Below are 257395 nucleotides of genomic sequence, written 5' to 3'. Positions count from 1 at the left end.
GTTTCACATGTTGAATGCGCATCGTGTGAATACGCCCGCAAATAGCAAGTATGTATTAAGCAAGTGGTGCACAACATTTTTGTGGTGCCTTCACACATGGTATTTTCAAACACATCAGAAGTTTGCGGCTGTACATATGTCCCCAATAGACGGAAATGGGCGCACGGAGCGATACCGCTCCGTACACGGGAAAAAGACATGTTGTTCCTTGTGTTATGGCCCGTACCCTATGCATTTCAATGGAGAGGGGAGGGGTCAACACTTCCTCTTCTCCATGGCACCGAACGCATGCCTGCATGACTACAGCCTGGCGGGCATACGTTATTGTCTACAGAACGGACTATGGCTGACGGTGGCCCCCAAACCAGTCTGGGGCTGATGCTGCTGAATTTTTATTTAATTTCTTTTCTGGGGTTTGGGAACTTAACCTATCTCTCGGCGCCCCGCGGGAGAGACTCGGACGGTGAGCAGGAAGTCCCTCCCTGTCCTGCCTCCAGCCACTCAGTGCTGCAATCCTGCAGAGAATATTTTTCAGGGTCGCAGCCGGCGCCGCTTGGAAGCGGCAGCCCACATTCAAACAGGAAAATCACCAAGCGTACTTATACGCTTGGTGATTTTTTTGGGGGAGTAAATCAGCCTCTAAACACGTCTATGACGCGTGCAGAGGCGTTATCGCGACCTCTGCCTAGGCCTGTGACCTGGACAAGGGGGCATCCTCTACACCTAGAGGAGAGGCGATTCTACCATCAACATAGACAAAGGTTCTTTACTGTAAGAGCAGTGAGACTATGGAACTCTCTGCCGCAGGAGGTTGTTATGGTGGACTCTATGTACGTGTGCATAATTCTTAAAGCTTGTACTTGATGGACTTGCGTCTTTTTCCGGCCTTATATGCTATGATACTATAAGATGAAGTAGAGGGACTTGTGAGGATCGAAGATTACAAGTTTGAAGGGTATTGATTTATTAGGTGTGGGAGGGTTGTTATAGAGTTAACTGGGAGACTACAGGGAAGAATGTTTCATATGGCAAACAGATGATGATGAGGGAATGGACTAGAAATTTTATAGATTCTGGGTTGAGGAAGGATCAGATGCAGGAGTTGTTTTTGAGATTGAGGATCTAGTGGCAAATTGAATATGTGACTAAAAGGAAAAGGCAGAGTCAAAGGTTATTCCAAGTCGGCAGACTTTTGGAACTGGGGATAGTGTGGAGCTATTAATTGTGATCAGTGGCTAGAGGAAAGAATATGAGTTCTCTTTTGTCCCCACAAGGTTTAAAAAGTGTAAGGATATGGCTGCTAATCTCACTGTAACTCTGACTAGTAGAGAGTTAATGTGTATATAAACCAGGGCAGGACAGGGCATCAGCATAGGAATATTATTGAAATCCATGGAATTCTTCAGCTATCCCAGACCAAAAGAATAGATGGAAAAGAGTAGAGATCATGAGACAAAATGTTGTGAGACAGCAAAAAAGAGGGGGCGAGCTGAAGAAGTGGTATGTGAATGACAGACATTAAAAATGCGGTTGGAGAAGTACAGTGAGATCCAGAAAAGGCCCAGGTCAGTGATACCAAGGTATTTTAGAGTTTTGGGAATGGTCAACATTATCAAAGGGCAGATCAAGAAAGAGGAGAGTAGTGTTTTTTGACCTTGGCAGAGAAAAGGTCATTAGAGACTTTGGTTTGTGCAGTTTCAGAGGACTGATGTGGCCAGAAACCATATTGTAGCTTGTCCAAAGAGCAAGTTGGTAGTTCTGGGTGGACATGTTGTTCAAGTGGTATTGAAGCATATGGAAGTAATGAGTTGGGGCAATAGTTCATCGGGGAAGAAGAGTTAAGAGGTGGTTTCTTTAAGATGGTAGTGACACTTACAAGTTTGAAGAAGGACATTGATTTGTGAAAGGTTGAAGAGTTGGGTTAGAGCACGGTGGTGAGGTTAAAAATAAGGTCTGATAGAGATGAGTCAAGTGCACAAGAAATGAGGTGCGAGCTTGCACATAATGGGGAATCTTTGTCATCAGTAAGCATAGAGAAATTGGCTATACAGTAGGGGCATTGGTAAAAATAGATGGTTAAGGCTTTGTTAAGTTGAAGCTTAATCTGATGCAGATTTTATTTTTGCCGTAGAATTGTTAGGCAATAATAGGACAGTCTCCAGGGTAAACGGGAAGTGCTAGCTCCCAAGCCTCTGCTTATTAATAACAAGAAACCAGCAGCCGAGATGAAGCCCTGTCCACAGTCTGCCCATAATGTTCCCACATGCAGTCCACTTCTTCCACGTGCAGCCGCTCACTTTGAAAAAATAAACTAGTCTACAGAGAATATCATTCATATGCCTGCTCTGCTCAGAAGATGTAGAGTGGAGTTGCGCAGCAGTATGATAAAGGATGAAGACTATTTACTTCTGTGTATACTCTGTCCTATTTGTCCTCCTACATATCAACAGCTGCTTTCTTGCCATTCTTTGTACTCCCCATCCCACAATGTCCTAGGAAGAGGTGATGGGGATCCATATTAGCAGGTAGTGGGTATAGTAGTCATACGGGCATTTAAGATTATAGGTCTTTGTAATAGTGCATAGGAGTATGTGTGCAATAGCCTGTATGTATAGGTAACTGTAATACATGTTAGTATGGATGCAAGGATGTAAAACTGACATTGAAATAGGTTGTAAGTTAGGGTCACACTGAGGAGGGGCTTCAGTCTGATATTATTTGTCCTGATTGGCTGGGCTGGTACTTCTAGTGCATGTAAGGAGAACTCAGCATTATGGAAAGTGCAGGAAGCTGCTCTGGCCTCAGTTCTGTTAACTGTTGTCACTACTAGTAAGTGCTCACCTACTTCAGGAGACTTGGAAGTGATTTTACAAGTGTGGCTAAGAGATCAGGCTGGATCTCAAGTTACGAAGAAGCCAGTAGAATACAGGTATAGTTGGAATTGTTGTCAAAGCTCTCTCCAGCTGTGCTAAAACTATTATTGGTCATGTAACATCAGAGTTATGCTTTATGTAATCCTACTCTGCAGAAGTGAGTTCAGAGTCAAAGGTAAAAACTACATGCTCATATAATAGAAGCCATGTTTTTTCTTTTCCTAGCCTGGTAAATGTATTTGCATATTCCTCGCTTCCTAGCCCAGGAGGTTCTTTCAAATTCACTAAACAGCCCCTACATTCTTCTTTTTTTTTTTTTTTTTTAATATATACATTGAAGTGCCAGGGTTGCCTGTTAGTTTTTTCTAATTGTAGTGAGGGTAAACTGCTGTTGTAAAAGTCAACATCATTTTCAGTTCATGGTATATATGGTAGAAGAGCATCAAAAAGTTTGTGGATTTCAAGATGTCTACCAAATGTCCCTCTTTGTGGGTAGCCAAGGAGGACCACTGTGTGAGTCCAGAGAGGGAATTAACTGATAGTATTTTTAAGGAAGTTGAATGAAATATGGAGTGAATTAATATGCAGTGCTGCAGTAATGATTGACCTTTGGAAAGTTTCGGTTATTAGCACAAATAATCTTTGGAGCTCAGCGACAGCAAAGATGGGTTCCTTCTCTGTTGATTACTTTACTCCTTCCGGCACTTGGACATAATAGTGGGAAGATATTTCCCGCACCAGGACATTCTATTACTTCCAGCTTCTGGCACCGGTTCATGTACAGAGCCGGCACCAGAATCAGCGGATGTTAGCTCTATATTACAGCTGACAACACGCTCTAGTGCCCGTAATCGGAATCCATTCCAATCGCTTATCCCCTTACACGCCACAGTCATGCTTAAGGGGTAAGAGTCTTCCCTGTAGGGATCAGATCCACGTGCTGCTTACCGGGGTATCCGATCCCCTTCTGGGCAGCCGCAAGGTCTGCTGAGTCCCCCGGGGCTGCCTGGTGTTCCCGGCAGTCAGACCCCTTCCGGGTATGACTGTAAACTGTCGAGATGCAGATCTACAATGAATTTGTATTGTAGAGCAGCATATTGGACTTAAACCAGCGATCAAAGCATTGCTGGTTCAAGTTCAAGTTTGTATTAAAAAAGTTATCAATGTTAAAATAAATAAAATATAAGCCCCTAAAATAACACCTTCCCATACAAACGCTTAATCCCTTAAGGACATAGCCATTTTTTAGCTTAAGGCTCAGCCCCATTTTTTGTATTCTGAAATACGTCGCTCTATATGGTCATAACTTTTAAACACTGTTACTTATCCAAGCAATTATGAGACTATTTTTTTCCTCACATGTCTCATTTTAGCAGTAAATTTTGCCTGAGTTTTACATTTATTTATTTTTTTTAAAAAAACATAAAAACTGATGAATTTTTGAAAAATGTGACATTTTCAAAATTCGAAATCATTGCGTTTTCAGGCAGATAATTTTACCACCAAAATAAGTTGCTGAATAACATTTCCCATATGTCTGCTTTACATTTTCATAATTTTTGAAATGTCTGGATAAATTATTTTCATGTCACGTGGCTTACAAATCAAATATCTGTTTTCTATATTTTCATAATTGACCATTTTGGGGATAATTACTGTTTTTAATGAAATCGCCTCCCGGGCGATCCGTTGCCTCGGGTCACACAAAGATCCAGGGCTATCATAATCTAGGCTATCTATTACAATGTGCGATTTGCATATTACAATAGATGGTGTGCAAAATCCCCATATACTGCCATACTGCAGTATGGCAGTATATGGTAGGATCAATCAGATAACCTAGGGTTAAAGTACCCTAGGGAGTCTGAAAAATAGTAAAAACAAAACATTTTAAAAAAGTAAAAAAAAAAATTAAAATTTCAAATCACCCCCTTTCATATAAATATAAATAAACAGTAAAAATCATAAACACATTATGTATCGCCGCGTCCGAAAATGCCCGATCTATCAAAATATAATAACTGTTTTTCACTGTGTTTAACCCCGTAATGGAAAATAGCGCCCATTTTTTTTCCCATTTTGAAAAATATAAAAAATTCCATGAAAAGTGATCGAAAGGTTGTACAGTCCTAAAAATAGACGGCAAAATGAAGAATTTTTGTTTTGTACAGGAGGTTTTAAATGTTGTACATATATGAAAACATTATAAAATGTATACAAATTTGGTATCCCCGTGATTGTACCAACCAAATGTTATTCGGGGCACACAGTGAAAGCCGTTAAATCCAAGCCCACAAGAAATGGTGCAAATGTGTTTTCACTGCATTCACTGCATTCAGAACTTTTTTCCCGCTTTCCAGTATACGGCATATAATATTAATATTATACTATGAAGTGCAATTCACATGGAAAAATAAAAGTTATAGATTTTTGAAGGTGGGGAGTAAAAAATAAAGACGCAAAAATGAAAAAGGGCTTGGTCCTTAAGGGGTTAAAAATCCCCTATATATTACCCATTTTCAAATCTGCACCCCTCAAATCAGAAACTGCTTTTAGGAAGATTGTTAACCTCTTGAGCTCTTTGCAGTAATTAAAACAAAATGCCAGAATTTTAGTTTTCCTCATTCCATATGACAGCATTTTCTGCAGGATGAGATGGATTTTCCAGTGTTACCATTTTGGGGTTGGTATTCCCTATTGTTTAAAATGTATTAACTTTTTTTGAGGGCAGGAGTAGAAAAGTATAATTTCTGTACTGGATTTGTTTTGGTGTTCATTGTATAGACTAGTAAACATTTATTTAAGATATTTTGTTTTACCTTTAACTAAAGTTGCCAAATAAAACCTAATGTGGAGGGAAAAAAATCCTCTTTTTGTGTTATGTCTCTTTATATGTTTATAGGGCTTATGGGCATTTTATTAATTAATTTATTTTTTTTTTAAATCAGATATTTTTATTGAACATTTTTTAAGAAAAAAAAGACAAACACAACACACCCAACAAGCACAACTTGGAGGGGAGTATGTACATATCTTTACAATAAGCTCTGATTTTGTACAATAATACAGCCTCAAATTATACTCATTAAAGCATTACAGGGTAATTACATTTGAATCCATTTTCTCTTACAGAATGTCTGTTTTATCATAAATGCTTATTACTAGTAACATACTCCCTCCCTCCCTTCCCAACTGACCCCACCCACCCCTGCGAGCCAGCTCTTCAAGACCTTTCCGGTCTCATATATTTATTCACATATTAAAGAAGACCTAAACCTATCTTTACTTATCTTACCAGTGATAGTTGATATTCTAAGCTAGTTCTTAGCCTTATTAGGGAGTTTGATGGTAAACCAGGTGTATCTAGCCACTTGCCCCAAATCTTTTCGAATTTAGAGACCCCATTCCTCTTCACATATGTGCTATATTCCAATAGTATTACTGCATTCAAACGGTCTATAAACTCTTTCTTGTCCGGTGGCCTAGGCCTGATCCAATGGGCAGCTATGACTTTTCTAGCTTGATATAAAGACCTTTGTATTGCAATATTATTAGGTTCTGTCAGGTTGTCTATCTTCAGAACTCCCAATAGACATGCTAGTGGGCTTTCTTCAATAGTTACAGAGAAAACTTTACGCGTCAGTTCTAATATAGATTTCCAAAAAGACTCCAGTTCTCTGCATCCCCACATAATGTGGAGTATATCTGCCTCTTCAGTTCCACATCTCGGGCATTCTGAATTAGGCCTAACTCCTATCCAACATAGTAATTGGGGTGACCTATATGCTCGATGTAAAAGAAATAAGTGAGACATCCTACGTGCTTCACTGGGTGAAAGAGTTGGCACCACTTCTAAGGCCTCAGTCCATTGCTCCTCTTCAATGGGGCCCACCTCTCTATTCCAATGTTCCCGACATTTTAGTGGAATATCTTTTATAGATTCGTTTAATAGCACTGTATAAGACTATGAGATCAGGCCCTTAGTAGAATCCGACCTCAATATTCTATTCAATGCCCCATTGGAGCCCACCTCTATTTGTTCTATCCTAGACTGTACCTCAAAAGCATGTCGAATTTGCAAATACTGATAGAACCACGCATGTGGCAATTGGAATTCAGCTTGTATGTCCTCAAATGTCCTAAAGTTTCCTTCTGAATAAACATGTTTCAGCGTCTTAACCCCTTCCCATGGGGAAAAACCCTCCAATCTAAATATTACCGGCAAAGCAGGGTTTCGCCAGAGTGGAGTGTCAGATGTATATTTAGGGATACCTATTATATCCTTGGCTTTAGTCCACACCTTGGACATTAGTGACATTGTCGGTTTACTGCCTATTTCCCCTCCACCAAATCCACTTTCCAGAGCATGCAGTGGTATCGTATGCTTCGTCCATAAACTAATCAGTCGACATGTGGAATGCACTGATTCTCCTTCTATCTCTATTCCCCATCCTTTAAAATGTTGTAATTGTGCCGCTATAAAGTACAGCCACGGGTTCGGTATTGCTAAGCCTCCATCCATTTTACCCCTCTGTAGAGTATCCAGACTAATTCTAGCTTGTTTGCCCTTCCAGATTAATCTCCTGAACAGCCCCCGGATTCTATGAAAGAATCTCTGTGGGATCCAAATCGGTGAATTGTGTATGATGTACAGTAATTGGGGCATGAGCACCATTTTAATGAGATTGCCTCTTCCTATTGGAGACAGTGGAAGCTTACACCATGTTTTAATCTTATCTGCAAATTTAGATAGTAATGGTTCCAAGTTGTCTTTAAGATAGTCCTTTGGGTCTGGGGTTACTACCACCCCAAGATACTTAAATTTATTCTCTACTTGCAGTGGCACTTTTACTGGGACGGTAATAGTGTGGTTACTTGACAGCGGCATTAACACCGATTTATCCCAATTTATTGTGAACCCGGAGTAGAAACCGAACTCCTGTATAGATGACATCACCTTGGGGAAGGAATCACTCGTATTTGCCATATACATCAACATGTCATCCGCATATAACGATACCCTTTCTTCCCCCCCTTTCCCTGGGAAGCCACTAATCTCCGTAGATTTCCTAATAATGGCAGCTAGGGGTTCTATAGCTATAGCAAACAGATAAGGGGAGAGAGGACACCCCTGTCTCGTACCTCTTTCCAATGCAAATTCCTCTGAAACACAACCATTTACTTTAATCCTTGCCTTTGGGCCTGAGTATAGTAACTTAATCCACCTTATAAATTTATGTCCGAATCCCATTCTAACCAAAGTAGCCCACAGAAAATTCCACTCGACGCTATCAAAAGCTTTGGCAGCGTCGAGTGAAAGAATGGAGCACTCCTCTCTTACCGCCACATCTGACTGAATATTTAAATACAATCTCCGAATGTTCAATCAAAAATGATCAGGCAATTAATTTATTTTTAAGAACATTTTGAACATTTTATGATAATACCCTGCAATACTGATGTATTGCAGGGTATAAGGGGTGTCAGTCTATGCACATGCATAGGCTGACAGTGTGCCTTTAAGATCCCCTCACAGATGGGATCTGACAGGCACTGCCTGAGGACAACCCTGGGGTGCTGACCTCGGGGCTGCCGAGGAAGGTGTGGGCTGGCGGATCGTGGGGGAAGACCTATGTCAGGTAAGTTTAATGCTGTGGTCATGCTGACGTGGGTGTCACACTAGGTTGTCAGCTGTATTCCGATGCCAGTCCAGCTCCGATCTCGAGCTGAGCTGGCATCAGCTCTGCTTCTGATATATCGGACGCTGAGTGCTAAGTTACAGTACTCAGCGTTCAATATATTGGACGCAGAGAGTCAACCGTTTAATAAAGTATACAAAACCACAAATACACAAAAAATCCCCACATACCGTATATACTAGAGTATAAGCCGAGACCCATAATTTTACCACCAAAAACTGAGAAAAACTATTGACTCGAGTATAAGCCAAGGGTGGGAAATACATTGGTCACATCCCCCCAGTAGTATACAGCCAGCCACCCCCTCCCAGGTAGTATACAGCCAGCCATTCCCCCCCCAGGTAGTATACAGCCAGCCATCCCCCCCAGGTAGTATACAGCCAGCCTGCAGTTTGCCAAGCACATAAAAAAACAAACTTACATACTCACCTTCGGGTGGCAAGCATCGGGGCTCCGGAGGGTGAGTATGTACGTTTTTTTTATTATTATTGACTAGTGTATAAGCCGGGGTGAGGTTTTTCAGCACATTTTTTTGTGCTGAAAAACTCGGCTTACACACAAGTATATACGGTATTTGCTATGGATGCGTCTGTAACACTCCGTATAAGAAAACTGAATTGTAACTGGACCCGCATGGTGAACCCCGTAAAAAATAAGTTCTGATAAAAGAATTTTAAATTAATACCTTTTAGAAAATGCTCTAAAAAGTTACACTCTCAAATAAGATCACTAAAAACAACTCTTCTTGGACAGTGATGCTAAAATCAACAAGATTTTCTCCAAATTAGTTTTTAATGAGTAAAATTGTGGGGAGGGGGGTATATGTAAATGAGGTATCTTTGTAATCATGGTGAACCAAAGAATAAAATATATATATTATTTTTATGGTATGGTGAATGGCCAAAAAAACTAAAAAAATCTTACCGAAAATTGATGATTTTAATTTTCTCCACCAACAAAGAGTTAATAAAATTTTGTAGCAGAAAATTGCATCTCGCTTGGCAAAAAATAAGCCCCTATATGTCCACATAAAAAAATAAATAAATAAATTATAGCCTGTACAATTTGACAATGCAAATCTGCTCTGGATGGCGCTCCTTCCATTCTATGCCTGACCGTGGGCCCATACTGCAAGTTACCACCACATATGGAGTATCAGCAGACCTTTTTTCATTTAATCCATTGTGAATCTTTAATTTTCCACCTAAAATGAATGTCCAAAAATAAAAAAATATTACAATTTGTAGAATGCACCTCCATTTTTTTTAAACCCCTATGAAACACCTAAAGGGTAAACAAACTTCTTAAAAGTGCTTTTTCATGCATTGAAGGGGGAAATTTTCATAATGGGGTAATTTACGAGTCTAGCTATTTATTATTTAGGTCTCTCACAATCAAGTGAAAGTAGAAGAGCAGGCCCCTCTAAATACAGGTTTGGAGGGTTTCCAAAAAATGTGAAAAATGGCACCCAAATTCTAAGCCTCATAACATTCTAGTAAAATACATGGAGTCTTAAAAAACCATGGCAAAATAAAGCAGACATTTTGGAAATGTAAGTTATAAATTAATTTGGGTGCTATAACTATTCGTTTCAAAAGTAGACAATTTAAAACTTATAAAATTTTTCACCATTTTTTTCAATTTTTTTTTCATAACTAAATACAAAGATAGCATCCAAATTTTTAAACTAATTTTAATTACACTGTGTCACAAGAAAGTCTCAAAATTCCCTGGATATGTTGAAGCGTTCCAAAGCTATAACCACTTATAGTGACACAGGGCAAATTTGAAAAATGGGGTCATGTCCTACAGGCCAAAATGGGCTGAAGGGGTCCTGAAGGGGTTAGTTTGGTAAGGCAGCCAGCTCCACTATCCTCCATCACAACATCCTGTGCTAGAGTCCATAGTCTTACTGCTCTTAAGCCGCATTTACACTGACATTCACAAAGAGCTCTGGACCAGGGTAAATATATAAGTATGTTTCTGGGTTTTTTCAATAGTAAGCAAAGAGGGGAAAAATACAGTGGGATTTAGGTTAGTTATCAGCCCTGACCGGTTCCCTATAAGAACCATTAAAATGCACCTGAGAGGGCTCCCAAGTTGAAGTGCATGGGGAGACCTGTTATTACAAGCTCCACCCTATGTCACTACACAGTATACGCATTGCCGGCGGGAGAAGTGTATACTATCTACCTATGGGAGTCATGTCTATATATATTACCGAGGGGTCCTGCCTAAAATACAATCTACAGGGGAGGGGGGCGTGCCTGTAGATGCAATCTATGGGGGTGAGGGTCGTGCCTGTAGATGCAATCTATGGGGGTGGGAAGCCTGCCTGTAGATGCAATCCATGGGTGCAGGGGGGCTGCCCTTAGATGCAATACATGGGGGCAGATCGCTGCCTGTAGATGCAATCTGTGGGGGAAGGGGGCCTGGCATATGTAATAAATGTTGGTGCTCTACATACAGTATTTAAGAGCACTGTTATCCATCATTTCAGGCAACAAAAATACCAGAATTCGCCCTGCCTTTCCCACAAAAAATTTTTTTGTACTGACAGCACTCAGACAGACTCTTTCATAGCCCTTTGTGTTATGCACATTTGTTGTTTTGCATGGTTTGTTGTACCGATCCTATCTGAGAAAATCTCAGAAAGAACTACTCTGACCAAGTAGTGTATGAAGTCAATGGGCAAAAAATGGACTGCACTCAGATGTCATCCTAGGGTGATCAGTTTTTACTGCATGTGTTCTGAAAATCTACAATGGATGTCACAAGGACTACAAAAACAGACAGTAGGATAGAACTAGAACAGAGATATGACCAAAATCACATCAAAAACAGACAATTTTCACTGACCAAAAATGTCTGTTTTTACACTTTGACAACCGGCCTTAAGGTGGGGCAGTATACACCTTGTCTAAAAAAAAAAGGCAATTATAGTGAATGGATACCAGTAGGATCTGCTGTGTTATCTTCTGATAAATGTTTAAAATGATCTAGTTTTATAAAAATGGTGCTATGCCATCTAATTTTTTATGTTACCATCATGTAACTAAACAGACTGAAAATATATTTGTCTTTGTGAACAGGCACATCTGTGTGAATGAGCCATTAAGTGAAGGCCCATACAGGCAGGGTCCTTCTTCCACTTGTTTCCTCATCACTGTAGTACTACATTTCTACTTGCATATGTTCTTGTCTTAATTTAATGTATGTTAATGGTGCTATATAAATAAATAAATAATAATAATAAAGTGATGACACACATCTTTTAGAAGGATTTTAATTTGCACATTCAGATGAAATAAACCTTATAGATGCCTTCAATTTTTGTTTATAGAGAAGCATTGATATTCCAATGAATAGTCACATTCCGGGCATATTATCTGGTTAGGGAGACAGGGTCACAGTTTTGTTTATGGTTTCCTCCACACCTCTCCTTATGGTATGCATGTTTAAATAAGGATAAATTCACATCTGTTATGTAGAGGATGTTCAGTGCCTCCATTTCACATCCTATCACATTAAATGGAAAAACAGTATTGCATGCTGCACAATTTATTTGCGGCAAGCCAAATAACACCATGATGTAACCCATCCGGGGCCATCTAGTGCCATTGGTATCCATTGTATTATTGTTTCAACAGTTTATTTTGAAGTGGGCCTGGCCAAAAAAAAGACTACCAAACGTATAAGCCAAGCAAACCAAGGATAAAGTTGAACAGACACTGATTTCTGGTAATTTTAAACAGAACATTCTAAATTTAATCTGACAAAGGCTATTGACGTATACAATCTGAATAGGGACCTCAACGCGTATGGAAGATTTATTAAACATGTTTACAAGTGAATTCCGTTGTAAGTAGCTGCAAAATACTTAGGTGCCATTATTGCCTCGTATCACATTCAGCCAAAGTTTTATGTGGAAACTTGTATAACTAATATGATGGTGGATCCAAACTTATAAAGGGGGCAGGGTTTCATTGGTTAAAAAAAGGCCACAATATCAGTCAAATGTGGCAAATCTTGTCTAACTTTTCTGGCCTATACTACACCAAATGATTCTGAGGTCAAAGTGACACTTGACAGTCTTAAAGGAAACCTACCACTTGTAGTGGCAGGTTTCCGATGGCAATACCGGGCACCAGCTCAGGGTGAGCTGGTGCCGGAGCTTATTTTAGTTAGTGTTTTAAACCGCGGTATCGCGGTTTAAAACACTTTTTAAACGTTATAGCCGGCGCAGGCAGGTACGCGCTCGGCGCTTACCGTGCACGCGGCTCTCATTCACTTCCTATGTAGCCGCGTGCACGGTAAGCGCCGAGCGCGTACCTGCCTGTGCCGGCTATAACGTTTAAAAAGTGTTTTAAACCGCGATACCGCGGTTTAAAACACTAACTAAAATAAGCTCCGGCACCAGCTCACCCTGAGCTGGTGCCCGGTATTTCCATCGGAAACCTGCCACTACAAGTGGTAGGTTTCCTTTAAGATATTCCAGTATTTGACACAGTGCTGAATCTGGTGCATAAAACTGCATTCCTCCCAACCTTTGTGGATCCAGTGGGACAGTCCCGTATTTTGGGCCATGCTTCACCGACCTTGACAGGTTTGTCCAAAACTGCAACTATATTTACATCATCCAGACGCAGATAGAGTTGAATGTGATGATTAGAGATGGTCGAATCGATTCTAACGAATCGGAAATGGGAGCGAGCACAACATGTTACATGTGGCAGAGAACTCTGGGAAGAAAAAAAGGAACACCCTCGATCACATGTGCAGACCTGTAAGCCAAGCAGCGCGTGGAAGGCTTATGTGATGTCACACAGCCCTATAAAAACAGGCTGCCATTTCCAATCGAGGCATTTCACACTGCACGTGCTGTCTCGAGCGGCTAGCTGCTTGTACTGTACTGTGCTGTAGTGATTTTTGCTCCAAGGGTGTCCTTTTTGGAGGACCTGTATACCCCAAATAGCAGTTCTTTTTTTGTTGAATAGAACTGCTATTTTGGGTATACAGATCCCACAAAATGCATACCCTGGGATTTGACCAGAAATCACCACAAAAAGTATGTGGTTTTTACACAGATTTCTTCCTATTCACTTCAGCAACAAAATAGAACTGCTATTTTGGGTATACAGATCCCTCAAAATGGACACCCTGAGATTGAAGCAGAAATCACTACAGAAAATATGTGGATTTTACACAATCTCAGGGTGTCCATTTTGGGGGATCTGTATACCCCAGATTGCAGTTCTATTTTGTTGCTGAAGTGAATAGGAAGAAATCTGTGTAAAATCCACATAATTCCTGTAGTGATTTCTGCTAGTCTCAAGTCCCAGATGACATCTGACAACCCCAGCCAAGAGTCTGTGGGTTCTTCAGATAAAACACTTAGTTGGCATGGCCCAGGAGCACGTCATGGCACCCACCTGTCATCAATCAGCCTCTGTACTTGTCATTTCCCTCAGCCAGAGATCTACTAGGTGGTCTGGGCCCACTGATGAACTCCTTGAGGAAAGTCGGCAACTGCTTGGCAGTAAAGAGGTGGAGCAGACATCGGGAAAGTAGAGATGTGGAGAGTGGTACGGGAGGTTATGTTGCACTTGCAACTGTTCGGGCTGTGCATACTGAGACGGTTAAGGAGAATAGCAGTGTCAGGGAAACACAAATCGATGATAATGTTGCCGTTCGCACTTGGGAGCCGGGTGAAGCCAGGGATTCATCATCATCGTCAGGAGAACAGGGTGTCAGGTTGCGCGTCAGGAAGCGAAGCAGGCAGCATGTCGCAGCAGTTCTTTTTTGGCAAACGCATGATATTTTCAGGAAAATTGTAATGAAGGATGCATGTGCTGTCTGTAATCTTCAAATTTAAATTAAAGATTTCAACTTCAAATTCATTTCAAACTTCAAAATCAGTTCAAACTGCAAATTCATTTCAAACTTTAAATTCATTTCAAAATTTGTCATTGTGCCACTATGTGGCCTACCAGGTTGCTGCCACCTCCACCCTCTGTCATTGTGCCACTTTCTGACCTCCTGCTGCTGCCTCCACACTGCACATTCATTTCAAACTTTAAATTCATTTCAAAATTTGCCATTCTGCTATTCTGTGGCCTACCATGTCACCGCCACCTCCATACTGTCATTGAGCCACTTTGTGGCCTACCAGGTTGCTGCCACCTCCACTCGGTCATTGTGCCAATCTCTGACCTCCTGCTGGTGCTGCTTCCACCTCCACACTCTCATTCAGCCACTCCGTGGCCTACCATGTCTCCGCCACCTCCATAATGTGTCATTGTGCCTACTCATGCTGCTGCCAACTGACCGCTGTCTCCCTGGAACACCCTGTGATTTCCATAATGCTGTTTTCACCCTCCACCACTCTATGACGTTGCCACTATGTTAGGTTTTCCCCTTCATTTCATCTGTTAGAAGGAATGAAAATCTTCAGCCAAAAGCAGGAGTGGATACAGAAAACAGAGGACATGCAAATATCCCATTTACTGGTCATCTCTGTTTTGGATCAACTCCTGTTTGTTTTTGGCTTTAGCAATACTGATGATGGATTATTGACCGATTGAAAGCAGACACTGACGGATGAAAAGAAGGGCAAAATGATCAGTGACATCAATGCAAAATTACTGCCAACACACTCTCCACTCTTTTGGGGGGTTTCTACATGTATCTGCGTTTAACAGAACAGGTTCTTTTGTAACCTATGGAATCTTCTGATGTCAGGGTAAAAAAGAGTGCACTCTTTGATGTTATAGTGGGATCTTGGCCCTCAGCTCAGTCCTTTCGAGCTGGCACAGACGTTACCTTGTCAGGCTGTGTTTCCGCTTCACTTATTCGGTGAAATTGGCCTCTGTGAAATTGAAGAGTAAAGCGATTCTAAGAGCAGCGGGGCTGTCATGTGCATGTCATACTAAAACACAGCATTGTTTGAAGACCAAACCATGCTCCCTATGCATATTTAAGCATGGCACAACTACACCCTACAGGCTCTCTACAGTCAGGAAATACCTGTTTTTTAATGTGATTCGTCATGATTCGATTCAGGTCAAATCCAATTTTTTTGAAAAATTTGGCAAATTGGGTCGAACCAAATTTCAACAAATTCGCCCATCTCTAGATGATGATGACAGCTGTCAAATGCCCGCATCACCATTTAGTTTCTTCAAAGAGAATGAGTAATTTATACTATGTGGAGGCCAGTAAGGGTGGATCTTATACTGTGTTTAATGCTAGGGAGTGGGGTTAAAGGCATAAAAATTGCAAAAAAAAAAAATGATGGGTTTAAGACTGTGTTACTGTCTTACTATGTAACACTTTTGACAAATCTACCTAAGTGTGTGCCCCTGCCCTATACACTCGCATTAAATATTTTTTGGGTATACACTTGGTAAACTGTGTGGTAACATGGTAAAATATCCATAACAGATTTTAAAGTTTTACCATAGAACTGAAAGCTAAATCTGCTGTAAGAATTAACATGCTGTTATGAATTCAAAAATATTTTCTTTACAGGACATAAAACTGCAAATATTTAGCTACATTTCTCTTACGCTGTCAAAACACTCTGGAACCATATGTCCCATATTTATCTTTTGCCTTTAGTATCATATACTTAAAAAGAATACAAACATCTTAGAAGCATGTGACTCTTAATAGGAACTGTGATTTGTAAATCTGGTTTATCAACTTCATTTTTGGTTTTATAAATATTTACTGCTGTTTGTCCTACTTAGATATAACACCCCCTCCTCAAGAATTCCTCCCTATCTGTTTATATAATTCCTTAGGGTGGGTTTATATGTTATAATCTTATTCTCCTTTAAGAAGACAGATATAAGAATAATGTATTATTATATAGACATGCAGAGATATATGACAAAGTCCTGGCTACCTAGCTGCAATGACAGGTCAGCCCTTATGCCAATGCATTTGATTATACTATTGTGAGAACTTGCACATTTCTCTGAATGGGATCAGATTTCAGGTTTCCGTGCTTGAAAACCAAACCCTATGCTGCCTTGATTGACAGCTCCCTTTCACAATCTTACCTTAGGGAAAGCTGGGTGTGAGAATAAGCTTGTTTTGTGTGCAGATGTGGTTGAATGATAGACAGCTGAACCAGTCAGTGCTTGGGGTTGTGTTCATAACTCCCTTTATAATTTGTCCAGTCTCTTCAAAGGGTGCTGGTTATTCGGTTCTCTCTTTGCTATCTAGTGTTATTGCTTTGTTTGCTGTTCAGTATATCTTTAATCGAAAATTCTATTGCTATACAATTCTGTACCTTTTGTTGCCATCTTGGTTTTGACTCTGTTCTGTCCGACTCTGCATCACCTTGCAAGGTCACTCAGGGTCCGTTAGTTAGGTTCCTGAGAGTGGATTCACCCTTGTCAGTTTGGTATTATCTGCTGTAGGCAGGGCCTTAGCCTGCATGGACATTGCAGCTTTAGTTCGCCACCACTTAGTCTGACAACTTGTGTGATAACTTCATTGTGGTTGTGCTGTTGCTGGATGTCAGGATCAAGGGTAGTGGACCCAATGAACCACCGAGAGCAATGTTTTAAGCCAACAGCTGGGAGCAAAATAGAAGTGGCACCCGGTTTCCAACAGAGTCCGCTGCAAAGCGGATTGGACTTGCTGTGGCGGGATACCACCAGGTCACTCCACAGGCGCGACTTTGCTTGGGGTGCTGGCCAAGGCAAGGTACAGAATTTTAAGGCACAGACAGAGTCAGGGTTAGGCAGGAGGTCAGGACAGGTGGCACAGGATCGCAGACAGGAACAAGGCAGAAGGTCGGGGCTGCCTGCAGAGGAGCAAAGTCAGGAACGGAATCGAGGTCCTAACAAAAAATCACTATAAACGCACAGGGTAACAATAGAAAAGCTTTCTCAACGGCACAAGACACAAAGATCCGGCAGGGGACACCTGAAGGGGCTTGCAAATTTATCAGGGCAGGCATGTGGGCAATTATCTGCGAGCTGGCTCTATAAACCTTACAGAGCCGGTGCGTGGGCGCACTAGGAGGCGGGGACGTGTGCCCCGGGGAACAGGGATTGCCGCTGGTCGAGGAAAGGTAAGTGAGACTGCAGAGGGAGTCCGGGGGCACAGGGGTGCGTCTGCAACCCGAGGTATGGGTCGCAGGAGCACCCGTGACAGTACCCCCCCCCTTTGGCCTCCCTTTCTTCTTTGACTGAAGAAACATCTGTTGTCCTCAGCTCCCAAGACCTCTCCTCTGGCCTGAACCCCTTCGTCAACAGGAAAGAATTGCTTCCCTCTCACCAACTTCATATACGGCACCTCTTTTACCTCATAGATATCAGTGGAATCCGCCTCAAGAGCAGGAGATGGTACATGTTAGGAGAAGCGATTCAGGATAACCGGTTTCAGAAGGGAGGCTTGGAAGGAGTGCAGGATGCGCATGGTCGGGGGATGACAAAGCTTATAGGCTGCATTGTTGAATTGCTTCAGCACCTCAAAAGGACCCAGGAACCGAGGACCAGGTTTGTAGCTGGTAATCTTCAGCCGTGCGGCCTGGGTTTTGGTGCAGGCGGATGCCTGAAGTAGAGACTGTCGCGTTTGCTCCCAGATGGACTTGAAGTTTCGAACCAACTCTTGCATGTCATGAATATCAGAAGGCACTGACAGAGGAAGCTGTGGGTGTTATCCACAGACAATGAAGAAGGGAGCAGAGGCGGCAGATTAAGAGGAAAACTCTGCCCACGGCGACAGGGTGGAGACAAAATGGTTGAGATAGAAGCCCAGAGTCTGATTAAATCTCTCCACTTGTCCATTAGACTGCGGATGGTACGCAGAGGAGAAATCCAGCTTCACTTGAAGTTCGCCGCACAGAGAATGCCAGAATGGGGAAACAAACTGGACCCCTCGGTCTGAGACAATATGCAGAGGGAGTCCCTGAAGCCGGAATATGTGGAGAAAGAACAGGCCGGTAAGACGAGGGGTGATAGACCAAGCAGTGGAATGAAGTGGGACATCTTAGAAAACCGGTCTGTGACCACCCAGATGATGGCATTACCGGAAGATGGTGGAAGATCCGTAGAAAAGTCCATGGCTAAGTGAGTCCACGGGCAACTGGGTATTGGCAATGGCTGGAGCAGACCTACTGGCTTGAGACATGACGACTTTTTATGTTCACAGGAAGGGCAGGAACTCACAAAACCTTGTACATTCTTGACCAAATCTGGTCACCAGTAGAAACGAGATATGAGAGCCACAGATCTCTACACCCCAGGGTTCCCAAAAACATGAGAGCTATGTTCCCAAGTTAGTATCCCCTTCCGAAGAGCAGGTCGGACATAGGTCTTGCCAGGAGGAAGCTGCATAGGTCTACAGGAGAGGCAACAACCAGCCATTCAGGAGGAACATTAAGTCGAGGAGCTGGTTCCTCCCCAATTATTATCTGAGAGAGGGCATCGGCCTTAACATTCTTCTCTGCTGGACAGAAATGTATTGTGATGTTAAAGTGGGAGAAGAAGAGGGACCAACGAGCCTGTCAAGCGCTGAGCGGTATGGAGATATAGGAGATTCTTGTGATCTATGTAGATACAGACCGGATGATGAGCTCCTTCTAAAAGATAACGCCATTCTTCCAAAGCTAGCTTTATGGCCAGAAGCTCACAATCACCGCTAGAATAATTATTCTCTGCGGCTCCAGCACCAACCGAGGAGGTGTCAAGGAAGGAGTGGTTTCTCGGTATCAGGCCGTGTGAGAACTGAAGCAGAGGCAAAGGCAGTCTTCAGCTTGGTGAAAGCCTCTTCAGCCGCCGGAGGCCAAAGTTTTGGATCAGCTTTTTTCTTTTTCAGCGCCATAATGGGAGACACAAGAGGAAAAATGTGGTACAAACTGCCGGTAGTTGTTAGCAAAGCCCTGGAATCTCTGGATATCACAAAGTCAGACTGGGCAAGGCCACTGAAGTACAGCAGACAATTTTGTGGGATTCATCTGTAGACCCTTGTCAGAGAACTTGTTGTACTTGGACCTGATGGGATTCAAGGTCTATAGAGAACGCCGGAATATCGTCCACGTAGACCACGACAGAGGTACAAAGCAAGTCACTAAAAATGTCACTGACAAACTCTTGAAATACGGCAGGTGCATTACTGAGCCCAAGGGCCATGACCAGATACTCAAAGTGCCCATCATGAGTATTGAAGGCGGTCTTCCATTAGTCGCAAATCACAGATGTGGATGAGATTATAAGTCCAATTTGGTGAAGACCTTGGCTCCACGTAGGTGGTCAAAAAGTTCCATGATCAGAGATAGTGGGTAGCGGTTCTAAACCGTAACATTATTAAGACCACGATAGTCAATGCATGGGCGGAGGGAAACATCCTTCTTGGCCATGAAGAACAATCCAGCAGCAGCAGGAGAAGAAGACTTCTGTATGAACCCATTCTGGAGATTCTCTTTCACATAAGCTGACATAGCCGTGGTTTCAGGTACTGACAGTGGGTGGCCAGTGTGGTGGCAGAAAAACACCAAAGGCTTGGAGGACACCGGAGAAGCCGGGGTGGATACAGAATAAGGTAAAATGCATCGATGCTTGTTTCACAAAGTATGGCAAGATTTTTAGTCAGGGCACAGAAGCGAGTCACCTCTCGACCTCGCAAATCCACAGTCAATACAAACAATTAGCACCACTGACTCAATGCTTCACGTTGTCTCTGCTTTCAGCAGATAAATACTTTCATTTAGTACAAAACTTCCATAAAACATTTTATATCATGCGATTAGCATAAAATGGCAAAAACTTTTGGGTACTCATCTTGGTCCATAAGTCCATTAATGTTAGAGCGCTGTACCAGACACAATCGCAGGCTGTTTCACCAAGAGTTCCGCATACTGTGTGACATTTCGGAGGTCACGCCTCCATCCTCAGACAGAAGTTTTGTACCAAAGAGGAGGATCTGCCCACTGTTGGAGGAGATAAGCAGCTTCTCAAGATGGACCACAGGGAGGTGATGCCGGTAGACCAGGGCAGCATCCACAAATATTCCTGCAGAGTCGGAATCCAGAAAGTAAAAAAGCCTAGAACTGGCTACCTGTCCCAGAGCTGAGCAGAACCTGAATATTCAGACGTGGAGAAGCTTTGCTCTCACCTATGGACGCTTCTCCAAAGAACCCTAGGTGCGTGCATTTCCCTGATTCTTTGGATGGAGGCATCAGCTCCATCTGCAGTGAGCATTACTTGGCATCTCCATCATATTTGGGTGGCATAGACAAGTGCAGTCTGGGTTCTGCGAAAAGCACTGTAGCGGAAAGTGCTGCAGGAACTGGAGGCTGCTGTTGGGCGGCCAATAGCTGTTGCATAATGGCAGTGAGCTGGTTGATCTGCTGGCCCTGCACGGTAATCTGCTGAGACTGCTGAGCCACTATGGTGGTGAGATTAGCCAGTTGAGGTAGCGGAATCCATGACCAGATCTTACCATCAGGATCAGGGGTAGTGGACCCACTGAACCACGTGAGCGATAACATAAGCCAACATATAGGAGCGGAGTCTAAGTGGCACCCAGTTTTAACCAGAGCCTGCTCCAAAGCAGGTTGGATTTGCTCTGGCCGGATGACACAGGTCGCTCCACAGGCACGACTTTGCTCGCGGTGGTGACCAAGGTGAAGTACAGAATTGTAAGGCGGATGCAGAGCCTGGGTCAGACAGGAGGTCAGAACAAGTGGCACAGGATTGGAGTCAGGAACAAGGCAGAAGGTCAGGGCTGGTGGCAGAGGAGCGCATTCAGGAACGGAATCAAGGTCACAACGGGAAATCACTATACATGTACAGGGTAACAATAGGAAAGCTTTCTCAAAGGCAGGAGGCACAAAGATCCGGCAGGGGACACAGGAAGGGTCTGGCAATTTATCAGGGCAGGTGGCCGGCCGGCACCAATTATCAGCCCGCTGGCCCTTTAAAAGAGGCGTGGGACATACACGCAGCAGCGTGGGGATCGCCACTAAAGGGAGGGAAGGTAAGTGAGGCTGCAGAGGGAGTCTGGGGGCACAGAGAGGCACACAAGTGCATCTGCGACCTGAGGAATGGGTAGCAGGAACACCTGTGACACTGGACAGGTTTGCTACATAATACCAGCCTGACTAAATATGTAGGCCATGTAAGCTGTGCAGAGTCTGGCTCAGATGGTTCAGAATTTGGCTGAACATGTGCAGCGGCAGAAACAGCGCCTGATTTCAGGTCAATATGTGTATGAGGTTAAGCTACCTGATCTTTTTGCTGGAGACAGAATTTTTTTTCCATCAGGGAGAGTTGCCGGCTATATTTCTGCCTTAGGCCCCAGTCTTCTGGTAATGACACCCAGAGGGTATTCATCATCATGTCTCTCCTGCATGGTAGCCCTCAGGAATGGGCGTTTTCTCTAGACCCTGAAGATCCAGAGGTGTGCTCAGTAGATCATTTTTTTCAGCTTTGGGATCGTTACATGAGGAAGGTCTACAGCAGTGGTGGCGAACCTATGGCACGGGTGCCAGAGGCGGCACTCAGAGCTGTTTCTGTGGGCACCCGGGCCATCAATCCAGCACACCAGACAGGACTCAAAGAATCTTCCTGCAGTTCCAAACAACTTAAAAGATGTTGTTTTCAGTCATATTTTGATACTTCACTACTTGGGACTGTAGGAAGAGGGAGAATGTATAGACAGGGCCAAATTACCTTTGGAGGACCTCCTGCTGGCCCCACGATTCTCTGTGTACAGAGGGACACTGGAAAGAAGCTAAAATGATGAATTTTCCATCTTTCTACTGTGTTGCTGTCCTCAGGAGGCAAATATGATTGAAAGTTGTTGAACAGGGAGCAATAAGTTACTGCTTTAAATTTTTGGTTGGCACCTCGCGATAAATAAGGGGGGTTTTGGGTTGCAGTTTGGGCACTCGGCCGCTAAAAGGTTCGCCATCACTGATATAGGGTGTAGCTGCATTATAATATTTGTTTAGGGATATGATTTTTTTTATCTCCAGTCCTATAGGTTGCCAATAATTGACTGGGCCCCTTCTGTCTTCTCTGCTATTTGTAATTGTTTTGTTTTCTAGCAAGGCTGTTGCAGGTGCTCCCTGTACCACGCGGCAAGCTGTACGCTTTCCAGCACTGTCTCCCATGACCCGGCGTGTGCAGCCCTACCACTTAGTGCACACACGCCGGCTTCTCGAGAATTAAAGGGCTAATGCACTGCTAACTGGCGCTAGCATCTGTCAATTTAATAAATAGCCAGCCCCTTCCTACAGACCCCGCCAGATCTTTTTCCCTGGTGCCTCTGAGAAAGCTTGTTCCCTATGTCTTGTGCCCGTGTTATGAATTCCCGTTGTGACCCCAGGTTCCGTCCCTGACAGCACTTATTTGCTGCCTGCCCTGACCTTCCGCTACATCCCTGACTCTGATCCCGTGCTACCTGTCCTGACCTCCTGCCTGTCCCCGACTAAGATTCTGCTCTACAAGGTACTTCACCACGGACGAAGTCATGCCTGTCGAGTGACCTGGTGATACCTAGCCGCAAAAAGTCCAACCTGCTTTGCAGCAGGCTTTGGTGAAAACTGGGTACCACTTTCGTCATCGTCCACGGTGGTGGGTCCACTCCCACAGGTCCTGACAAAGGCAATATACTCTACATTTAGTTCAGGAAGTTTTCTGCATACACAGGGAGGTTGTCCAAGTAACAATAAACAGTCCTGCAGTAACTACCCTTTATTTTGATAACAAAGAAAATACAGTACTTGTATATAAACAGCTACATGTCAGGGGGCGAACGATAAACGAGAAAGGATAATGAAGATGAGAACTTCAAAGTGCTAGAGTGCCATCCTGAAGCCATCTCAAAAGATGTGCTGCATCTATAAAAAGGTCCAGTGATACCAGAGAGTGTCAGATACTGCATCGAAATTGCGGTCTGAAGCCCTGTGTTCCTACATGATTCTGAGCTTGCTGAATAGCTCTACCACTCAGACCTCATCATAGAACTTTCTACTATAGGAAGCTGTCATGGGGAATTTACTTAAAGAGTTTATAAATAAGAAGATAATAAGTCAATGACAGACTTTTCTGTCACTGTTTCTCTCCAGGTAGTACTGTACAAAGAATGAAATTGTTGCCAAGTGTATTTCAATGGCTTCAATCTGTATGTAATCTTTATTAAAAGATTTTATGTGCCCTCTAACTTTCTTCCTAGGCCCAGACACGTGTCCAAAACATGTAATATCCCAGGCAAGTAACATCCTATATCATTTATACAAGGATAAATATTCAAAGCATAGATTGAAATAGAAATATTCAAAGCATAGATATTCAGCAGGGGCCAAATATCATGTAGAAAAGACCTAATTCTACTCTTAAGCAAATTTTGTTATCCTGGCACACAACGGCAAAGACGGGAGAAATTCCCCATTTTGCAGTGACAGGAAACAACATGGAACAAGATAAGAAGGGGTGCTGTGGTGGTGGTCAAGCCCTTTTCTTGCAATACTGCATTATGTCACGCCCGGGTGGGTAATATGAATTTGCATAATAACTGGCTTGTATACTTGGTCATTACAGAGGAGATATGTTTACATTGACTTGTTTTGGGACCACCACCACACTCTTTTTTGTGTTTTGTGGAATCTTTTAAATAATTTTTTATTGTTGTCTTGATTGCTGTAATGTGTTAATAAAGATTGTTGATATTTTATTCCCAATAAGCAGCTTTCTGGTCTGTGATTGTGGATTGACTTTTTTTTTTTTTTAAATATTTTTAATAATTTTACGTTTTGAGTAAACATACAAACAAATGACTGGCTCACAGGCCATTCAACATACAAACAAATGATTGGCTCGCAGGCCATATAGCTTACATATTCGTATACATTTTACATATCCAACAATGGGTTCGTGTCAAAGTGCATTTTTACTTATACAGCATAAAGTGAACTCCATATTTTAATCTCTTTCAGGGTAATCCCCATCTATGTAGGGTGCCCCTGAGCTGCTCTGTCAGATACCATTGAGTAAGAGTAAAGGGCTTCATTAGTTCTATTCTTTCCTGGATAGTGAAGTATTTTACCACAAACAACCTCCATTTCTTAAAAAGTTTGCCCGCCAACTTGGACTTATGGCGTTCTGCTTCCAGTTTTTCAGTATAAAAGAGTTTTTTCATCTGCTCAATCACCTTATTTGTTGTCGGAACCCCTGGTTCCAGCCATTGTTGTAGTAGTGATCTCTTTGCTACCAAGCACAGTACATGAAACAGTTTTGGCAGCCAACAGAAGTTCTGTATGGTTTCATCCTCCTGTTGTGCGTCATAGTGAAACAGATATGTCATTGGGTCTAGGGGTATTGCCCGGTGCCATAGACCTTCACTTATCTCTCTCAATTGCTCCCAGTACGCCTGTGATTTCTCACATAGCCATAGGCCATGAAATAAGTCTGTACCTGTGGTCTGGCATTTTGGGCAAGCCGTCAATCTTTGGGGATTGTTCGGGGATGGTGGGAAATTAAAGGCGTATATTGCTCTGTGCATTATTCTAAAGTGCGTGTCTCTCCATACTTGATTTACTACTGCGTTACTTAGGACTTGCCAGCCCTTAAGGATCTTTTCCGCTGTCTCCTCACCCCCCAATTGTGTCGCCCAACCTGTAAACGTCAGATCTTCCTTTTCTAACTTCCGTCTCAGTGCCTTGTATAGAATCGAGATCCCTCCCGTACGAATGGGCAACAACAACATATTGTCAAACTGGTTTTGGCTCGCCTCTAGTTCCATATTCCTAACCACATCCACACAAAAATGTTTGATCTGTGCATATTGGAAAAATTGGGGTCCCCTTAGCTCATATTTTTTTATCAGTTCCTCCCTGGTCAACCACCTATGTTCTTGCTGGTGCAGAAGGTCACTCACAGTATGTATTCCTTTGTCCCTCCATTCCACAAATAACCTACTCTGTCGGCCTTGGGAAAAGCCTGGGTGGTTCCACAAAGGGAGATGCTTAGATATGAGCCATGGCAAGCGGAGGCCCTTTCGTATAGCCTTCCAGGCCGCGATGGTGTCCCTGAACATTGCTGATCGCTTAATTGCCACCGGTTGCTTCCCTATTTGTACATGAAGGAGCGTTTTCAAATCCCATGGCTGGCAATACTCTGCCTCTAACACCGTGTCTGAGTAATAGCTGGTATCCTTCATCCAGTCTATAATATGACGCAGGCATGCCAGATTATAGACGCGTATATCTGGTAACCCCATCCCCCCCTTGTCCTTAGAGACCATCAATTTGCGTATGCCTATACGTGGGCGTTTTCCCCTCCATAAAAAATGTGTGACTGTCTTGTGCAGAGACATAACGTCTTTGTGTTTGATTAATAAGGGGATAGTTTGCATGGGGTACAACAATTTAGAGAGACTCATCATTTTAACTAACTGGTTCCTACCTAAGAGCGATAGAGGTAGATTATGCCATTGCTTCAGTTCCCTCGCTATTTTGGCGAAAAGAGGCGGATAGTTCAGTGCATATAGGGAGTCCGGCGTTCTGCCCACTTTAATTCCCAGATATCGTACCCACGCCGCAGCTATTGGGATACCACAAACGGACGCTCCCAGGGGGCTCATGGGGGGTCTCTGTTTCCCTAGAAAGAGGATTTCACTCTTTGTTAAGTTGACCTTGAACCCTGAGAAGGTTCCGAACTCATCAAATAACTGCATCACCCTCGGTAGATGGGTCATCGGATCCTCTAAAAACAACACTATGTCATCCGCGAAGAGGGCCACACGGAGCGATGAGTTCCCTACTTTTATACCCTCGAATACTGGAAAGGTTGCCAGTGCTCTCGCCAGTGGCTCCAACGCAAGGTTGAATAGCAAAGGCGAGAGCGGACAGCCCTGGCGTGTTCCCTTCAGTAGCGCGAAAGGTTTAGAAATAAACCCAGGGGTGTGCACCCTCGCCCACGCTCCCCGATACAGTACTGTCAAATACTCTCTGAATGGGCCCGTAAACCCCATGCTGTCTAGCACCTGCCCTAGCCACTCCCAGCATACGTTGTCAAATGCTTTTTCTGCATCAATAGTGACCAGGGCAGGCGCCTTATTGCCCACAGGACCGTGTGAAGTGACATCTAATGCCAGCAGTACTCTGCGCAAATTTGTTACTGCTGAACGTCCCATTGTAAAACCTACTTGCAGCGGTGATATAAGCGTGGGCATAATGGGCGTCAGTCGATTTGCATACAATTTAGACAGAATTTTCAAATCCAAATTCATTAGAGAAATTGGGCGATAGGATGCAGGGTCTTCCTGGTCTTTCCCTTCCTTGGGTATCAATTTCACATAGGCAGTATTCATGTGAGTGGATAATGGGGTCCCCTGTGTAAATTTTGTAAATAAGGGAGCCAGAATTGGCGCCAGCTGGGTGCGCATTGCCTTATAAAATTCCCCAGAGTAGCCATCCGGCCCTGGTGCTTTGTTGTTTGGGAGATTTTTAATGATGTTTTGTATCTCGTCTGCCGTGATGGGGGCATTTAATGTCTGTAGTTGATCCATTGACAACGTCGGGAGTGTTAGTCTATCGAGAAAGGATTTCCCCACTTCCCCACTATTTATAGGGCCTGAATACAAAGATTCATAGAATTCCCCCAACAATGCGTTGATCCCAGCCGGGTCAGTCCTTACTTCCCCCTTCTTGTCCCTCATTCTGAGAGTATGGATCGGTGTCCTCCTTCCCTTTGCCAGATTAGCTAGTAGCTTACCCGACTTGTCCCCGTACCTATGTAGTTCTGCTTCCAATTGTGATCGTACAAATGCTTCCTTCCTTTCCGCCCATTCTAAGTACTCTCTCTGTGTTCGCATCCACCGCTCTTTGTTATCTAGTGTAGGTTGGGATAAAAATTCAGTGTACGCCCTCCTAACCTCCCCACTCGCTTGTTGGTATTGTCTGTGCGTCGCTTTTTTAAGGCCATGATAGTATGTGTCTATACGTCCTCTCATTACTACTTTTCCCGTTTCCCAAAACAATGGTGAGTCCGTAGCGTGTTCACTATTACTTCCCAAGTATTCCTGCCACCATCCCTGTAGTAAATTCAAAAAGTTCTCATCCTTTGTTAAAAAGGAAGGGAATCTCCACAGGATATCAGTACCCTTAGGGCTCACGTCTGCCAAGTCCGTCTGTACAGGAGAGTGGTCTGAAATAACCATATTTTCAATCTGCGCGTCTGTCAGTCTTGAGACTAATGGGTTGGACAGTAACACGTAGTCCAGTCTTGACCATGTATTATGCGGATGTGAATAGTGCGTGAACTCTCTATCTTGCGGATGGCGTAGGCGCCACGCATCCACCAATCCGGTCATCTGTTTAAACTGGGATAGTGGGGTTTCCCTATTGTCAGGGCGAACTTGTTGGTGACCTGGTCGTTTCCTATCTTCCTCCGTCCTCATCACATCATTGAAATCTCCTCCCACTAACTTCCAAGACTCGCTGTCTGACAGGATCCTTGTGCTGAGTGTGTCAAAGAAGGCCTTTTGCTCTGAATTGGGGCCATACACATTATAGATGCTTAAGGCACCAGTCGGCAACAACAGTTTAATTTTGATCAACCTCCCTTCTGTGTCTCGGTCCACTTGTTGAACCTGACTAGCCAAGGTTTTGTTAACTAATATCATCACTCCCGCCTTTCTCTCTTTGGCTGGAGAACCGTACACCGCCCCAACCCAGAGTTTACACATTCTGGGAAAGTCTTCTTCAGTCAAATGCGTCTCCTGTAGTAACGCTATATCTACCTTCAATTTCTTTAGATGACGTAGTATCATCATTCGTTTTTGTGGGGCGCGCAGCCCTTTTACATTCCATGACACGACACGCATGATTCGTGTCAACAAAAACTGAGCAGGCAACGTGTGGTATGGTATCCGACAGTATAAAGAAGCAGCCCAAGGGGACCTCTTAAGTTAGGTTTGCACCACTAGAAAAAACTGTAATATCAATACAATGAAACAAAACAATAAAAACCCCCCTTCCCTCGACCCTCCCTATCCCCCTCCAAAATCCCTTATCCCCCTGCTATTTGCTCGCTTGTTAAAGCACCAATACGAAGATTAGGTCCCTAATAACTTTCCCCACTGTTTGGGGGATACTACTAATTTATCTCGCTCTCTATCACTAAACAGGTGAAAAAGAGAGAAAAGAGAAAAATAGAACAACAAATATGCATACAAGCTAGTGACTCCCTTTTTTTCTGATGTCACGTAAGATTACTCCCCCCGCCTTTTGTTCGGATATCAATGTCTAAGCGACAAAATCTCGTCTCCTCCTGTTGCTCCCCGTAATCCTCGTTATCCCTTTAGTCTAGCATCCCAGCCTTAATCTCCCTCCCTCCTATACATAGAGGCCCCACTATTGTAATCTACCTCACTATAATAGACTATGCCTTAGCAGGAGGAAAATTTAGCATGTTTAAAAGTCACTTCTATCACGGCTATTCCGGGGTCCATACGACCTTTCTCCTGATCTCACCCGAGCGTCTCGGTCTCCTGTAGTCTGGTGACCCCGGATAATCCGCTGCTGGCTGTTCCTTTTTTCCCCCTTTACGGTGCTCCTGGGCCGCCGCTCATGCAGTTGCAGGCTTTCGGCTGGAAGTTGCGTCACAAAAGATTCAGCTTCTGACGGGTCATTAAATTCGTGTTGGACGCCATCTTGTGTTTTAATTCTCAGCAACGCTGGGTATGCCAGTTGAAATCGAGCGTTCTTTGCCGCCAAAGAAGAACATAATGGGCTGAATAATTTGCGTTTCTTCATTACCGCAACTGAGAAATCAGCAAAAAGAAGCACTTTCTGACCTCTTATAAAGAGTGGGGCCCGCAAGTTTCGGTAAGCGCGCAATATCTCCTCTTTATCTGCATAGTTCAAATATTTCGCGATCACTTGTCTTGGCCGCTGCGCTACCTCTGCTGTTGTCCCCTCACCACCATTCACTCCCGGGGGGCCTATCCGATGTGCTCTTTCCACCAGCTTCCTGGGTCCCACACCGAGAGCACGAGGTAAGTCCTCCTCAAATATTTTGCGCAGGGAGCCTCCCTGTACATGTTCCGGGAGCCCTACCAGCCGTAGGTTACTACGTCGTGACCTATTTTCTAAGTCCTCAATCCGGTCAGCCAGGGTAGCATTTAGCTGCTCAATATGCTGCTGCGTAGTCATCATGGTTGCAATCGATTCTTTTCCCGCCTCCGTGCATTCTTCGAGCGTTGCTATACGCTCCTCGTGGTTCTGCACTTTCCCTTCGATTTCCGTAAGTGTGACCTGTATGGCCGCCGTTAACGTGCTGACCAGATCCGGGGCTAGACATTTGGCCACCTCTCTAGCTAGCAATTGGTAATCCACGTCCCCCACCTTGGATGTTACAGTCTCTGAGCGGTGGATTGCAGGTCGTATCATTTGGGACTCCTCTGCAGCGCTGTTCTTATGAGACTCCAGTGACGGCATTCTCGGGCAAGGAGAGTACGCACCGCCGGTCTTCGGGCGGGGAGACGGACACGATTTTTGGCCGCTTCGTAGCAGGTACCGCTCCATATAAGTGTGGCACCTCTATACTGTTGGTGACTCCAATTATTTGGGCCACCGGTCTACTTCTGGCAGTGATCTGGAGCGAGAAGCGGCGGGGGTCAGACGGAGCTCTCTAGCACGCGTCTTTCTCCATCAGCGCCGGAACCGGAAGTCCTCGGATTGACTTTTTGTCCTATATACCTCCATTGGTACTATTGTTGTTGTTTTGGTGTTAGGATCTGTACAGGAACAGGGCCATCTGATTGGTATTCACAAGATAAGAAGGGGGTTCCTCCCCCAAATCCTTTGCTGTTTCCCACTAACCAGTACATGGCATGGAAAATTAAATACTGTCTCTATGAAATAAATTTTGTTATGCAGAAAACAAGCCATCACACAGATCTTTACATGGAAAAATAAAAAAGTTATAGATTTTTGAAGCTGGGGAGTAGTTTAAAATGGAAACGCAAAAACATAAGTAAAAAATAAAAATCTTGATCCATTCACCACTTTACTGTTATTCAGTGTTAAACTAGTTATATTAATGCCTTAATACTCTATATAAATATCCTAGATTTCACAGCTAGTCTGGACAGAACAGTGAAAGGTCTACAGATTCCCTTTGTGTCTTACAATTTAGTGTTTACATTTTGAATGAGCTTAACCCCTTAGCGCTCTGCGCCGTAGCTGTACTGCGCTGAGTTCCGCGATTAGCGCTCAGCGCAGTACAGCTACTGCGCAGAGCCGATGCCGGTTCAGCGCTGTATAGCAGCCGAACCGGCATCGTTAGCCGCGGGATTTCAGCGGTAATCTACCGCTGACATCCCCGGCTAACACCCGCAGTCGGAGTGGGCTCCGATCGCGGGTGTTTAACCCGTTAAATGCCGCGGTCAAGGCGACCGCGGCATTTAACATGCCTTCTGGGGGTCTTTACCCCACGATCGGCCCCCCCGCACCGTTTTCGGGGGGGCCGATCGCTGTTTTGGCACCTCTGGGGTCCGATCGGGACCACAGAGAAGCCTGGAGGGTTTACCTTTAAGATGGCGTCTGTGACGTCATCTTAAAGGCAAAGTGTCAGCCTATGCATCTGCATAGGCTGGCACTGATAATACCCTGCAATACATTAGTATTGCAGAGTATTATCAGGAACAAGCAATCAGATGATTGCTTGTTCATATCCTATGGTGGATCATGTAAAAAAATGTAAAAAAAATGTTTTTCAATAAAAAATTACTTTATAAATCACTAAAAATGCCCATAAGCCCCAAAACATATAAAGAGACATATAACGCTCAAAAAAGTCTAAATCATAACACAAACCCCACATATATAGTATCACCGCGTCCGTAACAATCCATAGAATAAAACTAAATAACTATTGAACCCATATGATGAACGCCGTAAAAAAAAAACGTCAAAAACCCGCCAAAAAATATGATTTTTACCTATTATATCCCACTAAAAATGCAATAAAAAGTGATCAACAAAACATATGTACTCCAGAATGATATTGTTGCAAAGAACAACATGTCCCGCAAAAAACAAGCCATCAACCAGCTCTGTAGCCAAAAACGTAACAATGTTATGCCACTTGGAAGACGGCGATGCAAAAATGATAGATTTTTCCCCACATTAGGGTTTTATTTGGCAAATTTAGTAAAACATAAGAAAAAATATTCATGTCTGGTATCCCCGTAATCGTATCGACCCATAGAATAAAGATAACATGATTATTAGGCTATACAGTGAACACGAAAAAAAAAAAAGTAAAAAATCCAGTACAGAATTGATGCTTTTCTACTCCTGCCCTCAAAAAAAGTTCCAAAATTTTCAACAATAGGTGATACCAACCCCAAAATGGTAACACTGGAAAAAGCATCTCGTCCCGCAAAAAAAATGCCGTCACATGGCCCCAATAACGGAAAAGCGAAAATTTTATAGCCTTCAAAAGGGGGCAACCAGAAAACTAAAATCCTGGCAGCTGCAGCGCCCTCCTTCCCTTCTGCGCCTCGCTGTGCCCCCATAACACAAGTAACGGCCACGTGTGGGGGGTCTCTGCACTCAGGAGAACTTGTAGAACAAATTTTATGGTGAGTTTTCTTTTTTTATCTTTTGGAAATGTGTAAATTTTAGGGCTAAATTAACGTATAACCGACAAAATTTGACCATTCTAAATTTCACCACCATTTTGATTCAATTACTATGAAGATCTCAAGGGGTTAACAATCTTTGTAAATGCTGTTTCTGATAGTTTGAGGGGTGCAGATTTGAAAATGGCCTGGTTATATAGGGGGTTTTGTTGCTAAATATGTAAAATTTGATTTCAAACAGTATTTATCCCCAAAATAGTCAATTCCGAAAATACGGAAAATCGCTATTCGATTTGTAGGCCGCGTGACGTCAAAATAAATTATCCAAACATTTCAAAAATTATGAAAATGTAAAGTAGACAAATGGGAAATGTTATTCTGCAAGTTATTTAGGTGGTAAATTGATCTGCCTGAAAACGCGGTGATTTTGAATTTCGAAATTTTTCTAAAAATTCAGCATTTTTTTCTTTTTTTTGTAAATAAACGCAAAACTTATCAGCCAAAATTTACCACTAAAATAAAGAACAACATGTGGGGAAAAAACAATCTCAGAATCGCTTTGATAAGTAACAGTGTTCAAAAGTTATTACCACAGGAAGAGACACTGGTCAAATTTCAAAAAAAAGTTGCGAGCCTTAACCTGCAAACAGGCTGCGTCCTTAAGGGGTTAAAGAGCAGAAAATATCTTGGTGGCTAGATATGAAAATGATTATATGAAAATTAAGAGTAAACGAATAAGTCTAGAATATCTGTCACATTATGCATGATAAATAAGAACTATAATTTATAGTAATGGTAAACTTTAACTAGTTTGTCCACAATGCCCTGGCAGACAAATGATTTAAGGTATGCTGAAGTTCCTGCCTGTACCATCACCAGCAGAATCTACTGTTTTGTAATTATACTCTGAGATTCCACTTAATTACAAGGTAAGTGATGTGTCCTGTAAATCACATACTATTTTTGCTGTGTTGGATTTTTATTTTTTTGTTAAGAAAAAACATGCCGACAGTGTAGATGGGATGATCAAAAATAAAACTTTTCTGAATGAAAAACTGTGTTTTTATGTTAGATAAAAATGCTGTGGTTGTGACTTCAGTCGAAGTCGGAAGTGATGTCAGATGGAAAATTTCAACTTCCTGCGGGTCTGTCCGTGGCACTGCTTGAAGGTCTCCTGGATCATCATTGCTGAGGAAATGGGTGACCTTTGCTACCAGTCGTGAGTAACTAAGAGGTCATTTATTGGGGGGCTCATGGGCTTATCCTGATTTCTTCAGTGGAAAAGGAGGCCTCTTTTAAACCTAAAGAGGATAAGAAAAATAATGAGAAAAAGACCAAGAGGTGTATTATGTGTCAGAAGATGTTAGATTAGGCGTATAATATCACTGTGTTTTATGATAGCAGGATTCAGGCCTCTAGGTCCAGTGTAATGGTCCCATAGGTGCCCCCCACCAAAAGGAGAAAGATAATGTTATATCCCTCATCTGATTCAGAGTCAGATACGGGAGTGTCTTTCTCCGCTATGGACTCTATGGATGTTGATCCAACCTATAACTCTGAAGAGCCAGATAAAAGGGTCTTTTTCTCATCAAGTGAACTGGATGATCTGATCTCCTAAGTCTGCTCCACCATGAGGTTTGAAGATGTGATTCAGCCTAAATCGGTACAGGAGAAGATGTTTGGGAGTCCCAAAAATAAAAAAGGGAAGGTCTTCCCTTGAGACCTGAAAAGAGGTCATAAAAGACTAGTGGACCCTGAAAAAAAGTTGTCTCTATCCAAAGACTTTAGATGGCGTCTAAGGTTTGACCTGGAAGAGACTAAGTTTTGAGATTCGGTCTCAAAAATGGTCATTCAGGTGGCAAAAGTAGTTTAACAAAAATGATCTCCCCTTTGCGGATTCTTCAAATAGAACTACTGTTCCCCCCTCCCCCCTCTGTCGAGATTTCTAATATCCAAACAAATTCCCCAAACCAATCTGCATTAATGTGGCAAGACCTGTTCTCTTTAGGGGTTGTAATAGAGGTCCCTCCTGTTCAACATCAAGAAGGCCATTACTCCCCCTCAATTTTGATTAGACAAAAACAACAGGTTTCACTGGTTGATTATAAATCTCAAATACCTAAACAGCTGGATTCGGTACAAAAAAATTAAAAATGGAAAGTGTGAGATCAGAAACGACCATCATAGAACAGAATACATTCATGTGTACCCTAGATTTAAAGGATGTGTATTATCACCTCCCCATTCACAGGCTCTCCTAAAATCTGCTGAGATTTGCAGTCCTATCTCCACTGGGACTGGTTTGTGGCCCTTCTCTTCAGGATATCTTCAGCCCTTTAAATATTTTCCAAACTAATGAGCAATATTGTGGCAACAAAAAGGAAAGAAAGACATTAGATTGTAACCTATCTAGGCGACCTACTACTAGTGCTAGATAGGTATTACTAGAATTTCGAAAAATTTAGGTTGAATAATCAACATAGAAAAATCTAAACTACGACTAGAAGAGAATAGTATTTCTAGGAGTAACTTTGCATTCAGTTTTATAAATCTTTTCATCCAGGAAAAGGAACCTGATACAGTGGATAAACATTTAATTATCAGACAAGAATTGTTCCATTAGGGTAGCCATGAAGATTCTGAGGCTTATGAGATCTACAATCCAATTTGTAGTCTGAAGCCAACATCTTTCAATAATATTTCAGAATTGGCTACTAAAGGTATTGGACACATGAGAGGCAACAGGTCAGGGAAGCTGCTTTGGATCTCTCAGAAAATTTTCAGCTGATTTCTTAAGCAAGCATTATATAGACCCAAACGAATGGGCTTTGAATCAGAAGGTCTATTTGGATATCATAAAGAAGTGGGGGAATCCCCAGATAGATCTGTTTGCCTCCTGCCAAAACACAAAAACAGACCACTTAAGACAACCCTCAGGGGATAGATGCTCTGAGTCAAGCTTGGAACTTCCAGTTGGAGCATGCCTTTCCACCTCTTTCTCTGATCTAAAAAACTCTGTAGAAATTAATGATGGAGAATTGCAGAATCATCCTCATTGTTCCCTGGTGGCCGACGATTTGGTTCTCCTTTGTTCAAAAATTAGTGGTAGATGACCCTATTCTTCTAATACAGACAATTATTATTATTATTTATTATTTTTTATTGTTTTTGTTTATTTATAGAGCACCAATAATTCCGTGGTGCTGTACAGTTAGTAAGGTGCAAATACAAAATAAAAAAACAACAGTAATCAGGAGACAAGTAGGAGGAGGGCCCTGCCAGTGAGGGCTCACAATCTATATGGGGGGAGGGGGGATAGACCTTCTTCATCACGGTCCACTTCTTCACCCAGATCCAGCTTTGCTGAACCTATCTGCGTTGATTTTGAGAGGAAGATATTGATGACCAGGGGCTTCTCCTCCATAATAATACGTAAAGACATTAGAGAAGAGTCGTAAACCGGTCATGATGGAAATATACAGGTATGGAAGAAATTTGTCTCTTGTGCAAGCGATTCTACTTCCGATCATAATCAGGTCCAGGTCCTTGATCTCTTGTAGAAAGGCCTAGAGATGGGTCTTAAACCTAGTACCTTTTAAGGTTCAAGCCTCTTCCCTAAGCACATTCCTTGATCGAAGAATCGCTCTACTCAATGGTATTTATCTACAGTAATGGAGGTCGTGCCCTCCTTTTGAATGGACCAGTTAGATATAAAATCCTTAACTCTAACAGTTGTATTTTTTGTGGCCATTACATCAGCACGTAGGTTAGGAGAGTTACAGACGGAATTAATCTTAGATTGGATCTCTCTTTCCTTCTGAAAGTAGTCTCAGACTTTCACAGGAATCAAGAGATTACTCTCCCCTTTTTCTGCAGCAACACCTGCTCGGCTAGAGAAGTAGGCTGGCACTCCTCCAGCAGTCCTCCAATATTTAGACGCTACAGCTACTTGAAGGCTTGATGACAACTTATTTGTATCCTTTTCGGGAAAAATTGAGGGAAATACGCCTCTATGTCCTCCATCGCTAGATGGTTACGTACTGCTATAAAAAATAGTTATACAGCCAAAGATCTTCCGCAACAATCAAATATTAGGGCAAACTCTACTAGGGCGACTGTGGCCTCCTGGGCAGAAAAGCTCCATCACGTTTGTAAAGCATTATCGTCTGGATCTACAGTGTGTCAAGGACTTATCCTGTGGGTGCAAAGTTCTCCAGGCAGTGGTCCCTCCCTATGGTAATATTGGGTATTTCTCCACATGGTCGTCATGGGGGGAAGATATGGAACAGTTGAATTAGTAACTACCAGTAATTTCTTTTTCATAAGTCCATCATGACAGCCCAAAACAGGCAGTCCCCAGGCTGCGTACAAGACGTAGGTTCGTTCTTAAGTTGAATTTGTATGTAAGTCGGAACTGTATATTTTACAATTGTAACACCAGCCAGAATTTTTTTTGGTCTCTGTGACAATTGGATTTTAAAATTGTCATAAGAACCAGGATTAACAATAAAGCTTCATTGCAGACACCTTTGATAACTGTTACCGCTGATTATTGTATCCTAAGACTAAAGTACATTAAATTAACAACATCCAGAGGGAGGTTTGTGACTGACTAGGGGTCGTCTGTAAGTCGGGTGTTCTTAAGTAGGGGACCACCTGTATTTTATGTTATCTCATTCTCACTTTTCCTTTTTGGTTATTTGTTATTACACTAGTGAAGGAGGGTATGGGGAGGGATTTTAACCTCTCTGTAGGGATTTTAATCTTTCTGTGTCCTGTCCCTACAGGGAGGCAAGAGGTCATCCTCCAGGTGGTCGTCATGGTGGACTCGTGGAAAAGGAATTACTGGTGGGTACTAATTCAACTCTTTGCACATATTTTTTGTTTTGATTTTAGAGAGTATATATCAGTGATGGCGAACCTTTTAGAGACCGAGTGCCCAAAATGCAAACCAGACCCACTTATTTATTGCAAAGTGCCAACACGACAATTCTAGCATTAAATTATTAAAATCTTCTTGCTCCGTGCTATACCACAGCTTTCAAGAGTCCTGAAGACACCAATATCTTTTACAGAAGGTGGGAAAATTCAGATTGCCATTGGAGCTTCTCTGAACCTGAAAAATTGTGGGGCCAAGAGCAGGAGCTTCATGGCTCAATGATAATCTGACCATGTCCTCACCTTCTCTTCCTGCAGTCTCAGGTAGACCAAGGTGCTTCACATTTTGGGCTACTTGGGCCTGCAGGAGGATCCCTCAAGTCCTGTCTGGTGAATTCTGTGCTGGGGCAACAGCCTGAGTGCCCGCTGAGAGGGCTCAGAGTGCCATCTCTGGCACCCGTGCCATAGGTTCGCCATCACTGGTATATATGATGTATCTTTATTTTTGGAAATCTACATTTAGCAACAATGTCAGTCATTTCTGTCTCCTGTTCACTAGTGGTAGTACAAGTCTAACAGCCTATGAAGCAGGTAGACCAAGAATGCTGATCATCAATTTGCTTTTTCATTCCAGTATTTAAAGTTACAGATGAAGAACTCTTTTATACTTGCGTTTCAGATCACATCACAGTCAAGTGTGTGAAAAACTGTCATTTTTGCCTGGGTTTTGGTCAGTTTTAGCTAGTAGTCATTTGTGTTTTCGGTGTGTTTTTAACGTGCATGTTTCAAATCATATGATTGTTCAGTTGGTACCCACATGTCCAGGGCCGCCGATAGGGCAGTACAACTGGTACTGCCCTATGGGGCCCGGACTCTAAGACACTAGGGGGGGGGGGGGGCCCGGCCGGTGGGCCGCAGACTGTGCGGTCTGTGCTGCACAATATGTGTGGGGTGGAGGCGCCGGGGGCCGCTGGTTAACCCCTTCCCGACGCGCGCCGTACTAGTACGGCGCGCGCCGGGTCCCGGTACATGGAGAGGGCTCGCGGGCCGAGCCCTCTCCATAGCCGGTAAGTCTTTGCTGCATATTGCAGCAAAGGCTTACCGGTAACACCCGCGATCGGTGCTAGCACCGATCGCGGGTGCTTTCACGGAGATCGCCGCCGGCAATGCCGCCATCTTGCCGTGGATCGCCGCTCCCCGATGACGTCACGGGGAGCGGTGATCCGTTGCCATGACAGCTTCGGGTCTCACGAAGGCCCGAAGCAGTCTCGTTTTAACCCATTCATTACAATGTGCTATCAGCACATTGTAATGAATGAGGAGTAAAATCCCCATATACTGCCATATTGCAGTATGGCAGCATATGGTAGGATCGATCAGACAACTTAGGGTTAAAGTACCCTAGGGAGTCTGAAAAATAGTAAAAGTAAAAGTAAAAAAAAGTTTAAAAAAAAAAAATTATAATAAAAAAACCTAAAAATTCAAATCACCCCCCTTTCCCTAGAACTGATATTAATATTAATAAACAGTAAAAATCATAAACACATTAGGTATCGCCGCGTCCGAAAATGTCCGATCTATCAAAATATAATTACGGTTTTTCACTGCGTTTAACCTTGTAACGGAAAATAGCGTCCAAAGTCAAAAATGACATTTTTTTGCCATTTTGGAAAATATAAAAAAATTAATAAAAAGTGATCAAAAGGTTGCACAGTCCTAAAAATGATAGCAATGAAAACGACATCAAAAGTCGCAAAAAATGACACCACCCACAGCTCCGTACACCAAAGTATGAAAAAGTTATTGCCGCCAGAAGTTGGCAAAATCAAAAAAAAAATTTTGTACAGGAGGTTTTAATTTTTTTAAATGTATGAAAACATTATAAAACCTATACAAATTTGGTATCCACGTGATCGTACCGACCCAAAGAATAAATTAGACATGTCATTTGTGGCACACAGTGAAAGCTGTAAAATCCAAGCCCACATGAAAGTGTTGCAAATGTGTTTTTTCACCATTTTCACTGCATTTGTAATTTTTTTCCCGCTTCCCAGCACGCGCCATGGAATATTGAATACCGTCACTGCAAAGTGCAATTTGTTATGCAGAAAATAAGCCATAACACAGCTCTTTATGTGGAAAAATAAAAAAGTTATAGATTTTTGAAGGTGGGGAGTGAAAAATGGAAGTGAAAAAACTAAAAAAGGCCAAGTCGTGAAGGGGTTAAGTGCGCAGTGCGCTGCGTACAGTTCTTTCATGCTTACCCTGCCGCCAGCGTCGCGTCGGTCTCTGCGCGCTTCCTCCTGGGCTGGCTGTGTGATCCCGCGAGATCCAGTGCTGGGTCACAGGTCTCGCGGGATCACACACTGTCTGCAGGAGAAGAAGGCGCGCGCAAGAGAACGAGAAGAAGACCGGAGCAGCCTTTTCCTTTTTGTAAATATATTTTGTGGCTGGGGCCAGAAGAGTGTGCCTTGTCGTAGCAACAGGCCTCAAACCCTGTTTGTGAAAGGTCACTGCGGGGGGCAGGAGGCTTGTTCGGTTTTGGGGTGTGTTGGGGCCCAGACACTTTTGCTGTATGGGGCCCCGAATTTCCTGATGGCTGCCCTGCACATGTCCAAGGCCTCCACATACATACTACTTCCTACTCCACTTCCTGCCTTTTTTTCAAATCACCCAGCAAACCATTAATTAAAAGTGCCTGTGAGTGCAGTGAGTTTTTCATGTCTCCTCATTGACTTGAATGGGGCATGAAAAAATAGATGTAGAGCAGGCTGCAATTTTGAATTTCATGAAATAATTACATGCATACACATGAAAAAAAACACAATTAAGAACATGTCCTTTGAAAACAATGGGGCAGGTTGCCCTGCGAGCTCTGAACGTCAAAACACAAGAAAGACAAATTCATGGTCTGTTCTCGGAGTTTGGTATTAATCTGTGCCGTAACAACATTTTATATGCTTGTCCAGAGTATTTCTAAATAGCCCTAGAGTACATTACTCCATTAACCCCTTCCCGACGCATGCTGTACTAGTACGCCGGGTCACGGTGCATGGAGAGGGCTCGCGGGCTGAAACCCTCTCCATAGCCGGTAAGTCTTTGCTGCATATTGCTAGCACGGGTGCTTTCACATCGATCGACGCCGGCAGTGCAGTGCTTCAAAAAGATGGAGGTGTATGGGCGCTGCCATCTTGCCGCGGATCGTCGCTCTCCGATGACATCACGGGGAGCGGCGATCCATTGCCATGACAGCTTCGGGTCTCACAAAGGCCCGAAGCTGTCTCGTTTTAACCCATTCATTACAATGTGCTATCAGTAAAATCCCCATATACTGCCATATTGCAGTATGGCAGTATATGGTAGGATCAATCAGACAATCTAGGGTTAAAGTACCCTAGGGAGTCTGAAAAATAGTAAAATTAAGAATAAAAAAAAAAGTTAAAAAAAAATTATAATAAAAAAACCCTAAAAACTGAAATCACCCCCCTTTCCCTAGAACTGATATAAATATTAAAAATCATAAACACATTAGGTATCGCCACGCCCGAAAATGCCCGATATATCAAAATATAATAACGGTTTTTCACTGCGTTTAACCCCGTAACAGAAAATAGCATCCAAAGTCGAAAATGGCATTTTTTTGTCATTTTGAAAAATATTTAAAAATTCATAAAAAGTGATCAAAAGGTCGCTTTTAATTATAGCAATGAAAACGCCATCAAAAGTCGCAAAAAATGACACCACCCACAGCTCCGTACACCAAAGTATGAAAAAGTTATTGGCGCCAGAAGATGGCAAAATCCCCCAAAAAAATTTTGTACAGGAGGTTTTAATTTTTTTAAATGTATGAAAACATTATAAAACCTATACAAATTTGGTATCCATGTAATCATACCGACCCAAACAATAGAGTAGACATGTCATTTGGTGCACACAGTGAAAGCTGTAAAATCCAAGCCCACAAGAAAACGTCGCAAATGTGTTTTTTCACCATTTTCAGTACACGACATGGAATATTAAATACCGTCACTACGAAGTGCAATTTGTTACGCAGAAAATAAGCCATCACAGAGCTCTTTATGTGGAAAAATAAAAAAGTTATAGATTTTTGAAGTGAGTGAAAAATGGAAGTGAAAAAACTAAAAAAGGCCAAGTCATTAAGGGGTTAACTGATCTGCTCAACACATAATACACATTGGAAAGTAATGCTGTCATATCCAGTATATAAACTATACTAAAATACTATATTATTTGTATTACAGTACTGGCAGTCCCGTCTTACAGAAGACTCAGGAGGCAAAACTGGCAATTTACTTTTATCATCAATAAAATCAAAGGTGTCTGCAATGAAGCTTTACTGTTCCTTGTTCCAATGATAACCCAAAATGTCAAAATCCTATGGTCAAAAGGGAGATTTTTTTTTTTGTATGGTATTACTGTTACTGATATGTGTCGACTTACATACAAATTCAAATTAAGAACAAACTTTAGAAACTATCTAATTTATAACTGGGGAACTTAATAATAATAATCTTTAAATAGCGTCATCATACTTAGTTGGGACTTTCTGTAATGAAAAATTAAGATGATAAATAAAGACATAAATAATAATGATTTACATAACTAACATTTCTACTACTAGTTGTACTACTACCACATGCAATGCTAAACCAATACAATACTCTGATTGAAATGATACAGTATTAGCAAAATTGCTCATACCACCAGAATGAGTGACTGAACACTCTCACAAAAGTTAAACTATATACCAAACCAGCGAAAACATTGAAAGAAAACCAGTCTGATCGCAATTTATGTATCAAAAATATATGAAATCTTTAGTAGAACTACAATGATTAAAAATGACTAAAATTACACACATAAAATGGTGTATCCCTGGTGAAACAATAGGTACTACCAGGTACTACCAGCCCAACAAATAAAAAAAATTAAAAAATGTAAATATACATCACCACATGTATGAATATTTAATGACAGACCTTCAGAGATAATACAAAATAAATGAGTGCAGCAGTTTACATTTTTCAGATATATATACACTCACCGGCCACTTTATTAGGTACACCATGCTAGTAACGGGTTGGACCCCCTTTTGCCTTCAGAACTGCCTCAATTCTTTGTGGAATAGATTCAACAAGGTGCTGGAAGCATTCCTCAGAGATTTTGGTCCATATTGACATGATGGCATCACACAGTTGCCGCAGATTTGTCAGCTGCACATCCATGATGCGAATCTCCCGTTCCACCACATCCCAAAGATGCTCTATTGGATTGAGATCTGGTGACTGTGGAGGCCATTTGAGTACAGTGAACTCATTGTCATGTTCAAGAAACCAGTCTGAGATGATTCCAGCTTTATGACATGGCGCATTATCCTGCTGAAAGTAGTCATCAGATGTTGGGTATATTGTGGTCATAAAGGGATGGACATGGTCAGCAACAATACTCAGGTAGGCTGTGGCGTTGCAACGATGCTCAATTGGTACCAAGGGGCCCAAAGAGTGCCAAGAAAATATTCCCCACACCATGACACCGCCACCACCAGCCTGAACCGTTGATACAAGGCAAGATGGATCCATGCTTTCATGTTATTGACGCCAAATTCTGACCCTACCATCCGAATGTCGCAGCAGAAATCGAGACTCATCAGACCAGGCAACGTTTTTCCAATCTTCTACTGTCCAATTTCGATGAGCTTGTGCAAATTGTAGTCTCCGTTTCCTGTTCTTAGCTGAAAGGAGTGGCACCCGGTGTGGTCTTCTGCTGCTGTAGCCCATCTGCCTCAAAGTTCGATGTACTGTGCGTTCAGAGATGCTTTCCTGCCTACCTTGGTTGTAACGGGTGGCGATTTGAGTCACTGTTGACTTTCTATCAGCTCGAACCAGTCTGCCCATTCTCCTCTGACCTCTGGCATCAACAAGGCATTTCTGCCCACAGAACTGCCGCTCACTGGATGTTTTTTCTTTTTCGGACCATTCTCTGTAAACCCTAGAGATGGTTGTGCGTGAAAATCCCAGTAGTTCAGCAGTTTCTGAAATACTCAGACCAGCCCTTCTGGCACCAACAACCATGCCACGTTCAAAGGCACTCAAATCACCTTTCTTCCCCATACTGATGCTCGGTTTGAACTGCAGGAGATTGTCTTGACCATGTCTACATGCCTAAATGCACTGAGTTGCCGCCATGTGATTGGCTAATTAGAAATTAAGTGTTAACGAGCAGTTGGACAGGTGTACCTAATAAAGTGGCCGGTGAGTGTACATACATACAGGCAGTCCCCAAGTTACGTTCTGTAGGTTTGTTCTTATGTTGAATTTGTATGTAAGTCGGTACTATATAATTGTAACTCCAGACAATTTTTTTTTGTCTCTGTGATAATTGTATTTTAAAAATGTTGGATTGTCACTGTTACAACTGTTTATTGTAGTCTCGGACTAAAGTACAGTAAATTACCAATTACCAGAGGTCCATTTGTAACTAGGGGTCGGGTGTTCTTAAGTAGGGGACCGCTTGCACATGCAAGGCTAAACATGTAATACAGGATCATCTGCACTAGGATAATAAACTATACAGCATGCCTTTAATGGCTAAACAAAGCTGACAAAGCAACTAATCCATGATTACAGGTAAGAAGATCATGAAAAACAGGACAAAATATTACCTGGCGTTCCTCCCCAACGCACGTTTCAACTGCCATTGTGAAGGGGGTTAGCCTTGACAATGGTCTAAATGGAGACTAGATAAGTACCAAACTTGTATTGAAAATGGTAACAACTCTTTCTTTAGAATAGAAATGCAAACTCACTGAGATTTTAGTAGCTTGGATATGCCAAGTTTAATACTTTGCATGAAAAATGCAGCTGTTCTGTAAGTACAACCATGCAAAGTTACAGCAAATACCGATATGTAAAGCAGCAATGTTCTTAATGTTATAGAAACATTCAATAACACATGTGGCAATCCAATATTATTAGTGGCAACAGTGGTAATAACAGTGGTATAAAGCACAAGTTAGGGTTTAACAATAGCCTATAATTTCCATGATAGAATCTCCTTCCTACACCCCACTCCACTCCGGGCCTCCATTGTGGAGCACTAGGCAGCTGACAAGCGCCAGGTGTGCAGTGTCGACAGCAGCTAAGTGGAGCAGTCATACATTATTGCTAAGCTCTCAGTATCCTCTCACCTGTCAGGTTACAGGTATACCTTCATGAAACACAAGCTTGTAAACTTCCTTTGTTCCCAGTCTTGTGTTTCTGACCTGGATAGTCTTTGTTAGTTCTCACAAAGGAAGCTCTAGTTACATCATTACATATTGTTTCCTTTTATTCTGAAAATACCAGCCTTGAAAATGCTACTCTACTAAACAGAATAAGACAATCAAGAAACATTAACTTATAGCATTTTCTTGCAACCAATCTGTTATGTTTGGAACTAAGCCTAGTCAGGTCTAGAGGACAGAAAAGCTATATGGTATAGATATGGTATTGGCAGTGACTATGGTGTCCCTTAAAGTAAGAATGTGATAAAGCTCTTCCTTGGTCATCAGGGAAAAGGGTCCCCCACTAACCACATCGGTCCTTCCCCAGTTGTCATTGCAGTATCATCCCATCTCATATTCTTAACAGTCATTGTGCTTCCATACTAATGAATAGTCCCCATAGTCATAGAACCCTGTATGTGACTGCTTTATGTTGTTGGGAGACATGGGTGTCATTTATCTTTAGTCAGGACATTTGTGTGTGTCTTTTTTTTGGTTATTCCGGGTTTTGGACCTGTTTGATCTATGTTAGAGGTTGATAGAACAGGCAGCCCAATCTGTTGGGTTCTGCAACTTTTTATTCAAACTCTTTTTACTCTTCTGCAATCTCTTCTAAAGTTTTTCCTACAAACCATGTAGACTGGAGTTTATTTGTGACTTTTTTAACACGATTTGCTCCAAAGTTGCACCATTTTTATTTGTTCACATCTGCATTTTAAAGATACAGGTACAACACTGAAAAATTCTTGTGTGTCTAACTTTGTCGAGCAAATTTTGGAGCAAATATGCAAATGTGCTTAAAAAAGATGCAAATATAAGAGGAAAAAAAAGAGAAAAGCCTAAGATAAATGACCCCCATGGAATGTAATGCTGTTAATGAATTTCCATGCATTCAGCATAGGTGATATACTTTAAAGAGTTTCTTTTCTTTAATTGAATCACGGATAGCACACAGACATAAACAAAGTTTGTGTGCAGGGGGCCTAAGGGTGAGTTTACACTGGACAATTCTGTATTTCTTGTCAATTAGCACTTGTTAGCATTCGCATATTTATGAAGGCCAATGCAAAGAGAATGGGGGAGGAAAAATTACTATTGTGTACATCATTCATTCATTTGCACTGTTTGTCAGCAGTACACAGGGCAATGCTTTATCAATAAGCTTGCATCTTAATTGCTGCATAAACAAGTTGCTGCAAACCAAGATAATAGTACATCAGAGTGTGGCAAGGGACATATTTCAGCAAAAACCTGCTAAATGTGTTCAACCCACTGCCATCTTTTCAAGGGTCACTGACCCCTTTATTGTCATCAGGGGAGGGGACATTTTCTATAGCTTTGACAGCCTGGAGTCAGTATGACAGACCAATACAGATTATATGCAAAGGTACCTTATACTGCAATACAATAGTATTGTAGCATATGGCATTAGAGATCAGACTCTTTAGGATTAAATTCACCCAGGGGGCCTGAACAACAGTTAAAAACTAAAAGATAATAATGACCCTTTCACTTTCCATAGAACTGATATAAAATAAAAATTCAATAATTTTCACTATTTTGCAACACATAAATAATTTTAAGAAAATTGATCATTAGGTCCCACAGTTCCCAAAAAAGTTCGCAAAAATTACTTTACACAGCTCTGTACACCATAGTATGAAAAGGTTGCTAGTATGGTGAAACCAAGATGATTTTTTTTTTTTTTAGTAGGTGTTTAAATCTGTTAAAACACAAGGAAACCTATAAATTTGGTATCCCTGTTATCATACCGATCGAAATTATAAAGGAGAGATGTCATTTGGAGCTCACAGTAAAATCTATTGTTAACTTCGCCACAAGGAATTTTTCTCCAGTACAAGTCATGTAATATTAAATACCATCACTAGGAAGTACAATTTGTTATGCAGAAAACAAGCATTCATACACCTCTGTACATGGAAAAATGTAAAATTATGAAGGGGAGAAAAATTAAAACACAAAAATGAAAAAGGGCATCGGTGGAAAGAAGTTAAAGGTGCCATTAGCCAACAAAAAGCAGAAGAGTTATCAGGAACTTATTCAGTATAAAAGGCCTTTAACCATTCTGACCCTTTAATAAGTATTCAAATTCTTTGATCCCCTAAGCAAACTATGTATTTAGGTTTATAATTTGCCTATGGGATGTAGGCACATGAAACAGCTCTGGTTGTTTTATCATGCTTTCTGTTTTATTTGTAGCAGTTGCATTGTTATATTTGAGGCCATAAACTGATCTCAATCAATCTCCTGTTCAGGCAGGCATGGGATTGTACTGGGCTGAAAAAACAAAGAGATCACTGCAGGAAAAGCTTAGACATGTAAGTATTTTCTTTACAAAAAGGTTTACTTGTGATGTTCATTTTTCCATTTTCCATTTTTATCACATAAGTGATTCAAAATTCATAATTTTTGCCTATTATAAATCTCCAGAATTATAATTAATCCCTCATCTAAAATGATCTAACACCAATGTTGTCTATATGTGACATGTGATGTCTTAAATTGATATCAGTCTCTCATAGCATTATTGAATGTAAATCTCAGTATCTTCAAACGTACTACAAGGGAAAATAATCCACTAGAATAACTAATCCAAATTCCAGAATAGAAAAAAAATTAGTAATATAGAAATATATCTGCCTGAGAAGGGTTACAGATCCTGTCACTATGTGACTCCTTACATTGCTGTGAAGGCCATTGCCCTCACTATGTTGAGTGATTAATCTTACACACAGTATCCAGCCTGCTAAGTTTTATTGAACGGCTCTAGTAACAATAGCTATCTCAGACCTGAAAAAATATCCCAAAAACTTTTTTCATTCTCTGTAAGACCGAAATCCATCTTAATTTACATTAAAAACTAATCCTTGTACCCAACAATTCAAGGGTTTTAGAAAGCTTTCAGATGCTTTTACAACCAGTGCAACATATATTGTGTGATGTAATTGCAACATCCCCCACCGGGGCCTAGCCTTTTCTTGGGGCCTGGAGACAGCCTGGGTCAAGAATACTGGAGTGGCTGGTGATTGCAGCCTAGGGTGCGCTGATGTCATGGTGCTTGATATGGGGACCAGAGGGCTGTCCTACAGCCTGGCAGGTCTCCTTCAGGTGGTGTGTGCAATAAATACGGAGGTAAAGGCTGACGTACTGGCTTTCCTTGGGGCAACCCCTGAGTGTCTGTAACATAGGTCCCGGGGTAATGGATGGGGAGCCCATGGTGATAGACAGCCGTATCCAGGGATCAGACGGAGGCAACGTTGTGCAGATTAACTCACGGTTCTTTATTGAACAGGTAGCAGGCAACAGGCCGAAACGGTTAACAGCAGATTCTGGTACTGGAGTGGTCGTGGAGAGGAATAGTTCAGCAGCCTGGCAGTAGATGCTGGCTGGGAGGGAGCTGTGTGGAAGCTGCAGCTCTGAATCTGAGTCTCCTGACTCTGGTCCTGGGATTAGGTTAAGTCTCAGTACTGAAGGTGTACTGAACACTGTCTCTCTCTGTTCGATCTGTCTCTGTAGACCAGTGGTTCTCAACGTGTGGGTCGGGACCCCAGCGGGGGTCAAACGACCAAACCCGGGGGTCGCCTAAAGCCATCGGAGCCACAATTTTACTGTGTTTTTACTGCAAGTTGCATGGTTTGGGGTCACCACAGCATGCGGAACTGTATTGCGGGGTCACAGCATTAGAAAGGTTGAGAACCACTGCTCGAGACAGACCCTGCGGTCTAGAGGCCGCAGTCTAAGAGCAGGCTCCTAAGAAGAAGCCTGAGGTCCAAGAGGCCGTGCTCCTCTCTGCCCAGGGGTTTTATCACCCTTGTCAGGTGGTTGCACCTCTCCAATCACACTCCAGTTTACAATTCAGCCCCTAATCGGATAACATCTTACACCCATTTAACTATTGCATTTCCAGGCAGAGACTACAGCTGAAATGAGATCTCCCTGCATTCTCCCATGGCAGAATTGCACAGGCTCACCAGATGGATCCTGGCAGGTAGAGGCAGAACATGTCTCCCTCCTTCTGCTGCCTAATCTAGAAGCAGCAGGAAATACCGGTTAAGGGGAGGCCTGCTCTAATTATGGTAACAACTACTGAAAAGACATGATGGCGGGGCTCTGGCTTATAAGAATAATTTTAAAGTTTATTATAGAAGGAAGGAGGACATGGATACTATATAAAAATATGACCAAAATCAAGGTGCCTGAATCTGTTAGTAAGTGTCCTTGGTTTATTATGCTTGATTTTGATGGTAGATTTCCTTTAAACATAGCTTTAAAGGGTAAATAAATGCCATAAAACTCCCAGGCTAAAGCACTGCTCTAAATGCTGCTACTGAAAACTATGCAGTGTACTTTGAAAAATGAGGTGTAAACTGGAATCCATAAATGATCTCTCAATAACATTGCACACTTGGCCACTACAGCAAAATATAACATTGCCAAGAAACCAGGATCCCTAACAAAGGAGGTGGATTATTAAATGTTTAATAAAGATTTTTTAAAGGTGTGGATTTTTTTTTTCATTTTGAGCTGATTTTTTGCAGAAACAGAGGGGGGGAACAAGGATCATTCATTTTGCTGGAGCAATGTAAAGATGTATTTTAACCTACATTTGTAAACCATTTACTTTTTTTCCACCACTGAGGATCTGCTGCTATTATTCCATACGCAAAGAATTTGTCAACGCAATGCATTTGTATTATAAAGTCTATACTGTGTGCAAATCCAGTTATAAGCATGCGTCAAATGACTTTAACGTACTGTATCATAAATCTTAGTTCTGAAGTCAAGTCACTTAAATGAACAGTGTCATATATTTCTATCTCTATGGCTCTGCGTGTCCCAGTCAGGGATCCTCTATATTTAGGGAATCTGATGTGGGCCTGCACTCCTGACCCCTCTTGTACCCCCATGTCCTCCCTACTTCTTTCTCTCCTCAGTGCCTTCCCTTTCACACTCAAGTGATCCTCCTTTTTACGTCCTGAACCGTCTCACTCTTTTTTTATAGTCTGCATTTTGATAGCCCCTTTTGCTCACAACCTGCACTTTTATACTTTCTTCGTTCTCATAGCCATACTCCCCTTTTCCAACCTGCACCCCAAATTTACCAGCTTGCCCCTCCACGTCTCCTTCTTTTTCCCACGTCTCCCAATCTTTGTGTCGTTCTTCTTCGTCAGCTTGCCGAAATCCTCCATTTTAACCATTCCACATCTCTGTCTTTATATGTTTTATGCACTATGATATCCTGTTTTTACCATGCTGCACCTCTATTTCCCTCTATTTCATCAGCCTGCACCACTGTATCCTCCTTTTTTATCTGCCTGCTCCTCTATTTCCCCATCTTTCTCGAGCATACCCATTTCTGTCTTCTTTACACACTCTGCTTCATGTATATGTAACTTATTAATGTAATAGCAAGTTCTTACACCAGGAGAAATACACATAAATTTCAGTGTTTTTGGCATGAAATTGTGGTTCCAAGATTGAGAGGAGGGTTGTCGGCCTAAGAAGGTGCCTACCCTTGTCCTGACCCTGCAGCAATAAGTCCATAAGTTCTTATAAAGCATACACTGAGATTGCTATCAAATGCATTTGTAGATATGTATATACAGGTTACATACTCAGTATGAACGTCCATTCGTCCATCAAGGTTTTCAAGTTAAGGAGAATAAATGACTATATAGCAGGGGTGCACAAACCGCGGGCCCTCTGACTCTCAGGTTGCAGCAGAAATGAAATAAAAGATGTTTGCAGTAAGTACACAGTGCTGCGGGACCTGTCCTGCTGTATAGAGGAAAAGCTTAAGGACTAGTGATGTGTCGTTTGCCAATGAGCCGGATCACCTCAGTGAGCTGATGGCTCACTTAACCCTGCCCCATGGCATGGGGTGACTGACTGTCCTGTGGATCCCTATTATATATTTAATAGGGAGCCGTTCAGGACCCAGAAGAACCGGCTCTTATTAGTGAGCGGAGCATAATGAGCCATCACTATCAAGGACCTGAGATGATGTCAACATCACATCACCCTCCGGCTTCTCCTCTATACTCCTCCTCTCTCCTCTATTATAATAGTTATATTCTTTTACATTGGGAGCAGTATTATAGTAATTATATTCTTGTACATAGGGAACAGTATTATGGTAATAATATTCTTGTACCTAGGAGGCAGTATTATAGTAGTTATGCTCTTGTACATTGGGGGAAATATTAACCCCTTCCCGACATTTGACGTAGTAGTACTGCATCGCGGGAGGTGCGTTCCCGCAAAATGCAGTACTATTACGTCATGCCTCTGGAGATTTCTCCGATCGTGGGTGTTAACCCCTGACACGCCGCAGTCGCACTGACCACGGCGTGCAAGGGGCATTTGGGAAGAATCGGACGCCCCCCCCCCCTCGCGGCGCTTACCGGCGGGGGGGGGGGGGTCCGTGGCTCCGATCGCAGCCATGGGACTGCCAGTGCCCGGGGCTGCGCAATCCTCCTCCATGTGTCCCGGGTTCTGCCTTCTGGCAGTACCCGGCTGTAACACACTGAGCATATGAAGAAGAGCTTGAAGAGGTGGATCGCTTGTTCAAGCTAACCTGTAAAAGTTAATTAAAAAAAAGTGAAAAACATTAAATAAAATCATTTTTTAATAAAAAGAATTAATTAAATAAAGTTAAAGTCCCGTAAACACAAATATTCTCTATACACATGCAATAAAGTGAAAAAAACCACAAAATCGCCAAAAAAACCCACATATTTGGTATCGCCGCATCCGTAACAATCCGTACAATAACTGAGAACCATTATTGGACCCGCTCGGTGAACGCCGTAAAAACAAAACCCGAAAGACACACCAAAAATGTACATTTTTCATAAAATCTCTGCACAAAAATGTTCTAAAAAGTGATCAAAAAAAGTTATGTGCGCCAAAATGGTACCACTGAAAAGAACAACTCAACACGTAAAAAATAAGCCCTAAACTAGCTCTGTCAACCAAAAAATATTAAAGTTACGTCTTCGAAAAGATGGCGATGCAAAAACAAATGAGATTTCCTCTATATTAGTTTTTATCCAGTAAAATTGTAAAAATAAATGAAAAACTATATAAATGAGGTATCACCATAATCGTAGTGATCTGTAGAATAAAGATAATATAGTATTTTTAGTGTACAGTGTACGACCCCCAAAAAATACGAAAAGAAAGTAAACCAAAATTGACAATTTAATAAAATCTTATCAATAAGCTAATGACCCACAAAAATGAAGTATTTGTAAAGTACATCTCATGTCGCAAAAAATAAGCCCTTATGTGTCCAAATTGCCAAAAAAATAAAGATTGTATAGCCAATAAAAAGTGACAATGCATAATCTGCTCTGAATGGCGCAGCTTCCCTTCGATGCCCTGGCGTGTGCCCATACAGCAGGTTACCACCACATATGGGGTATTGTTATACGCCGGAGAGATTAGGTATCAAATTTTGTGGAGAGTTTTGGTATTTTATCCACTAAGAATTTGTACATTTTATGAAAAACACATTCATTAAGCCAAAAAAATGTTACTTTCAAAATTGCATCCGATTTTGTTTAAACAATTACAAATTACAAACAAATCGCACCTAACGTTCAAAGGCCCATAACATCCTACAAAAATAAGAGTTTGCATAAAAAAACATGTCCACATAAATTAGACATTCGGTGAATGTTAGTTATTAAGTTTTTTTGCGGTTATGACTATGTATGGAAAAAGTAGAACATTTTGAAGTCCGAAAATCAAGAATTTTTCCAAATTTTCACCAAATATCTGATTTTCTCATAAATAAATGCAAAACATACCACCAAAATTTTTCAACTAACATGAAGTACAAAGTGTCACGAGAAAATTTTAAAATCACTTGGATATGTTAAAGCGTTCAGAAGTTATAACCACTTGTAGTGAGAAAGGGCAGATTTGAAAAAATTGGCCGTGTCAGGAAGTTGAAAAGTGGCTTTGGCGTTAAGGGGTTAAAGCAGCTCTACAGGCGGTCTTTGACTTAAGAACACCTGACCCCTAGTTACAGACAACCCCTAGTTACAAACGGACCTCTGGATGTTGGTAATTTACTGTACTTTAGTCCCAGGCTACATTGATAAGCTGAAAGAGTTATCAAAGGTGTCTGCAATTAAGATTTATTGTTAGACCTGGTTCTTATGAAAATAAAACAATTTTATAATCCAATTGTCACAGAGACCAAAAAAACTTTGACTGGGGTTACAATTCTAAAATATATAGTTCCAACTTACTTACGAATTCAACTTAAGAACAAACCTACAGAACTTATATTGTACGTATCCCGAGGACTACCTATATTCCTGTAAGCAGGGGCAGTATTACAGTAGTTATTTTCTTGTACATTGGGAGCAGTATTATAGTACCTGTATATGCTCGAATATAAGCCGACCCGAGTATAAGTTGAGACCCTTAATTTTACCACCAAAAACTGGGAAAACCTATTGACTCAAGTATAAATCGAGGGTAGGAAAATGCATTGGTCGCAGTCTCCCAGTATATAGCCAGCCCCCAGTAGTATATAGCCTACCAGCCCCCTGTAGTATAAAGCCTGCCAGCCCCCTGTAGTATATAGCCTGCCAGCCCCCTGTAGAATATAGCCTGCCAGCCCCCTCTAGTATATAGCCTGCAAGCCTCATTTAGTATACATCCAGCCCCCAGTAGTAAATATAGACAGCCAGCTCCATGTAGTATACAGCCCGCCAGCCCCATGGCAGCTACCCGATGCTCCTTTCCCCGTGGCTCCTCTTCTTTCTTCTCTTTGCTGTAACAGCGCACCTTATGACATCATCAGCAGTGACACCGCCACATCATAGTGTGCGCGTCTATGCCGGCTAATACAGCAGAGAGAAGACTGAAGAGGAGCCGCCAGGAGCTGCGCCGTGGATCGGGAGCCGCAACGAGCATCAGGACGCCAGAGGGTGAATATTATTTTTTATTGACTCGTGTATAAACCGAGGTGAGGATTTTCAGCACATTTTTTGTGCTTAAACTCGGCTTATCCACAAGGTATTTATATTCTTGTACATAGGGAGCAGTATTATAGTAGTTGTATTCTTGTAAATTGGGGGCAATATGATAGTAGCTATATTCTTTTCACCACAGATAGCAAAATTTCCTTCATTATTAATATTGCTCTGGAGTCTATGTTACTTGTTGTACAAATACAATATTATGCACAAGTGGTTTCCGGGGGAATTCGATCTGCACTGTGGCCCTTCGGCTGAAAAAAGGTTGTGCACCCCTGCTATACAGCATAACAAGTATAGCCAGTTACAGCTACACTGCTACAATGCAGTGTAGGGAACTAGTTTGACTAGGTGAGAGGTCATAGATAGTTGCCACTGACCACAGAGATCCAGCACTAAAGACACAGGTTTTAACAACCTGGAAAAAAATTACCTGCATATTCCTTTCCCAACAGGTGTCAGAATGATTTTTCTCCACTTGAATACAAAATGGGTCTCTTCCATACGCAGATGTGAACACAGTGGTGTTTTCATTCCTCTGGAACAATGTGGTCATATAAATTTGTATACCCACTATCTATATAACTATGCAATTTGTAATATATATATTTATATATGAAATGTGATGTCTTGAATTCAAGTCTATAAATACCTTGCTTTTGAACACTCCAATGATGAAAACCCTAAGGGGTTGCAGTATTTAAAACGTGCTACTGGGTGAATAAATACTTGATGCTTTTTACACATGAGTGAGGGTGCGTCTAATAATAATAATAATAATAATTCCTTTATTTATATAGCATACACAGCTTACACAGCATTTCACAGAGCTTGCCAAATCGGTCCCTGTCCCCAATCGGGCTCACAATCTAATCAACCTACCAGTATCATAACATAGGTGTGGATGGTACATCATGAAATAATTTAGGAATTATATAATTATGTTTTACGCTGGACATGGATAGAGAAAATCTTTGGGGTTTTCCTGAGGAAGTAATGTTGGCATGAAGCATTTTGCTGGAAAATGCATAAACCCTTTACGTTATTTAAATGTCTAAACATTTTTTAGTTTGTTATTACTTTTTGTAGAGTTTGAAAAACTAGGCAGGAATGTTTGAGTGCTACTGAAACAGAAAAGCAAGACAAAGAAACACAGCATACAGTTAATGCTATAAATATTTGGACAGAGGAATAATTTTTTTTATTTCGGTTCCATAAATTACTACAATGAATTTTGAACAAAATAATTGAGTTGCACTTGAAGTTCAGAGTTTCAGCTTTAATTCAGTAAGTTGAAATGATTGCATAAAAATGTGAGAAGCACAAGCATTTTTTAAACACAATCCCTTCATTTCAGGGGCTCAAAAATAATTGGATACAGGCAGTTCCCGGGGTTACATACAAGATATGTTCTGTAGGTGTGTTCTTAAGTTGAATTTGTATGTGAGTCGGAACTGTATTCTTTATCATTGTAACCCCAGGTAAAATGTTGGGTTGTCATAAGAACCAATTAATTGTTTGTAACTAGAGGGTCGTCTGTAAGTCAGGTGTTCTTAATTAGGGGGCCGCCTGTACATTAAATAATTGTTAATAAAATGTTAATTTCTAATACTTGGTTGAAAATCCTTTGTTGGCAGCAACTGCCAGAAGTCTTGAACTCATGGACTCATGCTATGTTTCCTTCATATTAATGCTCTGCCAGGCCTTTACAGCAGCAGTTTTCAGTCTCTACTTGTGTATGGGCCTTTCTGTCTGAAGTTTAGTCTTTAAAGGGAAGCTATAAAGGTAGAAGGGATGGTAGGTGGATGAATGGGACGTGAGGATAGCCCTTTTTTGGGCTAATCCTCACGTCCCGGGTGTCTTTTAGAAAACTTTATTGCATGCATATGTAAATTTTTTTATGCGGCTACTGGGGCGTGGAGTAGCCGAACACGAAGCTACTAGTTGTGGCTACTCCATGCCCCAGTAGCCACGTTACTCCGCCTACCATTTAATCTTCGGCACGCAGCTCCTCATATCTGCGCGCCCTCACGCTATCCTCAAGTCCCATTCATCCACCTACCACCCCTTCTACCTTTATAGGTAGAATCGGGGTGGTAGGTTCCCTTTAACAAGTCGGAACTCTATATTTTATCATTGTAATCCCAGCCAGAACTTTTTTGGTCTCTGTGACAATTGGTTTTTAAAAATGTTGGATTGTCATAAGAACCAGGATTAACAATCAATCTTCATTACAGACATCTGTGATAACTGTTATAGCTGTTTATTGTAGCCTAGGGATAAAGTACAGTAAATTACCAAATTACCAGTGGTCCGTTTTTAACTAGGGGTCGTATGTAAGTCGAGTGTTCTTAAGAAGGGGACCGCCTGTACTCCGCTCCTTTACTTTAATAAACTTGTGGGTCGCTGTGGTTTTATGTTTTGGGTCATTGGTTAGCATTCCATAATACAGATGGACAATAAATTTGGCTGGATTTGAGCACACAGTGGGGGTCACTTACTAAGGGCCCGATTCGCGTTTTCCTGACATGTTACCCGAATATTTCCGATTTGCGCCGATTTCCCCTGAATTGCCCCGGGATTTTGGCGCACGCGATCGGATTGTGGCGCATCGCCGCCGGCATGCACGCGACGAAAATCGGGGGGCGTGGCCGAGCGAAAACCCGACGGATTCGGAAAAACCGCTGCATTTAAAAAAAGAAATATGTCGCTTGGGACGCACTCACCTTAACTCAGCTTAGTATTCTTCTCTATATGATTTGGTTATTGATATGCCTAGATCCTGCACAGTGTTGCTCACTTGGTTGGCTGTTGTGGCTGTTTCTCTTCGCAATGGAAATTATTCTACAGTCATTCACTAATGTTGTTTTCCTTGGGTGTTCAGGTCTCTTTGCACTGATAAGTTCACCAGTGCTTTTTTTTCTTTATCAGGAGGTTCCAAACTAGATTGGGTCACTCCTAATATTGTAGCAGTTTCTTGGATGGGTTTTTCTGTTTACCTAGCTTAAAGATGGCTTGTTTCACCAGCATGGAGAGCTCCTTTTTAGCTTTCATTATTAACAGAAGCTACAACTCTCGTTTGCATATTGATACCTATGGAATAAAGTCGCTTACTTTTCCACACGATGAAATTCTATAATAACTATAGGTTTCTATAGTATATGTTTTTTTTCATTAAAGTCATTATTACTCAATTTGTCATTATTGTTTCATTCAATTATATTAATGCTAGCTTTATATACTGAATGGATGGAAGTCAAATATTGATATTGTCACATGTGTTTAAAAATAGAACTTATGTAGGTTTTTCCTACTTTGCCCCCAGCTTTAGCGCTTATCTTGTTAAATATTGGACTAGAAGCAAACCAAGAAACATCTACCACTACCAGTTGTATGATAGCCTAATGGAGTTCACTTAAAAAAAAAAAAAACATAGATCACAGAAATGCAACTTAAGATGTTAACACCTAATTGAAGTTAGTCAGGTTTGACCTGTCAGTCCTGTACTTCTCTAATCACTACCTCTCAAGGAAGGGCTGATAAAACAGCAGTTTTTCTTAGTCTTATCGAAGGCATATGTGCAAACATCACTCCAAGATTAACAACCTTATCATTTACACTTTCAGAGCCCAATGTTTCATGAGTAGAAATCAGGATACACTCATTTTATGTGACTGCTGTATCTTCATAGGGCAGTGATGGCGAACCTTTTAGTGGCCGAGTGCCCAAACTGCAACCCAAACCCCCCTTATTTATCGCGAGGTGCCAACCAAAAATGAAAGCAGTAGGTTTTTGATCCCTGTTCTTCAACAACTTTCAATCATACCGGCCTCCTGAGGACAGCAACACAGTAGAAAGATGGAAAATTTGCATCACTTTAGCTTCTTTCCAGTGTCCCTCTGCACACAGAGAATCGTGGGGGCCAGCAGGAGGTCCTCCAAAGATAATTCGGCCCCATCTACTCATTCTCCCTCTTCCTACAGTTTGAAGTAGCAAAGTAAGTATCAAAATATGTCTGAAAGCAGCATCTTTTAAGTGGCTTGCAATTGCAGGAAGATTCTTTGAGTCCTGTCTGGGGTGATGGCCCGGGTGCCCACAGAAAGGGCTCCGAGTGCCGCCTCTGGCACCCGTGCCATAGGTTCGCCACCACTGTCATAGGGTCATCATCTGGCTATTCACAAAAGAGAGCTATGTTAAGCTAACAGCATTTTCTCTCTTCTGTGGAGTGTTCTTCACATGTAGAGGGGGATATTAGCATCCGAAATCCAACTGCCCTAGTCTTATATCTCTCAAAATCTGCCCTCGGGAAGTGACCTCAAAAATATTAGATGTTTGGTTGGTTTCTGTTGAAATTTGGCAGGTTTGGCTATCAGTCTTCTAATATGTATAGACAGCTATACCTGAAAATTCTCAGATCCCGTAATGAAATTAAATACCTCTTTAAAGGTGTTTTCTGATTTATCTATTTATAACATTAAATTAGAATTTCACATTTGAAGGCTGTTTATTACTTTAACCCCTTAAGGACGGAGGGTTTTTCGGCTAATTTCTCGCTCTCCAACTTCAAAAATCCATAACTTTTTCATTTTTACGTGTACAGACCTGTGTGAGGGCATATTTTGTGCGTAACAAATTTTACTTTCCCGTAATGTTATTTATTTTAACATGCCGTGTACTGCGAAGCTGAAAAAAAATTCCAAATGTGGAAAAATTGAAAAAAACCCGCACGTGCGTCACGTTCTTGTGGGCTCAGTTTTTACGACTTTCACTCTTCGCTCCAAATAACATGCCTACTTTATTCTTTGGTTCGGTGCGATCGCGGTGATACCAAATTTATATAGGTTTTATTGTGTTTTAATACATTTTCAAAAATTAAACGAATGTGTACAAAAAAGAAAAAAAATTTTTTGCCATCTTCTGACGCTAATAACTTTTTCATACTTTGGCGCACGGAAATGTGTGAGGGGTCATTTTTTGCGAAATGAGGCGACGTTTTCATTGTTACCATTTTGAGGTCTGTGCGACATTTTGATCATTTTTTATTTCATTTTTTATGTTATGTAAAAAGGTGTAAAAGTCGCATTTCGGACATTTGGGTGCCATTTCCCGCCTCGGAGGTCACCGCCGGCCGTAACCGTTTTTATATTTTGATAGATCGGGCATTTTGGGACGCGGTGATACCTAATATGTCTGTGATTTTTACTGTTTGTTATGTTTTATATCCGTTCTAGGGAAAGGGGGGTGATTTGAACTTTTAATATTTTATTAATTTTTTTTATTTTTTAAACTTTTTATTTTTTTTTTTTTTCACTATTTTTTAGACCATCTAGGGTACATTAACCCTAGATGATCAGATCGCTCCTACCATATACTGCAATACTACAGTATTGCAATATATGGCGTTTTTGCAGGTCTTACATTACAATGAGCCACTGGCTCATTGTAACGAACCTGCATAAACCATGTAGCCTCGTGTCAAGAGAAGACCCGAGGCTACCATGGTAACCGATCGCCGCCCCCCGATGACGTTCGGGGGCGTGGCGATCGAAAAAAAGATGGCGGCGCCCACGCGCCGCCGTCTTTTAAACGCCGCCCGCGACCTTAGAGGGTTAATAGCCGCGATCGGTGCTAGCACCGACCGCGGTTATTAGCGGTGGGGGTTTTGTGCAAAATGCAAAAACCCCCACCTCTGTATGAAGAGGACTCAGCCCGTGAGCCCTCTTCATACATCCCTTATACCTCTGCGCCGTAGAGCTACGGCGCAGAGCGTTAAGGGGTTAAAGGTCTTTTTTATATTGACACCTTTTTATATTGGTTCCTTGTAAACACCAATTTACATGTCAGATTGATTTCAGTTACTATATGGGTCATCCTATACAATACAATACAACCTTATTGATCCCCTTGGGGCAAATTCTTTTTTTACATAGTGTTCCAAAGATTGTACATTACAGATACATAAATACACTATGAGAGGCACTTTCTTACATGTTGCTAGTTCCTTAGTTACAGGACATTGCGATACAGCACAATCAAGGTTACATGACCACATTACATTAAATGTGGGGAAACAATTACGGTACAAAAATATACTAGTTTCAATAACAAATAGACGCTGGCTAGACCGACATGCATAGGGGTTACTATAGTAGGGGTGGCTCTGTGGTGCTAACGGTGTTGTGGTGAAATATTGGTGTGCTGCTCTTGGTTTGGCAGAAAAGAAGAGACACTACCCATAGCTCCACTTTTGCCAAGTACTGGCGCTTAAACTACCTGATGCTGGCTGCCACTGGAGCCTTAGTACAGTGTTCCTCCTGACTTGCAATAAGGTTCTGGATGTGATCATTTACATTTCAGGCTCTCCTATGAAGCTGTTTCTGGTGGTCTTGGCTTCCAGGTTCCGGTGCTCTGTTGCAACAAGTTGTGCAACATGGAGCTCCTGATACTTATGATCCAATTAGGGGGTGATACAGTGAGAGTGCCAAGTTGGTGCCGCAGAGCACTACTGTTGTACAAAATCTATCATAGGGTTTTTTTTTTTTAAATATAATTTTAAAAGTTCTCAGGCTGATGTTTCAAAATTAACAGTGACCCACTGCCACCATTGTTTGAAAGCAGCAGTCACATGTGATTTATCACAATTACATACTGTAGCTGTAAATGTGTCCTTAAGAGGTTAAAATAATAACATGACATAAAAAATTAAACAAACAATATTTAAAAAAAAAAATAATTAAAAATGCTGTTAATGTTAAGGTTAAATGCACTCTAAGTGTTGGATTAAATAAGTAATGTAAAAACCACAAACCATTCTTCTCACTTCTGTCAAAATCCAGCTACTGTAGTTTTTGAAGGATTTTGAATCCAGCAAATGCAGAATTTTTAATAGATGGAATTTTGAATCCAGCAAATGCAGATTTTTAAAATTATGTTCATTTTGAATCCAGGGAACACAAAAGTTTTAATAGTTTAAATTTGGAATTCAGTGAATGCAGAATTTGGTTTAATTTAACTCTCTAACCTCTCACTCAGGCACTGGCATAACCAAGTCGCAATAGATCCATGCCTGATTCACCTTAATGAAAAAGAGGATGTCCATGTTGGCTGTCGATAGGTGGATCCTCTTGTAGGTGATGACACCCTGGAAGTGCTGAACATGAACTCTGATAGCACTATTGCGGCAGAGTAGGACCGCACCTCCAAGGCGTAGACAGCAAGCTCTGTCCACATTTTAAATTTTTTCACCCAGAAATTGAAAGGGAAGGACCCATCCTTCGGTACCAGGAGACATTTGGACAGATAATTTTCCTGGTAGTATGTGCCTATTGGCGGTGAGGTTGAGGACAATTGAGCGTAGCATTCCATATCGTGGCCATGCTATTTCTTCCTCCCCCTGTGTTGCAGATGTCCCTGCTGTGTTGGCAACTTCTCTTCGTGCTGCTACTGAGATTTTTGCCACCACTGGTCTTGCACTGGTGGAATGAAGGATGCTATTCTATCCTTGTAACGTGGATCCAGCAGGATGACCAAGTAGCATTCGGCATTTTTGACTATCTGGGTGTTGTTGCGTAGGTACTGCAGCATGTTTGAACAGGGCTGTCAAGAGGCAAGGGCAATCTTTCCTCAGTGGGAGGTGCTCCTCATCCTCTTCTTGATCCCCCCAGCCACACATTAGTGACACTCATGAGCTACTTTAGGTGGCACCCTGCTTGGTTAAAAACTCCTCCTCTACTAGTCAGGCAACCCACCGTGTAAGTATTTGAGCCTGGCCTAAACATGCACCTCCTCTTCTACATCCTGTGCCACCATTACATCTCTATCATTGCCTGAAGAGATTTTTCTAGCAGGCAGAAGATTGGGATGGTAGCAGAGACAGTGGTATTATCAGCACTGACCATATTGGTGGTATCTTTGAGTACAACACAAATGTCCCTCATGGAGGCACAGCAGTTGGTGGTGAAGTTCTGATGGTTACTATTTGACTTACCCGGGCTTTCTGGAATTAATCTATTGCCTGATGCTGTCTACACAGCCTTTCCAGCATATGCAAAGTTGAATTCCACCAAGTTTGCACATTACATATCAGGGGGTGGGGGGTGGGTAGGTCATAGTTCCTCTGCAGTTCAGATAGATGAGTAGAAGCAGGATGTGAACACCAAAAATGCGAACAGACATCACATACTTTTTACAGCCACTCCAGCATGTATGTGTAATTGGTGGGAGCCTCTGCACCACCAAGTTGAGCACATGCGCAAGGCAAGTAATGTGTGTCAAGCTGGCCAGTCCCAAGGCTGCTACAAGGTTCCGTTTGTTGTCTTACACCACCTTGCTGGGCTCAAGATTTAGCAACACTAACCACTCAACTGTCCTGGATCCCAGTCCACAGCTTTTGGACGGTGTGTGATCTTTAACCCAGATAAATGAGGTTCAGTTTCCCTTGTTTTGTTAAAATTGGTGGTGAAACAGATTAGGAGTCAATTGGAGGAAAAGCTTGCTCTCTGGCAATCCTGGGTGGTGGCAGAATGTGAGCCAAACACTTATTGCCTCAGGCTAGGCCGTCAATAATTAATCTAGACCAATTGTTGCAGGCTGCGGTTGGCCTGCTAGGAAAAGTAGTGGCAGCTGAGACTTGCATACTGTGGGGCAGTCGCTGACATAATGGGGCAGATTTATCAAGCAGTCTGAAAGTCAGAATATTTCCAGTTGCCCATGGCAACCAATCACAGCTCAGCTTTCATTTCACCAGTGCTCATGAATATTTTAAAGGGGAGCTGTGAAATATTCTGACTTTCAGACTGCTTGATAAATCAATCAATGCCCCAATATCTTTAAAACTGTCAGTCTCCACCAGCTTGAATGGTAGCATTTAAAGGCCACCAAATTGGAAATGCTCTTATTCAGGGCCAGCGCTCCTGCATGACATGGCCCAAACTTCCTGTTTCTCTCCATTATGTAGGAAATTTGAACAGATGGTCTTGTCAATCGGGAGACGGTGGTGTGTCATCTACTGTACCTTTAAGTTATTGCTGTATGAAGCTGGGATAATGGCAAATGTACTAATGCCTTTGTTATGTTATTACGTGTATTATTCTCTGTTGCATTTTCTTGTTCTTTTTTCTCTCTTTGCCGATGGAAATTTTTTCTCATAGATTATGCTACCCTGTTGATGTTGCAATTTCCCTTCAACTGTTATATAATATTCTATAAATCTATAATTTTTCTTTCTGTAACTTTATTTACATATAAAACCAACAAAAGTATATTCCATCAATATGACCCCAGGCGTTAATTGAGGGTGCCATACCGAAGGCAATGATTATCCAACCCGAAAATTTTTTCAAATGTCAGCATGAACTGGTTAGAGATTGAAAACAATGCTCATCCTAAATTTTACACAGCCTCGTACAATTTATGAAAAAGTTATGTAATAACTTACATGTAATAAAAATATGTAATAACAGCAATGTGTCAAACAAAAACTCTTGTCTTAATTTTTTTTCTGTTATTAATACGGAAGAAAAACTGTACAAATGTGGTTACTCTGTGACTGTACTGACCCAAAGAATAAAGGGACTGCACAGTGAAATCCGTAAAAATGAAGGCCATAAAAAATTGTCAGTAAAATAGTTGTACTGTATTTTGCAATTTAGTCCAACTTGCCAGTACATTGCATGGAGTATTGAAGACTGACACTAGGAAGTACAATTCTAGTGTCCTGTACAGAGTTTCACACATGACATGCTTTCATAAAAGTAAAGTTTAAAAAAGGTGGGCTGGGAGAAACAGAAAAGCAAAAATAAAAAAGGGCTGTTTTATTAAGGGGTTAAAAATGAAAGAGGCACTGGGGCAAGTTTCAATCTCTGGGTTGGACAGAGTATCAAACATCAATATCCAGCTATGTTATTATGTGGAGTGGACAGAGGGGTTGTAAATTACTGTTTATACTCTTTAATGCAGTATTTTATTTGCATATGCCCCCTATAATTGGAAAGCGCTACAGCATATGATGGCACTATATAAATAAAGATACCGTATATACTTGAGTATAAGCCGACCCAAGTATAAGCCGAGGCCCCTGATTTAACCACAAAAACCTGGTAAAACCTATATTTTTTTTATTCGAGTATAAGCCGAGTTTGGGTTTTGAGCACATTTTTTGTGCTGAAAAATTAGGCTTATACTCGAGTATATACGGTAATTATTATAATTACCCTCATGCACATCATGCAGGGTTAGGCTGCATTCACATGACCGTAGGGGGATGTATGTACGTCCTCCGGCCGTACATATGCCCCCCATAGACGACAAAGGGTGCGTGGAGCACGTGTGGCACCGTACCGCTTTGTACACGGTACATATCCTATCTTTCCCCGTGTGCATAACCGTGCATCTCTAAGGTGGCCTCCTCCTCTACAGCGCGCCGGACAAAGCCGAATGGGCATACATTTGTGTAAATGCGGCCTTAGAGATACTATGGAATGTCCCCAATTATTCATCTGTGGGGTACACAATATTTGGATCCTTCTATGAGTTGAGTATTCAATTTAAACGCTAGTATTTCATAGTTAGTATATTCTGTCCATCAGAGCTTTATTGGTATATCTAGATCTCCAGTAATGTTTGTGATCACGTGGCTCTAGTTAGACGTGCGCACTTGTGGAGAGGTTAGAAAACGATGACAGACATTCCATTTTCTGCGCTTGCAAACAGTAAAATGGCTTACAGATGTAGCTTACATGTACAGTGTGTTAGGCTCGGCATCCCTCTAGAGGCCATGCTTTATATTACACATAAATAGTGGCAATTAACCCTTACCTGTCTGGATCTATCTGTTAAGCAGATCTGGTAAAAGTATCTACTAAGTAGGTCAAATGTTTCAATTATTTTATAATCTCTTCTGGTTTTCTTTTTGTTTTCAATCTCACCTTTTCTTTTCCCTCACTATTACAGCTAAGGTCCCTTCACACTTTTACTAGCTGTTCAACTACTCCACCAAGCTTCCCCTTATCCATGCATTCTAAGCTTGAAAAGCATTTTCCCACTGCTTTACCCATTCCTCTCTTTCATTTGCACTACCTTTCGAGAAACAACATTCTTATTTTTTTTAATTACTTTCCTAGTCTGTCAGTGAAACTATAAACATGTGGGACCCAGAGTTGTAAATAGCAAAAGCAGGGCTCCCCTAGTAAAATTGTGGTTCGGCCTCATTAGTTGTAATGTACAATGCTGCTTGTCTGTGTGTTACGACTTCCTGTACTTAAAGTGGTTAGCGACTTCGCCTCATGTATTTTTGTAATGTGTGTTGGGAGCAGAATGTAAGGTAATTTACTAATATACATCTATTAAAAGTTCTGCTCTGCTTTCTTGATATTTGAAGCAAAAGCTTCTTTTTACCTCATCAGCCAGAGATTCCTGACCATAAAATGGCCATAGATGGAGGGGCTTGTGATCTCTAATTGGCGACTGTTCATGGCCAGTTTAAGATCACATGACCCTCCATCTGCGGCCATATTATGGATAGGAATCTTTGGCTGATGAGGTAAGAGGCAGGAGGCTTCACTTCACATATCAAGAAAGCAGAGCAAAACTGTTAGGAGATGTATATTGGTAATAATACACATGAGGTAAAGTGTCCAACCCCTTTAAGCTAATGCAACATCCCCCACCGGGGCCTAGCCTTTTCTTGGGACCTGGAGGAAGCCGGGCCCAGAATACCAGAGTGACTGGCGTTTGCAGCCTAGGGCGTGCCGATGTCATGGTGCTTGGTATGGGGACGAAGGGCTGTCCTACAGCCTGGCAGATCTCCAGCAGGTGGTGTGTGCAAGAAATAAGGAGGGAGAGGATGATGCTGGTTTTTCCTGGGGCAACCCCAGGTCCCTGGGTAATGGATGGGGAAGCCCGTGGTATCAGACGGAGGCAATGTTGTGCAAATGAACTCACGGTTATTTATTGAACAGGTAGCAGGCAACGGGCCTAAACGATCAAACAACAGATTCGGATTACTGGAGTGTTCATGGAGAGTGGTCCACAGGAATAATGCACCAACCTGGTAGTATAACCAGGCTGGGATAATGGAGATGGAGCTGTGTCCAAACTGTGGATTCTGCTCTTGTTTAGAGTTGCCTCGGATTGGTTTCTATCACAGCACTGAAGATGTGCTGTGCACTGACTCTCTCTCTTCATTCAGACCATGTGGTCTGGACTGCTGACAGGCTCTGAAGGACCTATGAGCATGTGCTCCCACTGCACAGGGGTTTTATATTCCCCCCTGGTCAGGTGGTAGCACCTCTCCAATCACACTCCAGTTTACAATACATCCCCTAATTGGATAACATCTTACACCCATTTAACTATTGCCTTTCCAGGCATAGGCTACAGCTGCAGATTAACTGAGATCTCTCTGCAGTATCCCATGGGGGAATTGCACAGGCTTACCAGATGGATCCTAACAGGTAGAGGGTGTTATTCTCAACTACACCCTTGCCAATACATTGGCAGGGGTGTTGCATACCCCCTAGGTAATTGAAAGAGCCACCCACGGCTCGGCTATGTACCGAATGGGAAGGAAAGCTGGCCAGCAGCATATGGCTTCCAGTTGGTCCATGCACAGGACAGCATGTAGGGGTGTTGGTGATAAAGTGCACTTGAGGGTAAGTGCTGGCTATTTGCAGTGTAGGGGAGACAAACTGCCCACGGTTCTGTCTGTAGGCATTGGGGTTGGTGTCGGACTGGGTACATGAAAATGTGGACTGTACAGTTAGTAGCTAACGCCCTTAGACTAAATGCTTGCTAAGGAAAAGTGTGGTGTCATGTCTTGTATTCCACTCCTTGCACCAAGGCCTGAAAATTTGTCCGAAGACACATCACCCAAGTTTCATCATAATACACATATATGGTACGTATAGTACATGTGGCATAGCTGCTGTATGACGGTCTTACTCTAGTATATGACCTCTAGGTGTCACTATTTAAACACCCCTGGTCCCCTAAAGACACACAGATTACAGAGGCCACACAATTATTGAGCTCAGGTTTTAGGCGTAAGCCTGCGGTCAGTATTTGACAAAGACAAAAGGACGGTCTGACACAGTCTTGGCTACATACCTGCAAAGCCTAACAAAAAGAGGTTAAATGCAAACTGACTTATTGTATTAATACTATAGTTGTGCAAAAACAATGGTCACATTGGCTTTAACAGCCCGATGTGTACACAGCTTAAAATGTTACATAACGTTACTTAAAGCAGCATGGCTACTCTTGGTAGAACAAATAGCAATGTCCATTTTCCTGTGATGAAAAATGCATCAAATGCAAACATAATGGGGCAGATATATCAACCTGTCTGAAAGTCAGAATATTCTTAGTTGCCCATGACAACCAATTACAGCTCTGCTTTCATTTTACCAGTGCTCATGAATATTTTAAAGGGGAGCTGTGATCGGCAACTAAGAATATTCTGAATTTTAGACAGCTTGATAAACCTGCCCCTGTGTCCATTTCCTGGAAAGAAAGGCATTAAAGTGTAACTGTCATTCTGAACAAAAAAAAACCTAAAATACATAACTCTGCTCCAGGTGTCCCTGGGAATCATTCCTCAAAATATTTTGCCTGTCGGTCCTCATTTAGTATCTTTTTTGGCCCATAGCAACCATGGTTTCCAGCTCTCAAAAAACTACAATCAGCAAGATGGAGAGGCGGAGCCTGCCCCCTGTCACCTCATCACAAGCACCTCCTGCTGACCAGTGACACCAGATCTATCTATCTATCTATCTATCTATCTATCTATCTATCTATCTATCTATCTATCTATCTATCTATCTATCTATCTATCTATCCCATATCTATCTAGTCATATCTATCTCTCTGTATATCTATCTATCTCTCTGTATATCTATCTATCTAATATCTATCTATCTCATATCTATGTATGTATCTACCTAATGTTTATCATCTATCTCTCATGTATATCTCTCTCTCTCTCTCTCTCTCTCTCTCTATATATATATATATATACATATATCTTCTATTTATCATCTATCTATATAATCTATGTAATACTCCAGCACAGCACATGAGGGCACAGCTTGGAGACTTGAAGTTTGTCTCCTGCCCCTTCCTTGTGTGAGGTGATGGGGGGAAGGGGGAGCTGCAGTTTCTGTCAGTGTGGATTATTTCCTTATACACAAGTGTAGGGAAAGCTGAGGAGAGATAAATTTAGGTGTTTGGTTACTACATTAGCGAGGGCTTCTCCCTGCACATGACTGAGTGCTGGGGCAGTGACACATGAGGTAGTCAGCTGTGTGCAGGGAGGGGGATGGGGGCGTGTCTCTCCCTCTGTAGTCTCAGCTTCTTTTTGAAGACGGAATGTCCATAGTAACAGCTATCTGAGCAGTCACTGCCATCTAGGGGAAGTCTGCAGAATACAGTAGGAAGGAGCAAGATTCGGGTAACTAATCCAATTGCAAAAGGGCTTAAAATTACCTGCCCTACAACATATCAAAAGTTTTTCGAAATGACGGTTACAATTTAAGTGCAAACATAGTAAACTTAAGTCTCTCAGAGAGCTCTTGTGGGTAGAGTCCATTCTATGGGCACAGTCCTTGATGCAGGAAAAAGTAGAGCAATAGTATCAAGCAAAGGGTCTCCTCTGTACATGAGGCACAGTCCTTTGTGGAGGTAGCTCTGCGTCAACAGAGATAGGTGCTTTCATAGAAAAACTGGGGGAAAGTTTCTGACTTTAATAAATAAATGGAGAGTCCCAGGAGAGTCTCTGGCTCTGTGAGGTTAAATGGGCTCAACCCAAATGGGAGTAATCACAAAGCCATATGGTGAAAAAGTAGTTAATGGGCTTCAGTCCATCAGGGTATTACTCACTGTCTGGAACAATGGCAGAGTCATCTACAGGAGCAACAGCAGCCTGGACATTGTCATCAGCAGAAAGCTGAAGAGTAGTTCCTGTAGACTGGGGTGCGTTAGTAGCAGCAGCCAGTTGGAGACACCCGGTGGCAGAAGCAGGAACTGCAGGTACAGTTGAGGCATCTGTTATATCAGCTGGGGCTAAAATAGGAAGATCATCTCCAGCAGTAGGCATCTCAGCTAAAAAGGGAGGCAGGTACTTCTCTGACCGGCTTTCAGTAGCTTGGGGCACTGTAGAGTGCATGATGATGACTGGAGGAGCTTTAGATTTTTCTCCATGGCTGACAGTTGCAAGAGTGTAAATCCCGGACTAACCTGCAACTATTGGGGCGCTGCTGAGCTGGCGGTGGCAACCTCTGTAGCTGGCAGGGCGTTCTCACCGGACAGTCTGGGCCTCTTGGCAGGTGGTCCTGGATATTCCATGGGCTGGTCAGCAATGGCTAATGGAGTGTTTGGCTAATGGAGTGTTGGAGTAATGGGCTCCTTTAAGATAGCCTCCAGGTGGGAATATGCCCTGGGGAATACCGGTTTCCCTGCCACTTGGTTTGGCTGCGGCAGATTCCCCAAACAAAAATGAAAACCTGATGGTGAAAACCATGACACTGATAGTGGAAAGGGTTCTCTGCAGGGGTGGGACCAGCCAGAGAAGGTGGACCTGGCGCAGAGAAGTCCATCAGCAGAGGAATTCGGTGTGGGAAGAGAGCCACGCTCCTCCCCAGGCCGGAGTAAGTGTCCACAAAGGAAGCCCGAGTCGTGCCTCGATGCAGCCGGTGAGCAGCAAATGGCCTCTGGGTGGGATGCGCTGCCATGATGATCAGAGAAAATTATCCCGTGCAGACTGCGGGTTACCCGCAGTGACTTGCTGTGTAGCAGAGGGTTTGCATCGGTTAACCCCTCTGCATCGGCGCTCTTTCAGCAGATGTAGCAGAGCCAACAGAGTTCTTTGCAGGATTTAACCTCATAGGCTCTACAGCATGTGGCGGCAATAATAAACAGTCTATCTTGTAGATCACAATCACTTGGGCCTTCACCCAGATGGCAGCAGGGTTAGGCAGCACAGTCTTTTGTAAAAGGACAGTCTAAAGTGCCAGTACAAGACACAGAAGTACATATCCTGTTTGTGACGCCACTTACAACATCCTCCACGGGGCCTAGCCTTTTCTTGGGGCCTGGAGGCAGCCGGGGCCCAGAATACTGGAGTGGCTGGCGATTGTGGTCTACGGCACGCTGATGTAACGGTGTTTGGTATGGGGACAGGAGGGCTGTCCTACAGCCTGGCAGATCTCCAGCAGGTGGTGTGTGCAAGAAATAAGAAGGGAGAGCCTGATGTACTTGTTCTCCCTGGGGCAACCCCTAAGTGCCTGTAAGCTAGGTCCCTGGTTAATATTTGGGGAAGCCCGTGGTGGTAGAGAGCTGTATCCAGGGATCAGATGGAGGCAACGTTGTACAAATGAACTCACGGTTCTTTATTGAACAGGTAGCAGGGCCTAAATGGTCAAACAGCAGATTCGGATTCTGGTACTGGAGTGGTCGTGGGGAGTGGTCCGCAGGAATAGTACACCAGCCTGATGGTATATACAGGCTGGGATAATTGAAATGGAGCTGTGTCCAAACTGTGGAAGCTGCAGCTGTGGGTTAGAGTCTCCTGACTTCGTTCCTGAGATCGTTTTCTGTGACCACACTAAAGGTGTGCTACACACTGACTCTCTCTTCACTCTGTACATGTGCTCAAAGACCATGTGCTCCCCCTGCACATCGGTTTTATATACAGGTAGTAGCACCTCTCCAATCACACTCCAGTTTACAATTCAGCCAACTGATTGGATGACATCTTACACCCATTTAACTATTGCCGTTCCAGGCAGAGGCTACAGCTGCAAGTTTACCGGAGTTCTCCCCGCATTATCCTATGAATGAGTTGTGCAGACTCACCAGATGGATCCTGACAGGGAAAGAGCCCTATTCACAACTACCCACTTGCCTATACGTTGGCAAGGGTGTTACACTATGTTTTATTTCCTCATGAAGAATTTCTGGACCATTATATACGTTTTTTACCTCTTGTGTCGCACCATTCTTCTGCATAAACTGTAAGCTCTTGCGAGCAGGGACCTCACTCCTTTTGTTCCATATGAATGTTTGTGCTCAGTCATGTTTTATTTTACATGTAAATGTTTTCTATGATTTGTAAAGCACTACGGAATATGATGGTGCTATATAAATAAAGATTAATATTCTTACTTTTATTCACGTCTTCAATATGGTGCAATCTGTGTGTCTATAAGTATAAACTAGTGCACATGTGCATCAGCTGCCTATCAAATGAAATCTGTCATTAGCTCCTGTTGCTCCTGCTCCGGTATGCCCTACATACAGCTGTTTGACTGTACCCTAAGAGTGTATGCAAATATGTATATTTTCAGTAGTCTGGTACGGGGCCCTGCCTCTACTAGTTATGCCCCTAGCTATGTGTATCATCGAGGGTGTGGACACACATTCAGTTTTCAGATGTGGAGTAAAAATAGAGGAGACGTTGCACTTCTCAATAAGTCCACACCTGGTTTTGGCTTCAAAAACTTCATCTGAAACACTGAATGTGTGTGCACACGTTAACATAGCATTAACATTTGAGTTTACAAAATGCAACTGCAACAGCTATTTAATTAGGAATATATCTCTCGCTCAGCATGTGAGCTCTCTCCATACACCCCCAGCAGCACCAGGATGTAATAGTAGGGCCTGGTGCATGAAGGGGTTAACACACAGCACAGGCATAAACTGCATGTACTAATTATTTCTTCCACTTATTACATGTTCCCTGCTCCTCCATGTGATGGAAGCCACCAGGCTAGTCACCATATACATCCTGTAGGTTCACTATGAAGATATGCTATTAACCCTTAGTAGTTAGTGCACAACACAGGCTATAGACTGCATGTAACTGGTGTATACTATTGGTGTATACTATTGTAAGAAGGCAAGACAATAGAATAGAATGAAGTGAAGATATATAGCAATCTTTATTAACATGAATTCATATCCAAACAATTATTTAAAATACTTAAAAAGCAATGATTTGAAGTAACAAAAAGAAAAGTGGTGATATACAGATGAAGGCAGTCATGCACGGACCTATATTGGAGATGTATATTAAATGGTACAGGACAGGACTGATTGAAATGTAATAACTGAGCCCCACATGCTTAGTGCACTGAGTGGGTATTGCACAGCCATAACTCTTGCCATATACTAGTTAGCAAAAGGGCACATGTGGTAAAATCCCAGTCCTTACCAGAGTAAAGGATGTAATGCAGCTCCGATATCTGGGGATGACTGTGTCCCCGCTGCGCGTTTCGGCTCGTGCTGAGCCTCCGACTGGGTGTGGCGTCATCCCTGTCAAGGGTCATCTATTAAAGATACATTTGACCAATAAACAGGCATGTGCCCGCGGTGTTATGGTTCACGTGATCACGTGATCGCTGTGTTTTCGCCCATGCGCAAATAAGGCAGGTCGATCCAGCGACCCGTATGTATATTGTGTTAAGGCTGGGCACTTGCGCATAGTGCAGAGGACCATGCATATATATAATACTTATAAATAGCACATATATAATATGGAATGGAGGAATCTAATAGCAGATGAAAATGTCTAAAAAAATTTACATTTTGCTTATGTGCGAAACAATATTTTCGAATAATCAATACAGTATTACTACAGGATGATCATAAAAGATACCGATGCATTTAATAGAGTATATTCTTGTCACAGAATTATTATAATGGAGTATATTTATATAAAAGCATATCATTTACTATATGACATCTATAATGACGCATTTGGATTACTATGGAATAAAGTGGAAAGTGAAGGTGAGTAGTGCAAGTGGTTGAAGGGATGAGGGTAGAGGGAAGGAAAGTGCATTTGAAGTGAGGGAGGCTTGGGAGATGGGGGAGAGATACAGAGTGATGATTAACATATAGGGGCACTGTCACAGGTGGTCCCGCGACCCATGTCGCGGGCTCACCCGTGCTCCTGTCCGCCGGCAGCGCGACGCAAGCGCCACTTACGTGCCCCGGCTCCTGGCGCAGCTACTTCGGCTCCGGCTGCTGCTACTCCGTCCTTCTCGGCTGTGTGCGCGCGTCCCCGACACCTAGGGCGTGCGCGGCAGCTTCTGCTAATTGGCGCTGGCCTTTCCCCCTTAATCTATTTAACCCTGCCTCTTCCTGTTACCCTTGCCGGATCTTTGTGCCTTGCGCCCTAGAGAAAGCTGTATTTGATGCCTTGTGCTGTTATTGAGATTTCCCGTTGTGACCCTGGTTCCGTTTCTGACTTAGCTCCTTTGCCGCCTGCCCTGACCTGTTGCTACGACTCTGACTCCGATCCTGTGCTGCCTGTCCTGACCTCCTGCCTGTCTTAGACGAGATTGCCTGCCGTTTCTGTACCTCGACCTTGGTTGCCACTGCGGACAAGTCACGCCTGTGGAACGACCTGGTGGTACCACGCTGCAGCAAGTCCAACCCGCTTTGTGGCGGGCTCCGGTGAAAACCGGGTGCCACTTAGACTCCGGTCCCAGGTAGTGGCTTGTGCCAACGTCCGCAGTGGTCCAGAAGATCCACAACCTCTAAACCTGACAAGCACATTAACTTACCCGGTCCGGAGGAGATCCCAAAAGCGCATTGTCCAACGATGATGCACTGTGTCGCGATTCATGAAGATCGTGCGCGCGATGACCTGAATGTATCACTTCCCTGATCAGGTCCGCCTGAGTTCACTTTCTTCTTCCCGGTGCTTGTAAGTGCTTGGTTGGCGACACAATTTTTAAGTTAAATCCCGCGGTTTGTCCAAATCCGTCAGATCGTCCGACGGCCCGTCCCCCGCTTTGTGTGGCATGGAAGCCGATTGTGCCAAAATCCGATCGCGTGCGACACAATCACCTGCTAAATACTTGTCCCAGCGGCGCGTTCCCCAAAAACGCCTGAAAACCCGAGTGAAATGCAGCCATGGGACCCTTAGTAAATAAGCTCCAAAATGTCAAATCCAAATTGCATGAATAATGCTAATATAGCTAATCCTTCCATATACTAGCATTATTGCAACCTATGACTTCAGATATCAAATATATAAAACTTAAAGTGTAGTTTATACAGGGCAACAAGTGTATAGTTTTATTTTACATCTTCCCCTTTGACTCCCTCCACCACTGACAATATACACTCCCTCAATAACACACATCCTCTGACCACTAACAACACACACATTACACCCTCCCCCACTGACAACACACACTACATCCTTCTCCAATGACAACACACACTACACCCTCCTTCACTGACAACACACACTACACTCTCCCCCACTGACAACACACACTATACCCTCTTCCACTGACACCACAAACTACACCCTCCTCCATTGACAACACACTACACTCTCCCCGACTGACAATACACACTCCCCCAATAACACACATCCCCCTCACCACTGACACACATAACTACACCCTGCTCCACTTACAGCAAATACTCCCCCCACTGACAAAAACACACAGTACACCTGCCACCCCCCTGACGACACACACTACTCCCTCTCTCACTGACAAAACACACTACACCCTCCCCCACTGACAACACACACACTACATCCTCTTCATGACTGTGAAAAAAAGAGTGTGGCTCCAGCACTCCAAAAGAAATACCTATATTTGTTTAAAATATAATTTTTATTTCATACAGTTTAAAAGGACATCGTCCGATGCATCCTTCTGTGACGACCTTCTTTTAAACTGTATGGAATAAAAAGGATTTTTAGATGAATATAGGAATTTCTTTTGGAGTTCTGGAGCCATGCTCTTTTTTGCACAGTTGGGAATTGTTTAAGCTGATTGACACAGCTTTACCTTTTCCGTGCACCCTTCACCACGTTTTCTTCTGGGAATGATGCTATACGTGATTGAGCTGAATACTTTTTTTTCTTTTTCTACACCCTCTTCCGCTGACAACAAACACACTACACCTTCCTCCACTGACTACACACACTACACCTTCCTCCACTAGTGAAAATACACACTCCCCCACTGACAACACACCTGCTCCCCTCTTCCCAATGACTACACACATTCGACCCTCTGCTATTCACAACACAAACACAGTCCCCACTAACTCAATGAAGTTACTTACCTCATGTTTCTAGCTCTTCTCCTCCATGCTTTCAGTCCCGTAAGCAGCTCAAGCTTTGTGGGCGGGGTCACATAGATGGAGGAGATTTAGCTATCTCTCAAACTCTAGAGCCCGGTGAAGCCAGAGGAAGAGAGGGATGGGGCAGGCAGAACCACCTCACTATAGACAAGGTTAAGTCCGTGCTGTCTTCTCATAGCAGATTCAACTTTGGCAAGTTCTAGGCGATCGCCTACCTTTGCCTACTCTTGGGGCAAATAGAAGTGTACATCTTTAATCACCTCTCTGTTCATTGTGGCACATTTACTAAGGGCTTTGCGCTGCACTTTTGTCAGGCTGTGCACGTTCTTCTAGGCTAAAATGTCTTGCAGACTTATTTAAGAAGTGTCTGTGCTGCAATTGTGTCGCACGCGACCCCTTTGTGGCGCAGCTGCGCTAGCTTCCATGCGATACAAATTAGGGGGCACACCGTTGGTTCCGAGTGTTATTTAACCTGCAAATTGTGTTGCACACTGTATGGTTTTTTTTTTTGCACCACAAAAAGATAGTGAACTCTGTCTAAGTTTCCGACTTTCCAATTAAATGTCTTAGAAGATAGGCGTAGTTATCTTGTTCTTCAGACTTCAGAATGTTTCATCTACCGCTCATCTATCTATCGGCCATCATGTAGACGGTGAAGAGATTTGTGACTATATCTTAGGGAAGTATCCAATAACGGTTCACATAGAATTTCACAATTTTTCATTACTAAGAGGCTCCAAAGAACCCCAAAATGGTTATATAAGGTGGGTTATAGGTCAAATGATAAGTGTTTAATGTGTGTGGAATGAAGGAGCAGACTGGGTGCACCTCTTTTGGAGATACTGGGTGGGAGTGTTTGAAAAATTGAGTAGGGTGATAGGAATAGAGATACAGCTAGATGCTTGGGTAGGAATACTGGGTTATTTAAAGAAAATTAAGATATCAAATAATGAAAAAAAGCTATTATCCCAAATGCTATTTCAGGCCAGGAAAACAATTCTCATGGTGGGGATATCAGAAACTGTTCCAACAGTCAATATGTGGGAAAAAGGTGTAAATAGGGTGTCAGACATAGAAATGGGATGGGCAAGAGCAAAGAGTCGGGAGGAGGAGTATGAAAACAAATGGAGTAGATGGAAGAAGCAGAACAGATAAAAGGGCCACAGGGAGGTAGGCTGGAAAAGAGTTGCATAATTAAGGTGGGAAGAAGTGGGGGAAGGTTTTTTTTTTTCTCCTTTGTTATGGGTTTCCTGCTCACGTACCTTCAGAATGGGGAGGGGAGGGGTGGGAGGTGGTTGAAAGGGGTCATTTTGATACCCGAGGCAAATGATATTGTCAGGTATAAGAGGACGATTATTATGTACCTCCCCATATAGGATAATAGTACAAGTCGATCCCAAGGGGATGCGCCATCAGATATGTTTGAGAAATAAAAATCTAACAATGAGGTATAGTTAAAGAGTATAGAAAATTGTAAATGTTGGGAATATAATAGCGAGCTATTATTAACGACATAAAAATTAGGGGAGGAATGCTACGATTAGCTACCTGACGTTAATGATGTTTTAGGTACCATATATCGGTCGGCATCCATTTTTCCCAACTAGTGGGTATAAGTGTATAGGGAAGGGGTAGATCTCAGGTATTTGAGAAATAAAAGTTTAGTAAAGTTGTAAGGTTATAGAGTATAGAAGAATAGAGAAGGGAGGACGGGGAGAAAAAAGGAAAAGAAAAAATTGTATGGCATACATTACCTGGGTATTAAATAAAGGTATAGACAGTAGGGGAGTAAGGTTTTAATAATAATTTGTTGTTTTAATGGGAAGATTGTAACATATGTATATATTTCTTTTTCTGTATTTGTTAATAACTAATTAAGTATCTTCAAACTTAAAAAAAAAATAAAAATCTATCGGCCATCTATCTAAATGCCACAAATATCAGACTTGGGAAAACATATATTAATGGTGTAGGTGGCTTTATTACATGTCACATACAGGTTCAACAACAAAAGCATAGATATTTCTAACGTTTTTTCCTTTTTAATTAAAGTCTCAACAACACCACAGTTTTACAAGATTTTTTTGTAAGGATCAGCTATGTGTGAACCTTAGATTTCCCACCACTGGCTCTATAACATGCAGTATAGACTTTTAGAGAAACTTCACACAGTGAAAATGTCAAATCACTCTCAAATGCAAAATATAGTAGTAGGGTTTACTTCGGCTTTACCAAAACAACCACCAGCAAGAAACAAAAGAAGAAATGAAATTAGGAAATTAGACTCAACTTTCTCTTCTCTCCTTTTAGTCTCAAAAATACACAAACTCTTCTCATGTTAGTATATATGGGATTTCTACAGTAAATGTCACAGATGTCTGATAAATGTAGGTGCCAGATCTAAGACTTGCACACCTATCCACAGAACTTGGCCCTAGAGGGGGTACCTATATCCATTAGACATGTGGGGCATATTCTAGAGGCACACCAAACATTTCTCAGATAGGAAACAAAATTCTCAAATTCCTAACTATCCACTACAATTCCTCATAGGTAACTGTACCAATCACATATGTCACATAAAGACAACCTTTTCATACATACTAGAATAAGAGTCATCATTAAAGGTCAATAAATATAATTATGCTCTTTTATTAAAGTGCCTTGGTCACATAAATCAGCATTCTTCATTATAAAAATATCATAACTTATATACACATACTACATTTTTCTATTAATACTACTAGTTATTTACATTTATAAATGTTTTCTTCTGCTATTTTTTGTTGAGTGTGAATAGCTGCTATATGCTTTACCAGTGGTGAATGTTCTGAAACAGGCCTGGTTCAAATATATTATTTTTTTGTGGGTTGTGACCACTGTAGTAAAATACTGATTTTATATGTTGATAAATGGACCAGATCCATGTTTCTTGGACACATAAGGACTCAAAGATAAAAAGGCAGAGCAGATAAGACTAGTATTGTGCTAAACGCATGAATAAACACGTTAGACGTAAGTCACGTAAGTAATTATTTACATTTTAACCATTCAAATGCTGTGGTACGGTCTTTTTGGGAGTTTTGTATGGACTTGTGATGAGATCATTAAGTCGTTAAAAGAAATCTATCATCAAACATGATAAATCAGGGGCACTTAATCAAATTATAAAACTATTCTAATGAGCCAGAAGTGCTTTGGGGTAGGGGGTAACTAGAGGCCCTCTGTGCTGTAGCTTCACAGGTTGTTACAGCGTGCACTTTCCTCTCCCACTGTGTACTAAAACTTCCTCTGCTGCTGTGAGATGACAACAGGCAGAGGGAGGGGAAAGCACTGAGGGAACAGGGGGGAGGGGGAAACAGTGTAACATCCCTGTCTTACTGGCTCATTTGCATAATTTTTAAAAGCTCATTTTAGATTATAGAAGGCTATTGATAACAAATATCAGATTATTTCAACAGTCACAGTGCCTGGATCTATGAGTAAGTGTCCCTAGTCTTATCATGGTGGATTTTGTGTAGATTTCCTTTAAAGGTCTACAGTAAAATCAAACAATATTTCGGCTCACAGATTTTTATGGGCCCTATATTACATTCCACTCAACAGATTTGTATCCATGAGGAGTAATTCGGTGTTTTGTTTTGTTTTTTTGTTTTTTTTTCTGCCACCGATACAACAAATGAATACAAATTTACCAACTAAAATCAACAAGAGTTGAAAAAGAAATTACACAGAATCTGTCACCAGTTCTGCGCAGCCCTAAGTTGTGACAGTATACCTCATTGTCAGGTACAGCGCAAATAAAGAAATGTGTACTTATAACCACAAGCTCTAGAGTTTTTCCTGCTCATGGGCAGTAGGTTCCAACCACCATTAAAGGGCCTGTTTAGTGAGGGTCTGACTGCTGGGACCCTCACTCATCACGAGTCTAGGACCCACAGCAATCCGGAGAATGAGAGTCCCATTCTCACTATTGTGTGGAGGTGCAGGTCAGGAAAGTTATCTCCAGCTGTTACATAGACTATGAATAGTATTCCCAAACTATTCCTGAGAGAGCAGGACTACAATTGCTGGGGGTCTCCTGATTGTGACTGGTGGGGGTCCTAGCAGTCAGTACCTCATTGATAAGGTATGACTTGCAAACTTGGTAAACCTTATGAAATCTGTCAATCAGGGAAAGGAGGGTAAAAATAACATTATAAACAGATTGACTATATTATGGGGCATACAAAAATAGACAAAAGAAAAACGGCTCACCCTGAGTGGAACGACTGTGTGCACGGAATCCAAGGTCCGGTCCGGAATCCAGACAGCTACTCAGCTTGAATTAATCCAAATTGATTTGGATTAATTCAAATTGACTGTATTATGCTTCCCCCATATAGAGAAGCATAAACCTCATAACAGATCCCCATTGAAATAACCAATGTCACAGGGGGTAATTTATCATTGGAGCACCTCCTTACAACAGTTCTATGTCAGTCTTAAATGAATCTGACTGCAGCAGAGCTCCAAAGTGGCTTTGGCCCTTGATAAAACTGCTGGCAGTGTTTTTTGCTATGTGGGTTGTTTGCGACAGTGGCATGAAAAGTCGCGATAACCCCCAACAAAAGTCGCACCATAAACCAGGGTGGAGACTGGCACAAATTTGCACCAAAACTTGCCCCAAAATGGAAATTTGCACCATTTGCAAATCATGAATTCAGTTGTAATGTGAAAACTATTCTATGTAAATAATGAATTTGGCACAAGTAGGGTTTGTGTCAAAGTGACTTTGCACTGTGCTAAGTTCATTTGGTGCAATGGAAAGTCGCAAAATAGCATTAGTATCACAAATGCGCCAAAACAACACCAAATATAGACAAAAACCCCAATGATAAATCCCCCCCCCCCCACATATTACTTTGCTCTGTATAATCTAATATACATACAGAGGTGATTTTACATGATCTAGTGGTCATGACAGTCTGTGGTGTTTTAATTAAATGGAATCCATTATTTTTCTGCAGTCTAAAATGCGTAAATCCATCAATAACTAAACTTGCACAAGTGGGACTGAAGAAGAGTTACTAGCTCAAAATTAGCTTGGGACGCTGCCATATCTTGAATAAAATCCGTTTCACATGCCAAGCCACTAAGTTGTACTACTATGTCTGCTAATTACTTATCTTTATATTAACACAAACATGGAAAACCAGATCCACCAAAGACTTTATAAGCAAGTAGGTTATAGAAGTTACTGATCAGCAAGAATTGAGACTCTATTCTTTCTACAGTTTGAAATATCTATCTTTGTACATGTAGTAAAATGAAATATTTTAGACCATTATTTTTATTATGCTTCTATAATAATGTGTGGTACTAGTTTTAGCACCCAGTTGGCTAATTAGGCTCTCTACTATCAATGGGGGCAAACAGACCAAACTAACCATCTGACAGAAGGGAGTCTAACTGACATCCTGGGTGAAAAAAAAACCTCTGCCAAGGATTGGTCAGGAACAACGGGGTTAGAAAAGATTTTTTTTCAATACACCCTATTCAAATGCTATTGCTCAGTAATACAGAGTTGACTTTAAATTAAGGAAAGAGAGATCAAAAAATGGCAATAACCTCTTATTCCAAGAGCTGCTCCCTTAACCTCTTTAACCTTTAGTATCTAAGGCTGTACCCACATCAAAATATATTGCCTCTGCTGTAAGGATATGTGTTCATACAATGGAGAGTTAAAATGTATCGCTATGTATGGTCATAAAGTGGGATATTTTGCTGGTTGCTCCTCCTGTCAGCACATTTGCACATAGAAAGCCAGTGACAGGTTTCTATAAAAATCTATTAACTGACTGACACCCTTCTTTTAGCTAAAAATGTTTTGTTTACATTCCAAGAAATCACCTTTTATCTTATATTACCTGGCATTACAGAGGGACGTGTCCTGCTTGGCTGCCCCTCCCATGTAATCCTCAAGCTCATACGCATAACGCCTTGATCTATACATAAGGGTCCCTTGTTTATCATGCTGGATTTTGATGGTAGAATAACTTAAAAATTAGACTTACTGATCCAATGTAATGTGTCCATAAAGTCATCTAAATTTTATTGTGATTTCTCCTTTCAAGTACAAACACAGATTAGAATTTGTGGGGCTTAAATGTATACTAATGAGAATTTAAAGGGTCACTATATGAATAAAAAGAATGATTGACATTGGCTATCTAATCTTATAAAATTAAGCTTTATAAATTTGTTGTGTATTCTAACAGAATTATTACATATACTGGTGATCTTCTTTGCTGTATAAGGATGAATGGATGTGGTTAGAATACTGGACAATAACTTTTGTATGCTGCATCTGCTTGTTTGTTGGGTGATCACTGGATCCTTTATTGGGTATCACCCTCTAATTAGCACTGTAGCACTGTTTAGCACTCTAAAAACCCTGTAAAATTAAAAATTTGGATGCCTGCCCTCCTAGGACCATTAGTACAACAGGACATTCAGCAGGAAAAGTAAATAGTCTGTAAAGCATTATAGAGCTATTCACTTTGTTCGTTAGCGTATAGACCAGCTTCCCAGCGTAGTGCCATTGTGTTTTTATGCCGATTCACACGAGTGGATTCCACAATCTGAAACAGGAAAAAAACATTGTTTATATGAATGAACCAATACAATGGAAAGGAAAATGGATTGAGGTTGGAATATGGCATAAATCTCACTTTAAATTGAATACATTTTTAAGGCTCATTCAGGCGGCCACCATTGTGACCATGATCTGGCAGCACCAATTGCAGCCAGATTATGGCCACAACAGAAGTCTATGGCTCCCAATCACGGTGCAGTGAGCAATCTAAATCTGTGTCGGGCAGCCGTGCCGCAAAATAAGGGACGTGTCCCATACTGCAGCAGATTTGCAGCTCCTCTGCCTCACCCCTTCCCCCTCCTCCTCCCAGCCCCGGGATCGGGTCCAGGCAAGCCCATGGCTGTCTGAATGTACCCTCCCTTAGTTTTATTTAATTCATCAAGGTTTGCAGTTTAGGGAAAAAGTATATGTTTGGTTTCCCTAAATGATTTGCAGTTTTTTTGTGACTTTTTTGTGACTTTTATGGTAACGTGGCAACAATCTTATTAAAGCATTTATTTCAGTTTCCAAACAGTACAGACAGCTGCCCACAACTTATACAACTTAACAAATAAACAGCTGCACTAAATGTAATATACTTTGTAATGAATTCATGTACATGGCTGTTATTTTATTGTACCATGTGAATAATCCTTTGAAGAGTAGAGCATATCCTAGTCAGAAATGTTTTTCTTTACTTAAGTTAATGAGGATCTGTGAAAAATGGATTTTAGACGGATGTAAATCGGCTCTGAAAAACTGAAGAAAACATTTGTTTTTCAAGTCCGAGATTCGACACAGTTGTAGTTGTAGTATGCCTAAATGGTGACAATAAAAAGCAGATTTTCTGTTGCAGATTTTTGCAGAAAATATGCATCCTCCAAGAATTCTAGAGAGTGATTGCTGAAAAATCTGCAGTAGAGTCTGACCCTCAGTTGTGGTGCTGCAGTTTTTAATTCCAGATTGCTAAGTATTATTTCTACTGAAATCTGCCATTCTTTTTAAAATAAATCTGCAATACACAATGTATAACGTGTAATTTATTTTCTTGCAGATTTTTAGCACTATAAAATTAGCGTCATTTAAGTCATTTAAGTCGTATGTGGTAATACTCTAGATTTGGCTAAAGGGAGAGGGTATAAAGCAGTGATGGCAAGCCTTTTATAGAATGAGTGACCGAATTACCGAAAACTAAAATCCATTTATTAATTAAAAAGTGGCAATGTGACAATTTAAGCAGGGACTTATTCCTTCCTGCTCTGTCACAACTTTCAATCAGTTTGGTTTCCGCAGATACCAGCACAGTTGAAAGGAGGAAGAAAAATTTGTATTATTATTGTAGCTTCACTCCAATGTCCCCCGAAAAGGAAGAATCAAGGGGCCAAGGAGAAGGAGATCTAATGATAGTCTAATATTTTTTCTGTAGTCCCATTTATTAGTCGCTTTAAAATAGCACTGCGCCCAGGACATCCTGGTCTTTTTTAAATTTCAGAAGGTGGCCATGAGTTCGGTCTACCATACACTGTACTGGAATGACAGTTTTAGTGCCCAGGGAGGACTCTGAGTGCCACCTCTGGCACCCATGCCAAAGGTTCGCCAGTACTGTACTGTACTGAAAAATAATTTTAAAAAACACTGTAATCACTGTTAAATGTTTTTTTTCAGTGCCACTGCTCTTTTACCGCCACCCCCTCCCTCCACTGGTATTTGTTTCTTAAAGAAACAGCAATCATGTGACACACACAACTGTGTCCAATAACTAAAAGGATGGGTTAATGCAAGTATTTAACAGGTAAGTGCAGATCAGCTTTATTCATATAAGGTTTGTATTTTTCACATATAGCATCATCCCATGTGTGATCCACTTTTTTCACTGACCCATTCATTTAAATGGGTGAATCAGGTCCGTGGAAACATCTGAGAGTCTGATCTACAAAAAAAATAGATCATGTCCTATTTTTTATGGACACCAAACCTAAAACTTGTTCTAGTGAAATGATCTTGACCCTCTCCTTTTTTTTGTAAAAATGCATTTAGTCCATCACAAATAGAAATGAGCTACGAAAATTACGAAAGTTCTGTTTTTACCTCTGTGTTGACAGCATCACTCGGATCAATGCCAGCATACTGAAAAAGACAATACATTTTGTTGGTTTCAGTTAACAGGGCAGAGATTTATGAATTTTTGAATTGAATTAGATGGAAAACCTTAGAACAGGTGTAGGTAGAAGATAAAAAAGGAAAGTAGAGGCACCTTTGTTGACTTAACGGGGTTAGATTAGAAAATTGTAGTGTTTTAGGTAGTATGGGCTTGAATGTGGGGTCTGACAGGCAAGCTGTACTTAAAGAACTACCACTAGGATGAAGGATTGTAAACCAAGTACACTGACATACTGGTGTTTGCCCTCTCTGGCAGGATCTACTTTTCTGTTGGCTTCTCATTCCATATTTTTTTTACAAAAAATGGATTTAACATTGTGCAAATGAGCCTGAGCCTGGAGCCCCTCATGCACGGCAGTAACAACATCTTGCTAGCAACAAGTATTGGTGGGAAATGATAAAACTTCTGTAAGCATATTCAATATAAATATATATATATATACATTGGGGAGATATGTCAGTGTGTGACATCCAAATTGGTGCTTAAAACACTAAGACGAAATCCCTACTAATTCATATGACACTGGACAATTTGTTGCTGTGTAATAACTATTCATTGTGACCAGCAGGCTGATGTAATCTTTTGTGTGTCATGTATTGGAATGGTCAGCAGAGAGAGCAATAGCACAGTGTAAAGCAATTCACTGTATAGGTAGCGCTACTATGTCCTATTGTACACCTATTGCTGATGCTGTATCTTTATCTCATCTAAGTCATTATTTATTCTCCCACAATGCGTTTCCCCCATTGGGATGATAGCATCAGATCATCAGGAGGAGACAGAGTTGTTCATACCGCGAAAATAATAAAGATAGTGCCAGTGTCCTGATGGTGGGTATCGGCAGCTTAATAATAGTCGTTAATAGCTATTACATTGTGATAGCTGAAAAACAAACAGATGTAGTGATTTCTCCAGGATTCACTTCATCTATTTGCCCATCAGATAACCTAGGCAAGGCAATGCATGTGTACATCATCCTAAATACAACCCCTAATTGTAAATATGTGCAAAATATTTTAAACAAGACAACTGATGGCTCCAATGGTGTGTATGTCACTGCGTGATGTCTCCTGGCACTTATTAACAAACTTTGGATGTGGAAGCTTTATACAGACCTACACACATTAGTCTACCATAAACCCACTGCATCTAATAGCCTAATTTCATGGCAGAGTCACCATCCCTTTATATCATTTGTCCAGTTAACTGAATCATATATTTCATCTTCGACCTATGAAGCACCTTTGCTGTTTTATATATCTTTTGTCCTATTCCTTAGACACTGTATGAGTAACTTCATTTGTCCCTTTTGGTCAGGACCCAGTTTGCATGTAGCAATACCTGACATACAGGATACAAGTCAACAGGCCCAATTTGTATAATATACTATGTGCTTATGGTTTATGGGGGTCTGCATATGAGGATTTCAACATTACAAATGTTTGATATTTAGAGGAAGATAGCAACTTTGATATACTACATACTTATACTTACCTGGTATATTTCACATCATCCTACAATATGCTATATACCTATACTTACCTTGTATATTTCCCCTATAATCATTGATATGATCTATCCCTATGCAATATCACTTACACTGGACAATCTGCTTTGAACATTCTTCTTTGATGTGTCTGTGTGTGGCATACACAGCATCAAAACAATCAACAATCAATTGTCCTGTATTAATATTTTGCACATATATACAATAAGGGGTCCCATTTAGGATGATGTACACGCACACATGCCCTTGCCTACCTTATCTGATGGGTGATCTTGGTGAACTTAATCCCAGAGAAGCCACTCCTTCTGTTTGTTTATCACCTGTCAAAGTGTGACAGCTAACATCCCAGGCACGTCCTGCTATTGGTTCTTCCCCTTCTTATGAGTGACATTTTTTAATCATCCCGCTTGTACCAATGTGTGGTGCAGTGACATCACTGAGCTGGGTGTGAAGGAGGTGGAGCTGAAGCATTACATATCTTTATTATTTTCTCTGCATAATCAATAATGTCCCTTCCTGATGATCCCATGCTAAACCAATGGGGGTAACGCATTAAGGGAGAATAAATCAAGCCTGCTGAAAAGATGGCTGGTTATAGAGCAGGTTAGGTGTACAATAGGATGTAGTAGCACTACCCAACTTATACAGCGAACTGCTTTACACTCTGCTGACCAAGAAATGATGTAAACAAGCAGCAATTGTTCAATTGGTACAGGTGTCATCTTAGATTTTTAACCCCTTATCACTGATGCTTGTTTTCGCTTGTTAATGACCAGAATCTTTAGAATCTGACATGTGTCACCCCAAAAGATTTTTAAATTCTTTTTTCATAACCCTTTGTACTTCATGATAGTTGTAAAATTTAAGTGATGAGTTTTGTGTTTTGTTCTGAAAATTTGGCAAAAGTTCAGTTTCAAAGTTTGAAATGTTCTGCTTTCCAGGCAGATAATTAGACTACTCAAATAGCTAACATTTCTGGAATGTCTACTTTATGGTGACATAGTTTTTTATGTGTCCTCTCATTCTGTTGTTATGAGGTTTAGAACTTTAGGTGCGATTTGAGAGGTGACTTTGAGAGGATTAAATAATAATAAAACCCTATAAATTACCCCACTATAGAAACTACACACATTTGCATATGTAAAATAACTTTTACGAAGTCATTAGCCCTTTTAATGTTTCACATTGGTTAAAAGTACGATTTAGAAACTTTTGAATTTTTTCGGAAAATACATTCATTTAGGCCAAAAATGACATTTTCATAATGAATTAAATGATGAAATGCTCTGCAAAATTTGATACCCAATTTCTCCTGAGTGTACTTATAATCTGTGGGATGAGATACACTGTATAGATAATTCATTTTTGGGGTCTATAGCTTATTCATGAGATTTTATGAACTATTTCAAGAGGCACACAAACAAAATCATCAATTTTCATTTTGGGTTTTTAGCACTTTTTTTGACCGCTCACCGTAATGTAAAAATAATATTTTATCTTTATTCTCTAGTTCACAACGAATATGGTTCTACCTCAATTATATAGTTTTTCTTATCTTTTCTCTATTTTGCTGAGCTAAACCAATATTGAAGAAAGATGCTTTTTTTTTAGTATCGACTACTTTGCAGTGGCATAACTTCTGTATTTTTCTGTTGACAGAGCTGGTTGAGGGCTTATTTTTTGCAAAAAGAGTTGTTCTTTTTTGTATCATTTTAGGGCATGTAACTATTTTTTAACACTTTTTAAAACATTTTTGTGAGGGTATTTGATAAAAAATGATATATTAGGGGGAGGTTTTTTTTTTTTTTACCGTGCTGGTTCAATATTGCTTACGGGCAATATTCCATAAGGGCACCCTTATACCAAATATATACTATGTAATATGTACTTTATTTCCTTTTTATATAAAACTGTGGTGATTAGGGGACTTTAATTTAATTTCTTTCTTTTTTTTATTTTAAAAATAATTTTTTTAACCTTTTTATTTTTTTTCCACACTTTGGCTTGACCAGCATTCATCTGATTGCTTGCTCAAGCCCTTATACACTGCACTGAAATACAAATGTATTGCAGTGATTAATGCTTAGATAGTTACACCCGGTTCCTGCCAGTACGCAGAACCCAACGAACAGAGGACCCGGCAACCTCAGGGCACATAGAGGATCCTGGGATTTCCGCACAATGGGGGAAAACACTTACACCCCGTGGTCATGCTTGACCACTGTGTGTAAGGGGTTAAACTCTGATCCTGAGTGTTAGTGCCGGGTCTGGGTTGTGATGACACAGCCTGGCACTGGCACTTGCAGTAGTTGCAGGACTCGATCTCCAGGAATCTTCTTCTGATGACACCACCATAGAAAGGCAGAGCGTCAGAAGAAGTAACATTAAATGACATCTACCAGCATAGTTCCTCAGGACTTTTTTTTATTATAACTCTATATCCCGCGATCAGGGGAAATATATTGAGTTAAGAAGTTATACTAATTAGCCTGAGGTGCACAGGCTATGTCACCCGAGCAACACAGGGAGCCTCATATTTTAATGTATGCGCACCCCCATAACACTAGCCATCCCAACTCTCCCCTATCTAACTAGGCAGGGTCGCTAGACTACAGGGGGTGTGCATTTATTAAATACTAGGCCCCCCGAGACACTTGGGTAACGTAGCCTGAGCGCCCCAGGGTAATTAGCATAACTTTTATGACTCTATATTTCAGAGATTGCGGGATATAGAGTTATAATAAAAGAAGTCCTGAGGAATGATGTGCCTGAGGAGCTTCCTACTCGGACACATCTACCATCACTCAACTTTAATGGCTACCGTAAAAACATGGTATGGTGGTCATTAAGGGGTAAAGCTCCAATTTGGGTGTCACACACTGACATATCCCCCCATATACAGTATATTTATTTTATCTCAAATAAAAGTAAAGTTTCATCCTTTCATCATTTTCAGTGAAGCCCTTAGTCAATTTGTGACAGGAATGACTATGTCAGTTAATGCAGTGAATTTTTCCAGTTATAAGTATTGGGTTTTTACAGTTAAAAAATCATGAATAAAATACAGTCATGAGACTTTATGGATTCATTTTCATTTCAGATGAAAAAACATTGGGCGAATTATTATTGAAACTGGTATCAGTATATTATTTTATAAACATTAGGAATTTATTTGTAACCCTATAGAATAAAGTTATTTTTGTAGGCATGGAATCTGTACCAAAGCTATTTTCTGTCTTTTTGATTATATCTTTCATAGAGACGATGTATACATGTATTAGTGTGGCATTACAATACATGGAAGTGACAATTTGATGTACGCCTCCATAGCAATGAACTTTTTATTGTCAGTATGTTTATTTATTTTCAAAGGCAATCTACGTACCCGATTTTCATGTCTTTTTTGCCTGTCGTCACCAGAAACTTTAAACACAGGGTGCTTGTGTGGTCTAAATATGTGCACAGTAGAGCTATCATAGGTTGGTGATTTATTACCAAGAGTGCCTTTCCAAGGTGCAGAAGACCATGTATTTGATGCATCTAAGAAGAAGGAAACCGAAATATTAAAATAATGATTTGTAAAATGAACTATACATTGAAGTGAATGTCAGACAAAAAATGCACCGTATAGACTACATAGTAAGTTCAAGTGTAAAGTGGAATATGCTTACTTGCGGTTGCTGATGAATTCCCTTTTGTGTCATATCCATTGTGTGGGTTGTTTACATCATTATCATTATGTATTGTTAAAGGAGGAAGTCCACTTTTTCTTCTCTCTTCTTGGAGTTCTCGATCCCTTTGTAATGTTTGTTGAATTTCTTGCTCAATGATATTGGAAAGTGAAGGCCGTAGCCTCGTGCTGTACTTCTCCTCATGGTCTATGTTATGGTCCCTTTCATCCGTTCCATCACTGTCTTGAACACGTAAACGGAGTTTTAAAGGCTGAATGTAGAAATTCTCCTTGCGCAATACAACATTTTCCTCTAAAGATTCTTTTTCTGAAGATTTTTCTACAGGTGACTTTATATCTAAAATATTGTCTGCACTGAGTCGTCTGGTTCTGTAGACGTTAAATGGAGTTGGCTTCCACTTCATTCTTACACTATAGGGTTGAGGAGAATCTAAACCTTTTGAGTTGTTTAAGTCATTATCAGCTTCCAAATTTGGTTGTGATAAATTCCCTTTTATGTTAAATGTGTCTTCTTTTATTACTATTTCGGAGCTACTGTCTTGCTGTGGTTGAACGGGTATTATGTCTTGCTGCTCAAACAACTTTTTGCGTTCATTAAGTTCCTGTGAATTACCTTTATCATAAAGTCCTGCCACTCTGCCTTCACTTTTTAGATCAGCCTCTCTCTGGACCTCTTTCTCAATTTCCCTTTGTATGAATAAGGAGGTACTAGGCCTGTTTTTGATCTTTTGAGAATGGAGCATATCTGGAGGAATGGCTAGAACAGGATTTTTGGAGATTTCTATGATCTCCCTTGTTTCCTTTACAATTCCTCTTTCCCTCCTTAAATTTTCCTCTCGCTGCAAAGCTAGTCGAATTTCTCTTTCTATAGGTGTTTCATCAGTAGGGTTGGGGATACTCTCCTTTTCTACTTCAATCTCCTCCTTCAAATCTGAATTTTCTTGTTCTCCATTATCCACAAAATCCATAGACAAAGTTTTGAAGAATTGCTTGCGGAGAAGACTTGAACTCAAATCTTGGGTTTCAATGTACTTATCTTTATTTGGTTTACTTTCCTGGTCTTTCTGTTCCTTTGACAGTTGATATTTTTCATGTAAAGAGCGGGCATTAATCCTAAATTGCCTTGGTTGAGGACGAGGTGTTATGGGAAGACTATTTCTTTCCTTTTCCAACTTTATAAATTGTTGTCTTGCAGACTCAAAATGTATCTGTTCTGTGTTTATATTTGGTTTGTTCTCACTATCTTCTACTTCACAGAGATCTTTGTTTGAGTTTGAGGTGTAATTATTTTCTCTAATATGGATCACATCTTCTGTATCTAAACTATTACGCTGAGCTTGTTTTTTAATGATGTCTTTACGATTTTTTTCAAGTTCCATTACTTTTTCTGGGGTAAGCTCATATGATTGACGTCTTACCTTATCATCATCATCATAATCTTCATCACTGTCAACAAATAACTTTGTAGGACTTGTTTCCGGAAGATGAGATCGAATTTCAAAACGTTCCTCCTCCCTTAAGAGTTTCAAATGACGTTCAGGAGGGGGAATCCACACATCCCTACCTGTGTCGATATTCTCTCTTCCTTGGGTATCCTCAGTATAATTGGTCAAATCTTGCTGAGAACCATTAATACTTTGGGTTGAAATAGAAGAAAACATTCTTCTGGTGACTCTATCCATATTTGACCCTGAGACAGCAGTGCTGTACTGTGAGTCAATTATATTTGCTACCTGTTGTTCAGGATTCAGAACATACAATTCTGATTCAGCTTCTAATATTTTACTTCTTTGTTTCAAATCAGATTCAAGTTCTGTAGTCTCTAGTGTTTCAGATGTTCTAACAATCTCTGTTGAAAGTTCGCTATGAAATTCCTTGGAGTCTGTGGCATACTGCTCAATAGAAATGCCTTTTACCAAACTGGATCCATTTTCTTCATTTTCAGGCACCTGGTAGTAGAAAAATAGAAAAAATGTTAAAGTTTTGATCTCTTTGCCTTCAGAGACAAAGACAAAATATTCAATGTACTGTATATAATGTATACTAGCATTATAATACTCAGTTACAAAGAATTATCGGCTGTTGCAAATTCCAGACAACTGCTCAAGGTATACTCCGTGAACAAACATTTCAAATCTGTGAACAGTTAAAAAGGACCTGTCACCCATAAAAAAGGCACAAGGAGCTGCTTACTTTAAATAAGCAAAAGTTTTAACAAAGTTTATTTAACAAATAAAGTATTAACACTTAGAAGAATTTACATTTCTATCACCATTTACATTTCTATATAGTAGAATAAAAGATGTAAGTATATGCCTACCTATATATTAAGGTGTGCTGTTCTTGGGCTGCAAGCAACAGATCCATGTTCTGCATTTGTGGTCAATGGGGCACATTTACTAAGTACAAACTGTATTTCCTTTTGGTTTCCTGACTATTTCCAATTTGTGCCGCATCTAACAGATCAGATTTTGGCGCAATCCCGCCGACTTTCATGCGACACAAATCGGGGGGCGTGGCCGTCGGATAACCCAACTGATTTGGACTAAGAGCGGGGTTTAAAATTCAAATTGTGTTGAAAGACAATGCGCACCAGGAAGAAGAAGGCAGACCTGAGCGAGGAAGCGATACATGCAGCATATCGGGTGCACGATCTTAGTGAATCGCAATGGACTTCATCCTCGTTGGACAACGCACCTCGGGGTTCGCGACAGGACCGGGTGAGTAAATGTGCCCCAATGTGTCATCAGTGTGGAATACGTGACCAAGCCAAACCTCCACAAACACCAAGTGTTGTCCGTATGTTATCCACTTTTGTGGAACCACAAAAAACAAAGGAAAAGCTTGACAAATGATGTCACTTGCATGTCACAACCTCTTGAAAGGACACCATTGTGTTACCTAGCAACTGATCCACAAATATGGATGACCCATTAAATTTAATGAGTCAGTATACCATCATTTAAAAAAGGCTAGCACAGAAGAAAACAATGTTCATATCCGTGTAGTCTAAACCCAATCAATCATTCTATCATGGGTTTCAAGATTTTTTTTTGGCACATAAAAAAATGTAACATAAGAACACAACATAAATATGTACTAATAGGAAACCTTTGTCTATACAACATTGATTAATATTAATTGATGCAACCTGTAATATCAAATATTGTGAAAATTTTACAATAAATGTGTTCCTAGAACTGAAACAATACTTTTGTACAAATATAATGCCTAAAATATGGGAATTTGCTGAATAGTAATCTACATTATAAAGGAAAATGTTTTGGCTAATTGGAACAGATGAATGCTTTACATACATAAATGGTCTAAACAAGAAAAAGTGTAATATAATAAGTGATTATACCCTTTTACATCTAAATATTAATTGTGAGCATGGATGTAGCTAGGTTTGGGGTATGGTCCCTAATGCATAAGCAGATAGTGATAAGAGTGGGGAAAGCTGCAGTGTCCTGCTGACCCACGGGCCCTGGATCTTTTGACCTAGCGACAACCCTGATTGTGAGAAATCAGTAATTAACTGTTTGTTCGCATTGGAACAAATATTTATACAAATATGGGTTATTGTGAAACTGTTTGCACTTTTGTTCAATAGTCACTCACCACCATTTTCATTTAATTAACTCATTTCAGATAATGGCTATTTTGGATGGAATTTTATGTTATGCAACACAATCTAAGATAATATTAATCTTTATTTTATAACTGCCATCATATTCTGTAGCGCTTTAAAAATCATAGGGGACGTATACAAATAAAATAAGACATTACAGAGTACAAACATTTATATGGAACAATAGTATTGAGGGCCTTGCTCATAAGAGTTTAAAATCCATGAGGGGTGACACAAGAGGTGTAAGAGCTTATAATGGTCCAGCCATTCTTTAAGATAAGATAAGATAAGATAATCCTTTATTAGTCCCACAGTGGGGAAATTCACAGCGTTACAGCAGCAGAGAGGGTACAGAGAGTGAAGTACAAACTATGACAACAATAATATTAGGGATAAATGAACAAAAAGAAAAGGGGGATAAAAAGACAAAAAAGAGACAAGCAATGATCGGCAGTTTGATGTTTAGTCTGTGGATGGGACCTGCAGGGACTGGTTAGGTGGGGGGCGCAGGTTACTTCTGTTTGGGCCTTGTTTGTTGAACAGCCTGATGGCAGTGGGGAGGAATGACTTACGATAACGCTCCCTCTCACACTTGGGGTGAAGCAGTCGATCACTGAATGTGCTCCCCAATGCCACCACAGTCTCATGCAAGGGATGGGAGCTATTCTCCAGAATAGACTTCAACTTACACAGTGTCCTCCTCTCAGCTACCACCTGCACTGTGTCAAGAGGACCCCCCAGGACAGAACTGGCTTTCCTAATCAGTTTGTCCAGTCTGCTCCTCTCCCTAGCTGAGATGCTGCTTCCCCAACAGACTATGCCAAAGAAGATGGCTGGTGCCACTACAGAGTTGAAGAAGGTCTTAAGAAGAGCCCCCCGCACTCCGAATGCCCTCAGCCTCCTCAGCAGGTGTAGCCGGCTCTGACCCCTCCTGTGAAGTGCGTTTATGTTCTCTGCCCACTCCAGTTTATTGTTGAGGAGGACACCCAAGTACTTATAGGACTTCACTGCCTCAATGTCTGTCCCATGGATAACCACCGGTTGAGAAGGAGGACTGTGCTTACGAAAGTCCACCACCATCTCCTTGGTTTTCCCAGCATTAATCCTAAGGTGGTTTCGCTGGCACCAGTCCACAAATTTCTGTATCAGTTCTTTGTACTCCCTGTCGTTCTCACCTGTAATGAGGCCGACTATTGCAGAGTCATCAGAGAACTTCTGGAGGTAGCAGCTACATGAATTGTACCTGAAGTCTGCTGTGTACAATGTGAAGAGGAAGGGAGCCAGAACCGTACCTTGAGGTGCACCTGTACTACTCATCACAGTATCCGACACACAGTCCTGGGCTCTCACATATTGAGGTCGGTTTATAAAGATAAAGAATAAATATTTAATTTAAAAATTATTTAATAAATAAAGCTATTTGAACCAACTATCCCCTGCCATCTTATATACAAAGTCCAAGGTCAATGAAACTGCACAGAATCCGCTGGCTTGGTATATGGTGTTTTCTGGATAACAGATGGGGGAAGTACACATGATGGGTTAGTAAAGAGAGAGTTTAAATTTCATGCAGTTAGCAAGTATGATAGGCTTGCCTAAAGAGATGGGTTTTAAGAGCATGTTTGAAACTTTGGAGGTTTGATATTAGCCTGATAGGGATAGGGGATTCAAGAGGATTGGTGCCACTCAGGAGAAGTCCAGGAGACATGAGTGAGAGGTTCGAATTAAGGTAGAGAATAATTTACCATCACTGGCAAATCAAAGAGCAGGGGTTGTGTGATAGACTGAGAGTTGTGTGAGATAGGGAAGTGCAGCATTAAGCAGCACTTTGTGGATGAAAGTGTTTTAAACTGTATTTGGAAGGAGACGGGACAGTGAATGACTGGCACAGAGTGGAGACATCTATGTAACATTTGGTCTGAAAGACAAGCCTGGCTACTGCATAAATATACTGGAGAGGAGAGAGTTTAGTGAGTGAAAGACCGATTAGTAGAGAGTTACAGTAGTCTAGTCGAGAGAGAATCAGAGCAACAATTAGCATTTTAGAGGTTTACCTCCTGGGGAGGAGATTGTGGTCCACAGTATCAAACACTGCCAAGATATCCAGAAGAATGAGGAGAGAATAGTTTGGATTTAGCAGTGAGGAGATCATTGGACACTTTAGAAAGAGCAGTTTCAGTGGAATACATGGAGCGGAAACCAGATTGTAGGGGGTCAAGGAGGGATTTAGCCTACAGATAACGAGTAAATCAAGGATAGACCAGGCGTTCTAGGAGTTTGTAGATGAAATGAACATTACACACTGGACGAGTCCAGTGGAGGTTTCTTTAGTAAATGGGTAACAACAACATGCTTGGAGGAAGAGGTAACAACAATATAAGAGAGAGAGAGGTTGAAGATTTTAGTGAGGATAAGATAAATTATCGATGATTGTGGCTTGCTCACTGTGTTCTCACCAGTTTAAAATTATACAGTTTAAATTCATCTAGCAAATTATTGTACAAGATCAACTGGTGTAAAAGGAAATTGATAGCCTGGAATAGATTAAATTGTTGGAGAAATGCAATTACTTTGTAGGGATTCAAGACTATGGCCTCCTGCACAAGATTGCACCCTTTCCATAGAAACACCATTTCTATATGTCGGACAGATCCCATGGACTGCATACTTTTTACAGGACTTCTTGAATCATATTTTGGTACGATGCAAGGACTCCTCTTCTGTACAAGGTGTGCAATCCAATGGGATCAGGCCAAAATATGGTTGTGTGCAGGATGCCTATAGAATTGTCACTGTAAAACGAACCAAGAGACCCATACCGACTTAGAGAGACTTGGAAGACTAGTAGCCCAGACTAGACAACAAACAATAGCCTACATTTATTAAAGTATTTGTGCCAATATATCTGGTACAGCATATTAGTGTGGCACAAGTGTACTACTTTTGATAAATCTGGGTCAATAATTCTATGTTATTGTAGGTACCAGTTTCTACATTGAAGTGCCTGTACACAACTGCTCCTTTACTTGATATTGACTATTAGCCTGTTACCCCAGCATTTCTGTCAGGCCACAAGAACAGAAATAACTGTGTGACACAGGCACTGGGAGGGTAAGGTGATCAGTTTCTGTCTGAAGCTCCAAAAGACTTTCATAGAATGTTCTAAATTAGGCCCTGCCAGAATCGCTGTCTGAAAGTCTGAATATTTCTAGTTGCCCCTGGCAACCAATCACAGCTCAGCTTTCATTTTGCCAGTGCTCATGAATATTTAAAGGGGAGCTGTGATTGGTTGCCATGGGCAACTAGAAATATTCTGACTTTCTGACAGCTTGATCAATCTGCCCCAATGTGTTAAACTAACTTAAAAAACCATCCTTAGCCCTGCACTACAGTGCCAGGCACCGTGCTTCACGCTGTTGAATTTCTGAGGCTATAGTTATGGTAGTTTGAGGGCAGTTCCACTACTACTGTTTCATCACAGAGTTCATTGGTGACCTCTGTACAAATGGTATGTCACTGCTGAGGTCAGTGACTTAGGTTTGGGACAAGAATGTTTAACAGAGGCAATGTTAAAATATATCAGGTTATATATTTAAAAAAGTTTTTATTGTACTAATTTATTGTACTGTATATACATTTTAGATAATCAATTTACCATCCTTTAATCATAACTACTTCCTTAATGTATTACTATAAACAATACATTATAAATGTTGGGCCTGACACAGATTTTGCACTGGGGCCAACCACTTTCAAGTTTGAAGACTTAAAGGGAGCCTGTCATCAGAAATTGACCTAATAAACCACTACCAGTATGTTGGCAAGCAGTTGAACACATGTTTCTTTCATGGCCCATCTTGGTAACATCATCCATAAAATCAACTTTGAAGTGAGATTTATAGTCAGGGAGGCGGATAGTTAAACACTGAAATAAAGCTCTCCCTCTAAACACCTCTCTCCATGTGATTGACTGAACTTCAGTAGATCTGATCAATCATGTTCCTGGAAACAGGGCCATCAATTACAGTGAAGGGGGAGTTCTAAGGCAGGGAAAGCTTGGCTTCAGTTTTAAACTCTCCGCCTCTATGACTTCCTAAATCCAATTTACATCTCACTTGAAAGTTGATTTTCAGGATGATGCCATCACACCAGGCCATGAAAGAAACATCCTCTAGAAGCTGCTCAGCTGCTTGACAACTTACTGGTAGTCGTTTATTATGCCAATTTCCGATGACAGGTTCCCTTTAAAGAATAAGGAGCTAAAACCTTAAGTGGATCCATCAGGAAGGGGGTAAACACACTTCAATTATATTAACTATTCTTACTGAATCCACTCATCTTAAACTCCCACAAAAACTGCATGATACCAGGGCCATGACAATTTCTGTCATAGGAGAGGCAGGACAAATTGATTTTAAACACTAATAAATATTCTTGCTGGGCTCACTTGCTCAGAAGAGGGGGAAGAGCTGATACTCTGCACAGCTCAGTGGTGTCATTGGATTACGTAGGAAGGTGGGGGCTAGATGAGGAATAGGCCAGTAGTGCTGCGAGCTGCTGATAACACACTTTACTGATAATTCCAGGAATGTCTACACTCAAACACAAACATGCTGACTGCACATCTGAAAACAGGCAAACTAGAAATGTATGTAGGACAACATGAAATACTAATAGTACACAAACATGGTCATTTGTAGTCCTATTAAGTTTCAGATCATGGATATGAATGGGTAGAATAATGCAATGTATGCTTTCCAGATTTTCCATCTCACATCTAGCTTATTTCTGACATTGATAAACTGCTACAAAGTAAACATTTATGTCTTTATCCTTCCTCAAGTTCACTAGCTCCAACTCCCTCTGATACATTCCATTCTATCATGAAGTATTTACAAAAAAATACAAGGTAACATACCCACAAAACTATCTCTGCACAACTCCCAGACAACGTATTTTTGTTCTCTGCGCATCAGTCACTGTCGCACCAATGTGGTTGTCACTTTCTATCATTACATTTATGACCTGTTCTTACCCCTCTAAATTTCTTCTTCCTTCTACCAGCTCTCACCTTCTAGTCCAATGTTTATTCTCCTTCTCTCCGGGGCCATTTACTATTTGAACTTGCAATGCGTGCATGTTTTAGGACTGTTAGGCAAAGTCCAGGGATTGTAGTGACACACCCAGGGCAGAGGAGGGACCTAGAGACAAGGCTGATTAAGGTGTAATCTGTAAAATTTAAATGTAGTAAGGCAGCCGCAAGGATCTTTTTTGGATAAAAGTACATGACTGGGGGTGTGGCATGGATGGGGCATAGATCAGATTATAATAGAGATTCTACATGGAGTTAGTATAACAAGTGGTGTGTATTTTAAGCTATTTCAATAAATTGAAAAGTGCAATACATGTTGTAATTGTGAAATAATCTGCAGCTACACATGTTACCAAGTACAGTACTTAGATTAGTACATCATATCCACATTTACTGTCATAAATCATGACCTGTTTTCCACTAACCTGTTCTCTTTTCTCTAAACTGCTGCAGAGCACCTGCCAAGGAGAAGGATATTTAAACATCCTGCCGGGTTTTGGGTGTAACTGAAGAATCCGCAATGTTCAGAACATGCCAGGGATAGCAGCACAATGGTGTCTGTCAGCCCTGTAGAAAAGATATCAGAATGAAACTAAAAGGTGGAGAGAGAGCAGTAAACTTGTGAACATTTCTAACAATCCATCCCTCTGCCCTTGTAATAAGAAAAAAGCAATTCATGTGCATACCAACTGGCAATATAACAATTCAGGCGCTGTCTTTTATCGCGTTCTAGAACAAAAAGCAGCATTGGTAAAACAAATAACCAGCTATCACAAGATGACCTAATAACCACATAAGAAACAAGTAGAACCCTGCAACAAAGTATTTTCTTACATTAAGGATTATATATATATATCACATACTGTTATATGTATATTAATATGAGCAAAGGTAACACAGCAGTTTGTGGTGACAGATTCTCTTTAAAAGGTAAAAATTACCCAAATGTATTTTTTATGAAATCAAAACAATAAAACCATTGAACTACATTACAGGCAGTCCCCGGGTTACGTACAAGATAGGGTCTGGAGGTTTGTTCTTAAGTTGAATTTGTATGTAAGTCGAAACTGTATATTTTATAATTGTAGACACAGACAAAAAAAAATTTGGCCCCAGTGACATTTGGAGTTTAAACATTTTCTGCTGTAATGGGACCAAGGATTATCAATAAAGCTTCATTACAGACACCTTACAGCTGATTATTGTAATATAGGACTATTGTAAAGCATCCAGAAAGCTTCACCAAAGGTCAGAGGGGTCTGTCTGTAACTATGGGTTGTCTGTAAGTCGAGTGTCCTTAAGTAGGGGACCGCCTGTATATACAGGGTGAAGCACTAAATACCATCCAGGAGAATTGTAATATATAGAGATTTCCTGGAGTGCCAGTCTCTTGGTCATTTTATATAACAGGGGCATGAACATGTTTTGAACAATATGCTGAGCGCATATATATCCCACAAGTCAGAGGGTAAAATAATAATAATAATAAAAAGTGATTAAAAGGTTGTATATATCCCACAATTGTAGCAATAAAAAACAACATCTTATAGCCCAAAGTATAAAAAAGTTATTGCTTTAAGAATATGCCCATACAAGTTTTTTTTTCAAGGCATTAAAAGGATAACAAATGCTATAAAGATTTGGTAACCCTATGACCAAACTGACCCAAAAAATAAAGGGGATGTGTCAGTTAACAAACTATATGTATTTTTTTACAACTTCATTGCTTCAAATAATAAATGGTGCCACTAGGAAGTATATTTTGTTCCACAAAATAAAGTAGTCATATCTCTCCGTTAATGGTAAAAAAAAAACAAAAACACGGAAATGCGAAAGGGGAAAAGGGCTTGGCTAAGTGGTGTGGGTTTAAAGAAACAGTGGTCTGTACAGTGAGAATAGGATTTGTGGCCCTATCAATTCAAATGTCATGCTGATTATATATGATTAGACTGTGAGCCCCATTGGGGACAGGGAATGATTTAGTAAGCTTTGTTCAGCGCTGCGTAACCTGTGTGTACTATATAAACAAAGAATTATTATTATTATATGCAGGGTTAAAATTTAAGGGTGTTCCCATTTCTGCAAATTAAGGTTACTGTTTATATGATGTATATTTTCCAATACACCCCCAGTTTTCAGATCTCTGCTTGCTGTCATCTTATAGAAAGCTTCATTGTCTACTTCCAGTGGATAGAAATCTGACAATGGTCACACAGGTGCACGGCTCGTTATAACACACAACTCTGATTACTCTCTGTGATATAACGAGCCGTACACCTGCGTGACCATGGTCAGATTCTGTCCAACTGGAAGTAAACCTAGAAGCTTTCTATAGAAGGACAGCAAGCAGAGATCTGGAAAACAGTGAGGAATTGATACTTAAATATTGAAAAATTATATAAGTTTTCAGGGTAGGGTTGGCAAAACTTATCCCTAGAAATTTCCTAAAGTGAAAGAGCAAATTGTGCAAACTATTTAACATGTGGTATTAGTTAAGTTATTCCTGAAAATGATAAGCACAACATTGCCAAGCTGCTGGTGAAAACAACTTGGAAAAAAACCTGTACATACCCGACCAGATTTTGCTATACTAGTATCTCTTGTGGCTTTCATGAAAGCTCCATTTGCAGTGGAGATTGGCAAAAACAAAAAATGAAAAATAAAAGTGTAAACATCCCCTAGGTATGTTTTAATATCTCTTGGGGGGATATATTCACATACAAAAGAACCTGAAATTAAAAATTGAACAAAGGAACAAAAACGTATTTCAAGACTCCATTTTGGTGTCAATTGGCAAAGATAAAAGTTATCAACACAAAGATTAAAGGAAATCAACTATTAGAAAAAACAAGAAATGACATAGAAATACTCACGCTCCCTCCTCTTGATGTTGATCCCGGCACTGTACGTTGCTAGTCTTGACTCTCCGGGATCACCTAGAAAGGTAAGTTATAATTAGCAGCATGGAGCGTGGGGACAAGATGTCCGGCACTCCGTGCTGCTAATTATGCACGACCTCGCCACCTCCCGCTCCCATGCTGGGATCAACCTCAAGAGGTGCAGAGGTGAGTATTTCTATGTTTTTGGGGTTCTTTTAATGGTTGATTTCCCTTAATGTTCATTTTAAAAATACTCTTAAGGCAGATTCACAAGGACTACATGACTGATATGTTAAAAGTAGAGCATGTACTAGTCACAGGTGTTTTTTTAACTCCTCACTCAAAGACTAAAGTTCATGAAAATCTGTGCAAAACAGATACCAGACTGATGAAAAACTTCCATCATAAAAAAACGGTGTTTGGGCTTGTTTGATTTTTTTATTTTTTATCTTTGGGTCTGTCATTTGAGTCTGTGGCTTTTATCATTTTCAAAAAGTAACACAATTTTGCACAAAGCATTCAATGCTTCTTATGCCAACAGGGAAGTTTTTTGTGCAATGAATTATGAAGGGATGGTGTCTTTTGGCCCAAAAAAAGTTTCAAAACGGACAAAAAAAAAAATGGGTGTGATAAACGCCTCCCATATTCATACTATTGCTGACAGTATGTAATTATATTGTAAATTCCCTTAAAAGCATGAGTAGCAATACTAAGTCCAGTCAATCATTATAGAAAGGTGGTTAATCTTTTTCCCACTGCTAGTTATAATTTTCATATGCAATTAGACTTTGCAATTGACATGTTATATTTTATAACAATGATAGACATTAATCCAAATATTCACCCCACCTTATCTACCTGTATTATTCCTGCAACTTTAAGAATGCAAATGTATAACCTTTACCTAATTTCAAATATTTTATCATAATCTTCATACTGGCCCCTCCTGGATTAGGTCATCTTCTAGAGTTATCTCTCACATTTGACCTTGGACTATTCAGTATCGATTGCTTGAAGACTTGGAAAGCAGCCAAGGAGAAATATTACCTACACTTCCTCAATCACTTGTGTTCTCTGTTTTCAGAGACCATATCTCACCATCATTGCTTGTTTTCCACAGCTGACTTTTCACTAAACTGCTTTTGAATACATGAAAAGATGATACGAATTTGTAATAGTCCTGCACTATACCCAAGGTGTAATATCAATCCTAAATGTAATTTACTAATAATCTGAATATCAATAACCCCTAAATTGTGTCTTTTGGTTATATTTTTCTCTCTTTTTTAAAAATGTTTGTGCACAATTAAACACATGTTCTGTATTCTTCCTTCATCTACAATTCTTTCCTTTATTTTTTTGAAATTTGAATTGAAGTATATCCATATGACAGAACAACCTCATCAACATTTCTTTCACTGTAATATATAGAAACTGTATTATCCAATATGTGCCCAGTTCTGCGTTTTCTAACAATGCCAGGTTCACCATTGAACATTGTTTTGATCATATTACTGACATGAAATATCATGAGGAAGTAAGGGTTACTGTTTTGCCTCAGGATCTGGTCCACACTGACATCACATATTGTTATTCCCACAAATTATTGGCTTGCACTTTTTATTTGCTAAATGAGGACAATAAAAAATGAATTTAATCAAATGACTTAATGTTTTTTTATCCTGAATTTTAAAGAAGTATTTTAAAGAAGTAACAACATTGAACTTTTAACTGGCTCAAAAGGTAACCATAATAATGTAACCGTACATTAAAGTAATTTATATTATTTATTTTATTAGATGCTAATCTAAAAACATTACTTCAACTAAAGAAGTAGCCAATGTCCTTATTAAATCAACAGAGCGTTACCCAAATACCTTACCTGCACACATCCATCCTGAAGGTCATGCATCATCTTTTCCTATCTACCCACTTCCAATGCATATATCAATGGTATGCTGGCTGTTGGCACACAGTGACCAGGAGCGATAGTCAGGACAATAGTCAGAGGATGCTGACAGAGGGAATGCACAGCCAGGAATGTTGCTGATCACAGAGCCGCTTTTATTAGACAGAAACCAAACATAAGCTTGTGAGCACGGCTTGTATTGGGAAACTTCAGGAGAGCTGTATAGAGGTTGGGTGATCAGACAGTGCTCATTTACATAGACAAACACAGTGCATCCACATCATGGCCAAGTCTATGTTTTGTGCATAAGTTTGGGATATAGCAGCATTTAGTTTCTGGGCTGTAATATAGGCCACAATTTATGTACATGTGTCGGAATGGGCTATGTAGGCTGAGTGGCACATTCATAGCTCTAAATAATTGTCACTGTATTACACAAAACATTGGCCATGATAATCATGGACTGTCAGCAGTCTTCAAAATAAAGCATAATAAACCAGGGACACTAACTCATAGATCAAGGCACCGTGACACCGTTGTTACCAGAGCACCTCAGAGTGCTGTGGCTACACACGCTTTTAAACTGTCTCACCCTCCTCCATGCTCCTTCAGAGGAAGTTTCAACATACAGTGGGAGAGGGAAGTTATCCTGCACAGTGTAACAGCCTATGAATTTGCAGCATGGAGGGGCTCTGGTAATGCCCCTGCAGAGCCCTTCTTGCTCATTAGCATAATTTTAAAAGTTGATTTTAGAAGGAAGCCATGAATAACATATATAAGGAAATTGCCAGTCATGGTGCCTGCATCTATAAGTAAGAGTCCATGGTTTATCATTTTAGATTTTGATGATAGATTTCCTCTACGTCTTGTAGTAGGAAGACACTTTTTATGCCATGTCATGCAGATGTTATGTTCATGGTTATGTGCATTCATCACACCAATGCACAAATATATCAGTACTAAAATCAGGGTACTAGAGAAACCTCCACAAGCCTGAGTGGGTGTAATGCAAAAAAGATCTATGTTTATTACAATTTATTTAATCTATACATCAAGAGAACTGCATTTCACTGTTGAGACACCAAAAAAAGAGAAGGGCTGGGACTGTCAAATCATATTTGGGCACTCACAAATCCCAACCAAGAAAAAGGTTATTCATATACACCTATTCCAACAGCTAGTAATTCAGATAATGAGCTGAAGGGAATATATGGGACCGGAAGGAGTCACTCTGACATGTGTATCGCCCAAGGCATTATCCGAGGCTTTAGGTAATTATTTGAGATACTGTCTATTGGAATATGTGTCTCATGTATATGCAGTTACACATTGTGATTTATTTTTTTGAATCCTATGTCAGGTATTTGTCTTCAAAGGGCAATTTATAGGTATGGGACTCTCATTGGAAGGTTTCTGTTGTAACAAAATTGTGTTGTCTTAAGCACAGAAATAATGGAATATTGGTAGCCCATGTATTAAGTACAATCTTAATAATCGGTGCAACCAGTGTGTTACATGCCAGAATTATGAAGATGCATCCTCTTATTAATCCCAGCACCTGTGGAATTGATATCTATACCAGGTCCAACATGGGATAGATTTCTGTTATAACCTGCTCCACTTTTTAGCACCAAGTTATAGTAAATAACTGTGCACACTGTGCACAATTTTGCCATGTGTGGAGCAAAAACTTACCAGGCCAGGCCATTTTCCATTTTTCCCTTCTCGCATTCCAAAAGCCATGGCTTTTTTATCTTTTCCATTTTCAAAGCTTGATATAGAGTGAAAATTCTGTGCAATGTAATGGAACGTGATAAATGCTAAATGCATTGCAATTAACAAAGAAAGAGTGGCTGCAGTATTTTCTTGCAGGCTTTATTTTTACAGCTTTCACTGTGAGGTACGGCTTTCAAATGATACATTCCTTTATTCTTTGGTTCAGTACAATCACAGAGATACCAAGTTTATATAATTTTGCTATTTCTTAATATAAACATAGCAAAAAAGTCTTTGTATCGCTATATTGGGATTATTTGTTTATTTATATATACATTTCAGGAAAAGAGGGGTGTTTAGAAATGTAAAATGTTTTAAATATTTTCTTTACAGTTCTTTCAGGCCCTCTAGGGTATTTGAAACCTAAGGAATCTGATCACTTACACAATGTACTACACTATAACTATATTGCAGTATATTGTGAATATTCTTATTATTCCCAGTTCACGACTGAATTTTGACCTCCGTTATTATCTTCTATTAGCTACTAAAATGATAATAACCAAAGTCGACCTGGTCAGTTAAAATGTCTCAGATAAAGGAAGTTTAATGGAAGTGGTGCAAATGTGACCTATCTGAAGTGGGTACAACTTGGACTGTACTCACCTGTAGATAACTGTTTGAAGGGATACAATGGTACTAATAAGGGTGTATTACATAAAGCCTATGGGGGTCATTCATCTTTATCCAGGACATTTCTGCATGTTTTCTTGTTTTTGCCAGGTTTTGGACTTGTTTATCTTAGAGGATGTGGGTTTTTTAAAATAAATAAAAAGTCACACAAAAGTCACACACTTCTGACTGGAGTTTATCTGCGACTTTTATACCATGATTTGTGACTTTATTATACGTTCACAACTGCATTTTAAAGATATATCAGGTGCAACACTGAATAAGTCGCAAATTGAGGCACAAATACCGTATATACTCGAGTATAAGCCAACCCGAGTATAAGCCGAGACCCCTAATTTTACCACCAAAAACTGGGAGTATAAGCCGAGGGTGGGAAATGCATTGGTCACAGACCCCCCCAGTTTATAGCCAACCAGCCCCCTATAGTATACAGCCAGCACAGCTTTCCCCCAGCAGTATACAGCCAGCTCAGCCTGCCCCCAGTAGTATACAGCCAGCCCAACTTGCCCCCAGTAGTATACAGCCAGCCTGGCCTGCCCCCAGTAGTATACAGCCTGCCCCCAGTAGTATACAGCCTGCCCCCAGTAGTATACAGCCTGCCCCCAGTAATATACAGGTTGCCCCCAGTAGTATACAGCCTGCCCCCAGTAGTATACAGCTTGCCCCCAGTAGTATACAGCCTGCCCCCAGTAGTACACAACCTGTCCGCAGTAGACTACAGCCTGCCACATGTAGTATACAGCTTGCCCCCAGTAGAATACAGCCTGCCCCCAGTAGTATAAAGCTTGCCCCCAGCATAAAAAAAAAAACAAACTTATATACTCACCCTCCGGTGGCCCCGGTGTGCAGCGCTGCTCCCCCGATGTCCGCGCGGCTCGTCTTCAGGCTTCCGCGCCCGTCTTCTTTCTTCTGCTGGGCGCCGCCATTGCTCTCTCCCGGTCAGCACCTAGTATGACGCGCCGCTGCTGATGTCATACTCGGCGCCGCCCGGGGGAAAAAAATGGCGGCGCCCAGCAGAGACAAGAAGACGGGCGCGGAAGCCTGAAGACGAGGGGGGGCAGCGCTGCACACCGGGGCCACCGGAGGGTGAGTATATTAGTTTATTATTTTTTAAGTATTTTTTTTACTTATTTTTTTCTTTATTGACTTGTGTATAAGCCGAGGGGACGTTTTTCGGAGTATATACGGTATATCAAATGAGCCAAAAAAGTTGCAAAAATAAGACAAAAAATAATAATATAAATGGCCCCCTAGAATAAAAATTATACTTGCAATTCCAATCCATAATCTCCCATTTTCTTTTGACTTTTTTTGGCATGGCACTGTGAAAATGCTTTAGACAAGTGTGGAAACAATGCTGAAAATAAGAGTATTTGCAAAATTAGAAGAGTCAGTAGTTTTGTTTAGTTTACAAGATGCATGAACAAAAAAGAAATCTAGATTAAATCAGTATTTCATTTGGATAGCCTTTGCCTTTGAAACAGCATCAATTCCTCTGGAATAGCTTGCATAAAATCAGGGATTTTAATGGGTTATAGTCCGGTTTATAATAAAAGGGCGTTGTTTGAAGGACTTTTTTTGGTCCACAGATAAAACTTACCTAATTTCCCTGTAGGTAATCCAGCTTCTGGACCTCCCATAATGATCCTGGTCTCTGTGTTTTGATTTGGGAGGCTCATTTCTGCTATAGGCAACCAGCGTAACTGCTCACTTCCTTATGAGTTCCTTCAAAAACTGTGTGCAGCTGTACAATGAGGAATCGGTTCTGTTTTAATGGCAAAGGGTGATCAAACTAAATTTTATTTTACTTATTTCAACATGTCCCATGAAATAAACAATTTCTACCTACTCTTCCTTAAAGGGGTATCCCGGAAATATGAACATCTGACATCACCAAGATGGCCGCCACTGGAAACTACAAGTCCCATGATCCTTTAGTGCTCAGTAACTTCTCCTCCCTCTTATGCTCTGCTTCCAGTGATGATTTAACAGACGGTCCTGTTCTGTTACCATAGTAATGATGTGTAACTGGTTGTGAGACAAGTAGAAGAACTAGAGTCTTCCCTTTCTGGCCCTGTCGGTAAAAGGACACTTCTATGAAATAACGAAGAAATTTCTATCTCCCTCCCCACCAGAGTAAACCGAGTGTCCTGGGAAGATTTCCACAAGACTGACTGTTTCATAGCTTGTAGAAGATCCTAAAGACTGACAACACTTTACAACAGTTTATTTATCTGGTACATACTTTTATTATTCATTTGAGTCTAAAGGTTATGTTAACATAATGGGGCACATTTACTTACCCATCCGTGTCGCGACCCCCGATCTGGAATGTCCGCCCGCCGGAATGCACATCTGCTGCGATCCATGTAGATCTTGCGCTCGATATCCTACATGTGTCGCTCCCCGCTCAGGTCCGCCATAGTTTACTTTGTTCTGCCCGGTGCATGTAAGTACTTGGCTTGCAACACAAATTTCAATGTTAAGTCCCATGTTTAGTCCGAATCCATTGGATCGTCCGGCGGCACATCCCCCGATTTGTGTTCGTAAAAGTCGGCGCGATTGCAACACAATCCGATTGCGTGCGACAGAATCCCCGGCGCGATGCCCAAAAAGTTGGGAAACCCGACGAAAATGCGGCCACAGGACCCTTAGTAAATAAGACCCACTGTGTGTGCATTTCCCCCCGTTACTAAGACAAACCATATTACAGCATGAGATTAAATGACACATTTTATTTACTTACTTGTTTTCCATGTTTTACATTTGAAATTTAGATAGGGGAGGTTCGGATATGGGTAATTTTCAGGCAGGCAGAGCAAGAGACAGAGGCACCAATATATTGAAAGTCCAGCTGGGGCCCATGGGCTCCACTCAGTTTTATGCCCCACACTTTGGGCACACAGTCAGCCAGGGTAGTAGGGTTCACAGTAAACATACAAGGATCATAGATAAAAGGCTAGAGGGTGGAGGTCAAGGGAATCTCAGTAGAAGCTGCAGCAACTCTCTATTAACCTTGTTACAATGTTTTGCAAAATATTAAATCATATACAGTAGTTAAAGGATAAAAAAATAAAGTTACATCTCTGGACTTCACTCTTAATGAAACTCAATAAAATAAAACCAATCCAAATGACTATACCTGTCACAATAATCTTGTCACACACTGGAGCACATTCCAAATGACATGTCAGACCTCACACAGGGATTCTAACACAAGGCAAATTGTACGCACTAAACACTGATAATGAGAAGGCAGAGAATATTGCCGTTCTTGGTTGGCATAAGTTATTAAAACCGCATAAAATTATTGAAGCAAAGGGCGATTTGGTTTCAGTGGAAACATAATATCTTTTTTTTGCCATATTTTAAAAAAGGGAAAACCACTGCTCTTCAACTGTAAAGAATTTTATCCTAAAATGTAAACCTACAGAAATTAGTGAACGTTTAATTCACTGGAGACACAAGAGACGTGTGGACCATGTCTCTTTCCAGCACATCATTGCCTGAAATGTCCCAATATTGTAACACATGCATTTGAAGATTCCTGTATTAACCTGGCATTTAATCCATTTGTATGTGTATTCGACTTATAGTTAAGATCATCTGAGATTTCCTCGGAACAGTTTCAGTTTGTGGTTATAAAAGTTGATTATTGGAGGTAGAGGAGATAAGGGGTATATACTAGTTTTGTCACTGGATGTATTCACTTGATACAAAATGGCAGTAGCTTTTCATTATATATAGAGAGAGCTGCAGATTCTTCAAAGCAAATACCAGGAGCAAATATAGCAAATAAGAACAAATACTTTCTAGTTGAGTGATTCTCCTCTCATACATCTGAAGGTCATGTGAATGGAAGTCTCCTTCCCAGTCTGAGAGCTTGCAAACTCAGTAAAGAATGAATGAGATGTTGCCCACATTACTTGTGGATTATTATGAGAATGTCCTCTCAGATTCCATAAGGAGGAGTATATATAGCAGAAAGAGACCACTGTGAAAGTTTTGGATCATGGAGGGGACTCCCTCAAAGGCTGAAGTGGAAAGAAAGAGTACCCCTTTTTATAAACTAAAGGCTTAGGGGTAGTTGCTCTCCATCCAAGAATTATGGTAAAGTACAACCTCCAATTTCAGGCTTTATGGTGTATGATGGTTAGGGTAAAGGCACACCTTTCCCTACCTTCACCTGCTTACATCACACTACAGCATTTGCACCTCTGTTTCTTCATAGTAAGATCTTGCTCTCCACTCTTGGGTGCTGTGTCATTGGTTTCTGGCTTCTCACTCTTGTTAGTAGGTTCTACAGGAGCACCATTAGGAGGGTGCTGTGCCTTTTCTGATACATCTCCATCTGCAGCTGGCTGTGGGTCACCATCACCAATGACAACCAATTCAGCAGTGATGGCCTCTTCCATACCAAGGACCTTCTTAGTTTCATTCTCATCTTCTACATTCTGATAGCCCATGAAAATCATGGTTACTGGCTGCTCTGGGCCTGGTGATGTCTCAGGAGGCCGAGCCTGTACACCAGGGATTTCCTTTCGCGGAGATGCTCTTTGGATTGAGGTCTTTTCATCTGATGTCAAGGAAACTTCACTAAGGGTTGCTTCCTCTGCCTTGTGGATAAGATCCTCTACCTCTGTGGAGCTGAGCTGGTGGACTGCATCATTGGGAGTTGCAACCTCTGATCGAACTGCATGTACAACTGTAAACACATAAAAAGACTATAAGGGAATGTGTATATGGTATGTTCTGGACAGAGGGAAACTAAAAGAGGTCATTTATAGATAAAGTTATATCATAATACATCATAACAGGTTCTGCAGTTCAATGTTGAAAACTTTTTAAAAAACATTGTTTTACAGTATTTAACATACATATATACAGTTTAATGTACAGAAACAATGTGACAGTAACAGTGACGCATGTCCTACTGAAATTGTCTCCTTGGGAGAAAAAAAGCACTTGGCCTTCCTGAGCACCCTACCTTTCTGGGCATCTTCATACACCTTGACCCCCTGCAAGGGGTGCTCTTGAGGGAGTACAGTGTTGCTAGAGAGGACCTTAGTCTCCCCTGTGATTCTGTCCTTCTCTACTGTAATCTCCACAGAGTACATTGCTGGGATACAAACAGGACAGTGATATTAAATCTCAAAATACCCCTCAGATCCCTCCCATTATCCTGCTGAGGGGCAGCAAGCAGGGATAGGAAGATAAAGGAGTGAGTGAACTTAAATTGAGAAAAGCAAAGCAGGGAGACAGCAGGAGCAACAGCCATTTCCTTTATCTAGCTTTATCTTATACCTAGAGCATTATTCATGCTGTGAGAGAACTAGAGCTACCCGCAGCAGCCTGTGATCAGCATAGGTGGGGTTCAGAGCACTACAGCGATATGGTGCTGGGTGTGACTATTTTCCTATCCATCCTTAGATTCAGGAAAGGCTTGGGAAACCAATTGTGCACATTTAAAAGAGTTTTATAAATTGTTGAGATTGGGTCAACCATATTAGATGTATGGCCATCTAGGTAACAAAAGTGTTATGTTAGCCTAAACGAAAATTTGAGTAGGGATAAAGAACAAAACAGTCACCGGTGAAAGAATTAGTGTTGAGGATTAATGTGCATATTATCCTACTAGAAAAGGTAGGTAAGGCTTCTTGCATACTTCCAATATTTGTTCATATCTGTTATTACCCATAAGCCATCCCAGTATAAGCAGTCTCTACAAGTGAAGGGTAACTACAGACATAACAGCAATATTCACAGCCCGTGGGAATAGATTTTATTCACACGACAGTCGCATATCACAAAACTTTCAGAAAACTATCGTTTGAAAAAATATCAAGAAGGCAGAGGGAGAAGGTTCCATGCATGTCTTCAACAAGTTATGAGACTGATGATGTCCCACAAAAAAAAGCCCATATTCAGCTCCAGCTCCGTGAACTCTTTTATGGCAGAGAAAAGCAAAGCATGCTGTTCGTGCTGTCAATTTCAGAGTTATAATTCCATGCTGTGCCATATTTTGTTTTCTGAAAGAACAGTATATTTTCAGATTACATGGCTATACTGTATGACAAGTCATGGTAACTTCATGAGAGACTAGTCATGCCACTTTCCTGAATGCTAAGAAAGCCAAGCGATGTCCAGCACAGCACGAGATGCTGCAACCTTTCTTGCTTGGTCGGATATCAACTCACCTGCTCTCATCATATCTGGACTATCTGTCTTCTTAATGGGGGTCTGATCTATGGAAAGAATAGAGAAAAAGTTTAAAAAGCACATTAAGGAAGCAGTTAGGTCTATCAACCCTAGATGAGGTCCAAGAGGAATAACAGTAGAACTTACCCCTGGCAGTATTCACTATGTTCTGAAATGAAAAACAATTGAATTAGCAAATGTTTTATATGAATAATATGCTTATTATTCAACGTGAAGCACCATCATGTCTTAAAAATATTACCGACTTATCCTGGACACTCCCTAAAGCTGTGAAGGTTAGAACTTCTTTTAGATAGAGCCAGTGAGAACAAATTATGTTAATTTCACTCTGTTAACCAAACCTTTTTAAATGGAAATGTGGATCAGAACAAACTTTTATGAAATGTTCCTTTAAGAAGAACAATTTTTAGATATTTCTCATCAAAACGTCTTAACCTCTTCATTCCACTGTATCTTTTTTAATATAATAGTCAGCTTTATTTATTAGTTATGTCACTAAGATCAAGTTCAAATAAGTTGAATGACTAACTTTTGTTAACTCTTTTTGGGAATAAATAACAAATTTGGACAGGCCTTCACCTAAGCCATACATGTAGATTACGTCATTCTGTGTTATTGAATGGAAAACTATAAGACATGGTACTGACACAAACTGCCAGGTAAAGAAACTGGCACCTGATCTCTTCAGTTCCTGTGCACCTTCAACCATTCTTCCTGAGACCCTCATGCACATGCATGCTTCATTTGGAAGAATAAAATCCATGCATGTAAAGTTTACTAGTGTAAATTAACAGACCTGTCGTTTCTTTAAAACATAATATCACCTCGCCACTTTTCAATTGTAGCATCCTGGTGTGCACGGTTGATCACTATACCTCGGATAGACAAAAGTCCAGCACTATCCATGGAAGTTAAAAATCTTCATGCTTTATTCAATACTTTAAAATCCATCAGTACAGGTAACAAATTGACGTTTTTCAGCCGCACCAGCTAAAGATTATGACTAAAGCCCATGTGGCTGAAACGCGTTAATCTCTTACTTGTATTGATAAATTTTAAAGTATTGAATAAAGCATGAAGATTTTTAACTTCCGTGGATAGTGCTGGATGTTTGTCTGATTTGTAGTTTCAATTCTGGAGCGGTGTTCGGGTTCATCCATGCAACCCAGACTTATTTCTGGATTGGTGGTTGAACATCCAATCCGGGAAATTGATGCCCATTGCTACTAGCCATAGGGCCAATATATCATTTCTTGCAACCCAGGTTTCTGGTGGCAAGGCATTAAAAAGTCTCAATTTCTTGCACACACTATTGAAACACGGTCACTTTGGCCACCTAAATTTACTATATCATGGCCTTTAAAGGAAACCTACCATTTGATTTGATGCATTATGAAGCAAACAGACCTTGAGAATGCTGTAGCTACACTGATGCAGGATCATATATTGGTTAACCCCTAGGCGCACCAGGACGTTATAGTACGTCCCGGTGGCTAGATACTTAGCGCACCAGGACGCACTATAACGTCCTGCTTCTGGCACCGGCTCACGAACGGAGCCGGTACCAGAAGCAGCGGCTGTCAGCTGTCTAGTACAGCTGACAGCCTGCGCTAACACCCGCGATCGGAGCCGACTCCGATCGCGGGTGTTAACCCCTTACACGCCGCGGTCAAGCATGACCGCGGCGTGTAAGGGTCTTCCCCCTATGGATCGGATCCCCCGTGCCGCTTACCGGGGGATCCGATCCTCTCCTGGGCAGCTCCGAGGACTGGCATGTGCCCCGGAGCTGCCCGGTTTCTATGGCAGCCAGAACCCTTCCGGGTCTGACTGCAAACTGTCTGAGCATGCGCAAGCATGCTTAGACAGTTTACACTGCTCTACAATAAAATAGTATTGTAGAGCAGTGTATTGAACTTAAACCAGTGATCAGAGTATCACTGGTTTAAGTTCAAGTATGTAGAAGTAAAATTATGCAAAAACACTTAACACTACACATTATAATAAATAAAAAATAAATACATAAAAATATAAGCCCCTAAAATGTCACTTTCCCATAAAAACACTTAATAAAGTATAAAAAACATAAAAACACAAAAAACCCCCGCATGTTTGGTATTGCCGCGTCCGTAACAATCTGCATAATAAAACAGAATCATTACTGGACCCGCACGGTAAACGCCGGAGGAAAAAAACGCAAAAAACGTTCCGAAAAAAAGATAATTTTTAATTAATACCCTATAAAAAATGCTCTAAAAAGTGATTTAAAAAATTTTATGCACTCTAAAATAAGCCCACTAAAAAGAACAACTGTTCTCGCAAAAAATAAGCCCCTAACCAGATTTGTCAGCCAAAAAATAAAAAAGTTATGCATATAAATAGATGGTGATGCTAAAATGAATAAGATTTTCTCCAAATTAGTTTTTATTCAGTACAATTGAATAAAATACACAAAACCCCCACATATTTGGTATCCCTGCGTCCGTAACAATCTGCATAATAAAACAGAATCGTTATTAGATCCGCAAAGTGAACCCCGTAAAAAACAACCTCAAAAAACTCTCTCTGAAAAAAAGATGATTTTTTATTAATGCCCTTTAAAAATGCTCTAAAAAGTGATTTAAAAAAGTTACGCAATCTAAAATAAGACCACTAAAAAGAACAATCATTCTCGCAAAAAATAAGCCCTTAAACAGATTTGTGAGGTGAAAAATAAAAAAGTTATGCATATGAAAGACGGTGATGCTAAAATTAACAACAATTTTGCCAAATTACTTTTTATTCAGTAAAAATGGGAAAAAATAAAAAATATATATACATGAAGTATTTTTGTAATCGTGGCGACCCATAGAATAAAAATAATATACTATTTTTATGGTATGGTTAACGACCAAAAAAAAAACACATAAAAATGTTCCTAAAAATTGACGATTTTCATTTCTTCCACCAACAAAGCTTTAATTAAATCTCACCAATTAGCTATAGATGCCCCAAAATTATGTACCAGAAAAGTGCATCTCATGTGGCAAAAGAAATAAGCCCCTATAGGTCCTCAATAAAAAAAGAAAAAAATTATAGCCTGTACAATGTGACATAGCAAATCGGATCTGGATGGCGCCTCCTTCCCTCCTATGCCCAGCCGTGTGCCCATACAGCAGGTTACCACCACATATAGGGTATCGGTGTACTCGGGAGAAATTGGGTATCAAACTTTGTGGAGCCTTTTTTCATTTAATCCATTGTAAATGTTTAATTTTCCACCCAAAATGAGTGCATTGTGAAAAAATATTACAATTTTCAGACTGCACCTCCGTTTTGTTTTAACCCCTATAAAACACCTAAAGGGTTAACAAACTTCTTAAAAGTGGTTTTTCATACGTTGAGGGGTGTAGTTTCCACAATGGGGTAATTTATGAGTCTAGCTATTATTTAGGCCTCTCAGTGTCAATTAGAAGTTGAGCAGGTACATCTAAATACGGGTTTTGGTGATTTTACAAAAAATGTGAAAAATGAAACCTAAATTCTGAGCCTCAGAACATTCTAGTAAAATATGTGGAATCTTAAAAAAACCATGCCAACATAAAGCAGACATTTGGGAAATGTAAGTTATGAATTTATTTGGGTGCTATGACTATCTGCATCAAAAGTAGAGAATTTAGAACGTTGAAAATATAGAATTTTTCCAATTTTTTGCCAAATTTTGTTTTTTTTCATAACTAAACGCAAAAGATTTCATCCAAATTTTTAAACTAATTTGAAGTACAATGTGTCACGAGAAAACAATCTCAAAATCCCCTGGATTTCTCATAGCGTTCCCACGCTATAACCACTTATAGTGACACAGGGCAGATTTGAAAAATGGGTCCGCGTCCTTTAGGCCAAAAGATGCTGTGTCCCGTAGGGGTTAAGCCCTGTGCTTAGTGGTTTTGCTGATAAAACAGATATGCAGATATACACCATTTGTAATTCCAAGCTCCCGTGTGTAATGTGTTTATCTCGGCAGCCATGCTGTCCCAGCTTTCCCAGGGTCCTGAATGTTATAATAGTTTTTTCAGCAAAACCACTCAGCTCAGGGATTAACCAAGATATTATCCTTCATCAGTGTAGCTGCAGCATTCTTAAGTTATTTTTGCTTCATAATGCATGAAATCAAATGGTAGATTTCCTTTAAGCAGGGTGATAAAACTTGCAAAGACTATAGCTAAAATGCACACCAGCCCTTTACTACAAAGATACAAGTGATGCACCAGAATTATTAAGAAGTCAGAAACTCTTGATAATTCTAATGTGTTTCTCACTGGCACAGCCGATTTTTAAGATCAGCTCCCAGAGCATATGAGAGTCTGCACATAAGAAAGAGGTATCACATGTGAAAACTAATGTCTAGTAGTAAATGTCACCTTGTCTGCTCTGCCCACTTCTTGGTTTTCAGGCTCTGATGCTAAGCTTTCTTTGGTGGAAGTGCTAGACATGCCAGTCTCCAGTAGCTCAATTTCATTTTCCAGCCTGTGTAATGGGGAAAAAAAGAAGATTTATTCTTTCAAGAAGAACTTGTGGCTTTTATTATTGGCAAAAGCACCAGTGACTCTCTTGAGGTATTATATCAGCAATTATATACAGTACTCGCATCACAACCCGCATTCATATGAGCAACCCTTTTACTTGAGCAATAGAAACTCCACATTCCACTGCAATTCACAGGATGCTAGTCCTGGATGTTCCATCCATCTCCCCATATCTTATAAAATCATGTAATTGCCTCATTTTGATATGCTATATATTACTAATAAAATGTTCTAAGCAAGGGATAGTTTCATACTGACCTGCAGACCTTATATAGTATCTTGGCAATATCTGTTTTCCCAGTTAACCCAACAATGCTCTGTTATATTGTTATGTGTATAGCCATATCTAAGTACCCCCTGAATTTCATTCTTTGGTTGCATTCTGGTGACAAATTTTAAGAAAATCTAAACTTATACACAGAATTATAAAAGTAGAATACAACCATTTGTCAAGTGCTAAAATTAAGAAATACTTAAAGGGGTATTCCCATGAAGACAAAATTCTTAAATATTCTCAGAATAACAAAATTCTCATGAATAGCCTTTCTCTAAAAGCTAGATAGGATAAGATAAGGTCCTTATCCAGGGGAGGGAGGCACTCACTGTCGGTGTACTCAGTGAGTTATAGCTCAGAAGTAGTATATCTGAAGTGTGTCATTGTGTGTTATATGCATCTCGTGGATCCCATCATCTTCTGTGTCAAATACTAGTAAAATGTTCAGAACTGAAATAAAAGCGTAGATAAAACTATACCCTGATAATCTAGATCAGAGAAGATGGCACTTAGTTTAAGGTATTTTATAGATGCTTTTATTCTCATGACAATCCACTCAAATTCATATGTCGTTTCGGTCAAAACATGACCTTCCTCGGATATGGATTGAAGAGAAGCGAGTGTAGATAATGTGTAGATTTGTGTAATTTGTGTAGAAAGTGGTATCCGCCACTTGTGACCCAGGCTGACAGGCACCTGCAATGTGGTCTGCATATTACTATTCTATTTATTCATTAGACTATGCAGATACATCTTGGCCACTCAACATACCTTTGAATACTTTCTTCTAGTTCCCGAGTTTTCTGTTCATCTTCCTGCATCTGTTTCTTTGTTGCTTCATCTTCTTCAGGGGTAGAAGCAGGAGCCCCTTCAAGAAGCCAGCGCTCCCGAAGAGCTTTAGACTGAACAAAAAAGGGAATACTTTACTAATAATTACTAATTTCCTGCTTAGTTGATTCTGACTCATCTAATGTCATCAATGTAGAATACTGGGTTGACACATTCAAACTTCATTAATGATGAGGCCAGATGCCTTCATTTGTATCTCCTCATGCTTTGAAGGGATATTCCCACAAAGAAACATTTCTTATATGTACTCAGGATAACAAAATAATACATTCTCTAATTCACTGTTATAAAAAAAATGCAGAATTTCAGATATAAGTCCACCCTGTCTCTATCATTCCTACTGTACACAATTTCAGTTGCCCCTAGACACGACCCAGTAACTTCTAAGCCCAGAGAGAGGCTACAAACTACAGGGAGATAAGGGATCTGGTGGAAGGGGGAGACAGGCACATGTCTGTGAGATGTAGCAGTTATGTAGCAGTGGTGGAAGTTGTATAGTACAGCCATCTGCAGCCTTCCTGCAAAGTTTTCACAATAATTGGACAACCCCATTTAACCTGCTGATGTTCAGCAATGGACAAATCCGTCACTGAGCTTTTCTCATTGACGCTCAGTGACGGATTTACCCATCACTGAGCTGATACCGGTTCAGCACATAATCGGAGCTGGACCGCCATCGGTATACACTGGGTGTCAGCTGTTCATAACAGCTGACACTCCAGTGTAATACCCACATCGGAGTGAGCTCTGATCGCAGGTGTTTAACCTGTTAAATGCCGTGGTCACCAAAATTTATGATTTTTTCGTATTTCATCACACAAAAAATGCAAAACAAAGTGATCAAAAACACACATCTGCTCCATAATAATACTGGTGCAAAGTACAACATGCACTGCAAAAAAGCCGTCAACCAGCTCCGTAGACAAAAAAATAAAAGTGTTATGCCCAGTGGTGTAACTAGAAGCTGGTGGTCCCCAGTGCAAAGTCTGTGCCAGGCCCCTGACCATAATGTATGGTTTATAGTAATAGTTTTATGGTAAAGTGAAACCATAAGGGCCCCCTGAACCTCTTGGGCCCAGGTGGAATCGCAACCTCTGCACCCCCTAAAGTTAAGCCTCTTGGAGGACAGTGATGCAAAAACGCTAGATTTTTCCTGACATTAGATTTTATTTTAACTTAATAAAATGTAAGAAAAAATATCTAAGTATGGAACTTAGATGGTAATCGTACTGACCCATAGAATAAAGATAAGGGGAAATACTTATCTGGGCCTCTGCGCCATGTCAGTGGGGAGTGGGCCGGCGCCGGGTGTTACTGTTCCCATGCCTGCGCACTCGCTGCAGCTGGCGACTTCTCACATGTGATAAGTCGGTGGCTGCATTTATTTTTACATTTATTTCTGATGTAGAAATAAACACTGAAGCCTCTTGATGTCACATGACATCACAGTTGTGCACTGGCCGGGCCGTGTGGACGAAGCTGTTGCGGTCCTGGAGCCGGCACCCGCATACATGAAGACAGAAAAGGAGCTGCGCGGGACATTGGAATGGTGAGTACTTCGTTATCGTTATTCGAGTATAAGCCAATTAGGGAGTTTTCAGCATAAAAATTGTGCTGAAAAACTTGGTTTATACTCGAGTATATACGGTATGTCACACTTTGGCTGCGGATGTAAGGAGAGGGCTAAAGGTGGGCATTTGCTGCATACTGCATTTGGTTACTATGACAGCCTCTGTGTATTACAGTATGTGTGATTTGCATATTGTAATAGATGATGTGTAAAATAGTATATGGTAGAATCCACCAGACAACCTAGGTTTAAAGTTAAATTAGTAAAAATAAAATAAGTTGCAAAAAATTACACCACACACAGCTCTGTACACATGGCAAAATGAAGATTTTTTTATACAGGAGGTTTCAATTTTTGTAAATGTATGAAAACATTATAAAACCGATATAAATTTGGTATCCCTGTGATCGTACCACTCGAAAGAATAAAGTAGACATGTCATTTGAGGCGCTCAGTGAAAGATGTAAAATCACACAATAAAACTGTGCAAATGCATTTTTTCACCAATTTCACTGCATTTGGAATTTTTTTCCCGCTTCCCAGTACACAGCATGGAATATTAAATACTGTCACTATGAACAGAGAAAACAAGCCCTCACACAGCTCTTTATAATAAAAATAAAAAAACTTAAGGCAAGTGTGGCAGATGTAAATATTGTAAAATGGTGTCATTGAAAGTAAAATCTCTTCAGGGATAATATAAAACTCACCTTGAGATGTTGCAACTGTCTTCTATCATCTTCTAGTTGACGCCTTTTGTTTTCAATTTCTACCTGACGACGTCTTTTTTCCTAAAGAAAAAAAGTTTTCATATTGTATATAGGTTTTTCATGCAGATACCTTTACATTCAAAGGCTTGAATTGGACAGTTCGATGGTAGATTCAGTTTTGTGTCCGTCACATAGAGGAGAGTTATTAATGGGTTATTTCCTTCAGTGTTTGTGAGCTGAACCCAGGAGTGGAACTCAAACATAATAATACTATACTAATGGAAGGATCTGTAATTCTTAAATATTTACTGCCCATTTCTTGTTTTGGACTTCAAACACTCGTAGAAAATTTGGACCAGAATACTGCTGTCTGAGTGGTCTTTACAAAGTCCTTCTGCCTTTATACAAATAGGGAGATTTCCGAACCACAAAGCATCAGACTTCTGCCACAATTTTTAAAAATCCAGCTAATAAGAAGTATCATCAAGAAGGTGTATTCCATTTACCCTCTATTACCTAATTTTTTAACTGTCCATGGCTCGTTACAGGTGCAGCACAATAAGAAGCAGTGTTTTTTAACCTCTTAATGACACTCAAGCTAGCAGGACCAAGAACCATTTTTGATGTGAAATTTAAGAGCTTTTTAACTTATTTAAGTGTTTTATTGTGACACACGGTGGTTGATGTGTTTTTGTCATGAATAAAATTGGAAATTGGGTGAATAGTTTGAAACATTTTACAGGATTTAAGGTAACTTACTAATATCCATCTATTAAAACTTCTGCAGTGATCTCTTGAAATCTAAAGTAAAGCACCCTTTACCTATTTTACTTCATTAGCTGTCATTCCTGTAAATAAAATGGTGGTAGATGGAGGGCCATGTGACTCTATCTGTCCATGACCAATCTACCTTCCAGGAACTTAAGCTTGTATTCATGAGGTATTCATGGTTCTTCATAAGGTCCTGGAAGATAGGGCATGTACAGATTGGGTCATTTTATGGGTCATTTTATAGAGAGGAATGCCAGCTTAGGAGGTGAACACCTTTTCTAGGGCTTTACTTTACATTTCAAGAGAAAGGTGCAGAATTTTATATAGATTTATAAAAATGTATATCGTTTCCTTAAATTGTGCCACCCACGCATTACAGAAAACTTGAAGTTAAAGTGGCCAACCCCTTTAAATCTGGACACTGTACCACACATTTGTGTGTGCAATGTCCACTAAATATGAAACAAAAAAACTACTGTATGCGTGCACACAGCGGAAAGGAAAGGAGCACTACTCTGCATGTGGAGAGCAGATTTTGTTGGATTTCAGTTTAGGTGGTGCATGTTCAACAGAAATATGTAATTTCATTGCAGAATATGTTGTGCCCAGAATGTGTAAACAGAGACACACACTCCAAAAACTGTTATGTAGGTTATGTAGGAGTGATCATCTTGGTTGACATAAGCCGGCCATGACATATACTTTCTACTGCAGTGCATTCATTTCTTGATCATAAATACACCTGGGGCTTGGGGAGGCGGTTGCTTGATAAATTCCTTTAGAAGGGCAGCATCCAAAATGGGGTCAATGGAAATTCTGCAGCGTAGACGTAAAAGTGTTTTGGTGACCAAAATAACTGATCCAGAAGCATTCCCACTATTTATGACATTAAAAAAGTTATAATGCCTGGAAATTGTCCCAGTGTTTGGAAACTAAAACCATCAAGGAATCAAAGAGTGTAGTAAGTATTTTCACCAGCAGTCATTTTTCAGTGATGAAGATGGTAATAAGAGAAAAAAATTAGCTGTGCATTTTGGGGGACATATGTTTATGATAAACCTGGGCTCTCTTACTACACCTGGAGTATACCCTGATACTGTTTCAGACAGCTTACACATGCTTATTAATTCCACTACAGGCGGTCCCCTAATTAAGAACACTGGATTTACGACCCCTAGTTACAAACGGACCTCTGGATATTGGTAATTTATTGTACTTTAGTCCTAGGTTACAATGATCAGCTGTAAGAGTTATCAAATGTGTCTGTAATGAAGCTTTAGTGTTAATATTGATTCTTATGACAACCCAACATTTTTAAAATCCAATTGTCACAGAGACCAAAAAAGTTCTGGCTGGGATTACAATGATAAAATATACAGTTCTGACTTGCATACAAATTCAACTTAAGAACAAACCTACAGACCCTATCTTGTATGTAACCCGGGGACTGCCAGTTTTACGCTAAAAGAAGTGACCATTTTCGTTTTTTCATAGGCACACTGAGAAAACTACTGGGGGCTGGCTGGCTGTATACTACATGGGGTTGGCAGTATACTAGATGGGGCTGGCTGTATACTACTGGGGGTTGGCTGGCTGTATACTACTGGAGCTGGCTGGCTGTATACTACATGGGGCTGGCTGGCTATATACTACTGGGGGATGTCTGGCTATATACTACGGGGCTGGCTGGATATAAACTACTGGGGGCTGGCTGGCTATAAACTACTGGGGGCTGTCTATATACTACAAGGGGCTGGCTATATACTACTGGGGGCTTGTAATATACTACTGGGTGCTTGCTGGCTATATACTACTGGGTGCTGGCATGCTATATACTACTGAGGGCTGGCTATTCACTACAGGGGGCTGGCTATATACTACTATACTACTATATATTATTGTATATACTAATCATGTCTCCTCTTTTTTCTTCTCCTTGCTGTAATAGCCGGCAGAGACGTGTCCACATGAACTGCCAGCCGGCGTACACTGTGATGCGATGGTGTGGCTGCTGATGACGTTATAGTGTGCGCCGGTCGGCAGATCACAAGGACGCGTCTCTGCCAGCTAACACAGCAAGGAGAAGAAAGAAGAGGAGCCGCAGAGACCGGAACATCAGGGAGCTGCGCCAGGCATCAGGACCGAAGGTGAATATGTAAGTTTGTTTTTTTATGTGCTTGCTTTATGTGCGGGCTGGCTGGCTGTATACTACATGGGTCTGGCTGTATGCTACATAGGGCTGGCTGATTGTATACTACATTTGGCTGGCTGTATACTACATGGGGCAGGCTGGCTGTATACTACATGGGGCAGGCTGGCTGTATGCTACATGGGACAGGCTGGCTGTATGCTACATGGGGCTGGCTGATTGTATACTAGATGGGGATGGCTGGCTGTATACAACTGGGGGCTGGCTGTATACTACATGGGGCAGGCTGGCTATATACTACATGGGGCTGGCTGATTGTATACTACATGGGGCTGGCTGGCTGTATACTACATGGGGCTGGCTGTATACTACTGGGCGTTGGCTGGCTGTATACTACATGGGGTTGGCTGTATACTACATGGGGCTGGCTGTATACTACATGGGGCTGGCTGGCTGTATACTACTGGGGGTTGGTTGGCTGGCTGTATACTACTAGAGCTAGCTGGCTGTATACTACATGGGGCTGGCTGGCTATATACTACTGGGGGCTGTCTGGCTATATACTACAAGGGGCTGGCTGGCTATAAACTACTGGGGGCTGGCTATATACTACAAGGGGCTGGCTGGCTATATACTACTGGGGGCTGGTAATATACTACTGGGTGCTTGCTGGCTATATACTACTGGGTGCTGGCATGCTATATACTACCGAGGGCTGGCTATTCACTACAGGGGGCTGGCTACATACTACTATACTACTATATATTACTGTTTATACTCGTGTATAAAATGTGCTAAAAAATCTCACCTCAGCTTATACACAAGTCAATGAAAATAAAAGAAACTTACATACCCACCTTCCGGCGTCCCGATGCTCATCGCGTCTCCCTATCCTAATCATGTCTCCTCTTTTTTCTTCTCCTTGCTGTATTAGCCGGCAGAGACGTGTCCACATGAACTGCCAGCCGGTGCACACTGTGATGCGATGGTGTGGCTGCTGATGACGTTATATTGTGCGCCGGTCGGCAGATCACATGGACGCGTCTCTGCCGGCTAATACAGCAAGGAGAAGAAAGAAGAGGAGCCGGGGAGACCGGAACATCAGGGAGCTGAGCCGGGCATCAGGACCGAAGGTGAATATGTAAGTTTGTTTTTTTTATGTGCTTGCTTTATGTGCGGGCTGGCTGTATACTACATGGGTCTGGCTGTATGCTACATAGGGCTGGCTGATTGTATACTACATTGGGCTGGCTGTATACTACATGGGGCAGGCTGGCTGTATACTACATGGGGCAGGCTGGCTGTATGCTACATGGGTCTGGCTGATTGTATACTACATGGGGATGGCTGGCTGTATACAACTGGGGGCTGGCTGTATACTACATGGGGCAGGCTGGCTGTATACTACATGGGGCTGGCTGATTGTATATTACATGGGGCAGGCTGGCTGTATACTACATGCGGCTGGCTGTATACTACTGGGCGTTGGCTGGCTGTATACTACATGGGGTTGGCTGTATACTACATGGGGCTGACTGGTTGTATACTAAATGGGGCTGGCTGGCTGTATACTACTGGGGGCTGGCTGGCTGTATACTACATGGGGCTGGCTGGCTATATACTACTGGGGGCTGTCTGGCTATATACTACTGGGGGCTGGCTGGCTATAAACTACTGGGGGCTGGCTATATACTACAAGGGGCTGGCTGGCTATATACTACTGGGGGCTGGTAATATACTACTGGGTGCTTGCTGGCTATATACTACTGGGTGCTGGCATGCTATATACTACCGAGGGCTGGCTATTCACTACAGGGGGCTGGCTACATACTACTATACTACTATATATTACTGTTTATACTCGTGTATAAAATGTGCTAAAAAATCTCACCTCAGCTTATACACAAGTCAATGAAAATAAAAGAAACTTACATACCCACCTTCCGGCGTCCCGATGCTCATCGCGTCTCCCTATCCTAATCATGTCTCCTCTTTTTTCTTCTCCTTGCTGTATTAGCCGGCAGAGACGTGTCCACATGAACTGCCAGCCGGTGCACACTGTGATGCGATGGTGTGGCTGCTGATGACGTTATATTGTGCGCCGGTCGGCAGATCACATGGACGCGTCTCTGCCGGCTAATACAGCAAGGAGAAGAAAGAAGAGGAGCCGGGGAGACCGGAACATCAGGGAGCTGAGCCGGGCATCAGGACCGAAGGTGAATATGTAAGTTTGTTTTTTTTATGTGCTTGCTTTATGTGCGGGCTGGCTGTATACTACATGGGTCTGGCTGTATGCTACATAGGGCTGGCTGATTGTATACTACATTGGGCTGGCTGTATACTACATGGGGCAGGCTGGCTGTATACTACATGGGGCAGGCTGGCTGTATGCTACATGGGTCTGGCTGATTGTATACTACATGGGGATGGCTGGCTGTATACAACTGGGGGCTGGCTGTATACTACATGGGGCAGGCTGGCTGTATACTACATGGGGCTGGCTGATTGTATACTACATGGGGCAGGCTGGCTGTATACTACATGCGGCTGGCTGTATACTACTGGGCGTTGGCTGGCTGTATACTACATGGGGTTGGCTGTATACTACATGGGGCTGACTGGTTGTATACTAAATGGGGCTGGCTGGCTGTATACTACTGGGGGCTGGCTGGCTGTATACTACATGGGGTTGGCAGTATACTAGATGGGGCTGGCTGTATACTACTGGGGGTTGGTTGGCTGTATATACTAGAGCTGGCTGGCTGTATACTACATGGGGCTGGCTGGCTATATACTACTGGGGGCTGTCTGGCTATAAACTACTGGGGGCTGGCTATATACTACAAGGGGTTGGCTGGCTATATACTACTGGGGGCTGGTAATATACTACTGGGTGCTTGCTGGCTATATACTACTGGGTGCTGGCATGCTATATACTACTGAGGGCTGCCTATTCACTACAGGGGGCTGGCTATATACTACTATACTACTATATATTACTGTATATACTCGTGTATAAAATGTGCTAAAAAATCTCACCTCAGCTTATACACAAGTCAATGAAAATAAAAGAAACTTACATACCCACCTTCCGGCGTCCCGATGCTCGCGCGTCTCCCTATCCTAATCATGTGTCCTCTTTTTACTTCTCCTTGCTGTATTAGCCGGCAGTGTCCACATGAACTGCCAGCCTGCGCACACTGTGATGCGATGGTGTGGCTGCTGATGAAGTTATAGTGTGCGCAGGTCGCAGATCACATGGACGCGTCTCTGTCGGCTAATACAGCAAGGAAGAAGAGGAGCCGCAGAGACCGGAACATCAGGGAGCTGAGCCAGGCATCAGGACCGAAGGTGAATATGTAAGTTTGTTTTTTTTTATGTGCTTGCTTTATGTGCGGGCTGGCTGGCTGTATACTACATGGGTCTGGCTGTATGCTACATAGGGCTGGCTGATTGTATACTACATTGGGCTGGCTGTATACTACATGGGGCAGGCTGGCTGTATACTACATGGGGCAGGCTGGCTGTATGCTACATGGGGCTCGCTGATTGTATACTACATGGGGATGGCTGGCTGTATACTACATGGGGCTGGCTGGCTGTATACTACATGGGGCTGGCTGGCTGTATACTACTGAGGGCTGGTTATATACTACTGGGGGCTGGCTGGCTATATACTGGGGAGGCTGTGACCAATGCATTTCCTACCCTCGGCTTATACTCGAGTCAATAGATTTTTCCAGTTTTTGGTGGTAAAATTAGGGTCTCGGGTTGGCTTCTACTTGAGTATACACGGTATATCTTTTTTGAGGGGATACAAGAAGAAAAAGAGTTAAATGACGGTTAACATTTTATTTTGGGGGGATTTTACCGTATAAGTAACATATTACTTTTATTCTATGGATAAGTATGATTACTGTGATGCCTGATTTATTTTGTTCTTAATGTTTTTCTTTTTTTCAAGAATAAAAACTAATTTTGGGCTTTTTGTTTTTAATTACTATCTTCTGAGAGGAATGACTTTTTTCTTGTACTTTTTATTGGCACCAATGTAGTTTCTAGTTTAGTTTTGCAGTTGCTACAGATCCTTGATCACTTTTATTGCCGTTTTCCTGCACGAGATGTGTAAACCCTCTCCTCCTCTGACTGGTACCTGTCCGTGTATATGAGTTTATATTTCAGCTTAAAGCCAGCTTTGAAGCATTATGAGGACATGCCTGGACAACACTTAATAGCCCCTAGATCAGCGATGGCGAACCTATGGCACGCGTGCCACATGTGGCACGCAGAGCCGTTCCTGTGGGCAGACGCGCTGTCACCAATGAACCTCCGGCTGTCGGGAGCGCTGAATGTTATTGAGGTTCCCATAGAAACCACTGCAAGGAGAAGAGAGCAGTTTGATACAGCTGCTCCCACATAATAGAATTGGGCAGGGGCATAAGGTTCTGGCCCTTAGATACAGTGGGCCCGCGGCTGTCACTGTTCAACGTGCTATGTTCTCTTGCAGACAGCCGCGGGACCCCTGAGCACAGTAATGTAGGCAGGAAGTCACAGTCTGCTGGAAATGCATATGCGATCGACCAAGCACCGACCCCTGGCATTTGCATTGTGTTTTTAAGTGCAGTCCATACAAAACGTGTGAACGCACACTGAGGCTGTCTGCCTATCAAACTATTCTGTATATCAGAGCACATGGCCCTGTGACTGCTGCTAATGAACAATTTGTGGAGGCTGCTGCTGTACTTAATAAGAGGTTTTCTAGACAGTATATTAATAAGTGAGGCTCCTGCTGGACACTAAGTATAAGGTGTATGGTTTTGGTGCTGTGGGTATATGTATTTGTAACATATATGTGTATTTATATTGTATAATGTGACGGGGAGGGGTGATAGCGAGATTTTAGGTACAGTATATGGGGGCCCCGATCTGGAGTTTGCATCCGGGCCCACTGGTGTCTTCTTACTCCACTGGGATTGGGGTCACGTATAAAAGTCAGCAGACCCCTATATGTGACATATGACATAGCTATAAATAAAATACATCAATATTAAAATGGGGCAATTCTATCTATAATGCTGGTTATCAGCTGCAGGTGTACTTGAGTTCTGCCCCCAATCCTTCCTCTGAACAGTATACAACAGTATTAGGCAAACAGAGGACAGCTGCAGGATTTTCTAAGGTTTATTACACAAGTCCCTATATATAACACCTATGTGTTTTTTTTTTATTTTTGTGTTGGCACTTTGCTATAAGTAAGTTGGGTTTGGTTTGCATTTTGGGCACTCGGCCTCTAAAAGGTTCGCCATCACTACCCTAGATGGTATGTTTGTGGGTTTACTAGCCGTGCAGCTGGTGACATGTTCCCTTTAATGCCATGCAATTGAAACGTAAAATTAAGTGAATACAGTTTACACATACATACACAAATGCATATACAAACATACTTAGACATATTGGGGGTCATTTACTAAGGGCCCGATTCGCGTTTTCCCGACGTGTTACCCGAATATTTCCGATTTGCGCCGCTTGTACATGAATTGCCCCGGGTTTTTGGCGCACGCGATCGGATTGTGGCGCATCGGGGCCGGCATGCGCGCGACAGAAATCGGGGGGGCGTGGCCGAACGAAAACCCGACGTATTCGGAAAAACCGCCGCATTTAAAAACCGAAAATGTGTCGCTTGGGGAGCGCTCACCTTCACCTTCTATGGGATGGTGCATTCCGGGGCGTTAAGATTATTTTCGGCGCTGCAGCGCCACCTGGTGGACGGCGGAGGAACTACCATCTTAAATCCCAGCCGGACCCGAATCCTGTGCAGAGAACGCGCCGCTGGATCGCGAATGGGCCGGGTAAGTAAATGTGCCCCATTATGCTCTTACAGTTTACACATACACTAACCTTCCGTGCTGAATCTGTCACTTCTGGGGAGAGTAAAGAGGATGGGAGTATGTCCCCATGATGTTGGGTCTCCCTCAACCTGGTTTTAGTTTATGTGTTTTAATGTTCATTGTATTAATTGTTTATTTCCTTTTAGTAAATCCCCTAGCACTGACAGCCTATCGGCCGAGTTCTGTGGGCGGCATGATGAGCGTTTGAAGCAGGATCGTTCCCTCACTCCATGGCTGAGGCACCTGTAATAAGGCGACTCAACTATCTTGTTTCCCCTGGATGTTTCACCTTGAAAAACCATGTACTGTGGCGCACCTCATAGGTTCCTATTCTGGCCTTCCTATCCCTTTACCTCTTTTTCTCCTACAGACCCCGGGAAAAGCCTTATTTCTCGTCTGTATTATGAACTCCTATCTACCCATATTAAGCAAACACTTGTCCCAGCAAGGGCATGCTGGGAGAGCAAACTTGGCCCACTGACTGATCAGGTGCGGCATATAGCTGTCTCTATGCCTAAATTGGTTTCTCTTAATCTGGGGGAGCGTATATACCAGAGTTGTGGATGGCTGAGTATCCCACCTCTGGCCACTGTGACTGGTTTAAGTCAGTTAATGATGCCCTTCCCCCTAAAGAAGTGGATATTTATCCATAGAAAAAAAGGAAAAGATCTTTCATGCTATGGGACAAATGTCTTGAATTGCCATTTACTGCTGCCACTAAAATTCCAACATAGTTACGAAGTTGTGTCTTTACTATAGTCTCTGCCATCTCCATTGTGTCTCACAATGGGATCTGGACCCTGATGTTCTGCAGGTATATTACGTTTGTTTTTGTTTATTTTATTGCTTGCTATACATATTTTGTCCTGATGTATAAGACTGATCGTTACCCCTATTTTCTATTTTTTTCATGCTTCAATTAGAGGACATTAACAGTCATGTGTAGATGCTTCTTTGTTCGCTGAGGCCTATGTGTCACGGGTGGACCCGCGACCCACATCGCGGGTCGCGGGCTCACCCGTGCCTCTCGCTCCCCGCAGGCGCCGCGCCAGCGCTTCTCACCTTCCCCCCGCTCCCGAGTCCCGGCCTCGCTCCGTGTGCGCGCGGTCCCGCGCCTCAGTGCGCGCGCGCGACACTTCTAGGAAATTTAAAGGGCCAGCGCGCCATTAATTGGCGCTGGCCACATTGCCCAAATCTATTTTAGCCTGCCTCTTCCTGCAAGCCCTGCCGGATCTTTGTGCCCCACAGCCTTAGAGAAAGCTCTGTTGCGATTTGCCTGCGTTCCTGTGTTTCCTGCGTTCTAGTGTCTCCTGCGTGCCTGACTCCCTCTGTGTTCCTGCGTTGCCTGACTACCTCCGTGTTCCCGTGTTCCAGTGTCTCTCCGTGTTGCTGTCGTAGTTCTGTGTTCCCGTACCCTTCTGCTTGGACCTCCTGTTGCTGACCTCGGTTTGGATTCTGACGTTGCATCTCTGCCGCCTGCCCTGACCCTGTGCCTGGACTGTGACCCCGAGCTTGACTGCTGTTTCTGTACTTCAACCTTGGCCGCCACTGCAGACAAGTCACGCCTGAGGAACGATCTGGTGGTACCACGCCGCAGCTTGTCTAACCCGCTTTGCGGCGGGCTCTGGTGAAAACCGGGTACCACTTAGACTCCGGTCCCAGGTAGTGGCTTGAGTCATCGTCTGCAGTGGTCCAGCGGATCCACATCCCGCAAGCCTGACAGTAAGATCCGGCCATGGATCCCGCCGAGGTTCCGTCTCCTAGCAAGCCTGACCTCGCTACTATTGTGATCCACCAATCCCGGCAGATTGCTGCGCAGCGTGATCAGCTGGAGCAGGTCACTGCCATGTTGCAGCAACTATTGGCCAACCAACAACCGCAACAGGTTCAGGAAGCTGCTCAAGCGACTTCTACGACTCCTCTCCCTGCTGTTGAACCCAGGATGCGCTTGTCCATGCCCAGTAAATATGATGGAGATCCTAAGATGTGCAGAAGTTTTTTAACTCAGTGCTCCCTGCATATTGAACTTATGCCGACCCAGTTTTTTTCGGAACGATCTAAGGTGGCGTTTTTAATCAGCCTTCTCTCCGGGAAAGCCCTGGCCTGGGCTACACCCTGTGGGACAGAAGCGACCCGGTTACGGCCTCTCTCTCAGCCTTTGTGTCCGAATTTAGGGCCGTGTTTGAGGAACCAGCTGGGGCCTCCTCCGCCGAGTCTGCCTTATTGAACTTGCGCCAGGGGAATTCCTCCGTGGGAGAGTATGCGGTCCAGTTCCGTACTTTGGCGTCTGAACTTGCCTGGAATGACGCCGCCTTGTCAGCCGCTTTCAAGAAGGGTCTCGCCTCTCATGTGAAAGACGCTCTGGCCGCTCGTGATCTTCCGTCTACTCTGAGTGGTCTCATCACCTTAGCCACTCGGATAGACGTGCGATTTAGAAAGCGTGCGGAGGAATCACGCTTCGAGCAACCTCAAGTCCGTCCATGACGCCTTCCCCGCCTGGCCCCGGTCTTCCAAAGACCACTCCAGCCTCAGGTCTTACCATCCGCAGAGGAGCCTATGGAGGTGGACAGAGCTAGACTCTCCTCCCAGGAACGCATCAGAAGGCGCCAGGGTAACCTTTGTCCTTATTGTGCTAGTCCGGAGCACTTCATCGGGTCCTGTCTTATCCGTCCTCAGCGTCCGGGAAACGCCAGGGTTCTTGGGAGAAGCGTCCCTAGGTGTCTGCCAAGCTTCTCCATGTCTGTTGATTCCGGTGCTTCTCAGCGTTGACGCCAGTCCCCAGATCCAAGTCTCTGCATTCCTGGACTCCGGCTCTGCAGGGAATTTCGTGGATGCCGCTCTGGTCTCCCGACATCACATCCCAGTGGTTCGCCTTGAGAAGCCGTTGGTCATCTCATCCGTAATTGGCCAGATCCTCTCTGACCCGGTCTTGTACCGCACCAAGCCTCTGTCCTTGCAAGTCGGAGTGTTACACAAAGAGAGACTGTCCTTTTACGTGCTACCTCGCTCCACGTCCTCTATCCTGTTGGGTCTTCCGTGGCTGCAGCTCCATGCTCCAGTTCTCAATTGGATGACTGGGGAGATACTTCATTGGGGTCCTGAGTGCCGGTCCCGCTGTATGGGAGCTTCCCTGGCTGTACCTGTATTGGCCTCCTCTCTGTCTAAGAAGCCTTTGGAGGGTTTACCCACGTGTTACCAGGACTTCTCTGACGTCTTCTCTAAAAAGCAGGCTGAGACTTTGCCACCGCATCGTCCCTACGATTGCCCTATTGAGTTACTGCCGGGCACTTCTCCTCCCAGAGGTCAAGTGTATCCACTTTCCGTTCCTGAAACCACAGCTATGTCAGAGTATATCCAGGAGAACTTGCAAAGAGGTTTCATACGGAAGTCCTCCTCTCCTGCGGGTGCAGGATTCTTCTTTGTTACTAAGAAGGACGGCTCCTTGCGTCCTTGTATTGATTATCGTGGACTTAATAAGATCACGGTTAAAAACCGCTACCCTCTGCCACTCATCACTGAACTGTTTGATCGCCTGCGCGGTTCCAAGATTTTCTCTAAGTTGGGTCTTCGCGGGGCCTACAACCTTATTCGTATCCGCAAGGGCGACGAATGGAAGACAGCATTTAACACCCGAGATGGCCACTTCGAATACCTTGTGATGCCTTTTGGATTATGCAATGCTCCAGCTGTCTTCCAAGAGTTTGTCAATGACATCTTCAGGGACCTTCTGTATACGTGTGTAGTGGTCTACCTGGATGACATCTTGGTGTTCTCTCCAGATCTCAAGACTCATCAATCTCACGTACAGCAAGTCCTAGGCCGCCTTCGAGCCAATTGTCTCTACGCTAAGCTCGAGAAATGTCTCTTCCATCAACGGAGTCTACCTTTTCTTGGTTACATCATTTCCGACAGGGGTCTCCAGATGGATCCTACCAAGCTGTCTGCCGTTCTTCAGTGGCCTCGTCCAGAGGGTCTTCGCGCCATTCAAAGATTCCTGGGCTTTGCAAACTACTATCGTCAGTTCATTCCTCATTTCTCTACTCTTGTTGCCCCCATCGTGGCACTCACCAGGAAGGGCGCTAATCCACGCCTTTGGCCTCCAGCGGCTGAAGAGGCTTTTGCAAAGTTAAAGTCCGCCTTTGCTAAAGCTCCGATCCTTTCTAGACCTGATACTGAGAAGCCTTTTATCTTGGAGGCGGACGCATCTTCTGTCGGTGCAGGGGCTGTCCTTACCCAGAAAGGACCCAGGGGCCGAACTCTTACATGCGGTTTCTTTTCTAAAACTTTTTCTCCTGCAGAGAAGAACTACTCTATTGGTGACAAGGAACTTTTGGCAATCAAACTTGCCCTGGAAGAATGGCGTTATCTTTTGGAGGGTGCTCGCTATCCAGTCTGTGTTTATACGGATCATAAGAACCTTTCGTACCTCCAGACTGCCCAACGTCTTAATCCTAGACAAGCCCGTTGGTCTCTATTCTTCTCCCGCTTCAATTTGATGATCCACTTCCGGCCAGCAGAGAAGAATATCAAAGCAGATGCCCTGTCCCGTGCCTCAGATGTTGTTGGAGAAGAGCCGGTTCCTCAGTATATCATCTCTCCGGAACAGTTGGTTGCAGCCGCTCCTGTGGATCTTTGGCAGCTTCCCCCTGGCAAGACGTATGTCCGACCTGCTCTGCGGAAGAGGATTTTGTTGTGGGGACATTCTTCCCGCCTGGCTGGGCACCCTGGGGTGCAACGCTACGTGACCCTCATCTCCCGCTACTACTGGTGGCCTGACTTGGTCAAAGATGTTCGGGACTTTGTGGGATCCTGCACCTCCTGTGCTCGAAATAAGCCTTCTCGTCTGAAACCGGCTGGTCTCTTGCTTCCGTTGCCGATACCCAGTCGCCCGTGGTCTCACGTGGCTATGGACTTTGTCATGGATCTTCCATCTTCTTCGGGCAATACTGTCATCTGGGTGGTAACAGACCGGTTTTCGAAGATGTCTTATTTCGTTCCTCTTCCAGGTCTGCCGTCTGCTCCACGTCTTGCCAGTCTCTTCTTCCAACATATATTCCGGCTACATGGGCTTCCTCTGCACATTGTCTCTGATCGTGGAGTTCAATTTGTCTCCCGCTTCTGGCGCTCACTCTGCGGCCAATTGCAGGTGAAGTTGGACTTTTCTTCAGCCTACCACCCTCAGTCCAATGGTCAAGTGGAGAGAGTCAACCAGAGTTTGGGCTGCTATCTGCGTCATTTTGTCTCTGCTCGTCAGGACGATTGGTCCACTTTGTTGCCCTGGGCAGAGTTCTCCTACAACTCTCTGGATTCTGAGTCTGCTGGTGCTGCTCCATTCTTTGTTGTCTATGGAAGAATTCCACGCCCTCCACTCCCTCTCTCAGTTCCCTCGGATGTTCCAGCGTTGGAAGAATTGGTGCAGGACCTCAGCTCCGTATGGAGACAGACTCGTCTATCTCTACTTCAGGCGTCTGCTCGCACTAAAATCCAGGCCGACAAGAAACGCAGACCTCCTCCCGTCTTCTCTCCTGGGGACAAGGTCTGGTTATCTTCCAGGTACATCCGGCTGAAGATACCTGGTTACAAGCTCGGTCCTCGTTTCTTGGGTCCTTTCGAGGTCCTGACCCGTATCAATCCTGTAACCTACAAGTTGCGCCTTCCTCCCACCATGCGCATCCCGAACTCCTTCCATGTCTTCTGCAGAGATTTCTTCAACCCAGGAAGAGAGGGAGGCCGAAGGGGGGGGGGTACTGTCACGGGTGGACCCGCGACCCACATCGCGGGTCGCGGGCTCACCCGTGCCTCTCGCTCCCCGCAGGCGCCGCGCCAGCGCTTCTCACCTTCCCCCCGCTCCCGAGTCCCGGCCTCGCTCCGTGTGCGCGCGGTCCCGCGCCTCAGTGCGCGCGCGCGACACTTCTAGGAAATTTAAAGGGCCAGCGCGCCATTAATTGGCGCTGGCCACATTGCCCAAATCTATTTTAGCCTGCCTCTTCCTGCAAGCCCTGCCGGATCTTTGTGCCCCACAGCCTTAGAGAAAGCTCTGTTGCGATTTGCCTGCGTTCCTGTGTTTCCTGCGTTCTAGTGTCTCCTGCGTGCCTGACTCCCTCTGTGTTCCTGCGTTGCCTGACTACCTCCGTGTTCCCGTGTTCCAGTGTCTCTCCGTGTTGCTGTCGTAGTTCTGTGTTCCCGTACCCTTCTGCTTGGACCCCCTGTTGCTGACCTCGGTTTGGATTCTGACGTTGCATCTCTGCCGCCTGCCCTGACCCTGTGCCTGGACTGTGACCCCGAGCTTGACTGCTGTTTCTGTACTTCAACCTTGGCCGCCACTGCAGACAAGTCACGCCTGAGGAACGACCTGGTGGTACCACGCCGCAGCTTGTCTAACCCGCTTTGCGGCAGGCTCTGGTGAAAACCGGGTACCACTTAGACTCCGGTCCCAGGTAGTGGCTTGAGTCATCGTCTGCAGTGGTCCAGCGGATCCACATCCCGCAAGCCTGACACTATGTATGCTCGCGCTGATCTTATGTCTTATTTTAATCCTTTAAATTAGGTCCTGCTAGACTTGTTTGTATGCTGTATCTCCATGTTCCCCTAAAGTTTATTGTTGATTGAAAAAAATAACATTGACAGTTACATTATAATATAGAATTGTTTCCCTTAAATCCCTTCCTCAACCAATCCCTTCCCTTCCTTGGTTCAACCTGATGGACATGTGTCTTTTTTTAATTGTATAAACTATGTATGTAACTATGTAATTGTGTACCAAATTTGAACACTGTTGGATTCACAAGCAATGCTACAATTTTCCGCCTCCAAAAAAATCAAATCGAGAGTGTCAAAAAAGCAACAATATCGTGGTGCCGACACTTCATAATTATGATGCAGCAAGGGGAAAAATACCATTTTTCGTTTGAAAGTCTATAAAAAATGTCCCCCATTTTGTTTGGGATTTGTAAAAATCCCATACACTACACTGTTACTGAATAATGTCAATAACATTTCTTTATATAGCGCCATTATATTCAGTAGCACTTTACAAATCATGTGGAACATATACATCTAAAATAAGACATTACAGAGTACAAACAGAGGATTTACCCCACAGAATGGTTGTGTTTTATACATAGCAAATTTAAATGCCCTTAGGGTTATGTTAAAAAAATATAAAATTCTGGGATGTAATGTAATGTAACTGTTACTAAGGCTTCCCTTCACCCTACAGAGGTAAAACAATACAATCCTGGAATTTAATTATTTACAGTAAAAATTGATTAACAAGTAAAGCAGCAGTGACACCTGCAGTCTGCGTTGCGGAACTACACATCTGCAACCGCCCATGAGAGGTAAAACAGTAGAAGCAGTACTATAACTATTTTTTGTTGCTAAATTCTAATTCTGTATACAAAATCATATACAACTCACCGCTATCATCTGCAGTCTGTCCTGCTGACTTTGAGATTCAGTAATCCTGGAAAGAATAAAGAAACAGTAGTCAGTATAATAGTATAATGAGATCAATAAGACACACAAAAAGTGTATTTTAGAAGATCTAGATCATCATGATTGTGGTGTGTTAACTGTGTGCCCCAGAATTTTTCTGGTGCGCTCAGTTCAAGGTGCGTGTTCCACATATCTTTCGGACTTGCTGACATATGGTGCACATGGTGCGAATATCCATAAATGTGCATAAATGTGCAACCGCGACAGTACTGGCACAAATACTTCCAAAAAACATGTGCAACAAGTTTGCACATGTATTTATGTGAAATCCACGCCAGAATTCTGCCGCAGATTGCATAATAAATCTAGGCCTGGTTCTTTTAAGGCTTTAAGTGCAAAAAATCCAGATTAATAATAAAATTAACAATATTTTTTTAATAAAGTGTTGTTAAAGGAAAAGAGATGCAGAAGAATTTGTACCCAATAAGCAATAACCAATAAGATTAATTGTGCTAACGTGAAAAATCACTTGCTTTCTTCAGAAAGGGGACAACATCACTGGTGTGGCATTAGTGGGCATTGGGGTCATAAAAGCAGATTGGTCTTATCATCAGCTCTGTTTTATCCCTTTACTTTCCAGTATAGTGTTCTTTCTTCTCATAATAGACATTGGAAAAAAATATACCAGCAATATCAAATGTCGACAAGTTTAAAGGTGGGTTCCCTCAAAAAACATTAGTCCAATAAAATTCCTGACATTTCTTATCAATGGAATCAGGAATAATAATTCCACTTGTAGGGAATTCACATTCTGCTATTTGTAAAACAGAATCTTGTCTGTTACCAGCAATAGACTCTTGTAATGATATTCAGAGAAATATTCGCAAGCAGCTCACATACATTTCCCAAACAATGAATTGGTGTGTTTTTTTTCTTTTTGCTGCTTCACACTGTGTTAAATATTTCCATTAAATATATGCGGCTATGGGAAAACTCCAAATGCGTAGGTTAAAACAGAACTGTAGACCTAAACAAGGCTATCATAGCCTCCATTAAGGGCTGAGAAAGCCCCACAGAGAGGTAAGTATATGTTTTCTTTGCATTTTGAAACAAGTGCTTCCCATCAGGGGTTTTCCTCGAAACTCCTGTTATACATAAATTTTGCACAACCGTAGCATAGCGGCTAAATTAGCAGGATGCTGGTAAATTTTATATTTTCCATTCTAACATGGGATTAGAGGATATAGCATTTGATGTCAGTGGTGACAGCTGAAATCAGCGCATTGTCTTAAAGCCCACAACATGCTATAAAAGTCCCATGATTTCATTTCCTGTTTTCCAGTTTAACAGATAAGCATATAGATACTAATTAAACCCACACAATTGGACTATAAACCAATTGTTATACATACTGTTAGACACCCACATCATATCTTGTTATTTAAAGGTCATTATGAGTTACACATCACAATTTTTCTTAAAGGGAATTCTCCCCACCAGTTTGGCTTCCGAATGCTGGGACTCTTATCTAATAAATTTTAAAGTGTAACTAAACTTTCAGCAGAATATTTAGTGCAGGTGATAATAGTAAACTTTGTAATACTTAAAAGAAATATGTTTCCATATCCTTCTATTTATTTATTTTTTTTGCCTTTCTTCCACATTTGAGCTTTCTGTCACCATGCAGATAAGTGTCTAATGACTTTACTCTTTGCTCTCTGGATAGTTCATTTAGCTCAGAGAACATAAGTGAAATATTCTCTAGATATATAGAGTTCATAATTAGCCTACCTTCTGTCCGTAAAAAGACAGATCTCACAAGGCTTTCTGATACACTGCTCATTGTAGAAGGAAGTGCAGAAACAAGACACCGAGAAGCTGGTTTCCTTAAGGTGAACCAGAAATATCATTTTTATATGGTGACAGTTTCCAATAGCCTACATTATGCTGATTTTAAAAATGCCTTTGTTAGCATTCTGACCCATTTCAGTAGTTTATGATAACTTGATTTACATTACTTGGCTCCTTGCCCGCAGTGTGGTCCCGGAGTCCCAGAGTCGGGAGGGGCAGCACAGCCAGTGACTCCTCATGCATTCTTCCTCTCCTCTACACCATCCCCCTCCCTCCCTTGCCTGCTTAAAGGGGTTGTCCGAGTTTTGAAAAAAAACTATAGGTGGCCGGGAGCGGGCTGCTTAAAACAATAAAGATGTACTTACCTTCTGGTGCCCTCCGGTATCCAGCGCTGCTGTCGCTCCGGTCCGGGCACCATGTAAACAAACATGGTCGCCGGAGCAGCGCTGCATTCAGCTTCCGGCCGGACCCGTCAACCTTCTGGCCCGCATTCACAATGCTGTGTATAGGGACGGATAGGCGTACCCGGCCACGGCCAGCCAGAAGCTGAATGCAGCACTGCTCCGGTGGCCATGTTTATTAAAATTATATAAGGGAAAGAGGGGGATTTTAATTTTTAGGTTTTTTTATTATAATTATTTTTAACTTTTTTTTATTTTTACTTTTACTATTTTTCAGACTGCCTAGGGTACTTTAACTCTAGGTTGTCTGATCAATCCTATCACATACTGCAATACTACTGTATAGCAGTATATGGGGATTTTCCTCTTCATTCATTACAATGCGCAATTAGCACATTGTACTGAATAGGGTAAAACGAGACAGGCCCAAGTCTGTCATGGCGACGGATTGGTGCTCCCCAATGACGTCACTTTTGAAGCGACTGGCAGCATTGCTGCTTGCATCGATCGGGGGTGTTACCGGTAAGCCTTTGCTGCAATATGCAGCAAAGACTTACCGGCTACGGAGAGGGCTCGGCCCGAGACTAGTTCGGACTAGTACGGCGCATGTCGGGAAGGGGTTAAGATAAACATTTACATCATTAGGATGTTGACAAGCGAAGACGAGAATTGTTGAATGTAGTAAAGCAATTATTAAAACAATTCAGATGTCATTAATTTACATGAAAGAATTGGAAAATACTCACAACAAAGTTTGTACATGAACAAACAATTTTCAACAAAAATAAAGTGACTCTATTCAGTTTACAAATTAGATAAAAGTCAGCACTTACATAGGATCATTGGAGGTTTTGCCTATGTTTGGTGTTGTTTTGGTACAGTTGTGGTACAAATGCGCCAAATTCATTATTTACTCGCATTAGTTTTCACAGTACTAAACAGAATTCATGATTTGCGGTTTGGTGCAAACTTTCGTTTTGGCGCAAAATGACTCCAGTCACCCCCTGGTGTAGGAATAGGACAAAAACCACTACCAAATTTATCAAGACCAATTGCTCCTTAGAGGGAAACGTACAACAAACGCAAAAAAAACAAAACAATATTATGAGAAAAAAAAAACAAAAAACAAATAAAAGTACGGTACATACATAAACTCACTTGATGAATTCAGATAAATAAAAAATGGAATTGAACACCCCATTAACAGCTATTTGTTTTTCTCAGGCCTAATATTTTTGCACCTTTTTATTGTTTAGCCTGGGTTATCTTTAGTTCTCATCCCTCATAGTTTATTACCTACTTACACTGTTAGCACCCTCCTTACGCCCTACTAGCTCAGTATGCTTTTACACCAGCTCCGCCACCTGCTCCCCTCTACACTGACATCACCCTCACACTTTCATAATAATCAGCTTACTTCTGCTACACAGGGTGATAACAAATCAAATAAAGGAAATGTAAAAATGTCACAGGCATGCGAAAAATTTCCTGGAACCCTGTTATCAAACAGGTGAATCCTTCTGCGAATGTTTATATGGAACAAATGGTGCTGACATGAGGTGGTACAGCATGTCTTCCCAACACATACACAAATTTGTGCAACTGTATCCAACAACATAAATTAGTAAAAAAAAAAAAAAAAAGCTTAAAGAGGACCTGTCACCCCAAAATAGCCCCCCCCCCCCAATGTGTCCCCCATAACACTCTCCCTAGCCTCTTTCTCCCCAGCAATTTTTTAAAAAATATATGTTCGGAAGGGTGGTTTAAACAGATCCGACCTCTTACACAATAAGAGGTCGGATCCTCATATCTGGGGAGCTGCAGTCGGTTTTATTCATAAGGGGGCCGGCCGACACTCAGACAGCACGACCCTGTCAGCTAGGACCTATAGGAGAAGCCGGCAGCATGTATTGCGTAATCGCTGCCAGCTCTCCGCGATACAGCCGCGCCGCCGCTGTTAATGTGGCTTATTCACATGTTCAGCTCCGCTGTACTGACAGTGGCTGCAGCCGCGCCGGGCTTATTGACTGTTATATATATTCGTCCGGCACTGTCAATAAGCCCGGCACGGCCGCAGCCGCTGTCAGTGCAGCGCGGCCGGACATGTGTTTAAGCCCCGCACCGCTGTTAGTGGAATCGCGGAGAGCCGGCAGCGATTATGCAATACATGCTGCCGGCTTCTCCTATGGGTCCTAGGTGACAGGGGGCGTGCTGGGGGAGTGTCGGCCGGCCCCCTTATGAATAAAGCCGACTGCAGCTTCCCAGATATGAAGATCCGACCTCTTATTTTGTAAGAGGTCGGATCTGTTTAAACCACCTTTCCGAGCATAGATTAAAAAAAAAAAAATGCTGGGGAGAAAGAGGCTAGCGAAAGGGTTATGTGGGGCATATTTGGGGGGGGGGGGGGTTTCGGGGTGACAGGTCCTCTTTAAATTACCCAATAGGCAGATTTCAAGCAGTGTTTTTCAAAGGTTGAATTCTGCACTTTTAATCAATAGCAATAATTGACATGACGCAAATTCTAAAACTGGCTCTTTTACATACCATATGGATGTGGTTTCTATATGTCATTGTCATTAAGCTGCGTGTCAACTAGTTTGTACTACTGTCCTGAAAGCTTGTTCTACTGTCTTCAATATGCTCAGTTATAAGAAGATGAAAGTGATGTTCTGTCAGAAAGCAGTCATAGATTTCATCCACCAAGGACATTTATATTAGTCATTAACCCCTGGGCAGTGTTCAGAGGCCTGTTTTCTGCAATCACCCTACTCTGACAGGAAGGGGGCAGCCACACTTTCTTCCACAAACACAGGGTGAGATAAAATCTATTTACATCTTATATTAATGGATATGCTTTTATATGCATATATTTCAATATCGGCACACAAGTGTTTGGCTGGAATTACTAACATGTCAGAACCTCTTAGTAATTCTGGCATGTAGCTCAAAAGACGGAACACCGATTAAGACTGGCACACAAAGTCCCATTCTTAATACATCAGTTCCCTTATTACCTTTAATAGGATGTTCTCCTTAAAGAGGACCTGTCCCCCGACTAAACCCTAGCCCAACCCTAGTAAAAGCAGTGTTAAACAGCTAGCTTTATCAACACATACCGATAAAACTAGCAAACACTGCATTACATAGCCCTCAGAACGCTGGACCAAGGTAACATTGGTAAATGTATTCATAAGGGGGGCGGTCCAAGGAGATGGTGACTCCAGCATGAAGCCTTTCAGTCACCGCCGGCACCCACTCTGCTTCTTCCCAGGATCGCACCCCTCATGAATACGCCGGACCACTGTAAGCTTGGTTTTGCTTTCGGATGGCTATGTAGTGCTTTTAACAGGGGTGGGGCTAGGAAGCTGCTTAAGGAACATCTTTAAGGAACATTTACTAGTCTTAGTCATGTAAATGAACATTTACAACTATAGACAACAGAAGTTGTATTACAAATTGTTCCTTTATCCAATAAATTGACACTGTAGCTGTAATTTCCAGAAGATAGCCATCAGTAAAGTGTCAAATTTCATTTGAATCTAGTTATTGAAAATTGTAATAATTTTGAAGATTCAAACTGAGTAGATAATTGCACTGTAGACCAGGACGTAATTCTGACACAGGGGTTAATGGAACAGTCAGGGAGGTGTCAGGTCATGCTGCACACATGGTAATGACATATACTCAACCCCTCTGCCTGAGGCTCCTGGGGTCCATGTGATGTGATCATGGGACCCAGCAGGAGACATGGCCTGGAATAGTCCTAAAGTGGGGGAGAGGGAAAGTAAACAAGAACAGTGCCAGACAGAAAATTATAGGTGGGGCACTAAAGGGTAAAGATAACTTTCAATGAAGCTAGGGGCAGAGCAATGCTGACAGTGATCAAGATGACTGGAAAAGGGAGAAGAGACACTAGAGAGCAGGGGAAGTGGGGGAGGGGAGATAAGAGCCTCCATTATCTGCATTCCATTAAAAGCAAATTCATTGATGTAGAAGTGAAGGACACAAGGATTGCACATGCACCACATAAAGATGCAGACCTAAAAAACAGTAAATGTCACATGTGAATATGCCCCAGGCTGGCTGAGGGACTTTCATGTTAGCTTTTTAAAGAGAGTTTTGATGTCTATTAGATAACTTCTGAATATTTTGTATGCAGATAAATATTAGACATACTCTAAAATACTGCTCTTCATAACACCATATGAATAGTAGAAATAACCATACTGCAGCAGCCATTACTGCCTTCTAATTTTTAATTAGATTTTTTTTAATTAAGTGCATACAGCAAAACTACTGATCCCACAGGTTATGTAAAACTGTTCATATCTGTGACATAGCTACTGTATAAGGGGAAATGAAAGCATAGTTACTGATCTATCCCAAATGACCTGTCAGTACTGGTTGGACATTTTCATTAAACATAGAACAATACTTCACAGTGAAATTTATTTTGCCAGCACATATTTGTTTTGATTATTTGGACAACATATTTTTTTGGTTATTTGGACAAAATGATATCACATATATCTCTAAATTCTAATTACTCTCTGTGTTAATAACAGTTTGTGCACCTGCGTGTCCATTACAAGACCAGGGACAGCTTTCTTTCCAATGGAATTAAAGGACAGCAAACAGAGATCTAGAAAACTATGAGGAATGAGGACCATGAGGAATAATACAGAAAGTATTTTGGAAAATTTTATAACTTTTCCTTACACAAACCAAATTAATTATTTACTGAAAGTGAAAAACACCATTAACTCCTTCACGCTCTTCAAACAGAGGTGGGCCTTGCTGCATATTGCAGCAAACACCCACTGCTACTATCCGCTAGCATTAACCCGTTCGTTGCCGCCAGTGAAGCCACCGCTGGTGTTAATAAGATGACGTGTGTGTCAGCGCCGTCATCTTTGTTCCCATTGGCAATCACCGGAACGTCATCGGGGAGCGGCGATTGGTTGCCATGACAGCCTCGGGTCTTCGTCAGACCCGAGGCTGTCTGGTTTCTGCAGTTTCATTGCAATGACCCAGTGGCTCATTGTAATGAACACTGTGTAAAAATGCCATATACTTTAATACAGTAGTATTACAGTATATGGTAGGAACAATCAGACCATCTATAGTTAGAGTACCCTAGAGCAGAGGTCCCCAACCACCGGTCTGACAGCTAGCTCCGCGGCCCTGCGCCTGGTCAGAGCTCGCTCTGTGTGGATTTATAATGTTTTCTGCCATAGCCGTGACAGCTCGCAGCTCCCAGCAGAGAACATTATGCAGGACGGGGTGGGGCGTTGGGCGGGTCTTAGTGACGCAGCCCTCCACAGCACAGCATGGTACCTGTTGTACGTCACGTGGCGGGTCTTAGTGACGCGGTCCTCCTGCACAGCATGGTGTGTTCCTGACGGGGTGGGGCGGCAGGCTCTCCTTACTGACACGCCCCCGGCAGAACATGTTATGTGGGGCATGCTGGGGCAACAGACTGGCTTCAGTGACGCGGCTCCCTGTACCGGTGTTCAGTGTGTAGCGCTGCTAAGCAGCAGCGCTGTATACACTGACGCTCAATGTACAATGCTGCTACTTAGCAGCGCTGTACACAGAGGTCCCGCCAGTATCCTCCCCATACAGTGCTGTCTGGTGCATATAGCAGTGCTAGTAGCAGTGCTGTACACTGAAACTGGTTTTCTGCCATGACAACAGCAAAAACGAGATTACGGTGTAGACTGGACATAAGGAACACACTTCGGGTTTCACTGTCTCCCATCACCCCTAGATGGGACCGTCTTGTTGCAGGAAAACAAGCCCAGTGCTCCCACTGATTCAGGGAAACAAGCCTGGTGCTCCCACTCATTCTGAACCTATGGTAAGTTGAATCACATTCTCATTATAAATGTCATAATTATATGATAAGTATTCACTAAGCTCCACCCCTCCATAACCCCACCCCATATGACCAAAGCCCCGCCCCCACCCCCACCGGAATATGGAAAACTGGTCTAGCTTAAAGCCGGTCCCTGGTGCAAAAAAGGTTGGGGACCTCTGCCCTAGAGGGTCTAAAAAATAGTCAAAAAAATAAAAAATAAATTAAAAAAATGTAAAATTTAAATCATCCCCCTTTCCCTAGAACTGATATAAAACATAATAAACAGTAAAAATTACAAACATGTTAAGTATTGCTGCGTCTCAAAATGCCCAATCTATCCAAATATTATTGGTGGCAGTGAAACCCATAACGGAAAATAGCATCAATAGCATGTCCAAGAAGCTACTGTGACACATAAAAATATAATAAAAAGTGATCAAAAGGTCGCACAATGAAAATGGTAGCAATGAAAACATCAGCTCATTTTGCAAAAACTGAGACCTCACACAGCTCCATACATCATAGTATGAAAAAGTTATTAGCCTCAGAAGAAGGAAAAACATTTTTTTTTTCGCACACACGTTTTATTTTTTTAAATGTATTAAAACAGAAAAGAACCTATATAAATTTGGTATTTTAGTTTTTTCCCAATTTTATTACATTTGATTTTTTTTCCAGCTTCCCAGTACACAGCATAGAATAATAAATAACGTAGGCTTTGTAGGCTTTGTGATTATCCCCAGAACTGGGAGGCATTTCTATCCTTGTAACAACCCACCTACAGAGAATCATGCCCCTCCTCCCCTTCATCTTTTTTTTAATTTCTACCATTCATTACTGTATGTGGTGCTGTTCAGTAACTGGATGTAACACACAGTACCTATTCTATCACCAAATGTTACTTTTTGCTACTCCTGCGAGAGGAGCTATTACAAAAAAAAAAAAAAAACAGATAGTAATGGTCACAGATACAATTAACTTGTATAGCACATCTGACATCTAACACTATGTAATGATTGAGACTAAATGTATAATATTGATAAAAAGACTCACCATTGTAGAAGCATCTAGCATCAGGCACAATAAAAACCTAATTGACATTTACTTCAGGCTCTACATTTTCCAAGAAACTCATGATTTAATCCATTTTCACGTAAGCATTGTTAACATGATTCTCAGGGTACACGGTCAATCACAGATAGAAGTCCCAGGGGAAAGGGTGGGTAGTATGAGCTCATCCTATAAAAACAAGGGAAGGAGATAACCCGCCCTACTAGTAAAACACTAGAGGAGAAATAGTTGGACATTGCAGAATGTAATGTGTAAGGTATGTATTGTACATTAGTAGTGTCTATACAATTACTATACATATTTACCTCAACATTATCTTATGTCATATACTGCTGCTGAATAAGAAACATATAATCACATGGTTTCTTGATTTTGTTAAACCTGGCTGGGAATGAATAATAAATGAATGATCCATTCATCACACAAAAATACTGACCCCTGTGTTTATATATCACCCATCATCCCTCAATTAACCCCTTAACGCTCTGCGGCGTAGCTCTACGGCGCAGAGGTATAAGGGATGTATGAAGAGGGCTCACGGGCTGAGTCCTCTTCATACAGAGGTGGGGGTTTTTGCATTTTGCACAAAACCCCCACCGCTAATAACCGCGGTCGGTGCTTGCACCGATCGCGGCTATTAACCCTCTAAACGCCGCCCGCAAAGTCGCGGGCGGCGTTTAAAAGACGGCGGCGCGCGGGCGCCGCCATCTTTTTTCGATCGCCACGCCCCTGAACGTCATCGGGGGGCGGCGATCGGTTACCATGGTAGCCTCGGGTCTTCTTTTGACACGAGGCTACATGGTTTATGCAGGTTCGTTACAATGAGCCAGTGGCTCATTGTAATGTAAGACCTGCAAAAACGCCATATATTGCAATACTGTAGTATTGCAGTATATGGTAGGAGCGATCTGACCATCTAGGGTTAATGTACCCTAGATGGTCTAAAAAATAGTGAAAAAAAAAAGAAAAAAAAAAGGTTTAAAAAATAAAAAAAATTAATAAAATATTAAAAGTTCAAATCACCCCCCTTTCCCTAGAACGGATATAAAACATAACAAACAGTAAAAATCACAGACATATTAGGTATCGCCGCGTCCCAAAATGCCCGATCTATCAAAATATAAAAACGGTTACGGCCGGCGGTGACCTCCGAGGCGGGAAATGGCGCCCAAATGTCCGAAATGCGACTTTTACACCTTTTTACATAACATAAAAAATGAAATAAAAAATGATCAAAATGTCGCACAGACCTCGAAATGGTAGCAATGAAAACGTCGCCTCATTTCGCAAAAAATGACCCCTCACACATTTCCGTGCGCCAAAGTATGAAAAAGTTATTAGCGTCAGAAGATGGCAAAAAATTTTTTTTCTTTTTTGTACACATTCGTTTAATTTTTGAAAATGTATTAAAACACAATAAAACCTATATAAATTTGGTATCACCGCGATCGCACCGAACCAAAGAATAAAGTAGGTGTGTTATTTGGAGCGAAGAGTGAAAGTCGTAAAAACTGAGCCCACAAGAACGTGACGCACGTGCAGTTTTTTTTCAATTTTTCCACATTTGGAATTTTTTTTCAGCTTCGCAGTACACGGCATGTTAAAATAAATAACATTACGGGAAAGTAAAATTTGTTACGCACAAAATAAGCCCTCACACAGGTCTGTACACGTAAAAATGAAAAAGTTATGGATTTTTGAAGTTGGAGAGTGAGAAATTAGCCGAAAAACCCTCCGTCCTTAAGGGGTTAAAAATTGTCCTCTATATTTTGGGGTTGCAGCGGCCCATTTATGTGGTGGAAGTACAATCTGCTGTCAGTACGAATACATGTGAATACAGTCACCAACAGCATATTTAACCCCTTAAGGACGCAGGGTATTTTCGCTAATTTCTCGCTCTCCATCTTCAAAAATCCATAACTTTTTCATTTTTCCGTGTACAGACCTGTGTGAGGGCTTATTTTGTGCGTAACAAATTTTACTTTCCCATGATGTTATTTATTATTCCATGCCATGTAGTGGGAAGCCGCAAAAAAAATCCAAATGTGGAAAAATTGAAAAAAACTGCATGTGCGTCATGTTCTTGTGGGCTCAGTTTTTACGACTTTCACTCTGCGCTCCAAATAACACCTCTACTTTATTCTTTGGTTTGGTACGATCGCGGTGATACCAAATTTATACAGGTTTTATTGCGTTTTAATACATTTTCAAAAATTAAACGAATGTGTTCAAAACAGAAAAAAAATTTTTTGCCATCTTCTGACGCAAATAACTTTTTCATACTTTGGCGCATGGAGCTGTGTGAGGTGTCATTTTTTGCTAAATGAGCCGACGTAATGCATTGTAATGCATGTGCAGAAGCCATGTATCCTCGGGTCAAAGGAAGACCCGAGGCTACCATGGCAACCGATCGCCGCCCCCCCCCCCCGATGACGTTCGCCGGCGCCAAAGAAAAGGTTAACACCCGGTGATAGCGATGGGTCTTTGCTGCGATATGCAGCAAAGCCCATCTCTGTATGAAGAAGGCTCAGCCCGTGAGCCTTCTTCATACAACCTTCACAGCTCCATGGCGGATATATCCGTCACGGAGCGTGAAGGGGTTAAACTTTTTGTACTTATTTTTCATTTTGTTATGTATCATCACCTATATATATTTTAAAGTCCCGGAATAGGAGTAAGTAATAACTAGATTTTTGCAACAAATATTTTGTAATGTAGAGTCAGTTGGCCAATCAGAACAGCTTTTGCATTTGCATTGGGACCAGTGAACTTCACACTTTTGCCTGTTGTAGCTCTCCTACATACATTCTAAAATTTTTGAAACGTAAAATAAATAAACAGCATAATATATTTTATTTTATAATTGTCAGTGGAATATGTAATAAGATTGAGCAGAAAAACCATCTGGCTAGCTAAAAGCAATACATACATCATATAGAAAGTGCATCTAATCTTTCAATCTAATCTTTGCAACAATCAATAATCCAGTGTGTGTAACACTGTTTGTGGTCAGTGAGCAATTTATAAGGGCACATTTACTCACCTGTACACTGGAGTTCACAGAAAATGCATTGTCCGACTATAATGCACTGTGCCGCGATTCATTAAGAGCGTACGCCAAATATCATGTAAGTGTCGCTTCTCCTCTGGAGTTCACCTACTTCTTCACGTTGTATGTAAGTGCATTGGTTTGCGACACAATTTGAAAGTTAAATCCCGCGCTCGGTCGGAATCCGTAGGATCATCCATCAGCACGCCCCCAATTTGTGTTGCACTGAAGCCAGCGCAGCTGTGCCAAAAACTATCGCGTGCGCCAAAATCCCACTGCAGACACCTGTGAAATACCTGTCAAGCTGTGCAATCCCCTAAAAGAAAGTCCAATAAGAGTGCGATCTGCGACCCTAAGTAAATGAGTCATTATTTCTCAGCAGCTCTCATCTCTGGATCCTTGACTGTTTGCAGTATATGCAACTCACCTGAAGTGAGTCTATTGTCACTACTTGAGTCCAATGAAGCCCAACATATTCATGAGTTACTTGCATTGCTCTGCCTCCTAGTTCCCGATTGGCAAGTCTCAGTGTTACAGAACTGCTGCTATTTGGAACATTGAGTTAGAGCTCTGTTACATCATTGGCCACTTGATGTCTCGTGACCATGGTGACATAATCTAAGGTCCTGCAGCCTCCACGGAGGACGGGGAGGATTAGAGGTCCACAGAGGCATTCTGTAATCATGACATGATACTGCCATGTGATCAGATATATAAATGGTGTACAGTTTGGTAATGTTGGGAGGCTAAAGGACCTGTGATTATGTCACCCTGGTCACATGACATACTGAGAAGAAGCATGGGACATGGGGAAGTGTAGATGGTAGTAATGGGAAATCTGGCTCTTCTTAGTCCGGTCGATCAGGACAAGCCTTCTCTAATGCCAAGGTATATAAAATAAAGTTTTATGTTAAGGGAAACAAATTTTAGCTAAAAGAAGGATGTCAGTTAGTTAATAGGGCTCTATGGAAACCTATTACTAGCTGTAGAGTTGTGAAAATGTGGTGAGAGGTTCCTTTTAACCCCTAGGCGCACCACGACGTTATACTACGTCCCCGGGGCTAGATGCTTAGCGCACCGGGACGTAGTATAACGTCTAGCTTCTGGGACCGGCTCACGAACGGAGCCGGTACCAGAAGCAGCGGCTGTCAGCTGTCTATCACAGCTGACACCGCGCTGTAACACCCGCGATCGGAGCCGGCTCCGATCGCGGGTGTTAACCCCTTACACGCCGCGGTCAAGCATGACCGCGGCGTGTAAGGGTGTTCCTGCTGTGGATCGGATCCCCCGTGCCGCTTACCGGGGGATCCGATCCTCTTCCGGGCAGCTCCGAGGACTGGCATGTGCCCCGGAGCTGCCCGGTCTCCATGGCAGCCAGACCCCTTCCGGGTCTGACTGCAAACTGTCTGAGCATGCGCAAGCTTGCTCAGACAGTTTACACTGCTCTACAATAAAATAGTATTGTAGAGCAGTGTATTGAACTTAAACCAGTGATCAGAGCATCACTGGTTTAAGTTCAAGTATGTATAAGTAAAAAAAAATGCAAAAACAGTTAACACTACACATTATAATAAATAAAAAATAAATACATAAAATATAAGCCCCGCGTCCATAACAATCTGCATAATAAAACAGAATTGTTACTGGACCCGCACGGTAAACGCCGGAGGAAAAAAACGCAAAAAACGTTCCGAAAAAAGATAATTTTTAATTAATACCCTATAAAAAATGCTCTAAAAAGTGATTTTAAAAATTTTATGCACTCTAAAATAAGCCCACTAAAAAGAACAACTGTTCTCGCAAAAAATAAGCCCCTAACCAGATTTGTCAGCCAAAAAATAAAAAAGTTATGCATATGAAAAGATGGTGATGCTAAAATGAATAAGATTTTCTCCAAATTAGTTTTTATTCAGTACAATTGAATAAAATACACAAAACCCCCACATATTTGGTATCCCTGCGTCCGTAACAATATGTATAATAAAACAGAATTGTTATTAGATCCGCAAAGTGAACCCCGTAAAAAACAACCTAAAAAAACTCTCTCTGAAAAAGATGATTTTTTATTAATGCCCTTTAAAAATGCTCTAAAAAAAGTGATTTTAAAAAGTTACGCAATCTAAAATAAGACCACTAAAAAGAGCTATCATTCTTGCAAAAAATAAGCCCTTAAACAGATTTGTGAGGTGAAAAATAAAAAAGTTATACATATGAAAGACGGTGATGCTAAAATTAACAACAATTTTGCCAAATTACTTTTTATTCAGTAAAAATGGTAAAAAATAAAAAATATATATAAATGAAGTATTTTCATAATCGTGGCGACCCATAGAATAAAAATAATATACTATTTTTATGGTATGGTTAACGGCCAAATAAAAAACACATAAAAATTTTCCTAAAAATTGATGATTTTCATTTCCTCCACCAACAAAGAGTTAATTAAATCTCACCAATTAGCTGTAGATGCCCCAAAATTACATACCAGAAAAGTGCATCTCATGTGGCAAAAGAAATAAGCCCCTATAGGTCCTCATTAAAAAAAAGAAAAAAAATTATAGCCTGTACAATGTGACATAGCAAATCTGATTTGGATGGCGCCTCCTTCCCTTCTATGCCCGGCCGTGCGCCCATACAGAAGTTACCACCACATATAGAGTATCCGTGTACTCGGGAGAAATTGGGTATCAAACTTTGTGGAGCCTTTTTTAATTTAATCCATTTTAAATGTTTAATTTTCCACCCAAAATGAGTGTATTGTGAAAAAATATTACAATTTGAAGACTGCACCTCCATTTTGTTTTAACCCCTATAAAACACGTAAAGGGTTAACAAACTTCTTAAAAGTAGTTTTCATACGTTGAGGGGTGTAGTTTCCACAATGGGGTAATTTACGAGTCTTGCTATTATTTAGGCCTCTCAGTGTCAATTAGAAGTTGATCAGGTCCATCTAAGTACGGGTTTTGGCGATTTTACAAAAAATGTGAAAAATGGCACCCAAATTCTGAGCCTCATAACATTCTAGTAAAATATGTGGAATCTTAAAAAACCATGCCAACATAAAGCAGACATTTGGGAAATGTAAGTTATGAATTTATTTGGGTGCTATGACTTTCTGCATCAAAAGTAGAGAATTTAGAACGTTGAAAATAAAGAATTTTTCAAAATTTTTGCCAAATTTTGTTTTTTTTCATAACTAAACGCAAAAGATTTCATCCAAATTTTTAAACTAATTTGAAGTACAATGTGTCACGAGAAAAGCTATAACCACTTATAGTGACACAGGTCAGATTTGAAAAATGGGACCGCGTCCTTAAGGCCAAAATAGGCTGTGTCCCCTAGGGGTTAAACATTTTTGTTTTCAGAACATCTACACATGTAAACATGTAGTTGTTAAATGGCTTCTCATCGGCATAAGAAGGTAGTTTGAGGGGGTTGTTTTATCAAAGACTGTTAACCCTTATCCACATAAGTATCAGATCCCTAATGGTTTGACTGCTGATACAACAGCAGCAGGGTTGCAAAAACATCCACCTCTCCATCAAGTCCTGTAGCACTGATGTGTGTGCATGACCTGTGCTCCTTTCATTTCTACTGAGCTATCCATGTATGAGCAATTGAAAGGAATGCTTGCTGGTTACACATGCAAAATGTGCTTCAATATGGCAGGCTCAAGGGAAATATGGTCCCCTAGTCTCCTGATCTCTGGAGACCCCCAACCTGACCCCCAATGATCTAGAACATTTCACCTAACCAGTTGATAATTATAGGTTTCATTGGTAAGACAACACCTTTAGCATCCACTGACCCTTTGAATGAGTATCAAATTGGCCATTATACAAAACAATGTAAGGCCTCATGAGCACTATTTTGCGCACTTTGCAAGCCATAAACAAGGGGCCACGTGCAAACAAAGGTCTGTGACCTGTAGGACATCGGCAGTTGAACACCGATCATCTCGCTGCTACCCTTTGAAAATGATTGGCCAATACACAATTACAGGCAGCAGTAGGACCTGCTCTATAATTTGTGGTGCATTCATGGTGTAGTGGAACACGGTGCATGCACTGTGCCTCACCGCACCTTTGACGTGCACAACAGAAATCAATGAGGGGCCGTGAATTATCTCCCGTTGTGTGGCTAGCTCATGGTTAGCTTAGGTTATCCCTAAGCCTAACTCTAAGGTAATTTTAGGTGATCATAAATATTATACAATATTATGTTGAATCAGTTTATTAGAAAAGACATATCAATAAACAAAGACAAACCCAAACTATACAACAATACCATTCTACACCAACAGATTTGACATGGGCACATTAAAGTACATCACTATGGGTTGAGATGCACTTCTCCAGAGTAATGAAGGTGCCTATGAGGAAAACAATTAACAGCTTCTTCACCCACAGTAGATAGAGCAATGACCAATGTCCACTTCTGAAATATACACCAAATCACCTCAAACTATATACTATTGCACCCTACCTGTGCAATATAAAATTATTTAACAGGGACAGAAGACAAGGGCAAGAGACGGGACACCTGTGCTAGGGGAAATAAGGCGAGGTAGAAGAAGGGATAGTCATGAAAGAAAAAAGAGTATGCATGGGGAAAACAGAAATCTATAAGCTTAGAGAGAACCAGACCACTTAACCCTCAAACAGGTCCCTAAATTCCTGGGAACCTTTAAATTCCATGTATGGAAGCCAGACCTGTAAGTATTTCTTGTGTGCCTCTAGTGTTACTGCTGGCAACTCCTCCATCCAAGCCAACATCAACATCTACTGGATCCATTTGATCACTGATGGGAAGACAACAGAACGCCAGTGACTGCTCTGGCTGCTATCAAGCAAAATCTCAGCAGACTCTTTTTATTTTATACAATGTTAAATGAAAAAGGGTGGGGATTTCTTAGTATAGTGACCTAACAAATGCTTTATTCACTGCAGTAGCAATGCCAGGGTATAGCAGTTCAGTTCACATTCACAGTTTACAAGGAGGGGTCATCAAAGATTTGAGAATTTCCAACATTTTATTATCAGTCCCCTTTAATATTGTCTAAAGATTACCAAGAAGTGAAGTAACCCAAGACAACAGATCTGCTTGTAGTAATATATAGTGATGTTCTATAAATTTAACTGCAATAATATAAGTGTCTGTTCACACACTCAAGATTTTATGCAGAAATCTTCATAAAATACACCTATGCGTCCTGCATGTGTCAGTTTACCTAGTTCACTCAAACCTGTTTAAGAGGTGCAGAAAATTTTTGTGCCTTGGATTTCTGGTGCATACCCTACTGTAACTAAATGCAACATGTACGAAACATAACCTAAATATTCCGCATGTGGCAAATATTTATTCTTACACGTTTATGATACAAGTAAAAAAACATTCTGAAATGTGTTATTTGCATCACATCACGGCACACATCATCTCCTCCTCACATTTCGTTTCATCCAATAACACTTTCTTAAAATGTTCCTTGAAAATAATCCTTGAAAATAGTCACCTTCCATTTTCTCTAGACCTAGCTGGAAAAATCATTTTTTACTCTGTATTTTAACACGACACCTATAAATTCCTCCCATCGTGTCCCAGACAGGCCCTGAGGGAGGGATGAGTTGTGTGGGATTAATGGCTGACACTGCAGGGAGGCGGGTGCCGTGGTAACATCACCATGGAAACCGAGGAGAGAAAGCGTCAGGGGACCAGAGAGATGCACTAGGGGAAGCGGACAGTGTGTATATTCCACATATAACCAACATATATTACACACAATATGTCAAATATTAAACATAATGTGCTTTTTAAGCCAAACATCAGAGATGTAAAATACACAGTATAAAATATAACACAACATTAACAGGTTGAAAATAGAAAGTATGGTATACTAATAGATGGATAATTATTTTGAAAAATAACTTGATGGTTTAGAGACACATATAAACATAATAGTTAGAAAAAAAATGAAAAATATAAATAAATAAATCTATATAAATATTTATTGAAAATAATATATTGAAAATTGACAGGCAATCGATAGATTGATGTACATAGATCCTTTTATTAGATACATTAGGGATGGGGTTATGCTGTGTCATTGATGAGGAGAATTTAGTCTGAGTGCAAGAGTAAAGAGGATGAAGTCTAGTCTGTGTCCTGGGAGGGGGAAAGACCAGAGTATCAGCAAGTCTGGGTGAAAAGGTTCCTGTATATTTAATGAGATTTAGAAAAAGGATGCTCTAAGAGCCTAGCAGGACAACTAACTACCCTGAACTCTGTAGGCACTAAAGCACTTAGAGATATAAAGTAATCTGAAGCACTCATCTGCAGCGATTTTTCATCATGCAAAAGACATCCTCTGCAAATGATTTAATATGGCGAGAAAGTGGTGATTACATAACGGGTTTCTTGTGTATACAATGCATCAGTACTTACTATCTCATTCTGCTCATACAGTATTTCCCTAATCTTTCAGCTGTCTGAAAGGTTTTACATGCACACTTTAGAAAGGATGTTTCTCCAAATATTATTAACCAGGCACCACTTCTGTTCCAAATCTAAGTATCTCTTAGAAACCTCTATTGCCGATTCTATCAAATATCACATCAAAAAGTCCTGCACGCAGTACTGTAAGTACTCTTTTTTACCTGCTTTGTTTCACCTGATCTGACCTGGTCATTTCAACACAAATCTCCATATGGTATGAATTTGATGCAGATTTGTTGCTTATTTGATGCAGATTTTCACACTCCCATAGACTTTAAAGGGGTTGTCCGAGTTTTGAAAAAAAAATATATGTGGCCGGGAGCGGGCTGCCTAAAACAATAAAGCTGTACTTACCTTCCGGTGCCCTCCGGTATCCAGCGCTGCTGACGCTCCGGTCCGAGCGCCATGTAAACAAACATTCAGCTTCCGGCCGCTGTGCGTTGTCCGACGAGGATTCAGGTCTGCCACGATTCACTAAGATCGTGCGTCCAATTTCCTGCATGTGATGCTTGCTGTGTCGCTGAGGTCCGCCGGAGTTCACCTTCTTCTTCCCGGTAAATGTGAGTGCTGATCTTGGAACACAATTTCGTTTTTAAATTCTGCGGTTCCAAATCAGTCAGGTTGTCCGACGTTAATGCCCCCTGATTTGTGTCGCATGCAAGCCAGCAACGATGCGCCACAATCCGATCACGTGTACCAAAAACCCGGGGCAATTTAGGGCAAAATGGTAAAAAGTCAGGAAACCCGACGAAGATGCGGTGTTTGGACCCTTAGTAAATGTGCCCCATTGTCTACATTTAATTTTTTTCCAAATCACATTCATTATAATTCTACTGTTTTACACTGTTGATTTTCTGCACCAAAATCGGCGTGGAAAATATGCACTGAATCTGCAGCTTTGTAAGATAGTCTGAAAAGATGGCTTATAGGGAACCTGTCATCAGGAAGATCATTTTCAATATGATGCAGATTCCAATAGCCGCGGGCATGTTGAAAAAATATCTTTGTCCTACATCTGAATAAATTCACAGATTTTTAATTGTTTCTTTAGCATTACCTGGCTCCCTGCCAGTAATGTCTGGTGAGTCCCGTTGGGGGGGTGCAGTTCAAATGGCACAAGTCATCTTCTCCGCAATGCCTTCTACTGCCTCCTCACTCATCACGCTTCCCCTTTCTCAGCCTCTCCCCTACTACCTCCCCACGAATGCAAGCAATTCTCATATCATATGAATTGCCCCCCCCCCCCCCGGGACTCACCTGCCACAAGCCAGCCAGGTAATGTTAAAGAACCTATTAAATCGAGTGGATTTGTTCTGATGCAAGGCAAAAGCATTTTGTAAATTACTATACCAGAATCTATTGGAACCTGTCATCATATAAAAATGACCTTACTGATTACATTTAAAATAGATGTGAAATATTTAGCAATCAGTAACTTCATCTAATAGACCGTTTGGATGAAAGGGATTAGCAACCAAAGACAATTATCTTCTGTCAATGGAACACCAATAGGGGTCTGCAAATCCATTGCAATATACAAATGTAGACATCAACCTGTACACCATTGACTTCTGGGACAGTTACTTTATTTATTTCCACAGGGAACTTATAAGTCCCTTTATAGGTAATTTTGTTATATTTGTCATATATGGGCTTCCTTTTCAATTATGCTAATGAGTCTGAAAGGCTACTGGGGCGGTTTCCAGCCCTATAAGGCTAGAGACATACACTGATTTGGATACCAATGTGAGATGAAAGATTTAACATTTCACTGACAGCCTAAATGGTGAGCATAAATAAACACTAAACATAGAAGAGAATTGAAGTTAATACGGATGCCTAGCATTTTATGTAGAAATTCTCCAAACATCTTCAACACGACCATTTTCATCTAAGGAGGATTAGGGCTCCAATGAGTTATCAACTAGTCACCATGTTGTAGCATATTTCCACAGTTCCAATATCAAAATGATTTTGGCATGTAGATTTCATAGGAACAGTCCTATGAAATACCTTCTTGTAGCTTGTGTTGTTAGCTGCACATGATCAATGCATTGTTTTAAGCACTTATACATTGTTTGTTGTTATAGAGATGCTGAGGTCTGCGTTAAATTCCACAAGTTGTCACTGATTTATGAGCATCCAAGGGTTGAAATGCTTTATAAGCAGATTTCAGGGTAAAACATGTGCTTGGTAAGAAATCAATTGTGTATTCTTATGAAAAGTGATGGATGGATAAGATTTCAATAGACTATATTGTAAAGGGTAAATTATGACACAACAAATAGCGGCTGATGCATTTCCATCATTAACTGTCTAGGAATGGAGCTTTTACACTTTGGCAAAGTCCTCTGATATGCGAGAAAAGCAAAAAAGAAGGTATATACCCATGTCTTCTGGAACCAGTAAACGACTAGGCAGAAACTGTCTTGCTATATTTCAGCTCACTGCTCCTATAGATTAAAGATAACCTTTAATCTTTTCTGGCACAGATTACAATCAAGTGGTGATTCTAACACAAACTTGAAATAAGGGGTTGATCCAGTAAACAAAGGGTCCATGAAGGGCATATGAAGGCAGAACTGAAAACAGACCAAGTGTGGGTGGAATCTCGGATTTGGTAGAAATGTATTGGTTCCAACTCTAACTTTCATTTTACTAAAACAAGTTTGTTATTTGTAATCATCGTACATGTTAGATTGATGAAGAAGATGGAGTTAGAGCTCTAGTTTGGAGTTGGAGTGTGGGACAATAGCCAGAAGTGTGGCTTACTCGTTCGACAACCCTGAATGAAGATAAAAGTCGCAAATGCCTTATTGTAAATACCTTATAAAATGATAGTAAAGTATCCGAATATTACCCACTGGGTGTGCATATCCAGTAATTTATTGGCAAAGGCTGCTACTGAAAACTATATCAAAGTGACCAAGTGATCATTGTTACAGACGTATTCCAAGGGGTTTTTTTTATTGAGCATCTATCCTTAACATAGGTAATTACTAACAGATCTAACAACCAGTCACCACATTGATCTGCAGTTAGAATAGATAGAAATGTTTGGATGAGCACTGTGACTTCTTGGCAGCCCCAATATTGCAGGTATCAGTCTTGTTCGATTGAATGGGACTAAACTACAAACTACTATTACCTGACTGCAGAATTTTTGCTAAAAACATGCAGGGGATAGCTGTATAATACAAGTCTGCATCAATTTATAAAATTATTTATTATTATAGAAGGATATAGATGTAATTTTACACTTATGCATGTTCATTCCACCAACCAATGTGTAATGTATACGAAATTTGTGAAAAAATTGTAAAATGAAAGACATTATTGACATTCCATCACTGCTTGATGTAAGAGAAGTTACTCATTTCTGCATTCACTGCTCATACTTAATATATATAATATATATTTAAAATCAATTCTGCAGAAGCTATCGCATATACCTAATAACATATATATTCACTGTTGTGCAATTTGTTCCTGAAAACCATGGGGCCATATTTTGTGTCATTCTGCCTAAACATTTCAGAGGTTCTACAGCAGTTGAATATAGGTCATATACAAAATGCAGTTCTATATTTCTGTATGCTATTGCATTTGACACCTGTTTTGTAAATCGATGGATACTATGCTTCTATGCTCTCTGCATTTAGTGGTACTTCATGGACTTATGAACTTCCCCTTTAACTTATACTCCAAATAGCTTTCTGTCTGCAAGGAAGGTGGGAGAAGGGAAGAATGGGAAAGGGAGGGGGTTTGTTGTAATGTTTGAGTATTATCTTATTTTTGTTGAAAATGAGAAAACTTAAAAATTTCCTATATAAAAATAAATAAAATACACAACCACAGCTGCTGCAGAACACCTTACCAACAAGAAAACCGTATATAAAGGTGACCATTATTCTATGGTCACACATAAAATATTTTTTATAGATCCATAGTTATCCTTTATTTATATGGCAGAGGTAGTTGTTATTGGCATCATGTTTGCCATTTGACATACTACATCACCAACAATACATTTGGCATTTTTAGAGTTAAACTAATCTAAGCTGTTTCTGGCATCTGGTTCACAGATGTAACCTTTCAGAGAAGGGTCTTCCTGCCCTGATCTCCCCCCCCCCCCCCCCTCTACCTCTGGGACTTCCTATGGAATTCCATTGATCTATATATTTACTACCTGAAGCGGTTACCAAACATCTGAAGTGCAACACAATGAAAACATTTTTATTTTGCTACTTTACTACTGATCTCCATATATTTTGCATTGCTATTATTCTATGGAACAGCAGTATCAACAACATCCTAATATATTACTGTTAAGGGATTACCTCCTTAGCAAATGATTCCAGTAATAGAAGTGTATTAGGAGGGTGCTTTCAACAACATAGTGATGATACCATGTAAAATCAGATGATAGTTTCTGCTATTTCTGAGCCTTTCAATGAATACAGCACTTATTTCTGCTGCATGTTGACTCTATTTATCTGGCATTCCTGGAGCTAAAAACGTGACAATGTGCATATTGCTTAAAGGAAGGAATTTACATAAAAGAAGTATAAGTGAATTGTTCAAATAACACATCATGTGTCTGTTACATGTGAAAGGAATGCTTCCAGTGGAAAATGCAGTAGAATGCACCTTCCTATACAATAGATACTGCAGTATGTTTTTTGGGGACAACAGATGACAATGCCAGTTTATTACCATATACAGGCATTCCCCTACTTAAGAACACTCGACTTACATACAACCCCTAGTTACAAACTGACCACTGGATATTGGTAATTTACTGTACTTTATCCCTAGGCTACAATAAACAGCTGTAACAGTTATCACAGGTGTCTGTAATGAAGCTTTACTGTTAATCCTGGTTCTTATGACAACCCAACATTTTTAAAATCCAATTGTCACAGAGACCAAAAAAGTTCTGGCTGGGATTCCAATGATAAAATATACAGTTCTGACTTACATACAAATTCAACTTAAGAACAAACCTACAGACCATATCTTGTATGTAACCAGAGGACTGCCTGTAGTGGCATTCATTAGTAGCTTTTGTTGGAGGTTTATGTTATGGAATAACCACAGCTCTGCATTAATACTTCACTCACTTCTCCAGCAGTGACTCCACCAGCCGCCCACTACAATGTACGCCAACACTGCTCCATTCTTATGAATTGGGCCAAAAGTGCCTCAGAACATAGACATCTCTGTCTCTTCATTCTCTCAATCAACCAGGGCCTCAGAGGTCACAACTTTATGGATCATAATGTAGCAGAGTATGCTAGTGAGATACTATGACATTCTAAGACTAATATCCCTATAGGGCTAGAGCCATATACTGATTTGGATGTTTGCTTTCTCAGATTTAACACAACGTGGAATTGAAATGAAAAAGCAATGAAGTGTGACCCCAGCATAAGGAATGTATTTAATACTTCTAATTAACGAAAAATTATTTTAAGCAGAAGTGTGAAATGTAATATCTGGCTGAATGACTGTACCAGGATGAAATACTTTATGGAAATGAGCCTCAGGGGCTCCAATGTCCATTAACACCTATGGAGCCTGAAGGCCCTCAGGCTCATTTGCATACAGTCCTTCATCCTGGTGGTAGATGACATTTGAAGACTTAACATTTCACTGACAGCCTAAATGTTGAGGGTATATAGACAATAATAAATGCCAAGTACCAATAGTCATATAACGACCCGCATGCTACTTTATCAGTGAAAGTGAACCAATGATGGCCAGCAGTAATTACTTCCATCAGAGCTCTGTCCTAGTCAATCTGCACCGAGCTAATCAATGACTCGATAATAATGTGTTTTGACAAGCCGCTCATGGAGATGTCATTTTTCTGACATGGGGAGCAATCAATAAGTAATGTCACCATACACTATATGTTACTTGGCACAAAATTATTCAATCCTTTATTTTAAAAAATCTCATTATCTGTATCATTCATAGATGGACGCTTAAATAAGCATGATAAAAAAATATATTTAGAAGGCTGACACTGTTATGGCTGTGTTCACATCTCTCCATTTTCAGAAAAAAATTGGATTGCAATGGATCTGTCATGTGATGGCCACAGAGCCTGATGAATTTTAATGGAACCTCCCACTCAGTGAAAACACTGCGGGGGTTATGAATAATAATAATAACTTACATTTTTTTGCTTACAAGCAGTTATACAGCAGTCAAATATATATATCAAATACCAGAGTATGTGCTATAATGTACATAGTCTAGATTGACTCTCAATACGGTTCTGGGTTTTGACCCTTGTAATATGGTATAACATTCTCTTAAAAACTAAAGTGTCCAAAATAGTTTTGTTAAATATTTTACATATGTAACATCCTTCATTTTCTAAGGTGAAGAACACATTGCTATTTGCCTAACCATTTGTCTTATCTGTCACAGGAACAATGAATGAAGAATGAAAAGAATGATAAAACCAGGTCTGTCTAATGTCAGCTAACAATTAAACCCGAGGGACCCCAATGACTTTACCTGAGTCAGTCGAGTTCTCGTTATGGTAGCCCTAATTCCTGCGTCTAAAACTGTTCTTCCACAATTTAGAACAGACCCTGCAATAGAGCAGTAAATGGCACTGACTGTTGGATACTTTATCCAACATCTGAGACAATGCAGGACACTTATTCTGTGAAATACAGGCAGTCCCCGGGTTACATACAAGATAGGGTCTGGAGGTTTGTTCTTAAGTTGAATTTGTATGTAAGTCGAAACTGTATATTTTATAATGGAAGTTCTAGACAATTTTTTTTCTTTTGCCCCAGTGACAATTGGAGTTTCAAAATTTTTGGTGTAATTGGACCAAGAATTATCAATAAAGCTTCATTACAGACATCTTACAGCTGATCATTGCAGTCTGGGACTATAGTAAAGCATCCAGAGAGCTTCACCAGGGGTCACATGGGGCAGAGGGGTCCGTCTGTAACTATGGGTTGTCTGTAAGTCGGGTGTCCTTAAGTAGGGGACCGCCTGTATTTGCAAATATTTGAATCAAGTTATGCCTCTGTGAAATAATGTCGAGTATTTTGTTTTTGTTAAAGGGAATGAACTAAATAAACCACATTAAATATATCTCATGTAACTAATAACTGGCTAAATGTTCCTCATTCTGTTGTGTGCATCTGTACACATCGCCTGCAGAAGGGTGCCATCTCTGTGTCTGACACCCATAGGTGCTGATAGCTGGTCTGTCCTCACTGTAGTTCCGGTATTCTATATATGAATTATCAAGCTTGGAATAAATAGTCACTGTCTTCTTATCCTTTAGAGAAAAGGACTGTGGGAGAGAGTCTGGAGTTGACTAGAATATCAGAGGTGAGCAGATATAAGATTGCTGTTGGGGATATGACTGGAGTATGAGAGATACTCTTACAGTATTGCACTATATCTGAATAGATCATTTGCATGCTTCTGTCAGAATGGTATCAGTGGTACACTTGGCACAATAACTGCCTTATCCTAACTTTCTCACCAAGTAGTTCAATATACTGTACATACTGAACACTAAACTGAATGATCTTCTCAATTATTGCTCCTCATTACTTTTAAAGATCACAAAGCTGCTGCTTCCTACACAAGAGAGGAAGATGGAACTCTCTTAAAACTAAGATATTGGTGAGGTTCCAGCTCCTGTCACCCAATTATCTGATTGAAGGGGATGGAGCAGCATTGGAAACAGGGGTTCTGCACCCACAAATTCATAGATTAGCACAGTGACCATTGGTTCAGCCACTCTACTTTATGTCTTTAGAAGTGCTTGAAAAAGCCAAGCACTGTGTGCAGCTATTTTCAGCCCTCTTATAGAGAATGAAAAGGGCAGCTGATTTCATGCTCACACTTCTTGTGACCAGAATGTAATCCTTGATCCTGTAGAAAAATTAGGAAATCCATTTAAGACCATTGCAAGACACTACACAGTGGGTGAACCTTTTGTATATCCAGGAGGTGCCTTGGCTATTTCACCCAGTTGATCAGTGAATGTGTCAGGAGGCAGCCCACCCAGGATTTGATTATTTTCATACACAGTCATCTATAGTTTGGGATGAGAACACATGTCTTCCTTCTATGTTTTTATTTCATATGTAATATATTACTGGTACATTTTATAAATTACCTTGAAACCAGAATCATGACAAAAATATCTACTATTTGCATTACATTCTCAATGCTAAAGTGTGTTGCCATGCACAAGCGATGGGGATGGTGACTGATCCAAGATGGGAGATGCATTATTATTTCCTCTGCAATCAATATAACATACGTTCCATGTACGTCATTCCCTTTATAATCACTATGTTAGATTGTGTCTATTTATAGCCACTTCACTTTTGGCAGCATTCTACTATGAAGATAGTTCATCACTGACTCGCAATTCTCCATAGCAACATACTGAGACAGCGATACCTCACTTCAAACACATTTATATCATCAAACTACCTATGTTTTCACAAAACTGTCAACATACCTTTATCTAATGCAGGAAAATCTATAAATATATCTGATGGCTGTCAACCTGTAAACCAGCCATAATCAACACAAACAAATCTGAATATCAGATGCAAATCATTGTTCTAAGGAGAAACAGTGATATATCAGTATACTTGATTCTACCGCACACAAATATATATTTATATACCCAATACATACATAGAGATCAAAGTATTTGTCACATCCATATTCACAGCCATAGGGACATTTGGGACAGTCAGAGCAGCTCCTGCAGCTATAATCTTCACATTCAGGATTGAATCCCCATAATACAACTTGCATGAGACAGACACTGTAAAGCTGACCAAATGATCATTCAGTTGACAGCTGTCTTGGTTGATACCTCTACATACATGTCAGTCCTACTCAAGCCTCAGAAAGAAAGAGTAATCCTTAGGCTTTAAGTCTCCACACGCCTATAAGGCGGCCTTTATTGGTAAACTCTCCATAAGAACTCTTACTTTCTGACCCTAATCAAAGGCCTCTTACCAGTTACCAACACTGTACTGAGGAGACCCAACCAGGTGCTGTCTACAGTTGGGAGTCTGCTCCTTCTGGAATAGATATACAGACGGTCCCCGACTTAAGAACGCCCCAGTTACTGACGACCCTCTAGTTACAAACGACCCTCTAGATGTTTGTAATTTACTATATTTTAGTCCCAGGCTACAATGATCAGCTGTAACAGTTATCAAGGGTGTCTGCAATGAAGATTTATTGTTAAGACTGGTTTTTATGACAACCCAAAAGTTTTAAAATGCAATTGTCACAGAGACCAAAAAAAGTTTGGCTGGGGTTACAAAATATATACAGTTCTGACTTATATACAAATTCAACTTAAGAACAAACCTACAGAACCTATCTTGTACGTAACTGCCTGTACTGGTTTGGCTTAATCCCACACCATGTTTTTAGATTTCTTGTAGGTCATGCTTGGTGTTAAGGGGGCTGCCTTTTAAGGTAGCAAAAGGAGGCATTGTTTTCCTTTTAACACCCTGGAAAACAGATTTGCATACTTTCCTACTCAAGCATGTCAGAGATACTTAATGGGATAAACAGAGATCAAATTGTTTGATCCTTATCTTCTCTAACATCTTCCATTTGGCCAGTCAGGAGGGCACTATACATGTAGTCACCATGCCCAAGAAAAATACACAAGCATATCCTCCATATAGGTCCTCAAGATCCGATTAGCGGGGGTTTCTGGGAGTTCCCAGGGCTGCAATACAGAGCCAGAAGTCTCTGTAGAGGCCAATCCTAGAAACTGCAGCTCAGCTCCTGCTTCTAGTACTAACCTGGAAGGAAAAATTATAATGTCCTTAGGTGTCTTATAGCACCAACCACCTCCAAGAGTGGATCACCATAGTATTTCTTTATCTAGGCAACATTTTGATGGACATGACAAAAGTCCTGTAAGACAGAAATATCTTACTCTATATAAAGAGACAGCTACATCATTATTGAAAGATCTGTTAATATACAAATTAGAAATAATTTAATTTCTTCCAAACATAAACATTTATTTAACCAAGTTACATCCTGTGCTTAATGATAAAAACTCATCTGAACATAAAGGCTTTCACAGCACGCTGCGATATGTATTACACTTTGTGAGATTAAATAGCTGTTATTATATCAGTCAATGTGTTATTATATAATTGTGTTTGTTGCTCATTAGTTCCCTGTGCGTTATTGTATGGCTCCGCTCACGACATTAGCACTTGACAAGCCTTTCTATGTTCTTTTACACCAGTTAATGTAATTCTCCTTCTCTGCAGGTTATGTTATTTCATGACGGAGTATTTTTCTAGGAAGTACATTGTTGGCTGTAGTAGGAATTGGAACCTTGTTTTGGAATGTGTATCTGGTTCCGTACTGAGGCCACTCACTCCCTGTTCCCTTTCCTGCTCATTCTGTCTACACTCCATGATGTCTCCCTCCTTCTCCTCTCCCCCACAGCCTCTGCATTCTTTCATCTTCCTAGTGCTACCCTGCTCTCTTCTTACAGCGTTACCGCCTATTGCCCTCCTATTGCACCTTGCAGCCATGTCTAAAATCTGCATCACAGCCCCTCCTATAGAGCAGTACAGGTGGGCACTGATTTTTAAAGAGGTTCCACAATCACAAATCACTGGGGTAAATACAGCAACAACAGGTGTTAATAAGTCTGAGGCCGAAAAGGATCAGATACCTAAGGAAGTTAGATCGGGAGGGAGACTCCCCAGTTCATATGAAGGGCAGATGGGAACAGAAGCAACAGACAGAGTTCCCATTTGGGCAGTGGCAAATGGCTCCATCAATGTAACAGCAGGGGATGTAGGGCAAGCAGAGGGGAACCATCAGCAGTCCTGCCATCCAAGGAGGAGTGGCTGACAGCTGCAGGGATGCAGGCACTAGATGTGATTACAGCAAGATGAGGAATTTGAGTAAGCACTGGAGAGATAGGAGAAGGTGGGGGTAGTGCACACAGATATGGGGACAATCCACTGCTATGGACAACATGGGGCTGCGGATGGAGCTGGGTGTGGGGTGGGGAAGGCAGAAGTGGGAATGCCAGTAAGGTCACCGGGGTAGTGATGTAGGGTCAGAGTAGGGAAGAGGTGGGATGCCATGCAGAAAGGAACTGGAGGCAATGGGCAGGGGAAAGAGTTTGCAGAATTCTGGTACTCACTCCATGGTGAAGCTCGGGCTGATGTGCGGGCGGCAGAGCCTGGTCTGGCCCTCTCTCTCTATGTGCTGCTGCTGCTGCTGCTGTGAGAGGAGGGAGGCACCGGCAGGGCAGCAGCCTCACAACATCATCGCTATGCACGCGGCGCCCTCTAGTGGACGCACGGGAGACTGCAGGCCTAAGCCATATTTGCATTCCCAGTACCTTGTACCAGGGAGACGTCATCGGGCTGGGTACGTGCACATCATGCGGCCTACCGTCCAGCACTATATGGTATTCACTGCTGTCTCCTTGAAATAGGCCTCTTGTTTCCTGCTGTACAACCTTCAACAACTAAATCTTTGGCTGTGGACCAGAAAGGAAAGGTTCACTCGTGAAATCATAAATCTGCTAATATAAGGGTCATCCTATGACCACCCAGAAAAAGCATGTTGTCTATGGAGGAAATTGTTTTCTACAATTCATTGAGCGGTGAGAAATGTAATCATACAATAGTATTTGAAGAAAACTTCTATGATTTGCATTAAAGAGTATATTAATATTCATCATGAATTGATGCAAATGTATATGGCTTGCATCTAAGGTGCAGCAAAGACTTTGGGGGACAGTTCTCCAACAATTGCCTTTTTATGGCAGTAAATTGGTGTACAAACCCTGATAATCTCCCCCTATGACTTTGGTTCAACTGATTTGCCCTACTAAAAAAAATATCAATAGAACCTCAATCACAACAATCTAAAATGAGGATTTCTGGAGTCTCTCAAAAAATATCTGCCCTCCTGGAGCCCTGAGTCAGCCTAGGGGAGTGGGTCCTCCAAGCGGTGCACCAGAGCTGCAGACCCCAAGGACTGACCAGTAGGTGGGGCCTTTCCTGGAATTCTGAGAGCAGTAGGATTCTTAAGGCCAAGTCAGGGTCCAGAAGGGTGGCTACTTTTTGAGAAACTCCCAATATTGCCAGAAATTCTGCCCCCACAGGAGAAGGTTTGCTCATTCTCTCAGTCTCACCAAGAAGCTCCAGAATCGCCCCCTTTAATTGTCCAAGTCCATGTTCAGGCTCTCCCTGGACTCGGAGAGAGAAATGTGACAAGTTTGGGGCTCTGTGGCTTGAGGGGCAGCTATGTTTGGGAGACTCACTATTTTGGGACAAATACTTCCAGGGCGGGGGAACCAGGTCATCTATATACTGAGTGGGCAATGCAGAGGGTCAGATAGGAGATACTCAACCTCCCAGTCCTGCCATGGAGCCCAAAACTTGTCACATTTCTTTTGCCTGTCGATAGGGGATACCATGCAAACTTGGTACAAAATATTTATGTCTTTGTATACTTTAGAGCAAAATAGCATATTAGCCAGATGGAAGAATTGTAGATTCAGCTTCATCCTTACACAGCCCATTACACCAAAGTATAAAACGTTACAGGTGTTAGAAAGTGGTGAATTTTTTTTTCCAAAAACAAAGTAAAAAAACTTTGCATCTCTGTGATAGCACTGACTCAAATTGGACTGGACAGTGAAAGCCATAAAACCAAAGCCCCTTTTTTCTTGTCAACTCAACTGCATTTGGAAAATTTTTCCAGCTTCCCAGTACACTGCACAGCATATTTAATGATGCCACTAGGAAGCACAATCTGTACCAAAGATACAAGTCATCATACAGATCTGTTGACAGAAAAATGTAAAATATTATGACTAGTCTCCCAACTGTCCTGGATCTGGCAGGACAATTCCAGGCAGTGGGCAGTTTGTGCCAAGACATCAACTCTATCAGCCTAAAAAACAGCCATTCAGCAGCCAAGAAATTCAAAGAATGAAATACACTATAAATCCATATCACAAATTTCTGTAAGGATTCAATGCTGAAATGTGGTTAACATCCCTTTTTTTTACATCCCTTTTTTTCACATCCGCATAAAAAACTAATATATTTATAATCTACTTTTTGCCCTAACCAGTTATGTGCCTAGCAACAACTGAGAAAAAATGGACTGTATACAGATGTCATCCGTTGACTTCTATGGAGGTCCCTGGTGTACATGTGAGAAAAAAATCCTGCAAATTTTTTCTCACTGTCTGCACATCCGTGAAAAAAAAACAGATGTGTGCATAGACCATAGGAATCAATGGGTCAGTATTCCAGCCACAAAAAAAGGATAGCAAACAGACCTCAAAAATGCACGTCTGAATGAGCTCTAACTGTAACTTTTTATTAATATTCTACATTTGAATGATTTCATCTGTTGTCCTTAAACTGAAATACATCTTACAACAAGAACTAATGTATAAGTCAATTCTGGTTAAAAATACTGTAAATGTAAGAATGTAAGTGTAAAATTGGGATAGAAGGAAAAACAAAGTATGTATACAGGGAAAAGTGCAATCCAGAAATTCTTTATAGGGGCGTGAGATACTCCCACCATCACAGACACACACATGCACATAAGAATGTGGGACACTAAACTTCTTAACTTTGTTCATAATAGCTTTTAGAATAGATGTAGATCTGCAAAGTTTCCACTACACTGGAAGTATTCCACATCCAACAAAACACAGAAAGTGGATGGGGAAGACTTATTGTTAGGCAGACATCATACTCCAGTTTTTTTTAGTCTCTTTGTTATTCTCAAATGTATTCAAATGGTTTAGGGAGCATGATAGATATGGTTTCATTTTGGCACATGGAGTGTTAATGTCTGGATTGGATTTCTGACTGTTTGACTAATAAGTTTCAGCTATTTCTTAAGTATCTCCTGCACCACTGGGGGACCGGATTAAATTTGCATCTATTTGAAAAGTCAAACTTTATAAATCTGTCTACTACATCAAGTACACTGTCTACTACATCAAGTAACCATGATCAAAATTACTTTTGGTCAGGGTTTGCTTGTTTAGATTTTTCTTCTCCATCCATCTGGTTGCCTTTATATTCCCATCCAGGGCCTCCATCATGGGGGGAGTGGGACTGTGTTCAAGGCCCCCCCCCTTTTCCAATCAAATGGGGTGCCCGAGGGGCTCACACTACCCACAACCCCACGCTTCCGCCAGTGGGGTTATACTCAACATTCGACTTCTTCTTCTCTGACCCTCGGCTCAGCCTTCTCCTCTTCCGCCCTGGACGCATACACTATGATGCAGCCGCATGACTTCATGGTGTATGCGCCCGGGCCGGAAGAGGAGAACACAGAGACGCGAGGCCGGGGAGAAGAAACCAAAGGTGAGTATTTTTTTTTTAAGAGGGCCCTGCTGTGGACATTACATGAATGATGGGAATTTATGTAAAGGGGGCATCTGGGGTGAACATTTCCTTAAAAGGGGGTATCTGGGGGGGACATTTCTTTAAAAGTGGCATCTGGGGTGGACAATTCATTAAAGGGATGAATCTGTGGTAGACATTTTATTAAAAAGGGGAATCTGTGGTGGACATTTCATTAGAAGTGGACAACTGGGGTGGACAATTCATTAAAAGGGGGACATCTGCTGTGGACATTTCATTCAAAGGGGGCATCCTCTGTGAACTGGGGGGAGGCTGACTGTGGACTGGGGGGGCTGTCTGTGGACTAGGGAGGGCTGTCTATGTGCTGAGTGGGCAAGTGCTGTATACTGAGGAGACAGCTATATACTGAGGAGACATGTGCTGGGGCTATCTATATACTGAGTGGGCTCGTGCAGTAGAGTAAGATCCTGTCAAAATAGTCTAGCTCAGTGGTGGTGAACCTATGGCATGGGTGCCAGAGGTGGCACTCAGAGCCCTTTCTGTGGGCACTCAGGCCATTGTCCCACCTTCACCAAACAGGACCAAATCTTCCTGCAGTCCCAAGCAACTTAAAAGATCACCATGTAAATGCAAACACTGCGCTGAAGTAAATACAATTGAATTGTAATCACCAAGCAAACGCAAATGCAACATGAATGCCACATAAATACAATGTAAATGTGACACAAACGCAACAAAACGCAAACTACACATACACACAGATGCAACACAGGTGGCACGTAAACATAAACTCGGTGCAAAGGGAATGTAAACACAAATGTGCTGCAAATGATGAGTAAACGCAAATGCTACGTAAATGAAAACCAGATTACATAAAAACACACCACATGATCGCAAATGAAAAGCAAGCAACACAAAAACGCAAGCACAACATGAATGCACCGCAATTGCCACTTAAAAGCGAACGCCATGTAAACGCAAATGCCATGTGAGCTCAAAGGCAGCGCAAACGCCACGTGAACACAAATACCCCACAAAAGGCACATAAACACAAATGCCACGTGAATACAAATGCAATACAAACCCCATATAAACAAAAAACGGCATGTTAAAGCAAACGGAAATACAGGAACTTTAGTTTGCACTCTAGTTAACCCTTTAGCCTGTTTTGGACCTCAGTGGCCAAACCATTTTTGGTGGGCGTTTTCTCTGTCACATGCCAAGAAAAATAACTTTTATGTTTTTTCCTCAGTATAGCTATATGAGGTTTTTGCAGACAATCCATGTGGCACCATTTTGGGATCTTTTATTAACTCAGGAAGGAAGACAATATAGATGCTATATAAATGTATCATTGTTCATTTTGCAAATATGATATCATAAACATATGTGCTTGGGCAATATATTATAGGAATACTAAAAGTACCATATATACTCGAGTATAAGCCTAGTTTTTCAGTACAAAAAAATGTGCTGAAAACCCAAACTCGTCTTATACTCGAGTAAAAAAAATATAGGTTTTACCAGGTTTTTGTGGTAAAATTAGGGGCCTCAGCTTATACTTGGGTCGGCTTATACTCGAGTATATACGGTATATATTTTTGTTGTGAAGTTTTCCAGTTTTTATCACAATTAAAACCTTTTTTTCCTTTAAAAAAGAAAAAAAATGTTTATGCACCTCTTCTTTCCAAGATCTTGTCAATGAAATTATGTAAGGGTTCTTTGTTTGCGGGAAGACCTTGCACTTTTATTAGTGGCATTTTAGAGAACATAAGACCCTTTGATTATGTACTTCAATACTTAAATTTTTTACATTATTTTTAGTCCGACTAGGGTTGTTTACAATGTGAAAATAAAAATAAAATTTCATACATAATGCTTTGCACTACTCATATAGCGCAGTTAACACTGGGAACGCTGGAATACCATAACCTAGGCCTCAATTAATAAAATATTCCAGTTGCAATTCTTCCAGTGGAATGCATTGGGAACAAAAAAAAAAACAATGCACAGGCAGGCTGGTAGTTGTGAATAGCGCCCTCTCCAGGTCAGAAGCTGTTCAAGAGATTGATCACCTCTCTAGGAAGATTGGAGAGGTGCTAGCACCTGACCAGGGAGTATATAAACCCCTGCTGGGCAGAAGCACATGGTCAGAGTGAGAGACTCCTTCTTGGAGCTAGGTCTCAGTAAGTTCTACAGAGTCTGCAGACAGCACCACACCTCAAAGTCTGCCTGCCACAGCCTGGATCCTAATCCCAGTATATTCTAGTGCCTCAGGCTTACTGCCTAGCACCCAGGGCAAGTCTGGAGAATTAAGCCCAGAACTGCCCCTCCACCACCCGGACTCAGTTCCACCTGCACCAGTCCAGCCTGCATCTACTTTCAGACTGCGTCTCTTCCTGTGGACCACCTCTCCATGACTTTCCCAGCTTAAGAATCTGCTGTTCATCGTGTTGACCGTTGCCTGCTGTTAAATAAAGAACTGTAAGTTGATTTGCACAACGTTGCTTCCGTCTAATCCCTGGATTCAGGCTTCTTACCACTATGGGCTTCCACATCCATCACTCAGGGATTCATCCTACAGACACTCAGGGGTTGCCCCAGGGAGAAACCTCTACCTCCATTTTTCTTGCACACACAACCTGCTGGAGACCTGCCAGGCTGGAGGACAGCCCTCCGGTCCCCATACCAAGCACCGTGACCACAGGGTGCCCTAGGCCGCAATAGCCAGACACTCCGGTATTCTGGGCCCCGGCTGCCTCCAGGCCCCAAGAAAAAAAACTAGGTTCTGGTGGGGGATTCTGAAATTGTCATGAAGAAACCCAGGGCACACTGCACCTGCATATGGTCTTACAATGGGTCTAAGATCTCATCCTGGGACCTAATGGCAGTCAGGCTACCTCTGGCTAGCACACGCTCTCCCTCTCAAACCATTGCTCATGTTTGTCATACAAGATGTATAGATTTTGCCTTAATATATGAATTTCATTTTTGGATAAGATGCTCGTAGAGAACCTTATTTTTCTTTCTGTGGTATTGTTAGATGCATAGTCTACATGATGTGGCCATGTAATATGACAATAAATTAAAACTTGTTATTGTCACCTCAACCTACTCATGCACTGATGCAGGGGTCAAACATACATGGTGCTGCTCCACTTATTAGGGGCCATTTATTAAAGGTTTAGTTGTGTGTCCTTTAAAGCTCTGAATCATGAATACAGCATTGCACTGTTTTCGCAGACTGTGGTATTTCCTGACTTCAGCTCTGTCTGCATCCTCAGGATGCATGTTGGAGTTTCTTGGGGGTTGCAGGGCTGGAAATACAGGGGAAGTTCAGAGCTGTATTTTTTACAAGCTGGACCATGAGCTCTACTGGTTGGCTTCTAGACCTCAAAGCCCTTCATCAGTCAAGCGCATGTGTGTTCAGCCCTCTGCTGCACTCTTGCGATCCAGTGGGTTCCCAGCGTGAATCCTTATTATGTCTATGTGCACTCTTTCCTATGATGCACAGATATCTTTGGTAAAGTAGCATGTTATTCCTAATAATACATTTTTTATTTATATAACACTATAATATTCTTCAGGGCTTTACTCCCAAAGTGACCAAGCTCATTTGCACGTTGATGACCAAGGTCTATTTTTCAAAATGTGTCACGTTATCCGGTTATAACTTTAGAAGGCTTTAATTTACTTAAGTGTTTTTGAGTTTGTTTTTATGTTACATTCTGTACATCAAAATAGTGGGAAATTTTGGTTGATATATTTGACATTTATTTATGAAAAAAGGTTACTTTGGTAAACATTTTGAAAAAATTAGCTATTTTCAAATTCCAAATTGTTCTGTTTTTCAAACTGATAGTCTTACTACCCAAATTAGTTAATAACATTTACCATATCTCATCTTTATGTTAGCGTCATTTTAGAAGTGTTCTTTTGTTTTATTATTACTCTAAGAAGATAACTAATTGAAGAGCATTCTCTCAAATTTTCAAGAAAATTTTAGAATTAATTATATCAATGGGGACTATACTGTGTACATTTCATAAACGCAGGCTCTGCTGTGGACATTTCAGAAAGGCAGGCTCTGCTAAAGGACATTTCATTAATGAGTAGCGGCTGCATTTCCTACCTCAGGGATTTTCCCTGGGTTTTTTTTTTTGGGGGGGAGGGGGGTAGGGTATTTTGGAGCCTCTGGTTATACATGAGTATTTAGAGTATGAGGGGAGTTCAGCTGCAGGATGCACAGAGGCCAGGCAGCCAGGGGTAGCAGCCAAATCTCCGACACTTTCTGGAAGATCTGGTCTGGACGGCAGTCGGGGTGGAGGGTTTCATGCAGTCTGGGAATATTCGGCTTTTCTAAATAGATGGGTTATAATAGCACGATTGTAGTTCATCATTTAATTAATTTTATAAACGGTACAAGATTAAGGATATAGAGTAGTAATTAAGTCCTAACATCCGGACGCATGTTGGTTTGGATGCTCGTGTGAACAGCTCGGGGCACATGGGGCACTTAATCCACCACTATCGGGCATTCCCAGAAAATGTGGATCAGCGATCCTCTATGCTCACAGTTATGCCAACATGAATATGCTTAAAGCTGTGTAATATAGAGATATATGTTTATATACTGAAATAGTTTGTCCAAGCTGGGCTTCTATAAGTATTTTTGACACTAGATGGAGCCAAAGTAAAATTTATTTGAAGAATTGCAAGAAATGTGTAATTAACATATCATATTGTAATGTTTTCCAACATCCTTTCACTTGTGGTAATATCTAGCTCTATCTAGTATTTTTACTAGATGGTTTTAACTTCATAAGGAGATTACCCTCTCCCCAGGGTCTTACACAGAAGTCAACATTTCAAAATAGACTACTGGTGTACTGTATATCCAACTGTGACTGGATAACATTATTTGTATAGCTACCTATAATTTCAAGAAATTCACATAAAATGTCACAAATTCTACAATATACAGTATATATAAAAAGATAATTATATCTTATAAATATATATAAAAGATAATTACTGTGTCTTTACCCCTCTATGTCTTTTTTGATTGGTGGCCAGAATTTGACTGCTCCACCAAACTAGTGTTTGAGCAGTGGTACACCAAACTAACAAGTTCTCAGGTGTGCATGGGGATCAAGTGTATTATATGTGATGTTATCCCTCTCACAATCTCTCCTTATTGTCACAGAAAGTTCTAAGAACTCTCTGAGGATCTGAAAAAAAATGGTGCTCTACAGAAAATGAGCTAGACTGTAAGACGTTTGCCAAATCCCTGAAACTGAACTTCAGGCTCAAGAATATACAGCAATTTAACAAGACAAGGTCCATTCAGAACAGGCCCATACCTGCCAAGAGACAGAGGAACATAAACCACGCCCCTGGTCACACCCTAGCCACACCCCTTTTGCATATGCATAGATTTACAATACTTTTGTTCATGGTGCTGTCACACACAGCGCTTGCAAAACATTTAGAAACATGTTTCAAGCGGATAGGGGGGAGGGCCTCAGCAAGATCGCATATGTGTTTCCATGGGTGCAAGTTACCGAATGTGTTTTTAGCTTAGGTCATGTACCGATCAATGGATCAGTGAGGGTTACTGGTATTATCTTTATTAGTCTCTGGAGGGCTCCGTTCCAGTCATAAAGGCTGTTTTAAACAAAGGCTGATCATGGCTATTCTCCTGTGCTCCACATTAGATAATTATTTACTAGAGATGAGCGAACATACTCGTCCGAGCTTGATGCTCGTTCGAGCATTAGCGTACTCGAAACTGCTCGTTGCTCGGACGAATACTTCGCCCGCTCGAGAAAATGGCAGCTCCCGCCGTTTTGCTTTTTGGCGGCCAGAAACAGAGCCAATCACAAGCCAGGAGACTCTGCACTCCACCCAGCATGACGTGGTACCCTTACACGTCGATAGCAGTGGTTGGCTGGCCAGATCAGGTGACCCTGGAATAGACTAGACCCTGCCTGCGCTGCTCGGATCATTCTGTGTCTGGATGCCGCTAGGGAGAGAGCTGCTGCTGGTCAGGGAAAGCGTTAGGCTGTTCAATTAGAATAGTGTTAGGCAGGAGTGATTCTACAAGAACCCAACAGCCCTTCTTAGGGATACAATAACGTTATACTTTTTTTTTTTTTTTTATTTGCAGCTAGTACCATATTGTGAGGAATTTGCAGGGGGACTTGCTACCGTTGTGTTTAGCGCTTAGTGATGCACATATCCATCGCAAAGACCGAAGTGGGAAAATTTATTAGGGGTTGGATTTCAATTAGGCACAGTCTGCCATTTCCTTTTCATTTTACGTTTATTTTTTCATAACTCAGCGTCATCTCATCTGGCATAGCAGTGTGCTTTCATACTTGGCTAGAAAATAGCCAAAGGAGAATCCAAACGGCTTACTTACGCCTACAATAGCGTTATATATATTTTATTTCTGGTTGATCTGCTGGTGGCTGTCCTTGCTGCAGTGCATCTACTACCAAATTGTGAGGAATTTGTAGTGAGACTTGCGACCTTTGTGTTTAGCGCTTAGTGACGCACATATCCATCGCAAAGACCGAAGTGGGAAAATTTATTAGGGGTTTGATTTCAATTAGGCACAGTCTGCCAGTTTCTTTTTATTTTACGTTTATTTTTTTAATAACTCAGCGTCATCTCATCTGACATAGCAGTGTGCTTTCATACTTGGCTAGAAAATAGCCATAGGAGAATCCAAACGGCTTACTTACGCCTACAATAGCGTTATATATATTTTATTTCTGGTTGATCTGCTGGTGGCTGTCCTTGCTGCAGTGCATCTACTACCAAATTGTGAGGAATTTGTAGTGAGACTTGCGACCGTTGTGTTTAGCGCTTAGTGACGCACATATCCATCGCAAAGACCGAAGTGGGAAAATTTATTAGGGGTTGGATTTCAATTAGGCACAGTCTGCCATTTCCTGTTTATTTTACGTTTACACTCCCTAGGTTCATGTCTGAAGTTACTGGGACTCGTGGTAGAGCACTGTTGAGGCCAGAACAGTGCGAACAGGTGATGTCGTGGATTGCCGACAATGCTTCGAGCAATTTGTCCACCAGTCAGTCTTCCACGCAGTCCACCCATGTCACCGAAATCGGCACTCCTCCAGCTCCTGCACCTCAGCCTCCTCCCCCCCAGTCTGCCCCCTCCCAGGAAAATTTGGCATTTGAACCGGCATACTCTGAGGAACTGTTTTCTGGACCCTTCCCACAGTCACAAACCACTTGTCCGGTTGCTGCTGAGCAATTTTCCGATGCCCAGGTTTTCCACCAGTCGCAGTCTGTGGGTGATGATGACCTTCTTGACGTAGTGGAAGAAGTGTGTAAAGAGGTGTCCGACGATGAGGAGACACGGTTGTCAGACAGTGGTGAAGTTGTTGTCAGGGCAGGAAGTCCGAGGGGGGAGCAGACTGAGCGATCGGAGGATGATGAGGTGACAGACCCAAGCTGGGTTGAGAGGCCGGGTGAACACAGTGCTTCTGAGATGGAGGAGAGTCCTCGACCAGAACAGGTTGGAAGAGGCAGTGGTGGGGCCAGACGGAGAGGCAGGGCCAGAGCAGGTGCATCAGCGCCAAATGTGTCACGTAGTGAAGCTCCCGTGGCGAGGGCTTCCGCGGCGAGGGCTAGATTTTCAGAAGTCTGTGCTCCACATTAGATAATTATTTACTAGAGATGAGCGAACATACTCGTCCGAGCTTGATGCTCGTTCGAGCATTAGCGTACTCGAAACTGCTCGTTGCTCGGACGAATACTTCGCCCGCTCGAGAAAATGGCAGCTCCCGCCGTTTTGCTTTTTGGCGGCCAGAAACAGAGCCAATCACAAGCCAGGAGACTCTGCACTCCACCCAGCATGACGTGGTACCCTTACACGTCGATAGCAGTGGTTGGCTGGCCAGATCAGGTGACCCTGGAATAGACTAGACCAGTGGTGGCGAACCTATGGCACTGGTGCCAGAGGCGGCACTCGGAGCCCTCTCTGTGGGCACCCAGGCCATTACCCCAGCATGAAGTTCACCAGACAGGACTTGAAGAATCTTCCTACAATGATAGGCAAATTTGCCCTCCCCCTTTCAACAGTGTTGGTGTTTTTAGGAGGCTGGACGAGTGAAAGTTGTCAAAGAACAAGGAGATATAAATAACTGCTTAAATTGCTGTGCTGGCACTTTGCAATAAATAAGTGGCTTTTGGCTGAAGTTTGGGCACTCAGGCTATAAAAGGTTTGCCATCACTGGACTAGACCCTGCCTGCGCTGCTCGGATCATTCTGTGTCTGGATGCCGCTAGGGAGAGAGCTGCTGCTGGTCAGGGAAAGCGTTAGGCTGTTCAATTAGAATAGTGTTAGGCAGGAGTGATTCTACAAGAACCCAACAGCCCTTCTTAGGGATACAATAACGTTATACTTTTTTTTTTTTTTTTATTTGCAGCTAGTACCATATTGTGAGGAATTTGCAGGGGGACTTGCTACCGTTGTGTTTAGCGCTTAGTGATGCACATATCCATCGCAAAGACCGAAGTGGGAAAATTTATTAGGGGTTGGATTTCAATTAGGCACAGTCTGCCATTTCCTTTTCATTTTACGTTTATTTTTTCATAACTCAGCGTCATCTCATCTGGCATAGCAGTGTGCTTTCATACTTGGCTAGAAAATAGCCAAAGGAGAATCCAAACGGCTTACTTACGCCTACAATAGCGTTATATATATTTTATTTCTGGTTGATCTGCTGGTGGCTGTCCTTGCTGCAGTGCATCTACTACCAAATTGTGAGGAATTTGTAGTGAGACTTGCGACCTTTGTGTTTAGCGCTTAGTGACGCACATATCCATCGCAAAGACCGAAGTGGGAAAATTTATTAGGGGTTTGATTTCAATTAGGCACAGTCTGCCAGTTTCTTTTTATTTTACGTTTATTTTTTTAATAACTCAGCGTCATCTCATCTGACATAGCAGTGTGCTTTCATACTTGGCTAGAAAATAGCCATAGGAGAATCCAAACGGCTTACTTACGCCTACAATAGCGTTATATATATTTTATTTCTGGTTGATCTGCTGGTGGCTGTCCTTGCTGCAGTGCATCTACTACCAAATTGTGAGGAATTTGTAGTGAGACTTGCGACCGTTGTGTTTAGCGCTTAGTGACGCACATATCCATCGCAAAGACCGAAGTGGGAAAATTTATTAGGGGTTGGATTTCAATTAGGCACAGTCTGCCATTTCCTGTTTATTTTACGTTTACACTCCCTAGGTTCATGTCTGAAGTTACTGGGACTCGTGGTAGAGCACTGTTGAGGCCAGAACAGTGCGAACAGGTGATGTCGTGGATTGCCGACAATGCTTCGAGCAATTTGTCCACCAGTCAGTCTTCCACGCAGTCCACCCATGTCACCGAAATCGGCACTCCTCCAGCTCCTGCACCTCAGCCTCCTCCCCCCCAGTCTGCCCCCTCCCAGGAAAATTTGGCATTTGAACCGGCATACTCTGAGGAACTGTTTTCTGGACCCTTCCCACAGTCACAAACCACTTGTCCGGTTGCTGCTGAGCAATTTTCCGATGCCCAGGTTTTCCACCAGTCGCAGTCTGTGGGTGATGATGACCTTCTTGACGTAGTGGAAGAAGTGTGTAAAGAGGTGTCCGACGATGAGGAGACACGGTTGTCAGACAGTGGTGAAGTTGTTGTCAGGGCAGGAAGTCCGAGGGGGGAGCAGACTGAGCGATCGGAGGATGATGAGGTGACAGACCCAAGCTGGGTTGAGAGGCCGGGTGAACACAGTGCTTCTGAGATGGAGGAGAGTCCTCGACCAGAACAGGTTGGAAGAGGCAGTGGTGGGGCCAGACGGAGAGGCAGGGCCAGAGCAGGTGCATCAGCGCCAAATGTGTCACGTAGTGAAGCTCCCGTGGCGAGGGCTTCCGCGGCGAGGGCTAGATTTTCAGAAGTCTGGAGGTTCTTTAAGGAAACACCGGATGACCGACGGACTGTGGTGTGCAACCTTTGCCAAACCAGGATCAGCAGGGGTTCCACCACTACTAGCTTAACTACCACCAGTATGCGCAGGCATATGAATGCTAAACACCCCACTCAGTGGCACCAAGCCCGTTCACCTCCGGCCGTGCACACCACTGCTCCTTCCCCTGTGTCAGCTGATAGTCAGCCCCCTGCCCAGGACCCTGGCACAAACCCCATCATCGCCTCCACGATCCTCCACAGCATCCACCAGCGTTCAGCTCTCCATACCCCAGACGCTGGAGCGGAAACGGAAATATAGTGCAACCCACCCGCACGCCCAAGCCCTTAATGTCCACATCTTCAGATTGCTTAGCCTGGAGATGCTGCCCTATAGGCTAGTAGAGACCGAGGCCTTTCGCAACCTCATGGCGGCGGCCGCCCCTCGGTATTCGGTCCCCAGCCGCCACTACTTTTCCCGATGTGCCGTCCCAGCCCTGCACCAGCACGTGTCAGACAACATCATCCGTGCCCTGACCAACGCCGTTTCTGACAAGGTCCACCTGACCACGGACACGTGGACGAGTGCTGCCGGGCAGGGCCACTATATATCGCTGACGGCACATTGGGTAAACTTGGTGGAGGCTGGGACCGAGTCTGAGCCTGCGGCTGGTCATATACTGCCGACGCCGAGGATTGCGGGGCCTACCTCGGTCCAGGTCTTTCAGGCCTACTATGCCTCCTCCTCCTCCCACCCCTCCTCCACCTCCTCCTCCTACCATCCGTGGGCATGGCGCCATCAGTCGCTAGCTCTAGGCACAGCAGCAGTGCCGTCGCTAAGCGACAGCAGGCGGTGCTCAAACTGCTGAGCCTAGGCGATAAAAGGTACACCGCCCAAGAACTATTACAGGGCATCACGGCGCAGACTGATCTGTGGCTGGCACCACTGAACCTGAAGCCAGGCATGGTTGTGTGTGACAACGGCCGTAACCTGGTGGCGGCTCTGCAACTCGGCAGACTGACACATGTGCCATGCCTGGCCCATGTGTTAAATCTGATAGTTCAGCGTTTCCTCAAGACATACCCCAATCTGTCTGATTTGCTCACGAAGGTGCGCCGCATCTGTGCGCATTTCAGGAAGTCCAGCACAGATGCTGCCACTCTCAGGGCAGCGCAGCGCCGCCTCCAACTGCCCGCTCACCGACTGTTGTGCGACGTGCCCACGAGGTGGAATTCAACATTAACCATGTTATCCAGAGTTTACCAGCAGCGCAGAGCGATTGTAGACTGCCAGATGTCAACTTCCACCAGAACTGGTAGTCAGGTCAGTCAGCTTCCTCAAGTCTACAATGAGGAGTGGACGTGGATGTCTGATATCTGTCAGGTACTGAGTAACTTTGAGGAGTCAACACAGATGGTCAGTGGCGATGCCGCCATCATCAGCCTCACCATCCCGCTGCTTGGCCTGTTGAAAAACTCTCTGATCAGCATGAAGTCGGAAGCTTTGCGCTCGTCACAAGAGACGGGGGAAGAAGATTCCCTTGTTGATAGCCAAAGCACCCTTAGGTCTGTTTCTCAGCGCATATCGGAGGAGGTGGAGGTGGAGGAGGATGAGGAGGAAGAGGAGGAGAATGTTGGCGAGACACAAGAGGGGACCATTGTTCAGTCCTTCACTGTTCAGCGTGTATGGGCAGAAGAAGAGGAGTTGGAGGAGGAGGAAATGGACAGTCAGGCCAGTGAGGGGAGTGAATTCTTACGTGTTGGTACTCTGGCGCATATGGCAGATTTCATGCTAGGCTGCCTATCCCGTGACCCTCGCGTTCAAAGAATTTATTCCAGCACCGATTACTGGGTATTCACTCTCCTGGACCCACGGTACAAGCAAAATCTTTCCACTCTCATCCCTGGAGAGGAAAGGAGTGTGAGAATGCATGAATACCAGCAGGCCCTGGTGCACAAGCTGAAACACTATTTCCCTTCTGACAGCGCTAGCGGCAGAGTGCGTAGTTCTGCGGGACAAGTAGCGAGGGAGAGTAGGCGAGCAGGCAGCTTGTCCAGCACTGGCAAGGGTACGCTTTACAAGGCTTTTGCCAGCTTTATGTCACCCCAGCAAGACACTGTCACCTGTCCCCAGTCTCGGCAGAGTAGGGCTGATCTTTACAGAAAGATGGTGAGGGAGTACGTAGCTGACCATACCATCGTCCTAAATGATCACACAGCTCCCTACAACTACTGGGTTTCAAAGCTGGACATGTGGCACGAACTGGCGCTGTACGCCTTGGAGGTTCTTGCCTGCCCTGCCGCTAGCGTGTTGTCCAAGCGGGTTTTCAGTGCAGCTGGTGGCATCATCACCGATAAGCGTACACGCCTGTCGACTGACAGCGCTGACAGGCTGACGCTTATTAAGATGAATAAAGCCTGGATTTCTCATAATTTCCAATCTCCACCAGGTGAAGGAAGCTCAACCTGAATATTTTATGCACTCCTCCTCATTTTCCTCCTTCTCCTCCTCTTTGTACACTAAAGCAGAGGAAACTGGCTATTTTTTGACAGGGCCCACTGGCTCTAGCTATAGTACTTTATGCATTTAATTTTTCTGGAGGGCCACCTACCCGGTCCTCTGTTTTAAACAATTTTTGTGAGTGCCACATACAGGCACTCAATCTATTCCATTTTTCTGGAGGGCCACCTACCTGCTCCTCTGGTTTGAAAACTTTTTTGGACTGCCACATACAGGCACTATCCAAATTAAATTGTCTCCATAGCAGCCTCCACACGTTGTCTCCATTGCTACCTCCAAAAGTCGTCCATATAGCTGCCTCCATACATCGTCCCCTTATCAAACGAGGTGTGTCAGGCAGAAATTTGGGTTGTTTTCATGGATTCCACATCAAAGTTGTTAACTTTGTCGCCACCCTGCTGTGTTATACACAAAATATACTGGCAAACTTTTACCATTTACGGATATTATTTCAGCGCTTCTTGCGCATCTGTTTACATTCCCCTCACCCGCCATATACCAAACTTATAAGAACGCTACTACACTTAACTTGGTGCAGGCTGGGACCGAGTCTGACTCTGGGGCTGGTCATATACTGCCGACGCAGAGGATTGCGGGGCCTACCTCGGTCCAGGTCTCAAAGGCCTACTATACCTCCTCCTCCTCCCACCCCTCCTCCACCTCCTCCTCCTCCGAATTACCATCCGTGGGCATGGCGCCATCAGTCGGTAGCTCTAGGCACAGCAGCAGTGCCGTCGCCAAGCGACAGCAGGCGGTGCTCAAACTGCTGAGCCTAGCGATAAAAGGCACACCGCCCAAGAGCTATTACAGGGCATTCCACATCAAACTTGTTAACTTTGTCGCCACCCTGCTGTGTAATCCACAAAATATACTGGCAAACTTTTATCATTTACCAATATTATTTCAGCGTTTCTTGCGCATCTGTTTACATTCCCCTCACCCGCCATATCCCAAACTTATAAGAACGCTACTACACTTGATCTTATACAAAAGGTTCTTAGAAGTGCTGTTTGGGGAGTAGCCTAGAGACAGGGGCTTGGATTGGCGAAAGCTCGTCTGGCAGCGGAGCGCCAGCTCCATGCCAAGATCCAACTAACATTGTTTTAACTGCAGCACCTTTAATCTACTACTAGTTCACTGCCTCCATACATGGTCCCCTTATCAAACGAGCTGTGTCAGGCACAATTTTGGGTTGTTTTCATGGCTTCCACATCAAACTTGTTAACTTTGTCGCCACCCTGCTGTGTAATCCACAAAATATACTGGCAAACTTTTATCATGTACCGATATTATTTGAGCGCTTCTTGCTCACCTCCTTTGGTTCCTCTCTGCCACCCATTGGTTTGAAGCCTGAGTCCATTTAGGGTATGTCGCCATGACACTCTCTAGCCTGCCGCTGCTGCCGCTGCCTCTGCATGAAGTCCCCTATAGTGTCAGGGTCAATTATTGGATGTTTTAGATGCTATCTAGCTTCATTCTGTCACTCTGTCATGGCCATGCTGTTGCCCATAATTTTGGCATAATGGTGCATTTAAGCAGCCTCAGAGGCATCCATGCATGCTGCCCCTGCTGTTTCCTGTCCATTTCCGTGGTGTTTCCATCCTTTTCTGAGGTTCCCAGGTGTTTGGCCAAGCTTCCCTGTGCAGAGCCTTGGTCCCCTTGAAAAATGCTCGAGTCTCCCATTGACTTCAATGGGGCTCGTTATTCAAGACGAGCACTCGAGCATCGGGAAAAGTTTGTCTCGAATAACGAGTACCCGAGCATTTTAGTGCTCGCTCATCTCTATTATTTACCTCTCTTTGCGTTTGCTTCTTCCCTCCTCTTCCGTCCCATTTCCCTGTTATGAGAGCCAGATTTTTTTCCCACTTCCCAGTACATGGCATGGAATATTAAATACTGTCACTATAAAGTGCAATTTGTAACACAGAAAACAACACACAGCTCTGTACATGGGAGAAAAAAGGACGTACAATTCTACGTCATGCACTGCCTGGTATAGAATTGTTCCTTAACCTGTGAAGTTTCAGTCATTAAGGTTCGCAGTTTATAGCAAGGGTGCAGGAACGTCCCCGCTGGCCATCTCTGTTGCTGGCACACCCCATTCATGCCCCCCTTGGCATGGAGGGGAAAATAATTGCAATGCCTGGTGGTTTTAAACGAATTGCGATTATTTCATGGTTTGTACATCAGAAAACTGAAGTTCTTATAAATCTCCTCGGCTTCTGCCACACATTAGCACTTCGATAATGTTTTAAAAACTGAATCAAAAAGTGCATGGGGGCGGGCCACGGCCAATCGCATATGCTTTTCTATGGAAACACAAGTGATCGGTAACGGGCACCTGGTGTCTTGCATTTAGACTGTATAAGTGACCAGGTGCTGGTTGCCGATCACAAGCATTTGCATAAAAATGTGTATGAAAATCAATCGTGGCCTGTCCCCATGCACTTCCGTTTTCTAATCGGAATCAAAGCACTAATGTGTGGCAGCAACCTCACACTGACTTTTTATTTGTGGTATTTGTCACAGGTACCCCTGCTACCCATGTCTTGGGTCTCAGGCGCACTTGTTTATCTCCGTGTGCCCCTCTGCATCACTCACCTCTACACGTTCCTGCGCCGTCCCCAGTGGCTCGACGCGAGCATCTTAGGGTGCTTGCTCTGGAAAATTTAAAGGGCCAGTGTTGCTAATTGGTCTGGACCAACTTGTCTGGACCTCCTGCTTGTTCCCGACCACGACCTTGCCATACGACATTGTACTATGCCTTGGACGCCAACGCGGACAAAGTCACACCTATGGAGCGACCTGGGGGTACCACGCTGCAGCAAGTCTAACCCACTTATCGGCAAGCTCTGGTGAAAACTAGGTGCCATTTAGACTGCGCTTCTAAGTGTTGGCTCACGTGTTCGTCCGCGGTGGTTCAGTGGGTCCACTACCCCTGGTATTGTTCTTATAATTAATCTAGCCTGTAATTTATGTTCACTGCTTCTTATTTCAGACTAGATTTAACTTAATAAAGGTCGGGATGACTGAAAAGTGGTAACATTTTTTGATCTGTCCTATTTATGATTCATGTATTCACTAAAATAAAGGAAAAAAAATGTCTTCAATTTTGTGTGTGCCATGTCTTCTGATTGATGTAACGGGACCGAGTATCCTACATTGCACACCACTGACTGTAATGTGTGCGGTTCCTATTGCTTTAAACATGATCATACATGTGCAAAAATGACCTACCAAAAGTCCCAAGTAAACAGCAAAAAAACAAAACAAACTAAAAGATACATGTTCTCCAGTAGGTAATAAATTCAAGGGGATACTGTATGTATTTGTTTGGGGAGAACTATACATAATAAAGTAAGGAGGCACTCTTTTTATTAACCCCTTATCACCGACGCTTAGTGACGAGACTCGATTTTTAGAATTAGACATGTGTCACAATAATTGGCTATAACTTCGGAACGCTTTAAATGGGTTTTCCCACGAAGGCAAGTTAGGCCCTGTCCACGGGATAGGACATAACCTGCTGATTAGTGGGGGTCTCAGTGCTTAGACCCCCGCAGATCGCAAGAACAAGCGGTGCGACCGACCCCTCGCCACTCCACAGACTAATGGAGTAGACGGCCGCGCATGACCGTTCTGCTCCATTAATCTCTAATGAAAATTTGGCAAAAGTTCGGAAAAATTCTTTATTTTCAAAGTTTGAAATGTTGTGCTTTCCAATACCCAAAAAGCTTGATAACTAACTTTTCCTGGAATTATATTTTAGGTTTCCTCTCATTTTTCTAGGATGTTACGCGGCCATGCACCCCTTCCTGTCTGGCAGCAGCCAGAAGAAAGAAGAGGTGGGAGCCAGAGGTGAGTACAAGATTTTTTTTATTTTTTTTTTAAACAGCAGTAAAAAAATTGTGGCAGCCGGGGGCCCTAATATATGGAATAATTAATGGTGGGGGGCAGCATAGGAAAAAATTAATTATGAGGGACAGCATATGAAATAATTAATGGTGGGGGGGGCATTATGTGAAATAATTAATGGTGGGGGGCAGCACATGAAATACTTAATGCTGGAGGGCAGCATATGAAATAATTAATGGTGGAGGGGAGCATATGAAATAATTAATGGTGGAGGGGCGGCATATTAAATAATTAATGGTGTGGGAAAGCGTAGAAAATAATTAATTATGAGGGGCAACATATGAAATAATTTATGGTGGGGGAGGCATATGAAATAATTAATGGTGGGGGCAGCATATGAAATAATCAATGGTAGGGGACAACATAGGAAATAATGGTTGGGGGCAGCATATGAAATAATTAATGGTGGGGGAAAGCATAGAAAATAATGGTGGAGGAGCAGCATAGGAAATAATTAATGGTGGGGGAAAGCATAGGAAATGATTAATGATGGAGGGGCAGCATATGTAATGATTAATGATGGAGGGGCAGCATATGCAATAATTAATGGTGGAGGGGCAGCATATGCAATAATTAATGGTGGTGGTGGTGGAGCATTTGAAATAATTATGAGGGGCAGTCTAGTAATTAATGGGGGGGCAGCATATTCAATAATTAATGGAGAGGGGTTGCAGTATATTTAATAATTAATTGACCCAGTTTTTACTGGAACCAATTAAAAGTTATATCTTAGCTCTCTAGATAATTTTTGTCAGTGAATCCTTAGTGTTAAAAATCATAGTGATGAGGGTAAATGAGGGAATTGTAAATATCCAACAATCTTTTATTCTCCGATTGGGACCACCAGTGTTGAAATGGAGTTAAAAAAGCAGCTTTGAGGTTGGGCAAGCCCAAACCTCCTACACAATTGTGTAATGGTTACAGTAATTCTCGGCTTTTTTTGAGACTAGACATATTTGGTCATTTGTGTGTGTAGTTTGAAAATTGTGTCTGAGTTTTTGCAACAAGAAGATTCTATCATGTCTAGCTCAAAAAGGTTTAGTATATACAGTACATTTGTTTCAAATGGTTTAAAGTTACTAGTGTCTCATTGCGTATATTAAAAGTATAATTTTTATTTATCTCACCTAATATAAAGAAATATTGTTGTATTTAAATTTTTTAAAGGAAATCCATCATGAATTTTAAACCCCTCAAACTATTAGGTAGGTAATGACCCAGCACGTGTGATTTAGGTATTCGTTAAAAATATTATTTTTTCATAATTACCCATATTAAAAATTCCTCCAAACACAGTATCCCCCATGCGCCTTCTACACATATCCTTAACAGCACCATGACATACAGTTACATCATGGAGTATTAAGGAACAACAATGTACCTGCAGTAAAATAAACACAAATATCCCAGAAATGAATAAGCAACACACATAAACATATACCAGAAATAGAAATGAATATACTGCATATACATACTGTATATAGTAGCAATAAATTGACTGCACACCAGTGCTGCCATCTGACATCCATGTTATTGTTAAAAACAGGGCAACTGCTTCTGCAACATCCCCCACTGGGGCCGAGCCTTTTCTGGCTTGTGGGCAGCTGGATCCCTAGGTACCTAAGTGGCTTGAGGAGCGCTGCCTAGCGCTTGTCTGCAGTCAAGGTGCTCGGTACCAGGGGCAGAGGCTTCCTCCACAGCCTGGCAGCCTGGAAGCACAAGAAAGGAGGGAGAGGCTGTAGGTGTAGAATATTTCTCTCTGGGGCAATACTTTTACTTAGTTTTTCACAAAAACCCTATCTATTAATATGTACCCCTGTCATTTTAAAGGCCAAATAATAAAAAAATAATTATTGCTGCCTCGCTCTATTACCAATTAGTAGGAAGGGGAGCCTTACAGAATATGTGACGGTTTGTACGTTTTTTTTTTTTTGTGCTGAAAAACTTGGCCTATACACGGGTATATACGGTATATGAGATATGATGAATGTAAGTTTATAAAGGTAAGACTATGGGCTTATTTACTAAGGGACCCCGGACGCACCTTCGTCAGACTTCCCAACGTTTCTGGGTTTTGTGCGGCTGTGACAGGTATTTAACAGGGGATTTTGTTGCACACAATCAGATTTTGCGCGGCTGCACTGGCTTGCATGCAACAAAAATAGGGGGGCAGGTCTTTGGACAATCCCACGTATTTGGACTGAGCGTGGGATTTAACTTTCAAATTGTGTGCAAGATCAAGCACTTACATGCCCCCGTAATAAGAACGTGAGCGGGTAAGCGACACATTCATGATATCGGGTGCACGATCTTAGTGAATCGCGGCATAGTGCATGATCATCAGACAATGCACTTTCGGGGGAACTCCTCCGGACGGGTAAGTAAATGTGCCCCTATCTGTTTAGGGGTAAATTAATATGTATAGAAACCAACCAGAAAAATGTACTGAATGGCACTACTCTGTATATTCATAGTCCAAGATGACTGTGTTTAGCAGACATGTGCTGGTATGGGACAGGTCTGTGGGAGGCAGGTGGTGCTCTGATTCTTTAGGGAAGTGCAAAAAATCCATACGAAAAAAATAGTAGAATGGCACTCACCAAAGTAGCTCCTTTCAATCCAGTTTATTGGTAATACAAACAGACTTGACTTGCAAAAAACATTACAGCAGGGAGGGAGAGACGCCTGGACTCACACAAGGACAAGGTAACTGACAGCTGTTTCGCGCCCACAGCGCTTCATCTGAGCAGGCAAGTCATATGAAGTGCCGCTGGCGCGAAACAGCTGTCAGTTACCTTGTCCTTGTGTGAGTCCCTGCGTCTCTCCCTCCCTACTGTAATGTTTTTTGCACGTCATGTCTGTTTGTGAGTATTACCTATAAACTGGATTGGAAGGAGCTACTTCTGTGAGTGCCATTCTACTTTTTCTTTTTTTTTGGAAAATAATATGTAGCAGAGCACCCTCATTAATATGCAGTAAAGCAGCACCCATCATTAGTTAATATGTAGCTAGCTCCCTCATTAATATGTTGCACAGCAGCACCCCTCATTTAATCATTATGTAACAGAGCACCCTCATTAATATGTAGCACAGCAGCAACCCTCATTTAATGAACATGTAGCACATCACATGTTTATTATTATTGACAGTGGCCAGTTAAATAAATAATAATTGCTTAGCTGCCGGGTGCCAGCAATTAAAGGAATGCCAGACTATTACAGGTCTGCATTATACAGAGGGACAGGAAGAGGTATTGCAGAGGACCTGCAATCTGCCATTTTGGCTAACATTAGTGATTTGGAATCATTCACATGTTATAGTAGGTGTGGCTGAACATTTGTGTTACTTTATGAAAAGCTTTCAGAGAGTGGATTGGGTTTTGTAAGGATGATAAACAGACCTATAGAATGGGGTGTATTAAGCCAATGGTTCAAATGATTGGGCAGAAAACTAGAGAGATAAGGGGTGTCTCTGTCTCCTTCCACTACTTATTGAAAAGGGGTCAGATAACGTTTCATTAATAAGGATCCATAACATGCTGTTAGAATGTAATGCTTTGAAACAGCAGTAGTCTTCTTATTTTCTCCTGTGTGCAGTTGCTGTTTTCACTGGCTCTGAAGACGGCAGATGTTATGATGTCATTACGTCTGCTCACTGCAGTAAAGAAGAAGACTCCTGTAGCTTCAGGGGAGCAGGGAGCGGGGAAAAGGTGAGTAAATGTTTTTTTTTCCTAATGTGGGAGATACATTGAGGGAGAGGCAGGGGATTCTACAGATGTGGGTGCTCCTGGCTGCTGTAGGGCCACTCTAGCTGCTGTGGAGGCACTCTGGCTGCTGTAGGGACATGCTGACTGGTGTGAGTGCACTCTGGCTGCTGTGAGTGCACTCTGGCTTCATGCTGCTGTGGGGGCACTCAGGCTGCTGGCTGGTGTGGGGGCATTCTGGCTGGGGTGGGGGCATTCTGACTGCTGTGGGGGCACATACTTGCCATGGCTGTGTCTAAGGTCATTTATCAATATGTTTAGCTTTGTGGTTGCCGTCAAATGGCTGTTTGGTAATGGTAACCCTGTATAAATGCAACTACTAAGCAGATTTAGTAGATACATTTATACTGTGATAACATAACATTTGGTCCTCTAAGCAACCCCTTTGACACCCCTGGTCTATTAGATAAAGAAAAACTTCTCATCCCCATTTAACTGTTAGAATAGTCTATTATTTTATTATAAATGGGTCTTCCTGGTTTGATAATTGTTAATATGGTTTGGTAGACAAAAAGCTAGATGTTGATGTGATAAATATATAGCTAAAATGTGCTAAAATAACTTCTCCTATTCTTGTGATATTTGTAAAATTCACAGAAAAAGTCAACTACATACACGTATTGCAACTTTATTCCTTCATAGCTTCAACAGCATACTATTCCGTTCTACTTCCTCTCTTTACAAACCCCTTCCTTAAATTCCCAAGCATGTCTATAACCCACCACCCTTACAACATAGGGTCTGGTGAAATTTCCCAACGAACATATGCCAACAGTATAAGTTCACTCGCACCATCTGCACATATATGTCACATACAGTTAGACTTATACTGGTGATCAAACAATGAAATACCTCATTGCACTCTTAATCGTGGGCATGCTGCCTGCCTCAGGTAACATTTTTAATCCCTCAATTCTTAGAATAACATTTCACAATATTGAAGCATTCATTTAAACTTAAAATGTTGTCTGACTCTGTACATCCTTTTTTTTTTAGAGATGCTATATTGACTTTGTGTTATTTGAATTTCAGCACAATGCTAAACTCCTCATTTCGCTGTTTTTCTATCACAGTTTCTATCAGAGTTCTGACTTCTATTTCTATGATTCTATTTTTTGTGCGATACTTTAAATATATAAAGTATATATTTATTTCAGTTTTCAAATGAAGTCAAACTGCCCAAAATGAACTCCCTGGTGTGTGTCATTTTGTATAGTCCCAGGCAAACGGGGCGTCTATGGTGATATTTTTTTATAGTGTAGAGAGGGATTGTTTTTTTATTCCATTGGGAAATATTAATGTTTATTTCTTAATATTTCTTATTACTTTTTGTGTGCCCTCTTTTATATGCCCCCATGATGTCAGAAGACATTTTCACAGTGGAAAAACTATAAGAACCCTAGTTACAGTGGAAAATGGCCCCCTATGTGGGCAAATGATTGGTCCAATGCTGTACTGGGTTTAATCAGACCCAGCAGCTCTGCTGAACCCTTGCCGACCCGGCGATCAATTGACTAGATAGCAGGATGTCACATGGACCACCTGTAGCAGGGGAAGAAAAGGCTGCTGATTAAAAACTTTATTCAGATTGTTCCACCCATGTAGAGGGCAGCAGGGCAGAACAGGGAAAGGCTGCAGTTTTCAAAGAAGGCAAAGATACAGGTACATGCAAAGACATGGCTAATGAAAAAAAGATTTATTGAAAAGTGGCCAGCCCCTTTAAGTAGAGTTGTCAAATGGTCAAACAAAACAATGGGAATTAGGGCCCTACTTGCAAGAGCTTACAATCTATGAGGAAGATTCTATGAGTAATTAACGCACAAATTATTTGTGGTAGACAGACGGGAACGGCAATATTGGGGCACATGTATCATTATTTCAGCTAGGCATATTGTAAAATTTTAGCAACTTTTGCTGTTTTTGCGCCATTTTTGCGACTTTTAACTTGTTCTTTTTCAAGTAAGCCTTTGCACCTTTGTGCGGGGTGCCTTATGTATCATTGTTTTCCAGATGTTCCACGCGACATTTCAAATTTTTTGCGCCTTTTTTTGGGGCAAATCTGCACCTGGTCCAGGGGTTTTTCATGGACCCGATTTTAACATGTAAATTGGAATTATTTCACATGCTTTAAATATTTAACATTTTGCACAGTAACCTCTTTTGTCAAAATTCTTAAATTTATGCTTTTATTGGTTACTTCTAATGGTGAGGTCACACGTAGCAATGTAACTGCGTTTTTTTATGCATTTTAAAACCAATCACAACAGCTGAGGGGAGGTGATTTGCCTTATTTCATTACTGTTAACATTTACAAAACGCAATATAACCGCCACGTTAGCGCATGTGTTAACATTGTGTTTACTATGCGTTTTGTAAAATCAAATGTTAACAGTAATGTAATTAAGAAAATCACCTCTCCTCAGATGTTGTATTTGGTTTCAACATTAATCCCAAATGAACAGTAGTGTCCACTCCTGTATATAACCCCCTAACATGGCTTGTATCCTCTCCTGTATATAACCCTGTACATGGCTTGTATCTTCTCCTGCATATAACCCCCTCACATGGCTTGTGTCCTCTCCTGTATATAACTCCTCACATGGCTTGTGTCCTCTCCTGTATATAACTCCTCACATGGCTTGTGTCCTCTCCTGTATATACCCCCTCACATGGCTTGTGTCCTCTCCTGTATATACCCCCTCACATGGCTTGTGTCCATTCCTGTATATAACCCCCTCACATGGCTTGTATCCTCTCCTGTATATAACCCCCTCACATGGCATGTATCCTCTCCTGTATATAACCCCCTTACATAGTTTGTGTCCTCTCCTGTATATAACCTCACATGGCTTATATCCTCTCCTGTATATAACCCCTCACATGGCTTGTATCCTCTCCTGTATATAACTCCTCACATGGCTTGTGTCCTCTCCTGCATATAACCCCTCACATGGCTTGTATCCTCTCCTGCATATAACTCCCTCACATGGCTTGTATCCTCTCCTGTATATAACCCCCTCACATGGCTTGTGTCCTCTCCTGTATATAACCCCCTCACATGGCTTGTATCCTCTCCTGTATATAACCCCTCACATGGCTTGTATCCTCTCCTATATATAACCCCTCACATGGCTTGTGTCCTCTCCTGTATATAACCCCCTCACATGGCTTGTATCCTCTCCTGTATATAACCCCTCACATGGCTTGTATCCTCTCCTATATATAACCCCTCACATGGCTTGTGTCCTCTCCTGTATATAACTCTCTCACATGGCTTGTATCCTCTCCTGTATATAACTCTCTCACATGGCTTGTATCCTCTCCTGTATATAACCCCCTCACATGGCTTGTGTCCTATCTTGTATTTAACCCCTCACATGGATTGTATCCTCTCCTGTATATAACCCCATCACATGGCTTGTATCCTCTCCTGTATATAACCCCTCACATGGCTTGTATCCTCTCCTGTATATAACCCCCTCACATGGCTTGTGTCCTCTCTTGTATATAACCCCTCTTGTGGTTTGTATCCTCTCCTGTATATAACCCCTCACATGGCTTTTATCCTCTCCTGTATATAACCTCCTCACATGGCTTTTATCCTCTCCTGTATATAATCTCATCACGTGGCTTGTATCCTCTCCTGCATATAACCCCTCACATGGTTGAAATCCTCTCCTTTATATAACCTCCTCACATGGCTTATATCATCTCCTGTATATAACCCACTCACATGGTTTGTGTCCTCTCCTGTATATAACCCCTCACATGGCTTGTGTCCTCTCCTGTATATAACCCCCTCACGTGGCTTGTATCCTTTCCTGTATATAACCCCTCACATGGCTTGTGTCCATGTGGATTTGAGACATTTGCAACAAAGGGGCACATTTACTTACCCGGTCCTGTCATAATCCCGCGCCGTGGTGCGTTGTCCGACGAGGATTCGGGTCTGCCGCGATACACAAGATCGTGCACCCGAGTTCCTGCATCCGTTGCTTCCTTGCTGAGGTCCGCCGGAGTTCACCGTCCTCTTCCTGGTACATGTGAGAGCTAGATCGTGCGACACAACTCCTTTTTTAAAATCCACGGTTTGTCCGAATCCGATGGGCTGTCCGACGGCCCATCCCACCGATTTCTGTCAAGTGCAAGCCAGCGCCGATGCGCCAAAATCCGATCGCGTGCACGAAAATCCTGGGGCAATTCGACGCAAAATGGAAATTGTCGGGAAACCCGACAAAAAATGCGTCTGTAAATGAGCCCCAAAGAGTCTCTAAAATTCACCTCACATCTGGGCACATGTTGGTTTGGAAGCTGGGGGGGGCCCTAGTCATGTGAACAGCTCGGGGCACATGGGACACTTAATCCGCCACTGCACAAGTTATATAATTAACCCCTTACCAACGTGTGACGTATCTGTACATCACACGTCAGCTCCCTCTGTGTGGAGATGTCTCAAGGGCTGAGCCCTCTCCATACAAGTTGTGGTTTCGCTGCATATTGCAAACACCCACCGGTAACAACCGCTGGCACCAATAGCAAGTGTTATACTTGTAAATGCCTCGGGGAAAGCTGCCAGAGACATTTAAATCCCCATGGCGCCTGGGTGCCGCCATCTTGGATTCAATCGCCGCCCCCTGTGAAGTCATCGGGGGGCAGCGATCAGTTACTATGGACAGCCTAGATGTCTGATTTGAGCTCATTCATTACAATATGCGATTTGCACATTGTAATAAATGATGTGTTAAATACTGTAGTATGGCAGTGTATAGTAGGATCAATCAGACAACCTAGGGTTAAAGTACCCTAAGGGGTCTGCAAAATAGAAAAAAAAAGGGAAAACATTTTTTCAAAATTCAATTCACCTGCCTTTCCCTGGTACTGATATAAATATAAATAAACAGTAAAAATCACAAACATGTTAGGTATTGCCCGATCCCAAAGTGTCCAATCCATTGAAATATAATAACAGTTTTTCCCTCTATTTAACCCTGTAACGGAAAATAGTGCCGAAGTCGAAAATGCCACTTTTTGCCATTTTAAAAATATAAAAATTCAATAAAAAGCGATCAAAAGGCCATAAGTCCTTAAAATGGTAGCATTAAAAACGTTCTCAAAGGTTTCAAAAAATGACACCAAACACAGCTCTGTACACCCAAGTATGAAAAACTTATTAGCGACAGAAGATATCAAAATGAAGATTTTTTATTTTGGACAGGAGGATTTAACTTTTTTAAATGTATGAAAATATTCTAAAACCTATAAAAATTTGGTATCCCCGTGATTGCCCCGACCCAAAGAATAAAGTAGACATGTCATTTGTGTTGCGCAGTAAAAGCCGTAAAATACAAGTAAACACCAGATACCAAGCTACAGGTTTCTATGCAGTCCCATTGACTTTGATCTTATATAAGATGACGGCTGATGACTGGTTCAAGCAGCAACATTTTATTTTTTATTTAGTAAATTATTTTATTCTGTTCCTTTATAAAGAATGGCTCTTTACCTCTTATGTCACCCCTTCTTCTTGATAGACTGTAAGCAGGGACCTCACTCCTATTGTCCCATATGACTATGTTTGTATTCTGTAATGTCTTATTTTATTTGTATATGTTCCCCCTGATTTGTAAAGCGCTACAAAATATGATTGTGCTATATCAATAAAGACTATTATTATTCCTATAATCCTCCAGTCCTTTATTCATTGTTCTATTTTTTTGTGAATAGGTTCACACAGAATTATTGGAGGTCGAGAAGCTAGAGCTCATTCCAGGCCATACATGGTTTCCCTACAGATCAGAGGACAGAATTTCTGTGGAGGAGCTCTTATCGCTCCTAACTGGGTTCTCACTGCAGCACATTGCATGGAAGACATGTAAGGGACATTGCACAGCATTTAGTTATCTTATACTAAATGGCATCAAAGGCAATTGTATGTTAAGAGTACTTTTTTTTAATCAAAAAAGAGTCCTTAATTAACTAAAAAAAAATAGGTTGCATCCCAAAACATGAAATTCAAATTACACAGCAAGACGGGATGTATATGAGGCAGGTAAATACTTTATTAAACAAAATAGAAGATAAAAACAATTAAAAAATGCACTGCATGTGCATACACAGAACATCCAACAGACTCCCTTAGTGCATGAGATGCTAACCAAATAGAAGTGACCTGGTACCTGTTCAGCCTACAAACAAAGTCTATTCAATATAACAACATCCCCTAAGAAGTTAGGATATAAGTTGAAATCAATGCTGAATGGTCCAGGGAAAAAAGACATATGAAGTAAATAATTACCTTAGGTTCATAGCAAGGTGATAAAGGGAGCTGGAGGAGCAGAGTCCCCACGCGTATCGCCTGTCTGCACAGGTTTCCTCAGGAGGAAACATTTTATAAACATACTTATGTATTCATGCTTCTGGGAGCTATCCCGCACTGTGAATGGTTGATAAAGATAATGATGTCTTCCTAAAATAAGTATTTTTTTTGGTGAAATGTTCCCTTTAATGCTAAGCAAATGGCTGATGAATCATGTTCCTGTCAAACAACAAGATGGCAGCATGTGTCTAAATCATTTGAGAACTTTGGGTCCAACATGTCATGCCTTGTGTGCACGTTTAAGGCCCCTATCACTACTTCAATCAATGTGGGAGAGAAATAAGGCAGATCAGGACTGTTACACATCAGCTCACCAGATTTACTATAACCTGCAACAGAAAACCAGTGCAGGCTACAGCTGAAACCTGTGCTAGCTGAGGGCTATTCAATTCTGGTGTGAGTGATGTCATAATGCACACAAACAATGTGGCTGCAGGACCTGTACCTAGGTCTGCTTCACATGACGTGTTGCTTAATGTGGTCATAATATGAACAACAATTAGGCCACACTGCATTTACCTTAATGTTCTGTTTTCTTGTTTTGCCAGGCGTGTGGATCTAATACGTGTGGTACTTGGTGCCCACAATCTTCAAAACCCTGACAATGATGTACAAGTGCTCAATATACAGGAATCATTTACACATCCTGAATACAACCCTACAACCTTTCAGAATGACTTAAACCTCCTAAAAGTAAGAAATATCTTTGCAATTACAGGCTTCATTTGCATTGTTTTCTGAAAGTCACACATATTTTCTTGTTTTGATCCTCACAGTTAAACAGCTCTGCTAATATAACGCCTTCGGTAGGAAGTATTAGCCTTCCTCGCAACAATTCAGATTTGAATCCCGGTTCTCGTTGCTCGGTGGCTGGTTGGGGTCAACTGACTGATTTTGGGACCTTGCCCAGATCATTAATGAAAGCAAGAGTAAATATCATCAGCCGCGAAGTGTGCAATCAGCGCTGGACACAAGGCGTGTTTGACAGTATGGTGTGTGCTGCAAGTCCTGGACCACAAAACAAGGGTTTTTGCTCTGTGAGTATTAATCTTTTACTGATATTATCCTCGGTTACCCAATTTAAAGTGGAACTCCTCCTTTGGAACTACAGGCAGTCCCCGAATTAAGGATACCTAATTACAGACACCCTTAGTTACAAACGGAGCTCTCTTCCCACTGTGACCTCAGGTGATGTCCTCTGGATGCTGGTAATTTACTAAACTTTAGCCCCAGGCTGCAATGGCCAACACAAGACTTATCAAAGGTGTCTGCAATGAAGTTTAAATCTTAATCTTTGTTCCGATGACAACCCAAGATATTGAAAATCATATTATCACAAGGCCAAAAAAAAACTTTATCTGGAGTTTCACTTAATATATCAGTTTAGACTTACATACAAATTCAACTTAAGAACTAGTATAGAAACCTGTGGTCTCTGAATGAACAGAAGATGACCTTTTTTATACATATAAGAGTGCTGATAGGGCCTCATAGGGGCTTCTCCACCAGACAATGCATAGTATACCTCCTCCTGTATGTGGAATCCACAACCAAAGGTCTCCTGCAACTGAACATCACTGGCCGCTAACATAGGACCTGAGGTTTGTTGTTTGCACAATGTTTGCCATCAAGTTGTAAAGTCATGCACCAAAGAAAGAAGAAGAGACTGTATGAGGCACAAACATGGGCAGAAGTTATACCTGCTCCATAATTTCTGGCTCTGGCAGTCGGCTTACAGATGGAGCTGTGGAAACCACAGCCCTGTGTATGAGCCCATAGAAATACAAAGAGACGTGTGCTAGCCACTGTAACAGCTAGCACACATTCAAAAACAACTATTATGCACCAACAAACGCAAATGTGTTTTGTAAGTAGATGTAGAAAGATGTGATTTGTCTTTTTACATTAAAAGGGGTATTCCCACAAAGAAAAGTTTCTTATATGTACTCAGGATAACAAAATAACACATTCTCTAATTCTCTGTTATAAGTCACCGATATAAGTACAACTTGTCTCTATCAGTCCTGGTGTACACAATTTCAGTTGCCCCTAGACACGGCCCTGTAACTTCTGACTTGGGGTCGGCAGCCATATTGGATTTCTTTGTGACGGCTGTGCTGCTGAGATTTCTGTCTCTCTGCTCCCTGCACTTTAGACACCCTCCCCCCCCTGCAGTCCAGCAGGAGTTCACAGATACTTATCACTTCCTGCCAGCATATGTAACATTGTGAGGAGAGAGAAGCTGCAAACTACAAGATCCAGGCAGATAAGTGATCCGGGGGAAGGGGGATGAGATGACAGTTATGTAGCAGAGCTGACAGTGTGGACGTCTGTCAGCCTCTGCCTGTCATGCTTCTATGTAATAGGCATCTGATGCATCTCATCATCCCATATCTGTCTCATCTCTCTTTCTATATTTCAGATTGTTAGTACAATGTCAGAAGTCAGATGAAAGTGTATATAAACCCGTACCCTGATAATCTAATCACACTGTCAGCTCATAGAACTACATGGATAATAATAGGGCTTATTTACTAAAAGTCCGCATGCGCATGTTGGACTTTCCAACGTTTTTGGAATTTGCACAGCTTTGACATGTATTTAACAGAGATCTGTGCTGGCATTGTGTCGCACGCGACAGAAATTAGGGAGCGCGCCATCGGGCAATCCGACTGATTCAGACTGAGGACAGGATTTAAATCGTGTCGCAAGACAATGCACTTACATGCACCACTAAAAAGATGGTAAACTCTGTTGGACCTGACCGGGGAAGCAACACATGAAGGATATCTGGCGCACGATTTTAGTGAATCGCGGCAGACTGCATTATCGTCTGTGAGCTCCATTGGAGAGGTAAGTAAATGTGCCCCAATGTGTCTGCCTAGAGAGTCCCCGCCCACACTCTGGAATTTTGCACTGACCAGCCTAGGGAGTGATAGAAAAATAGTAAAGTAAGGGGTTAAAATGATCTTCGTTGTGTAAACATCACTAGGGGATTGAAATTTGAGAATTTTCTTTCTTGGGAATACCCCTTTGATAGTGATGACTAACAATGTCACACACCACACATGTAAACAAATTTACATGTGACAATGCATTTTTCCTAATGTATTTAAAAACTCATGCAAATACATTGTGTGACCAAAGCCTGAAGCTACAAGCAGATTTGTTACAAGCAGATTTGTTAGCTTGATAGAACCAATAGGGGGTGTAAGCACTGTGAGTGCCTACAGGAGCATAAACACTAAATACATCCCTGGTCACGGATAACAAATATAAGATAACAGCAGTCACGGTTGAGCCTGTTTTATGAGTAAGTATCCCTGGTTTATCATGCTTGACTCTGATGATAGATTTCCTTTACTGAACACGTCAACAATATACAGGCAGTCCCCGGGTTACATACAAGATAGGTTCTGTACGTTTGTTCTTAAGTTGAGTTTGTATGTAAGTCGGAACTGTATATTTTATCATTGTAATCCCAGCCAGAACTTTTTTGGTCTCTGTGACAATTGGATTTTAAAAATGTTGGATTGTCATGAGAACCAGGATTAACAATAAAGCTTCATTACAGACACCTCTGATAACTGTTATAGCTGATTATTGTAGCGTGGGACTAAAGTACAATAAATTACTAATATCCAGTGGTCCGTTTGTAACTAGGGGTCGTATGTAAGTTGAGTGTTCTTAAGTAGGGGACCGCCTGTATTTAAATAAATTTATATCTATATTTGACTTGACATTCTCAACAAATGTCTATAAAACCCATCTTATCCACTCTGGAAAAGAAATCAAACTATATATGTCCATAAATTAAGTTATCTGTAATACTGAGAAAAAGAAATTAGGAAAAAAGTATTGAACACGCATAAATGTATTTAATACTCTGTACAAGACCCTTTGTTGGTGACAACAGCACCTGTAAAACGCCTTTTTTTATGTTTTTTCTATTGGATTCAGGTCAGGGGATTGGCTGGGTCATTATAACAGCTTTATTTTCTTTCTGAAAAAAATTAAGAGTTTTATTACATATTAAATAAAAATGATCTTTTTGTGTCTGCACATTGGGGCACATCATTAACTTACCCGTCTGGAGGAGATCACCGAAAGTGCATTGTCTGACGATCATGCACTGTGCCGCGATTCACTAAGATCGTACGCCCGATATCCTGCATGTGTCGCTTCCCCGATCAGGTTCGCCGTTGTTCACCTTCTTCTTCCTGGTGCATGTAAGTGCTTGATGGACCACACTTTGGGAGAGCCAATGGTCCTGCCTGAAGTAATAGGGAAGATCCTATCTTTGCAGCCCAGGTAGCCATTTTCTACTAACATAAGTGGTGTGAACATGTTTATTGCTTCTGGAGAAGCTACCATCCTGGAATAAAAAATACATTTTCACTGTTATGCTTTTACTTACACAAAATATAGTAGACTCCCTTTATTTTAGTCTTCCAATATCACATATGTTTTTTTTCTCTAGGGAGATTCCGGAGGCCCCCTTGTGTGCAGAAACCAAGTTGAAGGAGTTGTGTCATTTTCTGGATTGTTCTGTGGAGATCCTCGAACCCCAGATGTGTATACCAGAGTTTCAGCCTTTCTGCCATGGATTCAGAGTGTGATAAGGAGGCGTTAAAAGAGAAACATCTGCGTGACTTTTTTGTTTATTCACATAGAAATGTGTAGTGCATATTACAATAAAAATGCTTTTAACAGACATTGGGCTCATGCACACAACTGTATGATGAAATGGGCCGCAAGTAGGGTAAAGTTTGCAGACTCTTTTGGCCATGTCGAGATGTGAACAGAGAGCAGCATCTCCATAGGAGATAGGCGGCCATGCCACAACATGGACAGGAATAGGACCTGGTCTTGTGGCACAGCCACCCAGCTTGATCATGGTGCATTGGGACACTGTGGGGGGAATTCATTATTGGTCCTGCGTTGAAAAAATGACGTTTTGCGCCAAAAAAAATGGCTTCCAACACATTTAACAAGGCTTTTAGACCATTTCTTTTTTGTCCCTTTTCTAACCATTCCAACAAAAGCCTTGAGAAATGGGGGTGAGGTCTCTGGAAAAGGGGCTTATCCATATGGAAATTAGTCTGTGCGCCAAAAAAATGAGGAGGATGGGCTGCATTATGGCACAAAGGTCAGACCAGCTAAAAGCAGGTCTAAATATAGAATTCAACAGTCCTATACTACAACAGATAGATCATCACAATGATAAACCTGGAGCCGTGCTAGACTATGCACTGCCAGAGACTGCAACATATTAATGAAATCCCCCTATGTGCTCGCTGCACAATAAACCGCTAAGGGGCCACAAGTGACTAGCTCACGGTCCCTTAAACAGTTGTGTGCATGAGGTCTTATTGTTACCTCTTTACCTGTAACCTATTTTACTTCACTGTTCCTTTTTGAATTACTTAAATTACTTTATTACAGTATTAGGCTACATTAACACGGCCGTATAGGGGCATATATACGGTGGACGTATATACGCTGTATATACGTCCCCCATAGATGGCAATGGGCGCCGTACGGTGCAGCACACGCACCGCGCCCTACCGTTCCGTAGCCGGGAGAAAGATAGGACATCTTTCCCCGTAATAAGGTGTCGTGCCCGTGTATCACTGTGGAGAGCAGCGCTATGGAGAGGGTCCGCATTTCCTCTCCCGGGTGCTACGGTATGGCGGGCACACATTTGTGTGAATGTAGCCTTAATCATATTCAGATGTGTAGAAACCCAAAAATAAGTGGAGGCTAGAGGAAGGCGAAAAAAACCCCATTTGATTAGATTTTTTTCAATAAAAAATTGTGCAGACACAGTGTTGTAGAGGGTTTTTGTGCCAGAGGAAATAATTACATAATGTTACACAATAACATAGCAACATTGGGGGACATTCATAAGGGCCTGTAGGCCAGTTTTGTGGTGTACAAGCCCTGAAATAATTAAATTCCTTGTGAAATTTCCCATTTACACCACCTCCATGCCTCTGCACTATTTATAGCTTCTGTCAGTTCAGGTCTGAATGGACACAGGTTGTTTTACAATTCTATGCCATTCGAGCAATGATTCTTTATGCAGCACTCCGGTTATTTAGGTATCCATAATTCTTAAAGGTTGGACTTGATGGACTTGCGTCTTTTTCCAGCCTTATATACTATGATGATACTATGATAAAAACATTACGTGGGAAGGAAAATATCCCATGCCTTTTGAGCAAACTGGCTCTTCGGCATGTGATAATGCAATAAAACACATTGGGGCTTATTTACTAAGGGTCGCAGAGTCGCATTTTCTTTTCGGGGATCGCGCCAGGGATTGTGTTGCACACAATCGTTTTGTGTCGCAATTGTGCTGGCTTTCACGCAACACAAATCGGGGGCCAGACGATCCGACAGATTCGGACAACACGCCGGATTTAACATTTTAATTTGTGTCACAAGCCATGCACTTACATGCAACAGGAAAAAGAAGGTGAACTCTGGCGGACCTGAGCGGGGAAGCAACACATGCAGGAAATCGTGCGCATGATTTTCATGAATTGTTGCAGAGTTCATCCTCATCGGACAGTCCGGATCAGGGATTGCGCAGGGACCGGGTAAGTATATGTGCCCCATTGTTTATATATAAAAGGAAAAACAGACAATGAACAACAATCATAGATATTACATTTTTAGCTTACCCTATACTAGTAGAAGAAAGATTAAATGATGGACCATATACATATTAGAATATTGTGAAAACATCTTATATACAAAGTAATTATTTTACTGAAACACAATACATACCATGGAAAAAAGCATTCCATTGGTAATTATACATTTCTCATCATTTTTTGTACACGATTTGGGAATTTATATTTACGTCTGGGTATCCATTTGTCCTAAGGGCTGTGCACCAGTTTTCTGTCGGACTTTGTAAGTTATTTTTGCACAGGTATTTAAGAAGTGCCTGCTCCCGCATGCGACCCATGCAACACTAATTAGGGGGCGTTCTGGGGGCGGTTGGAAGTAATTAATGCACAGACGGAGCTAATCAGTCAGGTGCCATAAAATGCCGACATATATGAGATATGCGCCAAAATCTTACATGGACTGCACCTTTAAAAAAAATTTTGATTTAAGACCATTTTTTCCTAGTCTGTTTTGCACCAAAATTTGCTTCAAAAAATGGCACAGATACGATAATACATCTGCCCCAGTTTTTTTGCTAAAAAACCACCAGAATTTTGGCGCAAGTGCTTATGCTTTTCTAGTGACCACTGTGTAGAGTCCTCTAATATTTAAAAGAACTGTGGACTCTGGAGTAGTGAACAGAACCTATGATGACATCATGATGGGTTTGGAGCTGCAGTGTTTAATATACAGCTTTGTCCGCACTGCTACACATTTTTGTTTATATAAATTGTTATCATCCTTTCATAAAAATAAGAGCATGAAAAATACTCCTCCACAATCATAGCAAAGTCCTTTACCATGTAATAATCATCAGTGGTCTCTGTCTTCCACTGAAACAGTATGTAGATGTTCCCCCCACCAGTGGCCAAAAGTGGTCCTCACAGCCTACATTCTGTTGAGTACTACAGAAATAATACTAGTGTGGTTTATGTCTGTTGGTACAGAGAATATTAAAAATACTTACATTCATTGAGTAAAATTAGATAGTACTGAACTAAAATACATTCAGATTTTACAGAATTGAATTCTCAGCAAACCTCACTAGAGGGCAGCACAAGACCAGTATCTGTTACAGCAGGGTTGGGAACCTGTAGCTCCCTAGCCCGTGTGCCTTTTTTTATGGCTGCATCTGGCTTGCAAGCCATAGGTTCTGTGTGTCTAAGACACACATAAACGCTGATCAGTGTTGCCTTCATAGCTTAGAAACGGCATCGGCATCCACTTCTTTCTATGACCCAGGCACCATCACCTAATCAGCAATGGCGTTCTGTGGCTACCTGTCTAATGTGGACGTGCTGTTGCTATTTATCTATTGGGAGGCATTGCTGTGACTACCTATCTACTGGGGGTCATATGCTGTCACAACCTATCTACTGAGGGGTATGTGCTGTGGCTATCTATCTATTGGGAGGCATTGCTGTGACTACCTATCTACTGGGGGTCATATGCTGTCACAACCTATCTACTGAGGGGCATGTGCTGTGGCTATCTATATACCGGGGGCATCTGCTGTGGCTTCCTATCTGCTGGGGGGCATGTGCTGTAGCTACTGGAGGGCGTATGCTCTGACTACCAGTCTACTGGGGTGGCATGTGCTTCGGCTACCTATCTACTGGGGGACATGTGCTGCGGCTATTTACTGGGGTGCAGGTGCTGTGACTACCAATCTACTGGGGGGCATGGCCTGTGACTATCTATCTACTAGGGGGCATGTGCTGTGGCTACCTATCCACTTGGGGACATGTGCTGTAGCTACCTATCTACTTGGGACATGTGCTGCGCTACCTATCTACCGGGGGAATATACTCTACCTATCTACTGGGGGGCATATGCTACCTATCTCCTGGGGGGCATGTACATATTCTATGGCACTCATTTCTTACATTTTAAAATATTAGGCATTCATGGCTCTCTCAGCCAAAAAGGTTCCCGACCCTGTGCTACAGGGACCAATGAGAGAGACTATGCACTTAAAGGGGTTTTCTAAGATTTGGTTTTTTTTTAACCTTTTGATAGTTGATTAGCAGATCAATGAGGACTTCAATAGTCCCACCTGTTTCAAGAGACCCTAATGTGTGAGCCAAACTTAGGAATGACTTAATGCAATAAAAAAAACGAGTTAAGGTAAGTTTTATTGTATCAAAATGATCCAAAATGACAACACAAAGATAAGTACTTTAAATACTTTATTTTTCATGGATAGAAAAAGAGTAAAGACACAAAGATAGAAAAATAGAAAAACAGCACTGTGGTCTCTGACCTAACAAGTAAGAGGCACTACACCTGAAAGTGAACAGTTGAAACCGATTAAACAGTGCAGTTGCAGGGAACTGGTGTGGATACAGCCAGCAGTGTATTCAGGTGGTATATAATGAAAAGGAGCCATGCAGTCTGAAACAAGCGATACATTATACTCTCTCCTGCAAATCCAAAGACAATTGCCACTTGTCTTGCTTTTCTTGTGCTGTTTATCTGTGGTTTAGCATTAGAGCAGGGTGTCAACCTCACATCTCCTTTTTACCTTCCTCACTACAAGAAATTCTTTAAGCAGTCTTAGTGTCAGATAGTTTTTTTCTGCCCCATTTTGTGCCAGGAGACTAAGTGACTGCCTTACATTCTGATATAATTATGATAATTCATCTGGGATAGAATTTGCTATCTATCTCCACCTTTAGAACCATTAGGCCCGTGTCACCATGCCACCCTGTATAGAGGGAAAGTCTTCATTTGCTACACATTTAATGTGCCCCTTAGAAATAGGATACATCCACCAAAACATAGTGACACAGATTCACCAAGTCATAATGCATGACATAATATTTCCTACAAGATGCCAGGGTTTATTGATTAAACCCTGCTACGTATACTCTTGGGTACAGGAGCCTGGCTGATACATATAAATAACACGTCCAGTTAATAAATATGCCTCACTGTATGTACAATATTCACATGGAATGCCCGTGTGCTTGTTCTGACATTTCTGTGACATCATCATGACCTCACACAAAGTTCTTCACTGCATCATCAAGATCCAAGGAAAATTTGGAGTGCACTGTAATCAAAGAAAAAAATTATCAGAAACTCAACTTTATAAAAAGTGATAAACATACAAGATTGGTTCCTTGGAATTGTACTTAAGCTGAATTTGTATGTAAGTTGGAACTGTATATTTTATACTTGTAGCTCCAGACAAAAAGAATTTTTGTCCCAGTGACAATTGGATTTTCAAAATTTTTTGCTGTGATGGGACCAAAGATTATCATAATAGACACCTTACAGCTGATCATTACAGCCTGGGACTATAGTAAAGTATAGTATTCAGAAAGCTTCACCAGAGGTCACAGTGGGCAGAGGGGTCTGTCTTTAACTAAGGATCGTCTGTAAGTAGGGTGTCCTTAAGTAGGGGACCAGCTGTATTATAACAATAATAATCTTTATTGATATAGCGCCATCATATTCCGTAGCGGTTTACAAATCATAGTGGAGAAATACAAATATAATAGAACATGACAGAGCACAAACATTTGTATGGAACAAAAGGAGTGAAGTCCCTGCTCGCAGGAGCTTAGAGTCTATGTGGAAGAATGGGGCGACACAAGAGGTAAAAAGCCATTCTTCATAAGGGAATAGAACAAAATATAATAAATAAAGGTGCTGCTGCTTGACCCAGTCATCAGCCAACATCTTATATACTAAGATGAATGGGACTGCAGAGAAGCCTGAAGCTTGGTGTCTGGTGGTTGCTGGATAACAGATGGGAGGAAGACATGGGTTAGTGTCACGGGCACCCCCGTGATCCATACCACGGATCGCGGGTGCACCCGTGCCTCCGTTGCGGGCACCCCCACGATCCATATCGCGGATGCACCCGTGCCTCCCTCCGCTGCCCCGGTCCCGCTCCGGTGCACTCACCTCTCCTGGCTCCCGCTCCCGTCCGGACTCAAGATTTAAAGGGCCAGCGCACAGGTGATTAGTATTGGTCATTTCCTGTTTTGTATATAACCCTTTGTTTCCCATCATTCCCTGCCGGATCTTTGTGCCTCTTAGCCTTAGAGAAAGCTTCCTAGCGAGTATTCCTGTGTTCCTGCGTATTCCTGTATTCCTGCATTCCAGTGTATTCCTGTGTGTTCCCGTTCCTGAGTCCTGTGTTGCCGTGTTACCTGTGTTCCTCCCTGTTGCTGTGTGCCTGTGTTCCCGTTCCCACCTGCCTGGACCTCCTGTTGCTGACCCCGGACTTGAACCTGGCGTTGCATCTCTGCCGCCTGCCCTGACCCTGTGCCTGGACCCGACTACGAGTTTGTCATCCGCTAAGGTACCTCGACCTCGGCTGCCACCGTGGACTAGTCACACCTGGGAACGACCTAGTGGTATCCTGCCACAGCAAGTCCAACCCGCTTTGCGGCGGGCTCTGGTGAAAACCAGGTGCCGCTAGGCTCCGGTTCCGGGTGTTGGCTAGTTACATCTCCCGCGGTGGTCCAGAGGATCCACTGATCCTAACAGTTAGTAAAGAGAGTCCATGCAGTGCTTTAGGCTTGCCTAAAGAGAAAGGTTTTAAGAGCAAGTTTGAAACTTTAGAGGTTGGATGTTGTTAAGGAGGTCGCACTGGTTTCGGACGCCATCTTGACTACTGTCCGCCATCTTAGATACAGCGGCCATGTTCCCTGACCATTGTCAAGTTAATGTCATCATTCAAACTTCATTTTATGTAACCTGTTTGCTGGCCTGTCAGCTAATACCCTTTGACAATTAATGAGATGCCAGTCTGTCCTTGATGCTACATTATATTATGATTCTGGAGCCACTTATCATCTCCTTCTCAGCAAACTAGTATAAACAATATCTGTGTACAAGGTCTCTGAGAACTGAGCACAATTAATTAATTGTTTTTCCCAGAAAGTGCTGAGGTCCAATAGCTTTGCAGTATACTATTCACACCCCTTTGATGACTTTTCTGTCTCTTATATATTATGCATTTTTGATTATTAAAGGAGAGAAGATCTTGACTAAGAGATTGACGTATGTCTTGGTCTCTATGTTCAATCAAGGGTTAATTAGGACTCACCTTACAAAAGTCAAGAGGGCTGTTGGGGCCCTGCATAAAAATCCCTAACAGATGTTTATCTGATAGTCCAAGGCAAAGCACCCCATATAATGGGTGCAGCTCTAAAAAAAAAGTCTTGGAGACGTGAGTAGGAAGTTCGAATTAAAGGGGTTTTCCAATGAAAGAAAATTTTGTGCAACTTTGGTTGTATATCATTATGGTCTCCAGTGTTGCCCTGGTGACATTGAAATCCCTGATATATGTGGTTATATTTTTTGGTATGAATATCTGTAATTATGATATGGTAAGTATGCACTATTTTTGCAATTCTTCACACTTTTATGGAGTTTTTCAGTGTGTGGATAACATGGCTTTTGCACCACACCATGTGTCTCTTTTCCTCACCATGTGTCATGTTATTGAGGTTTCGTCCATTCAATACATGATACCTCTAAACACATTCCACAATTTTTGTTTCAATTTTTTTTTATTATTCTTTTATGTTTGGTATTGTGGTGCATTTATTGTTTATATGTTTATGAGTGATATCACATATGGACTTTATTATATATCTTATATATTTATACTACTAATATGGGGATCCTAGACAGTATAAATGTCATACAGTGTTAGTTATTTGAATTATTATATTATAATCTATATATGTACATCATGTTACTGAGGGTAGTGGATCTGTACAGAATTTGTTCCACACCTAAATGGCCACCAATTGGCAATTCTGATTGGTCTTCAACAAAATGGGCGTTGTGAATGTGCTGTGTGCATGATGAGGATTTGCCCCTTCTCCCACTTGCGCGAGCGTCACTTTCGGATCTCGTGATACTACGTGTATTGTGGATGCCGTGACGCTGGCGGCCAGAAGTGGGATGACCGCAATTCCCGGACATGTGCCGCAACCAAGCACCTATCACTGTAATTGATTCCACCTGCTTTTTACACATTAAATGCCACATTTAATGTTTTTTAACACACTGTCTGCACACCCCCTGCGAAGCATGGTGGGAAACGTATGTTGGGGTGTCGGACAGTGTGAATTGGTTGGCTAACATGGCGTCTGGTGGGTACTTGTCAGTTTTACATGTGGTTTGACTTCAGATTGTCTATGGGTCTATGGCTGTGATATGGTATTCATCTTTGGACAATAGTGATGCGCATTACCTTATTTGCTTCTGAGTTTACAGCCCAAGTATTCTAGGAATAATAAACAGCGCCTATTTGAATTATATATTGTTTGCCTTCCTAGTTATATGCACACTGTCCGTTTTTTGGTTACGTTTTTAGATGTCTCTTTTAATGTTTTTTTTTTAAATCAGATGTATTTTTGTGATGAATTGTAAGATTAATTCTGTAATAAAGATTTTATATTCATTTATTGAAGTTTATATGTGCCCTCTTCAATGGAGGTTTTGTAGGGCTAAAAAGGTGGTGGGGCGAGCAGACGAAAAGAGCCTGTACACTTCTTCTCTGTGACTAGCTCAAAGGAAGAGAGTGAAAAGGGTAAGGTACTGGAGGCAAGTGGATTAATGGAGTTAGTGGATTGGGAAATTATTTCCTGGCCAACGCAGTCAATTTTATCTTTAAAGTAGCTGGCAAGATATTCAGCCCAAAAGTCTGTGATAGGTGGCTGCACCTTTATGGTTAGTACGGAATAAATAGTATCGAAGAGCCTTTTAGGATTGTTAGTGAGAGAGGATATTAGATTAGTTAAATAGACCTGTTTAGCAAGTTGAATAGCAGAGTTATAGGATTTGAGCCTAAATATGAAGTGAAGAAAATCAGCAGAATAGCGTGATTTTCTGCACAGACATTCAGCCCTCCTGGAGCACTGCTGAAGGAAACGGGTTTGTGGCGTGTGCCAAGGTTGCCGACAGTTGTGTCGAAAGGCTTGAAGTGAGGGTGGTGCCATCTCATCCAGGGCGCTTTTGAGAACATGATTATAATGGTTAGTAGCCAGGTTAGGACATGAGAGAGAGAGGAGATTGGGGACAGTGATGACGGCACAGTTTCTACAAGGTGGTAAGCACTAATGCCACGTGGGTACCGGTATTTGTGATGGATGTGCAAATTCTGTACAGAAGAAAAACTATTTACAGTGAAAGAAGGTTATGGCCTGAAAGTGGAAATGCAGTATTAGTGAAGTCAGATATAGAAGAGAATCGAGCAAAGTCATGGATGTTTTTTTCTAGGTGGGTAGGAGAATCAGAGAGTTGAAAGAGTCCTAGAGAGGTAGTAAGTGATAGAAGCTGAGATGGGGAGATGGGGCTGTTCATAGGAATGTAAAAGTCTCTCATGAGACAGGATCCACCTTTCAGTGATAGCCAACAGGTCGAAGGACTTAGAAAGAAACAGGTCATGAATGGACTCAAGTTTATTGCACACAGAGCGGGCGTTCCAAAGGGCACATTTGAAAGGAGTTGTAGGAAGAGGAGGAGAGAAAGTAGAGGTAATGCATTGATGAGGTTAGCAGGGTTCCTAAGAGGGGTGGAAAGTTTGTAGCTGAAAGAAAGAGGACCAGGGTTTGGAGAGATATCACCTGCTGCTAGTAGAAGAATAGACAAAGAAAGAAGAGATTAAGCGATTTATGTGAAGGTGATCTCTGCTTCACAGCAGCATCAGATGGATTATGGTGGTTAGAAAAACTATAGAGAACATGAGAGGCGTACAGTGGTGAAGGAAGGATTGAAGAGCTGATGTGAATGGAGAACACTGATGAGATAGATGGACAAAAGGAAAGAAGAAAAACAAGTAACATCAGTAAAATGACATCAAAGAGGTAGACATAAATGCTAGATAGTGAAAGTGGGGATTTGTTTGTAGTTCTTTGCAAGCTTTATCTTGCCCTTCTAATTCCCGGTTTTATAATTGCCATTATCAAAGTATTGCATGACACTCAAGCTATAGGACACTCACGCTAAAGGACGATCTGCAGCCTTAGGCTTGGCAGCCTAGACAAAACTAAATTTAAGGAAAGGGCCAGAGGTTGCCATGACAGCCTCAGGTCTTATGAAGACCCGAGGCTGTCTGATTTTACTGTATTTTTTGGACTATAAGACGCACATTTTAGCAAGAAAAAATCTTGCTAAAAAGTGCCTGCGTCTTATAGACCGAAGGTCAGGAGGATCCAGATCTCCGATCTCCCAGAGGGGAGAGCCTCGGCAGGACCCACAAGACCTGATGTCAAAAGGATGTGACTGATCACATGCTTCTTATATCACCACAGGTCTGATGCTGCCGAGAATGGGGACGTGCTGCACTGGGACAGGGTAAGAAGAAGAGGAGGGGAGGTGGAGGGTTCTGTATGTGTGTAGTACTTCCCAGTGGGTTTCTTATATGTGTATAGTAGAGCTGTGTATGTATTTATGTGTAGAGTAGTTCCCACTGTGTTCTTTATGTGTGTATAGTAGAGCTATTTATGTATTCATGTGTGTAGTACTTGCCAGATTGTTCCTTATGTGTGTATAGTAGAGCTGTGTATGTATTCATGTGTAGTACTTCCCAGAGTGTTCCTTATATGTGTATAGTAGAGTGTGTGTGTATTCATGTGTGTAGTACTTCCCAGTGTGTTCCTTATATGTGTATAGTAGAGCTGTGTATGTATTCATGTGTATAGTAGTGCCCGGTCAGTGTGTGTGTATGTTGCAGTGCCCACTGTGTATAGAAGTCCACAGTGTATGCAGCAGTGGTGAGTGTGTTCCTATTTCTGTTTGTGTGTGTATAGCTGTTCTGTGCGTGTAAATGTATGGATGAAGCAGAGCTGTGTGTGTAAATGTATGGATGTAGCAGAGCTGTGTGTGCTGTGCTTTAGTGCGACCAACAGGGATATTTTAATTGGTTTAAAATATATTTTTCCTTTTTTGGAAGCATAAATCTGGGGTGAGTCTTATAGTCCGAAAAATACATGTGCTATTTGTACATTGTAATGAATGATGTGGTAAATCCCCATATACTGCCATACAGTAGTAGTGCAGTATATGGTAGGATCAATCAGACAACCAAGGGCTAAAGTACCCTAGGGGGTCTAAAAATTATATTAAAAAACCTTAAAAATTCAAATCACCCCCCTTTCCCTAGAACTGATATAAAATTAATTAAACTGTAAAAATTATAAACATGTTAGGTATCGCCTCCTCCCATAATGTCCAGTCTATCAAAATATAATAATGGTTATTCCCGGTGTTTAATCCCGTAGCGCCAAAAGTAGAAAATAGCACTTTTCTCCGTTTAAAGAAAATATTAAAAATTCAATAAACAGTGGGCCAAACAGTACTAAAAATGGTAGCAATGAAAACGTCATCAAAAGTTGCAAAAAATTACACCATCCACAGCTCCGTACACCAAAGAATGAAAAATTTATTAGCGCCAGAATACGGCAAAATTTAAAAAAAAAATTTGTACAGGAGGTTTTAATTTTTGTAAATGTATGAAAACATTATAAAACCTATACAAATTTGATATCCCAGTGATTGCAAAGAATGAAATAGACATGTCATTTGGGGTGCACAGTGAAAGTCCAAGCCCACAAGAAAATGGTGCAATTGTGTTTTTTTCGACATTTTCACTGCATTTGGAAATTTTTTCCTGCTTCCCAGTACAGGCAGTCCCCGGGCTACACACAAGATAGGGTCTGTAGGTTTGTTCTTAAGATGAATTTGTATGCAAGTCGGAACTGTATATTTTATCATTGTAATCCCAGCCAGAACTTTTTTGGTCTCTGTGACAATTGGATTTTAAAAATGTTGGGTTGTCATAAGAATCAGGATTAACACTAAAGCTTCATTATAGACACCTCTGATAACTGTTACAGCTGATCATTGTAGCCTAGGACTAAAGTACAATAAATTACCAATATCCAGAGGTCCGTTTGTAACTAGGGGTTGTAGGTAAGTCGGGTGTGCTTAAGTAGGGGACCGCCTGTACATTAAATACCGTCACTATGAAATTTGTTTTTTTGAATCAAATCTTTTTTTATTGGTTTTTTAAAAACATTTTATACATAACCACAACTTCCCACTTTACCTTCCCACCCTCTAACACAGATACCCTCCCCCCAACCCATACCCTTTCCGGTGCAATTGCATAGTAATATGGCATTACAGGAGTTCAGTGAAAAATGGATACACAGCTAATAAATATACAGCATTTAGCAATTACAAAATATCATATTATTAACAGTACACATGTTCTACATGAATGCTGATAGGGGATGACGCCTCAAGTGTATTGAGGGGAGTCCCGGCGTATCCAGCCAGGGGCCCCAAATGCGTTCGAATTTTGTATTTGCTTTACGTTTACAATAAACAGACTTTTCCAACCGTATAATGTTGTTCAGTTTTTTAACATATGCCTCCAACCTTGGTGCACGGGGACGAAGCCAATACATAGCAATAAGCTTCCTTGCTTGATACAGCATTCTACTGATACCTACAGTTACTCCATCCTCCAATTCATCCTGTCCCAACAGACCTAGCAGGCAAACCATCGGGGATGCCGTCAGTGTCACTCCATAGACTTTAGTAATCAGCCTTAATACTTCTCCCCAAAATCTTTTGAGTTTTCTACAATCCCACAGCATATGAAGTATGTGGGCGTCCTCCATACCGCATCTGGGACACAAGTCCACTTCACGCAAACCAACCCTGCATAGCCAGTGAGGAGTACGGTATACCCTGTGCAGTAAATATAATTGAGAGAGCCGGTGAGCCTCACATAGAGATAACGAGGGAACGATGGAAAGTGCCTCAGTCCACTGATCATCTGACAAAGGTCCTACATCTTCTTCCCATTTTTCCCTGATGGTAAGGGGATTCTGTGCATGTTGGGCCTCCAACAGCGTACTATACACCCTAGATATATATCCTTTTGTGCCATCTGCAACCAGTATATCCTCAGTCAGCTCGTGCGTTACTATATGTATGGTCTCAGCCCTATTTTGAGTTTCTAAGGCATGCCTTAGCTGCAGGTACTGATAAAAGGAATCGTGTGTAAGATGAAATTCCTCCCTCAATTGATCAAAACTTTTGAGAGCACCCTCCAGGTACAGCTGATGTATCCCGTGTATACCTTTAATCTCCCACCTCTGGAAGCCCTCTAGTTGTGCTACTTCTTGCAGATCAGGGTTTTGCCACAGTGGTGTGAACCGCGTAAAACCGTTCATTCTGAGTATACTCTTAATTTTCTGCCATAATTTACGTATCAGTGTCACAGTGTGTATACGGTCGGGTGGTCTACCCTGTGCTCCTAGTTCTAGCAAGTATAACGGAGGTCTACCACCGCCATGGTATCTCAGTAGTTTTTCAGAAGAGGATCTAGCATTTGTTAGACTCCAGCCTTTCAGGTGTTGAAGTTGCGCCGCTAAGAAATACAACCACGGATTTGGGACCGCTAACCCCCCTTGGTCTTTAGCTCTTTGTAGGGTTTCTAAACGAATCCTGGCCGATTTCTTACCCCAAATAAGCGTTCTGAATAATCTTTGTATTTTATTAAAGATTCCAGTTGGAATCCACACAGGGGAGTTGTGGAGAGAATATAGAAATTGAGGCATAAGCACCATTTTACATAAATTAGTCCGTCCTATTGCAGATAGGGGGAGGCGACACCACGTATCTACCTTGGATGCCGCTCTCACAAGCAGAGGGTCTATATTAAGTGTTACATATTCTGACACCCTAGGCGAGATCCAGATGCCTAGGTATTTAAAAGTAACGACCGATTGGATTTGGTGCAAATCTAGGTTGGGTGGGATGGGATCTAATGGCATCAGTACCGACTTGTGCCAATTTATTGTTAGACCAGAGTAGCGGCCAAAATCATTCAGCAGAGCCATGATTGGGCCCAGAGAGCGCTCCACATCTCCTACAAACAGCAGCATATCATCTGCGTAGAGGGCGATGCGTTCCTCCAGTGTTCCATAGCTAAATCCCTGTAAGTCTGGAGAAGACCTTATAAGGCAGGCTAGGGGCTCTATAGCCAGGGCAAATAGGAATGGGGATAGTGGGCACCCCTGTCTAGTACCCCTGTGAAGTGCAAAAGACTCAGACAAAAGCCCATTTGCTCTTATTTGTGCTCTGGGTGAGCCATATAACATCTGCACCCATTTAATATACTTGGGTCCAAATCCCATTTTCCTCATGATCGCCCATAAGAAAGGCCATTCAACACTGTCAAATGCCTTGGCGGCATCCAGCGATAAAATTGCTCTGCTCCCTTCTCCCTCTTGCTGTAACTGTAGGTTTAAAAATAATCTCCTAAGATTAATAGATGTTGACTTGCCTGGCATAAAACCAGTCTGATCTCCATGAATCAGTGTCAGTATTACCTTGACCAACCTGTTTGCCAGTACTTTAGCTATCAATTTCACATCATTGCACAACAGTGATATTGGTCTATATGCATCTGGTAATAACAGGTCTTTGCCAGGTTTTGGTATAACCACAATGATGGCATCGCTCATGGAGCCAGGTAATTCACCCATTCTTTCGGCCATTTTAATTACCTCTAGTAATTCTGGTAGTAGTAAGGAGCTATAGGTTTTAAAGACCTCCCCCGGTAAGCCATCCGCCCCTGGAGCTTTTTCATTCTGCACTGTTTTAAGGGCCTCCTCTAATTCTTCCAGATTAATCGGGGCCTCTAACATCTGTCTCTGTTCTCTGGAGAGTGTGGGCATATTGATTGGCTCCAGAAAGTTCTCGATATCTTCTGGTCTATCCCTAAGTCTAGAGGAGTAGGTGTCTTCATAGAATCCCCGGAACACCTCTAGAATATCCTGATCTGAAGTAACTATTTCCCCACTTATAGAAGTCAGTGAACGCACCCTGTTAGACTCTGTCTGCGCTCTTATTACCGATGCTAGTAGCTTGCCCGTACCTTCCCCTCCTTCAAAATATTTCTGTTGGACGAAAAACTTCTTAGCCTCGGCTGTTGCCATTACGTGAGACTTAAGAAGGTCCTGGGCTTCTATCCAGTCTGCCTTAGCTTCCTCCGTTCCAGTGTCTACAAAGCATCGCTCAGTGTCTCGTACCCTTGTTTGTAGCACCTGTGTATATGCCCTCTGCTTGGAATTGTGAGCAATAATGCCTTTATTAAAGCAGTCTCTGATGAATGATTTTAATGTGTCCCACACTATCAGTCTGGAGGTGGTGCCAGTGTTAAATCTTAGAAATTCCTTTATTTCCCCAGGTATCCTATCTGTCGGTCGCAGAATCGGTATCCAGAAGGGGTTAAGCCTCCAGAGGCGCTGTCCCCCCCCAGTGTCTGCAGCCATTTTAAGCGTAACCAACACTGGGGAGTGGTCAGACACACTTCTAGGAGCGTATTCCACCCCTGCCACCATGTTCAGCATTCTATCGTTCCCAATTGCCAGATCAATGCGGGACAAGGAGTTGTGGGAGCTCGAATAACACGAATACCTTCGTTTCGTGGGGAATTTATGCCTCCAAATATCCGTCAGTCCCACCTCAGCCAGAACCTTAGCCAAGGAAGTGTCAGGACTATTAGCAGGGATGTTACCTCTATGATGTCTGTCATAATATGGGTTAATGTAATTATTGAAATCCCCTACCAAAAGTACAGGGATATCTGGGAATTCCATAGCCACCGATATAATTTTATTCAATATAGTTGAGGAGTAAGGTGGGGGTATATATACTGCTACCAGTAATATCTCCCTTGCATGTAGCATACATCTGAGAGCAATAAAGCGCCCGTCTGGGTCGATACTACCGCTTATATACTGGAAAGGTATCGCTCTGTGTACCAATATGCTCACTCCTCTCGCGTGCGAAGAGTAAGTAGAGTGATACGCGGTTCCCACCCAGGATCGTCCCAAGCTAGCTATATTAGTGTCTGTAAAGTGAGTTTCAGATAAGCAAATTACTGCAGGCTGATACTGCTTTAGGGCAGTTACTACTGCGTACCTTTTAACGGAATCGCCCAATCCCCTGACATTCCAGGCTACTATATTTACTTTAGTCGCCATTATATGAGAGGTCTAAAAATAAATTTGCTGTGCACCTAATAATACTCTGCAAATACCCGGTTAGGAACCAACATACAACAAATAAACACAAAACCACGCGCCGTAGGCGCAACCTTGGGGAAAAAAAGTAGCTGCGGCCTGCAGTTTGCCTGCTCGCAACATAGTGCAGTAGTGAAGAAATCATTACAATGTAAGATAAAGTCACTGATAGAGCATGACCCGCTATTCAACTTTAACTATGAATAATTTGCACCCTGCAATTATTTTTTAGAACTCAAACATGCATATACTTGCAGCTCCTGGGTCAGTGTCCAATTTGGCAGACAGCCTATTCACGTTGAGGGCTACGCCGTCGCAGTTCGTTGTCGTGAGCATCCAGCCAGGATGTAGCTTCTTCCGGTGAAGTGAAGAAATGCGTAGCTTGCAACGCCACCACTCTCAGCTTTGCTGGGTAAAACATAGAATATGGTAGATTATATTGGCGCAAGCGCTGTTTCACCCCCATAAATGTGGCCCTTCGCTTTTGAACCTCAGCTGAGAAATCGGGGAAAATTGAGATCCGGTTTCCATCAATGCGCAGGTTTTGCTTCTCTCTCGCCTTTCTCAGGATGATATCTCTATCCTTGTAATGTAGAATGCGTATGAGCACTGGTCTCGGGGCATTGCCTGGAGGCAGGGGTCTGGATGGGACCCTGTGAGCACGTTCCACAGCAAACAGCGGAGTTAGGGTTTCTTTGCCAAAAACAGATACAAGCCACTGCTCAAAGAATTCACCCGGGTTTCTGCCTTCCACCTTCTCCGGTACCCCGATGAGGCGCACATTATTGCGCCGTAGCCTGTTTTCTATATCATCTTGTTTAGCTAGCAAAGCAGCTATGGAAGTATGCATACGTGAAACATCCCTCTTGACTGGTGGGAACTGGTCTTCCACTTCTCCTACCCTGCCTTCTAGGGCCCCCATTCTCTCTGAGACCTTTTGCATGTCATGACGTATAATATTAAGATCTTCCTTCACACCACCCACTAGCATTGTGAGTGAGGAAATGGCATTATTACAATTATGCACAGCAGACAGTACCTCATGGAGAGTTGGTTCAGAGCCTGTGGCAGCAGGATGTGAGGAGGCAGCTGCCTGTTCTTGCATCATACGCTGTCCACGTGGTGGTCTTGGGGTGTCTGGTGCCTTAGACCTCTTTGCGGCCGCCATATTGGATTGCGGGGTCGGCAGAACCGGCCAGTCCTCATTCCTCCGGTCTCCCCCTGCGGTCTCTGACTCCGGATCCAGCTCACCTCCCGCAGGCAGCACGTGGGCGAACCTCTGAAGACGGGCCGCCACCTCTGCCGGGTCGATGGCCGCGCCGCGGCCCGCACGCTGCTCTCCACCGGTCAGTTCCTCCGGCGCCTCCCGCGCCTTCTTTTTGTTCCCCCCGCCGGCCATGGAGGATCGTGGGGCTCTCCGGGCGTGAGTTCCTCGCTACCGGTCAGTCTTATTAGCAGGGTGCCGGATAAAACAAGGATGTGTAGCGGGAGCTCTGCCAGCATGCGACCGCTCACATCCTCCGCTAAGCCACGCCCCCCCACTATGAAATTTGTAACGCAGAAAACAAGCCCTCACACAGCTCTACATGGAAAAATAAAAAACATATGGATTTTTGAAGGTGGGGAGTAAAAAATAGAAACGCAAAAACAAAAATGGGACTCGGCTTTAAGGGGTTAAAGAAGATCAAAAAAGATTGTAAACTTTAGTAAGAAGATTCAAGCATTAATTACCCCATTATATTTGGCCAGGCCACTATATAGGTCACAATATCTTTATATCGCTAACTTGATTTTGACATTGTTTTTTTCGACACAAACTCATGTTGATGATACATTTTGGTTTATATGGTTTGTATATGTTTATGATACAATACTTAGAGGGCAGGAAAAATTAGGATTTTGAGAATTTTAGACAGATAGTCGTACCACCCAAATCAGTTCTTTGTTTTATCATGTTTATTCTTTATATAGGCATCATATTTCAAATGTCCCTTTATTTTATTAGGTAGTTTGAAGGCTCACAAAATTAACAGCAATTTTCCATAAATGATTCAGAGAAAAACTCAAACAATTCAAAACAGCTTTAACTTCCCTCTTCTGTTTTATTTTTTTCCCCTAAACTCCTCCCAAAAACCAGAGGTTTAGTCTTCTGTTTACAGATGTGTATAGGGCTTGTTTTCTGCATAACAATTCAGTATACCTAGTGGTGCATTTTAATTCTGTGCAATTTACTGGAAAGCCACAAAAAAAATTCCTAATTGATGAAAAAAAACACAGTTGGGCTATTTCCTTGAGGCTCTGTTTTTATGCTTGAAATGTACAGTCCAAATGACACTTCCCCCTTTATTACTTGGGTCAGTAAGATCATGGAGAAAGACATTTCTATAGGTTTTATTTTGTTTTTAAAACATTTTAAAAAAATGTAAATTCCTGAATCGCCATTCTGGCACCCATAGCTTTTTCATTCTTCATTCTACAGAGCTGTTGAAGGTGTCTTTTGTTGAAAAACGAGCTGATGTTTTCAGAGATTTCAGTATACACATACTGTATGACCTTTTGATAATTTTTTATTAAGTTTTATGTGGGGAAATTGTGAAAATGGTTGGCCATTTCGGGGCACAGACATACCTATGCTTATGACGTTTATGACTGTATATATTTATTCATATTTCCATTTTAGGGAAAGAGGGTTGATTTTGACTTTTATATTTAAAATTTGTTTATATATATATTTTATTTTATTTACAACTTTTTCAGGTCCACTTGGGACTCTGATTTCTCATACAAAATACTGCAATACTACTATAAGGCCATGGGGGAAACAATCCTAGCCAATAAGACAATGCCCACATGGAGGGTGAGGGATTGCAATGATCCAAGCCAACATAACCATACAGTACTTAAACGGATTGCAGTAGGTGAAATATCAAGAGTAAAGAGAAAAGAGTTCTACCTGGCTTTTGAAGAGCCTAGATTTTGCAGAAATAGATTTCAGGTGCAATATAGCATTTTCAGAGCCCCTGAGATACTGAGAACAGTAGAAAATTACCATTTTGGAAACAACACTCCTGCAGAAACTTGTAAAGAAGAAAAGTATTTTTAACCACAGGGCTCAGAATAAGTTAATGGCCCCTAAAAATGAAAAATGCAATGTTCCCCAATAAAACATTGTTTTAGTTTTGTTCTGATTTTTTGTTCAGTTTTGTTCAGATTTGTTTTAGGAAAGAGTTGCTATTTTGGAAGGGCAGATTTTGTTGAAATAGTTTTTGGGTGCTATGTTGCATTTTCGAAGCCCCTGAGATAGGTAAAAGACCCCCAAGGAGTGAGCCTATTTTGAAATCTACAGCCATAAAATAATCTGAGTTATATTGAGGATTTTAACCCAAAGATGTTGAATTTGAAATAATTTATAATAGTACACTGGGTTGTTTGTGGGCTTGAATAGATTTTCAGATCTACTGCTGTAATGCTGGCTATGCCGTCCAGCTGCTGTGCAGCTTATGACGTCCAGGTATGTGAAAAAGCATTTAAGTCTATATATAATGGCTGGATGCAATCGGTAACTATCATTCTCATCCATTAAAGGGGTTGTCCGAGCTTTGAAAAAAACTATATGTGGCCGAGAGCAGGCTGCCTAAAACAATAAAGATGTACTTACCTTCCAATGCCCTCCGGTATCCAGCGCTGCTGTTGCTCCGGTCCGGGTGCCATGTAAACAAACATTGCCGCCAGAGCAGCGCTGCATTCAGCTTCCGGCCACACCCGACAACCTTCCGGCCCCCATACACAATGCTGTACCCAGCCACGGCCGGCCGGAAGCTGAATGCAGCGATGCTCCGGCGGCCATGTTTGTTTACATGGCGCCCGGACCGAAGCGACAGATACTGGAGGGCACCGGAAGGTAAGTACATCTTTATTGTTTTAGGCAGCCCACTCCCGGCCACATATACTTTTTTTTTCAGCCAGTTTCTTTTTTTAAAGCCTGCTCACAAAATGAACAATAAAAATGAATAAATGCCATTTATTTCAGTTATTATATGTTAAGGAAAAAGTATTAGTTACTTTTGTAAATACTAATGTAATGAACACTTCACCTGCCTTATATTTCAGTTTTGCTAAAGTTTTTAAACTTTTCTGTCTTTTTTTTTTAAAGAACTCAAAAAAAGAAATTCAAATGGTGGTGTGAATTATGCCATACAATGCATCTCTTCTTACAAAACTCATCTACTGCTCTATAATATGGTACCTGTACATTAAACTGCGTGGGAAGCTTGCTTTAAGATCTCCGCATTGCAATATGTAGTTTTTTCATACAATGGCATTGAAGGCAGTTGTTATTATTATGCTATTAGATGTTATATAATGGTTTCTATTCCCAAACCCTACTAGACACTTTTTCATTATGCCAAAAAAATTATCAAATATTTTTAAGGAATACAGGCAGTCCCCGGGTTACATACAAGATAGGGTCTGTAGGTTTGTTCTTAAGTTGAGTTTGTATGTAAGTCGGAACTGTATATTTTATCATTGTAATCCCAGCCAGAACTTTTTTGGTCTCTGTGACAATTGGATTTTAAAAATGTTGGGTTGTCATAAGAATCAATATTAACACTAAAGCTTCATCACAGACACCTGTGATAACTGTTATAGCTGATCATTGTAGCCTAGGACTAAAGCACAATAAATTACCAATATCCAGAGGTCCGTTTGTAACTAGGGGTCGTATGTAAGTCGAGTGTTCTTAAGTAGGGGACCGCCTGTAAACATATTCCAAAGCACTTGCCATGTAGAATACTTCTGATAAGATGGTATGTTTAGATTAGATGGGGCTTTATAAGCCTAGAGCTTAATAACAGTGCTAGACATAATACATTTTCTTAATCTTCAGCCGTTTTTAATGATAACCACATGAGTGCATCTAACCAAAATAATTATTGAGTTAAAGTTGAAAAAAATGTGAACATGGAACAAGTTATTTCTATATAGACGATGAATGGGAGATCTAAGTCCAATCGTCTTTAGAACAAAAAGGTAAGAATAGGAATAAAACAATTATAATATCATAAAATGTAACTGGGGGAAAAAATACCCAATGCTCAGCCTACACTCTATTTTTTCACTTGGCTAGCTGCGTGCCACAATATTCACCAATGATTTGCACATGAGACACAAGAAGAATAAAGATAATCAATGTTGAAAAAAATTACTTTTGTATTACAGATAATATTTAAGGGCAATTATTAAATAGAAACAACAACATCCTACAGCCATTTTATATCATAATTATATTGTTTTACATTGCCTTAAATTTTCAGTATTTTCTGACAACAGAATAAGTACATCATCAGTTACATTTGCTACTTGTAAACATGAGAGTGTAGAGAAAAGGATAAGTGTATTAGATACCTGCACAGCTGCCAGCATGACGAACTCCTATTGAGTGTCCTAAGAAACAAGTGGCTCTTCTGAGATGACAGGCTGAGGGATAAGTGACATTGTTGTTTCCACAAAGCATGTAGTCAGAGGCAAGAGGCATTGGACATTGAGAGGTGCGACATATTACACAGTGGGCACTTCCTGTCTGGTCCACAACACATGAATGAGTACCCGGGCAAACCACATTGGAACATGACTCTGAAGGGAAAAACATTGACAAATAGACAATATATTAATTCTCCTGAAACTGCTGCAGCCCTGTTCCATTTTTTCCCCTGCACAATAGCCACAATAAACATTTTAGTTTATAGACATATATAACAGTTTGTTTTCTGTGTCCTACTGGCAACATTAAAGGGAACCTACCACCACAAATCTACCTATAAAGGTAGATTGGGTGGTAGGTGGATCAATGGGACGTGAGGATAGCCCTTTTAAGGGCTAATCCTCACGTCCCTGCACTTTTTTGATAACTTTTATTAGATATATATTCAAATTTACTTATGCAGCTACTGGGGCGTGGAGTAGCCGCATCTGAGGTTACACGAGGCGGCTACTCCTCGCCCCGGTAGCCTCTTTTCCCCTCCTACTCACCCATCTTTGGCGCGCAGTTCCGCGTAGCTGCACGCCCTCGTCCGGCGATCCTGCCGTCTGCGCATGCGCAGAAGAGCAGGCCCGCGCCTGCGCGGTCACTGCTCCGAAACAGGCGCGGGCCTGCTCTTCTGCGCATGCGCAGACGGCAGGACCGCCGGACGCCGGCGCGCAGCTACGCGGAGCTGCGCGCCGAAGTTGGGTGAGTAGGAGGGGAAAAGAGGCTACCGGGGCGTGGAGTAGCCGCCTCGTGTAACCTCAGATGCGGCCCCAGTAGCCGCATAAGTAAATTTGAATATATATCTAATAAAAGTTATCAAAAAAGTGCAGGGACGTGAGGATTAGCCCTTAAAAGGGCTATCCTCACGTCCCATTGATCCACCTACCACCCAATCTACCTTTATAGGTAGATTTGTGGTGGTAGGTGCCCTTTAAATAAATCCATGCAATGTGATGGAAAGCTTAAAAAAATCCAAATGCAGTGAACCAATCAAGAAATGCTAATTTCTTATGAGCGGTAAAGTTCAAATGATACATTCTTTTTATTCTGTGGATCAGTAAGATCATGGAGATATAGTTTGTTAGGTTCTAATACCTTTTTAAAATTTAACTCTATGGAGAAAATGTTAGTGGATAAATGAATTCCAACAACTGGTTTCAACATTGTCCACTTTCCTTGCACCAAAATAAAGATTAAAGTAGAGGAGAGATAGAGAGATCTGTATGGCTGTGATATTACAACCTCACAATTTGGAAGTATCAAGGAGTCTGCCTAATACACTTCCAAAATTTATGTCAGAAACATTGAAACAAGGCAGTGCGGTCCTGGTAACAAATCCAGTGCAATGTTCCAGGATACATGTCTAATCTGGCAATCCACTCATTGCAATTGAGCCTTATTTACTTGTTTAGTTTAAAGCAATATCCAACATAACCAAAGTATTGTGCCTTTTCTGGTACAAAGCATCAACCCTACAAGGGTATCATCAATGAAGTTATAGATGTATGTAGGATTCATATTGCCAGATTCTTTAGTGCCGATTTATTTTCCTACCCAACATAAGTCGATTTACTTTCCTACCCAACAGAAGTATTGTGCCTCTTCTACTTATTTTTACATCACCACTTTATACCTCATCTTAATTTTATCTACGTTTGATTACTGATTTATTTCTTTTTTTATTATGAGAATAACTTGGACAAATCAAATAACTCCCGGGGACTCATTAAGGAATTTATAGATTTTATGTCTAATTATTAAGGCATAGAAAGCAACACATGTAGGAGACACATTGCAAGGTTTATTTTCTTTGAATCTTGTTTCATTCTAGCACAACACAGGAGGTGGAGCTCATTACACAGCACCATGCTGCAGCCATATTAAATAACTGTGCGCTAGTTTCTCTATGCTGCGAATGAATGCTATCAGTGTGTTTCTTTAAGCCGGAGGAGTTAGGAAGATGTAAGACATGTGTTTGAGCGGACGGACTGTTCCTTCTCCTGCTGCCAAGTGTTTACACTGATTTCTGCTGCTTTTCTTAAGAATACAAAATGTGTTTCTTTCTTTTCACTTTCCAAGAAAACGCAAGAAAGAAGGGAAAAAAACTCTAGAAAAGGAAACAAAAAAAAAACATTCCCTCTAAACAGAACAGACAAATGGAAACCTTCTTGCAATTATGGATTCTATCAAGTTAATGTATCCGAATATTTTGCCCAAAGACAAGAACATGTTTTTACTTTAACAAATCGAGCCAGCTGGTTAATCTCTCTAAAATCTTGTAAATAATAATTTCCCGAAATATATTTCCCAACATTTACCACTGCAAAAAAAAAAAAAATAGAGTCTCCATGAAATGTACTCAGTGTTTGGCATAATTCAATACAATACATCTGTTTCCCTGTTTTCAAATTGTCACTGTTATAGCCTTTTCACACCTGTTATATATATATATATATATAACAGAACTCACCATTACATGGCTCACCTACTTGCCCTACCCCTCTCCCATCATACAGCAGACATCTCAGTCTAATATAGCACAGTACTTCTGCTTCCCTCCCTCAGCCATAGTCTTTCTTCTCCAATGTTTAGCGGTGTGAAAAACAATCTTGTGATTAATGATAAGCAGTATAAATCGAAAAGGCAGGGGGAGCAGTGAAATGCTGAATAAAGGAAACCTGTCATCAGTATATTGTCAGGCACCATGACACCTTCTTTTTTTTTTAAATCAAATGTTTTATTAAACGTTTTAATCCCCCCATTTTACAACCCCAACAAATATAACATGAACGGAAGTATAAACATAATACTGCCACAGGCAATAAATTATAGAATTATACAAACATATTTTGTAATTGTAAAAAACATTGCAAGATAATTACATATATCAATATATGCCCTTATAATGTTTATATACTGAACGAATAATTAGGCATATTTACCATAACATACTCCCCCCCCCTCCCCTGCAAGCCAGCTCCCCTCTAACCTTGTGTACCCAATCTTGTATTATTTGGATAGCTTTATTATTACCTATTTTGCCAATGATAACTGGTATTCCAGACTTGCCCCTAGTCTTATAAGAGAGGCCGAAGGCAAACCAGGCGTATCAGACCACTTGCCCCATATTTTTTAAAAATTTTGGTAAGCCGTTCCTTTTCACATACGTACTATACTCTAATCGTATGATCGCATTTAGCCGGTCTATAAATTCTCTCCTATCCTGAGGCCTAGGCCTTATCCAATGAGCAGCTATGACCTTTCTGGCTTGATACAGGGAGCACTGAACCGCTTTATTATTGGGCTGTGTCAGATTATCAACCCTCAACACTCATAACAGGCACGCCAGTGGGTTTTCTTCAATAATTATGGAAAATATTTTGCATAGCAACTCTAAGACCAATGTGAAAAAGAAGAAGGTGGGACATACTACGAGCCTCGCTGGGAGAAAGAATAGGCACCAGTTCTGGGGCTATAGACCACTGCTCCTCCTCAATAGGACCCACCTCTCTGTCCCATTGTGCCCGACATTTTAGTGGGATATCCTTTGTGGAGTCATTAAGTAATACTGTATAGGAGTAAGATATCAGGCCTTTAGTAGAGTTTGCTCTCAGTATTCTGTTCAATGCCCCATTAGAACCCACCTCTATCTGTTCTACCCTGATCTGTGTCTCAAAAGCATGTCAAACCCCCATGACACCTTCTAGTTTTTGTTTCTTTTATGACCCAGTATTATGGCATCATCCAGAAATTCAACTTTAAAATGAGAGGTAAATTGAGAGGTAAATTGTTTGGAAGAAGTCAAGGAGGTAGAGATTTTAACAATGAAGTTGTGCTCTCTCTTCCTCAAAAAGCCCCCTTCACTGTAATTTATGATCCTGCATCCAAAGATACCACTAACCACATCTGGTGAAGTCTGATACATGATCTCAATCACAGAGGAGGAGGCCTTCAGAGTTGTGCACCTTGACTTTAGTGTTAAAATCTCCACATCCTTGACTTTATACATCCAATTTACATCTCACTTCAAAGTTGAATTTCTGGATGATGCCACCACACTGGGCCATGAAAGAAACAAAAACTAGAAGGTGTCATGGTGCCCGACAATATACTGGTAGTGGTTTAATAGGCCAATTGCTGATGACAGGTTTCCTTTACTCAGCATTTTACTTCTCCCCTGCCTTTTCCATTTATACTGCTTATGCATCTTATCATTAATCACAAGATTGTTTTTGACACCGCTAAACATTGGAGAAGAAAGACTATAGGTAGGGAAGCAGTAGTACATATATTTATATATAAACATATATTTATATATATAACAGAACTCATCGTTTGTACTTTACTGAGAATCAGTGCCACAATATCATACAAAAAATCATCACTTGTTCTTGGGGATGTGGTAGCATTTAAAATGTAACAAATAATTGGTAGCTAATTTTTTTAAATCCTCTAACATTTCCATTAAAAAAAATCTCAAGTCCAATGAAAAACATAAGTAACAGTGGGTACGGAAAGTATTCATACTCCTTTAAATTTTTCACTTTTTGTTTAATTGCAGCCAAAATAGTTCTTTTTATGCTTATTAATATACATTCTGCATGGATAGAAACCAGAAATGTACATATTGTTGCTAATTAATTATACAATAATAGCTTAAATATATCACATGGTCCCATATATTCAAACCCTTTGTTGTGACACTTAGAGTCATGACGTCTAAGGAATTGCCAAAGTAGCTCAGAGACAGAATAGTGGCAAGGCACAGCTCTGGCCAAGGTTACAAAAGAATTTCTGGAACACTCAAGGTTTCTAAGAGCACATAACCTAGCCACCATAATCCTTAAATGGAAGAAGTTTGGGGCGACCACAACTCTTCCTTGACCTGGATGTTCAGCCAAACTAAGTAATCGTGGGAGAAGAGCCTTGGTGAGAGAGGTAAAGAAGAACCCTAATATCACTGTGGCTGTGCTCCAGAGATGTAGTAGGGAAATTGGAGAAAGTTCCACAAAGTCTACTATCATTGAAGTCCTCCAACAGTTGAGGCTTTATGGCGAAGGATGCCGACTGCAGCCTCTCCTCGGTGCAAGGCATATAAAAGGCCGCAAACAGTTTGCAAAAAAACTGTTTTCTGCACCTTCTTTCTAGTGTACATTGCATGCACATGTATGGAAGTGTCCGAGACACAAATTTCTGCACTGAAAGGGGCTGTCCGATGCACAGTCAAACCGTGCAACATATTTATTATGAAGAGTCCAATAGAAGTGTGTTTCATGCCCCATGTTAAAAGGTGCATCAAAAAAAAGTTGGTGCACTCTTTCAGAGCAGTGTAGGGAGCACCAGATTCTTGATGAACTGGTGTCACAAATCCTGAATCTAGCGCAACCTGCATTTTTTGCAGTTTGCACTGATTTTGATAAATGTGGTCCAATGACTCTAAGCAAACAGCTAAAAGAACAAAGCAGTGGATTCAGAACAATGAAGGTGTGCAGTGCCTTGCATCCCATAGGGTTAACTATCCTATCCTGCTTGTATTCAGAATAAGGCTGGGGGAGGTGAGGCATAATTGTGACATGTGCAATGCACTGATGTACACGAAAAGACCTGACATGCTTGCTGTATACTTTTAAATATTCATCACATATTGCAATCAACTTGGTTTTACTATTTACTAATGGTATTTGATGTTTTCCTGCTAATTTAAAAATGCTATAATTATTTTATTATTTTCTTGATTTTATGTTGTGTTGGGTAACTGCAATGTTCTGTGTCTGCATCTAATGTTCCTCACACAATGAGTACTTATGCACCTGCCCAAAAACATAGTTTGTGAAATTGTTTTAAAATGCTGGCAAGTATGCTATGACAAATAGTGCTGCCAACTTGATCTGTATATATTAGCGTCTGTTTGGCAGCATAGTCAGGGGAGCATAGACATGTGATCATGTTTAATGCACTACTGAGGGAAGTAGAAGCTGTCATAAATAGCAGGCTTAATTACTCTAACTCTCATGTAAATGTTGGCAAGGGCACAGGCATAGCTATAGAGGTGCATAGGTTGCGGTCTGACTGCAGACTTTAGTTTTGTAATGGACCTAGAAGCTTAAAGTTATGTTTCTGTATATGGGTACCTAGTTTGATCTGTTTGTGGGATAGTGCCTAACTTGCTGATCAGTGGGAGTCTCAGTGCTGAGACCCCTACAGATCACAAAAGCGAGGGGTCTGTAGGACCACTCGTCACTCCGTCAGTCTAATGGAGCAGATGACCGCACATGACTGTTCTGCTCCAATAATCTCTATGGAGCTGACAGAAATTGACAAGCGCCGGACTCACCGATCTCCGTCAGCTCCATGGAGATTAATGGAGCAGAACGGGCATGTGCGGCAGTCTGCTCCATTAGTCTGACGGAGTGATGACAGCCCCGAAAACCAAGATCTCGTTTTCACAATCAGAGGGGGTCTCAGCACTGAGAGTTAAAGGGTTTTCCCCTGATCGAAAGTTAGGCCCTATCCACGGGATAGGGCCTAACTTTCGTCCGTGGGAAAACCCTTTAAATATGGTTTCGTATGGCGTCTTTTGCGCTAAAGAAATTTCGCAAATTTGAGACAATTTGAAAGATAAATGACCCCCGTGACTTCATTGTGAAAGTGATGTAACCATGTACAAGCACAATGAACTCCGGACCCAGATAAGTATACAAGTTTTATTTATAATGAGCACATAGAAACAACCTAAAGGGGCGACACAAATCTATAATAACCTGTCAGTGGTTTAGTGTCCCAAATCGCAGAGCTCCTAAATACAACTGACATGCTGTTCTTTTCAGCTACACTGTTTCATAATAAACTGCCAAATCTACAAAAAAACATACCATACACACAAAAAATGTCTTGACTTGTTGTGTATCTCCTTAATTTCTAATTATGATATTACTACAGCATTTATATCACAGTCATTAAGCAGTACAGTACATATAACACAAAGAACAGTGCTTTTCTTATATACCACAGGGGGATTGTAGCATAGTGCATTTATCCCAATTAGTTATTAGTGCAAGGAAGTTACTGTATTTTTGCACTATAAGACACACCTTTTAGCAAGAAGAAGTGCCTGAATCTTATAGCTGAAGGTCAGAAAGATCCAGCACAGCCAGACCCTCCTGATCTTGGAGATCAGGTGATGATGACAAAGTCATCACCTGATCTATGAGAGCAGAGCCTCTCGAGTTTTCTCTCCCTGTCCGATCCAAAATTAGTAATTTTTTAGTAAGACTAATCACACGCTTCATCACTGTATGGTCCTTGTACCTTTACTGACCCTGGGGCTAGGTATGTATAAGAGATGAGTGTGTATGTGAATAGATAGATGTAGTAGAACTGTGTGTTGATGGATGTAGCAGAGCTTTGTGCCTGAATGGATAGATATAGCAAGCTATATGTAAGTGAATGTAGCACAGCTGTGTGTTTGGAGGGATGTAAAAGAGCTATGTGTTTAAATGAAGGGATGTAGAAGAGCGTTGCAAATGTGTATGCAATAGCCCTGTGCTTGTGTATATGAAACGTTAATTGGATATATTTTTCATTTGAAGACTAAATCTAGGGTGCATTTTATATTTAGGGGTGTCTTATTGTCTTAAATATATGGTATAATGTTTGATATATACAGTATCTTTTTACACTACTGTAAAATATATAGTAGAATATATTACTATATTAGAATACATTATATATATTATATTAGAATACACTACTGTAAAATATATAGTAGAATATATTACTATATTAGAATACATTATATATATTATTAGATTAGATTAGAATACACTACTGTAAAATATATAGTAGAATATATTACATCATGGCAGGGACAACTGATAGGCAAGGGTAGGCGCTCTCCTACGGTGCCACCTTACTACTTGAGCTGGGAACGCCATCGTGGACCAGAACTCTAAAGACTGTTCAATGGTATGTGGTCGGGCTATGGGCTGAAGAGAAAGCTTCAGGAGCGTAGGTAGGTGAGTATTCATTTTTATTATTTTTTTTACTTAATGGCCACAGACCTGGGGAAGGCGGAGAGCGGATCGCTATGCCTTTTATCAAAGAGGGGATGTGTGATGCTAAGCGCATATCAAGGGAGGTGTAGTGCTCCTGTTCCCCAGTGGCGTAACTAGAGTGCTCTGGGCCCAGGGCAAAATCCCCAATAAGGCCCCCCTCTTTATGCCCAAAAATGCATTGAACCCTACTCCCCCATTTTTTACTTTAAAACTGGTGACAGATGACGCCCTTCATTTTCTCCGCTGCCACCATTTATGACCATATCTATCTTCCATGTTATCAAGTCCACAGTATATACAAGATAGATATAGTGGTATCTTTTTGGTAGTACTTAGAGTTTCATCCAATCTATGTTCATTGACACAGCAGTCACCTAGACTTCTGATGTTGTTATGTACTGTATATATTATAATATATGTGTCTCCTAATAATAATAATTCCTTATTTATATAGCTCACACAGATTATGCAGCGCTACACAGAGCTTGCCAAATCGGTCCCTATGAATTTTCTTTTGTATTCTTTATTTATTGTTTGACAAAGGTTGGTGTGGCCGCCGAAACGTCACTTTTTGTACTTTGAAACAAATAAATAATTTTGCATCACTGAAGTTGTGCACAGTCTTTTTGCAACATTTATTGTGGGGTTGGATGCATAGACTGTATCACATGTATCCTGACCAAGGAGAGAAGATGGTACAACTATTACAATAGTAATATAGTCACAGGGGCCCCACAGTGGCAATTATAGCCATAGTTGCATTCAGTAATTGTGAGAGTAGCTACGGCGCTTTCACAGTGAAGCTGGTGCCAAAGGGAGTGAATATGGAGGTGAGTATTTGGATTTGGCGATTTGGAACACAAAACCATCGGTCCATAAGGAAAATAATGAAGTGAAGATAATTATATTGCTCTGCTGAGGAAAACACAGAAACGAGTTTGTAACGACTCAAAGGTGGACATGCCTTCAAGAGAAAGGAGGTGGTATATTATCTGAAGCCCCAGGGATCTCAAGATATGAGACCTACAGAGAACTTGAGGGAATCCCTAATTCTGAAGGAATGCTTAGTAAGAGGGTCGCTAATAAGTACACGTGATGGGAGATCCATAAAATAGTATCTAATTAAGCCAGGCCTATCGCAATGGCTAGCTTGGAGAGAAGCTAATTGAGCTAAATGGGCTGGTTTTTGGAAACACCAAATCCACCGCACAGCCTATGGTGATACAGTGCCGACTCTACAGTCCCTAGATTGGTGCCTCTCCTTGAGGTATAATTGTAAAGTTACTTGTTTTAGCACAACTGGAAAAAGCATTTGACAACAATTCCAATAATACATGCATCATGCTTCTAGCTTCTTCCTAGCCTGAGATATAGGGCTAATAGATATTTAAGGCTATCTGTAAAACATTCCCACTTTTTCCTGAAGTGGGTGGGACTTCCTGGTTGTGACATCATCTATGGGCAATGATGCCAATAGCACTCAGGGCATTCACGTGAACGAGCACAGGATATCTGCAACATACAGTAATTTACTACATCACTAAGAAAAATATATATTAAAACATGTCCACCAACACTATAAAACACGTACATAGGAATAAAAAGATGAATACATGGCAGCATCACAGTTTGTGCATGTACATTTACATATATATTTAGAAAACCCTTGCTAGCAACAGCTGAAAAAAAAGTTTAGCTGATTAGAGAAGCTATAAAACTGACCATCCTTTCAGCTGGTTGAGAATCTGGAGCATCACATTTATTTGTTTTATGAAACTCTCATAATGGCCAGAAAAAAAAAGAACTTTCATGTGAAACTTGACAGTCTATTCTTGTTCTTAGAAATGAAGGCCATTCCTTGCGACAAATTTCCAAGATATTGAAGATTTCCTACAACGGTGTGTACTATTCCCTTCAGAGGAGAGCACTAACAATCTCAAACCAGTGTAGAAAGAAAAGTGGAAGGCCCTGCTGCACAACCAAGCAACAAGAGAAGTACATTAGAGTCTTTAGTTTGAGAAACCGATGCCTCACAGTTTCTGAACTAGCAGCTTCATTAAATAGTAACCACCAACTTTCACCATCGAACCTGGGGGAACTGGAAAGGATCTACAATGAAGAATGACAGGTTATCCCCAAATTCAGTTGTGAAAAACTTGTTGTGATTCTTTTCAATACTGAGCAAAAGGTCTGAATAATTATGACCATGTGATATTTCCATGTGATAAATTAGCAAACATATCCACATTTCAGTTTTTTTCTGTCAAGAGGGGGTGCAGAGTGTACATTAAGGATCTTACCAATGTATATATGCCAGTGTATATGCAGAGGGTTATTTATCATTGGTTTTCCTGTATTTTGGTGTAAAAAAGGACTATTTCCAGCACTTCATTAATCTGGTGGAAACATACAACTGATGCTGTTAGTGCAACGCCATGCAAAGCCAGATTAATGACTTGAGACTTTTACTCCAGTCACGTGCTGGTGTATGTGCTGGGAATTTTTTATGCTTTTTGAGACTTTTCTGGGACTTTGAAAAAAAAATACAAGAAATTACAGAAATTAGACCATAAGAACATTTTTTAAGTGCCAAAGCCACTTTAACAGATCTGGTGGACAGTGGAGCTCCAAACTATACATAGAACTGTCTCAACTGTCTCTTCAGTTGCCCCTTTTTTATGTCAAAAAGTCAGTGATAACTCTCCCCCAGAAAATGTGTATATAGGGGGGTATTTATCGTTTGTTTACCTGAGCTTTTTTGGTGTTAAAAAGTCTCAGATTTGAGGTTTTTACAGACTTTTCACTGCTAAAAAGTTTCACCGGACTATTTTCACCTCTTCATTAATCTGGTGTAAACATAGAACTACTGCTAGAGCAACCCAGTGCAAAGCCAGATTCATGATATGGGACTTTCGCATAAAGACCCATAAACTAACTGTGCTAACTCGGCTTATATTCTAGTATATACAGTATATTTTTTAAAGGAATCTAATATCAAGCCTAGATAAACCAGGGACACTTAGATCCAGGCACCGTAACTGGAGTAATCTTCTTATATTTGTTATACATGGCCTTCCTTCTAAAATCAACTTCCTGCACATGTGCAGAGGGATCAGGGGGATGGGCACACATTCTAAGAGCCTGAAATTTTATGAAAAAGGAGGCCATGTATAAGAGGGCTAGCACAGTCAAAAGTACTAGATCTATAAGTAAGTGTTCATGGGGTTTATCATGCCTAATTTTGATGGTAGATTGCTCTATTGTGTCAGTTACTTCTTCCATTCGACTTCCCAGAAGTGTGTTAGAGTGTACATTTTACTGTTTTCTTACTTCCTGTAAAGTTTCTCCCAAAGTTAAACACATGAGCTGAAATGACGTCATGCCAAGTTTTGCTGGTTGCAGTAGCCGAGGAGTTGCATACCACACCACCTACAATATAAATACCAGCATACCAGACATTCACTGTGGCCCAGACAATAGTAAAAAAAAAATACGTAATATGGGAAAGAAAACCTCCAGCATTTGTTGTGAAATGTATTCATTTGTACAGCTGTGGACAAAAAAGTGTTTGTTTCATTAGCAAAATCACTTATGCAGTTTTACTTTTACCAGACTAGATTGCATAAAACTTTCTGCCTCAGTACTGACCTTTAAATTAATGTGAGTCATAGGCTTCTTAAAGTTTTATTTAAATCCTGTTACTCCATGTGCTATTTAAAAAAAAAATTCTCTAATATGTTCTGTGGTAAATTACAAGTGGATAAAGCAGCTGTCAATTGAGACTACCTGTACGAGAAAAATGTATTCCAAGAAGTCTGTTAAATGCACTATCCTCGAAAATGAGTAGAATAGTAAATGTAAAATGAAAGACAGAAAAGATTCAGAAAAAGAAGGGGAGAAGAAGAAAGGAGGGGACAAAATAATGGGGGGGCAAGAGTGCGAGGAAAGTGTTAGAGAGGATGGGGAACTGTGTACACTATTCTTCATGAGACATAAATTTCTTCACTGAAGGAGGTGTTCCGGTGCTCAGTTGGACCGTGCGGCATATATTTAACATGCAAAGTCCTACAGAATTGTGTTGCACCAGAATTGTGTTAAAAGTGCACCAAAAAATCATGAAGAACAGGCGCCAGAAATCCTGAATCTGGTGCCCTCTGCACACTACACAGGCAAACTGCATTTAGTAAGCAGCTCCTAGTGCAGTTTTTAAAGGTGACAGGTCCTCTATAAATGTTGATTTTAGAAGGGTGGAGGCCATGGATAACAAGTATAAGAAGATCACCACAGTCACTGTGCTTAGATCTATGAGTAAGTGTTCCTGGTTTATCAAGATGGACTTGGTGGTAGATTTCCTGTAATTTAAGTCCTTTTTTCTCTTCTCCTTTTCTGCATTAAGCAGTGTTTAAGAAGGGAACCTGTCAGGCACATATAGCCCCTGAAATCCTACCTCATTTACTGGCTCTACCTCATTTACTATAGTGAGTTTCTCTACATCAGGGGTCAGAAACCTTTTTGGCTGAGAGGTCCTTAAGGGTCACATATTTTAAAATATAATTCAGACAGTCCCCCAGTATATAGCCAGCCACCCCCCCAGTATATAGCCAGCCATCCCCCCCAGTATACAGCCAGCCCCCCCAGTGTACAGCCTGCAGCCCCCCGTATATATCCAGCCAGCTCGCCAGTATATAGCCAGCCAACCCCCAGTATATAGCCAGCCCCCCAAGTATACAGCCAGCCCTCCTGTATATTGCCAGCCAGCCCCCCCTGTATATAGCCAGACAGCTCTCCCAGTATAAAACCAGCCCCCACCCAGTATATAGCCAGCCAGCCCAGTATATGGACAGTCCCCTATATGTAGCCAGTCAGCCCCCCAGTATATAGCCAACCAGCTCCTCAGTATATAGCCAGTTAGCCCACCCAGTATATAGCCAGCATGCCATCGCAATATATAGCCAGCATCCCCCTCCACAGTATAACCTGCCACCCCACCCAGTATATAGACAGCCAGCCCACGCAGTATACAGCCAGCCCCCTATACATAGCCAGACAGCCCCCCAGTATATAGCCAGTCAGCCCCTCCCCAGTAGATAGCCAGACCCCCAAGTATATAGCCAGCGTGCCCCCCAGTATATAGCCAGCCCCCCTTTGTATACAGACAGCCCCCCATTATATAGCCAGCCAGCCCCCCCTGTATACAGCCAGCCTCCCCCCTGTATACAGCCAGTCACCCTCCCCTTAACCCCTTAAGGACGCAGCTATTTTGTAGCTTAAGGCTCAGTCCCATTTTTTTTATTCTGACATGCGTCTCTTTATATGATTATAACTTTTGAACTCTGTTACTTATGAAAGCGATTCTGAGATAGTTTTCCCCCCACATGTTGTACTTCATTTTAGTAGTAAATTTTGGCTGATAAGTTTTTTGTTTATTTACAAAAAAAGAAAAAATTATTTTTGAAATTCAAAATCATCGCGTTTTCAGGCAGATAGATTTACCACCTAAATAAGTTGCTGAATAACATTTCCCATATGTCTACTTTCCATTTTCATCATTTTTGAAATGTCTGGATAATTTATTTTGATGTCACGCGGCTTAAAAATCTACTATTTTGGGGATAAATACTGTTTTGAATGAAATTTTACATATTTAGCATGAAAACCACCCTATATAACCAACCCATTTACAAATTTTCAAATCTGCGCCCCACAAACTATCAGAAACTGCTTTTAGAAAGATTGTTAACCCCTTGCGATCTTCATAGTAATTGAATCAAAATGGAGGAGAAATTTAGAATGGTCAAATTTTGTTGGTTATACGTTCATTTAGCCCTAAAATTTACACACTTCCAAAAGATAAAAAGAGAAAACCCACCATACAATTTGTTATGCAATTTCTCCCGATTACAGAGACCCCCCACATGTGGCCGTGACTTGTTTTATGGGGGCTCAGCAAGGAGCAGAAGGGAAGGAGGGACCTGCAGCTGCCAAGATTTTAGTTTCCTCATTGGCCCATTTTGCAGGATATAAAATTTTAGCTTTTTCGTTATTGGGGCCATGTCAGGGCCAGTGCTAGACAAAGTGGGGCCCTGGGCAAAACTAAAAGTGGGGCCCCAAAATAAAACTATTTTATGACCAGTCACAGTCAGTAAGAGGCTCCCTTTAGTATGGTAAAACAAACTGTAATATGGGAGAATTTTATAGATGATAGATGATAGGGAGAATGATGGGCAGCATGGTGGCTCAGTGGTTAGCACTACAGCCTTGCAGTGCCGGTCAACATCTGCAAAGAGTTTGTATGTTCTCTCTGTGTTTGTGTGGGTTTCCTCCGGGTCCTCCGGTTTCCTCCCACACTCCACAAAATTACTGGTAGGTTGAATAGATTGTGAGCATTATTAATTATAATTATTATGATAGAAGATAAATATGAAAGATGATAGAGATTTCTAGATGCAGAACTATAACGTAGTTATAGTATATGTACAGGAGATGGATGAGAGATAAATACAGTAGAAGAGAAATAGAAGATTGATTGAAAAATAGATAGAGAAAAAGCGAGATATATAAATGGTCATATTATATGAGATAGATAAACAGATAAATATATAGATAGGAGATAGATTAGAAGCATCTTCACCCAGTAATTCAACCAAGGGCTATTAACCCTTTTACCACCAGGCATTTCTGGATATTTTGTTACCTTATCGACCAGAGCAAATTTTACAATTTTGACTTTAAAAAATAAAATTTTGCCCCATTTTCAAAATTGCATAAAAGAGTTTATAGACAGAGGCACCTTCATGCAAATTTGATTCAAACTGAAACATTTTATAAAAAATACTTAAAATTTGAACTTTGATGGCAAAAAATTTTCTCCAAACAGAAAATATTTACCCACACATCTCCTAAATGTAATAGTGGACGTGTGTAGAGTTCACAAATTGATATTGATATCTTCACATAAATAAATCCACATAATATCACTAAAACTGTAATAACTAGATATCTGCTTTTCAGCAAGAAATTTTAAGACAGTCACAACCTGCAAAATATATCAATAAAACAGAATAAAAAATAAAGCCGCCATAAAACCTATAGAATTTTGAAATCCAACAACCTGGGGATGCATTTGGTAATTAACATTCAAAATTGCCTCTAAAATATGTACAAATCCAGATACTGATATAAACAAAATATACTTTCCTAAAACAGTAAGATGTGAGGAGATCATACAGACCCCACATGTGTGTATTCACCAAAATATGCAGCAAGGGGAACGTTACATCCACAGGAGACACCAAACTATTTGTGCAGAATATTGCACTGAGCGTCACACAGATCTATCATTATATGCTCCTAACACAATGGTAACCCAAATAACTATATATCCATAAACCCCTCTTATGACATAATAAAAGTCACATTTAGATGTCGTCAATGTATTAGCCGCACAATTACAGAACCCTCCGCGCTTCATAAGAATCTGAGTGAGAACGTCATAACATGGGTGTAAGTAATGGAGGATGGTGGGAAATAATAACTTTATTCCATGTGTGTGTTTTTGGTGTTACATATAACTTTATGGACATGTTCTGGGTTGCGGTGTTAATATATAATAGCCACATTAGGCAAAGAGGATCGAATGTTCACCGTATCAGTCAATTTTTGCAAAAAAAACTGTCACCAAATAAAAGGCAATAAGAGAGCAAGTGTGTTCTCAGATAGTTCTGCATATAGAAGGGTTAAAAACATGAATATTAGTTGATTTTATTCCTTCTCAAAATGTAGTAACATATAAAGTGAATATTTCCATTATCTGTGAGGTGCAGCAGCTCCTGTGTGCAGCAAATTCTCCCTGTAGCCTGATGGCTAAGAATCTGGAGGGGCGGCACACTTCAGGGGGCTATATCTCTGGCTCTGTGACACATAGAACCTCACTTCTTTTTTCCTATGAAAGAAGAGCGTCTCCTCTTTTATATAAATGTGTTTCTAAGTGTCAGGTAAACAGAGATATTAACTGTTTAACTGATGTTGGCAGTGATTTTTATGTATAAAAATGGCACCTGATATTATCACTTTAAAGGGGTTGTCCGAGTTTTTGAAAAAAAGCTAAAAGTGGCCGGGACAGGGCTGCTTAAAAAAAATAAAGATGTACTTACCTCCCGGTGCCCTCCCGTATCCAGCGCTGCTGTCACTCCGGTCCGGGCGCCATGTAAACAAACATGGCCGCCGGAGCAGCGCTGGACTCAGTTCCGGCTGGACCCGACAACCTTCCGGCCCCCATACACAATGCTGTGTATAGGGACGGATAGGCGTGCCCGGCCACGGCCGGCCGGAAGCTGAATCCAGCGCTGCTGCGGCGGCCATGTTTGTTTACATGGCGCCCGGACCGGAGTGACAGCAGCGCTGGATACGGGAGGGCACCGGGAGGTAAGTACATCTTTATTTTTTTTAAGCAGCCCTGTCCCGGCCACTTTTAGCTTTTTTTCAAAAACTCGGACAACCCCTTTAAACCTGAATATCTCTGGATCCAGAGCACCTAGAAACAAAATTCAAGATTCATTTGAAAGAAGAGATTCTCTTCTTTGCCTACCCATAGCGCCAGCCCTGGGCCATGTGACAGCATTTTTTTTGCCGGACAAAAATTGCTTTTTCCAGTGTTACAATTTTGGGGTTGGGGTTGTTGGTTTGGGGTTGTTGAAAATTTTGGAACTTTTTTTGAGGAGTACAAAAGCATCAATTCTGTACTGGATTTTTTACTTTTTTTCTTTTTCATGTTCACCATATAGCCTAATAATCATGTTATTTTTATTCTATGGGTTGATACGATTACGGGGATACCAGACTTGAATATTTTTTCTCATGTTACTAAATTTGCCAAATAAAACCCTAATTTGGGGAAAAAGCTATCATTTTTGCATCGCCATCTTCCAAGTGGCATAACATTTTTACTATTTTGGCTACAGAGCTGGTTGATGTCTTGTTTTTTGCAGGACATGTACTTTGCAACAGTATCAATCTGGAGTACATATGTTTTGTTGATCACTTTTTATTGCATTTTTTGTGGGATTCAATAGGTAAAAATAATAATTTTTGGCTGTTTTTTAATTTTATTTTACGGCGTTCATCGTACGTGTTCAATAATTATTTAATTTTATTCTACAGATTGCTATGGACACTATACTATATACCATACCATACTACCATACTATATATATGGGGTTTGTGTTATGATTTAGACTTTTTGGAGCGTAATATGTCTCTTTATTTGTTTTCGGGCTTATGGGCTTATTTTTTATTGAATAACATTTTTTTTTTACTTTTCCACTATATCCACCATGGGACATGAACAAGAAATCATCTGATTGCTTGTTCATGATAATACTCTGCAATACTGATGTATTGCAGGCTATTAGCAGTGTCAGTCTATACACAGTCTATGACGTCACTGACGCAATCTTAATGACACTGCCTTCAGGCATCTCTAGGGTACTGATTGGACTTAAAGTTGCCATAGCAACATTCGTCGACCCCCAATAACGGTGCGGGGGGGAGAGCCGATCGTGGGGGAAAGACCCCGCAAAGGCATGTTAAATGTCGCGGTTGCGCTGACCGCAGCATTTAACGGGTTAAAAACCCGTGGTCGGAGCCCACTCCAAACCCCGGAACTGCCAGCCCTTCCCCTGTATACAGCCATTCTTCCATCCTCTGTATACAGCCAGCCGCTTCCTTCTATACAGCCTGCCAGCCAGTCCACCACCCCAGTCCATTCAAATAAAAAAACATGTACTCACCTTTCCGATGCTCCCCCGCAACTCCGCTACTTGAATAATCTGGACAGCTCCGTGCTGTCACCGATGGCCGGACTGAATCAAGTAGCAGAGCCATGGGGAGCATTGGAAAGGTAAGAACAGGCAGACCCCTACTTAAAAACACCTGACTTACAGGTGGATTTTGGTAATTTACTGTACTTTAGTCCCAGGCCATCAAAAGAGCCACAAGCCATAGGTTTCCGACCCCTGCTCTACATGATTATATTGAAATTAGTCTGTGGCTCCTGTGAATTGTCAATTGTGAATTCAGTCAGCTGGGCGTTCCTGGGCTGTCCCAAGTCAGGGTGCAGCACCCCTTACTCCTCTGTCATCAGGACAGCTCTGGAACAACCTACTGGCTCCGTTTACAGAATTATAATGCAGACTGGGGGGATTCATTATATAATTCAAAGGCGCCGCTAACTCATTTCAATATTATCATGCAGAGCAAATCCCTACAACAAATGAGGTAGGACCTTTGGTTTAGAGGACTTAATATGTCTGAAAGGTTCCCTTTAAAGGAAATCTACCATGGGCAATCTACTTTCTGAGCAATTTTCCATGGAAGATTCCAGCTGCATCCTTTTTTTCACTAATTCAGGGATGTAGCTGCTGCAGAAATAACGTTTCTCCAGGGGAGGCGAAGCCTACTCCATGCCCCCAATAGCCACTACTGACCCGGCATTATTTGATCTGTGCGCAAGTGCAGTAGCTTGCTGCTGGCACGCCACCTTCTGCTAGGGAGCTCTGCGCATGCCGGGTAGCTGCCATATGTCACTGACAGCGAACTGCTACGTACAGCTCCCTGCGCACAGCTCAAATAATAATAATAATAATAATGCCAAAGACCGGCTGGATGCCGGAGACGGGCGGGTAGAGGCGGATCAGTAGTAACTATTGGGGCACGGAGTAGCCTTCGCCCCCCGGAGCTGTCTCGTGCTATTCTACACCCCCAGTAGCATTAGAAATTAATTTGCATATTGACGATTTAAACTTTATTTCTAGAGCAGCTGCATCCCTGGATCAGATTCCCCATGATATATTTCCTTTCAGTCTGTCCACAGAGGATAAGGAGAGGAGGCTAAAGATTTAATCCTTACAAACCAAGGACAAATTATCTTAATGAAGAAGATAAGATTATCCAAGGAAGACAGTAAGAGGTTAAGTTATCACTTACTTATTATCTTATCAGCAGTCAGTATGAGTACATGAGGAAGAGGAGGATGTATCACATTGCTAAAAGCAAAAATAATGGGAGGGAAAAACTGGACAAAGATACATTTCTTCAATAAAGAATGTTACAAAGTTTATAAATATCACTGCACTACTGATTTTTACCTAAAAGTTTATTTGCTCTATGCAGTAAAGTCATTTAAGTGTGATAAGACTATAATATTATGTTCATGAAAAAATATAGAATTTAAAGTTATTACATACTCTTGCATTTTCCATAGTACATGACCTCCAGGTCTGGCTGTCCACGACATTTGTTTGTGATTAGCTCACATTCATCTTGGTACGTGTTCCCATCTGTGCCACATACAGGAATATCACCATTGAGACCTGAACAGTCAGGTGCACATTCACACTGGGGACGGCCATCTTTCAGAAGACATGTCTTACCCGGTGGGCATTGCACACCATCACAGTTGTCTAAGGGAAAAATTATTATAAGACACATTTTAAAGAAATCACACATTCTAAATAAAAATGATTGAACAATATCTAGTGATACTCAACATATAATGTGACCACCCTATGGAATATGGAAATTATTAAAAAAAACTATCATCAAAATCAAGCATGGATAAACCAAGGGCACTTACTCATAGATCCAGGTGGGAGTTTCCAGAGCCCCTCAGTGCTGCAGTGTCACTTGTTGTTACAAGGAGCAGCGCAGAACTCAGCTTTCCCCGGCGCTTCCTGTTCATGCTAGATTATACAGGCATACAGGCACAGAGAGGAGGGAGAGAGCAAGGGGAGGGCTAGACATGTTCTGCTCATTGTAACAACCAGTGAAAAGATATCACTGAGGGACTCTGGAAACACCCACCAGAACCCTTCAGGCTCATTAGCATAATTTTAAGTTTGAGTTTTAAGTTAAGTTTAGAAGAAAGGAGGCCATGGATAAGACATATAAGAAGATTACCACTGTCACAGTGCCTGGATCTATGAGTAAGTGCTCCTGGTTTATCTTTCTGTATTTTTCTGTTAGATTTCCTTTAAACAGACAGGGATAGTCTGAGACCTTAAAAAAAATCATATGTGGTCTGGAAGGGGCTGCTTAAAAAATAAACATTTACCTACCTCTGTCGTCCACGCGGCGCCATTGTTTGTTTACAGTGGGATGGAACCTTCGCTGAGTTCAGCTTCCGGATGACCGGCCACGCCCAGCTTGGCAGACTGGAAGCTGAACTCAGCACAGGTTCTGTGCCCCTATAAACAAACAGTGACGCCGCAGGGACCACAGAGGTACATAAAGGTTTATTTTTATAAGCAGCCCCCTCCTGGCCACATATCATTTATTTTAAAGTCTTGGACAACCCCTTTAATGTAGATTGGGTGGTATATTTTATCAAGAAATAAATATCCTCAATAAAATCAAAAACTCATCGTGTGTGGAAACCCCATTCTATGTAATGTCAGTAGGACAGGTTTCCTGCTGCTTAGAGGGACATTGTCATTAGCTATTGCGTTAACAAACTACCAGCTCCCTCAGGTCGGGTATGAAATATCCATGATTTAATTTTCTCTTTTGGGCTAAGTGTTGCCCCTTTACCTATAAATGATCTCATTCAAAGTTATATGATAATGAGCACAGAAGAGCTGTATTATCTTGGGCTATACAGTACCTTAAACTACTACATATGCGGTTAAAGACAGGCGGAAACTGGATCTTTATCTGCAGCTCACATTTACAGCTATGTGTATGTCTGTACCTATAGTGATCCACAGAATGTAAATGTGCAGAAAGGCAAGCTGGTTTTTAAAAAAAGAAATTCATATCTTTACTTTGATACATTTTGAATGGTCCTAGGCCAGTGATGGCAAACCTTTTAGCGGCCGAGTGCCCAAACTGCAACCCAAACCCTCCCTTATTTACCGCAGGGTGCCACCAAAAATTAAAGCAGTAACTTATTGCTCCCTGTTTTTCAACAACTTTCAATCATATTGGCCTCCTGAGGACACCAACACAGTAGAAAGATGGAAAATTTGCATTATTCTAGCTTCTTTCCAGTGTCCCTCTTCACACAGAGAATCATGGGGCCAGCAGGAGGTCCTCCAAAGATAATTTGGCCCACTCTACTCATTCTCCCTCTTTCTACAGTCCCAAGTAGCGAAGTAAGTATCACTTTAAGATTCTTTGAGTCCTGTCTGGTGTGCTGGGACGATGGCCCGGGTGCCCACAGAAAGGGCTCAGAGTGCCACCTCTGGCACCTGTGCCATAGGTTCGCCACCACTGTCCTAGGCACTATTGAGTCTGAAGTGATGCTTACTCTCTAGCCTCTAAAAACTACTCCTCTCAGGCAAATATAATTCTTCTCTGCTCATTTGCATATTTCTTTAGGGGTGATTATAGGTAAATGGGTGAGATTTTATATAAAAGAGGACATTCTTGAAACTATATTTCATACCCCACATGAGAATGCTGCTAATTTAATGGGGTTAAAGCGGGTAACAGTTTAAGTTTAGGACCTGCAGAAGGGCTCTGGACTAATCAGACTAATACCCAACCTCGAAAGCTTCTAACATGTTTTTAAAACCCATCTCTTTAGGGAAGCCTATCACACTCGCTAACTGCATGAAGCTTCCACTCTCTTTTTACTAACCTATCCTGTGTCCTCCTCCCATATGTTATCTGGTAGACACCAGATACCAAGCTACAGGCTTCATTAAAGTCCCATTGACATTGGACTTTCTATATAAGATGACAGCTGAGGACTGGTTCCAGCATTTTTGTGTATTATATTATTTTTATTATGTTCCCTTTTAATGAATGGCTGGAACATTTTACCAGCTCTTATAACTCTCATTTCACCCCTTCACCCTGATAGACTGTAAGCTCTTGTAAACCTGCAATCCTATTGTACCATATGACTATGTTTTTACTCTGTAATGCCTTATTTTATCCATAAATGTCCCCTATGATTTGAATATGATGGGGCTATATAAATAAAGATGATTATTTTTATTACTATTATTAGGGCAGAGTCATAGGTCAGGATTAATGCTCTTAGTTCTCTTCAGGATAAGTACAGTAGCAGCCAAAACTTTTAAGGAAATTGCATGTAATTGTGCAGATGTTAATAGTAATCTTTGAAATAATTTTTTTACACAAAAAGTAAAGAAAAAAGGAGGCACTATCCCTTCAAGCACTTTGAGACCTCACAGTCTATATCAATGTGGAAAAGAATATGTATAGGTGGGGGTCAGCTAGAATAGGTAAGTGTTCAGACTGGGATATAGGAAGTTAGAAGTCAGTGGCCCCCACTATCTTCAAAGCTTTATGTAATTTCCTCTTAAAAGACAAGAAGCAGCCATGGTTAGTTGGTGGCCACATTCCTGAGCTACCACACAGAATATAAGTAGTAAGGACTGGGTTACATTCAAGTTTTTGAAACACAGGACAATGCTGTCAGCCATTTTGTCTGCTGCAATTATTCCTCTATAGGCAAAATATGCTCATGCTTCTTACTCATGCCTTATTTTGTACTTGTTTTTACTTGAAGCTTCTCTGCATGGAGTAGAACACAGCCATACATACAGGGAAAGATAGAGCAAGCTGTTGGTGGTATGGTGGGCAGTATATCCATTTATACGGATGAAATTAATGTACCGTACTCAAACGGTACGGTACAGGTAGCATACAGCCAAAAATATCCGTTCATGTGAAAGGGGCCTAAGCTGGAGTAGTTTGACTTAAAGGTAACCTGTCACCAGGGACCTCATTTTTCACTAAAGACAGATTGCAAAAGCCCATGACACCAGCAGTGCAAAAATGTCTGTCTGCCTTTTCTAAGTATTTGCATTACAATATAATTGTGTGTTATAACTTACTCTTGCACCTTGACAACATCCTGGGGTAGTCACAGGGGTTGGATTGGATGCATTTAAAAAAAAAACTTGTCTGAGCTGCAGGCTGTCTCCATCTTTGTGCTCCTGTACAGCTTGTCCCTCCCCCACTGATGTCATCTCACCAGGCTGTGACCTCTGTGAAGGAGCAGGAGGTGGAGCTATACAGGAGCACAAAGGTGGGGGCCAAGCTCTGAGGAGTGAGTAACACAGACAAGCCACATGTTGTTTTTTAAAATGCATCTAAACCAAAGTCCAGCCCCTGGGACTACCCCAGGATTTTGTTAGGGTGCAAGGTAAGTTATAACACACAATTATATTGTAATGCAAATTCTTATTGAAGGCAGACAGGCATTTTTGCACTGCAGGTGTCATGGGCTTTTACAAGCCCATGACATCTGTCTTTAGTGAAAAATGAGGTCCCTGGTGACAGGTTTCCTTTAAGGTCAAGGTACTGGTACATAAATGTAACCCCTACCAAAGCAGACAAGCAGTACACATAACCACCCTTAAACTTACCTTGCAAATTGCATTGTGAATTACTTAAATCTCTGTGGGGTTATTAACATATGAATGAACAAAGTATTTATTTTTGTATGTCAAAAAAGATTTTGCCTGCAAACGCCTGCCATTGTTCATGGCTTTCTGATAATTGATTTGAGCTGGTTGAGACATTTTTGAAGGTTACTTACCTCTGCAGGGTTTACAGTTGACCAGTCTTAGAAAGCCCAAAAGGCTAATTTTGTTCATTGGATCAGTATAGTTAGACCACGCTGTGTCAAGGTGTCCATCACCACAGCACTCATCCCATGTCACTGCAGTAAGCAACATTACACTACATGTTGAACTCGAACCCTGTAAAAGCCAGCAAGTACCACCTGTAAGATAGTAAAAATCCCTTTAGAAAACTTATCAGAGCTCTGCATTTTTATGTCTAATTGTTTAAAACTAGCATAAATGTCAACCAATAAAAATACAGCCTTCATTTTTAAGAAGCCCAAAAAAATCTTGATTGGTTGTGATCCTTTTTTATATATATTTACTGTATGTAGTGCTAAGTAAACACAAAAGGAGTCCACGGGATTATATTAGCTTGACAGAAAGCCAAAAGAGTGTCATTGTGGTCTCTGTCTAGTCGGCTACCAGTAACATACAGTTTTGTTTTGTTTTTTTGTTTTTCACAATGGGACTCAATGAGACTGCATGGTATTTTGAATGAAATAAGCTTTATTCCAATCATAGTATCATAGTATCATAGTATATAAGGCTGGAAGGAGACGCAAGTCCATCAAGTCCAACCTTTAAGAATTAAATAAATGTTTTATCCCCATAACCCGTGATATTTTTTCTCTCCAGAAAGGCATCCAGGCCTCTCTTGAACATGTACATAGAGTCCGCCATAACAACCTCCTGCGGCAGAGAGTTCCATAGTCTCACTGCTCGTACAGTAAAGAACCTTTGTCTATGTTGATGGTAAAATCGCCTCTCCTCTAGGCGTAGAGGATGCCCCCTTGTCCTGGTCACAGGCCGAGGTATAAAAAGATCTTTGGAGAGATCCTTGTACTGTCCGTTCAGGTATTTGTACATTGTAATGAGGTCTCCCCTCAGTCGTCTTTTTTCTAAACTGAATAATCCCAAATTTTTTAATCTGTCAGTGTATTCTAGTTCCCCCATTCCCCTAATAATCCTGGTTGCTCTCCTCTGCACCCGTTACAGCTCTACTATATCCTTTTTATACACTGGTGCCCAAAACTGTACACAATATTCCATGTGTGGTCTGACCAGGGATTTGTATAAGGGCTATGTCTTTATCATGAGAATCTATTCCTCTCTTGATACATCCCATTATTTTATTTGCTTTAGCAGCAGCCGCCTGGCTCTGGTCACTAAAATTAAGTTTACCATCCACCAATACCCCCAAGTCCTTTTCAGCTTCAGTTTTACTAAGTAATTGACCGTTTAGAACATAATTATACTTTTTGTTTCCATGGCCCAAGTGCATAACTTTACATTTATCTACATTAAACCTCATCAACCATTTCTCTGCCCATCCCTCAAGCTCCCACAAATCCCTCTGTAATGCTAAACTATCGACCTCAGTATTTATTACTTTACACAGCTTAGTATCATCTGCAAATATTGAAACTTGACTGTGTAAACCCACTACAAGGTCATTAATAAAAATATTAAAAAGAAGTGGCCCCAATACTGACCCCTGTGGCACTCCACTGGTAACATCAACCCAATCTGAGGATGTGCCATTAATGACCACCCTCTGCTTTCTATCACTAAGCCAATTACTTACCCAAATACACAGATTTTCTCCTATTCCCAGCGGTCTCATTTTATATACCAACCTTTTATGTGGCACGGTGTCAAATGCCTTTGAAAAGTCCAGATATATAACAATCATCAGTTTACAAACAAGGTTGTTTCACATTGGCACTTTTTTCTCCATCAGTGATTTTTCAACTCATTTGGCTTATGGGCACATACAGATTGGTTTTTGCTTCCTGGCTTCAGTGAATTTTACTGACAAAAGGTAGGGAGTATGGAGAAAAGCTCAGATAAAGGGGGTCATTTACTAAGGGCCCAATTCGCGTTTTCCCGACGTGTTACCCGAATATTTCCGATTTGCGCCGATTGTACCTGAATTGCCCCAGGATTTTGGCGCACGCGATCGGATTGTGGCGCATCGGCGCCGGCATGTGTGCGACGGAAATCGGAGGCGTGGCCAAACGAAAACCCAACGTATTCGGAAAAACCCCCGCATTTAAAAACGGAAAATGTGTCGCTCGGGACGCGCTTACCTTCACTCAGCCGGCCTCGGTGAATTCCGGTGCGTTAAGATGCTTTTCAGCGCAGCGTCCTGGTGGACGGCGGAGGAACTACCTTATTAAATCCCGGCCGGACCCGAATCCAGCGCAGAGAACGCGCCACTGGATCGCAAATGGACCGGGTAAGTAAATCTGCCCCAAAGTGTCTTAATGGCACTGCATGCTCTGATAGGAATTCTGGGAAAAGAAGAACTGTGCATCTAATAGTACCTGAGTGAATTTGTTAAAAATTCAATTGATTTGTCAAATTTTTCCAAACAAATTAGTTTTGGTTCGAATTAAAATTGCTCTTTTTAAAGGGGTTATCCGGGATTAAATTTTTTTTTATGGCCGGGCTGGGGAGGGCTAGTTAAACATAATAAACATGGACTTACCCCCTCCGGCGCCGCCGATGTCCCGCGCCGCGGTCGCTTCGATCCGTGCCCCTGTAAACAAACAGGGGCACGGAAGCAGCGCACAGGGAGCTTCCGGTCCGCGATGTGGACGGCTCCTCCCATGCGTCCCTATCTCTCAGCGTTGTAAGCGCTGAGAGATGGTGCGCATGGGAGCTTCCGGCCGGCCGGAAGCTCCCTGTGCGCCGGTGTAATGAAACCGGCGCACGGAGAGGACGGGCCGCGGCGCGGGACATCGGCAGCACCGGAGGAGGTAAGTAGATGTTTATTATGTTTAAATAGCCCTCCCCAGCCCGGACATAAAAAATTTTTTAATCCCGGATAACCCCTTTAAGCGTGTATGTGTGTTTCTATCTCTGTGCTTTGCTGCAACATGTAGAAATACTCCTTTTTGGTATTTAAACTTTCACAGAGCTCCTAGTAGCCAACAGTCACAGAGCCCTCAGTAGCCAACAGTCACAGAGCCCCTAGTAGCCAATAGTCACAGAGCCCCCAGTAGCCAACAGTCATGGAGCCCCCAGAACTTACAGTGCCTCAACATGGGACCTAAACAGAGAGGTTCTAAATTCTGTATTGCACACGGGCCAAAAGAGTCAAAGATAAAAGTGAAATTTTCAACCCTAAAAATCTAGAGAAAGATTATAGACTCTGAGAAATGAAAAATACCATGGCTGTCTTACACATAATGGCAGCACACCTGACAAGGTATAATACAGACCTACTGAATTGCCAGTATACTGCAAAAAAGTTGCATTATATCAACATCTAATCAGCACAAACAGACTCTCATTTGTCCCCCTTCCATGTGTCTGGGTGCCCTAGAAATGAATATGAACATCGCAGGCTGAAATGTATTGTTGCATTTGTGCAGTTTTGGGTGCCCGCACATGATGCTTCTGCCCATGGTAAATGATTAAAATTGCCAATAACTAGAAGGGGTTAACCTTTATTTAAGCAATAGTAAGTAAAGATAAAGGATAACAACTGGTGGTAATTCACAAACATTTTCCTCCAGAAGCGCATACTGTGATTTGTTAAAGGGTACCTGCAATATTGTGCTCTTGACCAACAAATGATTTGCAGAGAAAGCTCTCTAAAATGACTATGCACATAATTTATGCATCACTTTTGCCTGTTGACTGGTCTTAGTTTCAGGTCCCCCCTTATACCTTGGGTCTTATATCAGCCGCTACGGCTGCAATGTGGTACTTACTCCGTCATGATTGGGGTTTCAATCATCTAGTGAGGATTATAATAACTGTCTTCTATATTCTACAAGATTCGGCATTATACTCAAAAAGACCATGCAACCGTAGCATACAGTACAGATTACTCGTAATAAGTCATTAGGGATGGCTAAGAGTTACAACGGGGTATCCCCTCCTGGCGGAAATATTGTCCCACAAGACTGTGTCATCATATAAGCTTCTCAGCAGCTTACTATGCGACATCAAACCAGGATTTAACTTTTTTCATGAGATTTTCCCTCCCTCATGCCACTTTACATGTCATTTAAATACAGTGGGGCACAGTTACTAACAACAGTGCGAACTGCACTTAATGCAGTTCGCCTGTGTAGTTTGCGCCAGATTCAGGATTTCTGGTGCATGTACTTCATGAATTCAACACCCCCTGCACTGCTCCGACAGAGTGCACCACTTTTTTTTTGTGCACCTTTAACAAGGGGCGTGCGACACACTTCTGTCGGACTTTGCGGTCCAACTGAGTACCGGAACGCCCCTTTTTAGTGATGAAATCTATCGCACGCGACACACGTATGTGGCGCGGACACTTTTTAAATACATATGCAAGCAGTTAAAAATAACGTGAAAAGTTAGACAGAAAACTGGCACAAGGTCCTTTGTAGATTTTCCCCACAGTGTCTACAACTGCACAAAAAGAAATCTAACAAAAATGGTGGATGGTACAACAGAGCAATTATACAGCTTGCAACTCAAACTTTTGACATAGAAACATTTTTTAGATTATGGTTACTTCACAATGGAGATTTTCCATGGAAAAACCTGGCACCAATTCATTTTAATGCTTGTGAAAACAGAAACATGATCTCCAGGCAGAATCTACAAAGAACTCTCATTGAAATCGATGGGAGTTCAAAATCTGCTTACAAAATCTGTGTGAAAATAAAATAAATAAAAGCCAAAAGTATTTTTTTCCAAACTGTTAGGCTACATTTACACAACCATAGGAGGGCTGTTGTACAGCCACATGGAGCGATATGGTTCTGCACACGTGCGGCACCGTGCCATTCCGTACACAGAGAAAATATAGGACTATCCTTCCCTGTGTTACGGCGCCGTGGATCGCTATGGAGAGGGGAGGGGTGACCAGACCCATGCAGGCATACGTTTGTGTAAATGTAGCCTTAATAAGTAGAACATGTACATATTAATTAAGATTAAATTACATTTATGTACGGAAATAAAAGCAAAGTAGTTTTAATACATCACAAAAATAAAATGTACAATGTTTGTATATATGTGTTTATTTTATGAGGGATATCATTCTACATTTTGGTGTCTTAAATTTAACAAAATAGAAAACAGGATATGCAGTAGAAGATATTTATGAGATATGATAGATAGACAGGTAGATATTAGAAAGAGACAGAGTGAGATAGATATTAGAAAAAGAGTGTGATGTATATATATATATATATATATATATATATATTCGATAGAGAGTTAGATGATAGATAGATAGATAGATAGATAGATAGATAGATAGATAGATAGATAGATAGATATTGGGTAGAGAGCTAAAGTGAAATTGATTCATAGATATTATATACAGATAGATGTTAGAAAAAGATAAACAGAAAGATGGATAGAAAATATTATAGAGATGTGATAGAAAGATAGATATAAATTAGATCTAGAGACATATAGCTATTAGATAGAGAGATACATAATTATTTAATAGGAAAATATTTGATTGTTTTACATATAGGGTAGAAATTGATATATCTAGATAGACATGAGAAATATTTAGAGAAAATAGAAGACAGGTGGCATTATATTAACACACATACATCTTTAATATACATATAAGTTATATACACATGTATTATCAATATAGTAGTGGATATATATATAAGAATTATAATGTATCTATTATAGAAAACATACGAAATCCATGTGCTATAATGCAGACATACAGTTATGGGCTAGGCTGTAGATAGTATTCTATGCACTCCGCATGGAGTGTGCTGGTGTGTGAGGACCACAGCGGTGCTCTCTAAGGGTTCAGCAGGGACTATTTGACTTGGGGTTTTCTTGTGTGACTCACCCGGCTGAATTGTGTCCCCTCCGGGGATCGGGTGGCATCGGGTGGCAGCCAGGAGCAGGAGAGTGAGCAGCAGTGATTGTAGCATGGTGCAGGAACTTGGCAGCTTCTGTGTGTCCTAGGACCGGTGTCTGGGAGCTGTCTACCTGTCTGCGGTTGCCGTCTGTCTCCACAAGGTCTCTCTATGTGTGTCTCATGAGGTTTGTGTGTTGTGAAATGTTTCCGTGAGCCTCCCCTGTTTGTTAGGCACTTCTCCCTGTGTGTGTATCCCTGTGTGTGCCTCTCTCCGCTTCTGTCTAGTCTGTCGGTATCTCCCCCTGATTTGTGCCCCTATGTCTGTCCTGTGTCTAAGTGCTGTCTGTGTCTAAGAATTGTGTGTACAATCTGTGTCTGCCCCCTCCTCTGCACTTCTTTATTTCCCCTGGTCTCCCCCCTCCTCTTCCCTTTTTCTTTCCTCCTTTCCCCCCACGCTGGGTGTCTGTTTTCTCTATATGTCTTTCACTTTTGTTGTACTATTGCTTCACCTGTCTGTGAGTGTGTATGTGCCTGTCTGTTCTGTGTCTGGCTGCGTCTGGGAATGCGCCTATTCTGTAATATACGTCTGTCTGACTTGTCTTCCCTGTGACATGTGAGAACCTTTTTGTAACTTTATCCACTTGCCCGTTGTGTGTGTGTGGGTGTGTGCCAGTGTGTGTCTGCCCGGTGGTCCTGTCTGGCTTTTGCCTCATAAACTCCGGGACTTGCACTGTGCGCAATGTCTCCCGTCTCCCTGAGCTCTCGCCAGAGGAAACGGCTTTCCCGCTCAGGTATGTGTTGTGCTGATAAACACATGCAGGCGGGCGGACAGTTCTGTGTGAGGTATCACTATCCTCATCTATGGGGGCACCACATCCTCCAATATTGTGCTGTTGAGGATATGCCCTCAGCGGCTGTGCGCCCTTTTGTCTGAGGTATGTCTGTAATGCCTTCCAGCCTATACCAACTATCTTTCAATTTGTTTGGGTTCTGTGGTATGGCTGCCTGGTATCTTCTTACATGAGAATGTGGCTGGTCTGGGGAGCAGTCCTCTGCAGAGCAGGGTTTTGTCTGGCACCTAAACCTTCAGTCAGCAAGCCATAGAGCCCCCTGTGTCCCTGGCCATGTTCTGGCTTCTCAGCTTTAACAATACATAGGAACATTTTGGAGATTCAGTTTTGTCAATTTGCACCAGAAATGCCATAGATGAGGACTCACCAGCATTTTACTGACATTTTTTGTGTCAGTCAAAAGATGTTAAATCACAAATGCAAAGAACAGTGGAGAAGATCATTTCTTAAACGGCTACTCCATCAAACGCTTTCCAAAAGTGCTGCGAGCACTGTGTTGTGACGTTTCAGGGGTTATTCCCCCTTCCACACCAGCCATCATGAAAGGTGCCAGGTACAACATTTTTGTACATTTATTGATCCTCTTCAAGATAATATTTTTTCTATTTTTTTGTGTTTTTTTTTTTCGAAAGCCATAACTTTTTGACATTTTGTTTACAAAGCTAAAATTCAAAACAAGTAAGCAGCACTACGTGGAAAACAGTGATTTCACCAGTGGGGAATACAATGTTTCAGCTATCTCAATGTAGCCATTCTCAAACAAAGCTTTACAAAGCTATATGCTGGCTTGTTATAGGGGAGACACATTTTTTTTAAGCAACATTTAATATTTTGTGCCATATACTGAGAAGGTGGGAAAAAAAATCCAAAGGTGGTGGAAATGGCGAAAAAACCAGTTGCTCCACATTCTAATGGACTTTATTTGTGCGGTTTTCAATGTGCGGTCGAGATGACACTTCTCCATTATTTTTTGGTTCAATACGAGCGCAGTAATACATGTTTAGTTATGTCTCAATATAGGGTGTCTCCAACTCGAGGACTTCCGACTTACAGATGCCCCTTAGGTACACACAGAATTCTCTGCCCAGTTATACCTTTGATGAAGCTCTTTGGATGTTTTACTTACAGTGTAACCGTCAATCTGAGAAAAAAAACTCCAGGTTTTCCTGGGAATCATTCCTCAAAGTATTTTGCCTCTTGGTCCTCATTTAGTACTTTTTTTGTCCCATAGCAACCATGGTTTCCATCTTATAAAAAAAAAAATACAATCAGCAAGAAGGAGGGCGGGACCTGCCTCCTGTCACATCATCACACCTCATCTATCTATCTATCTAATATCTATCTATTCCATATCTATCTATCTACGAAAAAATGAGACTGCACTCCAAGGTAAATGTGAAAAAAACAGATGAGTGCTTTATTGGCCCACGTGCAACGTTTCAAACCCTGTTCAGGATCCTTTTTTAAGCTTGAAGGCTTGCAAAAAGAATCCTGAACAGAGTCTGAAACGTTGCACTTGGGCTAATAAAGCACTCATCCGTTTTTTTCACATTTACCTTGTAGTGCATCTCATTTTTGTGTGGATATAATCGTCTGGTGTGTCAAGACCAGAATATTAGGGTTTGCACTCACAATGTTATGTTGCAATTTAGTGCTGCTGGATTTTTCAAATGTTTTTTTATCTATCTCTCATATATATCTATTAAATAATGGCCATATTTTGTACTATGACCACATCTTCCTCAGTAGATGGCATAGGGGTTTTGATATCCTTATCAATATCCCAAGCCATCCTATGCCGACTCTCCCTGATGAGAAAATCCATCCACTGTTCACTACCCTTCTGTTGGAGATTTTTATCTGGGGCTCAATCCCCCCCCCATTGCATGGTGACTTTCAAATTAAATATTTCAGGGAGGAGCGAACAAACCCAAGACACATCAGTCTCTTGTGTATGTGGAAATCTTTTCCCCGTTTATTAGTCCGCAATTGCATTTATAAAAGACAGACACATCATCATCAAAGGGGCGTGACAAGGAAAAACTTGTCACGCCCCTTGCATGTGCCAAGGAAAAACTTTTACAGCCCAAACAAGAGAAAAAAAGTGCATTCAAACGGCTCAAGGGGTATTGCAATAACATCAAATCTTTATTAGTACAAAGCAAACAATCAATGACATTCTAAAAACATTTAAAACACATAATGTACATACCAGAACAATGTACAGTGACCTGGTGTAGGTACACCGTGACTGCCTACTGTCAATCACGCAGTAGTGATATTATACCTCCCAAAAGACTTTCAGCCTGATCATTGCACAAGAATAAAGTGCCAGAAGTGCTATGTGCAAAAGTAAATAAGCAATACTCTATACTGGTGCCAATACAATGGTAAGCGCGACAATGATCAAGGGGAAAACAAGGGTCAAAAAGATAAGAGATTACCGCATAAAGGTCTGCATGCAATATATCAAAGACAGTGCATAATAGATACACAATATGATTAGTTGTAATATCAATCATAAGTAATAAAACCTATGGACCTGAGGCTAGGAGTCACGATCTCTCTAGTGAAGTTGTTAGAGGTACAGTGTATCGGCTTAGACATTATCACAGGCTGAGAAGGTGGAAAACAAATTTCACGAAGTCATAAAGAGAGGGAGACATTTCCTCGGTACTATGACACAGGTGGACACAAGAGGTATAACTTCAAAGGTGGGCCAGGTAAAAAATCGTGTTATTCGACAAAATTGCAACCAAAGAAGAAGCCAATTTTGGTAGGTATGTAGGCACAGTTTGAAAAGTATGTTTGCACAATATGTAACCAAAGAGTCCATGTACAAGGTAAGCTCATGTTTCTCTTCCAATCCACCATCCAATGGATGAAGCAATATCTTGTTATTGGAGAACTTATCAAAGGATCTATTTGCATCTTGGTCAACTTGAGGATCTTGATCATGGATGTGGTGGCCAAATCTTTTTGCGATTTTTGAGATCCCAGGTGAGGAGGACATCATCTGGATCATGATGTGAAATAAATATCTACGGAATAAGTGTCAAGCCTTAGGGTAAAAAATTATTGTTATTAAGGTAAGGTTTTGGCATATGTTGACAGGAGGACAGAGTAGCGTGTTAGTGTGTGGAATGAAAAGTGAATGGGTGATTTCTGTGAACCGGGTGGACAGTGGAGTATACTTATAAGTGAGTGAGAGTAGTAAGTGTGAGCGTGAGGAATAATAATTGGATGGTGGATTGGAAGAGAAACATGAGCTTACCTTGTACATGGACTCTTTGGTTACATATTGTGCAAACATACTTTTCAAACTGTGCCTACATACCTACCAAAATTGGCTTCTTCTTTGGTTGCAATTTTGTCGACTAACACGATTTTTTACCTGGCCCACCTTTGAAGTTATACCTCTTGTGTCCACCTGTGTCATAGTACCGAGGAAATGTCTCCCTCTCTTTATGACTTCGTGAAATTTGTTTTCCACCTTCTCAGCCTGTGATAATGTCTAAGCCGATACACTGTACCTCTAACAACTTCACTAGAGAGATCGTGACTCCTAGCCTCAGGTCCATAGGTTTTATTACTTATGATTGATATTACAACTAATCATATTGTGTATCTATTATGCACTGTCTTTGATATATTCTGCATGTGCAATACTCATATATCTTCATGACAAGTGCTCAATATCAGACAATAACTGCGACAGAAATATCAGTAACTGTCTAGTAGATACTTGAGTACCATAAGTGTCAAAAAATTTCCTTTTCGGCAGTCTTGGATATTCGCCATTCGACTTGTATTCACTGCGTCTTGCTATACCTCATTTTCTTGTATAGCGCCGCATATATTGCATCACTTGATATTTTCTTTTGCAACACTGGTTGGCATCGTCTGACATTACTTTTTGTACAGCGACGCATATGTTGTAGCGCTTGACATTCTCTTTTTCAACATTGGCTGGTATCGCCTGATATTCTCATTGAAACTCTTGTTTGTTGCCTAGGCAACACTCAAAACATCTACACCCCGGCCGGGGATGCGCATGCCCCTGTTATCGTAGTCACTTCTGGTTTACGCTGATCTACTTCCGGTCATGCGCCGTCGACCGGACAAGGCGCTAGTGATTAGCGATCCACAACTTGGACTGTATAAAAGGTGAGACACTCTTGTTTAAGGCTCTATACCCCTGAGGAAGTTTCCCTTTTTGGTGACGAAACGCGTGGGAAGCCCATTGCCTCTGTCCTTACTTACCTCCCTCTATTGCATGCAGACCTGTATGCGGTAATCTCTTATCTTTTTGACCCTTGTTTTCCCCTTGATCATTGTCGCGCTTACCATTGTATTGGCACCAGTATAGAGTATTGCTTATTTACTTTTGCACATAGCACTTCTGGCACTTTATTCTTGTGCAATGATCAGGCTGAAAGTCTTTTGGGAGGTATAATATCACTACTGAGTGATTGACAGTAGGCAGTCACGGTGTACCTACACCAGGTCACTGTACATTGTTCTGGTATGTACATTATGTGTTTTAAATGTTTTTAGAATGTCGTTGATTGTTTGCTTTGTACTAATAAAGATTTGATGTTTTTGCAATACCCCTTGAGCCATTTGAATGCACTCTTTTTCTCTTGTTTGGGCTGAATTTGTCTTCTGTGCATTTGGCTCGCATACACTTGGGCTGTGCTACACCCGTTGTTTTTTTGTATTTCAAGGAAAAACTTTTACAGGCAGGTTACACAAAAATGGCTGAATCATGACATTAGCTTGACAATGGTCAGCGAACATGACCGCTGTATCTAAAAATGGCTGACAGTAGGCAAGGTGGCGTCCGAAACCTGTGCGATCTTCTTAACAATTCCCCCCTTTTGAGTCTTTCTGGCCTGTAACTCCATCCTGAGCGACCTCCTCAAGTTCCAGGTACCTACAGGTAGGCTAAGCCCTTACCTGCTGGAGGCCAGTCACCCAGGGGTAACAGGCCTGCACACTCAAGTGACATCACTGAGTTTCTATAGTTCACAGGTTTGTAAACAGGCTGGTTCTCCAACAGGCAGCATCATCCTCCACTCCGGGCACTTCTAATGTTGTGGTTCTTACCGCCTGGACGGCCATCTGGGTCATTGTAGTCTTGATGAGGGTGACCACACAACATACTGTTGGGGTAGGATTTAAGATTATCCTCTTTTAGTGTGCGTTGGCTGCATGTTTATAATCAATAAGCATGCAAAGGATGACAAATTGCTGATGCGAGATTTGCTAATGCTATTACCCAGGGCAAAAATCACAATCTTTATTTGGTTTCACAAAACTATCTATAAATTAGGAAAGAAGCAGAAGGAACGGAGAATTCCCAGCTCATGTAGTCTCTTGATTGGAGAACTTCCTTGATGTCACATGTTGACGTCAGGATAATGCATTCCTTAGCTTCAAAACTTTTCTGTCTCGGCGCCATCTTGAGTTCATTGTTTCTATTACAGTACATTTTAGGAAACTAAGAAAAGTAGAAATGATAGGATTTTATCTATCAGCTAGGTTTACCTTAACAGTCCCTCCTAAATCCTGGATTTTATCTCAGCTACTCTTAGTCTAGAAGGACCTACAGATCTGCCCATATGTGCTTCGTTCTCCTCTTCACCAGTTGGATAACAGCAGACCCCTGTTGGCTGTGCTCGGATTTAGTGGAGTTTCACATATGGGAATCAAACCTCTACTTTACCCTTCCCTACTCCAGGGGGCTGTTTCATATGTTTCAGGGGCGGTTGATCTCTGAGGGATATCTTCATTATGCAAATTTAGGTAACTTGAGTAAGGGGTCTCTGGCTTGTCTAACTACTGATACTCATGATACCTGGTGGACTTGATGATAGGGACCACATAACATGCAATAAATGGCAAGAGCAAAATCACAGTCCCCAATATCATCCCCACTTAAAGGAAACCCTTCCAATCCCCCAACCCCAAAGTGATGGATAAAGCGTCCACTTATGAGTTTCTCTTGAGTTCCCTGGACAGTCCTTCAATCTCTTCAAGTGCATGGGTAATGGATCCATAGGGGGCGATGTCATCCGAGATGTACATGCAACATGCCGCTCCCACCATCTTACAGACTCCTCCCTTCTCAGCGAGTCCAGCTTGTCCAAAGCCATGTGGTTCTGGAAAGCATCTCAGATATAATTTACAAATCTCTGTTAATTACAATAAAAACAGTTAACCCAATCAACATTTTGCTCATAGCTATCTGGGGAATAATGGACTCTAGATCTGCCCATATC

At 41.6% G+C, this 257395-nt stretch overlaps 4 protein-coding genes and 1 long non-coding RNA gene across 7 annotated transcripts; 1 reads left to right on the top strand and 4 right to left on the bottom strand.

The window, feature by feature from the left end:
• Positions 1 to 76434: 76434 nt before the first annotated feature.
• On the bottom strand, positions 76435 to 79343 carry LOC140064363 (uncharacterized). The gene is made up of 2 exons (XR_011847757.1): positions 76834 to 79343; positions 76435 to 76800 (listed from the first exon to the last, which is right to left on the bottom strand). It is a non-coding gene; the product is annotated as an uncharacterized lncRNA (long non-coding RNA).
• Positions 79344 to 80539: 1196 nt separating this feature from the next.
• Positions 80540 to 102211, bottom strand: MISP (mitotic spindle positioning). Its single transcript, XM_072111171.1, has 6 exons — positions 101933 to 102211; positions 97597 to 97738; positions 88429 to 90397; positions 88143 to 88297; positions 83178 to 83216; positions 80540 to 81096 (listed from the first exon to the last, which is right to left on the bottom strand). The coding sequence occupies exons 2-6, from the start codon at positions 97654 to 97656 to the stop codon at positions 81007 to 81009; spliced, it is 2313 nt and encodes a 770-aa protein (XP_071967272.1). The 5' UTR covers positions 97657 to 97738; positions 101933 to 102211; the 3' UTR covers positions 80540 to 81006.
• A 4872-nt stretch (positions 102212 to 107083) lies between these two features.
• PALM (paralemmin) lies at positions 107084 to 164884 on the bottom strand. Of its 2 annotated transcripts, XM_072111125.1 has the most exons (9): positions 164734 to 164884; positions 134780 to 134825; positions 118553 to 118633; positions 116195 to 116325; positions 114985 to 115090; positions 110714 to 110735; positions 110566 to 110613; positions 109356 to 109487; positions 107084 to 109073 (listed from the first exon to the last, which is right to left on the bottom strand). In XM_072111125.1, the coding sequence occupies exons 1-9, from the start codon at positions 164736 to 164738 to the stop codon at positions 108559 to 108561; spliced, it is 1086 nt and encodes a 361-aa protein (XP_071967226.1). In that variant the 5' UTR covers positions 164739 to 164884; the 3' UTR covers positions 107084 to 108558. The 2 variants fall into 2 exon arrangements, with proteins under 2 accessions (XP_071967226.1, XP_071967235.1); XM_072111134.1 differs by lacking the exon at positions 109356 to 109487 and having other exon boundaries at positions 164734 to 164883.
• Positions 164885 to 165034: 150 nt separating this feature from the next.
• PRSS57 (serine protease 57) lies at positions 165035 to 200311 on the top strand. 2 transcript variants are annotated; one of them, XM_072111156.1, is made up of 5 exons: positions 165035 to 165201; positions 193840 to 193987; positions 195040 to 195184; positions 195268 to 195528; positions 198972 to 200311. In XM_072111156.1, exons 1-5 carry the CDS (start codon positions 165159 to 165161, stop codon positions 199122 to 199124), a joined length of 750 nt encoding a protein of 249 aa, XP_071967257.1. In that variant the 5' UTR covers positions 165035 to 165158; the 3' UTR covers positions 199125 to 200311. The 2 variants fall into 2 exon arrangements, with proteins under 2 accessions (XP_071967257.1, XP_071967247.1); XM_072111146.1 differs by lacking the exon at positions 165035 to 165201 and adding an exon at positions 188874 to 189007.
• Positions 200312 to 203344: 3033 nt separating this feature from the next.
• Positions 203345 to 251071, bottom strand: FSTL3 (follistatin like 3). The gene is made up of 5 exons (XM_072111112.1): positions 250249 to 251071; positions 244403 to 244588; positions 240075 to 240290; positions 220657 to 220884; positions 203345 to 204227 (listed from the first exon to the last, which is right to left on the bottom strand). The coding sequence occupies exons 1-5, from the start codon at positions 250331 to 250333 to the stop codon at positions 204175 to 204177; spliced, it is 768 nt and encodes a 255-aa protein (XP_071967213.1). The 5' UTR covers positions 250334 to 251071; the 3' UTR covers positions 203345 to 204174.
• Positions 251072 to 257395: the final 6324 nt, after the last annotated feature.

This window comes from Engystomops pustulosus, chromosome 1 (genome assembly GCF_040894005.1).
Source record: "Engystomops pustulosus chromosome 1, aEngPut4.maternal, whole genome shotgun sequence".
Classification (NCBI taxonomy): Eukaryota; Metazoa; Chordata; class Amphibia; order Anura; family Leptodactylidae; genus Engystomops; species Engystomops pustulosus.
This window is presented reverse-complemented; position numbering and strand designations above follow the sequence as displayed.

Coding starts and splice junctions, on each gene's coding strand:
- FSTL3 (XM_072111112.1), bottom strand. CDS start 250,333: ATGCTACAATCACTGCTGCTCACTCTCCTGCTCCTGGCTGCCACCCGA. Junction 244,589..250,248: donor AGGGGACACAATTCAGCCGG/GTGAGTCACACA, acceptor ACTATCTTACAG/GTGGTACTTGCTGGCTTTTA. Junction 220,885..240,074: donor GTACTATGGAAAATGCAAGA/GTATGTAATAAC, acceptor TTTTCCCTTCAG/AGTCATGTTCCAATGTGGTT.
- PALM (XM_072111125.1), bottom strand. Junction 118,634..134,779: donor ACAGACTGCAGATGATAGCG/GTGAGTTGTATA, acceptor TTTTTTCTTTAG/GAAAAAAGACGTCGTCAGGT. Junction 110,736..114,984: donor AAGTGGGCAGAGCAGACAAG/GTGACATTTACT, acceptor TTTTCATTTCAG/AACATAGTGAATACTGCCAG.
- MISP (XM_072111171.1), bottom strand. CDS start 97,656: ATGTTTAAATATCCTTCTCCTTGGCAGGTGCTCTGCAGCAGTTTAGAG. Junction 88,298..88,428: donor GAATTCATCAGCAACCGCAA/GTAAGCATATTC, acceptor CCTTCTTCTTAG/ATGCATCAAATACATGGTCT. Junction 81,097..83,177: donor GTGATGCTGTCAACACAGAG/GTAAAAACAGAA, acceptor TTCCTGTTTCAG/ATTGTGGAATCCACTCGTGT.
- PRSS57 (XM_072111146.1), top strand. CDS start 188,959: ATGAAATACCTCATTGCACTCTTAATCGTGGGCATGCTGCCTGCCTCA. Junction 193,988..195,039: donor GCACATTGCATGGAAGACAT/GTAAGGGACATT, acceptor TTGTTTTGCCAG/GCGTGTGGATCTAATACGTG. Junction 195,529..198,971: donor AAAACAAGGGTTTTTGCTCT/GTGAGTATTAAT, acceptor TTTTTTCTCTAG/GGAGATTCCGGAGGCCCCCT.